Source organism: Argopecten irradians, chromosome 5, assembly GCF_041381155.1.
Source record: "Argopecten irradians isolate NY chromosome 5, Ai_NY, whole genome shotgun sequence".
In the NCBI taxonomy this organism is placed as follows: domain Eukaryota; kingdom Metazoa; phylum Mollusca; class Bivalvia; order Pectinida; family Pectinidae; genus Argopecten; species Argopecten irradians.
The window spans coordinates 18,475,065-18,686,648 of NC_091138.1; the positions used below are offsets into that span (position 1 = coordinate 18,475,065).

Here is a 211,584-nt window from a genome sequence, read left to right on the forward strand (position 1 = left end):
TATATGGATTGTACAGAAGACAAAACAAGTTTAGCAACTTTGAAACAAACGGCTGTAGTATTACATATACAGAGACATTATGCATTATTCTTCGTACTGTGGCCGAATGGTTAAGATGTCTCGAATATTACCACAAGCCCTCTATCTCTTGGTCTTGAGTTGGAATTCCAAGTGGGGCAGTTACCAGGTACTGACCGTTGGTCGGTGGTTTTTCTCCGGGTACTCTGGTTTTCCTCCACCAACAAACCTGGCACGTCCTTACATGACCCTGGCCGTTAATAGGACGTTAAACTAATAATTAATAAACCCAACTTCTTCGTACTAATAAATAAATCCAACATTACCATTAACCATAACAGTGCAGTAATGTGGTAATTCAAGGATATATGTAGGTCGATTAGTTGGGTATAGGATGTAGATAATTATGCAAAATTAGATATCATGATTCCAGAAAAAAAAAGATCCAAATAGAGTAGGATTGAAATGATTGCCATAATACTGGAAGAGCAATGCTGGTGATACCGTTATATATTTACATTTACTCGTCACTTCTACATAAACTAACCAAGGCAAAGTGAAGTATATGACGATATAACTAACACACAAAACGTGACCATTATGACGTCACTAATGTTGACGTGGTGGCGTTAACTAATCACCGTCAAAATGGCTGTTCCGTCTTGTGGATTAAATCGTCGTTGATAAACAGTTTTTCTGGTCTAGCTCAAATAATGTTAATGCAGAAATCCTAAAATGAGTTGATAATGTGAATATAATCATTAAACTATCGCATTATGATATGATTGTCTGCAAAGCTCTGGCATCTATATAGACCATACATGCCATAGGAAGACAGTTTAATGCTTAAATAATTTTTCAGTATCCTAATGTAAACGTGGACATATTCGCGGGTGGTTAACTTCGTGATTTCCTTCAGTAAACTATACGTGGGGTTATTATCTAATGACATTCGCGTTAAGTAGGGTCTTTCGCTATCTAATGACATTCGTGTAAATTATGAAAAAAGTTAGTTTTCTCTTTGATTCCTGTTTGACCTTAGATTTTTATGGACGGTGTATAGTATGAATGTTGTATTAAAATCTGAATACATAACATTCAGGATACTACTTATTAACGTCAACTGTCCCGTAAGTCTGACCAATTTGACCTATGTTTTATACATACCTGCCGAACAGCGACCCGTAAACACCTGGACGCGGTAACAGCTGTCGGTCAGTCTTTTGTTCAAAAAGGTTAAGGTATTGCCTGTATATATACATGTATGTTCTTTATTTGCCAATGCAAGTCATCGTATATCGGCTTATCGGCCGAGATAAAGTCTGGAATACAAAACAATTGTTTTATAAATCACTTGCATGCCAAATGGATAAATAGGATAAATATAAATAGGTAAAATTCGTTCTTATCTGCCATTAATTAAGTGCTTGATTAAAAAACAAAAACAAATCGGAATGTGTTGCTAATTCGCCTTCATAACGTCATTTTATCGTAAAGTTACAAAACTTTACGTGTGTGGAAAATGTTCGCGATCGAGCGAGCTTCACGTAATTAGCATAAATTTCCCTCTTACGTAAATGTCCACATTTACAGTATTCCGTCTTTGCATATTCAAGAGTTATCGGTCGTTGTGGCAAGGAACTTATAGTGATGTCATGTTCAAGAGTTATCAGTCGTTGTGGCAAGGAACTTATAGTGATGTCATGTTCAAGCGTAACGTCATATGTCAGAGAAAATAGCTTGAGTTTAACTTACAAAACATGACGTCAGAATGGATACATTATATTAAGGAAAATAAGTCAGTGATATACAAAAACGGAGTCAAATGTACAAAGATAATTTATTCATGTAGGCACAAATCCTTTATCAAAGGAAGCCCAAGAACCCGTAGTGAGTGAACATCAGATCACTCCAGATATTGAAAAGACCACAAGAAAGGAACCTACGTAAGTTATGAGTAAGACTGGCGTCCATATCAGAACACTAAAAAGAGCGTGAAAGTTTCAGCAAGACATTTTGAGCCTATAGAAACGTAAAAACAACAGATGGAGAAAAAAAAAGGTTTAATACAATGTTTGTACGTCAGACAGTGTCAAGGGAATAGCGGCCAGATTATAGATACATTTTTAATTTGCTGACACCTGGTGTCAGCGAAATAAAATCACAAAATAGGACATTGCAGTATATTAGCTGAGATTGGATACCATCAAGGCAAGAAATGCATATGTTACCAATAGATATGAGATGAAACAGCCAAAGCGCAGATCGATGGATGAGTATACATGTAGTTGGACACTAGAAATAATAGTCTGAGAGAGCAAGGTAAGTCAATCCTGTTTGATATGTACACCGGTCATTCAATAACTATTTTGAGTAATTATATGCTAGGACTTCACACACAACACATCTCATACATGGGAGACCGATTTTAGATGAATATTAATTAGATGTTAATTTAATCAACCAACCAAACAACCATGTGTTTGGGTTGCCATAACTCCTTATTAAGAATGCAATTATCATCCATCCAAATAAGACGGACGGAATTAATGATTTACCAGAAAAATAACATGGACTTATGACTTATGACATCATTAGAGTCGACGTAGTGTATACACAACATACGTTGAAGGTTTACATTTCACAGTAGTAAGTAGAATTTTCATCAGAACATGTAAGTCTTTACAGTTTACTGAAGATTGAAATTATAATTATATTTATGTTCGGATTAGGATAAGGTGTCATTGGTAAGGGTGCAACTTCATTAATTTATTATAAATTTCTATAGTGTACTATACCATAGTATAGTGATAGTATAAATTGATTAGAGATTCCTAAGAATCTTCCATAGTTTGTTTGCAAGTTGCGTTTCTTAAGTGTGGTGGTTGTCGATATCAATATGATATCACACTGCTTCTTACAGGAGGAGAAGAAATGTATAAATCAGTGAGACCGTTCCAATGCGGAAGATTATGGCTGAGTAACCAACAAAAGCTTCTTACTCCACGTCCTTCATTGCAAAGACAGTCAAGATTCCTACTGATTCAGTCAACACTTTATGGAAAATATGCCGACCGACGTAGCAGTCGCTATAAACCATGTGGTACCTGGTCGAGGATGTTGACGACACGGAACACCTTAATTGAGAGGTTTCATGGTGATACAGTCTTCAACAGTCCGTTCCTCGATTTGACTTTTCCCAGGCTGTCATTCGCCGAGTTTATGTTCCAACGCCTTGATCAACACAAAGACAAAGTTTTGATGGTAAATAGATCATAGTGAAACTTTCAATAATTTTCCTTCATATCTCATTGTTAATAGATTAAATTTATATACAGAAAAGTTTAATGTAGGCTAGACATCTACAAGTATATATCTATATAAAGTGCATAGGTCTTGTGACAAAGCCAAAGAAATCTCTGTTATTATTGTGGTATACATTTCAGATTGACAGCACTACAGGTGAAGAGGTTACTTCCACATCGATAAAGGAGTCGTCTGTACGTGTTGCTAGTGGATTAACACGACTTGGCCTCAGAAAGGGAGACACTTGTCTGATACTGTGTAATAACTCGCCATTGTATACGGTTTTCACTTTAGCCTGTGCCGCCCTAGGACTGGTGTTGACCACCGCAAACCCTGCTAGCACTTCAGGTAGAGTAACTCTGGCTCATATTTGCTTTGTTGTATTACTTTACAAAATGTTTTCGTAGAATAAGTACCACTTTGTGTTACATGCAACTGTGACTCGTAAACATATGCAAATGAAAAATTTTGAAATCAATACCAAACCTTTCATCCATTATTAATCTGCAAGCGTTATACAATGTAAACGGAACTATTTTCACGTATGGCTTTTTCGCTTCGTCACCGTTCAAACTGTTCTTCACTTGCCAATAGGTTTGCGCATAGATCAAAATCGAAATAAGAAAAAAACATCAACGTCGTGAATATTTTTGTTTCACATTTGATGCTTTGTAATGTGTAACATACCAGTTTCCCAAAATGTCCTGCATTCACACAGTTTTCTTCGTTGCGTTTTAAAAGTTATTCTTATACAAAATATGGCAGTAATTTAAAGAAATTGTCTTGATATAGTTTGATACTTTTTGAGTTCGTTGTTCTATAGGCGAATTAGCAAGACAATTGCTACACTCAAAAACGTAGGCCATTGCCATGATGCCCGAGTGTTTACCCTCAGTAAGACAAGCTGTCAACTCGACCCAGGACATCAGCAACAACATTAAGGTAAGGTGATATGTTATGAAAGGTATCAAATAGATAATAATAATCCTGTGAGTAATGAAGGCAATACGTGAGAAAGACATGAAGTGATTTAGTTGTAAAAAGATAACCGAATCACTGAAGTAAGAACCGGAAGATTTCATTCTTTTATTCCAAAACATACTAATACATCATTGATGGCACAAACATGGAGCAGCAAATCGGCAGTGTTTTCTTCTACAAAATGTTATATTTATCGTACGCGTTCAACTTCTGATTTTTTTACAGTGGTTTATCAGTATTGGTGGACAATCAGAAGGATGTATACCATTTAGTGTCCTACAAGAGGATGATGGGAAGGCATTCCCAATGAACGTTGATATCTGTCCCGAAACAGACGTCCTTTTCCTGCCCTACTCCAGTGGGACCACGGGACTTCCGAAAGGAGTCATGCTCACTCATCAAACCGTCATAACAAACATGCTGCAGCTGATCAAGTAAACTTCAATCAGTTATATTCGTATCGTTTCCATTTATCAACTTCAGTTATCAATGAAACCTCATGTATAAGAAAACTTGAAAGTGTAACGACTTTTAGGTTATCTGCTAGTAAGTTTTTCACAGTATTAAACTATTTTTAATGACTTTCGAAAATGAGCATGGCCATCACATACGTCTTATACATTAGACCGATTAACCATGAAGCACGGCATTTACATGTGATCATTAATGCGCTCTTACATTCTTCTTTCAGTGGTCCAATGTCCCTAGATTCTGATCGGGAACGCTTACTTGGTCTGATTCCATTCTACCACATATACGGTCTCATGGTTATACAGTTCGGATCTGTCTGTCTCGGCACCAAACTCGTCACCCTCCCCAGATTCGAGCCGAAGACCTTTCTCACAGCTATTAAGAAACACAAGGTAATACCTATATTACGTTAGTTTTATCAGCTTCTAACATAACTATGTTGATAAATAATCTTTGCAAACGTTAACGTACGCTAAGAACTACTGTATAGTCCATATTGTCCATATCATTGTTTATTTCACACATCTGAATCATTTTTCTAAAGCTAGAAATTCATCCAAAATGAGAATCTTTGAACAAATAACTGACAGAAACAAATCATAAGTTTTACATGTGTTGAATAACCTGACATTTTATTCATTCCTGAAAGTTAACTTCATTTCTAGGTGACCTACATTCATTTGATACCTCCCATCGTCCTATTCCTTGCCAAGTCGCCTTTAGTCCGAAATTATGATGTTAGCAGTGTGAATACCATCGCTTGTGGTGCAGCCCCGTTGGGGTCTGGACTTTCAAACGAGGTGTCTTCCCGGCTGGGCTGTCGCTTGTTACAAAGTTTGTGTCATTTTATGATGTGGTAAAACTATTATTTCATGCATACCAGTCAAACTGGTATAATAGACAAGCCAGCTAAAACTTTAAATCTAAAGATTTGTCATTACAGACGTCTCTTACATTCACAACTAAGGGTTGTGATTTTCAGTGATATGTTTTAATCATGTGAATGATAGAGTTTATGAATATCAACCATGCTGTTATTGTCTCAAAACATGTTTAGCATTATTGTATATGAAGTTTTGATAAATGCACCATACTGATTATGTTTAGTTTACGGAATGACCGAAGCCAGTCCCGTTACTCACTACGACTCCACTCCACCGAAGGTCGGAACTGTTGGCCAGCTGTTGCCGAACACACAAAACAAGGTAACTGTTCATGGATGCTCTAGTGACCTACAGTATGGGCCCAGTTTCACGAACATTTCTTAACTTCAGGAATTTCCCTAATAAGGCATTCTCGTGAAACTCGGTCCTGAAGAATTCTAGCATGCTAGCTAATGATAGCAAGGGCACAAACGCACTGATCAGTACAACCTTCGATAGTTCTTGGTTATAGTGTTGCTTAGAAACGGAAATTGTTAACAGGTCAACGAATAATTCCCTTTGTTAGATAATTGGAATGTAAATGATCACTAACGTTTCTTGACTTTCTTACTAAGGTGATATCCGTTGAGGACGGGAAGTGCCTTGGTCCAGGAGAGACAGGTGAAATATTAATCAAAGGTCCACAGCTGATGAAAGGATACTTAGACAACCAGACAGCTACTGACAATACGATGCGTGATGGTTGGTTACATACAGGTCAGCGCACATAATGAGAACAATTTAGAATGACAAATACTAGATCTTCTTTTGATGTCAAAATATTGTTAATCGAGAATGAATACCGCTTCTCTGCCAAAAGTCTAAAGATTTTCGATCTCATTTTTTTTTATGCGGACAATACCACAGATAATTCTGTTATTAGATGTTTCAACATTGAAATAACAAGACCATTGAATTGTTCAATATAGTTAACTTGTATAAAAATATTAAAATAAAAAGAACGATTGCAGTAAATGTACAAAACAAACAAAGAGAAATCGAATGTTAACAATTCGTGGTATTTGTTATAAATGTTTTTGTAACTTGTATGTGTTATGATACGTGTTCGTAGGTGACCTTGGTCATTATGATGAGGATGGGTACTTAACTATATCAGATAGACTCAAAGAGCTCATCAAATACCGCGGATATCAGGTAACGCTCAAACACTTTTTGTTAAACATTTTTATATAAAATTGCAAAAGAAGTTATCTACAAGATTCAAAATTTAAAACTTTTTAAAGATGCTCCACCGCCGACAGAGCATAAATGACACTCCTCATTTGAACAATAATTGGTGTATAATCGTATATATATACATATATATATGTCTAATTAACACAAAAAATAATATAAAATAATTTAATTTGCTTTTGGTTTATGTGCAGTCAGTACTTAATTTAATATAGGACATAGTACCATTGAATTTTTTCGGGATGCAATTAATTATTTTTAATATTTTTATCTTGACGTAAAATTAGAAACTCAAACTTTTAATGGTGAAAATGGTGTTGCTGCTGTTTTTGATAGAGGAAAATACCATTTGTCAGCGGTGGAGCATCTTTAATGTTTTTTATACCTTTAAGAAAATAAACGTGATTAAAGTCATCTTGATTAAAGTTGGTGTTTTTAAAGATAAAATATTCACAAGATTCGGAATTTCTGGTCTTCAAAAATGTTCTTATATAAACTGTATCATCAATAAGGATTCATGTTACATGTTGTCACTTGTGTTTATTTTCGAGTTTTTGTGTACGTAATACTATACTGGCAAGGTAAGTGTACTCATTAACAATGAAACATCGAATGTATACAGTTTTACATAATTATCATATTAATGACAAATATGGCTTCCCCCCCCCAAGCACAGCAAAGATTTGTTTTACCTAAGATCTTATATTAATTAATTTTATTGCATATTTAGTTAAGCATTGATGTAACTATTTTTTAACTTCATAGGGGTATGAAAGAAATTTTGTTTGCAAACTGTGTGAATCCGCATCTCACAAGAGTTTGCAAATAAAATTTATTTCATTCCCCGATGAAGTTAAAAAATAGTTACATCAATGCCTGTAATTAATTTTTCAGACTACTAGACAAGAGGCCCAGAGGGCCTGTATCGCTCACCTGGTTTTTTGTTAGTAATTATCACAAGAATCTGACAATTAGAAAAATAAGCAAAATTGACTCCCAAAGTTTAATTTTGAATCACAACCATACAATGATGCTATTGATACCATACAAATATATTTACACTTGCTAGGCTTGGTCACTATACGCTAATACTAGCCGATTTTGTTTACCATAACTGCATGGTAACATTGAACTTTGAACTTGCGTAAGGAAATGTTCTGTGCAACGTAAAAGGACTACTTTTTTTTTAAAAAGGAACACATGGCTTTGTTTACATTTTGACGCAACATTACGTGTATATTGTTGTTTTTCATAGAATTTTGGAAAAATGTAAACAATATATACATGTTTTATATTTATATATGATTCAAACAATTTTTAAATTAACAATGGTATAAAGAAACGGAAAAATATCCCGACCGGGGCGACGTGCTTTCATTTTTGTTAAAAATGATGGGTGTCAAATGTAAACATTACCTCTGTGCCTATGTTCGTCCTACGATCGAGCCTTTGGGGTGGACGGGTGTGAGACCCTCTGATAGAGGTCAGTTATAAACATATCCTCTTGTCTTTGTTCTTTGAGTATTTAATCATGTGTATTATAAAACATGCACCGCTAATAATCCACGTGTTGACAGTTCCGCGTCACCACAAATACATTGTATCCATCGAACTAGCCCGAGATACTCTGGCCCTGACACCAGACTTAGACATTATGACAGATAGATGTCTGGTTTAGGGCCAGAGCGCAGTAGTAATCGAAAACCTGGAATAAGCCGACACCGTTTGGTATCGGGCCAGGTACTCTCCGATTCAGACTACTTACAAAATATTATCACCGAGAATCGCCACTTACCTTGGTCTTTTCAACAAATGAATAATTTATCTACTCATAGCCATCCAATTTCATCACGCATGCACGTTCTATTGTGTCAACACAGTAGTTTCTTTTCCTCAACTTTAAATTTCCCTCGTCGTCGTCGCCATTTTCTCGTAGTATGCAAATCATCTTTAATATCGACGGATTGCTATATTTGGGTAGATATGATATTCATTTGATAAATAGACTAAGGTTAGTGGTGCTTCTCGGTGGTCAGGCTGAATCGGAGAGTACCTGGTCCGATACCAAACGGTGTCGGCTTATTCCAGGTTTTCGAGTACTACTGCGCTCTGGCCCTAAACCAGACATCTATCTGTCATAATGTCTAAGTCTGGTGTCAGGGCCAGAGTATCTCGGGCTACCATCGAACACAAGTGAATTTGGATCTAAGCGTAGATTATATAATCACATGGCCCCCAAGGATATAATATCGTCAAGTCAGACGACATCTCAAACACATTGAGCTACTTGAAAATCGGTGTTTTGACAACTTCGTGTGTAAAAAGTGTGTAAACGTGCGTCAGCCTCGCCTCGCTGCACAATAACGGTCACACATGTGGCCGTGTACAAATTCTTTATGTTATTACGCTACATATTAACTTTTAGCAAAATTGAATATATATTTAAAGTTCTGATCTGATTAAATAAAATTATCTCTGAAATTTACTTTGTTTGTCATGTTTATTTTACACTAAAATATTGAACTTTTTTATCGTCGCGGATGAATAATTCTACCTTAGGTGAAGCGTCCATCATTCGCTGTTCAATTGAGTAAGCTCCTCCCACTTTTGACCGACTTTTATTGAATAATTACGTCACTTTCAAATGACGATTTTTTTTTTGCATAAAATATAAATAAAAAGTCGTGTGAGTGTAAATAACGCGCCCCATAGAATATATTCTTAGAGGAATTGCTCCATACAAGCATGGTTAACATAAAAACGAAATCCAATCCCTATATGCTATCCAATACATAGGTTCAGAGACAAAGTAATTTATATGAAAATAGTAGCCTAATTGACCTTTTTGACCTCGCATATATTGCTGTTTAAGGCCCCGGGGGTCAGCCCTATCATTTGTACAATTTCAAATCCCAACCCTATAAGGATGCTACCATTGCATTATAAGTGCTCTTCCATTCTTAGTTGCAGAGAAGAAGTCGTTTATATGGAAATAGCTAAATTGACCCCTTTTGACCCCACCCTTCAGGCTCCTGGGGGGTCAGCCCCATCATTTGCAAAATTTTGAATCCAAACCCTTTAAGGATGTAACCATTGCATTATGAGCGCAATCCCATGTTAAGTTGCAGAGAAAAAGTCATTTATATGGAAATTGACCATTTTTGACCCCGCCCTTCAGGCCCCCGGGGGTCAGCCCTATCATTTGCTCAATTTGGAATCCCCAGCCTACAAGGATGCTACCATTGCATTATGGGTGCTATACCATGCTTAGTTGCAGAGAAGAAGTCATTTATATGGAAATAGCCAAATTGACCCCTTTTGATCCCGCCCCTCAGGCCCCCCCCGGGGGTCAGCCCTATCATTTGCACAATTTTGAATCCCCACACTATAAGGATGCTACCATTGCATAATGGGTGCTATACCATGCTTAGTTGCAGAGAAGAAGTCATTTATATGGAAATAGCCAAATTGACCCCTTTTGACCCCGCCCCTCAGGCCCCCGGGGGTCAGCCCTATCATTTGCACAATTTTGAATCCCCACCCTATAAGGATGCTACCATTGCATTATGGGTGCTATACCATACTTAGTTTCAGAGAAGAAGATGTTTATATGGAAATAGCCAAATTGGCACCTTTTGACCCCGCCTCTCAGGCCCCCGGGGGGTCAGCCCCATTATTTGTACAATTTTGAATCCCCACCGTATAAGGATGATATCATTGCATTATGGGTGCTATCCCATGCTTGGTTTCAGAGAAAAAGTCGTTTATATGGAAATAGCCAAATTGAGCCCTTTTGACCCCGCCCCTCAGCCCCCCGGGAGTCAGCCCCATCATTTGTGCAATTTTGAATCCCCACCCTATAACGATACTACAATTGCATTATGAGTACTATCTCATGCTTAGTTTCAGAGAAGAAGTCGTTTATATGGAAATAGCCAAATTGACCCCTTTTGGCCCCGCCCCTCAGGCCCTCGGGGGGTCAGCCCTATCGTTTGTACAATTTTGAATCCCCACCCTATAAGGATGCTACCATTGCATTATGGGTGCTATCCCATGCTTGGTTTCAGAGAAGAAGTCGTTTATATGGAAATATCCAAATTGACCGCTTTTGGCCCCGCCCCTCAGGCCCCCGGGGGGTCAGCCCCATCATTTGTACAATTTTCAGTTAGTAGCCCATAAGGATGCTACCAGTCAAATTTTATTGAAATCCGACCAGCGGTTATGGAGAAGAAGTCGATTGTTGACGGACGCCGGACGACGGACGACGGACGCCGGACGCTGCGGTATCCCATAAGCTCACCTCGGTCCTTTGGACCAGGTGAGCTAATAATATAAAATACGTTTAATGTACGATTCCACTGATTTTCCAATGGATTTTTTTTTTCTAAATCAATACGCATGGTCGACGTCTCTATTGTGCCGTCATGATACCGTCGGTTTTTCGCGTCATTCTCGGATGTTTTCTTCATAGTATATGGAAAAAAGAATCTGCCAATCAGAAAGTTGGATTTAGTATGAAAACAAATAAACATTAATTATTTCAAAGAGAAGGCGTTCTCCATTAGTGACCAGTTCGATGAACAAAATGTATTTGGCATTGTGTTTCAGTGATATAATAACCCTTCAAGATGGACAAGAGTTCGAATTTGACAAGGAAGCACGAAAAAATACCGAAGTCTCCAAATATGCAACACCTGGCATACATGGGATGTGATCCTTAATGATAACACAAGTATCTATTGGTAGCTAGCTATAGGATGGTATTCAATATATAACCCAGTCAAATCAAACATATTTATCAACAAATACACATAGCGCTTGTTATCTCGTTTTCTACACCAGGTAGTCCCTGCAGAACTAGAGGCGTTATTACTGACCCACCCCTGTATACAGGACGTCGCCGTGATCGGTCGGGACAGTGGCGATGTCGCTATCGGGGAAGTCGCCCGGGCTTATGTCGTCACTAAACCTAACACATGCTTAAAGGAGGAGGATGTTCATAAGTTTGTAGACGGTAAGTTTGAAAGAGATGGTAAGGTATATGTATATTATAGTTCATCAAAGGTTTTACACAAACAGATTCATTTCTTTTATTGATAATGACGTTCATGAAAATTTATCATCATGGTACTTTTAATTATCAATCGTTTTCGTATATCCAAGTGCGCCTTATGTGTGCTAAAATGGAAGAAATTGTTCGATTCAAAAGCTTATGTCTCTTGCATAGGAAGAAAAGTGATCCGAAACGACATCGTTTGCTAGCCTCTGATGAATAATCATATTTATGTACCCAGTCTTACCCGATTAGTCCAGAAAGCCAGTAATTTACATGTGCTCTCTATATTTATTTTAAGATTTTGAAAATTACTAAACCTTTGGTTCTTACTCTACAGAAAATGTGATTGATTACAAACGACTGTCGGGAGGAGTGAAGTTTCTAGACGTCATACCAAAATCAGCCAGTGGTAAAATACTCCGGCGTCAACTTAAAGAAATGTTCACCAACGAGTGAAGGCATACTCACCATTATCGATGTATTGCCATATAGATACATTGATGATTCGGTAAATTACAGTTCTGGTGTCAAGTTGTAGTGGAAAAGAAATTGTTTCTTTCCGCCAAAGACTGCGGACAATATAGTAATTGTGGTAAATTAGTTTTGATGTCGAGTTGTCTTGGAAAAGCAATCGTTTTCGCTCATCCTCTTCAGGATTAAATGTGCAGGAACCTTTGTTTCTTATGGGTTCTAGACAAAATTATGCTCAACGATATTTCAGAAATAGCTTTAAGGATTAGGTTATTTCTTTTATGGTTCAATGTGATATTCCCGAACGAATTCTTGAAAAACATGATTTTACCAAGTATGACATCACTATTTCATGATCAGTTGCTTTTGGCAGCTTAGTTTCGTTCGAAGAAAGGAAGAATGGACCTAAAAACAAGTGCAATGCAACTAACCATGGACCTCAAAATTTCAATCTGAATATGGATAGGATAATTTGTCAATATCCCATTGTGTCCACTCAAGTCAGGAATTTGTACTGAATGTTTTAAAATTATTATGTTGGTTGTGACAAAAAAAAAGACATTCTGTTGTTTATTTTACATTATTTATTTAATCTTCCAAAGAAAGGAATCCATGATTTAACTTCAATTATGAAAGCTTGGTGTAGCTGATATATAAAATCTTGTATGTAAAATAAACAGCAACAACAAGTATACAGGCAAACTATTTTCAGTTCAATTGCAGGTCAGATTTTTCAGACAAAATTTACCCAAAAATTCAGTTCGGGTTAAGATCTCGACCTGAAATCTGAGAAGATTCAGTTAAATTTGACCTGAAACTGACGTTAAGTTTTCTTCATAAGAACCTGACCTCAATTTCAAATCATATTTGGCTCAATTTCAGGTCAAGATCAAATTGACCTGAAGATATTTTGCATTACCTCTTTCTTTTTACAATCTTTATAATACTTATTGTCTATAAACAATCTTATATATATCTCTGATGTTAATTTTAAACATATTGTTTTTGTCCAAACAGAATATACATGTATGTAAAAACAAGAGATCCCAGAGGGATCTTGGCGCCCACCAAAGAATGATCTATATCTGACAAAGAATGATCTATATCTGACAAAGGAAAGATGGATCTTTTCTCTACTTTTTAAACTTTTACAAACATACTACATATAAAATTTGAGACAGATCGCTTCAGTACCTTTTGAGAAATAGCGGTAACAAACTTCAACTATCAAAATCCAAGATGACTCCTTGGCGGCCATCTTGTTGATCAATCGGTCCCAAATCACAATATGCACAACTAGGGCCCTAGGGGAACCTACATGTGAAATTTGAGAAAGATCCATTCAATACTTTCTGAGAAAGAGCGATAACAAACTTTGAATATAAAAATCCAAGATGGCTGCCTGGCAGCAATTTTGTTGACCGATCGGTCCCAAATCACAATATGCACAACTAGGGCCCTAGGGGAACCTACATATGAATTTTGAGACAGATCCATTCAGTACTTTCTGAGAAATAGCCATAACAAACTTTAACTATCGAAATCCAAGATGGCTGCCTGGCGGCCATCTTGTTAACCGATCGGTCCCAAAATGCAAAATGCACAACTAGGTACATAGGGGAACTTACATATGAAATTTGAGACAGATCCCTTCAGTACTATTTGAGAAATAGCCAAAACAAACTTTAACTATCGAAATCCAAGATGGCGGCCTGGCGGCCATCTTGTTCACCGAATGGTCCAAAAATGCAATTTGCACATCAAGGGCCCTAGGGGAACCTACATATTAAATTTGAGAAAGATCCCTTCAGCACTTTTTGAGAAATGGGGATATCAAACCTTAACTATCAAAATCCAAGATGGCCGCCTGGCGGCCATCTTGTTTTTCCTATCAGCCTCAAACTCTGTATGGCACCAAGGGTAACCTTCATGTGAAGTTTGAACAAAATTCCTTCAGTAGTTCTCAAGAAATATCGATAACAAACTTCAACTGCCAAAATCAAAGTAACTGCCTGGCGGCCATCTTGTTTTTCCGATCAGCCGCAAAATCTGTATGGCACAACTGGGGACCAGGGGTACCCTCCATGTGAAGTATGAACAAAATCCCATCAGTAGTTCTCTAGAAATATCGATAACAAACTTCAACTGCCAAAATCCAAGATGGCTGCTTGGCGGCCATCTTGTTTTTCTGATCAGCCTAAAAATTTGTATGGCACAACAAGGGAGTAAGGGTAACCTCCATGTGAAGTTTGAACAAAATCCCTTCAGTAGTTCTCAAGAAATATCGATAACAAACTTCAACTGCCAAAATCAAAGATGGCTGCCTGGCGGCCATCTTGTTTTTCCGATCAGCCTCAAAATCTGTATGGCACAACTAGGGACCAAGGGTAACCTCCATGTGAAGTTTGAACAAAATCCCTTCAGTAGTTCTCAAGAAATATCGATAACAATCTTCAACTGCCAAAATCAAAGATGGCTGCCTGGCGGCCATCTTGTTTTTCCGATCAGCCTCAAAATCTGTATGGCACAACTAGGGACCAAGGGTAACCTCCATGTGAAGTTTGAACAAAATCCCTTCAGTAGTTCTCAAGAAATATCGATAACAAACTTCAACTGCCAAAATCAAAGATGGCTGCCTGGCGGCCATCTTGTTTTTCCGATCAGCCTCAAAATTTGTATGGCACAACTAGGGACCAAGGGTAACCTCCATGTGAAGTTTGAACAAAATCCCTTCAGTAGTTCTCAAGAAATATCGATAACAATCTTCAACTGCCAAAATCAAAGATGGCTGCCTGGCGGCCATCTTGTTTTTCCGATCAGCCTCAAAATCTGTATGGCACAACTAGGGACCAAGGGTAACCTCCATGTGAAGTTTGAACAAAATCCCTTCAGTAGTTCTCAAGAAATATCGATAACAATCTTCAACTGCCAAAATCAAAGATGGCTGCCTGGCGGCCATCTTGTTTTTCCGATCAGCCTCAAAATCTGTATGGCACAACTAGGGACCAAGGGTAACCTCCACGTGAAGTTTGAACAGAATCCCTTCAGTAGTTCTCATGATCAAGAAATATCGATAACAAACTTCAACTGCCAAAATCAAAGATGGCTGCCTGGCGGCCCATCTTGTTTTTCCGATCAGACTCAAAATCTGTATGGCACAAATATGGACCAAGGGACCCTCCATGTGAAGTTTGAACAAAATGCCTGCAGCAGTTTTTAAGAAATAGTGATAACAAGCATTGTTTACGGACGGATGCCGGATGACGGACCACGGAGGGCGGATGACGGACCACGGACACAGGGCGATTTGAATAGCCCACCATCTGATGATGGTTGGCTAATAAAATGTACAAAATGGATATGTTTACATGTAAATAATCAGACAGTAATATCATATGACATACTGTCACATCAGCACCACCTGTATTGCATTTCAAATATATTTCACAAACAATTACATAACAGAACAGGTGATCATGGTACGCTGTAAACCAACTTCTATTTGCAGCAATCCAATCTTACATTTCCACAGCCTATGATATTATTACGCCAACATGTAAAATGCTCGATTAAATTTGAATACACTTATGTTAAGTGACTGGTTTGGCTCAGTCGGTTGTCACTGTCAAGCTGCTGTTTACTGGACAATGATTTATTATGTAAAGTGGACCTGACCTGTTTTGCTTTCTTGTGGTAATGAATTGAGTGTATGTTTCCCTTCATATACCCATTGGTAGCTGGTGGCAGTGAAGTAGCAGGTAGCCAAGGGCTGGTAGCTGAAGTTGGTAGCCAATAGCATACAGACGGTGGAGAGCCGGTATGTTGGTTAAGGCTTTCACTTCTGTTGGAACATTGGCAATAATTAATATAGTGTCCAATAGGTGACCTGGGAGGTTGTATCTATATCGGGGAAGGGGTTGGGTTTGTATGACAAACTGTGGAATCTTCGTCTTAAAGAAACACTTCAACAACATTGATGAAGTTGAAGATATTTTTTTAATATTGGGTATTAGCAAACATGAGTCTTTTGATTGTTTATTGTATAAAGAGAAGTTAATGAAAGTCAATACGTTATGGGTGTTAAACTAGTGATGCATAAGCCTCATGTGACTGCTCAGGAAGGGAATGTTGTCCCTCTAGGTCTTTGAGGAATTAGTCTAAAGCGTCCATGGCACTGACAGAGAAACACCATCAAAGGTTGTTTTTATGTAGTTTTGTCTTCACAATAGTGTCTGGAATATGCCATGGGCTAGCCAACAGGTCGGTGGAACTGTTGTAGCTAGTCTCTTGTTGGAGCTCTGCAGTGCAGGTGATATGTTGGCAGTTGTGCTGTGGTTAGGCATTGAATGGGATCTCTGGGCTGGTAAGTACTCCATCCTCCGGTAGGTATTGTCACATCTGGAGCAGGTAACTCGGTGATCATCCTCGATACTCCAGGGGTTCCGATCACTTACGATCTCTACACCCCTGGACTATCTCATAGTGAAATTGAAGGCAGCTCAGCGGAAAACATTTGACCAATCACAGGCTAGCAAATATTTCATTTGAAGACTACAGAGAGAGTGCTCGGTGATCCTTGTGTGAAGTTCTAATGTGGCGGTATAGACTGTTAGCATGTTTGAATGTGCGGACGCGGTGGGCACATATGTTGTCCGCCATGATTGTTGTGAAGGATGGTAGGTGGGGGGAGGGTGATTGTGGTGTAACATCATAAAGTCTATGACGTATGACGTCATAAGGGTTTGGTGATCACTAAATTTCCTTTCCTTTGAAGGGAGTAAACCATGTGGGCCAGTAACCTGATATGTAGCTGTGGCGTTACATATGTTGTCCGCTAACCATTGAATTTGAAGTTGAATATTTTTCATAGCCATTGATTTTTGAAAATTCTGCATTACACGTGAAAATCAATTGCATGCAAAAATAAGTTGGTTTACAGTCAATATTAATGGTACAGTATAACACAACGGTTTATAGCACTTATTACAACAAACTATAGCGAAGAACAGAAACACTAAGTTCATGTCAGTGAAACACAATTTGTATCATGATTGTAGATCCATATCAATGCTCTTTTGTAGAAAACTGACCAAATGAACCTGGTCCAGTCTTGACTTATGCTGTCCTGGTGATCTGTGCCATCTAATCAGGATTTAATATTGAAATGGTAGGATTTACAGTGTTTATTAAAGTGAGTGGATAAGTGATTTTGACATATAATCATAAAATAAGTTATAAACTACACCAATATAAACAACTAAACTAAATACAATGAATATATGTAAATAAAACTACACAAATTTGCATATTTAACATTTACAAAGGGAATGAAAGAAGGAATATTATAAGAGATTCTGGCAGAAATCATTTTGTTTGTGACAGTAAATATATAAATGTATGTCTGCCAGGGACATGAGATTCATGATTCAGTGGATGGTTCAGATCAGCTCTCTGTTACTAGAATATTAATCAGATATTCATTTCTCTAAAACTTAACAGTACTTTGCATGGCAATAGAAAAAGAAGAATTTTGAAAATAAAATGAGATGTATTAAACATATGAGTATCAGTACATGGTCTCTAAAGGATAGTACAAACATTTCAACAAACAAAACCCACCAATCTATTTTAACATATACATGTACAGTGCTTTATTATATGGCACTTCTTGAATATATATAAACACATATGAACACACAGACTGGAAACGTTCATTAATCTCTGAGTTACTCCCCCTTATATAACCCACATCCTTATGTTGCATTACCCTCCTTTTACAAACACACTTACGCTATTGATACTGAGTTATTCCCCTTTTTACATCCACACTCGCTAAATCTACTTGTCCTTTTACACACTAACACTCCACAAGTAGTCCTGGATTATAGTTCAGTATGCCTTTTGTTGATGGCTTTTTCCACAGTGTCCTTCAAATGGGCATGATATTTCCGCACCTACAAAGAGTTAAATTCATTTCTTAAATATGGCAAAACCGCTAGATCATTATAATAATATAGTAAAACTAGCACAGTGACCACCTGCTTGTTAACACATGTTTTTGGTCCTAAAACGGCAAAAATACAATACAATTTAAAGACCACCTATTTATGTACCGCTAGATCATTATAATAATATAGTAAAACTAGCACAGTGACCACCTGCTTGTTAACACATGTTTTTTGGTCCTAAAACGGCAAAAATACAATACAATTTAAAGACCACCTATTTATGTACCGCTAGATCATTATAATAATATAGTAAAACTAGCACAGTGACCACCTGCTTGTTAACACATGTTTTTTGGTCCTAAAACGGCAAAAATACAATACAATTTAAAGACCACCTATTTATGTACCGCTAGATCATTATAATAATATAGTAAAACTAGCACAGTGACCACCTGCTTGTTAACACATGTTTTTTTGGTCCTAAAACGGCAAAAATACAATACAATTTAAAGACCACCTATTTATGTACCGCTAGATCATTATAATAATATAGTAAAACTAGCACAGTGACCACCTGCTTGTTAACACATGTTTTTTGGTCCTAAAACGGCAAAAATACAATACAATTTAAAGACCACCTATTTATGTACCGCTAGATCATTATAATAATATAGTAAAACTAGCACAGTGACCACCTGCTTGTTAACACATGTTTTTTGGTCCTAAAACGGCAAAAATACAATACAATTTAAAGACCACCTATTTATGTACCGCTAGATCATTATAATAATATAGTAAAACTAGCACAGTGACCACCTGCTTGTTAACACATGTTTTTTGGTCCTAAAACGGCAAAAATACAATACAATTTAAAGACCACCTATTTATGTACCGCTAGATCATTATAATAATATAGTAAAACTAGCACAGTGACCACCTGCTTGTTAACACATGTTTTTGGTCCTAAAACGGCAAAAATACAATACAATTTAAAGACCACCTATTTATGTACCGCTAGATCATTATAATAATATAGTAAAACTAGCACAGTGACCACCTGCTTGTTAACACATGTTTTTTGGTCCTAAAACGGCAAAAATACAATACAATTTAAAGACCACCTATTTATGTACCGCTAGATCATTATAATAATATAGTAAAACTAGCACAGTGACCACCTGCTTGTTAACACATGTTTTTTGGTCCTAAAACGGCAAAAATACAATACAATTTAAAGACCACCTATTTATGTACCGCTAGATCATTATAATAATATAGTAAAACTAGCACAGTGACCACCTGCTTGTTAACACATGTTTTTTGGTCCTAAAACGGCAAAAAATACAATACAATTTAAAGACCACCTATTTATGTACCGCTAGATCATTATAATAATATAGTAAAACTAGCACAGTGACCACCTGCTTGTTAACACATGTTTTTTGGTCCTAAAACGGCAAAAATACAATACAATTTAAAGACCACCTATTTATGTACCGCTAGATCATTATAATAATATAGTAAAACTAGCACAGTGACCACCTGCTTGTTAACACATGTTTTTTGGTCCTAAAACGGCAAAAATACAATACAATTTAAAGACCACCTATTTATGTACCGCTAGATCATTATAATAATATAGTAAAACTAGCACAGTGACCACCTGCTTGTTAACACATGTTTTTTGGTCCTAAAACGGCAAAAATACAATACAATTTAAAGACCACCTATTTATGTACCGCTAGATCATTATAATAATATAGTAAAACTAGCACAGTGACCACCTGCTTGTTAACACATGTTTTTTGGTCCTAAAACGGCAAAAATACAATACAATTTAAAGACCACCTATTTATGTACCGCTAGATCATTATAATAATATAGTAAAACTAGCACAGTGACCACCTGCTTGTTAACACATGTTTTTTGGTCCTAAAACGGCAAAAATACAATACAATTTAAAGACCACCTATTTATGTACCGCTAGATCATTATAATAATATAGTAAAACTAGCACAGTGACCACCTGCTTGTTAACACATGTTTTTTGGTCCTAAAACGGCAAAAATACAATACAATTTAAAGACCACCTATTTATGTACCGCTAGATCATTATAATAATATAGTAAAACTAGCACAGTGACCACCTGCTTGTTAACACATGATTTTTGGTCCTAAAACGGCAAAAATACAATACAATTTAAAGACCACCTATTTATGTACCGCTAGATCATTATAATAATATAGTAAAACTAGCACAGTGACCACCTGCTTGTTAACACATGTTTTTTGGTCCTAAAACGGCAAAAATACAATACAATTTAAAGACCACCTATTTATGTACCGCTAGATCATTATAATAATATAGTAAAACTAGCACAGTGACCACCTGCTTGTTAACACATGTTTTTTGGTCCTAAAATACAATACAATTTAAAGACCACCTATTTATGTACCGCTAGATCATTATAATAATATAGTAAAACTAGCACAGTGACCACCTGCTTGTTAACACATGTTTTTTGGTCCTAAAACGGCAAAAATACAATACAATTTAAAGACCACCTATTTATGTACCGCTAGATCATTATAATAATATAGTAAAACTAGCACAGTGACCACCTGCTTGTTAACACATGTTTTTTGGTCCTAAAACGGCAAAAATACAATACAATTTAAAGACCACCTATTTATGTACCGCTAGATCATTATAATAATATAGTAAAACTAGCACAGTGACCACCTGCTTGTTAACACATGTTTTTTGGTCCTAAAACGGCAAAAATACAATACAATTTAAAGACCACCTATTTATGTACCGCTAGATCATTATAATAATATAGTAAAACTAGCACAGTGACCACCTGCTTGTTAACACATGTTTTTTGGTCCTAAAACGGCAAAAATACAATACAATTTAAAGACCACCTATTTATGTACCGCTAGATCATTATAATAATATAGTAAAACTAGCACAGTGACCACCTGCTTGTTAACACATGTTTTTGGTCCTAAAACGGCAAAAATACAATACAATTTAAAGACCACCTATTTATGTACCGCTAGATCATTATAATAATATAGTAAAACTAGCACAGTGACCACCTGCTTGTTAACACATGTTTTTTGGTCCTAAAACGGCAAAAATACAATACAATTTAAAGACCACCTATTTATGTACCGCTAGATCATTATAATAATATAGTAAAACTAGCACAGTGACCACCTGCTTGTTAACACATGTTTTTTGGTCCTAAAACGGCAAAAAATACAATACAATTTAAAGACCACCTATTTATGTACCGCTAGATCATTATAATAATATAGTAAAACTAGCACAGTGACCACCTGCTTGTTAACACATGTTTTTTGGTCCTAAAACGGCAAAAATACAATACAATTTAAAGACCACCTATTTATGTACCGCTAGATCATTATAATAATATAGTAAAACTAGCACAGTGACCACCTGCTTGTTAACACATGTTTTTTGGTCCTAAAACGGCAAAAATACAATACAATTTAAAGACCACCTATTTATGTACCGCTAGATCATTATAATAATATAGTAAAACTAGCACAGTGACCACCTGCTTGTTAACACATGTTTTTGGTCCTAAAACGGCAAAAATACAATACAATTTAAAGACCACCTATTTATGTACCGCTAGATCATTATAATAATATAGTAAAACTAGCACAGTGACCACCTGCTTGTTAACACATGTTTTTTGGTCCTAAAACGGCAAAAATACAATACAATTTAAAGACCACCTATTTATGTACCGCTAGATCATTATAATAATATAGTAAAACTAGCACAGTGACCACCTGCTTGTTAACACATGTTTTTTGGTCCTAAAACGGCAAAAATACAATACAATTTAAAGACCACCTATTTATGTACCGCTAGATCATTATAATAATATAGTAAAACTAGCACAGTGACCACCTGCTTGTTAACACATGTTTTTGGTCTAAAACGGCAAAATCAATACATTAACGGCTTAAAATATAATAAATACAATTTAAAGACCACCTATTTATGTACCGCTAGATCATTATAATAATATAGTAAAACTAGCACAGTGACCACCTGCTTGTTAACACATGTTTTTTGGTCCTAAAACGGCAAAAATACAATACAATTTAAAGACCACCTATTTATGTACCGCTAGATCATTATAATAATATAGTAAAACTAGCACAGTGACCACCTGCTTGTTAACACATGTTTTTTGGTCCTAAAACGGCAAAAATACAATACAATTTAAAGACCACCTATTTATGTACCGCTAGATCATTATAATAATATAGTAAAACTAGCACAGTGACCACCTGCTTGTTAACACATGTTTTTGGTCCTAAAACGGCAAAAATACAATACAATTTAAAGACCACCTATTTATGTACCGCTAGATCATTATAATAATATAGTAAAACTAGCACAGTGACCACCTGCTTGTTAACACATGTTTTTTGGTCCTAAAACGGCAAAAATACAATACAATTTAAAGACCACCTATTTATGTACCGCTAGATCATTATAATAATATAGTAAAACTAGCACAGTGACCACCTGCTTGTTAACACATGTTTTTTGGTCCTAAAACGGCAAAAATACAATACAATTTAAAGACCACCTATTTATGTACCGCTAGATCATTATAATAATATAGTAAAACTAGCACAGTGACCACCTGCTTGTTAACACATGTTTTTGGTCCTAAAACGGCAAAAATACAATACAATTTAAAGACCACCTATTTATGTACCGCTAGATCATTATAATAATATAGTAAAACTAGCACAGTGACCACCTGCTTGTTAACACATGTTTTTTGGTCCTAAAACGGCAAAAATACAATACAATTTAAAGACCACCTATTTATGTACCGCTAGATCATTTATAATAATATAGTAAAACTAGCACAGTGACCACCTGCTTGTTAACACATGTTTTTTGGTCCTAAAACGGCAAAAATACAATACAATTTAAAGACCACCTATTTATGTACCGCTAGATCATTATAATAATATAGTAAAACTAGCACAGTGACCACCTGCTTGTTAACACATGTTTTTGGTCCTAAAACGGCAAAAATACAATACAATTTAAAGACCACCTATTTATGTACCGCTAGATCATTATAATAATATAGTAAAACTAGCACAGTGACCACCTGCTTGTTAACACATGTTTTTTGGTCCTAAAACGGCAAAAAATACAATACAATTTAAAGACCACCTATTTATGTACCGCTAGATCATTATAATAATATAGTAAAACTAGCACAGTGACCACCTGCTTGTTAACACATGTTTTTTGGTCCTAAAACGGCAAAAATACAATACAATTTAAAGACCACCTATTTATGTACCGCTAGATCATTATAATAATATAGTAAAACTAGCACAGTGACCACCTGCTTGTTAACACATGTTTTTGGTCCTAAAACGGCAAAAATACAATACAATTTAAAGACCACCTATTTATGTACCGCTAGATCATTATAATAATATAGTAAAACTAGCACAGTGACCACCTGCTTGTTAACACATGTTTTTTGGTCCTAAAACGGCAAAAATACAATACAATTTAAAGACCACCTATTTATGTACCGCTAGATCATTATAATAATATAGTAAAACTAGCACAGTGACCACCTGCTTGTTAACACATGTTTTTTGGTCCTAAAACGGCAAAAATACAATACAATTTAAAGACCACCTATTTATGTACCGCTAGATCATTATAATAATATAGTAAAACTAGCACAGTGACCACCTGCTTGTTAACACATGTTTTTGGTCCTAAAACGGCAAAAATACAATACAATTTAAAGACCACCTATTTATGTACCGCTAGATCATTATAATAATATAGTAAAACTAGCACAGTGACCACCTACAATTTAAAGACCACCTATTTATGTACCGCTAGATCATTATAATAATATAGTAAAACTAGCACAGTGACCACCTACAATTTAAAGACCACCTATTTATGTACCGCTAGATCATTATAATAATATAGTAAAACTAGCACAGTGACCACCTGCTTGTTAACACATGTTTTTGGTCCTAAAACGGCAAAAATACAATACAATTTAAAGACCACCTATTTATGTACCGCTAGATCATTATAATAATATAGTAAAACTAGCACAGTGACCACCTACAATTTAAAGACCACCTATTTATGTACCGCTAGATCATTATAATAATATAGTAAAACTAGCACAGTGACCACCTACAATTTAAAGACCACCTATTTATGTACCGCTAGATCATTATAATAATATAGTAAAACTAGCACAGTGACCACCTACAATTTAAAGACCACCTATTTATGTACCGCTAGATCATTATAATAATATAGTAAAACTAGCACAGTGACCACCTACAATTTAACACATGTTTTTTGGTCCTAAAACGGAAAAATACATACAATTTAAAGACCACCTATTTATGTACCGCTAGATCATTATAATAATATAGTAAAACTAGCACAGTGACCACCTACAATTTTAAAGACCACCTATTTTTGTACCGCTAGATCATTATAATAATATAGTAAAACTAGCACAGTGACCACCTACAATTTAAAGACCACCTATTTATGTACCGCTAGATCATTATAATAATATAGTAAAACTAGCACAGTGACCACCTGCTTGTTAACACATGTTTTTTGGTCCTAAAACGGCAAAAATACAATACAATTTAAAGACCACCTATTTATGTACCGCTAGATCATTATAATAATATAGTAAAACTAGCACAGTGACCACCTGCTTTAAAACAATTTTTATGTCGCTAATAAATAGTAAAACAGCAAGTGACACCTACAATTTAAAGACCACCTATTTATGTACCGCTAGATCATTATAATAATATAGTAAAACTAGCACAGTGACCACCTACATTTAAAGACCACCTATTTTTTTGGTCATTTAATAATATAGTAAAATAGTGACCAATACAATTTAAAGACCACCTATTTATGTACCGCTAGATCATTATAATAATATAGTAAAACTAGCACAGTGACCACCTGCTTTAAAACACATATTTTTTGGTCATTATAATAATATAGTAAAACTAGCACAGTGACCACAATTTAAAGACCACCTATTTATGTACCGCTAGATCATTATAATAATATAGTAAAACTAGCACAGTGACCACCTACAATTTAAAGACCACCTATTTATGTACCGCTAGATCATTATAATAATATAGTAAAACTAGCACAGTGACCACCTACAATTTAAAGACCACCTATTTATGTACCGCTAGATCATTATAATAATATAGTAAAACTAGCACAGTGACCACCTACAATTTAAAGACCACCTATTTATGTACCGCTAGATCATTATAATAATATAGTAAAACTAGCACAGTGACCACCTACAATTTAAAGACCACCTATTTATGTACCGCTAGATCATTATAATAATATAGTAAAACTAGCACAGTGACCACCTACAATTTAAAGACCACCTATTTATGTACCGCTAGATCATTATAATAATATAGTAAAACTAGCACAGTGACCACCTACAATTTAAAGACCACCTATTTATGTACCGCTAGATCATTATAATAATATAGTAAAACTAGCACAGTGACCACCTACAATTTAAAGACCACCTATTTATGTAAAGACAATTTTTCTTTATCCCTTGGGTGGTTTTTGTAGTTTTTGTGTATGATTATAATCACTTCATTAAGTAGACTGATTGTTTACCAAAAACAGGCAATAAAACTAATTTTACGATATTACACAATAACAAAATCAAATGCATTAAAGAGGGTATATCAAAGTGGAAACCCTTTGCAGTGTATTATGATTGAGAGTATAGAGAATTGATTTGACTAACTGTTTTCTCCATATCATCTGCTCGTTGTTTAAAAACAGCATGTTTTTCTGGGAATTCCCCTTCTTTGTGCTGATCCTTGAGCTGATCCACCGTAATCGACAGCTGGTCCTGGTAATAATCATGTTTGGAGATACGGCGCTGGAAATGTACCAACTCCGTCTGTTGGAGAGACAATAAAAACAATTAATGAAAAAGAAAATAGAAAACAATCAAGCATTTATCCTTGTTATCCTAGATCACAGCATAAGCTTGATATCAGCTATGAAAAGTAAAAGACAACTCCAGAACAACTTCCTATGAAAAATCAAACATTTTACATGCAGTTACTGTAACTTTAATTGTCAAATTAAAAGATGACAGTTTTTTTAGCAATCTAGCTTCCAGATGAGATTTATGAAAACATATACAAATTAATGGATACAATCAGAAAACTTTTACTGGTGCATACCTTAAACTCAGCCAACTCTTCTTCAGACATGTTAGCTTTTTTAGCAAGAGCCCATAACTCGTAAACTCTATGGTCTGTAAAATCTGTTTCTTCCTCACCAGGTGTATCCAGCCTCTGGTGAAGGTGTCGGTATTTCTCATTTAGGTCTTTATTCCTCCTTTTTAATTCCATCTGTCTTTCTATCCTTGACTTCTTTTTTAAATCACCATCATGAAATCGGTCCAGGGTGTTATCTGTTATATCTACAAACAAGAGCTGGAGATGTTATTCTCATCCTCTACATTCATATTACATGTACATACACTCAATTTAAGAATATGGATAATTTTCTGTTGGATGGAATTTTATCACTCACTATATGAAGTTTTATTTGACTATATATATATATATAAATACATCTACATATGTATGTTCTGTGATATGCAAGTTCTCTAAGCTTGATGTATTTTTTTTTAAATCATTGCCTGATTTCTGTTTTTGTTCATGTATAAGCCACACCAGAGTATAAGCCACATGCCAAATTTCCAGGTAATAACAGATGGGAAAATCTGGAAATATGGTATATGCAAATACTGTTCAGGTAACATGTGAATTTTAGAGTTACATCAGCAGTGATCGATCTAACATTCATTTTCTAAGTATTTCTTTGTTGCTGTGCTTTATTTTTGGGTTTTTTTTTTTAAGTAAGACTTATCACTGCTTCAGAACTCTGTGATTGTCATTGATCGTCTTTGCTAATAATCCATGAAAAACGAAAACAGAGTCTGGCCTGTGTGAAACACTGCAAACAATATAATCTACTAAATGAGCTACTTAAGCAGGTTAACGTTGCTAGCAATGATTGCCCAAGTCTAATAGATCCCCTATTGGTATGTAGAATAGATGTTCACGTTTGTTTCTGAGAATTAAACCAGTTTAACTCCAGACATAATTATAACACAATCATACAGAATCATACAGAAACAAATTATTTTAAATCATTTTAAAATATACCTGTATAATTCACCCATATACTAGATAATTGTGATTGCACATTACCTTTTTATATCTTACCATCAAATGTAAGGCCTTCCTCTTTTAAACTGTTAAATTCATCCAGCTTATTTTGTTGGTGCCAAAATTCTTCTTTCAGTTGTTTTAATTCTTCATCTACAAGAAACCATGTGATATCAAAACTTAATAAATTATCTAATTATTTGCAAATCCAGTCAGTATAGACTCCTAAATAACATACCAGTACAATACATTTTAACTACATTTAAAGATATATTACATTTATAAACTTGAATACAATAGATTTATAAGGCAACTCAGTTTTGTATAAATGACATCGATAGTTTCAATGCTCATGAAAAGTTTTTCATAAAATTAAAAACACAATCTGACAGAAATTTTCATGCAATATTAGTTTAGTATGCATACCAGTAAATCCACTTAGCTCAGCTTTCTTCCACATCTTTTGTAGTTTTTTATCGTGGAATTCTTGTGGAATTTCATTGAACTGGACAGGACTGGGAGGAATAGAAATAACTTCTTGAAGTCCATATCTGTGCATGATATCTGAAAAACAATTTTCTCATTGACAAATAACCATGATGAGCAACAAAGTTTTTAAAACATAAAATTGTGGTCATTTCATAAGCAATTTCACATTTTTTTCTCAGAGGTTTTCAGTTTTGTTCTCCAAATCTAGCATATTAAAATTACATTATGGAATAAATCAATGCTTATGTAGAATAAGAAGTTTTTAAAACATAAAATTGTGGTCATTTCATAAGCAATTTCACATTTTTTTCTCAGAGGTTTCAGTCTTGTTCTCCAAATCTAGCATATTAAAATTACATTATGGAATAAATCAATGCTTATGTAGAATAAGAATCCTATATTATAAGAGACCCGATTTATAGGTCAAAAACTAACATCAACAGTATGTATATACCGGTATACATGTTATTACAAATTTATGTGATCTGTTGGATACAAAATACTTCAACTAGAAGATATTGGGCAATGAAGTAATTCCAATAGTGTCCAGGAATATATATATATATATATCATCATTTTATGATAACGTCTGAAGAGAAGCTTTATTTTACTGTAGACAACCTAAGGATAAACTAACATGCTGTAAGTGGAGAAACAGGAGAGAGTAGTATAGGCTGTAGCTAATGCCCGATTCCGCTAATGATAGTCACAGCAAGAGCTATCATGGCTACCAGTGTAGTATGGTACAATGTATTTTGACCCTCATGGTCAAATGACCTTGGGTTAAATTACCGTTATGGTGAAATAAAACAATTTTATGCATTTCTCTGACTTATGTAACATATACTGACAATCTGAAGGACTTACAGAGACTTACCAAGTAGTCTTTGTCTGACCTCTGCTTCCTTCATTCCATCTTTGTCTCTATCTTCAGCTCTCAGTTTCTTAAGTTCTCTCTCCACTTTATCCTGTATGGTGAGGTCAGCATAAAGGTCAGCCAAGCGGGGACCGTTTAGTCGCTGTATGGACAAAATAACAATTAATTGTAGATATAAATTGTATAAGGTAACTTGCATTACAGATTGCTGGACATAACACCAATTTATATAATATACAAAATAACAAATCCCCCACAGATATGTATGATTGATGTGTTCCTCCCAGATCTGCATGTAAGTTGTACTCCCAAAAGATCTATATGATGGTAGTGTTACCCAGAGATATATATGATGGTAGTCTTCTCCAGAGATCTATATGATGGTAGTGTTCTCCAGAGATCTATATGATGGTAGTGAGGGTTCACAAGAGAACTATATATGATGGTAGTGTTCCCCAGAGATCTATATGATGGTAGTGAGGGTTCACAAGAGAACTATATGATGGTAATGTTCCCCAGAGATCTACATGATGGTAGTAAATATTCACCAGAGATCTATATGATGGTACTGTTCTCCAGAAATCTGTGTGATGGTAGTGTTCCCAGAGATCCATATGATGATGTGAGGGTTCCCAAGAGATCTATATGATGGTAGTGTTTCTCAGAGATCTATATGATGGTAGTGAGTGTTCACCAGAGATCTATATGATGATAGTGTTCCCTAGATATCTGTATGATGGTAGTGTTCCCCAGAGATCTATATGATGGTAGAGAGTGTTCCCGAGAGATCTATATATGATGGTAGTGAACCCAAGAGATCTGTATGGTGGTAGTGTTCTCAAGAGATGTGTCTGATGGCAGTGATCAACAGAGATCTATATGATGGTAGCAAGTGTTCTCCAGAGATCTATATGATGGTAGTAAATATTCACCAGAGATCTATATGATGTTACTGTTTTCCAGAAATCTGTGTGATGGTAGTGTTCCCCAGAGATCTATATGATGATATTGAGGGTTCCCAAGAGATTTATATGATGGTAGTGTTCCTCGGAGATCTATATGATGGTAGTGAGTGTTCACCAGAGATCTATATGATGGTAGTGAGTGTTCACCAGAGATCTATATGATGGTAGTGTTCCCCAGAGATCTATATGATGGTAGTGTTCCACAGAGATCTATATGATGGTAGTGAGTGTTCCCCAAAGATCTATATATGATGGTAGTGAACCCCAGAGATCTGTATGGTGGTAGTGTTCTCAAGAGATGTGTATATGATGGCAGTGATCCACAGAGATCTACATGATGGTAGTGAGTGTTCTCCAGAGATCTATATGATGGTAGTTGTTCCCCAGAGATATGTACATACACGATTGTAGTGTTCACAAGAGATGTGTCTAATTGTAGTGTTCTCCAGAGATCTGTATGATGGTAGTGTTCCCCAGAGATCTATATGATGGCAGTGAATGCTCTCCAGAGATCTATATGATGGCAGTGAATGCTCTCCAGAGATCTATATGATGGCAGTGAATGCTCTCCAGAGATCTATATGATGGTAGTGTTCCCCAGAGATCTATATGATGGTAGTGTTCCCCAGAGATCTATATGATGGTAGTGTTCCCCAGAGATCTATATGATGGTAGTGTTTCCCAGAGATCTATATGATGGTAATGAGTGTTCTCCATAGATCTATATGATGGTATTAAGTGTTCTCCAGAGATCTATATAATGGTAGTGTTCTCAGAGATCTATATGATGGTAGTATTCCCCAGAGGTCTATATGATGGGAGTGTTTCCCAGAGATCTATTTGATGATAGTGTTTCCCAGAGATCTATATGATGGTATTGTTCTCAAGAGATCTATATGACGGTAGTGAGTGTTCTCCAGAGATCTATATGATGGTAGTGAATGTTCTCCAGAGATCTATATGATGGTCGTGAGTGTTCTCCAGAGATCTATATGATGGAAGTGTTCTCCAGAGATCTATATGATGGTAATGTTCCCCAGAGATCTATATAATGGTAGTTTTCCCCAAAGGACTATGCACATGTTTGTTGTGTTTCCAAGATATCCGTATGTTGATTATGTTCTTTATATCATATGCTATAATTTGCCGTCGTTCGTCAGGACTTCACCATTCATGTCACGTGTTTATTCTGTGTTGTCTGTATTCATTTATTAAAAAAAAATAAAAATGTAAACATATAATCCTGTATTATGATTTTCATGTAGCTGCACTCTTCCGAGGATTTGACGTATTTTTTTATATTGAGTGTATACGGAATGTCTTCTGTAGCAGATATCTAGGCTATACGATGACAGTACAGTGTCTAAACGTAACTTAACCGTTAGGCCTTACGTGTTAATGTTGTCAATCTGACCGTAACGATTGCGATGAACTTACTTTCTGAGCTTTTTCCCATATCATATTCACTTTGTTCATTCGAAAAGGCTTTTTAGATTCAGTTAAAGGTTTGTTGACATCCTCTGAGTATTTCCCAGCGTCAGATCGGTCGATAAATAGAAACAGAAATATCAAGCACACGCCTCCTACTTTCATCTTGACGAAAGGAGTGTAAAGTCAGGATTACTCAGACGCTTTTAACGTTCGTGATTTCACGTAAGCAAAACAAACACTTGTCGACCAAGATCATTGTAGTTTCCATTTTGACGTTTCCCTGTTGGGGATTTTCCGATGGCGATTCATTCTATATGGCAAGATTCCCTGCTATTTTTAGATCGGTCTGTTGGCAATCAGGCTAAAACTAAGAATTTATCGACTATATTGACCTGACATTATGTTTATCTTAATTTAGGTCATCGCGCTTGCATTTGTAGACGTTTTAATTGCAGTTACATTTTATATCTATTGTAAAAGTACCGTATGTATTGTTACGCTTCATTTATAAATATATGTACATATGCAGTCCTGTCTTTATTAGCCTATATCAGTATATGTTCTTAAGTCATCAGAAGCATAGAATCCACTACAGTATGGACTAACGTAGCTCTATACAGCTGTTCATAAAAAAATGTCAGAAGGATTTAAAACTGGTTTTTTTTTTCGTCTTTTCTTTAAGATGCTCCACCGCAGACTGAGCATAAACGATACTCATCATTTAAACGGTAATTGTTGTTTAATCGTGTATTTATATAGTGTTTAATTAACACAAAAATAATATATGAAATGATTTATTTTGCTTTTGATGCATGCGCAATCAGTACTTCATTCCATATATAGCAAAGTGACCCAGAATTTTTTCGGGATGCAATTAATTACTTTCAATATTTTTGTCTTGAAGTAAAATTAGAAGCTCAAACTTTTTAATGGTGGTAATGGTGTAAAGTAAGTAACTTTTGTAATTGAACCAGAAACTATTATTTGTGTATATGTTCCATATACAAGTACCGTAGGTTTTTTTGTTAATTTTGCAACTAAAGATATTTATATTGACATATACTACGGATAAATATTTGTATACCTGTACTATGGTTCATATGACTACTTTTGAAAAACTATGTATCATTAATTATTCTGAATTTTTTTACTATAGATACAGGTAAACAATATTTGTAATGCACTAGTGACACATTCACCAGTCAGGTATGAACTACATTTACTAATTATATTTGAAATTAAAATTTCCATATTCAACTATAAAAAATTGCTGGTTTTTTTTTTGGGCACCATGCCATTGATACAATGAATACAGAAAGATACACCTGTATACCTGTAATTTCGCATCTATGGACTGAAGAATGTTGATTTACTCTTGAAATCGCCTAATATGGACCTAAAGATTGAACAGAACATTTAAACAGTATTAATTTATTAAATGTTCCTTTTCAACTGAGAGGTACTTTTTCATTGTTTAACTTTGTTATATTTGTATTAGTCCTCTCAGTGATAATTCTTGCAATGCCTGAATTCAGGGCTATGTGTTAATTCTTTTAAAATATAAGGATTTTTTTTTATATATATAGATAAATGATTTTAATGAGAGTATTCAAATATTTATCATCAATATTTGAAATGAACAATCTGAACCAAATTTACATTTAATGTGTAACTTTACATAGAAAATAAACTGTGTCAGTGATTACAAACACATAATAAATGTTTACTGTACTTTTTGTGATTTGTTTTTAAACAAAAAAGAGTTGTACCTATTAGTTGTGACTTGGGCGGAGGGTTTAAAAATACAGAAGAAATATACACATGGTAAAAAAAAGATAGATATACAGTACATATGATTAGACAAAGTTGCTCCAAAATCAATCACCTCTTAATGTTTATGATAAACCACTTCATTCAAAAATGGAATTTACAATTTCATCTTAATTTTGAAATTTTCAATTTAATTATTAATTACTGGACTATTAAAACAGTATAGAATCCCTCGGCTACAGACAAAGTACTGTGGTACACATTTCTCTTAATTAATTACTTTTCTTCAACTCAATCATCTTTTTCTCCAGAGCACAAAAAAGAACAGGAAAAAACAGAAAAGGAAAGTAACATACATGTAGGCCTATATTGTTTTCTGGAAATATATATGATGTGTTAATTCTCACAGCATAGGCCTACATGAATGTGATGAATTAAATATTATCAATGTTTGAGAGAATTTCCTAGTTGTAATTCTATAGCAGCTACATGGAATGTACGTTTACATATATACATTGTACGATACATATATACATCATAAAAGTTTTTTTTCCTTCCAGCATGGGACATTCATGTCATCTCTCTCCAGAATCAAATATTGTTTACAAAAAAACAACAACCAGAGACATAGATAATTTAATTAAATCTCTGCAAAAAACTACACAAATATTGAACACATATATTGTACTTGTAAAATATCTATGAGCTAATTTATTTTCACATCTTTGACAGCTACATGCACGGACGTTCTATGGAACGTTTTCGTGTGGTTTTAAATGGGAAATTATGTTACGATTATTTGTATTTAACCTTCATGATTCGGTTGATGTAAAATACGACGAATGCTATGCTGCAATAATTGCCCCTTGCCGGGGCCCCATCTCTGCATCGGCCGAATATTTGTGTCGATTTCCATGTACAAGATGCTTTTATCGAAAATGATTACAAAGCATTGTCATTAATGTAAGAATACTTCATTTGCATCAAATGTATCATCTCAAAACAACAATTTGCATACCGCATTAGTGGTTTATCACACGAAACGAAACCGACACGACTGAGAAACACATGTCCATGTTGACATTTCCACGCAGCCTCGTTTTCAAAGAGTTTGGAGAATTTATATTTAGAACTGTGCTAAATTTACACGGGGCTTCCCCAAAATTTCAATGGTCAAAACTGGACACCGTCAGCAGAACTTGACCATCATTATGGTATACAATGACTTTTGGAAGGCCAAAGAACGCATTTAGACTGGTTTCCTTTGCCCGACTATTCACTTTAAATAAACATATAAATGGCATAAGGGAAGTAACTCTTGGATGTATAAGTGTTATTCGAGCGCACCTTTGTTTCATTTCGCATGCGCACATTATCGCAGATGAAAAATCTCCATACTAGAAAATCAACATTTACTGAGGATTAAAAAGCTCTGAACTATGAAACTACTTAGTAACTGACAACTAAATTGATTAAATTTGTGTTCTAGACATAGTTTATACTATTTCCACACTTTTTAGAGCAGACTATTGAGCGAAAAGTGGAAAACTAGAGTCATCGCACGGGTAACATGACGTTACAGTATGGACTAACGAGCTCTATACAGCTGTTCATAAAAAAATGTCAGAAGGATTTAAAACTGGTTTTTTTTTTTTCGTCTTTTCTTTAAGATGCTCCACCGCAGACTGAGCATAAACGATACTCATCATTTAAACGGTAATTGTTGTTTAATCGTGTATTTATATAGTGTTTAATTAACACAAAAATAATATGAAATGATTTATTTTGCTTTTGATGCATGCGCAATCAGTACTTCATTCCATATATAGCAAAGTGACCCAGAATTTTTTCGGGATGCAATTAATTACTTTCAATATTTTTGTCTTGAAGTAAAATTAGAAGCTCAAACTTTTTAATGGTGGTAATGGTGTAAAGTAAGTAACTTTTGTAATTGAACCAGAAACTATTATTTGTTTTTTTTTGCAGAGAATGAAACTCTGCGGCGCAAATTTACATACATGTGAATATATGTTTCTTGTATAGCATTGAATGCCACAATGTACCTACATAATCATAAATTGTATGTATTGTGTCGTTGCATATTACATGTACACGAATGTAGGATGAAAAAAAAAACAAACAAACAAACAAAACTTGTATATGCCCAAAGTCCGTTTTTCTAATGCAACTAAAGATATTTATATTGACATATACTACGGATGTATGTAAGCTAACCTTTACACCCTAGTGCACTACATTTAAACTAGGATTTTACAATATTTAAACTACAGGTAAACTTGTAATGCACTACGCCCAGTCAGGTATGACCACTAATTATAAAACCCCTATACAAATAATGGGCAATGCCATTGAACAATGTGTTAGATACATGTACCTGTAATTTCGCCTATGGGTATTGATTTACCTGGTATCGCCTATGGAAACGGTTGCTTTAGTGATATATTTATAACTATCTGAGAGGTAGTTCAGTTATATTTGTATTACTCGATATAGCAATTGAATTCTCTATTGTTAATTCTCTTAGACTTATATAATTAAATGATTTAATGAGATTAATATTTATCATCATAATATGAACAATCTTACATTAAAGCTTTAAAAATAAATGTCGATGGGTCTAATAATTTACTGTCTTTTTAGTGATATGTTTTAAACCAGAGTTTATTTTTTGTTTAAACATATATTTCTAGACATACATGTACAATATCACCTCTTAATGTTTTGGATATATTTTGATAAAGATATATATACTTACATATATTTCATTTTGATTATTCATTGATTTAATAGTCAGTTTGGGTGATGTGTATAATATAGACATTAGATCTACTTGTATATTGAAATCACGCAAACGTTGTGTACATGTATTAAATGATAAATTTACAGCGCTGGAAAGTGATGACTACATTAAAACCACGTGGAGTATCATATACAATTTATGTTGTCAAGAGACATTTTAATCATAGATCTGTTTTAGTGTTTATACAATATGCACATATTAAATAAAACGTTGTATCTTATACAGATCAATTAATTGTTGTTTTTTTTTATTTTCAACAGCAAATTTAGATTACACACTTCATATCATTATGACATGTACATTTTGTGTTCATTTTATGTAGATGTATGTACATGTAGTTGTTGTGTTTGATATGAGCAATGTATATATGTCATGTATACAATGTACATGGGGATACAGGTATACCTGCATAATTGATTTATATATAAAACAAATACTGTGAATTCTAGGCACACGGGTCAGTCGCCACCTGTGTGATGACACCTTACCTAAGATGATGATCAGTCAGTTTAAGGGTTAAACGTACCTCCACGAACAATATAACTGTAAAGTATATTGTAGCATACTCAATAAACGTTTGACGTCATGGTTGGATTGTGAAAACATAATAAAAGGTGAGCAAAATGGATTTCGAAGAAAAAGGAGTTGTCAGTAACATATCTACACTCTGTATAATATCATTACCAATAGAAAAACACCAATCTTTCAACGTTTAAAAACACATTTCTACCAATGATTTTCATAAAAAAGGCTACTGCCGTTGGAAAGAGAGATAATTTTCCTTTCAAAATCATCTTACATTTCTATACAAAGAGCCGGTGTAACGTTGAAAATGGACCCCCGTTGAAAACTAACCTCGAGTCATTTTTCAACGTTGAAAAATGACCCCGAAAACCGTTGAAAACTGAACATTAAGCGCACTTTTTACACGACCCGTTGAAAATAGACCCCGTTGAAAAGTGATCCCATCAGAACTCGTTCTTACACAACAACACAACACGACACCAAAACACCACGAAACCACACAGCATCACACAGCACATCAACACACCAACAACACAACAACACTACACAACAACACATCACACAACACAACAAAATAACACAACATCACACAACATAACATCACACAACACAACAACGCATCACACTAAACACAACATCACACAACACAAGACAACATTACACAACAACACGACACAACATCACAACAAAACATCACACAACACAACACAACACAACCACGCAACAACAACATCCAACAACAATACTACACAACAAAACATCACACAACATATAATTGATAGTATTAGTCATTTACTAGTGAAATAAAAACAAAATTAGGACAATGCGGGTAGGTCACCGTATATAAGACTACTAAAAACGTTCTATACGGCTAGATTCCCTTGCCTAAAATACCCGGGTATCTTACGTGCGTTTGTTAAAAAGTTCACTTAAACTGCACAGTTTGGCTATAATTGATAGTATTAGTCATTTACTAGTGAAATAAAAACAAAATTAGGACAATACGGGTAGGTCACCCTATATAAGACTACTAAAAACGTTCTATACGGCTAGATTCCCTTGCCTAAAATACCCGGGTATCTTACGTACGTTTGTTAAAAAGTTCACTTAAACTGCACTGTTTGACTATAATTGATAGTATTAGTCATTTACTAGTGAAATAAAAACAAAATTAGTACAATACGGGTAGGTCGCCCTATATAAGACTACTAAAAACGTTCTATACGGCTAGATTCCCTTGCCTAAAATACCCGGGTATCTTACGTACGTTTGTTAAAAAGTTCACGGAAAATGCACAGTTTGGCTTCAATGGAGATTATAATTCGTTTAGTATTGAAATCAGAACGAAATTTGGACAATATAGGTAGGTCACCCTATATAAGACTACTAAAAACGTTCTATACGGCTAGATTCCCTTGCCTAAAATACCCGGGTATTTTACGCACGTTTGTTAAAAAGTTCACGGAAACTGCATAGTTTGGCTACAATGAAGAGTATAAGTCGTATAATAGTGAAATAAAAACAAAATTTGGACAATACGGGTAGGTTGCCCTATATGAGACTACTAGGCAACTTTCTATACGGCTAGATTCCCTTGCCTAAAATACCCGGGTATTTTGCGTACTCTTATTAAAAAGTTCACTTAAACTGCACAGTTTGGCTATATTGGATAGTATTAGTCATTTACTAGTGAAATAAAAACAAAATTTGGACAATACGGGTAGGTCGCCCTATATAAGACTACTAAAAACGTTCTATACGGCTAGATTCCCTTGCCTAAAATACCCGGGTATTTTGCGCACTTTGCTAAACAAAGTTCACGGAAACTGCATGGTTTGGCTACAATGAAGAGTATAAGTCGTATAATAGTGAAATAAAACCAAAATTTGGACAATACGGGTAGGTTGCCCTATATGAGACTACTAGGCAACTTTCTATACGGCTAGATTCCCTTGCCTAAAATACCCGGGTATCTTACGTGCGTTTGTTAAAAAGTTCACTTAAACTGCACAGTTTGGCTATAATTGATAGTATTAGTCATTTACTAGTGAAATAAAAACAAAATTAGGACAATACGGGTAGGTCACCCTATATAAGACTACTAAAAACGTTCTATACGGCTAGATTCCCTTGCCTAAAATACCCGGGTATTTTACGCACGTTTGTTTAAAAGTTCACGGAAACTGCATAGTTTGGCTACAATGAAGAGTATAAGTCGTATAATAGTGAAATAAAAACAAAATTTAGACAATACGGGTAGGTTGCCCTATATGAGACTACTAGGCAACTTTCTATACGGCTAGATTCCCTTGCCTAAAATACCCGGGTATCTTACGTAGTTTGTTAAAAAGTTCACTTAAACTGCACAGTTTGGCTATAATTGATAGTATTAGTCATTTACTAGTGAAATAAAAACAAAATTAGGACAATACGAGTAGGTCACCTTATATAAGACTACTAAAAACGTTCTATACGGCTAGATTCCCTTGCCTAAAATACCCGGGTATTTTACGCACGTTTGTTAGAAAGTTCACGGAAACTCCATAGTTTGGCTACAATGAAGAGTATAAGTCGTATAATAGTGAAATAAAAACAAAATTTGGACAATACGGGTAGGTTGCCCTATATGAGACTACTAGGCAACTTTCTATACGGCTAGATTCCCTTGCCTAAAATACCCGGGTATTTTGTGTACTCTTATTAAAAAGTTCACTTAAACTGCACAGTTTGGCTATATTGGATAGTATTAGTCATTTACTAGTGAAATAAAAACAAAATTTGGACAATACGGGTAGGTCACCCTATATAAGACTACTAAAAACGTTCTATACGGCTAGATTCCCTTGCCTAAAGTACCCGGGTATTTTGTGTACTCTTATTAAAAAGTTCACTTAAACTGCACAGTTTGGCTATATTGGATAGTATTAGTCATTTACTAGTGAAATAAAAACAAAATTAGGACAATACGGGTAGGTCACCCTATATAAGACTACTAAAAACGTTCTATACGGCTAGATTCCCTTGCCTAAAATACCCGGGTATTTTACGCACGTTTATTAGAAAGTTCACGGAAACTGCATAGTTTGGCTACAATGAAGAGTATAAGTCGTATAATAGTGAAATAAAAACAAAATTTGGACAATACGGGTAGGTTGCCCTATATGAGACTACTAGGCAACTTTCTATACGGCTAGATTCCCTTGCCTAAAATACTCGGGTATCTTACGTACGTTTGTTAAAAAGTTCACAGCCGCATAATCCGTATCTTTCAGGGTCCGTAAATCAACAAAAGAAAATTATGGTACATATATTATAAAAAGTTATCAACTTTCCCCTAATTACACACCCAAAAAGTCCCGAGCTCAAAAGAAATTAATGATTAAAAATTCGATATCCAGTCTGTTTGAATATGCATTTTCAATCGTAGACGATCACGTGACTTTCCAGACCAAACGAAATGGCGTGCCTAGTCAAAAGTGTGCCGTTCATGTTAGCAGGAACTTCTAGGGAAGAACTTGTTACTTATCATGAACAAGTGAATTTTTTGTTATGTGATGAAGTTTAAGAGTCCCCAAGAACAATATATATACATTATCGTCGTGTAAACAATACTTCCATTCTGTCATTTTGAGTGTTTACAACACGGCGATCGGTTGACTATGCTTTGCCTAATTTCCGGGGGCCACCGGAGGGATTTTTGTGGGAACGGTATTTAAACTTCGTATAAAATACGTGTTGCGATACCATACATCGTACTAGACAAGATAATAAATTGTACAAAAATGTACCAGATATATAAATAATGGTATTGATAAATAATGAAATAGACAAGACACATCGTACTATATAGAGACGAAAATGGTTATCTACTGTACATGTAAATCTCTGGTGATATTTTTTTAAAATGAATATCTCAGACGATATTTGACTTGCCTTGAATAACCATATAACTTGTTTTATAAAGGTCCAAATGAAATATAATAATAAATCAAGTAAAATAAGCACGGAGAGCAAACTTGACATAATATGCATTTTTGTTCAATGTTATATGTATATACATGTATACATACATATCTATTAGTTAGAAAATCACCATGTACCGCCATAAACGAGTATAAAACTTAATACATGTTATTGTATGTATATTTCTGATATTTATGTTGGAAAAGCTCCATGTTCGTTAAAAACATGATGATAAATTTCTGGTGAAACTATAAACATTTGGTTATATGATTTCAAGGATTACAGAAAATTAAAAAAAAAATAAAATAAAGAATTGGGTTGAGGTTGCAATAAGGCGGTTTAGTGCGTGTTAAAAGTTCTGAATGTCTAACATGCAATTATGTATAGATTTTCTGTGTAGATAATGAAGACGGCTCCCTTGGTTAAATTTGTGATGTACAATGTACATGTACATGTACATGATAGCTTGCCAATGAACCATATAACTACCGTATAATATGATGTCCAGCCGTGAATTTGCCTCTGAATCAAATGAATCAGAAACATGTATAATGAAAGACCTAGGTGTTTCTTATACAATCATATTCATGCACAAATAGCACATTCATATACATTGTATAGTGTACATGTACACATATTGTGCATTGAATTTTAGGTCAATAATAAAATGACTGGAGTTTAAAATAGCATCCAGTAGTAAATAAGCTGACCATAGCATGTGATTCTCATGTCATCAGAGTAATTGCAGTAAAATTCATTTTTTAGCATGTAAATAGTCTAACCTGGTGGGAAATCTAACTTTATTAGTTGTATTTTGTTAGTTTATTTTTTTATATTCAAGCAATCCTAATTCCTTTAGTGTGATCTTGCTCCAAACACTAAGTGAATTTGCTAAGAGCTTGTACATGTAGACCTTGATTGACCTGGACTAATTAGAAGTTATTGTCAGTCTATTCCTTTCTTATTCAATCAAAACTTTGCAACTTAAAATAGTCAATAATGAATAATGCAATTTAACAACATGCATCACAGGCTATTGTCTCTAGATATATGGATATTCTTATATATATGTGCAATCTGTGTATTACACAACAACAAGATTTTTTTTATTACACATATGGATATATGTATATCTATGGAGTCAAAATCTTGAGATTTGACAATGACTTTTGACCTAAATAACCTTTGATCTAGCTTCAGTCTTGTTTGCTATTTATTTTCTGTATTTGAACATTTCTAAAATGAACACTACATGTACATAATTAAACAACTCAGACAAATGACATATATTATTTTAATTGGTTTATTGTTCATAAATTGGAATTACATCCTTGTCCCATATAAATTATTCAAAAGTTATACATACTAGGTATGTAAACATGCAATAATCATTATTATTCCTTTTTCCATTTGTATGAAGAAGAAATAAATAATTTGAAAATATCCTGGTGGTAATAGTAAAGAATTATGCTAGGTTTGTTCTGTCCTTCCTTCTTGAAAATGATTTCTTTCTGGTTCATAATGGGTACATTACAAACAGACTTTATTTTTTACTGTCAGTTTTGATATCAGAGATACATGTAGTTGTTTTTCCCTTTTATTTTTGGGCGAGCTGCCATCACATCTTGCACTTCTGTCATCTGGTTGAAGGTCCCATACATTCTATTAAGAAAATATGGAGTAAATGTCAGTTATGTACATAGATAAATACTGTATACATGCATGTACATAATCTTTCAGTGCAAGCCTACATGTAAAACAAACTAGTTCCAATTGTTTCCTGTCAAACATAAATTTATAACAATTACACATTTTTTGAACACGTTTATCAAAATCAAACCTCACTAGATACTAAGATAGTCATTTCTTGAAATACAGGGGTCTAGGCATTTTCATGTGAAGAATAATGGTACTAATTAGTGCCAGAATTTATGTAGCTTAAATGTATTGGACATAATATATAATACATATTTTAAAAAGTCAATTACTATTCTTTACTTACATCACTTGTGATGTATTGGTGTGAATTTTATATAATTAAGACCAGCAGATAGGATAACGAGTACATTGTACATGTACGTGACTAAGTGACTGTAAGTCTAAAAAAAATACAATCCTACACACACGAGCACCGATGAAGTAAGTTTGAAAGTGGCTTCTTTAGTTAAAGGATATATATCACTGATATACATGAATACACAAATAGATATCGGAAAAGATATCACACTCCTGACGCTGTAAGCCTGTAACAGTAGCTACATGTATATCGTACATGTATAACACTGAAGAATGCGATCATCTTTTAAGGAAACGCGTATAATACGACTCTATTAATGCTTCTGTTGTAATCCAAGATGAAATCTGTTATATGTTCCCCAATTAATCAACACTTTTCCTGATTTCTAATCTCTATTTTACTATGGTACCAATTCCAAAAAGCGACCAAACACTTGTAGAATATAACTGTTACAGTACCCCTTCGGGGCCCCACTCACCTTATAGAGACGACGAGAAGTCAGTTTATGTGGTTTTGGTAGATCATTCACAAGTCATAGTTGTTGTCATAGCTCGAATTCGTTTCCATATAATATTCTCAGCAATTCACAACATTTCTTAGTTTAAATAATTTCCTTATTCACTTCGAATCAGCAGTTGATTCTAAGCCGGCGAGCTTTCACTGCAAAGCTCGCTCCATTGCGGTAAACAACTTTTATTTCCGGACATGCGCAAAGTAGCATTTCTAAGCTTTGGAGGCGTTAACTTTTGACTTTTTGTCGGACCGCGCATAAGTCTAAAATAAAAGTTTGTATATTTATATCTTTGGACCTCTTAACTTTCTAGACTTGTAATTTGGGGAAAGTTCATAACTTTTTAGGGCTATTACACCATATCTTGTCATTGTTTGTTTTACGGACCTAGTCCGCTAACTGCCTATATTATTAGGCTTTTTTTTTTTTTTTTTTGCCTAAATATAGTCAGCTCGCGTACCTCTTAAAATGTGAAATCGTAGGCCAGATTTGGCCTACGCTACGTCAGCGGTATATTTCTAATATATCGTCCATGCAATGCCGGAAAACATACACATACCTATATATGGGATTTATTATCCACGCCCCATGTTACATCCCATTTATGAAATTAAACAACTTTGCACAATGAAAAACTTCCGAACCCTTCTATTTCACACATTTGTAATGGCCGCCGTATACACATTTAGTAGAGCAAACGGCAGCAATCAACTTCGCTTCGTTTTATTTTAAAAAACCACGTGTAGTTGAAGATAAACAAAATTCAACTGTGTATATGCTACATGTATATGCAACGTGAATATCTCGAAAGTGATGCGTACAGCAATAGTCGTGTTCAATTTGAATATTTGACAACATGTCGTGTATGTCGACCATAATTTCACTATAAAAACTCTAACTGGCTAGCATTTTGTTTATCTTTCAACTACACGAGGTTTTTAAAATAAAACCGGAAGCGAAGTTGATTGGCTGCAAAGTTGTTTAATTTCATAAATGGGATGTAACATGGGGGCAGTGGAGTACATAAGATCCCAATATATAGGTATGTGTATGTTTTCCCGGCATTGCATGGACGATATATTAGAAATATACCGCTGACGTAGCGTAGGCCAAATCTGGCCTACGATTTCACACTTTTAAGAGGTACCGCGAGCTGACTATATATTAGGCAAAAAAAAAATTAAAAAAGCCTAATAATATAGACAGGTTTAGCGGACTATTACGGACCCTGAAAGATACGGATTATGCGGCTTTAAACTGCACTGTTTGACTATAATTGATAGTATTAGTCATTTACTAGTGAAATAAAAACAAAATTAGTACAATACGGGTAGGTCGCCCTATATAAGACTACTAAAAACGTTCTATACGGCTAGATTCCCTTGCCTAAAATACCCGGGTATTTTGCGTACTCTTATTAAAAAGTTCACTTAAACTGCACAGTTTGGCTATATTGGATAGTATTAGTCATTTACTAGTGAAATAAAAACAAAATTTGGACAATACGGGTAGGTCACCCTATATAAGACTACTAAAAACGTTCTATACGGCTAGATTCCCTTGCCTAAAATACCCGGGTATTTTGCGCACTTTGCTAAAAAAAGTTCACGGAAACTGCATGGTTTGGCTACAATGAAGAGTATAAGTCGTATAATAGTGAAATAAAACCAAAATTTGGATAATACGGTTAGGTTGCCCTATATGTGACTACTAGGCAACTTTCTATACGGCTAGATTCCCTTGCCTAAAATACTAAAACTAGAACACTTGAATTTGGGTTGCCCTATATGAGACTACTTAAAACGTTCTATACGGGTAGATGTCTACTTTCACTGTGAGACTACACAGTGAAAGTCAAGTCAAAAGTACATTTATCCTTATAAAAATGATTCTTTATTTCTTCTAACATGTAAACAAAGCTGGGAGACTTCGATTAATATATACAGAATATATATATATATATTACAAGGTGTTCAATAAATGACAATCTAAATTGATACTGTTGGGCTATTACCAATCTGATTGAAATACAGACCTTAATGCAGTGATAGTAAGGATCTGTATTTTAATCAGATTGGGGCTGTTACTGAACGTTTAATGAAAAGGTGACGACTACCATCTGTAAGTATAAGTACACCAAAAGAGCAATACTTGGAGTGGGCGGGGGGTTGCCCCCTCCTCCTGTTCCCGAGGGAGGGGGGGGGGCTTAACATGTCCCATTTTCGGCGACTGAAATGTTATAATAATGCACATTTGAAAGAAAAGAAAAAAGAGTCCTCCTGCACATTTTCGTACTTCATTTTAGAAAAACTACCGCAGCGCGGCGCTTAAGTCCTAAAACATTCAAGCACGTAATGTTCAAACCTTTAATGATAAAAATTCAATACACATGAACCAGACTAAAATATCCATCAAGTGATTGTACTATTTCAAAAAAAGTATTTAAAAAATTATTTTGTTTATATGTCTTAGCAAGACAATAAATCCGTAATTTTTTGTGTTACACAACAATGTACCGATGGTGTGAATCAGTTTGTTGAGATCGAGCAGGGTTACATAATGATATGACGACATTCACAATGATCATTTCTAAATGCAGGTAACTTAAATCGAAAAAATGCCATCTTAAGAACGCTTTAAAATCATCAAATTGCATCTTAAAACTCATCTCAGCCATTCTAAATCACAAGATTTTTTCTGTATTCTAAATCCATCTAACTCTCTCAAACATTCGTCCATGAACAATGCCAATTAAAATATATGAAAGGTTACATATAACATGTAATTCATATGTTATTTATAGAACACATGGATTTAAAATCTTGGCCACCGTATTTGACAATTTTCATTTTTCATCCATAATATCTAAATTAAAATTGCACAAATAATAAGTAATTTGGTATATTTGCATAGACAGTAAAATAGGCTAATACCAAAATACTGTACATTGTATCCGCTATTTAACTGTTCGTAATACTGTACGTAAATCTAATGTGTATCTATATATGACTTTAATCATATATATATATATACATTATTTACTTAATGATTGTTTTACTTTGATGCTTTGTGTCTAATTTTAGTGTTTGAATACATCACATCACATCATAGTGTCGTGTAATTCGACATCGAATGCAACCAGTATTAATACCAGACTGATGTAGTCGATAAACTATTTGCGGACTTGCCTCAGCCCCCTATTTGCGGACTTGCCTCAGCCTAAAATAAGCGAGTGCCCTAGTACTCGCATACGAGGGAATCTCGCCATATAGAAATTTGACCTATCCGGGATTTTCGGCTGTTGATTGTTTTGTTGGGGGTGATTATATGAGGAACTGAGTGTGTAGATATCTAAAGACTAGAAAACCATAATGGCTGCTGAAAGTAGTGGAGAGAACCCGGACTTCAGAGGAATGTTAGTTCAATTGGCAAATCTGTTGAAAAAGGAGGATCTAGAAGCTATGAAATATATGTGTAAAGATAAAATTGGAAGGAGGGACCTATCACAGATTTCAACCTTTTATGAATTGTGTGACAATCTTGAAAGTCGAGATATGCTTGACAATAACAATGTGGATTTTTTACAGAAACTACTTAATCACTGTTGTTCAGGGAGGAAAGATGTTTTACACATTTTGGAAAATTACACTAATTCCCCAAAAATGATGAGTAATGGATCAGGTAAAATTCTAGACTATACTTTAATCATGGAACACAAATTCTGATTTCTCCCATACTTAACAGGGATATCCCGTGGTTGCTAGTAGGGAAAACATATCTCTATCTAACACAGGGGGGTATAAGACAGCTCACACGCGCTAGATAATAATGTGACGTCATCAATATATGCGACGTAACTGCGCCGCGCATTGTAGATGACGTCATCAATTTTGACGCATAACGACGTTCCTGCGATAATGGCGCAATGAAAAAGCTGGAAACCAAGTGGAATTTCATCATTTTTTCTTCTAAGTATGGGAGAAAAAGAATCAAACATGGGTCTATGAATGACCAAGTTATGACCCGAGTCACCTAATGAATCAGGAATTAAGTAAAATATTGCAGTGCTGGAGGCTGAGCAACGCATAAACCAGAATATGTTAAACCGAAAGATCGAAAAAAGTTTAGCCAGCCATGCATGCATCAATTGCAAACTCAGTACTTGTGCTTTAATTCATACATGTTACCGGAACAGCTAGATCAAGCTTCACTCTTATTACTTCAATGTGTGTTTTAAGGTTATTCAATATTCGTTACATCATGTAAATGTTAGCCTTGTCGACATTTATTGAATATGATGTGCGTCCACAACTCAGTATTCAGTATCGGGTTTTCTATTAATAAAATTATCAAATAAGTTGTAAGATTACCGCCATTTGCATGAGTTGTGTTTCATACATGTGCACGCGTATATTTCTACTGAACCCAAGATATTGCAATCTTCATTAAGGTCAAATGCTGGATCAAATATTCATAGGACTTCTACAGTCTGTAAACAACTACGAGGCCGATTGATAAAACTCTATTCAGTACATTAGTGTAGCATAACCTGGTGAAAATTAATGAACAACCCCAACAACCCCCCCCCCTGTTACAATTATTTGAGCGACCTGGGCGCTCATTACGGCGAACACAGTATCATGCAAGTACTAGTTTGTTCAGTTGCATGAATGCATGACCTTGATTTTCATTCATTGTTATGATCATAGCCTGGTCAAATATGCTTATTTCTCCTTCTCCTCACTATACAGTATATACATAATATGTAAAACTTTAACTTTAAATTAGGCCTATATATTAGGGTTGGGAATTGGTTGCAATTTTATGATGGATCATCAGTTTTGTGTAACCAGTTGATGATCGATTAAAATTGATTATATTCTTCTTTGGTCCCATTAAAGACCGTTTACATTTTCCAGGAAAATCGTACAAACTTTTTTCTGTTAATATATTGCCATGTTCTCAGGTCGCTTATGTTTTTAGAAATAAAATCATACTCCTCTGAATGTTTAAATTATTATGTACATGTATGTACATGTGTTAACACTCTTCAATTTGTTTAATTTAAATTTAGACGCTTGATATTTGAAATGTTGCATGTCATGATTTATGACCATTGATATAATTATTAAATCATTTCATATATTGGCATTAGTATATTTGTTGATGCTGATGAATGACTGACTCCTCATCTATGACAGTCAGTGCCGCGACGGCTGAGTGGTTAAGATGTTGCTAGGTACTTGTCGTTGGCTTGTTGGTTTTTTTTTGCCCTGGGCACTCTGGCTTTCCTCCACAAAATTACACCTGGCACAGTATTGCCAACCTCTGATCAGGTCAAATCGGGTGATCACCCTTTAAAAAACGTGTGAAAGGGTCAAAACAAGGGTCATGTGCGGAACCACATTCTAGTTTTAATTTTTAACACATTTTAAACCCTAAAATATGCATATTTATTAATATCTTCATATTGTTATTCAATAGTATTTAATGATATTTTTTTGTAATGATATAATAAATATCTGAAAATAAATTTTAAAAAAATGTATTTTTTAAAATATTAAATAATAAACAGGCCTAAAATTCTTATTTTTAGGTCACCTGAGACGAAGTCTCAAGTGACCTATTCTAATCGCCTTTTGTCCGCCATCATCCGTCGTGCGTCGTATGTCCGTAAACAATTTACATTTTCGACTTCTTCTCCAAAACTGCTGAAGCAATTTCAATGAAATTTTGCACAAACCTTCTATGGCATAAGGCCAATCAAAATTGTGAATTATATGGTCCCCACCCCTCAGGGGGCTGTGGGAGGGGCCAAAAGGGGTAAAATTGAGTAAAATTTCAAAAATCTTCTTCTCTACTCACAGATGTGGTAGAATCAAATACTCTTCATCGATAGAAAGGTCTCCCCTGGGGGACCGGGGGTAGACCGGTGAGAGAAGACCCCCTGGGGGACCAGAGAGGCAGGACCAAACAGGGTCAAAATGATTAAAATTTCAAAAAATGTCTCTAAGTTCACAGGTTTGATGGAAGCAAATACTCTTCATAGTCTAAAAAGTCAAATTTATAAATCACTGACCAACTTCAAGGCCCAGCATACAGTGTTTATGTCTTTAATTTGTTTCATTATTTGTTTCATTATATATTCTAACTCAGGTGACCGTTAAGGCCCATGGGCCTCTTGTTTTTGTTCTACACATGTCCGGTTTCACTATTATCTTTGACTAAACAAAATTGTTGCCATTATGATTGGCTTGCCTGCCTACTGCAACAGGATACCGTTCACGTTGACTATGTTTTATTCATGTGAGTAAATCTTTGTCTGAAATCATAATTGTTTGTACTTTTGAAGAGATTATTTTTGATTTTGAACAGTATTAATTGGCCATGTCTGATTTTGCTAGCTGGCCCTGGCTAAAAACGATCATGGACATCGTGATGCATGACTGAATAGATTAATTGCTACAATTTCACACCTTTCTGAAAGTTTGTGTAAACACAAACATAGCTACCTGCATTATACAGGGGCCTGATATGAGTCTTAAGCCCTGAGGTGTAATTAAAATTGCACTTATGGCTTTATCTGACGTAATTTTTGTGAGCTTTTTAAAGAGACAATTCACTCAGGATAACTCTTTTACATAACCAAGAAGCAAAATATAGCATTAACGTATTGTTCTACATTTCTTATGAAACATATAACGTAAAACATTGACCAAATCCACGACATTGTTAAGTATTTTAATTAATATCGCTGAAATATCAAATCGTTGATCAATACGATTAAGCAGGTACAATATGGACGCTGTACCTATACCCGAGCCAAAGTCACACACGTTAAACAAATGAACTACATAACCACTGAGAAGGTGATAAAATGATTTATTAGGTAAGACAATTCACCTAATAAGGTAAACACACTACTGTCAGAGCGATTTGAGCAGTTTTAGACAAAAGTTGCATTACTCTACGAGCAAGGGACAGGGTTCGGCATACAAGAAGTTCGACCACAGTGTGTAATGGCGGACAGCGAGCGAGTTTGAACATTTCACACACATGTCACCACCATGGGCTTTTCAGGCATATCACAGTAAAACCGACTGGTCTAATTTCCATTAGAACTGGGTTTGTTCCGATAAATGTACAAATTTTAATGTTCTTTAGACTGAATTGTCCCTTTAACACTTTTTTTTCAAGTGCTGAAAATCGGGTTATTTGATGACCCGACGGGTCAATCGGGTTACGCATTCTAAAATGTCTAAAAAAAATGGGTCAACCCGGGGAAATCGGGTGAGTTGGCAATACTGCTGGCATCTCCTTATAATGACCCTGACTGCTACTATGATGTTAAACTAATCAAACCAAACCTATTACAGATTTTCTATAATTACTTTAACTACCTAAGGAACACGAACAATACAAATCATATCAGGTGGTGTTGATTCTCATGGACTAATCTGTATATAAACTTAAATGAGATATATATTTTTGAGACAAATATGACCTATTGCCTTATGTATATATTTACCCTTCTCATTTCAGGTCCCACCAGAACACCGATTGTCCAGTCAGTACCAGTTAATGGTCAACAACAGATAGTATATGTGGCTGTCCAAGGTTTACCTGGTCATCAGATGTCACCTAGTAGTGCTAGCTATTCTAAACCAACATTTGAATACAAACGTAAGTATATAACTAATAAAATCTAGTTAATTTTACATGTAGAGTTTATGCCATGGTATATATATAATAAACCACCTTTTTTACATTCGCAAATTTCGCAATCTATGAAAATTTGTGAACATCTATCTCCACAAATTATTATCTACATCACTTATGTTGGTTGGAATCCCCATTAAGTTTTAATTATGGGAATTTTAAATCTTACCTAACTTGTTTTGAGATTGAAATCGCGAAATTACATAGCCATGAAAGAAAGTTTGTTTACAGTACTACTGTCAATATTAAGTACTGGTAGGTATATTGGGTATAGATATTTGTATCCAGTTCAGCAATTTATATATCAGATAAGAGATACATCCTGTATGAAGTCTTGTAGATTGTTTATAGTGTTTACTAAAAGATAATCGCAAATCACGCTTTACTTTATAGTAGATTCTACTATAAAAGTGTTTGAATTGGTCACAGAACTGTTTTTTATCTGAATAAGTGAAGTACAGGCATGTATCCTCTAAAGATGTCATATATACACTGCAGTTTTTTATACCAGATTCTCCTTGAACCTAAGAAATAATCCTTCATTGATATTAATGTAGTCTTCTGTTCAATAAATGAGATGGATAAAGGGTTAGGTTTTTATGAAGTAGATAACTGCGCAATATATGATGTTTCCTTCTAAGCCATTTACAAAACCTGTTAGATGCAAAACACATGCAAACATTTTTTGTTTTCAGATATTGAAAGAGAAATAAATTTCCTGACTAGGAAGTTGGGAAGAGAATGGAGGTTCTTCATGCGTACGTTAGGAGTTTCTGACTATGATATGGCTGATATGGAACAGCAGCACCCCCGTAACATGCGGGAACAGATTCATGGCTGTTTTGTTATTTGGGTACAGCAAAATAGAGGTGATGTCAACAAGAAGATGCTGATAAAGGCATTAATGGACATTTCTGTCGAGAGGTTCGATCTGGCTGCTAGCCTGGAGGACAATGACTACTCGTAACTTTTTAAGTTTGACATATACCAAAACACGTACTGAATTAATTTTGAAACAGTTGATCACATAATTTAAAGGACCTGTTTATGTAGGTTTCCAGGATGTTTGACAAATTATATGTGACATGAATGTAACATGGTGGATTTAGGATATATATTTTGGTGACAGTTTAAATATGTCTTTGATTTAAAAGGGAGGAAGCGAAGTTGCTTAAAAATTTAAAAAATGTCTTGAATATAATTATAAAAGAGGAAGAAAGTAAAGCTGCTTATAAGTTTAACTGATTGTGCTAACCTGTTGCATGGTTTTCCGCAACACATGTGACACACCTGTACAAGTTTTTTGTGTCTGAAGCAAAACTTTCCTGAGGATCCTAGAAATAAGATGATAGACGTCCCTGGGACTCAATGTAAAAGATATTTAAAAGGAAAAAATACATACACATTGGATAAACTAAAATAAAACATTTTGAGATGATAAATTTTTCAAATTGAAATGAAATCTTTACAGTATGAGAAATACCTGAGTTTACAATTTGCTCTTTATTTAACTGTGATATTGTTACCTGAAAGGGACTTCCCTACTTTAGTATGGGACTCTCATTTCTGACCCTTGAGTCCCAGGGGCCCTCAAACACCATTTGAAACCCTGCTATTGTTATAAGTTGATGCTTATTTACAGATGTATTCCACTTCCTTTTGTTGAATGTGAACAAGACGGTCGAAATACAGTATCTCCCTACTGTATGGATTCAATCTTTTTTATTTCTTATCTGATATATATTAAATATATTAAATGTTCTTTTGTTTGAACTAATTTGCATCCATTGTATAAGTGTGGCAGGCATCCACAGTTTCTGTAGAAATCCTGTACTGTAATAACATTGTATTAGGTATAGATTTATTGAATGGACAGATGCAAGGAAATTATGTTATATGGAAAAATTTAGATATATCTTCATTTCGTGTTTTTAACATGTCTGTATGTACAAGGCTTTTCCAATAAAAAGACCCCTTCCCTGGCACCATGAATCACTGATTTATCTCGGTACATGAGATGACCATGAATTGGTGGCTGTTAGGCCAGCTGTTTTAATAAGTGAACTTACGGAAAAGAAACCTGTTTTAAAAACTGGACTCTCAGAGTGGGATACATTTACTGGAACAGCCCCATAAAATCTTGCAATGATGACTGCATTTCAACATGTCCTAATTTTTAATTGAACATTTCCTTTGAAATAATAACCAGAATGTCATCTGCATTTCAGTATATTGATATGTATAGTGGAGCCCTTTTAATTTGAAATCAAATTATACTGCTTAATTGGAATGAATAAGAATCATTGTTCACATGTATTCAGTGCATTTAACCGGTACCTTGGTTACATATATTGAAATCTGGATAGAAGAGATATTCTATACCCCATAGACTTCAATATTACTGGGCTCCATGGTATATATACCAGAGTAGGTGTAGGGGTCGATTGTTACATACCACTTTACCCTCAATGGATTAGTTCGTTCTTCACTGTCTTTGTTACATTTTATGGCAGTATGATATCATGATTTCAGATAATTTAAATAAATAAATGACTTCTGCATGTGAATTAATATTTGTACATGTATTTGTTTTTGCTATTAACCCACATTCCTGTATAAAGAAAAAATCATAACAAGTCACTATAGTATCATTATTTTATTATTTGAAGACAAACAAAATATTGTGTAATGTACTGTATACATGTTCATTGTTTTCTTGAAGGCTATATATGAACTACATAGGTAAATCAAATGGAAATCTGTTGTATAATTATCTTCTATAAGCATTTGACCTACAAAAATGTTTTGAACTTAAGTATAATAAATATATCATATCAAACCAAAACACAATGCAAAGAATATTACATGTTACACTGTATAAGAAATGTGGATATCATTGTATGTAGTAATATACAGTGGTATTGTCTCAATACATCATGCTATCACATTTAAGCTTGTCTAATTCTAAGTACTGATAGTTAAAGATCTAGGTTTCAAGAGTCAATGATAGTTATGTGTAAAGTTCACAGTAGGAAAAAAGTCAATAATAAATAAAGTAGTGGTATTTAGCCACTAGTGTATGTTATTCAATTCCAATGCATTTGACAGAACTTTTAAAAACGCAGATAAGATATTTACATAAAAACCACATCTCAGTTTTAAGCCATGAGATAAATCCTGCACCAACACATCTAACACTGAATTCTGTATTTAGTGCTAGCTCAAATATTGTAGCTCAAAAGGTTTCTAGACAGATAATGAGTATCATAGGCCGGGTAAGTATATTCATTCTACATATAGTACAATGTATGTCACAATCCAGTATTCTACATTGCTGTTTAACTCCTCTGTCAAAGTTACTTATTATAATCCCGAAGACGGGTATTGAATACTGTACATGGACAGTCAGTCCTTCGTTTATTTGGTGGATTATCTGGTGATACAATGGGAGGGATGCGCAATTTGGCGAAGATCCGTCTACAGGCCTTACAGTTATTGCAGTCAGAGTGAAGATCAATGGTCTTACTGACCGACAGATTCCACCCTTCATCAGCTCCGTCCATGTGGGTGGTCACCGATGTCATGATCTGTTCACAATGATCAGCTGCTGGTGATCTTAACAACCCCTTTCTCCGTTCTGATATGTCGCTATCATTTGTTGACATATTTTGATTGTTTACTGACAAACTTTGGTGGACAAAAGCTGATTTTTCATGGTCATCTGTCAATGCCTTTGAATTTTTAAAATCAGTAGCCACTGATTTTTCCTGAGCGGTTGTCAATGACGAGTTCTTTTCAGTAGAAGGTAATGTTTCCATGCTTACAGGTGATGGCCATCTTAGATCATTGGCTGTTGATCCTAGCTGTTCTGCAGACAGTGACATTTGCTGGTCAGTAACCATTGAACTTTGCTGGTCATAAGCCGTTGACCTTGGCTGGTCAATAGCCGTTGACCTATGATCGTGGTCAGTAGCTTTTGACCTTTGGTGGTCGCTAGACATTGGCATTTGCTGGTCAGTAGCTATTGCCCTTTGCTGGACAAGAGTTGTGGACCATTGCTGGTCAGTAGTCATTGACCTTTGGTGGTCGGTAGACATGGACCTTTGCTGGTCATGAATCGTTGACCTTTGCTGGTCAGTAGCCGTTGAACTTTGCTGGTCAGTAGACATTGAACTTTGCTGGTCATTAATCATTGACCTTTGCTGGTAAATAGCCATTGACCTTTGCTGGCCGGTAGACATGATCATTTTCTGGTCATTAGCCGTTAACCTTAGCTGGTCAGTAGTCATTGACCTTTGCTGGTAAGTAACCGTTGACCTTTGCTGGTCAATATTCATTGACCTTTGCTGGAAAGTCGCTGTTGACATTTGCTGGTCAACATCCATTGACCTTGGCTGGTCAGTAGTCATTGTTCTTTGCTGGTCAGTAGTCATTGACCTTTGCTGGTCAATAGTCATTGACCTTTGATGGAAAGTAGCGGTTGACATTTGCTGGTCAGTAGTCATTGACCTTTGTTGGCCGGTAGTGATTGATCTCTGCTGGCCAGTAGTCTTTGTCATTTGCTGGTCAGTAACCGTTGACCTTTGATGGAAATTAGTCTGGTCAGTAGTCATTGACCTTTGTTGGTCAATAGTCATTAACATATGCTGGTCAGTAGTCATTGACCTTTTCTGGTCAGTAACAGTTGACCTTTGCTGATCAATAGTCATTGGCCTTTGTTGGTCAGTAACCGTTGACCTATGTTGGTCAATAGTCGTTGACCTTTGTTGGTCAGTAGTCATTGACATTTGCTTGTCAGTAGTCATTGACCTTTGCTGGTCAGTAGTCATTGACCTTTGCTGGTCAATAGCCGTTGACCTTTGTTGGTCAGTAGTCATTGACATTTGCTGGTCAGTAACCATTGACATTTGTTGATCAATAGTCATTGACCTTTGTTGGTCAGTAGTCATTGACATTTGCTGGTCAGTAACCGTTGACATTTGTTGGTCAATAGTCATTGACCATTGCTGGTCAATATTCATTGACCTTTGCTGGTCAGTAGTCGTCGACATTTGCTGGTCAGTAGTCATTGACCTTTGTTGGCCGGTAGTGGTTGACCTCTGCTGGCCAGTAGTCATTGATATTTGCTGGTCAGTAACCGTTGACCTTAGATGGAAATTAGTCTGGTCAGTAGTCATTGACCTTTGTTGGTCAATAGTCATTGACATATGCTGGTCAGTAGTTATTGACCTTTGCTGGTCATTAGTCGTTGACATTTGCTGCTCAGTAGTCATTGACCTTTGCTGGTCAGAAGTTGTTGATCTTTGCTGGTCAATAGTCGTTGACCTTTGTTGGTTAGTAGCCATTGACATTTGCTGGTCAGTAGTCATTGACTTTTGTTGGTCAGTTACCGTTAAAATATGCTGGTTTGTAGGCGTTGGCCTTTGCTGTTCAGTAGGTGTTAACCTGTACGGGTCATTAACTAGCGACATTTGCTGGTCATGATCAGAAGCAGTTGAACTTTGCTGGTCAGTGCCTGTTGAACTTTGCTGGTCAGTACCTTTTGAACTTTGCTGGTCAGTGCCTGTTGAACTTTGCTGGTCAGTTGTTAGCCTACCCTTGTAGTTTCCCATAGTAATTCCTTGGTTATCACACAGTGTTGTCGGGATATTACGCTCAGTTACTGTGCCGTTGTTAGAGCACTCACTCACGGACATCCCCAGCTCTTTCTCTTGGCCAATGTTCAGTAAATACTGATAATCGATGTTCATCAACACCTCACGGTCTATAATTATCGCGGTTCTGTCAATGTTTTGTGATGTTTTGGTGTGTCGAACACATGGATCTGACATTGTCGGCCTCCTGACTTTGGTTGGGGAGACATCGTGACCAAGACACACACCTGAACAAGAATGGGGCACACTGTACGACTGGCGCATTAACTTCATACGTAACTCCTCGCTGATCTCCTTGATACGGGTTTCTTCTGATACAGAAGTAAAATCATGTGGCATACTTTTCTTATTTGTTGAGAGATGTAAGGCTGCTGATTGAGCCATTCTGTGTTGGCCAACATCTGATGGCGAATGCATACTTTCTTTCATCTGGTGCCACCCGAGAGGTAATTTGTTTTCCTGCTGTGGAATTTTGTACCATTTGCACGGACTGGACACGGATGGCTGAGTCAAGGGTCCAGAACCGGTGTCAAAATTTGAATTTGTTCTAGTTCCATGTCCCGGTGCCCTGTTTGTAGAATGTAATGAGAGTGGTGTAGATAGCTTCACCGAAGTGTTCATGTTGACTAGAGACTCCTCAGACATGAGAATATCGCCACTAGAAGGAGGGGACGACTGGTTATTGTAACATTTCATCTGTTTATCGACATGACCTTCAGTGAACACATCCGTGCAATAGTTTGTATTGATCATTTGACCTCTGTAACGAGTTTGAGATAACATTTTACCGCTCTTAGATAATTCCAGCTGATGTTTATGGTCTAGATGTGATATTTGATTCATGTGATGACCTTGAGCGAACGTTTCCTTTCCATAAGGACGTTGAATTGATATTTTATTTATATGTTGACTATCAGACGATGCCTGATTGATGCGAGGCATTGATTGACTTACGAAATCACCAGGAGGCTGATTTCTGTAATGACTCGGAGACACTGTGTGATTGCTATGATGACCTTGAGATGGTATTTGGCTTCCACGTTGACTTTGGGGAGATAACTCTTTGTCATCACCAGTCGCTTTCGACACCTGTAAGTTTATCTGGGGTTGAGAAAACTCTCCGTTGTGCAGTCTAAATGATAGGTTTTGTCCATTCTTTGCACATTGGTCTGTAAAATCCGTCACATTGACATTTGGACAGCTGTTGATCTCATTGAGTGTTTTTCCTTGAGGCAGGAATGCATTTCGTACTCCTAAAATACTCTTCGGTTTTCGTAGAATTGCTCTTCGGTTTCGTTTAATAAAACCATGTATTGACGACTTTGTCTGCCCTGCTGGCTGGCGAGTGACTGCTCGTGAACTACATAGTTTGTTATTTTGCTCGCTACTCACAGTTGTTATCTGTTGGCGATCTCTGTCCGGTTCTGATGTTAGCTGTCTCCTTTTGTTTTCACTATCGATTGTGGCTCGATTGAATTGCACGACGTTTAAATCTGCGGATGGATTCGACTTTTGCGAACGTTCGCCATGTTTTGTGTGAAAACTCGTAGAAACACGCGGTTCGAGTATTTCCTTGAACAATTTGTTACAGTCCTCGATGATATCACATTTTATCAGTTCCTTGTTTGGAATAGAGTCCAGCTCCAGCGTCTGTTCTCCAGAATCTGGAGATTGATCAGGTAAGCATTTTTCACCTTCTTTAACTGTGATTACCTTACCGATACCACCTATCAATGTTGACTGTACATGTAGTACATCTGAACGCTCTGGAATACACGTCCTATCTGTTGGTGACGCCATTTTCTTTGGTGAAGTCTTATCTAGCGATGGTGTCTTCTCTGATGTCTCATCACATAACGAAATCACGTCACACGACGTAGTTTTGTCTGATGAAGAAATTTTATCCGATGATGATGTCTTTTCTGTCGACAACGTCTTGTCACACGAGGAAGTTTTGTCAATTGACGATGGCTGGTCGCGTGATTCGTCATGTGACGAAGATTTGTTTGGTGGTGATATCGAGATTGGTGACAATGTCGTGCCATGTAAACTTATTTTTTGCAAAACTGGGCTATCGCTTTGACGTGACTTGGAATTGCCAGAAGACGAAATCTGGCCTTCTAGATCTAGTCTCTGGATTCCTGATGACAGAAGCGTACCTTTGGATGATGGACATTCTTGTGTTGTTAAGCTGTTTATGCTGAGATCCAAGGGACTGCTCTGGTAGACACCTTTTGGAGAATCGTCCCTCAGTTCCAGACACGACCCAAACAATGGATACAGTTGACACTCATGCTGTTTGAGTCTGTCCTGTAGCGTTATCTTACGCGTGAAATATTCCATACCGAAGACGCAGAGTGACGGTGAATCTTACAATTCTGTCATGGGGCATGTGCAATAGTGAATAATGGAAACACAGAACATTGAACAGTACATTAGCTCATTGATCCAACGTGAGGACTACTCCATAGAGATTACTTAGTTCACTGATCACACCAATTCTGGTGTGGAATGGGTTTACTGATCACAAGTCTTCTGCAATTCACATATTTGAGATTACTTTGTTTCGTTCGTATGTGTGTAATAAGTTAATGTTCACACCAGATCCTTTCTTGCTGTTTTATGAAGTTCTTACGTTCGGAATTATTATCCGTATATATGGAAAAAGTTTATTGACCACAAAACTTCCAACGCGTCGAATAAGGGTACTTGTCACAAACTTTCGTTTTTTATGGAATACGTCCACTGAACTTCCTACGCGTCGAATAGGATTACTTGTCACAACAATTTAAATGTAAAAGATCAGTAACAGGACTTTCAGAATATCAAACAGCAAAGATCACAAAAGTTGTAGATTATTCTGGTTACTTGTCACTTAAGTTCCATCATCGTACGAGTAGAATAACCCATACTATTGGGATTTAAAACCTCTGATCACTTAAATTCCATATTCGAACATGCGAAATATTCCATGTGGTAAGTTTGCCCGAATACGCTAAACAATGAAGTGACGTATTGAAATATATATCAACCATTTCCTGTTCTTTGAGAGTTAATTATAGCACTGGTCGTGAGTCGGATCTGCTGATGATGAAGATATAGTCTATAGTACGTTACAATGACTGGCCGGTCTGCATCATTACACATGTATACCGGTGATTAGCTAACAATGTCTACATCAAGTCTGAACAGGCCTTCTTCTTCAGCTAGCATCATTACCTGAAGAAAAAAAAACATAATAGTAATTGTGACAAATGTTTTATTAAATAGTGTTGATCAATACACTGTGGTGATATCTCCATTAGAATAAATTCTGGTGAATACGAATACAGCCGATGTATACGTTACAGAATTTAATTAATAATAATTTCCATTTAATCGTTATGTAGATAATGTGTCACACTACTCTTTTTCACTTCTGTACAACTGTCGAGTTTTTACGCATATAATATGAATATGGTAATTAAGAACACTTGACAGAATTTCCATCCAATGGAACTTATTTTTTCTCTCATTCGTGAAATATTCATTTTTTGGATCATCATTACATGTATATGTATACATTGAAATGTCTTTTATACATCGATAATATACAATGTAGTATTACAGTTAAATAACACCTATTTCCTGTCATATACCAACATCGGTATCCCAAGTGGCTATCCCTGTCGTAATATCTCTGGAATATGTCATAGCAAATCTCAAGGATTTTTGTGTCATACGAGATGAGGCAGGTAGTTTGCTCCCTTGATGTACACCAGAAGAATCTTAAAACAGTACACTATGCACATGGCTGACTGTACGGCTTTGAGGTTTGGCGTCGCTAGCTATATAATCTTTAAATGAAGACTTTATAGGCCTACATAAATATGTCCTTTACCCTCAATCCAATCCTCGCCAATATCCGGGTATGTTTACGTAATAAATATAAAATATACATACTTACTCCGTGAGAAATTTGTCCAATGGTGAAAGATAGCCGATGAAGCCAATGATATGGTTATCAAAGTATCTCTTGTTGTTATGTGTAACGCATGTATTCTCTCCCTAATGGTGTAATGAACATTGGTGCATCCAGTCGTGTCTGGACGCTATATATATATATAGTCCTCTTCGATACTCACTGAACTTATATTTATTATTCAACAATGTCACGCATGACTTCACCGTACCATCCTTCGTTATGTTTTATTAACGTTATCTAGTTGTTACATGGAACGAAACTGTTCACGTCAGTATTTACATAAACTCTATTAATGCAGTTTTTACTACTTTAACGTGCCTTTTCTGTTATCTAGTTTATTGTTTTAAAAAACGTTCTTGTAGTTCCCCGTACATACCAATATTATTTCGTTTGATTTATTTTCTTAAGTTTTTGTTGCCGCTAACGGTCAATACTTTCTGGGTTGCTTATCAACAGTGCCAAGAAGAGTCATCATGCTAATTGTATCCCCATGAACTACTTTTAACTAATACAGTACTGACGTCAATCTTCATGTTTTAGTGTTTAAGTGTTTTTTTCTGTAAGAATTACTTTTCTGAACGTTTTCCTTGAGTGGAGACCCGAGATAAATGGTTTTAGCAATAAATGACCAAGGATACAAATTTTTATAGCGTGTACCTCGTCGTAAATAAGCTGTCGGCATCCAAACAAATTACTAAGCCGACAGGAATAAAGGCGTCCACAAAATTGGTGAGCGTGGGAAAGTCCTAGATATAACCGATATGAATATTAGCCACTTCCTTTTTTATACATTTAATGCAGGTTTATTTCTACCATATTTAAAAGCCACGTACCCATGACGGTTAATTATGTTTGTATGAAGAATGTATACACATATAGAAGTGTGCATCTAGTAGCATACTGACATGTCCTTACCAGCTGTTAATGGGGGCGCGGTCTGATAAACCGAAACTGTATCTATCTGACCAGGTCGTGCAGTCTGATAAACAAAACAAAAACTGTATTTACCTGACCAGGACGTGCAGTCTGATAAACCAAAACTGTATTTACCTGACCAGGACGTGCAGTCTGATAAACCAAAACTGTATTTACCTGACCAGGACGTGCAGTCTGATAAACCAAAACTGTATTTACCTAACCAGGACGTGCAGTCTGATAAACCAAAACTGTATTTACCTAACCATGACGTGCAGTCTGATAAACTAAACTGTATTTACCTAAACAGGACGTGCAGTCTGATAAACCAAAACTGTATTTACCTAACCAGGGCGTGCAGTCTGATAAACTAAACAAAAATGTATTTACCTGACCAGGGCGTGCAGTCTGATAAACTAAACTAAAAACTTATTTACCTGACCAGGGCGTTCAGTCTGATAAACTAAACCAAAAACTGTATTTACCTGACCAGGGCGTGCAGTCTGATCAACCAAAACTGTATTTATCCAACCAGGGCGTGCAGTCTGATAAACTAAAACTGTATTTACCTGACTAGGACTTGCAGTCTGATAAACTAAACCAAAAACTGTATTTACCTGACCAGGGCGTGCAGTCTGATAAACTAAACCAAAAACTGTATTTACCTGACCAGGACGTGCAGTCTGATAAACAATAAACTAAACCAAAACTGAATTTACCTGACCATGACGTTAAGTCTGATAAACTAAACCAAAAAAACTGTATTTACCTGACCAGGACGTGCGGGTTGATAAACTAAACCAAAACTGTATTTACCTGACTGACCAGGGCGTGAAGTTTGATAAACTAAACCAAATTGATTTACTTGACCAGGGCGTGCAGTCTGATAGAATAAACCAAAACTGTATTTACCTGACCAGGGTGTGCAGTCGGATAAACTAAACCAATTCTGTATTTACCTAACCAGGGCGTGCGGTCTAATAAACTCAATAAAAACCTGTATTTACCTGACCAGGGCGTTCAGTCTGATAACTAAACCAAAAACTGTATTTACCTGACCATGGCGTGTAGTCTGATAAACCGGAACTGTACTTACCTGACCAGGACATGCAGTCTGATAAACCAAAAACTGTATTACCTGACCAGAACGTGCGGTCTGATAAACTAAACTAAAACCTGTATTTACCTGACCAGGGCGTTCAGTCTGATAAACTAAACCAAAAACTGTATTTACCTGACCATGGCGTGCAGTCTGATAAACTAAAACTGTATTTACCTGACCAGGACATGAAGTCTGATAAACCAAAAACTGTATTTACCTGACCAGGACATGCAGTCTGATAAACTAAACCAAAACTGAATTTACCTGACCATGACGTTAAGTCTGATAAACTAAACCAAAAACTGTATTTACCTGACCAGGACGTGCGGGTTGATAAACTAAACCAAAACTGTATTTACCTGACTGACCAGGGCGTGAAGTTTGATAAACTAAACCAAATTGATTTACTTGACCAGGGCGTGCAGTCTGATAGAATAAACCAAAACTGTATTTACCTGACCAGGGCGTGCAGTCGGATAAACTAAACCAATTCTGTATTTACCTAACCAGGGCGTGCGGTCTAATAAACTCAATAAAAACCTGTATTTACCTGACCAGGGCGTTCAGTCTGATAAACTAAACCAAAAACTGTATTTACCTGACCATGGCGTGCAGTCTGATAAACCGGAACTGTACTTACCTGACCAGGACATGCAGTCTGATAAACCAAAAACTGTATTACCTGACCAGAACGTGCGGTCTGATAAACTAAACTAAAACCTGTATTTACCTGACCAGGGCGTTCAGTCTGATAAACTAAACCAAAAACTGTATTTACCTGACCATGGCGTGCAGTCTGATAAACTAAAACTGTATTTACCTGACCAGGACATGAAGTCTGATAAACCAAAAACTGTATTTACCTGACCAGGACGTGCAGTCTGATAAACTAAAAACTGTATTTACCTAACCAGGACATAGTGGTATTACATATAGAACGATTAGCTAGTGGTATTACATATAGAACATGTAGCTAGTGGTATTACATAATGAACATGTAGCTAGTGGTATTACATATAGAACGTGTAGCTAGTGGTATTACATATAGAACATGTAGCTAGTGGTATTACATATAGAACGTGTAGTTAGTGGTATTACATATAGAACGTGTAGCTAGTGGTATTACATATAGAAGAGTAGTAGTGGTATTACATAGAACGGTAGTAGTGGTATTACATATAGAACGTGTAGCTAGTGGTATTACTATAGAAGTATAGAACAAGAAGTGTAGCTAGTGGTATTACATATAGAACGTGTAGCTAGTGGTATTACATATAGAACATGTAGCTAGTGGTATTACATATAGAACATATAGCTAGTGGTATTACATATAGAACATGTAGCTAGTGGTATTACATATAGAACATGTAGCTAGTGGTATTACATATAGAACGAGTAGTTAGTGGTATTACATATAGAACGTGTAGCTAGTGGTATTACATATAGAACGTGTAGCTAGTGGTATTACATATAGAACATGTAGCTAGTGGTATTACATAATGAACATGAAGCTAGTGGTATTACATATTGAACGTGTAGCTAGTGGTATTACATATAGAACATGTAGCTAGTGGTATTACATATAGAACGAGTAGTTAGTGGTATTACATATAGAACGTGTAGCTAGTGGTATTACATATAGAACGTGTAGCTAGTGGTATTACATATAGAACGTGTAGCTAGTGGTATTACATAAAGAATGTGTAGCTAGTGGTATTACATATAGAACGTGTAGTTAGTGGTATTACATATAGAACGTGTAGCTAGTGGTATTACATATAGAACGTGTAGCTAGTGGTATTACATATAGAACGTGTAGCTAGTGGTATTACATATAGAACGTGTAGCTAGTGGTATTACATATAGAACGTGTAGCTAGTGGTATTACATATAGAACGATTAGCTAGTGGTATTACATATAGAACGTGTAGCTAGTGGTATTACATATAGAACGTGTAGCTAGTGGTATTACATATAGAACGTGTAGCTAGTGGTATTACATATAGAACGTGTAGCTAGTGGTATTACATATAGAACGTGTAGCTAGTGGTATTACATATAGAACGTGTAGCTAGTGGTATTACATATAGAACGTGTAGCTAGTGGTATTACATATAGAACGTGTAGCTAGTGGTATTACATATAGAACATGAAGCTAGTGGTATTACATATTGAACGTGTAGCTAGTGGTATTACATATAGAACGTGTAGCTAGTGGTATTACATATAGAACGAGTAGTTAGTGGTATTACATATTGAACGTGTAGCTAGTGGTATTACATATAGAACGTGTAGCTAGTGGTATTACATATAGAACGAGTAGTTAGTGGTATTACATATTGAACGTGTAGCTAGTGGTATTACATATAGAACGTGTAGCTAGTGGTATTACATATAGAACGTGTAGCTAGTGGTATTACATATAGAACATGTAGCTAGTGGTATTACATATAGAACGAGTAGTTAGTGGTATTACATATTGAACGTGTAGCTAGTGGTATTACATATAGAACGTGTAGTTAGTGGTATTACATATAGAACGTGTAGCTAGTGGTATTACATATAGAACGTGTAGCTAGTGGTATTACATATAGAACATGTAGCTAGTGGTATTACATATAGAACGTGTAGCTAGTGGTATTACATATAGAACGTGTAGCTAGTGGTATTACATATAGAACGTGTAGCTAGTGGTATTACATATAGAACGTGTAGTTAGTGGTATTACATATAGAACGTGTAGCTAGTGGTATTACATATAGAACATGTAGCTAGTGGTATTACATATAGAACGTGTAGCTAGTGGTATTACATATAGAACGATTAGCTAGTGGTATTACATATAGAACGTGTAGCTAGTGGTATTACATATAGAACGTGTAGCTAGTGGTATTACATATAGAACGTGTAGCTAGTGGTATTACATATAGAACGTGTAGCTAGTGGTATTACATATGAACATGAGCTAGTGGTATTACATATAGAACGTGTAGCTAGTGGTATTACATATAGAACGAGTAGTTAGTGGTATTACATATGAACGTGTAGCTAGTGGTATTACATATAGAACGATGTAGCTAGTGGTATTACATATAGAACGTGTAGCTAGTGGTATTACATATAGAACATGTAGCTAGTGGTATTACATATAGAACGAGTAGTTAGTGGTATTACATATTGAACGTGTAGCTAGTGGTATTACATATAGAACGATTAGCTAGTGGTATTACATATAGAACGTGTAGTTAGTGGTATTACATATAGAACGTGTAGCTAGTGGTATTACATATAGAACGTGTAGTTAGTGGTATTACATATAGAACGTGTAGTTAGTGGTATTACATATTGAACGTGTAGCTAGTAGTATTACATATCGAACATATAGCTAGTGGTATTACCTAAAGAACGTGTAGCTAGTGGTATTACATATAGAACGTGTAGCTAGTGGTATTACATATAGAACGTGTAGTTAGTGGTATTACATATAGAACGAGTAGTTAGTGGTATTACATATAGAACGAGTAGTTAATTAGTGGTATTACATATAGAACGTGTAGCTAGTGGTATTACATATAGAACGTGTAGCTAGTGGTATTACATATAGAACGTGTAGCTAGTGGTATTACATATAGTGGAACATTAGCTAGTGGTATTACATATAGAACATGTAGCTAGTGGTATTACATATAGAACATGTAGCTAGTGGTATTACATATAGAACATGTAGCTAGTGGTATTACATATAGAACATGTAGCTAGTGGTATTACATATAGAACATGTAGCTAGTGGTATTACATATAGAACATGTAGCTAGTGGTATTACATATAGAACATGTAGCTAGTGGTATTACATATAGCTACGTGGTAGTCATGTAGCTAGTGGTATTACATATAGAACGTGTAGTTAGTGGTATTACATATAGAACATGTAGCTAGTAGTATTACATATTGAACGTGTAGTTAGTCAGTCCCTGCGATATGTTGATGAATAATTCATGAACATTAATGAATAATTCATGAATAATTTACGAATAAAGTTCATGAATATTCTTCAATGATAAATGAACATTTTCATGCAATTCATTTCATCTAACTTAAAACTTCATGAACAATTTTGGGAAAATATTTCATGAATCCTTTCATTCATGAATTCACGAACGTTCATGAATCTCTCTTATTCATGAAATTATGAACATTCATGAACAACCCATTCATGAAAATTCATAAAAAGTTCATGAATATTTAAAGAATATTCATGAACTTAAAACCATCATGAATGATCATGAACGTTTATTCGTGATTATTCATGAACTACCTTACACACACAATTCGTGAATATCCATGAAACTTCGTGAACTGGAACAAGTCATGAATTTTCATGAACTTGAGTCGTTTTCATGAAGTTTAATGAATGCAATTTGGAGTCAGCGGCATCTAAATTTCAGGAACTCTACTGGGGGTCCAGAATTGAAATTTCTATCAAACCAATGACAATTCTATTGGAATCAATTCAATATTTGATGAAACAAATTTTTATGACAATAAGTATAATCCATATATTAATATATAACATCAGAAGATCACCAACAGTTTACTGTGTTCATTACATTTTCATACTGCCACAGTTAAGTGCTTACAAATCTGTTTTAGTAATAAACAGCAATCAATTTCATTTCAAGTTAATTAGTATTTGTCCAAAATAAACCTATAGTTGTAAAGCGTGATAGTTTATATGGACAATTTAATTCAATAACATTTGACAACATTTCACAAACCAATATCTATGCATAATCTCTCTAGCAATATTAGTTTGCAACAATTTCGTGTTGAAAAAGAACTGCAGATAAATCAAAACTTACTGAAAGTGTTCATCTGTGCTTTAATCCAGGAATGGAATAATCCGTTCATTAATTAACTTCCATTTTAAGATGAATAATGTTTCCCCCTTCATATGCCAGCAGATACAGCAGCCATTTTGGATTGTGACTGTATTGGCGGGAAATGTATGTAGAAGTCACGTGACTCGTGTGATCATGTGACAAGTCATGTGACTTCAGTGGATATTCATTAAAATTCATCAAAATGAATGAAACATTTTCATTCATTTTGGAGAATTTTAATGAATATTAGTCATGCATAAAACTTCATGGATAATTCTTGACACGTTGATCATGAACAATCATGAATGTTTCATGGATTCATTAAACTTCATGATTAGTTCATGAGAGTCATTTGATGAATATTCTTGAAAGTTCGTGAATCATTCATGGATATTCATGATGTCATGAATACCATCTTGTGTAGCTAGTGGTATTACCAAAAGAATGTGTAGCTAGTGGTATTACATATAGAACGTGTAGCTAGTGGTATTACATATAGAACGTGTAGCTAGTGGTATTACATATAGAACGTGTAGCTAGTGGTATTACATATAGAACGTGTAGCTAGTGGTATTACATATAGAACGTGTAGCTAGTGGTATTACATAAAGAATGTGTAGCTAGTTGGTATTACATAATGAACATGTAGCTAGTGGTATTAAATATAGAACGTGTAGCTAGTGGTATTACCTAAAGAATGTGTAGCTAGTTGGTATTACATAATGAACATGTAGCTAGTGGTATTACATATAAAATGTGTAGCTAGTGGTATTACATATAGAACGTGTAGCTAGTGGTATTACCTAAAGAATGTGTAGCTAGTTGGTATTACATAATGAACATGTAGCTAGTGGTATTACATATAAAATGTGTAGCTAGTGGTATTACATATAGAACGTGTAGCTAGTGGTATTACCTAAAGAATGTGTAGCTAGTGGTATTACATATAAAATGTGTAGCTAGTGGTATTACATAAAGAATGTGTAGCTAGTTGGTATTACATAATGAACCTATAGCTAGTGGTATTACATATAAAATGTGTAGCTAGTGGTATTACATATAGAACGTGTAGCTAGTGGTATTACATATAAAATGTGTAGCTAGTGGTATTACCTAAAGAATGTGTAGCTAGTGGTATTACCTAAAGAATGTGTAGCTAGTGGTATTACCTAAAGAACGTGTAGCTAGTGTTTTTACATATAAAATGTGTTGCTAGTGGTATTACATATTGAACATATAGCTAGTGGTATTACATATAGAACATGTAGCTAGTGGTATTACATATAAAATGTGTAGCTAGTGGTATTACATATAGAACGTGTAGCTAGTGGTATTACATAATGAACATGTAGCTAGTGTTTTTACATATAGAATGTGTAGCTAGTGGTATTACATATAAAATGTGTTGCTAGTGGTATTACCTAAATCTAGTCAGTAGCAGATATTGCGAAGCCCTCTCTACTATCTTGTCTAATATGGATCATTATCAGGTCAATGATTATAGTGCTATAACACGAAAGAGAAACATGTAGTGACCAGACCAGGGCTCACACCGGAGACCTCAGAAAACTAGCAGGATGATCTACCAATTGAGCTACCTGGTCACGCTTAGTGCAATCCCACTACTGTACTCATTAGACATTAAAAGTCATTTGAAGGTCAATAAAAATCACTTTTGGAACTTTGATTGGTAAGGTATAAAACAAAACAAAACACAAACTGGAAACATTAATACATATTTTATCAAAACAACAAATAAACAGGCCAATCATTTGAGCAACAATAATGAATTATCTTCGAATTGATCAGGACACCGAAAGCAGAATCAATTTGGATTTCCAGACTATAAAGCTTACATACTGAACACAAGTAAACACATGTATGTTAAAGGTAACTTCATTTTAGTGCTCTAAGTCCCTGAAATATTTCAAAATATCCATGTGCCATTGAACATTTTTGTAGGTCATAAATATTCACTATTGTGCTGATTTATTCTTAATCATTTTTCCACTAAGAATCAAATGCATTAAAAATTCTGCTTTTAATACAGAACGTTTTCTACTCATCTGCAAATCAATTTGAACATGGAGAACTTTAACACAGACCTATGGATAGAACAACCGATCCACTTAGTGATCAGATATTCCTCAATCCACATCCACAACAGATAAGTGATCATATGAACTACATAATTTATCAATTATTGTTAATATCATAAGAGATTTTAGATCCTAGCTTTGATTACATCAGTATAAGGAAGTACAGATGGAAGAAGTGGCGGTAGGCTAGTATCTGGGAAACATCTACTTTAGCCAGTACCTTGTGGCTAATCCACATCCCCTCAAACTCGATAAATAACACTAGGACGTTTTTGTTGCAGGTACTTTAAATAACTAGGATGCATTTACGGACAAGCTAGGATTAGAGGACGGAGGTAATTTAAGGGGTACCCAGCGGAAAACCAAAGACCTTCTGTCATGATGATATCATGTTTGAACACCCACCCTAACCAAATCCCCTCTTAAAGGCTAGCTGTAGTACACCTTCCAAACTAGACTTAGTTCTGAACAATTATGGTAGAATGTCTCACAAACTGGACACTTAGATTGGAAAGGCTAGTGGTGGAATGCCAAATACCTTTACCACATTGCCATTACATCCCATGTAGATGGTTTTCTTTTTGTTTATATATTAACAAACATCACGATATTTTATAACTTAATAATTATAAATAACATTATAAGACAGAGTGATATTTAAAACATATCACAAAGCCAATCTAATTACAAGTAAGACTTCAGCTCCACTACGATATGCTCCAATACATTGTAATGGAGCTGGAGTAAAATTACAAGTCTAATTAATGTATCTTAATAAGATTGATCAAAAAGCATACCTAACATAATTGAGTAAGGCAGTTCACACATACATACCATGTTAGATCAGGATCAGAGATATTCTAAATCATTCTACGTTTTGAAACTTAGTCTATCTCAATTCTTTTTTTTATATATTCACTTTGAATTAGAGAGAAAGTAAAAAAAAATATTTTCAACTGATTAATACTAAATTATTTAACTTATTACACTATACAGTATGCTATAACTATACCAGTATTTCTGCACTGTCTCGTATCATTTGGTACATAACCAGGTCTGAACTAGCTAGCACAATTACTAATAGGCACATCTAACAAAACTTATAGCATTTCATTCATATTGGCATCATCAGATTTGGGCATGGTGAAAATAGTGCCGGAATAATTTTACCTTAATTATGACAATATACATTAACATCTGTATGTATCATACAATCACATAGATTTTTATAGTAAACATTTCAGATACACAATTAAAACAATGATAACAATAATACCAATGTTTACAGTATACATGTCACGTAGAAGAACTTAGGCACAGAATTTTAACAGGTAAACATTGTCTTACAACGGCCAACTTTTTTAACCTTTAAAAATATGTCCTCGACCACAATATAATATATTCTGTATTTGATTGCAAGGTACAATATTCAGTACATCAGTTATCATTATTAGTAGCACCTGTCTAGAATAATTGTTTATGCATCTGTCATTTATACAATTGAACATTAATACCATTAAATTATACAATGTAGATAAACAAACAATTGAGGTATCAATATCCTCAATTAGGCCCTATTTATGTTAAGATCAGGTGAATAATATCATCTGTTACCAACATCATGATCAATCTAAGTCAAACAAAAATTACTGGTATGTAACTTTTCATAAAGTAATCTTTAATAAGAGGGATTTGAGATCCCAACATGATATGGGTTAAGTATGAAGTCAAAACTCCCATATTGGCTAAGTCCAAACTATAGACTATTTTAGATCTGAAAACGTTTCATTATCTACAGTATTTTTCTCTCAATCAATGGATCACAAATTTCCTAGAATATATGTTCTGTATCACAACCTATCAAACCTGACTGAGACTTTCAAGTCCTTCATGTCCATGGTAGGCAGACAGATAGACTAATCAAAATTGAAATGTCAATTTGTAATCTTTGTCTAATTTTTTTTTTTTTAAAAAGACCAGCAAAAATACATGGATCTGTCAGTGCATGGAGATATCAAAACCAGAAGACCTTGCAAATCCACACATCAAACTTGCAATAATATCTCTGACAAACTCTTTAGTTTTTTAGAGTATAATATGTACTTCATCTAGTAACATATGTTTTCCAAATAATAAAAAAAAAATTGACTGCAAATATACTTCAGAGAATATTATTGAAAATTGATGACATTTTCATATTCAAAATACCATAGAGACAAATTGTTACATTGGATACACAGTAACCAGGAATGTTGTACAATTTTTTTGGGTATTTACTGTAACAGATATACATTATCAAAAACATAACAATTTTTGTTATGTCCTTACAAAGCTGTATAATTTCATACCATGGTATGATATGCTGTCTATACTGTAAAACCATATCCTTCTGTTTAATATCAGAACTCCCTGAGCCGCCCTATACACACGTCATATAAATATCTGATATTCCACTTGAACCGGTTTCTTAACAACTTCTTTCTTCAGTTTATGATACTATTATGACATCTTTGTTCATTCCTCACATCCCACTTTCACCATGTTTAAGTCTTCCATTCACTCTATTAAACTCCATTGCACAACCTTCCCCTAGTCCATTTCTTCATACCGTGCCTTCTTTGCGTTTGGTCCTTCCCCGTCAGAGTCTGAGTCTAATCCTTCATCTAGATTTGATGATAAGATATCCAGAGGAATGTTTAACATTCTCTGTTCGTCTGGTAAGGATGTTATGCCAGATTCTAATGTACTTTGTTCTATAGCGGCGAGTGCTAAGTCAAATGCCTGGACAACCTGTCGAGCATTGTCACAGGTGAAACACATTGGCGGGGAAATGTACATTACATTTTTGTCTGGTCCGTCGTTAGCAATTAGGACCTTTCCTTCCTTTAATCTGAAATATAGTAAATAAATATGTAATACACTGGGTATTGCTTGAATTATTGTCAAGATCACTTAACTTCAGCAGACAAAGTCCGTCAACCCCAAGGTATGAATAGACATTTTAAATTCATTTTTTAAAACAGTTTAAAGTCATCTTTTAAAACAGAATGGTTATTTCATAAATAATCCAATTTCATATGTTACACTCATTTCTATTGGCTAGATCTTTGAGGTTATTTTTCCAAGACCAAATATATATATATATATTATCACACATCATTAACAATATGACAACTACTTACTTGTAGCTGAGGATTTCTGCGGCCTGTTTAGCAGGTTTCCGACTCTGTTTGTCTATAACAATCTCCACTCCAATAATCATCCCCATACCCCTATAAAGGAAAGCATACAATCAGCAACTTAATATTTCATTTTTGAATGGGACTAATTCACATACCACATGATACCCGATAACATTTGTGCGGGACTATTATCTCCAGTGGTGATGGAAAATATGTCTTTGTAATCTTCCCGCTGAAATGATGTTATCCCGCGATAACGTCATTTGACGTCATTCCATCACCAATAGAAACAATAGTCCCGCACAAACGTTATCAGGTATCACGTGGTACGTGAATGAGTCCATTAAATCTGTCCGTTTCACCAGTGTAACTATTTTGTATCTTTAAAAGAACAAATATACAATATTATTACATAATTTGTTTACACCAATCTGTATATGAAGAAATATAATATTTTCAACTATTACACCGACCATTCAATAAAAACTTGTTATATTGCACGGTTTGAAGTTATATTGCACGCTTCTATGGAAACGTTATATTGCACGGTTCGAGATGTTATCTTGCACGGCTTGAGGAACACCTCGCTGTTGTCGTCTAGTTTTGTAGAAAACTTCCGAGGAATTGCGAGTAACAGTGAGTTACGTTATTATGACGTCACAAAGGTTCACGCTCAATTTCGCGCTGGATTTATAGATCTCGAATCAAGCACGTCATGTAGACGTTTACTGTACCGAGTAAAGGACGGACACGATGAATGTATTAGATCAAAAGGCTGCAAGCAGGTCTAATAATGTGAAAACAGACAATAAGACATCCAAACCGGAGTTACAACGTGACGTACGTGGGCTATACGTCAATCTTCAATAGGATATTAGTTTTTTTTCCGTACGGTACGGTGTTGATGATTTTGTTAAGTGATTGTCGTATTCGTTTTATAAAACTGGTGATTATGTAATAAAACAAATATTCCATGGTTACTGTGCTCTAGTTCATAATATTTACCCCTCGGTGATGGTAATCAACAAATGTTATATTGCACTCGGCCTTTGGCCTCGTGCAATATAACATTTGTTGATTACCATCACCTCGGGTTAAATATTATGAACTAGAGCACAGTAACCCAACAAATATACAATAATATTTAACAGCAAAACTTAAAATCATTACTATATTTAGTCTTTTATCAGCTAAATGGTACAAATTTACATTGTAAGTTATATAATATGTTAGTCCCCTTTATCAGCTAAATGGTACAAATTTACATTATGAATTATATAATTTAGTCCCCTTTATCCGCTAAATGGTACAAATTTACATTGTAAGTTATATAAATTAGTCCCCTTTATCAGCTAAATGGTACAAATTTACATTATGAATTATATAATTAAGTCCCCTTTATCAGCTAAATGGTACAAATTTACATTATGAATTATATCAGTTCGTCCCCTTTATCAGCTACATGGTACAAATTTACATTATAAATTATGTAATTTAGTCCCCTTTATCAGCTACATGGTACAAATTTACATTATAAATTATATAATTTAGTCCCCTTTATCAGCTACATGGTACAAATTTACATTATGAATTATATAATTTAGTCCCCTTTATCAGCTACATGGTACAAATTTACATTATGAATTATATAATTTAGTCCCCTTTATCAGCTACATGGTACAAATTTACATTATAAGTTATATAATTTAGTCCCCTTTATCAGCTACATGGTACAAATTTACATTATAAATTATATCAGTTAGTCCCCTTTATCAGCTACATGGTACAAATTTACATTATGAATTATATCAGTTAGTCCCCTTTATCAGCTACATGGTACAAATTTACATTATGAATTATATCAGTTAGTCCCCTTTATCAGCTACATGGTACAAATTTACATTATAAATTATATAATTTAGTCCCCTTTATCAGCTACATGGTACAAATTTACATTATGAATTATATAATTTAGTCCCCTTTATCAGCTACATGGTACAAATTTACATTATGAATTATATAATTTAGTCCCCTTTATCAGCTACATGGTACAAATTTACATTATAAATTATATAATTTAGTCCCCTTTATCAGCTACATGGTACAAATTTACATTATGAATTATATCAGTTAGTCCCCTTTATCAGCTACATGGTACAAATTTACATTATAAATTATATAATTTAGTCCCCTTTATCAGCTACATGGTACAAATTTACATTGTAAGTTATATAATATGTTAGTCCCTTTTTATCAGCTAAATGGTACAAATTTACATTGTAAGTTATATAATATGTTAGTCCCCTTTATCAGCTACATGGTACAAATTTACATTATGAATTATATCAGTTAGTCCCCTTTATCAGCTACATGGTACAAATTTACATTGTAAGTTATATAATTTAGTCCCCTTTATCAGCTACATGGTACAAATTTACATTATAAATTATATCAGTTAGTCCCCTTTATCAGCTACATGGTACAAATTTACATTATGAATTATGTAATTTAGTCCCCTTTATCAGCTAAATGGTACAAATTTACATTATAAATTATGTAATTTAGTCCCCTTTATCAGCTAAATGGTACAAATTTACATTGTAAGTTTATATAATTTAGTCCCCTTTATCAGCTACATGGTACAAATTTACATTATAAATTATGTAATTTAGTCCCCTTTATCAGCTAAATGGTACAAATTTACATTGTAAGTTATATAATTTAGTCCCCTTTATCAGCTAAATGGTACAAATTTACATTTTTATTTATATCAGTTAGTCCCCTTTATCAGCTACATGGTACAAATTTACATTGTAAGTTATATAATATGTTAGTCCCCTTTATCAGCTAAATGGTACAAATTTACATTATGAATTATATCAGTTAGTCCCCTTTATCAGCTACATGGTACAAATTTACATTGTAAGTTATATAATTTAGTCCCCTTTATCAGCTAAATGGTACAATTTACATTGTAAGTTATATAATTTAGTCCCCTTTATCAGCTACATGGTACAAATTTACATTATAACTGATATCAGTTAGTCCCCTTTATCAGCTACATGGTACAAATTTACATTATGAATTATATCAGTTAGTCCCCTTTATCAGCTAAATGGTACAAATTTACATTGTAAGTTATGTAATTTAGTCCCCTTTATCAGCTAAATGGTACAAATTTACATTATAAATTATGTAATTTAGTCCCCTTTATCAGCTAAATGGTACAAATTTACATTATAACTGATATAAGTTAGTCCCCTTTATCAGCTACATGGTACAAATTTACATTATGAATTATATAATTTAGTCCCCTTTATCAGCTACATGGTACAAATTTACATTATGAATTATATAATTTAGTCCCCTTTATCAGCTACATGGTACAAATTTACATTATAAATTATATAATTTAGTCCCCTTTATCAGCTAAATGGTACAAATTTACATTATAAATTATGTAATTTAGTCCCCTTTATCAGCTACATGGTACAAATTTACATTATAAATTATGTAATTTAGTCCCCTTTATCAGCTAAATGGTACAAATTTACATTATAACTGATATAAGTTAGTCCCCTTTATCAGCTACATGGTACAAATTTACATTGTAAGTTATATAATATGTTAGTCCCTTTTTATCAGCTAAATGGTACAATTTACATTGTAAATTATATATGTTAGTCCCTATCTATCAAGTTTTACCACCACTTTAGTAAATATAACGATATTGTGAAAAATAAAATTGTAAAATCTACACAATGCTTATACAATCCAGCCCACTTATTACAAACTTGAATAGTACAAAATACGGTTTTATACAAAGGTAATTGATAAATATCCTTGTATTTTTAACCATTAAGTATGAATTGTTAATTATATACGAAAATCAGGGTCATACGTAATGATTTCCATGTCCCCTGTGTACTTTTTGTGTCTGTTTGGAACCCACATAATCTACATGCCAAAACCAGAGTTAGCCAATCGTGACCTAAGTAAGTTATGATAAAATTCATCCCTGCCGTGTGTGGACACAGGTACTCCCTGTCCAAAGTCTCAGTTTGTGTCATTTCCGTGATTGATGTAAAAAAATAATAAAATTAAAACATATTTATTACGAAACCCGCAAAACACAAAAGGATTTAAAGGTTCCCCAGGAATTCGTAATAACCGGGTTGGACTGTATATGAAAGAGTCTGGCTGCCTATACCCACCTTATATCTCCCATCATGGGGTGTTTTGGCTGAATGGCTCTGAATCCATCAAGTAAGCACTTTCCAACAGATTTAGCACTGGCCTGCAGTTTCTCATTACGTATCACATCCAACACTGCCATTCCTACAGCACATGCCACAGGGTTGCCACCAAACTGTTAAGATAAAGCAAATACAAAATGTATCAACTTTATAGGAGATACAAAGGCATTCCAAAATGATAAGTAAATCTACAGAATATCATTCAAACTTATTATCAAAATATGTAACTTTATCACAAATAACATTACAATATGTGCGTTTTAGATATAAGATTTGCATGTGTAAACGATATAAAAAGGATAATTACAAATTGCAATTTTAACAAGAGGCCCATTGGGACTGTATCGCGCACGTATTCCAGGCTAAGAGCATGAGCTACAAACTTGAAGGCTTTAGTTTTGAACTTAATCTATTTATTTCTACAGAAGGATTTTTAAAGAATTTTGCTACATTTCTCCTATTGGCCCCCGTCCCTCAGACCCCTAGGGGACCAGGCCCATCATCTATTCAAGATTAGTTCACCCAAGGAAGCTTTTGACCAATTTAGAACCAAATCCCTTCATTCTAATAGTAAAAGAAAGATTTAAAAAAATTATATTTCCCCTATTGGGCATCGCCCCTGAGGCCGCCGAGGAACCAGACCAACTGTTTGTACAAAATTGGTTTCCATTCACCCATGGAAGCTTCAGACCAAATAAGAACAAAATTCCTTCAATTCTAGAGAAGAAGGATTTTAAAATTACTATATTTCCCCTATTGGGCCCCGCCCTTTAGGCTTCTGGTGGACCAGTCCCACCGTTTATGCAACTGGTTCCCCTTCATCCAAGAAAGCTTCAGACCAAATTTGGTCAAAATCCATTCAGCCATTTATGACTAGTAGGGATTTTTGTTGATGGACTCTGGACGCCGCACCACAACATAAGATCACCAGCTAAAAAAAAATCATTATCATCAGTCGTCTAGGGACTTCTGAACTAAACTTGAATTTTAAGCTGTAAATTGATTGTTACAATATTCTCACCGTGCTGCTAAACTCGCCCAGTACGTCAGCTATCTCCTTTGTTGTGACAACCATTGCCATTGGATGACCATTTCCAAGTGGCTTACCAACAGTGACAATATCGGGCACCACATCTGTAACAATAGAGTATCAGAAATTTAATGTTGTTTCTGGAGTATTTACAGGAGTTAACAGGAATTGAGATTCCTGGAACACTTCCATTAGGAATACTATAGGTTATATACTATTAGGTTTTCTATAGGAGACCTTTTCAATGTTACAGTACCTATCCCCATAATTCTTTATCTCTATATGATACTATTGTTCTTACAAAGTATGTTAATGATTTTCTGAATATATCACTAGTGCTAAGAATTTGCGGATTTCTATAAAAATCCTAATGCAGTGAAAATGAACCACCCATTAAATTGAATTTAGTTGTTCTCTACAGTAGTGACCGTGGTGACTTATCCACTGGATGTGTATTTTAACATGAGTGGAACGCCAAACTCACCATGAACTTGGAATGACCAGAAACGCTCTCCAACCCGACCTAGTCCTACTTGTACCTCATCAGCAATACACAAGCCACCAGCCTCACGTACATACCTAGTACACAAACCCGAACATTTAATGTCATGATCAACTGTACATTTCTTATCTCTATACAATAACTTGTATAAAATGTTATGAAATATAATGGACGTATTTCACTTTACGAAAATGACATTATTATAGCATCGGGTATCTAATTGTAGGAGCTTAATTGTGCGGCAAGTCAGCGACTGAACTATTTTGGCATTTATATACTTAAGAAATTTTTCAAAACTGTTTAATTTTGCAAATTACAATTTAAAAGCTATAGTATTCTAGCTTGAAGATTCATATTGCCATCTATTTTCTCACAAAATACACAATATTTAATTGCACACAAATAGAAATTGGTTTACAGTGCCTAAATGCTGATTTTTAATGAAGTACATTGTACATGAACTAGAGGTATGTAGATATTATCTACTTGATCACTCTCAAAGGTTAGGAGAATCCAACTCCAATCACAGGCGTAAAAGGGGGAAGTACGTTTATCACACCTGTGAAGGGAAGCCTCACTCAATAAAATAGTTCCTAGAGGTTATTTGCTTTTTTCTTAAAAAGAAACATCAGTTTGATTTAATGAAACTTGACATAGCTTACAAGATGAAAACTTTTACAAGTATAACTCAACAAATATCATATGAAAGGAACAAATATAAAAACACAATACAAATGTGCTGACATTTCTGCTCAAAACGGCTTTATCAAAGCATTACCGAAAATCTATCAAAGCATTACAGGAAAATTCCACGCAGCATGGCAGTACTTGTCATACATATTTATGCTTAGATTTTCTGTTTAATACAGATACCATGAAATGTAAGTCTACTCAAATCATTTTCTATATCAGAATCAAAGTATATCTTTTAGAAATGAAATTTGGATTGAATAAATATATGCTTACAATGTAAGTTGTCATGTTAACTACGGAAAGCTTAAGGGATGATATCCAATCCGACATCTAAATAACAAAACAGGCCAATTTTTAATGCTATAAATGTTGTTATGGTTTTGTTAAACATTAACCCGTGAGAATTTTATGTGTTTTGATGAATAGAATGATGTATTATGAGCACACTAAAGTGTCAAAGTGTAGGACTTGTCTTTGATGCATTTTTGTTTTATAATATATTGTAAACAGACTTTCCTTCGCAGCTACTAAATTTCGTGATTTCGATTTCAAAGTTCGCGAAGATTTTTTTCCCATAAATTTGAAAATCAAATGCAAATACATATGTGTATACATCAATATAAGCGAGGTTCATATGCATTCGCGTAAATAAACATTCACGAATTTATTGTTATGGTTAAATCAGGGAAAGTAAATCAGTATGGTATCGTTCATTGATGCTGTATGGTATAAAAACATTTAACAACGACTCCTCCCTAATGATATCATTCGGTGATGCTGTATGGTATAAAATATCCATTTTGCAGATAGCCCCTTTTGCATATATATACAGTATATATTTGCAAGCAACAGCTAGGTAGGGTGCGGTAAGAAAATTAACTGTCTGAGTTGGATTGATTTAGGAAAGATATCAACAAAAACTGAAGCACACAGCATACGTGGACAGGCAAGTAAAAAGCAACACCGAAAAAGAATTAAGTGGATAATTGACACTTTCTTTACACAAAATTTGTACTTTATACATGATTATAAGCCAATATGTAATCAAACTTCAAAACAAAATTTCCTTTCATTTCTTGCTTAACTTCTCTACTTTAAAAAAGAAAAAAATCTTGTGTGCAATTTGTTTTTTAGATTTTCTTAAGGATCAATTTCAATGAAAAAATGTAAGCTCCATTTTTAACATACAATACATTGTATTTTTAATTTTTGAAACACGCGTTGTTTTTTTTTTCATCTGAAAATTTAGGTGAAAAAATATGTATTTATAATTTTCAAACATGTGTTGTTTTTTTTCATCCGAAAATGTGGGTGAAAAAACAGAGACAGAGAGAGGCAGGGAAGTTTTAGCATGAACAAGCACTGACAGATAGATACTGTAATGACAGGCCTGACATACGCTGTGTACCTGAAGACACGATCTAGGTAGTAAATAGGGGGATTTATTACACCTGATTGACTCATCAGTGGTTCCACCAGAAACGCAGCAATCTGGAACACATCAATGCATACCTGTACACATATTTAAGGTATTTTTGTGGTGGAACAACTACACCGCAAACAGTCATCAATGGTTCACAAATAAACGCTGAAATCTGCAATATATAAACATAGCTTACATAAATTCAACACCAAAGCGTAAAAAAAGATACTCAGATTTTTAAGGTCAAAAGTTTTGTATAGATGTGATGTCATGATATCAATACTGTACTGTAAACACAGGAATTTACACTTATTATGAGAAGATATTTTAACTGCGGAAAATTTAACCCACATGTAAAATTTTGTGCATATGAAACATTGTTGCTTCAAATTCAAAGGTATGTCTATTGCAAAATTAACAATATCAGACATGTTTACATGTGCTAATTGTGAAATCAAACACTTGCCTATGTATCTATGTTTACAATAACGCATTGAATCAACTATGAATGAACTCACTTAAAAAAGCATGCCCCGATCACTAATATCACATATCCTTTAAAAAATGCTTTAGATTTAAAACCCATGGCCACTTAAGCAGAAAGTCGAAATTTGATTAAGGAAAGTGGCTTTCCTTATCATTTCCAGAAGTTTTACTATTTCCATCAATTAAAGTTTATAGAACTATCATTATAAAACATTTATTGATTTATTTATGATCAGCGTTCGGAATTAACGCCTGTCCGTCTGCCCGTGACCGGCAATTTTATAGTCGGGCAGACAATTTTAACCGTGTAGCTGGTCCTTTGACCGGCAACTTTTGGTCCAGATAGAAGATATATATACAAACAAAAATGACTGTAGAATTGTAGAAAGGTCGAAGATCAAAACTTCATTTTAGAAAATTTTCTGCTGCGCAGTGAGTTTACTAAAACATTCAAGATGTTCTTTAATAATGAAAATTTAATACACACAAACTAGACTAAAAATGTCCATCAAGGGATTAAACTATTTCAAGAAATGCTTCTTAAAAGATTGATTTGTTTATATGTCTAAGCAAGAAAATCAATTCATTATTATTTTGAGTCACACAACAATTAATATGCCGATGGTGTGAATCCAGTATTTAAGATCGAGCTGGGTTGCATAATGGTATGACACCACTCACAATTATCATTTCTAAATGCAGGTAACTTTAAATCGAAAAAATTACCGTATTAAGAACGCTTTAAAATCATTTGAATACATGGTAAAACGCATCTCAGCCATTCCAAATCGTTATATTTGTTCTCAGGGGAGACCCTCGGACCCCCCCAAACAACAAAATCTTGCGACTTCTGCGCGCTCACATTCATCAAAATACATCGTAAAACTCAGCTCAGCCATTCTAAATCGTATTTTTTTTCCAGGGGAGACCCCCAGACTTTCCAATCACCAAAATCTCTTGACTTCGACGCTCGCAAATTTAACAAATTGTAAAACTCATCTCAGCCATACTTTTCCCGGGGAACTTTGCCCCCCCAATTACATTTCTTCTTCCTACGCCACTGACTTTAAATTTGTTGAGAGCCTACGATACTAATCCGGATATGCATATATATTTTGTTAGTAAAACTATTACTTTGCTAGTAATTATATTAACTACAAGGATGAATTGTAACTTTGTAAGGACCAGTAACTTTCAGTCAGGACCGGTAACATTTAGGGTCAGCCGGTCCTTAGGACCAGCAGGAAAAATTCCTTAAGGGAGAACACTGTTTATGATAACATTAAATTCTTTTTCAAAGCAAAATGGTCATGCAAGAATAGATCATCCAGGTAGTCTTCAAACACAGAAAAAAGTTGTAATATACTTTCACAGGAAGTGTATGATGAAGTATTTCCTATAAAATAGTACCGTTCTTTTCTTTTCTTTACATTTGTTGATGACTTTCTTCACTTCATTAGCATAAAGCAATCCAGGGTTTTCAGAATCCTCCTTAAACATCCCTCTATATGTGTCAGGACAGGGCACCTGTACAAATCAAAAGAGAATCTTTAATTGCTATTTGATTGAAATTAAGTGAAGTGTGATTTAGAATCAAAGCTAAAATGCATGAGATTTAAACAATTCAAAACAGTACTGGATGGTAAATGATACAATTACGTCAGTATGAATGGTTAGATAGTTCAGGATAAGTCGGTTAATGCCCAGCCCTATTAAATTTGTATGGTTTCAACTTTTTCTCATTTTGTAATAAAAAAAAACATTTAAAGAGTTCTACACATTTTTCTTTGCCTGTCTTAGTTTCTCTTTACTTCTCATATTTACCGAGTTTTGTAAAGTTTGTATTCGCCAAGTTATTAAATGATCGAATTTAAATATTGATTTTCCACGAGTACATATTGTCTCATGTCTGTTCAGATCTGTTCTGATCTATTCTGATCTGTATGGGTATTACTGATGTTCCTCACATGATACAACTTGGGAGGTTCCCATCTGTATGGTTATTGTCGATGTTGGACACATGATGCAACTCGGTTTTCCTATATTACCCGAAAGTTTGAAACATGCTGTTGAATGTGCACATGGTAGTTCTTTCAATACGTGTCATATTTCATGCGACATTTAACCCCAATGTCAGTAGTATATTAATTGGTGCTTTTATGGATCAGAATCAAAATATAAAAGCAGTCATATTCACGCATTGTATGTTTTATGGCAGTTTGTGATTTGTAAATGAAAATTATAAAAAATACCACTTTAAGAGCTATGGTCAATAAAGGAAGGCCAAACTCTAGATCTGTATGCAATGTCGTGTGTGTGTGGATGTCATTATGTTTTTGGGAGACTGTGGTATATGTGTGTGTCTTTTTGTAATAGTGAAACTCTTGTCCTTTTTATGTTGAAGCCATCTGCCAATGACATAAAATACATGGTAGGAGTATAACTTTCGCCACTTTCTTAATTAAATCACCTGTTCCTGTTTATCAGTCAAAACTAATATATACATACCACATGGACCCATTCCTTCTGTTGAATTCCCATTTTATTCCATCGCCTTGGACTGATTTCCAACAGTGTAGCAATATTTCCATGGTAGGCACTGCATATTTAAAACAATTCTCAAAGTACAGAAAACAATCTTAAACACCTGACATCACAGAGATTATAAATCTTAAACACTTGACATCACAGAGATTAAAAATCTTGAACACCTGATTGATAACATCACAGAGATTATAAATCTTGAACACCTGATTGATAACATCACAGAGATTATAAATCTTAAACACCTGACATCACAGAGATTATAAATCTTAAACACCTGACATCACAGAGATTATAAATCTTAAACACCTGACATCACAGAGATTATAAATCTTAAACACCTGACATCACAGAGATTATAAATCTTAAACACCTGACATCACAGAGATTATAAATCTTAAACACCTGACATCACAGAGATTATAAATCTTAAACACCTGACATCACAGAGATAAAAATCTTAAACACCTGACATCACAGAGATTATAAATCTTAAACACCTGACATCACAGAGATTATAAAAATTAAACACCTGACATCACAGAGATTATAAATCTTAAACACCTGACATCACAGAGATTAAAAATCTTAAACACCTGACATCACAGAGATTATAAATCTTAAACACCTGACATCACAGAGATTATAAATCTTAAACACCTGACATCACAGAGATTATAAATCTTAAACACCTGACATCACAGAGATTAAAAATCTTGAACACCTGATTGATAAAATCACAAAGATTATAAATCTTAAACACTTGACATCACAGAGATTAAAAATCTTGAACACCTGATTGATGACATCACAGAGATTATAAATCTTAAACACCTGACATCACAGAGATTATAAATCTTAAACACTTGACATCACAGAGATTATAAATCTTAAACACCTGACATCACAGAGATTAAAAATGTATGATGCGTCTTCATTTCAACTTAGGGCATTTTTTTCTTTCTGACACTTAATTCATGTGACATGATGTTCAATTTCATTTACTTTATATATTTGCAATTTTACTAAGCAATTTTATATTTGATCAAAGAGAATCTGCTATGAAAGATTAGGCAGCAATTTTCAACATAAATGAGGGACGCATGTTCTGAGTACATGTACTTACTTTTCCACGACCATAACATCAGTATTTTTAGTGTAGCCTCTCGCCAGTCTAAGGGCTAAATCATTTGCCTCTGACCTGGTAAATAAGAAATAATGATAACATTAACACAGTTAAGTAATTTCTTACAACATTGCATATGAAAAACACTATGATGTTGTACAGTTTCAAGAGCTTTTATAGTTAAGGGCTAGAGTAGACATTATAATTAATTGTTCATAACTTTTTAAATATGAAGAGTTTAAATCATTCAGAGAATGTTTGTTATAACATGTTTGCATTTAAGATGAACTGAAGGTACAATATTACATCCATCCATAATAAAAGGGGAAGTAACTCTATTTCATATATAATCCATTATTTCAAAATTTACGAAAATCTTTCAGATATTTCTAGAAGTTTTATTTATACGTATCATTGTGTTTCTAATGTTGGTTTAGTATATTAAATCAGCCAGCTCGCTAATTGACGTTAAATAACTTTTGACATCCTCAAAAATGAAAATAATCCTTTATCTAAATCTATATGTCTATGATAGAATGATTCGAAAGCTCACCAGAGTGTGATCCTTTACAGGATATAATAAGATTATTTATGAAACAAACAATAAGGATGTGTACATATATTACAATCAGATTGCCAGAATTGACCACTTGTCAGTACCACTCACCCCGAGTTGACAAAGAAGCAGACACACAGTTTGTCAGGCAAAGTTTCCACAACCCTCTTGGCGTAGTCTACCATTGTTTCATTGAGGAAACCAGCACTGGTTGTCATCCTGGCCATCTGTTCCTGTCCTGCATGGACCACGTGGGGGTGACAGTGACCCACTGAAAACATGTGTCACCTAGGTCAGCGATTTACATATTGTACATGTACATTATATATGGTATGTTAAGTTTTATGTCCTATTAATAGCAAGGGTCATGCAAGGATGTGCCAGCTGGTATGATGGCGGAAGAAAACAGGAGTATCTGGAGGAAAACCACTGACCACCGATTAGTACCTGTCAAGTTGGCAACTAATCATATACCTGAGTAACATATGGCCTGTAATCAGTGCCTGTATTGTACCACATGAGAATGAAAGTGACCCCCTGAAAATACATGTCAATATGATGCATAATAGCTATGTAAGGTTTGTTAATTTTGAGTAACATCCATTAATAACATCCAGGGCCATTTATGTGAGTGCTAGGCTCAAAAGGTGAAGGAAAACCTGAGGAACAAGAGAAAAACCACTGACCTACAATCTACCTTGCAACTGCCTTACAACATGGATTTGGAAATTACAAATCCAAAGTGGAGAGCTATATATATAGTGTTCAAATATAACCACGTGCACACAGCCAAAATGAACCTTATACCTATTCGACTCAATTATTAGTAAATACTCAGGGTGTAAATAGACAAATTTATTGCAAACCTATACAGTGTTGGTTTTTATTTATGCCCAGGCAAATGAAATTGAAGCCTCAAAAAAAAAAGATGGGGGACTAGGAAACGCTTTTAGGGAAATGAGCACTTAATTAAAATAGGTTGTTTACAGTAAGTGGATATCAAGAATAATCAAGAACCATCCATGGCCATATGTGAAAAACAAAGGATATTGTATATATACTAACCATGTGATACAATGCTGATACAGTCTAGGTACTCTGCCCCGGAATCATCATACATGTACTGACGGGACGCCCTCACCATCTTCAGGGGGGCCGCTTCAAAGTGTAGCTTACATGTCCTCCTGTGACAAGAACAAATCAAATGGCATGATAAGCTTGTTATTCATTTGTGAACATGCATCTTTATTGATAAGCTCTATCAAGGGTCGTGCATGGTGTATGTAAGCCCTGTTTCAATTTATAATAATTGATCAACTTGATTATGGTGACTTATTATGAAACAAGAGGTCCAATGGCTTAAACGGTCATCTGACTATATATATTCACAAATTACAATGCAGTCAATGTATACAATAGTGGAAAAAACAATGCTTTGATCAATAAAATGATCTAATTGGCTGAAAATACTCACTTTTTCTTTGACTAATAACAAACACATTGAACAATATGAAATTTTCAGCAAAAAATATCAGTTTCTGATATATATTTGACAACATGCGACCTTGAAAGTAGGCGAATGTCATTTAAGCACTTGAAACCTTAAAAGTGCTTCATCCGTCATGCTACAATCGGAGTTTGTAGAAGAAATTGTTCAAGAGTGTATATTTGATCTCTCTGTGACCTTGAAAGAAGGGAAGGTCAAGATCATTCCTTTGAACTAATTTGGTAGCCCTTCATCAAAGCATAACACATTGTACATTATATGTTCAAAGTACAGATCCGATATCAAGTCCTTAGGCCTCTTAGATATTGACAAAAAGTTACTGACAAGAAGTTGTTCATATAACCGGCAACTTTATAGTCGGGCTGACAAGTTTTACCATGTAGCTGGTCCTTTGACCAGGAACTTTTGGTCTGGATAGTGGTACAAAACAAATGACAGTAGCATTGTCGAAAGGTTGAAGATCAAAACTGTACAAAACAAATTTTCGTAGTATTCTGGCTTTCTGTCATCTTTGCTGAGAGCCTTACGATACAAATTCGGATATGCAGATATATTTTGTTAGTAAAAGCCATATAATTACCTTGCTAGTAATTATATTAACTACAAGATGAAATGTAACTTAAATTTCATAAGGACCAGTAACTTTCAGTAAGGTCCGGTAACTTTTAGGGTCAGACAGTCCTTAGGACCAGCAGTAAATATCCTTAAGGGAGAACACTGTTTGTATTGGTGTTTCATTTGACTCGATAAGACAAGAATTTATTTATAGAAAAAGTATTTTTTATTCTCTGTTCATAGGCATCGAGTGTGGTATTTGGTGGTGTAAAAAGACAGTGACGATAGTTCCTCTTCATCGGACTCAAAGTATTAGCTATATTAATCATATCATATTAATTCTGGTTATAGAAGCCTTGTAGTTAAATAGGATATCTTGATTTTTCCACTTTTTATCCAGTCTATTTTTAAACATTTTTAGGAACCGATACAGCTTCCTCAGCAAGACTGTTCCATAGCTTTACTGTTCTCATATAGTAAAGTGTTCCTTCGTAGTAGTGTCCTCGATTACTCTGGAAATATAATTCTTGTGTTCCCTCTTCTATTATGTCTTTTTGCAACATTATATTATCCCACAATTTTAAAAATGAGCATGTCTCTTCATCATAGATTCCGTTTGTTATTTTATATAACTCAATCATATCCCCTCTAATCCTTTGGTATGATAGTGTTGGGAGGTTTATAGAATTTTGAGTCTTTCTGTGTATGGTAAATTATGCAATCCTGGAAGGCTTTTAGTTGCTCTCTGCTGTACCGATTTTAGTCTATTTATGTCCTTGATCTTGTATGGAGCCCAAACCGAGCTTGCATAGTCTAATTGTGATCTCACTAGTCTTTAATACAGTGGGATGAATGATTTTGTATTTACCGAAAATCTGATTGGCTTTCTTGATCTTTTTACTTAAATGATACTCAAAAGTTAGAGTGGAGTCAATAGATACCCCGATATCTTTTTCCATGTCCGTACGTGCAAGGTCTTCACCAAGAATTTGATAGGATCTTGATGCTTCGGCTATATATATATGCGACGTTTTTTGCCTATGCATGTGTATGTGCTTACATTTTTCAGGATGCATACGAAGCAGCCATGTATCACTCAAAGTCCCCATTTTGATAAGGTCCTCCTGTAATATATTTTCGTCCTCGCTGTTTTTTTTTTATTATTTTAAATATCTTGGTGTCATCTGCGAACAAATACATATCTGATTTTACTATTTCTGGGAGGTCATTCACGAAAATTACAAAAGTAGTGGACCAAGGACTGAACCTTGTGGAATAACTGATGATACATCTGTCCATTCGGAGTTTGTTTCATTTATAGAAACCTGTTGTTTTCTTCCTTCTAGAAAACTTGTTATCCACAATGTTATTTGGTTAGAGAATTGGTGTGCTCGAAGTTTGTTGATAAGCGCCTGTGTGGTACAGTGTCAAATGCCTTCTGGTAAACGATATGTAAACAATCCACTTGGAAACTTTGCATGGTCTTAAGCCTTCATCCATTTATCCAAAACGTTCAAGAGTTGTAATGAGGTAGATCTTCCCGATATAAAGCCGTATTGTTGTGGTGAGAAAAGATTATTTGAACGCATGTATTTGTTAAAGTGTTCACTTATAATTGTTTCCATTACTTTGCACCTGACTCATGCAAGGCTGACAGGTCGATAGTTCCCCGCCGCGCTTTTATCTCTTTTTTTTTGTAGATAGCACACACCCGAGCCTGTTTCCATTGGGTAGGGATACTGCCATTGTTTAGGTTTGATGGGAAATTATTTCAAGTGGGGTGGCTATAGAGGACGATGTTTTCTTCCAAGAATTCTGGATATATGTTGTCTATGTTGGGACATGTACATGTTGGGATTTATTTGGTTGCTTTCGAAATTGGATGAAGCTTAACGATATAATAGATAATTATCATCGTGCCATACTAGTAATTATATACGTATTTTGTTCTAGGCCTACAAGTCTTTGATAGAATCAGAACAGAACCTGTCTTACCTTTGAATGGATAAGGAGTCCAAATGCACAGATCGATTAGTAGTGATTGTTTTCATATTTCTTGTTATTTGGTCCTGCTCCACATCGGAGTCTTTAGATTTTTACATTTGATAGAGGCACAGCTAATTTACAGGAAGAAAACATTGGTTTCGTAAGTAGTGCTTATGTAAGACGGGAAACGGAAGTGAACGGCCTCTCGCGCTCCGACACACGTTTGTTAGGAGACGTAACTACAACTAACGTTTGACAGGTGCCCGTAGCTTGTGGGCAGTGTCTCATAGTCCCACGACGGCGAAGATATCATAATGACAAAAATAACTATTACTTCAAATTTAGAGCTGTGGTATATATCACTGTATATTCTGCCATGCCTTAAGCTTTCATATGTAGGCCAACGTGATGTGATGTATACATGGCGATCTGTCCTAGAATGAGGCTAAAATTGGCTACTTACCCCACATAACTCCTTTGCATTTCATATGTCTGCTTAAATGTTAGTTCTGGCATCTTGACTAATAACCGAAATTCCGTATCATGTCAACAATGTCGTTCGAATGAAATCATGTTTACAACAATAAGCCTTCACGCTGTTAACGGTGTATTGAGGTCAAGTCTGTGACGTCACTGCACACAGATCGTTGACTGGCTATCGCAGACAACAGGGACTTGATAATTGTAATTAGGGCTGTTAATTATGTCAAGAACGTATAAACGCAACGTTGGTGCGACCTAATGGTATGTTGATTTTGGTCTGCATGTGTTTATTTAACTCATTATCACCTACTTGACATGTACAGTTATATAAAGTTGATTATAATTGTTATACTTTTAATTAGTGAAATTCCTGTCATGCAGAATCTCCCCAGTCCCTATGGTCGAGGGTGAAGAACAGTACAGAGACCTTCAATGCCCTACATAATATGACTTAAGAATTGTTTTAGCTTGTCAAAGATAATATCTAACTTAGGTATCATACTTCAGTAAATAAAACATTAAAACATAACACTCATATACAAATGTACAAGTATCACATATACAATGAACAAATATAAAAACAAATACTGTATTAAAACGTTACTTTATGGAAATCATAATTTATTTTTTATGTTTTATCAAGGATGATTTCATTAAAGGAAAATTGAAGTGCATTGCATGGGTAAAAAATAGAGATTTATATAATTATATATAGGCATTTTGTTATTTATTATAACATGTAAGTTGAAATAGTGTAAGAATATACTCAGTATTATAAAGTAATTTAATTGCTTATAATCTTCGGTACTCCAGGGTTACTATCACTGACGTTATACCCACCCCTGGACCATCTCATAGTGAAACTTAAAGGAGTTCAGAAAAAAAAACTGAGTATCAAGAATAATTGTTAAAGTAGTATTTCTGGTAATTTTCACCATCACAAACTCTCATAAAACATACAATGTATGAAAATGGATGCTTATATATGATGGTTCAGATCCATGAAAGCATCAATATACTACATATTGACATAGCAGTAAATGTTGCATGAAATATCACACGTTTTGAAAGAAATGGCACAGTCAACGCCATGTTTCAAACATTATGGCAATATCGGAAAACCGAATTGCTTCATGTGACCCACATTGGTGATATCTGTATAGATCGGAACCTCCCGAGCCGTATCATGTGGTCAATATCGGCAATATCCGTACAGATCGGAATAGATCGGAACAGTTCGGATGCTTCTGAGCTATTTAAATAAAAATCAATATTTTGATTTAGTAATGGTTTAATAACTTTGCGAATAAGTACTTTAGAAAACTCAGTAAATATTGAAAGTTTAAATGTAAAAGAGACGGAGAAAATTATGTAGAACACTCTAAATACTTTTTATATGTCAAAAATACAACCAGTCACAGACCATACAACTTTAAAGTCTGAGTAATTCAATTTTGAAGTCTTTGAATCTTGTCATGGTGCTATGTAAGATTTAGCAGCTACTGATTGGTTTTGGAAATTTACTACAGGGATGACCCACACACTACTGAAATGTTTTACCATATTCCACCCAAGAAGTGCCCCTCCTCCTTTTGAGGCCATAATTTCACTTACCTCCATTTAAATGGAAACTGAAACTATGACAATGGCAGGTTTCTAGATTTGATTTTTTTTTTTTTGCAAATTGATTAATGGCATAAAGACTAATAATGTTGTGAAATGCAAGTCCTAATTGGTCCTATATAAAGCATCCAGATTTTCCGTTTTTTTTTCTCTATTTTTAAACACTGGGCAATTATTGAGTCAAAGATGATATTCCTCTTTGTACTGAACATTGCTGTAATGTCACTTTGATCTTAATCTCAAGGTCAAAGATCAAACTGTTTTATTTGATTATGTGATAATGCATTAACCAGGTCAGATACTGTAAAACCTGTTTTAGGGACCTCTGTATAAAGGTCACCTGCTAAAGAAGACTACTTCTTGGGGTCCTATGTGATATGGTCAATGTCATTTCATTTTGAGTGACATATACATGAATGTATATACACTGGTCTGCTCATAGTGAACTTTATTCATTGTACCAATTAAGGTGCTCTTTGTAGACAAGTTTGACTGAATTAAAATTTTGTTTTACTTCACTCTTTTTTGGTTTTGGCTCATTTGATGAGCTTATGCCATGGTGTGTCGTCCATCCATCATTTGCCTTTATATCCTACTAACCATATATGACCAGATACCTTTAATAAATCAGATGACTCCAATGCTGGCCGGTCCCCTCATCAGGTGGATCCTCCTTCCTTAGACGTTTCGGCGCTTTCCACGACGTCCTCCAGAGATGCGCCAGCTGGGTTGATTAGGCCCAACCAGGGACCGGTAGGCTATCGCATCCGCTTGATGTTATTGCGGGTAGTTGTTGAAGCCACCTCTGCTGGGAAACCCATCCTCTGCTGGATGTCTGCCCTCATTTCCCAGTCTCTTGCTGTTGCGAATATCCCACCAGCCTCTACGCTTCCTGTAGCCCGGGTTCCAGACTTCACAAATGTGACAAACTTTGGCCCTTTCGATATCGTCTGCTTTTTCCTCCTTGCACGGTATAGACTTGCTGCTACCTCCTTGAGGACCTGGTCGTGGCGCCATGTGTATCTTCCATCTGAAAGTGCCACCTGGCATGATGTGAGGACATGTGCCAGGTTAGCTGGTTTCCTGCAATGTACACACTCAGCGTTGTCCTTGGTTCCCCAGGGGAATAGGTTGGTTGGGCTTGGCAGTAGGTTGACTTCAGCAGGAAGCTAAGTCTGTGACCTTCCATCTTCCAGATATCATTCCAAGATACTTTCCTCTGTCTCACTCCCTCCTGGTGAGTCCAGCTGCCCTGCTGTCTCATGCTCACTGCCTTCACCTGCCTAGCCTCCTCATCCATCGATCTAATCTCTGCCTGGGCCATGTCCCTACATGTCCGTTGGTATGCACTTCCCCACCTTGGCCTTGTGATGGTCCCCAGGCCAAGACGCCCTGATGCCATGGACCCTACGATATCACCATGCCGAAGTCTTGCCTCTGCTTCCTTCAAAGCCTGTTTAGCGTCCCACTTTCTTCCTGTTCGTGTAACGACCCTCGCTTCTCTAACCTTGAACTCCTCCGTTAACGATTTGAGCGGGAGTTGGAGTTTGGTCCCTGAGCTGTACAAGCCTACACTGTTGAAGCTGCGTGGAATGTTCAGCCATCTTCGAAGGTGTCCACTGATCATCCTCTCCATTGCCTCTACAGATGTAAGTGGTACTTCGTAGACAAGCAGAAATATCCATAGGGAAAGGAGAACATAGTTTGCTTAAATCTTGGCTCTGTCTCCTGGGGGCAGTGCCCAATAGGGGAAATAGAGGTAATTATACTTAAAAGTGCTACATGTGATATTCATAAAGTTTTACATGGATCATAACAAATTTGGCAATAAACATCCATGGGATGAGGAGAATTAGAGGTTAATCTTTTAAATCCTTGAGGAAATAAACCCAGAACACTCCTTGGCATATAATAAGCTAAGTGAGTGATACAGGCCCTCCGAGCCTCTTGTTTATCTTCATCTTAATTATTTTCAATCACCTAGTGTTAGCTACATATGTATAGATCTGTAGGTCAAAGGTATAAGAAATATATCCATTTCTCATTTAAAGCAAATTTTTTGAAGCAGGTTTAAAGCATCCAACCTGTACTGTATTTGACCCATTATTTCATTCACCCCTGAAATTTCATTATAGACTGGTTAAGTCTTTGATTTAGAAGAGTCTAAATATGTTTTCAGGGGTGACTAAGCTAAACCCTCTACATACTAGCTAGATATTCTAAATTTTAAGCACTTTGGGTCCTTATTGGGTTTAATTCAGTAAGTTGGCCTGTCCCTGTTGAAGATATATGGCTTGTATATATATTTATATTTAGAGAGAAACCATTCAGTATATAGTTGGCTGTGTACTTGTATTGATTTCAAAGTATGTCGGTAATTATGATGAAGAAATGATACAACACAATTATAAATCACTGCAATGTTTTTATTTTCCTTCTATAAACGAGTTAAATCATCCCTCACATAAGATTATAAATTATCTAACTGTGCCCAGTGCCAAATGTACAATATATAAAAAATGCTTTGCTTGATACCTACAACATCGTGTTGTCTAAACCTCAGTCTTCCAACATCTCGAGGGATTAATCATACTGACCCTAAAGTGTCAGCTCTCTATACATACACATACACCAAGCATTATTATTTATAATGCCAGATCTGAAAGTTAATTTACCGAATATAATAACAAGTTTTATATGGTGCAATTAGCCGCTTAGGACTTATCAAACTTCAATGTAAAATTTAAATCTCATCATAGAATTGCTGTTGCAAAACCTGATAATTATCAAAGTTTGAGTCTTATCAGATTTTGGTCGATAATTCATTGGCGTATAATTATAAGATCTATGTTTTCACAAAATTTTCCTTAGAGAGCGATTTAGAGATCATAACAATGCTACACTATAGAGTAGACCGTTTTCTGCAGGTAACTCTACATTTTAATACCATTCAGGTAAGAACAAAATCTGTATAAAAAATTGTTTACGGGTAGTTCAAAAGATTCATTCAGGTATATTTAAGCATTAATTTCCATCACTTAAGACACAAACTTTCCCATTAGATGGTAACTATACAGTAACTTCACCATACAGATTACAAATAAAACATATACAGAGGCTACTGTTCACCACTTCTAGACCCACATGTGGTAGACACATACCCTCCTAAGAATACTGTTCGGAGGAAATAAATGGAGCAGATTTGTACAAAACAAGAAACATATCAATATGTAACACAAACATGTATAGACCCATTAGTTTCATTATAAAAACAAACAAAAAATATACCATGTACAATTAAGCTGTCGATATATAAATATCTTACAATGCATATGATTCCATTGTCATGAAATGTCCGTACAAGATATATAAATAATGACATAGGATTTTCTGGTTAAAAGCAGCTGGTATTTGAAAAATGATAATTCATTAATAATGATACTTACATATTACAATTATAAATAATTAACTATTTAAAGCTTTGACAAAAGACATAACAACTGAGGAATATTATTTGTAAACATGTTTTCAACAATTAAACAAATACTGAGTTTAGAAGTTTTAGATAACAAATATGTAGTCTTGATTGAATTTCATGTCTTTTCAATAAAGACAATCATTTAGAGATTTGATAGGCTTTAATAAAGGGAAGCTGGAGTTCCCAAAGAAAAATCCAATGACCATTATGTGACAATGCCTAACATTAGCCTTGACCTAGAAACTCTGAGGAAGAGGGAATGAAGTAGAATGTCAGACACCTTAACCACTTTGCCACCATTCTAATCAAACTGATGTTGGCTACACAGATCCACCATCACCATGCTGTAGAGTTCTGGTGTCAGCATTATGGTTACTACACACAATTCAGAAGGACACGCATTTTATATGGAATATCAAAGTTTTTGAAATTCTTCAGATTTAACTTGGTTTCAAAGGAAAGGTCTCCTTCTGGCTACCTGTAGGGAACATCAAACTTGATGTGATTATGGTCAAGAATAAGGTCAATGATATATACAGATCTTAAGAGCGATATGATCAGATGGGGCGGAATAAACTTGAGATTACTTTTAGGATATACCCAGATACATAATAATCATAGACAATGGTTCACATGAACAATATAAGAACAAATTCAGATTCACATATATCCGTTTTGTAAAAGTTAGTTCCAAAAATAAACGACGCAACAGTTTTGCGGTAAAGCAAACATGGCAGATTCTTTGGAATTTTCAACACCAATAATAAACCTCCGACCGTAGACTGTCATAAATAAACAAATTGCACATTTTGATAATAGCCATTTTCAATGTTATTGTGGAATTTATAGAATAAAATCAATGAGCAATACATGTACAATACACAATCACTTAAGGCAAGTTGTTGGGATCACTGTCATTTTATGTCATCTTTGTTTATTTCGCTCTTTTTACGACCTTAATATCATACAATTGATTTTACAAAATGCTTTCTAAAATTATATTGTAATACTAAATTATACACTTTTTACATTAACGAACTAGAATTAGTATCTTTACCAAAGAGAAGAAAGATTATAATAATAGTGTAAAAATAGGAAGTCTCCCAACTGAAACATTACACTGATTGTAAAACATGTCAACAATTGCATCAATGTTAACAGAACGGGGAGTTCTAAACAAATCATAACATATAATACTCTATATTAGTTATAGATACTATATATATACAATAAAAGTACATACTGGGTACAGAGTTATGGAAAAGAAACAACTGGTAATTGACCTATCGTGTGTAATTAGGAAACAATTAAATGTAGAACAATGCTGCATCAGAATTGGTAAAATGTGATATCAAACATGTTCAAGAACATCAGTTTGAATGTCAGCTTACTGTATGGAGAACGAGCTGTGTTACTTTATACATGTATGAACTGGAATGAGAAAAAGAGTGACCAAATCATGTCTGGAGGTGACTAGGCTGGGCCCCCTGAACCTCGGACAGAGATTCTACCTTTCAGTCTAGTCGAATCCTAATACAGAGCTATCATTGTTATGCTTCCATTGAAGATTTTATTTTTTCACTTTCCAGTCTTCAATGGTTTCTGATGCAGACTTGTAACCACTCTTTGTAATAGACTAGATGTAAGGAGGTGAACAATGATTGTTTAGACAGGGTATGCTTTAAAACAGATAAATAACTTTTATATACAAAAACAAATATACTTAATCCAAAAAGTCAAGGTCACTTGTGTTTGTGGACAATCACCTACTATACTAATGTATTAATATCCCACCTGCCTGTTATATCAGGCACAAAAAGAGAGAAACAAGCCAAATTTGATACGAGTTGATGTGAGATCCTAGTTATAATAAAAAGTGAAATGAATAGGAATGAGGTAATCTCTAGTTATACACAAGTGTATATTTCATGACCTTCACACACTCTGTGACCTATTCTCATGACTTTGTCACAACTGGGATCTAAGGTCATAAGACCTTGTCACACTCCTTGCAGCAACCAGACTTAGTCACAACCAAATCTACCATGATATGTAGTCAGGCAGTATCTAAAAACTTTAAAATCACATCATGCTTTAAAATGGCTGTCGGTGTATCACTTATCAATCAACCGAATTAGAAGTCAAACAGGACATTTAAAACCAGGTATAAAACATGTAATGCAACACAGAGTACATATATATACAAATAAGAGAATGTCACTCATACAAGGTCCCACTTAATTACATTTACAGATTAGGTAGCTCCATGTTCTGTCAGTCAGTATATACAAATCACTCAGGGATTGTCTCCTCTATTCTATAATTAGGCTGCATAGTTTAATATATTTAGTAGATGACATGGTGTATTGGTCCTAGGAACTGTGAGATGTGTATGTCTTCAGCAATGCCCGAGGTTGGTCCACCTAAAAAACAAACAGAAAAATAAACTTAGACATATATCTAACATCATCTGCTGGGCACAGCCATTTTCTTCTTCAGGAGAATGTCCCCCAAATACCATCAATCTAATTATGTTTAGATGAAGTAGTAGAGATGTATCAAGATAACTGAATAGGTGATAGTTATCAAATTTAACTGGGTTACTGTTGGTTATCAAGTTTAACTGAGTTAGTGATGGTTTGCAAGTTTAAAAGGGTTAGTGATGGTTTGCAAGTTAAACTGGGTTAGTGATGGTTTGCAAGTTTAAAAGGGTTAGTGATGGTTTGCAAGTTTAAAAGGGTTAGTGATGGTTTGCAAGTTTACATGGGTTTGTGATGGTTTTTAAGTTTAACTGGGTTAGTGATGGTTTGCAAATTTAAATGGGTTAGTGATGGTTTGCAAGTTTAAAAGGGTTAGTGATGGTTTGCAAGTTTACATGGGTTAGTGATAGTTTGCAAATTTAACTGGGTTAGTGATGATTTGCAAATTTAAATGGGTTAGTGATGGTTATCAAGTTTAACAGGGTTGTTAATGTTTAGTAAGTTTAACTGGATAAGTGATGGTTAGCAAGTTTAACTGGATAAGTGATGGTTAGCAAGTTTAACTGGATAAGTGATGGTAATCAAGTTCAACTAGAGGGTTAGAGGGTTTAAATGGTTTAGTGATGGTTAGCAAGTTTAACTGGATAAGTGATGGTTAGCAAGTTTAACTGGATAAGTGATGGTTAGCAAGTTTAACTGGATAAGTGATGGTTAGCAAGTTTAACTGTGTAAGTGATGGTAATCAAGTTCAACTAGAGGGTTAGAGGGTTTAAATGGTTTAGTGATGGTTATCAAGTTTAACTGGGTAAGTGTTGGTTATCAAGTTAAACTGGGTTAGTGATGGTAATCAAGTTTCACAGGGTTATTAATGTTTAACAAGTTTCACTTTGTTAGTGGTGGTTATCAAATTTCACAGGGTTATCAATGTTTAGCAAGCTTAACTGGGTTAGTGATGGTTATCAAGTTTTATGGGGTTATTAATGTTTAGCAAGTTTCACTGGGTAAGTGATGGTTATCAAGTTTAACTGGGTTAGTGATGGATAACAAGCTTAAATGGGTTAGTGATGGTTATCAAGTTTAATTAAGTAAATGATGGTAATCAAGTTTAAATAGGTTAGTGATGGTTATCAAGTTTCACATGGTTATTAATGTTCAGCAAGCTTAACTGGGTTAGTGATGGTTATCAAGTTTAACTGGGTTAGTGATGGTAATAAAGTTTCACAGGGTTATTAATGTTTAGCAAGTTTCGCTGGGTAAGTGGTGGATAACATGTTTAACTGGGGTTAGTGATGGTTATCAAGTTAAACTGTGTTAGTGATGGTTATCAAGTTTAACTGGGGTTAGTGATGATTAGCAAGTTAAAATGGGTGAGTGATGGTTAGCAAGTTAAACTGGGTTAGTGATTGTTATGAAGTTTATCTGGGTTGGTAATGTTTAGCAAGTGTAACTGGGTTAGGAATGTTTAACAAGTTTAACTGGGTTAGTGATGGTTCGCCAGTTTAACTGGGTTAGTAATGTGTAGTAATAGGTAGATTTGATAGTTACATGAACATCGTCTAGATGAACAATTGATATGTTGAAATGGATTAGAGCTGGTTAGAAAATTGAACTGGACTAGAGCTAGTAAGACAAGCAAATTCATGGAATTTCCATCCCCCGCTTTCAGGACATATTGTAGGTAAACATTATTGAGGTGAGGTTTAACCTTGGTTGAAACATGAAAAGAATAAACTGAAGTCTTATTCCGAAGTAAGACGTTTTAGAACTTGGCTAAGCCCTTAAGGCATTTACCTTTGTTACCAAGTTTTAACAATATTAGTTTTAATATTTGTTAGTTATTACTATTACTATTGACATATGTAAATAAAAGGGCCATAACTCTGATATATAACATCCCCTGAAAGAGTTGATCAAACCTGGCCAGGCACTTAAGGCATTCAACATTGTTACCAAGTTTGAAGAAAATCGGTTGATATTTATTATAGTTATTGTACAGAAGTGGCAGAAACTGACTTTTTTTATTTAAGCAAAGGGCCATAACTCCGCTAAATAGGGTGCGTTGAAAGCCGCGATCGAACTTGGACAAGTCCTTAAGGCATTTAACCTTGTTACTAAGTTTAAAAAAATCGGTTTACATTTGTTACATTCATTGCATAGAAATGGCAGAAAATGACATATTTAGTAATTCAAAGGGCCATAACTCCGCTAAATAAGGTCCATCGACAGTGACGATTGAACTTATCCGAGCCCTTAAGGCATTTAATCTTGTCACCAAGTTTGAAGAAAATCAGTTTACATTTGTTACAGTTATTGCACAGAAACAAAGTGTTACAGACAGACAGACAGACAGATGGACAGACAGACGGAAATATATCACAGACCCCAAATCAATATCCCCCTTTTCGGAGAAAGCAGGGGATAAAAATCTAAACTGGATTAGTGGTGACTGAAATAAGTTTTCTACCTGAACCAGTGGGGATGGAAATTACACCTATTTAGTATGTGGTAGTATGACAATATTTTGTTAAGGTTAGATTAATGATGGTAGTGATGGGATACAAGTTGATGGATATTGGTGGAATCCTGGTAATATGACATTTAGTCTGGAATGCATTGACTTACATGTAAATATATTTACATAATTCAAAATATGTAATTATGAAGAAACAAAAAATATAGACAGTATAGCATTATGTATAACAATCCATGATGAGAGATCAAGGGGAGATAATCAAGAACAGAAACAGGACTAATAAGAAGCAAATATCTATGTGCACATATAATAAAGGTAACTATATGTAGTACAACAGGATGTGATAAAGTGTCAGTAAAACGGAAATGAATATCTACCAACATTATGTACATTTCAACTAAAAGAATATGAACAGAAGCAGAACATGAATAGAACAGAAATTCTTAAAGACTGAAAGACATATATGAGACTTGAACAGAGTTGAAAGATGAGGATGAGGCAGTAAATATACTCTATGGAAAAAAATACCCTGCTTATATATGTATCAAATGATTTCATTAAAACTGGAATTCATATTAGCTTTCATGAAACAGTTGCACTTTTTCAGTTGATATCAAGCACAGCTTAGAACTAGAAAATAATATCTAATAGTTTAGAAACCAAATCCTGCAATGACAATGAGTGATAATTGTTGGCTTACACAAAAACTCCTGATTCTCAAAGTGAAGTTGTTAGAAAATCAATGTTGCTATGGAAACACAGCTACCTGGTAATAATGCCTATATTTCATAAAAAGGTGTAAAACAGGATCAAATTACAGCCTGTTGTTTCAAACCAAATGGTATCAGATGTTAACAGTGACAAGTCAGAGACTTCTGGGCCTGTATCATATTTCATAATATTGGCACAGTTCTTTGGTAATCTCCTTTGTAATATTCAGTGATTGTGTTACAAATATCTCCTATACGTTGGCTGTATAGTGCCATCTTCTATGTATAATACATTTTTTTTTTAGTTTGTAAGGTTTGCCTTTCAAAAAATATTTGTAACTGAAATTAAAAATGACCATCAAAACTATGTTTCAGAGAAAAGTTTGATGTATGTATTCATTACATTAAAACTCTCATATTGAGATACTTTAGTCCATTTTATATCCAGTAATATAGCCTATAACAACCTGAGGGTACTACATTGGATACAACAGAACTAAACTTGTTTTACTAATGATCCAAAGTACATGTATTATCAAAGTACTGAGGGTACTGATAGTTTAAGGGGATTGGTTTTCATTGAAGTGTTTGAAGTACATATTGCTTGGTGCACATTAACTTATGGAATACCACAAATGAGGTAAGATTTATAGGTCCCAGTCTAAATAAGGAACTTACACCAAATTTTAAAGCAGAATAGGACAGGAAGGGACAAAAAAAGACATATGGTTATTCCATCTTTGCATATTAAAGAGTTATCTGCCATTGTTTGTCAGGTATTGATTGTGACGTCACATTCTTGCAACTGTAACTTCATATTTTTCAAAGAATATGATGCAAAATGTGTTAAAAATAATGACGTCACAATCGATACCTTTGTGCAAGGGAGATAACTATGTAATATACAAAGTCAGAATAGGACGGACATGATTTCAACACTTCCCAGGAGGGTATTCAGAGCAGGCTTAGAACAGGCTGCAGTTAATACAAGGTGCACTGTATGTGGATAAAAGTGTGTTGCAAAGTTCCCTCGAGTCAGATTAGCCTTTTCATCATCAGGAAAGTATTACGAGACAGAATTATATATCAATCAAAACATCCAAATTTTAGAATAAAACAATCTTCAAACAAGGTTAAAAAATGTTTCAATTGTCACAAAGTGCATGAAAAACCTTACGAAGAGCTGACAGTGTTTTAGTAGTACTTTTAGTTCAAGCTATCTACTGATTGGTATATATTAAAATCATATCTACATGCACAATGGTGGTCACATTCCAGGCATTTCCTGAAGTAGAAGTGTAAAATCCTATCTACATGTAATAGTAACATTTATTCTGTCTGCATATAACAGAGTTACCGATACTTGCAAGGTATTGTTTGTTACATCATCACTTTGAGCAAAGATTATGTCATTTTGTGATGCATTCAGTTTGTGAATTTTTTTTTTTTTTTTTTGAAAATGTGACATCATACTCAGAAACACATGATTTAACAATCAGTACCCATCTGCACGGGCAGATGACTGTAATATACAAATACATAATAGTCAAGTACTATGTCAGCTATAGAAAAACATCTGGTAGAGAATTATCATTTTATCACATATTTATATAGTATGTGTTTCTTTGCTTAAATAATGCAAGTTTTTTGGTATGATATTAAACTAACTAGGTACTAATTCCTTTCTCCTCATAAAAATTATGAATTGATATTTGTATCTATTATAACTTGTTCTTAAATGAATGAAAGAAATATTGTTTAAACCAAGAATTCAATATTACATTCCAAAACATTCATTTATAATCTCTATGACAAGTTGTAGATATAAGATGCAATATGCCTTTTAAAAAGGTTATCTGATTTTAAACAAAGAATTGACCTTGTTAAGTTTTGTAAAACAATGAAGAATCATTGAATCCATTAGGGTGAAAGCACCAATTGTCATTAAGATGACAGTTGCTTATCTAAGGATTAATATATTAACTTGAATTTTGGTTTTTCCTAGAATTATGGGTGACATTGGTACATAGGATCCTTAAGCACTTGTTAGGGTTTATATAAAATCTCCAGAAAAGTCATTAAGAACACTGATTAAAGGTATCACTGGTATATTGCCTAGTTTGTTATAAGCAGTGACACAATTATTTTACTTTGAACCTGAAAGTTGATTCAAATGAAAAGATTTCCCATTAATCATAAAATTTGAGCTCCATAAGTTTAGATAGGGTTTGGATAATAACAAGCAGCAAAGACACTTGTTTTTAAAGAGGAAGTTGAAAGGGATACATGGAAAAAGTCATTTACAGTTATTTAACAAGTGTGCAAGGCAAACGAAAACAACAAAGGACCTGCTTACAATTGAAAATTATTTTAAATGTTTTGAGAATAAGGAAAATCTTTAAAAGCATGCTAAGAAACTGACCACCATTGTACATAACATTAAATCAAACTACGGCAGTAAATCATATAGGTAACGGCCACCCAGGGGTTGAAGAAGTAACATGAATGTCATTTTTTGTGAAACTTTCAGCATGGAGGATTAACATCTAACCAAAAAGTTTATTGAATTATTATGAAGTTTTCTCAACTTTTCAAATAATCAAATTATCACAGGAGAAATCATTATCGTACATGTAGTATAACAACCGAATGTTATTAATAAGCCATGGATACATTGGTTAAAATCAAAAAACAATTCATCCAATCATGTTACTTCTTACAAAGGAAATGGGTTCAGCAGTGTCATCTGCTTCCCGATTGGTATATTTCACAACATTCAATATTACCCATAATGCTTACATTGATGCTGTGTGTGAAGATCATTCCACTGTCACACTCTTAGCAAGGTTACGGGGACAGTCGACCTGTTTTAAATAGGAGCATAACAATAAATGTGGAATAGTCAAAATTAAAAATACATATGAACTTTTTAAAACATTTACAAACTTCAAAGTGAAATTCTTTCAAAATTTTGATAGAAATTTTCTACTTGCCAAAAAAGTAACAGAACATTGAACATATAAGAATCAAATTTTTGATTTTGGTTAAACTATGACCAGTTATAAGTACAGCTTACATAGTATATATATACATGTATTGAATGAATTAGCATGCTTCTGTACAATTTTAATAACAGAAAATATTTTTCAGATGAAAAATCCATAAAAAATCAATGAATATCTAGCAAAAGTAGTGCAGTGTGACAATCATAATGTAAAAATGATGAATTAATGTTGAAAAAACTTAATGACGAAAAATAAGCTAAAACTACAAATGTATTTCTATATATGTAAATAAAAAGAAATTTGGAATAAATTTTTTGAAAAATTTCATTTAAAACTTTTTTCTAGCTGATGACTTTGACCTAGAAAAGATTATTTAAACAAATTATTTGTTTGAAACTAATTGTTGTATACTAGAATCACTAGTTTTCCTTAGAATTAAAAAATATTACAAATTACTTTCAGTAAAAGTTTTTTTCTCAAAATAACCACAAGCATTAGTACTGAATGCGCTCATAGCTTAGCTGATTAATAGAAATGTATTCACATTTTAATCTTAAGAGAAGAAATATTAAATTACACTTTCCTTATTACCCAGAAAGAAGGGATAAATCAGATGTGTAATTTCTAAAAATACCCAATGTTTTTAAATCCTTGAGTACACATGCTATCATGACCAGACCACCACCTTTTCTTCACCAGATATACATGGAATAGGGAGTCAACGATTTTCTAACTCACTCGAGTAAAACAAGGGATACCTAGTCACTGAAGTTATACATAGGGCGTTTAGTCAAACAAGTAATACAAAGGATACGGAGTTTCTGAATGGAGGGTATTTAGTCAGACATGATATGGAAATAAAGCTACACTCATGGGACACTAAGTCATTCAAACAAGGACATAGTCATTCAGATCCCCCGCCAATGGAGATATCAAAGCTGAAGTAAGTTTGATTGTGGAGACTTATGTGTATGAAAAAAAAACATGAAAAAGGAAGTTGAGCTAAAGAAAGGTGGTGTATAATTCAAGTAGAGCGGGGCTGCAACTGTTGAATCAGGTATACAGCCTTGACATTTATATTAGACTATATACACAAAGATGGGTGGAGTTTTGCAAAGTAACATTTACCATGATATTTTCAGCAATGTTTCCATGGTAACGGAAAAAGTGCAAAAAATGAAAACCTAAAAATAGCAAAAGGTACTACTAGACCATAAAAAGAATGTGTCTATGAAGTTTCGTGGAAATATCTCCGCTGGTTTTAGAGTTATGCTCTGGAAATGAACCTGCTACAAAAATATGATACTTTCAGCAATGTTTCTATGGTTACAGAAAAAAGCACAAAAAGTGAAAACCTAAAAATAGCAAAAGGCACTACTAGACCATAAGAACAATGTGTCTATGGAGTTCCGTGCATATATCTCAACCGGTTTTCCAGTTATGCTGCGGAAACGAACCTGTACAAAAATATGATATTTTCAGCAATGTTTCCATGGTTACGGAAAAGTGACCATGGAAATATCTCTGCTGGTTTTAGAGTTGTGCTCCGAAAACGATTCTTACACAAAAGTCTGCCATTTTCAGCAATGTTTCCATGGTTACAGAAAAAAGTACAAAAAGTGAAAACCTTAAAATAGCAAAAGGCACTACTAGACCATAAGACTAATGTGCCTATGGAGTTCCGTGCATATATCTCAACCGGTTTTCCAGTTATGCTGCGGAAACGAACCTGTACAAAAATATGATATTTTCAGCAATGTTTCCATGGTTACGGAAAAGTGCAAAAAATGAAAACCTAAAAATAGCAAAAGGCACTACTAGACCATAAGAACAATGTGTCTATGAAGTTTCATGGAAATATCTCTGCTGGTTTTAGAGTTGTGCTCTGGAAACGATTCTTACACAAAAATCTGCCATTAAAAGTACAAAAAGTGAAAACCTTAAAATAGCAAAAGGCACTACTAGACCATAAGACCAATGTGTCTATGAAGTTTCGTGGAAATATCTCTTCTGGTTTTAGTGTTATGCTCCGGAAACGAACCTGGTACAAATATGATATTTTCAGCGATGTTTCCATGGTTACGGAAAAAATGCAAAAACTGAAAACCTAAAAATAGCAAAAGGCACTACTAGACCATAAGACCAATGTGTGTATGAAGTTTCGTGGAAATATCTCTACTGGTTTTAGAGTTATGCTCCGGAAACCATTTGTACGGACGGACGGACAGATGGACAGACGGATGGACGGAACCCATTTGTATATCCCCCGCCAACTTCGTTGGGCGGGGGATAATAATATAGAAACTGCATACAGTGGGACATTATGTGACTCAATTTGAATTGGAATATTACAGAAGTCACTCAGTATATATATATACAGTAATATTTTTCACTCCAGGTATAAAAGAACTAAAATAAAAATGAGTTATGTTCAGGTATACGGTTGCATAGGGTGTCTCCACAAGGTATAAAGAACTTGGGACTATTAAAATTAAGATATAAACATCACACTGAGATATAAAGGGTCACTGAGTCACTCCAATATAAGGAATAGTTTTTTAAGGAACAGTGAGTGTCATTGAGTCACTCACTCACTTTGGAGCGAGTGTCATTGAGTCACTCACTCACTGAGTCACTTCTGGTATACTAATGGAAATTCAATCTCTGTTTACAGATATTGAGTCACTGACGATATATAGAAATTCAACATTAAGTCACTCCAGATAGAGTTACTATGAAAAACAAAAGAAAAATTACTATGACCACTGAACATGAATAAGGAAACCTCAAGGATTATGTGTACATTATCGTCACCAACTGTCACATGATTTCTGTTTACACTAAAGAGATACCAAAAGTGTTAGCATGACTTCATTATACAGTATAGAGATCAGATTAACCGTACATAGAATGGGATGAAGAATATAATCGTTCCTTTCAATTCTGGATTTCATGGAGGGAAGACAATTAACTACTGAGATGGAGTGATAAAATGATCATGTTGCTTGATGAACTAGAAAATTTATAGTTACAAGAATCTTAATTGGATTTGAAATATTTATGCATGAAAATATCATACAATGAAACTCAAATTATTATAATGTAGTAGTTCTATTTTTTGTCTGAATGAAAAGCAGAGATGGCTAAGATACTGGCAAATATAATGACAACTTAAAAATTGATTGAAATAATGGAAAACTAAAACTTAATCACAGAAGAAATGACTTAAACAATTAACAACTATCTAGTGAATTATAAATATACTGCTTAGTGATGACTAGCAGAGTGTGTTGGGTATAGAAAGGCTTAACGGTGATTCTACCACTCATGGAAAAGATGGTGCAATGAGGTGCTAAAGAGAAAGCTGTCCATATATTAGCAGGAATATATAAGAAAATTTAGCATTGATTATGAACCTGTAAGACTGCTGAAAGTTTTCAGACAAATACATATGAATCATTGGATGAGTCTAACACAATGGACAGTTCAGACAAATGCCATACTCTCAACACATATCCACAAGTCTGTCTCTATGGGTAAGACAGGGCAACTTAGTACACTTTTATTACAATTGGAAACCAACTTCTTCTATATAATATAAAAAATTTCTTGTTTATTGAAAGACCAACACAGCCAGTTGTCTAAGACTGGAAAAGGTGTACAGTCAAACCTGTCTATAGTGACCCTCCAACTATAAATGGTCTGTATAGCTGAGTGATCTTTACATATATGTGTTGAAATTAGTCATTGGAACTATGAGAAAGTGGTCTTAATCATTAAGTAATTGGTCTTTATACAGTATAGTGGTCACTAAGGAAGGTTTGATTGTATAGGAAAAGTTGTAGCTGCCCATAGAAACAGACTTGTAATATTGAGATGTAACCCAAGAACAACAGGTTACAGGGATAAAGGGAGAGAAGAAATTCTGGCTTACATCGTATCCCTTAAGGACAGCTATATGGAAGGACAGTAGCTGCATGGGTATAACTGTGAGAATGCCCTGCAGGCAGTCGACTGTCGGGGGAAGTTCCACATATTTATAGGCAGATTTTTGGGCCTCCAGGTCTCCTCGCGTACAAAGTAAAATTGGGCGACCCTATAAAACAAGCAGGCCACACCTTTTAACTGGAAATCAAAACAGGACTTTATATCCTTAGAACCAATCAGCATTGACAATGGTTCCGAGCATTCAGGTTTGGTGGTTTTCTCATGCATGTGATCTGGAAACAGGGATACATTATGGAGACACATACACCTGCGGCCAAGCATGGTTATATTTGAATGCAACAACTTCTCTCCTGCTAGCAAAGTGCTTATGTAGGGTAATTATACGTAATAAAAGCATTCCAGTCTAACTCTAAATAAAGCATCTATATCATCCAAAGCAAACATGCACATATTTGAATGAATTTCCATCTTTGGTTTGTTTTATATCTATTCATCTCTCATCTTTCCATTTTCTCTCGCTTTTGAACAATAAAGCACCAAGATTTTATTTGCAGTGAAGGTTCTGAATATTTAAGCGAAAACAAATTTGTCGAATGGAGAAGACATTCAAAACAAAACAAAGATGGAGGAAGTTCAGCAAATTAATTATATGTGGTCAAACCTATCTCTCTGATAATAATTGTATTATTTATAACTTTAGTTTTTCTTCTTTTCGATCTTTGCACATTAGAGTAATCTGCTCCCAAGGAAAGACATTAACCTTTTTTATTTCCTGCAAAATTTTAATCTCAATAAAAGATGATCTACCAACCAATTACATATCCCTGTAAGAGCAGATGTTACTGTTATGTGTAAATGAAAAATTTCTACCTCACGGAAAATGAAACATTTCCAGTTTTAAGGAATAGACAGAAGTCAAACAAATAGATAAGAAAGGGATAAGGGATATTGTGGTTCAGGACATATTGCACACAAAGATATATTCATAAAACAATATTGACAAACATATTCCTAAACATAGATAGTATTTGACCAAATATAATTGTTGCAGTAGGCTATAAGCGGAGTAAACCAGCGTGTGCACTAGCGATAGTTGGAGGAGATACAGAAGCATGCGGTCCAGTCACACAGGCGGCTGACTTTCTCTTACATCTAACTTCTTTAGGGTGGCAATATGCATGGATAACAATTGCATTGGTATAATGGTTAGGATGCCTTGGAGGCAGTCGATCGTATTAGGTACACCAATATATTTTGTGGCTTGTGATTGCGTTTCCACATCACCGCTGTTGCAAACAATGATGGGTTCACCCTAAAAAAATAATAATGAAAAGATTATTCTTCAAAAATTAAACTCCTTAATAGAATTAAAGATAAATGTTTTGATGAATAACTTAACAATAATGTGTCATCCCAAAAATACTGTGTACTTACAAGTACAACACAAAGCCACATGATTATAACGTGATTAAAATCATCTGTTCATGAAATGTATGGTGCCTGAACGACAGATGTAATATAGGTCACATTCAGATGATGTTACTGACTGAAGAGGGGCAGGATTTTATATCTTTGATGTGGAATATGAAACAACTTAAACTTGTACTTAAGCAACTTTACCAGTACATGTTGTAAGAAATCTAAAAAGTTCTGTTTAGATTGTCATAAACACTTTAATGGGAAAAAAGAACTGGATGACCTTGAACCCCTCGACCATGCTGTATCAACTTCTTAAGTTGCAACGGTAGATGTCGACTAAAACTTTTAAAGGCAATGATCTAGCAGATTTGATGTGTAAGGTCACTTTAATGTGACCCACACCTTGGTACTATAGATGTGCAGGCTTATATAGCAACAAATAAGGACTCTATGAACAGATGATTTTAAGACTATTGCACCTATATATATGCCATGGACAATGAAATGTTGTCAGGTTTTGAAAAGAGTGGGAAAAAACTAGCTACTTTCAATTAAGAATTTGATTTTTAAATTATTTTTTTCATGTGAAAAAAGATATCATGAATTTGTGTTCATTTCACATGAAATTTTATGGAACCTTGTAATTTGAATTTTTGCTTGTGAAGGTTAATAAGAAAGAAAATTCAAGACTCACATAAAATTCCACAGTAAATGAACACTTACCTTTGACAAGACCATACTCAGTTAATATGATACAACCTAAAGGTTAGAATGCCAAACTTATGTGATGTGTCAGTGTGTAGGATACTGGACATACCTACCTATCACCCGTATTTATTCCAATAAACGTTCCAGGGATGTGAGATTTTTTATGGAGGGGGCATTAATAGAACATACAATACCATCCTCAGATTTTTGTCAGCTAACATACCATACTGACTATACTAGATAAGTACTACCATGTACATTTAAACAAAACAAATGATTACTTGGCTTCGTATCCGGAGCCCTACTACAGCATACCTGTGACAACACAACAACAAAATGGCCATTTGAAGTTTAATTACGATCATAAGCTCATTATTGTTTCAACTGTTTTTCCATTGATTTCAGCATGATTTTTTTACATTTTGATAGAAAGTTTTGTGACTAATTATTTGGAAAATTACTGAGAAATCAGGTGGGAGGGGGTGTTATTAGAGATGGGGTTTTTATTGGAAGAAATACAGTATATCAGTCAGGCCTAAAACATCAAAACTTATTGGCTATATTTTTCAGAAAACTTATAATAGAAAGTCTGTATCCCAGTGTAATAAAATGTTAAAGTCAATAGTGATGGTATATTATAAGACTCTTTCATAAGTGGATATGAAGGATAGGGAAATTCTACCCGAGGGTCACAAAATGTAGTAAAACCCGAGGCTTGCCGAGGGTTTTGCAACATTTTGTGATCCCGAGGGTAGAATATCCCTATCCTTCATATCCACTTATAAAAGAGTATTTTTCTTTCATACCTCGACGTTTTATTGCAATTTTACAACTATAATATCCCGCCATTTTGGAATAAATTTGATGAAATCCACAACTTGAAGTCAATTTTTCATACATGAAAAATAACGTGATATTTTCAGCACAAATTCCGTTATTTGCATCTTTTATAGTAAAACCAGTCATATTTGTGAAAAAAATGTGAAAATTTCACCGAGGAAAAGGAGATTTTGTTAACGCTGTGACGTCACGAGGCTTTATTGCATGGGTAGACATGCAATACAGCCGCAGGCGACATGAGTGTATTGCCCTGGACCAGCCAGTATTACACCCGTAGGTATGAAAGAAATACCTGTACTCAACATTATAAGCATACCATAGTCTTAAATGTGTAAACGTGAAAAAATAGGGTTGGGAAACTTTTCAAATAAAATCTATAATTTTCCTTTTTGTTTGTTTTTGTTTTTCTTATTTTTGTATCCTTTAAATATTTTTCTTATTTTAGTAACTATTTGTTGTGATTGACATCGAGAAATTCTAATTTTGATGTAAAAAGGAGTGAGGAGTTTGGTTAGGTAAGCTTATTAGGTTGAATGCGGTAGTATTAGTATACAAATGTATCTACTGCTGCAGGAAAGGGCTGGATACCACAGGCTGGTATATATAACCATTTAACATAAAACTTTGTTCTTTTACATTGACATAACAAGAGGCCCAAGAGGCCTTGACGGTCACCTGAGTGCTGATACAGAAAGAGCATTGCAAAGTTGGTTTAAATCCGTAAAAAGTATTTATGTATTAGAATAAACTTTAAAGTTGAACCTTCATATCAGAATTTTTATTTTTTGTTTTTCATTTTTATATTTAGTTTATTATGTTACCAAACCTTATGCTTAAAATTCCAATTTGCTTTGCCAACATTAAACAACAAAACCAAACTAGATGTCAGTCAGTGTCAGTGATTTTATAAATTTCACTTTTTAATCTATGAAGATCATTTGGTTCCATCAAACATGTGAATTCAGAAGAAGAGTTTTGAAGTTTTAGCCATTTTGACCAATTTTGGCCCCGCCCCTCTGGTCCCTAGGGGTCAGCTAGGACCAATATGGATATGGTGTTAAAATGCTATTTCATGCTAATAATTCTAACCCAGTTTGACTTGTTTTCTGTTAAAACTAAGAAAACAATATTCATAAATGTGTTTTTCCTATATGAATTATAGTAAATTTGACCCCCTCCCCAGGGGAAAATCTGAGATCCTAGGGCCATGAAATTCACAAATTTTGTAAAGGGCCTTAAGACCTTTCAATCTCTGAAGAGTATTTGGTTCCATCGATCTGTGAATTCAGAAGAAGAGTTTTGAAAAGTTTGTCAATTTGACCCCTTCCTTCCCCCCTCTGGCCCCTGGGGGTCAGCCAGGACCAATATGGATATGATGTTAAAATGCTTTCTCAGGCTAATAATTCTAACCCAGTTTGACTAATTTCCTATGAAAACAAAGCAAATAATGTTCATAATTTTGTTTTTCCTATATAAACTATAGTAAATTTGACCCCCTCCCCAGGGGAAAATCTGAGATCCATGGGCCATGAAATTCACAATTTTTATAAAGGGCCTTAAGACCTTCCAATCTATGAAGAGTATCTGGTTCCATCAAATCTGTGAATTCAGAAGAAGATTTTTGAAGTTTTAGCCTATTTGACCTTCTTGGCCCTGCCCTGGGACCATATAATTCACAATTTTGGTTGACCTTTGGTTATGGAAGGTTTCTGCAAAATTTCAACAAATTTGGTTCAGTAGTTTTGGAGAAGAAGTCGAAAAAGTAAATTGTTTATCGCCATATGACGGACGACGCATGACGGACGACGACGAACAAAAGGCGATTAGAATAAAAAAACAAACTTAATTATTCTTAAAACAAATAACAGTTCAACATGCATTTAAGTTGTAAATTCACAAACTAAAGAAACAATGATCCATATACAGAATAACATCAATATGCATGAATATATTGCAAGATCATTATCAATATTCATTCAAGTGCAGTATTTATACATTATTAAAATTCATTCAAGTGCAGTATTTATACATTATTAAAATTCATTCAAGAGCAGCATCAATATACATGCTGAACTTCATCAAAGCACAACAGCAATATGCAGGAATACTGCAAAAGGAATAAACATGCATACATTCCTCAAGCAAAATCTGTCTTTCTCATTTTCCTCATTATTTTTCTAATAAAGCTGTACACATCATATCCAATTTGGCTTCTTTTGAAGGATATAAAATCCATAATTTAGATCAACTGTTCCCTCAAATATTCATAAGTAATATAAGATTATCTCCCTTAGGTATGAAATTATTTCCTGGAACGCAAAATTATCTACCATTAGGTACTAAACTATTTTCTATAAGGGGAACTCCCCTTCGGTACTAAATTATTTCCTAATACATTAGATTATCTTGCCCTTGAGTTTTCGATCAAAATTTGTCTTGATATACCAATACTAAGACACTAGCAGTCTAACAGCAGGTTTTTACAAGTAAAATAGCCTAAAATTCAATATTAAAGCTATACAAAAGACAATTAGGATATGGTGCCAACAGCTAACATGAAAATGAAAATTATACATTTATTAACATGTATTTGTTAAGTTAGAAAATATACATATTTCAGCAAATCACTTTTTTAATTGAATAATTTATATTTACTAGACAAATGAAAGATTTAAATCAATATATTATTACTATTTACATATTTATAAAGAGATTCTTTATCAAAATTTTATTAACATATTAAAGTCGCTGTTTCATAAATAAGTACTTACATGTCTGGCCTTGACTTGCTGTAGGGCGTTCATACATTTCTGTAGAAGGAAAAATTAACAACAATAATACAAACAAGAATAATTACGGTAAGTGAAGGACAGAGAACACTGCTGAACAAAGATAGTGTTATCTCATTTTGACGTTGGAAATCACAAAATTTAGTAGCTGCAAAAGGCAGTTGGTTTAATGACCATAGGTAAAGCCTAAGGTCATGACTTTGTTCTAGAGGGACATACTTTGTCGTTTCATATTACAGAGTTAGCTCCCTTGCGGGAAGTAAACATTGTGTATTTTGTGATTGAAATTGACATCATTTTCTCTGAAAAGTGTAATGTTATGCTCGCAAGACACATGATGTCATACCTACTCGCAACAGCAGATTAAACTGTAATATTTAAATACAGAATAAGTTTTGATCCTTACTGAGTAAACTTTGTCTCGTGTGATCACCATCATTACTGGCATAGCTTTGTCCACTAAGGCCAGGGGACCATGCTTCAACTCTCCAGCCATGATACCCTCAGAGTGCATGTACGTCAATTCCTTGATTTTCTAATAAACAGAAAAAAAAGACTGATGAAAAATATATTTAGCATGGATAGTGGAATGATGTGATATTGCATCTGAATTCAGTTTACAGGAATAGAAATTGTTTTATGGCGTAACTCACTGTGAAAAGATTGGCAACAGCAAGAAATGTCTTCCAGACAGTGGAATACCATTATTTATTTTACCTACACAGTTATTAGGATTTTCTATCACTAGAAAGGCTATCGTAGATCACTAGAAAGGCTATCGTAGTACGTTGGTCATCTTTTTTTACATTGATATCATAACAAGAAACAGTGATAATACCACAGATGCCCTATCTGTAGAATTATATTATCAGTTTGTGTCTTACCAGGGCACCCTCAAGACAGGTGGCGAAGTTGTAGCCTCGTCCCATGACCAGTAGACTCTTCTGTTGATACAACTCCTGGGACAGTGTGTGGATCTGGTCGTCCATATCCAGTACCTCCTTAATCAGGTCTGTATACAAGGTAGGGTAAATATTTATATCATCAGATCTGTATACAAGGTAGGGTAAATATTTATATCATCAGATCTGTATACAAGGTAGGGTAAATATTTATATCATCAGATCTGTATACAAGGTAGGGTAAATATTTATATCATCAGGTCTGTATACAAGGTAGGGTAAATATTTATATCATCAGGTCTGTATACAAGGTAGGGTAAATATTTATATCATCAGGTCTGTATACAAGGTAGGGTAAATATTTATATCATCAGATCTGTATACAAGGTAGGGTAAATATTTATAAAATATATAATCAGGTCTGTATACAAGGTAGGGTAAATATTTATATCATCAGATCTGTATACAAGGTAGGGTAAATATTTATATCATCAGATCTGTATACAAGGTAGGGTAAATATTTATATCATCAGATCTGTATACAAGGTAGGGTAAATATTTATATCATCAGATCTGTATACAAGGTAGGGTAAATATTTATATCATCAGATCTGTATACAAGGTAGGGTAAATATTTATATCATCAGATCTGTATACAAGGTAGGGTAAATATTTATACCATCAGATCTGTATACAAGGTAGGGTAAATATTTATATCATCAGATCTGTATACAAGGTAGGGTAAATATTTATATCATCAGATCTGTATACAAGGTAGGGTAAATATTTATATCATCAGATCTGTATGTAAGGTAGGGTAAATATTTATACCATCAGATCTGTATACAAGGTAGTATAAATATTTATATAATCAGGTCTGTATACAACATAGGGTAAATATTTATATCATCAGATCTGTATACAAGGTAGTATAAATATTTATATCATCAGGTCTGTATACAAGGTAGGGTAAATATTTATATCATCAGATCTGTATACAAGGTAGGGTAAATATTTATATCATCAGATCTGTATACAACATAGGGTAAATATTTATATCATCAGATCTGTATAAAAGGTAGGGTAAATATTTATATCATCAGATCTGTATACAAGGTAGGGTAAATATTTATACCATCAGATCTGTATACAATGTAGAGTAAATATTTATATCATCAGATCTGTATACAAGGTAGGGTAAATATTGATATCTATATCATCAGATCTCTAATATTCTCAGCAGCCAGCATATATTCACTGTAATTAGCATTTACTGTGATACATTCATACACAAACCTATATACAATCCGATGATGGATTAGGATGAACTGACAACTTACGACACCAAGGAATATAGATAAATGTGCTGTTATCCAAGGAGTAATTCACACATTTTATGATGTAGTCAGTATAATTAATCAAAGTTTTAGTTCAGACATTCTCTAGTGGAAAGATTTGGCTTGCAATCAAGGTATTTTGAGGTGATGGGATGTTAAGATATAATTGGTCAGTATAAGTACTTACCTGGTAGGTCGTGCAGGCCTTTGATGATTTCCCTACGTCGTTCCTGCATTGAGATTCTGTCCTCACACATCACCAAACCAAACATAACCAGGGAAATAAACTGACTGGTGTACGCCTACAGATAAACCAGAGGACGTTGTATATAGTGTACATTTGTATTATAACCAAACAGGGAAATAAACTGACTGGTGTACGCCTACAGATAAACCAGAGGAGTTGTATATAGTGTACAGTACAAGACCAATAACCAACCAGGGAAATAAACTGACTGGTGTACGCCTACAGATAAAGCAGAGGACGTTGTATATAGTGTAGTATAACCAACCAGGGAAATAAACTGACTGGTGTACGCCTACAGATAAAGCAGAGGATGTTGTATATAGTGTAGTATAACCAACCAGGGAAATAAACTGACTGGTGTACGCCTACAGATAAAGCAGAGGATGTTGTATATATAGTGTAGTATAACCAACCAGGGAAATAAACTGACTGGTGTACGCCTACAGATAAAGCAGAGGACGTTGTATATAGTGTAGTATAACCAACCAGGGAAATAAACTGACTGGTGTACGCCTACAGATAAAGCAGAGGATGTTGTATATAGTGTAGTATAACCAACCAGGGAAATAAACTGACTGGTGTACGCCTACAGATAAAGCAGAGGATGTTGTATATAGTGTATGTATACAGTGTATTATAACCAACCAAGGAAATAAACTGAACCAGAGGATATTGCATACAGTGTATGTATACAGTGTATTATAACCAACCAGGGAAATAAACTGAACCAGAGGATATTGTATACAGTGTATTATACAGGCAAAGTATGAAGACTTTGTATCACAAACATATCAAGGGAGATAACCAGACAATTCATCTGTATAGCTTAAATACAAATAGCTAGGCAATGTCTAGCTGCTTCCTACAGGACAAAGATAAGCTACCAGCACACTTGCTCAAAACTGATTTTTGTGTGTATTATGAAATATAGAAGGAAGCCTACCTTTGTACTGGCTACACCGATCTCCGGTCCAGCGTTGATATGGATACCACAGTGAGACTCCCGACAGATACTACTGCCAACGGTGTTGGTGACCCCCACAATCAGGGCACCCCTCTGTTTACAGTACCGTAGCGCCAACAGTGTATCCGCCGTCTCTCCTGTAATACATCAATATTGGCTGTGATTCTCACATAATTCACAGGAGCAACCAGTGATTGGTAGGTAAATATTTCTGTATCCTGATGTTTTGTAACTCAATGCACTTCATAATTTATGACCTTATTAATTTTGAAATAAAATCTCCTTGAGTACTGATGATGACAAATGAAATGTTTGATATTTTACTTTAATTATTACTTCTAAACAGGAAAAAATAATGAAATAAAAGTCTCTTCCATAGAGCGATAATCCACTTTACTTTTGCAGTTAGCAAGATGCTAAATGGACATTCTCTGTAAAAAATAACACATTGTACCACCAAGCCAATAGTTGCTGTCCAATTCTGGATCATATAGTACATTCAGGTCTATTTTGAAGTGTTTACCTGACTGACTGATGAAGCAGCAGACGTCGTCCCTGAACACGGGCGTGTCCCTGTCCAGGAAGTCACTTGCTAACTCCACCATCACTGGCAGTTCTGTCAGCTCCTCCAACAGTTGTCTCGTCTGTTACACGTTAGAATGAATAATGATTTACACAAACTTTTGTCTGTGATGTGTTTTAGAATGGATATTTTGGCCAGTCAAGTTTAGAAAGATATAATTTAGTTGGTATAGACTTTGAAGGTAGAAATCATTGCCAAAATTGAGGAATCTCTAAACTTTTGGAAAAAAATTAAAAAACATTGTTTTTGATAAAGTACAATTTGGCAAACACAATTAATTAATGTACAATTAGTTTGTAAGAATTGAACATGACATGAACATATTAACATATATGGCACTCACAGCTACAGCACTATGATAACTTGTTCCACAGGCGATGAACAACATTCGACGACATCTTCTAATCTCTGGCATAAAGTCCTTGATACCCCCTAGTACAACCTGATTGTTCTCAAAATTGACACGTCCTCTCATCGTATTGATGACCGACTCGGGCTGTTCAAAAATTTCTTTCTGCATGAAGGAGGAGAATTTACCTGTTCGAACATTGAAACATGATTAAAACTGTTCTTGTAAGCATAGTGAAATATTTCAACAACATTACTACCATCACCTCCATATGAAATCAGACAGGGTATCTCTATATCCCACACTCTCCCCCATTTCATTGTATTTATATTTAAATAAACATTAAATTAGGTAATAGATGAGCATGCAGTGGGGAGAGTAAATTCTGATGTTTCTCCTCTGCCTCGTTGTGTACAAGTTATCAAAACTTTTAAAATGGGACAGATAAATAATGTCATTTTTATAAAGAGTTACCTCCCTTCACATGTTCTGCATATCTTTGTACACATTATGCCTATTATCAACATGACAGAACCCAAAAGCTGTAGACTTGAACTTGGATCTGTTTGTGACTTGTCAGCTACTTTATTTCTAATCACCTGACTTTCTATTTTGAGTTGCTATGATAACCATGAAGGGTTCTACGGTTAATATGTAATGTTACCTTTCATGATCTCTTGAATTTCTGTTTTGAGTGTGATCACCTCCCGGACAGTTGACTCGTCGATACTCCGTTTGACTCGGTGTATGGATAGGGAGCCATCTTTTATAGAGGCCACGTCGTCATCCTCAAGGAATATAACCTGGTTAGTGTGTTCAATGATGGCGCTGAAACAAGACCAAAGATAAGGTATCCAAAAACCGTTGACCTTAAACTAATCAATAACTTAATCTTGTCTGAACTGATGCTTAGGTACTATCATCTAAGAAGGAGAATAGGAGATGAAACTGCAGAGCTAACACTTTGAACAGCTAATGAGTCAGTAAGACTGTGTAACTTGTCTTTCCATTTTAGGTAGACAATGTAAATATTACTGCTTTGGAAAGGACACATGATACATTCTTTAATTCTAAAATAAAACTTAAATCTAAAACTATTTACATTTAGTGACAAGGTGTTTGATAACATTTGAAGAAAAGTTCCTCTTTCTTGACTTTATGAAGTAAATGCTAACAATTGATATCTTTAGTTACACCATTGGAGGTCCATGCCAACAAGACTTCCGATATTTAAAACACCATAGCATCACACTTTCAAATTGGGTGTGCTTGCATGATCTTGTCACACATGAAACATTTTCTTTGAGTTGGTAAAAATGGACATACAATAGCTTTATTTGATTTGCTAAATACTGATGAGTACTTAGATTGTCAAAATCTAATTTCAGTGCAGAATCAATTTTGAACAGGTTATAAGACAAATTTGAAATAAAAAAAGTTATTGGTCTATTAACAAGAGGCCCAGAGGGCCTGTATCGCTCACCTGGTTTGTAATGCCAAGTTATGTTCTGAATACAGGTTCATTATTTCTTTCCTAAAGGAATTTTAACATTTACCTCTATTTCCCCTATTGGTCCCCACCCCTCCTTCCCCAGGAGGTCAGAGCCAAAATTTATACAAACTCTGTTCCCCTTCCCCCCAAGGATGTTTCTGGCCAAATTTGCTAAGAATCCATGCTGAACTCTATGACTAGTTGCAATTTAAAGAATTTACCTCTATTTCCCCTATTGGGCCCCGCCCCTCCTTCCCCCGAGGGATCAGAGCCAAAATTTTTACAAACTCTGTTCCCCTTTTCCCAAGGATGTTTCTGGCCAAATTTGCTTAAAATTCATGCAGAACTCTATGACTAGTATCAATTTAAATAATTTACCTCCATTTCCCCTATTGGGCCCCGCCCCTCCTGCTCCTGCGGGGTCAGAGCCAAAATTTATACAAGCTCTGTTCCCCTTCCCCTAAGGATGTATCTGGCCAAATTTGGTTAGAATCTATACAGAACTCTATGACAAGTAGCGATTTAAAGGATTTACCTCTATTTCCCCTATTGGGCCCTGCCCCTCCTGCCCCCGGGGAGTCAGAGCCAAAATTTATACAAGCTCTGTTCCCCTTCCCTTAAGGATACTTCTGGTCAAATTTGGTTACAATCTATGCAGAACTCTAGGACTAGTAGCGTTTTAAAAGAAAAGTTGACGGACGAACAGACAATGGACGGACTACGGACGCCTTGCCATGGCATAAGTTACCCGGCCCTTCGGGCCAGGTGAGCTAAAAACAAACAAAAAATACAATCAGTGTCATTCTATTTAAGATCTTTGGTGTTTAGATATGAAAGAAAAACAAGTACATTAACAGTAACAGTATCTTTGTTGAATGTGTTACCTAGCATCAGAGGCAAAGAAGTATTCCACCTCCCTCTCCGGGCCCATCGGGTGGAACTCTGTCGTACTATCCACTCTCTGGGTAGGGCCAACATATCCACGGTGATCTATCAAAGGTCAAAGATAGTTTCAAATATGTGGTAAAACTTGTAGTGTCTTTTTTCCTGCTCTTATATAATCAATCTTTCTTAAGCATTCAACTTGTAATAGATGTACGTAAACATGTATACCATTAATAAAATAAAACATTTATTTTTGTTGAAACATTATATTTCAGAGTTTACTCAATCTAAACTTGAAATATGTGAAAACGTTTGAGGACAACAGATTCAGTTGCAATTTATTTCTGGATTATTAGAGTTAAGTCCCTTTGAACAAATTGATTAGTATTTTATATTTTTTTCAAATAAAATTAGCAAAACATAAGAATAAAAACAAAGTTGAGGAGTGATATTAACCCTAGCTCACTACTACAGAAGTAAAGATCTCAAAAACATGCAAACCCAAGTCAACAAATCAAGCTCTTCTCATGAACGAAAGCTTCATTTTTTATTTGCATAAAGACATAAGATTGAATCCTATAATTCCTACAGAGTGTGATTTCCTATTTGGCAAGTGAAAGCTTTGGCTTGATAGAAGCTTCCTTGCTGAATATAGTGATAACAAAAAAAAGCTAATCTGGTGAAGCTATGGTATCTTACTTGTGTAAAACCGATAGATTTGTTTTGTTCAGTTCCTCGACAAAACTTGCTTTGCTATATGAGTTATCAAACTATGAATCAGTAGTATTCTTAATACAATGTATATGTCTTTTAACTTCTCTAATACAACAGTTAGATAATTTGTTGCAAAACCGTTAAATATTAAAATCTTAACAAAATAAGAAATCTTAATGCACCCGTCATTTTAACTCCAATAGAAAATTTTGAATAAGACTAATAAATGAAATTGCACCCTTAATTTTAGCTCCATTTTGAAATTTTTAATAAGGCAAATAAATGATCTTGTTATGGAGGCAAACTTTTGCAGGAACATAACCCTTAAATGAAATTAAGTCCTGTAATTGTATTATTTTGTAGCTTATATTTGAATTAGGAGTGACAGAATAGTGATAGACATATGCTCTTCCTATTTCACGGTGGGTGCATAAAAAAAAATTTGATATTCTTAATGATCTTTATGCAAGACTGATCGAAATAGGCATAGGACTCGTACACTGCGATTATTTCTTTGTAGTACTATCTACCGGAGATTTCTTTTTATGGCTATTAAATTACCCAGCTAAGTACATGTGTAATTGAACAGACTTTCCTAGTGACTGTCTCATTGTGACTGTTACGTACATTACAAGCAGAACAGTGCTCGTGTATGCACTCCATTGGTAAGTGTCTACTGTAATACATATGCACCTATGTGTCAATATAAATTAAACTATTGACAAGAATCAGTTGTTTGTTAAGGTATAACTGCCCCAGGTTAGTACACATTCTGAAGTGCCCCTGGTGTGGCTTTGATCTGTACAGATACACATTAATATACAGTCAGTAAATATTAGTCTTTATATTATGTGTCCTGTACTTGACTTTAGTATTTACATTTGAGAAAATACATATTACATAAAGAGGTGAATACAAATGTATATACCGGTAAAGAGACATAAATTATAGCATTAAGCCTGCATAATTACAAAGAGAAATTCCAGGCAGATCAACATGCAATACATGATAAAAAATCTTCCTTATAAGACTAATGTTATAATTGTTGGACAGATCTATAGAGGACTATGATAATTCCTAATTATGTTAATCCTGGCTAGGCTTTCATGATTAAATAGCAATGTTTATTTATTAACATATAAACAAAGGGCCGGATGTGTGATCTGCCACGAGTAGGTGTCGTGATTTACAGAAAGCTTTATGCAAATTACTTCAACAAAGCAGTCTTCTCGCTCGAGATCTTAATGATGGAAAAAAACAAAAGCCAAGATACCTTCTGAAGTGCTACTGTCCTTAAAACCTACATGCACAAGGGAGACAAATAGGATTTAAACGAGGTAAAATACATGCAGAGGCAAATCAAAGAAATTATGCAATAAAATTTATTGCAGAAGCAAGGTGCTTTGTTAATGTAACATTTCAATCAACAAAATACCTAAGTCAACATAAACAATCCTAAAGCTCTACAAGGTCTACAAATATTGGATTTGGATTGCTTCTGTAAATCCTTATCCATAAACGCCATAAAATGTTTCCATGATAAAGCTATGTCTAACAGCATATAACATCTGTAGAAGGTAGAATATTGAGACAGGTATTTGACACTTTAGCATATGACAGCCGAATATTGAGACAGGTATTTGACACTTTAGCATATGACAGCCGAATATTGAGACAGGTATTTAACATTTTAGCATATATGACAGCTGGATGTTTATAAAGTAAAAACATGATATAAAGGAAGTAAAATAGAATCGTTTTTATTGTATGTATAATATATTTTCATAATCAATAAAATGTTAGATTTTAACAAAAAGGTGAGAAAAAAAAACACATGCGATCGGGCTAAACGTTTCATCAGACATGTTATTTGTGTTATGGTACAGCTGTTGTAGCTGGACAGGGATAGTCTGAAACAGGTACAAATTAGGTGGTGGGTATAGTAGACCTGGTCGGTTAATAGTGTTTAACATACAGCGCGACAGATGTGGATCAGCTGTAAACAAAAATCATTACAATGTCATCCTTACAGCAACATCATTGTATTTACAATGTCATCCTTACAGCAACATCATTGTAAAGCTCTTGGTTTGGTATAGCAATATGGTGTTATTTGTATGGTATGACAAAATGGTGTTATTTGTATAGCATGACAATATGGTGTTTCTTGTATGGTGTAACAATATGGTGTTTCTTGTACAGTATAACAATACGGTTCTGTGTTAATATATACTTCCAACCCCCTCTCATTGATTGAATGGAAACATTATCGTTTCCAAGGACTCTCTCTAAAACACAAAATAATCTTGTAATCTGACAATTCCTCAACCAGAATCTCGCCCTCTGACTACTACCATTACACTTTCACAATTTATCATTACACTTTTACATTTTACCATTTCACTTTTACACTTACCATTACATTTTCCCATTACACTTTAACATTACACTTTTACATTTTCCCATTACACTTTGACACCTACAATTACATTTTTATTTTACACTTACCATTACATTTATACACTTACCATTACACTTTTACACTTTACCATTACACGTTAACACTTTACCATTACACTTCAACATGAAATACCTTTACACATTACCACTTTAATCCACTCGTACATTAGTTGCTGTAAAGCTGAATGCTGGGTAACAGGGGACGAGCTGGGAATATTAGTTAGAAAATGGTTAATAGGAAAGGGGGCACTATAGATATATGGAATATTAGAATTTATGGCTCTGCATGCATGTCTACTCCTGGTCCTGAAGTGGGTTTAGGGAACATGTCATCTGTGTTGTTGTGAACCTATGAAGCATGTTTTTATCACCATGGTAACCAGTACATATATCATCTGTTTTGTTTACAACCTGACCTCCACTTTCTTTGATGGAGTAAACAACAGTGACACTAACATTTTTATAGTTCTAATATCCACCATCACTGTCCCACAGATTGTACAAATGTCACTGATCAACAGCCTGGTGCAGGGTTAGTTCCAATATTGACCGAGAGTTGATAAGGAATGGGGGCATAAATCAAAACTCACATATAACATAAAAATAGTGTTATATCAAATTTAAAGTAAAACAAATTATATGGTTTTGAATTCACAAAATTGGAAGAAGGAAAAATTTAATAAAACACTGATAAATTGGAGATTAATTAAAATTCTCCTCCATAGTAAAAACTTACTTAAAGCAGAATAATGAAAAAAAACTTTAATTCTGTCACAGGATTTCCCTAGAGTGTTGGACATCCATGATATTTTTCTTATCCAGGATTTAAAGTAACATACAAGTAAATGACTGAAATTGCTTATTCATGGATTTCATAAAAGGGACACAACTCCTTAGGAAAATTTAAATACACAAGTCCATCACCTTATTAAAGTACATGTAAATGTATGAACATTTTTTGGCGAAAAAAATATCATTTACACAAAGCATACCCTTAAATATTGTTAACTTTTGGTGAAAGCTCAGAAGAGCATGATGGGAAATTTAAGTTAGTCAGCACTTCAATCAACCAATCACAGAATATACACAGACAAACTGACCAATGACAGAACAGCATTACCACCTCATCAATCTTTTACTTCTCACAACAACGTTTCTTACGTCACCAAAAATGACCATCATAGAAACACTACTACTTAATGGTAACCTCACACCAACTTTAATAATCCATCTTTGCACATAATACAGAGTTATCTCCCTTGCTGATAGGTATCTATTTTGACATCATTACTTTATGAGCAAATATTAGGTTTCTTTTCTCTGAAAAAAAACCCATAAATGTTGCACACATAAAAGCATGATATAGCAATCAGTACCAACCCACAAGGGCAGATAACTCTGAAATATTCAAATACAGAAAAACCTTGTGTACATTTGTACACCAAAGATAAAGCCCAAGTATAGATACCCTACAATTATATGTACCCTTTGTCTTGATTATACTCCAGCATGCTGTCACGTATCCACAACTGTACCAGAGCAAATGTTCTCACTATATCTTACTTGTTATTTATTATATACTGCCATATAGAAATGTTCATGAATGATCTTTTATGGATCTTAAAACTAATGTGGTATTTTTTTGTACATTGAGTTATATTTAGTTCCAAGATCACAAACTAGAATTTGATTATTTGGATAGTTAATGGACAGAACTATTGGTACTTCAATGAACATTATCACAAACAAAACATTGCAAGTGCAATTTAAAAGAAATAAAGATAAGCTTACAGTGATAATCACATAAACATCAATAAAAAACATTTTGAAGAAAACATTTAATTCAACCAAAATATTACTAAATCACTGAGGAAGGAAAAGAATTTTTTTCTAAAAAAAATACTGACATTCCAAATGTGTATATAGATATTTAGGCCATTCCTATCTAATACTGATACAGTGTTACTGATTTGCTCAACATACACACCAAACCATATGGCACTGTGTTAGAGTCTCCACAATTAAAACAGTATTTAGTTTAAAAGCAAAAGTCTACAATTTTACAGTTATACTAACCATCGGGTCCGAGTCTGTGTTGGGCTAAAATCCACATCATATATAATTAACAAGTGATCTCACACAAGCTTATCATTAAATAGGGAGTAGGCAGGGGTTAGGGTGACTCCCTCAGGGAGGTGATGAAACTTTATTGTTATCTTGGAAAATGTCACAGGCAGAAATGTTAAATGATAGAAGATGATGTTAACTCTTGGTCAAAATTGATGCAATATTTGCTGTGCTTAGAGTTAAATCTAATGCTTACTGAATTTAATCTTAACAACAAAAACAGGTTGTTATAGTAAACACGGTGCAGTCATGTATCAGTAGTGCTTATAAAGACATTAGAAAACATTCCATTATATTAGCCAAAACTAACAAAAGCAGCAACTTATGCAATGGGTACTATCATGCTCATGAATATCGGTTTGCCATTATATGTTAGGGATGTGGGTCTATATCAAGTTATCACCAGTACAAACAGGTTCATCACTTAAAGGTAAAGAATGACCGATGGTCACTACTTGAATGACCAATGGTCACTTCTTTACTGAGGAATGCACTGGCATGGTCACTACTTTACAGGGGAATTGCCATTGGTCACTACTTTACTAAGGAATGACCATTAATAAGTAAAACAGGCATTTTAAGTAAAGACTGGTTCCTGGTAGAAAGTAGACCAGTATCATCTAAGGAATGATCCCCAATTGAAGTGACCACAGGACAATACCAGTGTCTACTAAGGAATGACAGACTGGTTCCTGGTAGAATGTAGACCAGTTGACCTCGGACAATGACCAGTATCCCTAGTAGCTAGGACAGTATAACTTCATTAAAGATGATCCACCGCTGACAAATGACATTTTTTCACTATCAAATACACGAGCAGATGATTTAGTATTTTTCTTCAGTTACAAAAGTTATTTATTTTACACCATTACCACCATTGAAAAGTTTGAGCTTCTAATTTCCCTCCAAGTTAACGTTATAAAAAATAATTAATTGCATCCCGTAAAAATTCCATGGCAGTATATCCTATATGGAATTAAGTACAGATTGCACATGCACCAAAGGCAAAACAAATTATTTTATATTATTTTTTGTGTTAATTAGACATATATATACACGATTAAACACCAATTATTGTATAAGTGATTAATATCATTTATGCTCTGTCGGCGGTGGAGCATCTTTAAGACTCATGGTCCCAGAACAATGTCTATCTACTATGGACTGGCCCTCAGTAGGACTGACCCTAGAAGGACTATAAATCCAGAACAATGACATGTATCTACTAAGGACCAAGATGAAGTGATAACTTACCTTTGCTATAGAGAATTGGGATGTGGTCAGTTGACAGTTTGGCCTTACTCTTGACCCCAACCAGCAGGGGACTGCCTCGCCTGCAATCACAAAATTCAACATTTAAAATGAGCCTTTCTTAAAATTACAGCACAAAGTAAGCTATAAATCATTTTGCAAAAGAAATTAATAAAGAAACCTACAAAGTTTTCACATTTTCTGTCTGCATTTAGTTCGCCATTAGTGATTGTAGTGATTAAGGCACTTGTTGGGTTGAATACCGTATATTAAATCTTGACCTAGCTATATTGAAGATCACTCTTCAGTATGAGACGTTAATATGTAATTGTAATTTATGCATGACTTACATACATTTGGGTAGAAAACGAAGCAAATATTTGTGCTTAAAAAAACAAATGGAGTGTAATCCAATGTGTTGATGAAATATCAACAGACATCATTAACACCAGAAATAATGAGTATAGTAACAGCGACATTTTATACTCAATTCTTGTTTTAATATCAAGATATTGCTGATCTTGCATGCATGACCACTTTTATTAGAGAATACAATGAACACAACCAGGTATGTTAATTTTATTCATGTGTCAAAAATTTGACCAACCACGTACGGTCAAGGTCACTGTGTCCCTAACATCCTATTTGTCTCTGCTGACCTCTTACCTAATTCAGTCATTTATCATTTTTTTTCTTTATATACAGTAAACATGTACACCATAAGTAATTAATAGGTAAGCGGTCTGTTTGTAGGTCAGTACAGGTAAACTCACATCAAACAAAGGTACGCCAGGTTCTCATACTATAAATGGATTTTTATTGTTCATCAGCAGCACAGGTAGGAAATAAGGGAATGCTATTCCATACCTGTAATTTCTACAGGTATCTACGCAGAAGACGTACGATAGACGTATCAATAGACGTATCGCTCACCATAAAACAAACAGCTCATTCTATGTAAAACTTCCCCCCTGAGAAATAAACACTATAAAAATACAATAACAGCTCCTTACTGACTATCAGGTCAACAGGTAGGATCAACAAGCTAACACGTCTAAATATCAGATATGTCAACAATGGCTAACGTCAGCAGGTAACTGAAGATATCACCGTCAACAATACTGAACATCATTGTCAACAACTGGTAACATCACCGTCAACAACACAAAGCTACTGATGCCACACACATCACCCACACTTTACAAATGATACAAAAATCCACTAGCCCGACGCCCGGGGCTACCAAATTTTCAGCTTGGGCTAGTGGAAATTTTAACCATACTAGCCCGGGGCTAGTGACTTTTTTCAAAGATATTTCAAAACGAAAAATATCAATATTAAGTCATAATAACACTTTAAAACATTGCAATTCTAGGTAATATTCGTATCAAACTTTAAATCTTAATCTGGAATCATGTTATCTAATTTATTTACGACTGTAGACAGGTACAGTAGACCTCCCGATCACCACAGTGAATAGTGATGCATAGCATTTCATGTGAAAGTTACGTAATTTGCAACACAAGTTCTAGAAAAACAATATACAAACCATCAAATAAGTCATCTCAGCTATCAGATCAGTAAATTTTAATAGTTACAAAAACGATGTTAAAGAACTGGAATCTATTCCTCAAAAAGTCGGCAGCAAAGCCATGCCTGCAGCAGGCAGCCATATTTGTTATGGTTATTCTAATATCCGGGTCAAAGGTCGGGAATCCAGAATCCGGTTTCAGGATTAAAAAAAATATCTAAAAATTGTGTTCTAGAAATATCACAGATTAAAGATTTTCTTAATGTTTATTTGAATTTAAATAAAAAAGGTAGATGCAAATAATAAAAAAAACTCACTCAATTAAAAATATTTGAATTTATACAGTATGAAAAATACTGGTATTATAAATTTTCCATTTTTTTTTTTTGGCTGGGCTAGTAGATATTTAGGCCGGGCTAGTGAGATTTTGGTGTCTACTAGCCCTGGGCTAGTGCTTTGAAATAAATTTTTACACCCCTCACCCACACTTTACAAATGATCAAACAGAAGTCAGACTGGAAAAGATTTCAGGTCATTAGCTGGGGAAAGGCGCCTTATTGGGAAAGAAAAGATATCAAGTCTGCATGCAGGTTGCTTCATGCAAGCGAATTTCCATTGTTTGGGTTTTAGTTATATAATCTTTTTGTAAATGTGCTATTTGCAATAAACTATTGCTTCAGTTATGTGGGGGTATTCAATTATTCTGAACCTAGATTTTAAATGAAAGATGAGATGGGAGGATGGGGTTGTTTTCAGTTTAGTACTAGACAATACAAGTGGCTACCTGATTTACTTCTTGGTACTTTTGACATGATCAAACCAAAAGAAACCCCAATTACAAAAACAAAAGAAAAATACAGAATTAATGTACAGCTGACCTTGACCTTTGATCTCAACAAGGCTAGCATGAAATATGTCACAAGAATGACCTTGACCTTGGCTCTCCAAAGTTATGCCAATCTTTTTAATTTATATGTTTTTGTTCTGAGGTATATCTATGAATTTCTTAATTTTCATTGGTGTTAAGAATTTGTGGGCTTCAGTAAAAACAGTTACAGCAAAAAAAAAAAAAAAAAAGCACCCACAAAATTCAACCGTTTCAGATTCAGAGTATGTAATGTCCTCCTGATTGGGGGAACTTGAGGAATTATGAAGACAAACAATATGTTTGTTAAAGCCTATATCCGCAGTCCAGTAATGAGTTCATCGTGTGAGATACTAGCCTAAACATATAAATCTGAGATCAGCACATTTTACTGCCCAAATTTACTCATTAAGTACAGTAAACATGGCAGGTTGACAGGGAGATCATCTGTCTGTGTACATACTTACCATATACAAACAAGTTACACGAAGGAAAGCCTTATAGTCTTAAACGCAAACAACTCTGGCCGATCGTCGATGTAACCTTATTGAAGATCAAAACTCACATCGGACAGAAAAATGCAATGTCCCCAAATAATAAATTAATAATGATTAAAGGTCTGAATTTCTCAAATTATTGGAAAATTAATCTTCGACTTTCGGAGACAGACCACTATTATGTACATTTAATGAGATTTTTCAGTAGCTTTGGCTGAGGATTGAGGTGTATGCGTTACAATTTTGTAATATCATGGTTTTCATTTACTACCAGACAGGTTCACAAACGGAACTGCACACTTATAATACTTTAATATAATTTTTAATGATAAACATGATTTATATATTATAATAACCAGATTCAATATGTCGATATCATCTAGAAACTTACTAAGATAGATAAATACAGGTCTTATATTAGGATATATTACCTAACACCTGCATAGCTATGATGATAAAAGGTGAGGTCTTTTGTTGACGTCACTTATAATTTTAAAGGATCCACAATTAAAATTACATCCTTGTCAAGTTCTAATGATTAGTTCCGGAATGATGGAGGCTGCACCTCTGTGTAAACCACAACACACTTTCTGTCGTGAATGTTAAAATGTAGTTTTTTGCCAGATTTTAACAGATGACACAACTTTATTCAAGGATTATGTAACAAAAAAAACCTGTTAAACAGGAAGTTAGAATAAAATCAAATCCTTGCCTCTTTTCACTTCACTAAAAAACACTATAATCATATTTATTTTCATAATATAAATACCATATGCACTTCTATTGCAAAAAAAAATTTCATCATCTGGTTTTAATATTTACATATCAGGTATGTAATACTAAAAGTCAGCATGATTTATGGTAAGTGTATATCCACATCTGTTGCAGTACATAATGTAGACTAAATAGTCTTGGTTTATCTTTTTAATTTTTTATAGTAGCTTACTGGGTTTGTCAAAATATTAAGTAAACTGTTAGTAGCATTACATATGCACGTCATACATGAAATACATGGTATAAAAAGTTTAATCTAAAGAATTGATATCAAAAGGCCCAGTAACTGGCTACCTGTATCTGAATACAATCTAGGAAGGCTATATGACAATAATTAATCAGTAATTTCTAAAGGCACATGTTTAAAGAAAACATTTATCTGTAATTTTAAGTGCTCAATAAATCATTTTTATATATCACATAATCCACTTAATGGACGATGGCTTTGCATATCTGCATGTTATATTTTTACAAATGTTGTTAATGCAATATGACCTGGAGCAATTTTCATTGGCTGTGTTGAACAAAAAATATTGATGTGACGACAAAAAAACATCATTGACGTAAGATCTGGAAACAGTATATCAGGATTTTTCTGGAAACAGTATATCAGGATTTTATGGTGAAGTGACTAAATAGCTGCATTCGTTTGCTGATATTTCACAATACATATGGACTTTGAAATCCTTCATATTCTTGTAGAGATATGAAAAATTGTTCATTTGGTATGAGATTCAAGAAACTTGAACATATCTTTTTAATTTTTGCCTGAAATATTATTTTCTTAAAACTAATTTCGTGAAATCTCATGTGAAAATCAACACTCATTCAAAATTCTTCACAAATGTACAAGCACGCTGTTTAGTTTGCTTGTATGTTCCATAAATAAGCTGAGAAAATTATACTGAAGTTGACTGGGATGTTGGTGATAGAACAGGCTAAAAATGAATGATGTTAAATGACATCAAATTTCTCTGTTTTAAGGAGGCTGGATAAAGCCTATAGTATAGGCTATAACCTGAAGCTTGCCTTAAAACATATAAACCAGCATCAAATGTTACAGTAGAAAATAACTTAAAGACAGACTCATATCTATGGACCAATGTTTTAAAAGCCTGGAGTTCAGTACACTGTATGTCTCTTGTGATGAATAATAACAGAAAGAAATACTGACATGCTCTTATTTATGGACACAATTATCACTAAAAACCTTGACAGTCATTTCACCCGAAATCTACACTATTATTGACCAAAGTAGAATCAGTCAAGCATCCTAAACCATTGGGGCATGTAATAGATATGTACGATAGGGTGCCCCACACAAACTGTTAAAATGTTACAATGTTTTCAATCAAAACACCATCTTATCTTACTCTGAATACACTCACACACTGCATAGATACATTTAATTATAAATTGAAGAAAAAGAAGGTACACCCAAGTAACCAGTTTTCTGTATCCTACACACACCCCCCACCTATTTTGACACATTTTCAGACTTAGGGGGGATGTCTGCAAATAAGACCCCCCACCTATTTTTCAGGATGATGGATTTGAGCAATGGAGTAATTAAAAATATCACCAAAATGACTTTGTATCGGAACTTTTTGTTTTTGTTTATTTTATCGTCATAGAAAAATCACGTAGTAAAGAACTGTTTGTGTGCTTGTCATTTTTGTCATTTAATTCAAGTTAATTCACGGATGATTTAATTTAATTATCAATAACTACGAAATGTGAACAGTGCTTATATTTAATCGGAGGCTTTCAACAAAATACGCCGATATTTGTTTCCATGAACACTTCAACACGTTTTAGTGTTCGTACGGCTTGTCATTTTTTACATGCATCGGCACAGATATTCGTCATTGATGCAGATCGTTTCTGCACTCGTGGATTCTATCTTAATACAATCATTACCTAAAACATCTTCTTAAGGCATTTACAGTTTCAAATATATTTATTTGTGAACGTAACGTACCTGTAGTTCACGATCAGTTGGAGAAACCATGCTTTACTTTTCGGCCGCCATGTTTTGTTTACGCAGTCAGTATAATATGATTAGCCGCAAAGTTTCGTATTTTACTCTGGATACAAAAATACTTGCTACGATGTTTTAATGCAGTTAACACTTGGATTAATATCTGAAATATTATCAAAAACTATCGTCGTATCAATAGCAATACCGATCAAATTCCCAAACACGACCCGGTCCTTCCGATTCACGGCGATTGATTCACGTGTTTACTAAGACGGTGATGTAGTTGTGATCGTAAACAATAACCTAATTTGAATATTTTAAAATAACAATACGATTATTAAAACTTCTAGATTAAAATGACATTGCTTATGGTGCTGTTTTCTTCGTTTTGATTCATTGGTGAATGTCCGCGTGACTCTTACAAAAATGTGCGTTTCCTTTCAGACTTACGTTACAACTGCCCTAATATTGTTTAACAAATTATATTTTAATTTGTCATAACATTTGATTTAATTTTACTCATGCGTCTTCATTATTATTATAAATACTTGAACATCTGCTATTACCCATCTGGCATACGACTGTTACAACGATAACAGGACATTAAAAAATCCAAGATGGCGATCTCATAGATCGATGTTATCAGGCGGGTTGTCCGCAAATAAGACCCCCCACCACTTTTGACCTTTATTTCTTCTCTGGGAGGGGGGTCTTATTTGCGGTGAAATACGGTAACCAGTTTTCTGTATCCTACACATCTCAAAGGAGTGTTTGTGGTTTTCTATCTTGTCTGGGTAAAATAGGATCAACAATATTCTGAAAGGCTGTTTGAGATTTACAAGTTACCTATAATTCTGAGGACAGTCTCTAATTCACCTTAAAGTTTGTTCTCAAAGATAATTTGCTATTTACCTTATATTATCTGCCAGGGTTGTTTGCGATTACTTTGTGTTCCCCAGGGTAGTCTCTTCTCTAGCTTATTGACCTTTGTTCCCCATGGTAGTTTGTGACTGACCTTTATTCCCCAGAGTAGTTTGTGATTGACCTTTATTCCCCATGGTATTTTGTGATTGACCTTTGTTCCCCAGAGTAGTTTGTGATTGACCTTTGTTCCCCACGGTAGTTTGTGATCGATTTTTATTCCCGAGGGTAGTTTTTGATTGACCTTTATTCCCCAGGGTAGTTTGTGATTGACTTTTGTTCCCCAGGGTAGTTTGTGATTGACCTTTATTCCCTAGGGTAGTTTGTGATTGACCTTTGTTCCCAAGGGTAGCTTGTGATTGACCTTTGTTCCCCAGGGTAGTTTGTGATTGACCTTTATTTACCAGGGTAGTTTGTGATTGACCTTTATTTCCCAGGGTTACTAGTTTGTGATTGACCTTTATTCCCCAGGGTAGTTTGTGATTGACCTTTATTTACCAGGGTAGTTTGTGATTGACCTATGTTCCCCAGGGTTACTAGTTTGTGATTGACCTTTATTCCCTGGGGTCACTAGTTTGTGATTGACCTTTATTCCCTGGGGTCACTAGTTTGTGATTGACCTTTATTCCCCAGGGTAGTTTGTAATTGAGTTTTATCCCCAGGGTTACTAGTTTGTGATTGACCTTTGTTCCCCAGGGTAGTTTGTGATTGACCTTTGTTACCCAGGGTAGTTTGTATTTGACCTTTATTCCCAATAGTAGTTTGTGATTGACCTTTGTTCCCCAGGGTTACTAATTTGTGATTGACCTTTGTTCCCGAGGGTAGTTTGTGATTGACCTTTATTCCCAAGGGTTACTAGTTTGTGATTGACCTTTCTTACCAAGGGTAGTTTGTAATTGACCTTTATTTCCCAGGGTTACTAGTTTGTGATTGACCTTTATTCCCCAGGGTTACTAATTCATGATTCACTTTTAATCCCCAGGGTAGTTCATGAAGGACTTACCTTGTAGCTATACATTCCCCAGGGTAGTTTATGCTCATGAAACACAAGGCAAATGCTCCTTCCTAAACATAAGCAAATCAAAAAGATGTTTTAGGTCAGTTTAATCATGGTTAATGTTCTGTAAAATGACATATTCTATATACTTCCTCTTCATTGCCATTAAAGGAAAATATTACATCAAAGCTTTATATTTAATCATATTAAAACATTTCTTTCATATAGTTTTGGATGGAAAGTAAACTGTCAGCTATACCTCTCAATCAGAGTATTTTTTGGCCATAGAACAGATCTTTAGGACCTTTCAAATTTTACAACATATTTTATGAAATGGTTGTCTCTTGGACTTCAACTAAAAACATGTTTTGGGACATATTGGCCTATGGCTAAGTATACATTGTCCAGAAAAATGTTCTTTTTTGGCCTGTGTAACTGTCCATACTATAGCATTTTTATTTCTTTATAGATTGTACCTACCAGCTGTTGTATAGCCATCTCCACACACTCGCGGAACGACAGATTTTCATTCTTGTGACAGTTGTATACATGCTGTACAAGTTTGGCTATCACCTCTGTATCAGTCTCAGATTCAAACTCAAAACCTTTTGATTGCTGTCAACAAACATGGAGTAATATGAAAGACAAAATAAAAATCACTTCTATTCATTTTTATACATAAAGAGACTTCAAGTATCACATCAGACATCACAGTAGATTTATTCTCAGAGGTAAAGATACCTTAAATCTGACAGCAAAATTACACTTCAATTACTTTTTTGATCCTAGCTAAATAGAAACGTCTGTAAGCTGGGATTCTATATATCAAAGTGGCATGCAATTTGATAGGACACTCGATGGACAGGACAGGATGGGAGGAACATGCATGGTTAACAATATCATTATGCTCCCCTTATTTTTCAGGGAGAGAATATTGTTTCCTCACATTGGACCAGTACCTTTATTAGATGTTTGGTACTACTAGGTTGGATGAGTGTAAAACCTTACCAGGAATGATTTGACGTCTTTATAGTTGGTGATGATACCATTGTGTACAACAACAAATTCTGAAACAAAAGAAAAGAAATAGAACCTTGTCTCTGGATAATCATATCACTACAATGTAGAAAGTTTGAGGTCTGGACACAAGCAAGATTTAATGGTATTTAAAGTCTATTTTAATCTACTTTAACATTTCTACATCAAAAGCTTTGGACCTTTTCAAAGCATATGGGGCATTCTAAGTAATAGTATACAATTACCGGTAATGCTTACAAAAAGTTGTCTGTATCATGTTAACAATAACTCCACAATGAAGCTTTTTGCGGCAAATAAGCTAAATATAGAATCTTTTTCCATCCGGGTAGCTGGCCTTCAATGAAATGTGAAACAGACAATCCTCTAGACGATAACAGATCTGAGATATCCTTCAGGATTTCAGTAAAGAGGATGTCAATTCCTGGAATCTTCCTATGACTTTGTCACCGCTCCTTCTGTATTCCACTCACATCTAACACATATTCCTATTCATGCTCAGAATGTATTTCTATAATCTACTTCCTTTTTCCTAACTCCCATCAGACCCTGTAATCATTAAAATCTAGGCAACTGAAATTTCTGTTGAAATATCTTGAAATTCTAAGAATCTTGAAGAAAAATTTCAAACGAATGTGTTTATTCATGGAAAATGAGACTTTGAACTCAGTGAATCACATATTATGCATGAGTTTTTAATGAGCCTTATAAATCTAAATCAAATCTGATCATTATATAAAATTGTAATTAACAAGTGATGGTTAATAAACATGCACTGTAAATGTATAACAAGCTGCCTGATATTAACTGCCTAACTCACCGTTATCTGAATTTGACCTCTGTGGGTGACTGTTCACTGCGCTTGGCTCTCCATGAGTCGCCCAGCGTGTGTGAGCAATACCAATATGGATATTGTATTTTCTGTCAAATTTAAGGTCGGAACAATCTGCAACATTAATCACATACATATCACATCTACAGTGAAACCTACTAAGCGATAAACTCTGTATAAAGACCACCTGCTTAATACGACCACTTTCTTTGGGCTCAATCGGTCAAATTCAACACCTGCGTATAAAGACCATATGGCTACATGCTCCTTAGGTAGTCTTTATAGATAATAGTGACTTCATATTAAATGCTATTTAAGATGAATCAATTTTTACTGGCACAAAATCAATGAGTAGTTATTGTATAAACCTTTGGTGATCATAAAGTTTCCAGCAGATTTCATAGATGACTTTAAATTATAAACTCACTCTCCACCTCCTCTCGTAGAGCCTGCACCTTGCCTTTCTGTTTTATCATACGAATTGTACATTTTTCGTTTCCACAATCACTTCCTTCAAAAGCAACTCCTGAAAAAACAACATTTTAGTGGTAAAATTTGGGATGATTGCCTGCATGTGCAGGAGGCCACTATAGTAATGGAATGGGTATTTTTCACCTTTAATACATGTTTGATACTGTTGACCAGTCCAAGTGTTTTCTTGGATCGACCTTTAATATAGAGACTGGTAGAAATGATAAGGATATACTTATAACAAGAGGGAGTTCTTCTTTGGGAGCAGGAGGAATTAGGCACCTGAGAGTAACAGGTCGTGAATTCTAAGTCATGTATTAGTAATTTTATCAGTCCTAGTTTTACATATGTAGGTAATAACCTAATTGTCCCAGCACCTAAAGGACAACTCAATGGGGTTTTTTCCCTGATAGCTACAGTTCTGAAGTATAAAATATACAACTAGTGTGCATATGGTAGCTATGACAGAAGTGGCTGGAATCAAGACAAAACAAACAGTTAAAACATGTAATTCTGATTATCATATATAATTGATATGCATGCTGATGAATGAATTCCATATAGTTAACACAATGATTCAGGAAGTAGATCTCTCCTAAGGGAGCATTGCATACTTATATAATAGACTGTTTATATATACAACAGCACATGAGTTTAACATAAGTAATAATGGACGTCTTTAATATCTTTTGTCCTCGTTTGAAATGAATACCGATTTTGACACAGTCACAGTGACAGAGCACCAATACACAGACATACTGTATGATTACAAGGCCCACATTATTTATCTAACAGTTAATAACAGGTTTTTTACATTCATATTTTGGTCAGAACTGTAGAGTAAAAACATGGAATTAGTATGATTTTACCTTTTTTCTCACAAACGTGTTATGCTATAGATTTAGGGACTTATTCTCCTTAACGTCCTATTAACAGCCAGAGTCATTTAAGGGCTGGTTAGTAGTTAAAGGAAACCAAGAGTACCTGGAGAAAAAACACCAACTTACCTTATCCCACATTAGTTTCAAACATACAACATAGAGGTGGGGCTGTGGTGGCCGAGTGGTTAAGAAGTATGTATACAGACATATTATCACAAGCCCTCCACCTCTGGGTTGCAAGTTTGAATACCATGTTGGGCAGTTGCTAGGTACTGACTGTTGGTCATTGGTTTTTCTCCAGGTACTCTGGCTTTCTTCTACCAACAACCTGACATGTTCTTAAATGACCCTGATTATTAATAGGAAGTTCACTAATAAAATCAAACCCAAGGAGGGCTCACATGGTAATATGCTGGCCCCCCCTTAACCGCTCTGTCATTGCAGGCCCTTGCTGTATGTTTTAAAATCACCTGTGATAATTGCTATGATTACAGGCACTATAATTAACATTTACCTACTATACATGAACACAACAAACCTTTCAATGGTGTGTTCTCCATTTGCCCACTTTTTAGAGAACAAAGAAAAGTGTTGGTATAGGAGAACAAAAGAAAACCAATTATAGTCAGTTTCATAATAATTTTTACCTGTGCTTACCTGTATTCATTTACCTGAGCTACCTATAGTTTGTCAAAAGTGGGGAAATAGAGAGATATCGATATATACAGTACAGTACTATATATATATATATTTTTATGCATTTTGACAGAAAATTTTGCATAATATTTTATATGTTACATCTTTGTAAATTTCAACATTGAGATAAGAATAAAGAACAAAATTGCATCCAAGTTTTAGACGAAGTGTCATAGGAAAAGCAAATTGTTTTTTTTTCCAACTGTTTCAATTTCAAGAATTAGTTAAAATCATCAAAACATCTACATCTGTCGTTATTAGGAGAACCCAATCAAGACAATAATGCTTGTAATGTTGGCATGTGTACTTATGTAGCTATATAGAATATATCACAAGAAACTGTTCAATTTTATAGGATGATACATGTAACAATACACATGTAAATATGCATGTATCTAATTAATTATGTCATTTACAGTTGTATTCCATATACATTGTATATGAAACTTTAATGATGTCCCGACATTCCAATTCGACAGTAAGAAGAAAGTCAAACATACATGTAGGCCTACTGTATATATTTGTATGTTAAACATTGAGAAAATCCAGCTATTTTTCATCAAGGATGATATTTTGGCAATTTTTTGTAAACATCCAGATGGTCGCTAAAATATCCCCAATGAAATAATTACTAAGTATGAGATATTAATAAATCAAATATACTTTTTATTCAGAATGTAATATTTGGATTAATTGAGATATCTTTTGTTTACAGTAACCTGCAAAACTTAGTAAATTTGCATAATTTGATAATACATGTATTATATATATCAATGCGCATCACTTTTATCACACTATAAAAAACCTAAGCATTTCTACAGAAGATAGACTTCTGCAGACTGCAAATTGTTTGAGAGAATGCGAATGTTATACTATAACTTTGAACAATTAGAAGTTGTTCAAAGTTTTGCTGATTTTGAAATTTCGTTAACTTTTATACAGTAAACCTCCGGATAGTTTGAACACGCAATTTTCCCAGAAAAGCAGTAATTTTATAGCTAGTGATGACTTTTTATAATATATTCTACTTCGGATAGTTCGCACCTGTCCAATGATGAACGTAAAAGTAAGACTTTTGTCGGCAAATCGGCACAATGGGACCCTAAAAATGACGATATATTGCAGTGTATTTCAGTAAAATTGTCAAAAAGTTGATTTCTAATGAAAAGAGGCTATATATATATATTATAAAATGTATGATAAATATTACCATAAACTATTTTTCTAGGTAGCATTGATGTGTATATGTAGATGAAGTTTAATGTAGTTGTATGTATGTATATATTATATGTTTGTCAAAAAGATAGAAAGAACTTTTGAAGTTAGTACCAAATATTAATTTTATGTTTGCTGTGTTCAATTAACAAAAAAATATCAAGAACATAACTGAGATTACAAAAAGAGTAACATATTAAAGATGCTCCACCGCTGACAAATGATATTTTTTCACTATAAAAAACAGGAGCAGACGATTTAGTCTTTTAGTCTTTTTCTCCAATTACAAAAGTTACTTACTATACACCATTACCACAATTGAAAAGTTTGAGCTTCTAATTTTACTTCAAGTTAAAAATATGAAAAATATTTATTTGCATCCCGAAAAAATTCCGTGACACTATATCCTATATGGAATGAAGTACTGATTGCGCATGCATCAAAGGCGAAATAAATTATTTTATATAATTTTTTGTGTTAATTAGGCATATATATACACGATTAAACACCAATTATTGTTCAAATGATTAACATAATTTATGCTCTGTCGGCGGTGGAGCATCTTTAATAGATGTTTCCATGTAATAAAATTTTCATGCATCTACATGCTATGCATAAATGATACCCTTATGTAATAACTACAGTAGCACAGGTGAAATTCACAGGTAAAACATAGGTAAATCCTGGTTTACTTCTCTGAAATAGACTATAATCCATGTCATAACATTCTGCTAATTATCAGATTATAAAAAGTGGGCAAATGGAGATACAGCCCTTTCAATTGTCATAATAGACATCTATAGTATTGTTACTGTTAACTTCCTCCTTCACTGAAAACCTATACCGGTATTTGTTATGTAAGAGACGTTGTATTTTTACAATCATCATACTTGTAGAGTTTGTTTTTATCATGTAGATAATTAAGACTTCTTACCTGCAGAGTCATATCCTCGGTACTCTAATCGTTTAAGCCCATTGATTAAGATAGCAAGAATTTCTTTTCTAGTGACAGGTACCAGGTAGTTTAGATATGCAAATATTCCTGTGGAAGAAAAACATATCAATTAGTAATACATCATAATTAGTTTTTTAATCAAATCTGGAAAAATATATTTGCAAACCTTCTATTGCACTTTTTTTTTTAAATTGCCCTACTATTTATTTTGGTTTTTACACGTAAAACAATATGCGTTTTATGTAACTATCTTATGTTGTCTACAGATTATGGCTACAGAAAAAACTCTATTTTTGCCATTCATCTTATATTTATAATTAGTCAAGTAATAATTCAAGCTAAGTTCTAAATTGCTAAGTCAATAATTTTGACACAATACAATTACTTAGCAGTCCAATTTATGTTTTAATAACGGAAGAAGGAATTCAAATCTAGAAATTAAAAGTATTTTAAATGTATTAAAAAATGTTGAACTTTTTTCTAAAATTATTTTGTTTGCATATCAGGTTTGATAATTACAGCAACGTCTTGCCAGTGAACCAATATTAATTAGCATTGCAATCAAAGTGTCTTGCATTACAGCTCTAAGTTCAGAAGAACCAAGTGCAGCCCAGAGATAAAATTCTTCAAAAACTTCTTCATCAACTTAGAATTATACACCATGCATGTTAATCAATTTGAAATAGATCACAAACTAATCAATTAGTAATCAACAAGCATTGCATTTCCATGAACAGACTATACCTTGTGTACAGACAACTTACCGACCATATTTGCCGTTAGAGTCTACAGAGAACTCAGCATTCCATATGGACGAAACAGAACACTAATAAGTCAACCCTAGCAATAAACGGTTTGATCTGCACACCCGAGATACAATCGATCTGTCACATGGTGCAGAGAAGCGTGTTCTGATAGATAGATTACAACTAGGAAGTAAATAGTACTATCACGTATTGAATTACTGAATACAACAAGAAAAGCCAACACGGTTTCCTAACCAGCAGTGAACCGGGTGTACCGTATAGATCTACACAGACAAAAATTCCAAGTCATTTCATTTTATGGTTCAAATGGTGTTCTGAAAGCCTGGTAGATTTTCTCTTCAATTATGTATAAAGGTATGCCTATACATCCTGAATTACAAAACGTTGTATTTGCTACACTTTGAATTATTATGAATTCTCTTTAATATATCTGGCAATTTTACAAATTCAGTCAAACCTGCTCTAATGACTGCCTGTATGTTACAAATACCTGTATATAATGACAGCCTGTAGAGGATATTTTGTATAGATACTTGTCTATGCCGTATATTATGGCCTAATGCTCCGAACAGAATCAATCTAATGACAAGATGAACATCAATAATTGATAGAATAGAGGACAGTGACTTTCTCTAGCACATAGAAATACATCGTCAAATACCACAGATAAACACGAAGGATCAAGAATGAAGTACTGTCAAGCCTGTCTATAAAGACTTTCCAAGGGACAAGGTAAAATTAGTCTTTATAGCTAAGTGGTCTTTATGTACAGGTCTTTTGTAGGGTCATTTGGGACCCTCAGAATGTTTTCTTACTAAGCAGGTGGTTGTTAAGGTTTCAGTTTAGTGTAAAGCCTGGCCAATAGAAGGACTGACAGAAATTGGACAGAACACTTCCAGGCGGATTGAAAGATGAAGAGACATACTGCAAAACTAGTATACTGCTTTATGGCTACACTAACTCCCAGTGGTTTGGTCATGGCCTGAGAGAATTCAGTCCAACATGCCAAGCGGCCATCTCTGTATAAACACCGTCTGCTGATTAAGACCACTTTCTTTGGGTTCCATAAATGGTCATTTAAAATACCATTTCATCCGTGTATAAACACCACTTGATTATAGAGACCACTTTTCCATTTTCTCCTGGGTGGTCTTTAAAGACAGGTTGACTGCAGATACTGTGTTGTATACAACCAGTCTATGGATATATAAGTACCACTAAACCTCTGAGTGTAGTATCCATATGTAGACAGTCTAAAGTAAAATGTGTACCGGTAATATTGCTCAGTTATCTCCATCATAATGTCAATCAATGATGCAGGAGTTGTACATCCCCCAATGAACCCATCATGTCAGCTTTTAAAGGGGGTGGTGAAGGGGTTGGGTGGGATGGTGAAGGAGGTGGATGGGGTGGTGAAGGGGTTGAGTGGGGTGGTGAAGGGGTGAAGGGGTTGAGTGGGGTGGTGAAGTGGTTGGGTTGGGTGGTGAAGGAGGTGGATGGGGTGGGGACGGGGGTCGGTGATGTGGTGAAGGAGGTGGATGGGGTGGGAAAGGGGTTGAGTGGGGTGGTGAAGGGGTTGAGTGGGGTGGTGAAGGGGTTGGGTTGGGTGGTGAAAGAGGTGGATGGGGTGGGTAAAGGGTTGGGTGGGGTGGTGAAGGAGGTGGATGGGGTGGTGAAGGGGATGAGTGGGATGGTGAAGCAGGTGGATTGGCCAGGGAAGGGGTTGGGTGGGGTGGGGAACGGGTTGGATGGGGTGGTGAAGGGGTTGGGTGAGGTGGTGAAAGAGGTGGATGGGGTGGTGAAGGGGTTGAGTGGGGTGGTGAAGGAGGTGGATTGGCCAGGGAAGGGGTTGGTGGGTTGGTGGAGGGGTTGGGTGAGGTGGTGAAGGAGGTGGATGGGGTGGGGAAGGGGTTGAGTGGGGTGGTGAAGGGGTTGGATGAGGTGGTGAAGCAGGTGGATGGGGTGGGGAAGGGATTGGTGGGTTGGTGGAGGAGGTGGATGGGGTGGGGTAGGGGTTGAGATATAAATTGTCAGAGAGGGCTACAGCAATATTTCTAATCAGTCAAAAGATCAGTTCCCAGATCAAATACACAGAAGTGAGTTATTTGCCTTTCTATACCATTCATTGATTATCTGACTTATTTTCAGTTCAGTTTTTAAAATTTTAAACTGACAGCTTGGTGTAAAACTTGAAGTGAACAACCAGTAGCAAAATGTCATTAATGTAAAAACCTGTCATCCTTATCAACAGTAGGATCTGTTAAAGGTGCTATCAATTTACTATACAAAAGTCTCAAAATGATGACTGAAGTGAGTCATGGGTGAATGGTTTCTGATGAAAGGTAAAGATGTGTCTGATGCAAAAAGTCTGTCATGCGACAGTGTAAGTAAAGTAAATGGTAATAAAGAAATCTATGAACTTGCAAGATATTACAGTTAGTAAATACTTCAGCTTTCAATGCAAATACAAGTGAAAAACATGATTTAACAAACAAAAACACTCAATTTAATACAAGTTCTGGTATGTGTACAAACAGATAAAAACTATAAATGAGACTATGTACCTTCTCTTGAAAGACACACCCTCACTAACTCCTCCCTATCCCTCTCCTACCCCTTTACCCTCCATGACTTTTCAACCTAATTATATAACACTACCTTAAGGTATAGAGACAGTACTGTGTGTTGTTTAACCTCTTTATAAAGACCATTCAAGGAATAAGGAGAAAGTAGTCTCTATATAGCCAAGTTGTCTTAATGTTCACTTACAACACTAAAAAAGTTGTCTGAACAAGCAAGTGGTCTTTATACAGATCAGAGGTGCTGGCTAAAGCAGATTTGACTGTAGTTTTTTTTTAATACCAAAGGCATAACCTTTCTACAGGTGATAGCTAATATTACAAATAGACTCTGATTAGCTATGACGACCGCAAAGGGTTTTAAATATTCAAAATACATTTGTATTGATATGATGTATTGTATATTGCTTTTCATAAGATAAGAATTCTTAATTAAAAGGAAGCATTGAATGACCGTTGCATGTTGTTATGTCGTCACCAATGAAACATTTTATAAAATCTGATAAACAAACAAAAACTTTTACCACTGAATCAAACAATACATGATAAAAGATGATATAGATTATATTGATGTACTGTCAACAAGGACAGCTGTCACAGAACAACATCTGGTCTACCCGTCCCCAGCGGCCGCATCAACCAGACAGATAACAATGGTTTCTCATCTAAGCTACCAAAGAATTAATTTCCTTTAGACGAGAAATACTCTTCATTCGTCCTGATCGCAGGATGTCAGAATCAATAAAAAACACCCCTAACGATGGCCATCTCAGGTTAATCAAGATATCAGGTCAAACTCAGACTCCAATTCAAACTAGAACTGGCATCCAGGTGGCCAACTTTGAAACCAAGTTTCTCAAATTACCTCCAGTAGTTTAGGAGAAGTAGCTATTTAGTTGTTATGTAACAAAGTCGTGTAACTCTGAAAAAGGTGAAGGTATATGTTCCCACGTACACTGTATAAGAATTATTGCCACCAAGTTTAGTTGAAATTCCTCCAGTAGTTTAAGAGTGGTAGTAGGTCAATCACTGTGACATATGATCAGACGGACAACATGCCATTCCACCAGAATACTACACTGAACAAACAAAAGATAAAATTGCTGCAGCTTCATATGGTACATACGTTATAAATTAGGATAGGTGGACTACAGTGGAGCTAGAAAGGAGGTTATTAGATTCTAACGTTTTTTATTACTTTTAAATTACTTTGAAATTCTTTTTATCAAATGACATTTTAAACATTTAATTGCTTCCACCAATCTATCACGACATCCATCAGGTGCCAAGTTTATCAACACTTCCTTCTTGTAATTAAACGACAGAAAGTGTATGATAACCTTGTAAACTTGGATTAACCTGAACATTTATAGTATATAGATAACGACTGTAACTTTAACAAAGAAAAAAACACAAAACAAACAAAAAGGATTGACAAGGAAGTAGCTCAAGTAGGTGAATAGAGCATAATTGATACGCTTTCTTTCATCAATACCTGCCGATCTCCTGTCGACAACATACATCATAACCATAGAAAACCAGGATTAATGCATTGTTAAAATGAGAAAAAAAATTGCAAAAATTTTATTGTTTATAGCAGTTTTGATATGTTGTTTATATATCCTTTCTGAAGTAATCATTATCCATGTCTTTTGTGTTTTATTTTTTATTTTCAGCAAATAAATTCAAACTCAGAAGACATTTATTTCCATACTGGTACATACTAGACTTCTGCCAACTATACATGATATATGTACACAATTATCTGGGTGTGTAGTCAAGGTTGTATAAACCACCCGTTCATTTGTAGGTTACACGTTCTGAGATCACACAACAAAGCCAAACAAGTAGGTATGCAATCTATTATTCTACGTAACTATATATAAACCAGGAAGTGGATAGCTGCGGGCATGCTCCCAATTTATAAGTCCAATCCACGATCAGCACTCCTGGTTCGTCGGAATTACCATACCCAATACACTTCAAATGAACATTGTTCCTGGTTCTCAAAAAAACCTACTTATTCATATAATCAAAAGTACTAGGTACTAGATTTTTAGAAGCTGTGTTGGTATGGTGTAGTGTTTAGACCATATTGGCATTCTTCTCCATGTCCTTTAGTCGTTTCACCTAGCGATCCTACATCATTGTCCATAGAACGAATATACGTACCCGGCCTACTACCTTTTGGACAGGTATAAAATGATGCCTACGTAGTGGAGCACTGCCTCAGAAAATCACTCGAGCACAATTTTCTATACTTTATTGTAGGTTTCCAATTATTTGAAGTGTATATATGCGCATTTCTATATTATTTTGTCAAAAAGAAACATAGCGACCATCGATCCTTAATATCTACTTTACCACTCATATGTCTTCCAATGCTTTTGAGCTACAATATTGCAGCTTCACTGTCCTGTTTTACTAAATACACTTTACTCTAAAGAAAGTCAAGAAAATCTTATACTTAACAGAGATCAAAAAGTCTATTTAAATAGATTTTTGAAAATGTAGCATGTCATGTAAACATGTACAAAAATGTGCTTGAATGGTTTATTTCTAGAATAAGTTTCAATTTCTATTAATTCCTTCACCCCTGAATACACATTTAGGCTCTTCTGAGACACAGAGTAGACTAGTCCATTATCAAGTTAAGGGTGCTACAAAGCTCTGTAGTGGCCATCAAAGTGTCATAAAATGTTAATGTTACCCAAATCTGCACTTTTACAAGTCTCTCTGTGGGTTATAATTCATCCGATCAAGTGTTAGCTAGGCTAAGGAAAATCCTTATAATCAGAGTTAGCAATCAACAAGTTAGGAAAAAAAGAGAGTGAAAAAAAGAGGTTTAAAGTAGTCAGCTAAACATTTGAATTTTCACCACATGTGTTGTTGAACTTAGAAACCAAACATCAAACACATAATAACACAATATCATGGTACTGTAATTTTTTAAACTGACAGTGATCTTTTTTATGGCTATACTTTTATTATTGTGATTTCTATTTCAAAAACGAATTCACAAAGATTATAATAATATTATTAATATTTTGCAAGGTTTAAATATCTTTTGGAAATTTCTTTCAATGTAAGTGATACTTGGATTGCAAAATTTACGAAAATCACTTTTAAAATAAGTTGGTTTATATGTCAGTCTGCACTATCTCATCAGTTAACAGGTAAATGTGTATTACTAACGACTTTTCTATTACCATATATAAAACTGCATAACCATCAAAATGCTACCCATTAAACAAATAAATGTATGCTGATCGGCCCATTCTACGAAATCCCTTGAAAATAAGCAACTCCATTCTTATTACGATGTCATTTATAAAAGTTTATTTTAAGTAATTTTAGATAGAATTGATTTCTATTTATTTTTGTGCTTTCAAATATCATATTAAATAACATCAATCAGGAAAACTAATCACATCAAACCATGATATAATGTTTAAACTTTGTGTTGATCCAAAAAAATATCATGTTTAAAAGAATACAATTAAAAGTAGTTAGCCAAGGCAAAATGCCTATAAACCGGAGGTCCCTCTGCCTGTCAACAAAGACAAAGAAGGAGTTTCCAATCTCTATGTATATATGTTTCTGGTGTATATTGTCTGATTTGTCTTGATTATTAGCTGCATGTGTTGTGTTATGGAGGGGCAGGAACGCTTCAGTATCCAAGTTAGCATACTTCGTACCTAACAAATGCGTGTGATGTTCAAAAATGATTCCAAACCAAATAACAGCTATCTTACTTACATAAATAATTAATATTATTTTAAAGCCCAATGTTTCAAATAAATATTATTTTGCAATAGAAATTCCTAAAGTTTGCTTCAAACAAAGTTAAAATTTCAACAGGAAAAAATAAGCAGTAAAGCTGACAAATTGATCTTAATTAAGCCTAAAAAGTACACACAAGGATTCACCTTTATCAGTGACGTCACCTGATGTGCATCGGTCCCACTGAACTTGCCCACCAACCCAAGTATGTTATGTAACGAATAGCCATTACAATAGTGTTGTGTCTATTGGGGCGTTATACTGACCGGTGGGGTTATTAATGTTGTAGTGTCTGGCCTATCCTTAGATAACAGTAGATTACAGGAGTGACATCAGGGGCTTACCATCCACAACACTCATCAAACTAGATACTTTTACTTGTAAATAATGGAAATAATTAATGGGTTAAATTGTTTCATATTTCTAAAATATTAAAAAGTACTTTTGACAGATACTGGGATAAAAACATTTATTTTCCCTTTTATAACTATTTTTCATGAATCTGTTTCATGTTTATTATCAAAAACAATGAATCCCTAATTGTTCTTCATTGTTTATATGACCTGTTTACAGAATTCTATAGGTCCTTTTAAATTTCTATGCATATAGGTCTTGGGATGCACACATAAAATTATCACTGAGCTAGGAATCTATTAAGGATTATAAGTCTGTCTAGACTTTAAAGGTTCCTATAGTTAGAATCACACTTTGACTGTTGAATGATTCCTGTTCTTTCACTTACGCAAATCTTGAATGCATGTGTATATGTCAAACATTCTTAAATCTTATTTATGACAGACTTTAAGTTCCTACATGGATCATGAAAGTAACATCCCATCAACATACGGAGGATTTTATATACATGTTTTGAAAATGTGTTTATAAGGTACGTTTAAAAATGTAGAGTATATATTATTTGATACTTACAATGGATAGCTTTATTTTTTGTTCATATCATCCAAATAAATGAATTATTCCAATATTACATACAATCATTTGCTATCGATATCAAAACAATAACTTTATACCTTGAAATTTTGCATAACAAACTTGTCAAAACACTTTATCTTCTCTATAAATTAGCATTATAAATCCAGTGTTGTGGTTAACCTTAAAATACTAAAAGTTGCTTTCTTTATGGTAGGTAGATATATCTATATACTGCGTTCGACCCAATAAGCACCCATGTCCCTATAAGCACCCCTCCCCCTTTTTGAGGCCTCTATTTCAATTGTCCATACACTCATAAATAAAGACCAAAACTACACAAAACTGTCTAGATTTGCAATAATCTCGTCTTAATAGCACTTTTTCATTTTTTCAATTTTTTAAACGCCCTGGGCGCTGATTGGGTTGAATACTGTAATACATCTTTTCATCTGATACAATCAATATAGGACTATAATTCAATTTTGCTTGTTACGAGCATTTTCCTTGGCTTAAAAATTTACTTTATCAGCCCATAAAGGCGGAGTGTACTCTCATCCTAAACCGCTTCGCAGTTTATTTAGAGTACACTCAGATTTTTGTGTTATATCTCCATAACATAAAAAAGGTATTCAAGTTAATCCTTAAATAATGCAAAATCTACACTGAAACAGGTATGAAAGTGTAACAATGATAATGGCTGTAGTAAATATAACAAAAAGTTTTAAACACAACATGCTTGTTTTCTGAATGAAGCTTACACATCACTTTTTTAATAAATGGTATTTTTGACAATTAACTCCAGTACTTGTGTACCAGCCTGGGGTCCCAATCCCGCCCATGTATTATTTCAGTGAGCTTGTTACTAGAACTTTGCACTCTTATTTCATCATCATAAAACATGTTTATATTCAGATCTATAAAATTATTGCCAATTTATTGGACGTGTATTAAACATTTTGGTTTTAATCTTGTAAACAAAACAAAAAAACCAAGGCCAATCCATTATTGAACAAACATTAAAATAGTTTACCATGATGTTTACATATATCGAAACTGAAACTGCGATTGATACACGAACATGTGCATTCTACCAGTCAAACAGAAAGTAGCAGGTATATATTTATAACAACCAGCATCAGTTGCAGTGATGGACATGATGCATCAACAAACAATACATGTCATTGAAACGAAATCGGCAACTTAGAGTGTTACAGGAATGTTGTTTAAGTTAAAAATACATTCTTGAAACTTACCACACATGTTGGATCTGTTTAAATAAGCTGGAAACGTCTGAAACAAGTGTGTACGTCTACTAACTGTCAAGCAATGCCACGTTAAGGCATGTCTGTCGCTTATATACTTGAAAATAATTGAGTACTTAGGCGGCGTCGCGTTTCACTTCCGGGTCACGATCGGAACCGAACGTACGTAACTTTTTTAGTTTATCTATTTATACGTCACAATTTTTGTGTGTGGTTAAAAGAAAAACCCAGACAGATTCTCGATAACTTGTTTTTCATAAACAAAACAAAAAGGGAGTGGCTTAATACTGCATGACGTAGGCCTACCATGCATAACGGCGACCTGCCTATTTTAATGCGGATCGCATCTTTTACTGATCCGTGACAGTAATAGTGCGCGAAATAAAAAAGAGTAAGTTAATTAAAAAAATTGTCGCGGAAATTACACCAGAGACATACATAATATAATCAAATCTCTGATTATACAAGCCTATTAGGTATCGCATAAATGTTTTATAGTTACAAACACGAATAGAAACATAAGCGGTAATTAAATTATGAATGTTGTTATGAATTTGTTTCTTTGAACGTCCATTTTTGAAAGTTGAGGAAAAAACAAAACACAAGGATAAAAGAGTACAGCTTAAATTGCCTCACATCATGGGATATCGAACTTTCGGGACACCGTCAAGCCCTGATAAAACTAATGGAACATTTCAATAGAAGGTTGATATTCATTTCCAGAAGGAGTGTACATGTATGTAATTAATTACTACATGTATCCGATATATCATAGCAGAAAACAGAAACTCTTTTATGTTTCTGATCAAATTAAGGAACGTACATGTGACAAGAGAAAAGAAAAAGCAGGACAGTAAGTGGGTAGATTTGTCTCCTACATACATGTAGGTACTAAGTACCTAGTCATGTTTAGCGGACTACAGTGTACCTGTTGTACTAAACTGATATTGCACCGTCTAAATGGGTCGCGTCTGGGGGCACCCATATGAAAGATACGCTGAATTAAAAACACATTTTTTCTAGTATTACGGAAATGAAAGCAATACCCTTAAAACTTTTCAAAATGCATTCGAGAACATAATAATTAAAAGTTCAATTAAAATATTTATCGTAATTTCGGCTTGTTTTTATCGAAAATAGTTAGTGGAGTATCCCCACTAACAAATAACGGTCTTCTTATGAGGATGATGTATTAAACGATCAGGTGTCCTGACCAATCAACTGCCTCAGAACTCCATCCTATAGTAACATTAGGGACGGTCCAAACCACCAGCCGGCCGGGAGTGACAGAGCTTCTTATGAATCGTATAGGGGCTCAGATGAGGTATCTGCGATGCGGCTCAAGATGTGTGCCCGTTCCATCTCATTCCTGCTCACCAGAATGTTCTAGACTTCTCTAGACGCTGGAACAGCCGCTAGTAATTGTTAATACGGGAGACAAGACAAAGGCCAGTAACTACAGGCCCGTATCACTGACATCCACATACAGTAAGCTGGGGAGCACATCATCCACGGTGGCCTCAAGGACCATCTAGAGAATTGCAATATTCAATCCGACTACCAACACGGATTCAGGAAGAAGGGATCATGTGAGAGCCAGTTGATCCTGACCATAGAGACATTGCTAGGAGTCTCGACAATGGAGAGCAAGTCGATACAATGCTTCTTGACTTCTCGAATGCTTTAGACAAAGTCCCATATCATATTGAAGCTACGTCTATCTGTAAGAAAACCCGTTCCACCAACGCTTTCGTGCAGATGACCCGGATAAAATGTCCAGTAAAAGTAAGGACTGGCTGTTATGCCACTCTAGTGCGCACCACGATTGAGTGTGGATCAATCTGGAACCAACATACTCAATCTAATATTGGTAAATCAGAACAGGTCCAGCGGAAAGCAGCCCGGTGCATCATGGAGGACTTCAGCAAACACAGCAGGGTCACAGCCATGCTCCAGACGCTTGGTTGGCACACTCTGCAAGAGTGATAAATCCAGACCCAACAGGTAATGTTGTATAAGATAATCCATGGTCTTATCGACATCCTACTAACTCTACACCTTTTGTCCGCCACATCATCAACAAGGTCCAGGGGACACGACCGTCGTTTGTCCAACCACCATCAAGAATGCAGACTTGCCAACAGTCGTTCATCAACTTCCAATGTCAGTTGTAACAGCACCATCTGTAAATGCCTTCCACCACAGCATCAGCAAGGTCCAACTGATACCAACACTCACTTAGGCCGAAGAGCCATCGATTTTCACATGTTTTTAATTGTACATTGGCTGTCGTGAAATAATGTTCACTTCCCGCATTGCGCAAATGTGTGACGATATTCTTTGGAATGCTGCACAATATAACAAAGAAGAAGAAGGAAAGGAAATTTCGATGACAAAGGTATCGCCTTGGATCAAAGTAGTACGCTTCAAACGAACCACTTGTACCACATCTTCGCTAAACAAGCTTGTTAGGCTTCTGATCACATTACACTCCAATCTGATTAAAATGCAGATCCTTATTATAACTGCGTTCGATAAGAGGATCCGACAACATGCCATTAGGGGTCATGTCTAGGTGACATGGGCAATGGCAATGGCCAATCAAACTGCTGCTGCCAGAATCCTGAATGTGACTCTAAAGGGACGAAATTGTCTGAAAAAGTTGTCAGAATTATTTTCGTGTATGAGGTCATCTCGCCCAAATGGCGTTGTCAATTGATGAAGCAATGTGTAGAATATGCATTGGACCTGAACTACAGGTGTTATATATGTCATCCAAACATGACCCCTTATGGGATGTTGTCAGATCCTCTATTGAACGGAGTGGCTACCGGATCTGTATTTCAATCAGATTGCGTCACACTCCGTTCGTAGAGTGGAACGTAATCAGAAGCCTTGCGAAGAATCTTGTACCAGTTCTTAAAGTTACAATAAGAACATTCATTGTAATTAACTATCTAAATCTCCGATTTCCTTTTACAATATAGCCTCTAAACAAATATGTTTACTTTTAAAAAGAATAAAAACCTTTAATCATAAATATTACCATTAAATAGCAATTTAATGTTGATCGGGTTATTAGTGATTTTTAAAACTTAATCAAATCATGGTCATTCAAATGATTGCTCAGGGCACTTGGGCCGTTTTCGATTAAATACGGTTTGACTGGTTGGACCTAGTTGTTCGTTTATTAAATAAAGACGGACCTGGTGATTTTATATTGTTTTCAGACGAGCCTTGACAAAGCCCTCGCAGGCCTGTATAAAAAAACTGCAGGTCCGCCAAGATTTATACTTGAAATAATGACTTTAACGAACGGTCGAACCGGTTGTTCCGAATAAACGAAAACGGCTCTAGTTGTTCAAAGACGGACCTGGTCATTATATATTGTTTCCAGACGAGCCTTGACAAAGCTCTCACAGGCCTGTATCAAAAACTACAGGTCCGTCAGGATTTATATTTGAAATAATGACTTTAACCAGCGGGGTTGTTCCGAATAAACCAAAACGGACTGTCATAACTCAAACCTGCATGAAAAAATATAACTTATCATGAGCTGTCTCCTTATACCATGAGACTACATTCATTATATATGATAATTTTGTTTAATTTACGGATAATCTACACCAGTAATGAAAATAAACACTGTTTTCAGAACTACGAAATAGGGTAAACCAGAGTAAATCTCTGGATGAGATTTAATCAAATCTCTGGATGATACTCATGATAATTCAATCCGTGATCCGTTCGTCGACACCCTGAAATTTTGAACCGGAAGTAGTTCATTGATAATGCTGTAAACAAATGCTGGCGTCTGCACATCGTCATTGTTTTCTTGTTTTATACCTACCCACGTCTAGAATACGCACCATGAGCAAGAGAAAGGCTCCAACCTCAGACAATGTTAACTCGGAATTCTGCGACTTTTTGATGGGTGATTGCTTTTTGATAATTTTTTAAGCTTTAAACTGTGATGGTACAGGCATGTCTTGAGCTAGAGTAGATCTATCTGACTCCCATGATTTTACGGCGTCTGAGCAACAATATTGTGTCCAAGAAATGCTTCGTGCAGATCATGTTAACATGCACGATGGCATTGATAGTTTTCGCTGATGACACTTTTAAAACCAAGAGCAACAATTTTTAGTATTTTTAACAGAAATGGACCATTTAAATTATTTGATGAGGAAAATATTGCATAATAAGATCTGAATCATTTGGTAGATCATTTTTTGAAGTCATTTTTATATATTTCAAAGAGCCTTTGACAGGATAATATAGTAGTGTAACTAATATATTATTTTTTGTATTTGACAGAGTTGGCAAACTATGAAAAGAATGTTAATCGTGCCATGCACAAATACAATGCATACAGAAAAGCAGCAGGAGTTCTCGCCAAACATCCAACGCGAATCACCACTGGGGATGAGGCGAAAAAACTTGTAAGTATACTCAGGTATATCATTAAAGATATTAGCTTTTTACATTTAACGAAAACATAGTAATAATTGTAATATATCTAGCATCTATATTGATGAAGTCTAAAAGGATTAATATTTTTAAACTTGTTCCAATTGCAAATCCAATTTGATTTCTTGTATTGACATTTGGCTTACTTTTGTAATCAATGAAATAAAGTTTGCTTTAATGAATATACATATTTTATGTATTTTTTAGCTGAAGATACCTGGTTTATACATAGTTTCTGTTTACAGGATGGCATTGGAGATAAAATTGGGAAAAAGATTGACGAATTTGTCAAAACAGGAAAGCTTGTTAAGTTGGAAAAGGTAATTGTGAAATGGGATAAAATATCAATTAAATAAAAATCATTCATTTTATCACATATGGTAATGACTGGAATATCTAAAGATGAAATATGATATACTACTGGTTTGCTGTTGCAATTAAAATCTGTGCTTATTGTGAAAAAAGGAAAATAACTTATAACATAAGTGATCAGAAAGATATTTGAATATTACATCGATAAATTGGACATTATACTACAATAGAATTGGACTGTTGCCATTCATGACTATGTATGGAATACTTCTGATATTCAAGTTATAAATCATGTATATCATCTATTAACATCTGCCCTAATCATTTGATGTTCCCAACCCGATATTCTTTTCCAGATCCGAGCTGATGATACTAGTGTGGCCATCAACACCCTGACTAAAGTCACTGGTATTGGGTAAATATCTTCAGTCTTTCTTGACAACATTACTGCTGTATCAGGCTTTCATGTTATGTTCATGTTAACTTCATATCATTTTTAAAAACAAAGTATGGAAATGCCTTTTAGAATATGCACAAAAATCAAAGTACTGTAAGTACTGAAGGAGGTGTTATTCGAAATCATGAAAAAGACATGTAATGGTCCCAATTTCAAAACTATATGGTATTTTGTTAAATAACATAAAGCATAGAACAGCTTCCTCTCAAAGTTTATATACATACCGGTATTCTCCAATGATCTTATCCGAAAGGAAGTGTTAACGCAAGCAAATTATGGCAAACAGCACATCAGGTTTCTTAGTTAACGGTCACCAGACATATAGACTGACCTTTTCTGCCATCTGTCCTCTATGAAATAACCTCATAACCATGCCTTTTTAAGTCTTTTGTTAAACTCCTTGGATATTTTATACCTTTGTTATTTTTATATATACATTACAAAGATTCATTGTGATTGAAAGAAAAAACAAGGGTCTAATAGAACGTATTGGTCACTTGCTATCTGGACAAATTTGGATTCACTTAAAATACAAACATAACACTGGTTGAATATCAGTACTCTTAGCTGTAATATTAACAGGAAGTTGTTATAAATAGCTTATTTGAACCCTGTGACTTTGAGTAGAGGTCAATGCAATTGATTAAATTATTTGGACATGCTTTGAAGCCCTATACTTTGTATTAAATTTAATACTACAGTTCTTATAATGTATAAGGTCATCTGAACTAATGACAAGAAGTCAATTAAAAGTACATGTATTTTGCTATTTGATTCCCGTGACTTTTAGTTAAGGTAAAGTTTATTCATTTGAACCTGTTTTGCAGTCCTTCATCCCGGCATGTTATAATAAGCTCACAGACAGGGCTGTAAGCCTCTTATTTATTGATCATATAGAGATATGTGTATATCTGTTTAGACCTCATAGTTATATGGTTTTGAGGAAATTTTGTTTAAAGGAAAATGTAATTCAAATGGCCTTGACTTATGATTTCAATATGTCCTCACAAGCTATTCATCTAAAAAATATTCTAAATTTATATATAGACACTTTATCCAAATAACCATAACAGTTGACCATGAAATCGAACTCACTTACATCACAGAGTTAGACAGGACTGGCGTCTCAATTTGAGTGCAAAAAAAAAATAAAATAGGACTATCTAAATCTGATCTGTTTACATACATGTACATTTTCAGAGAACGTCCATGTGAGCTTCAATAGAATAATCTTATACTATGAAATAATGAAATCAAAATAAATCGAAGTTAGTGGATAAACAGATATATAGATAGATTTTGACAATAGATAAACAAATAGTACCAGGTATGAAGATATCCTTATAACAATTCAGTGGTTTATGAAATATACATACCATACCACAAAAAAAAAAAAACCAAAAAAAACATCAATGTCCACTTGTTTCTAAAAGTTTGTACAGTATACTGTATTTCCTGAATAAATGTATTCATACATGTTCCTCCTAAAATTTAAAAGAAACGTCAAGAGGCATCTGAGTTTACCTGCTGTCAATATATTGATAGAATAAACTAATTTGTGTGTAAATTGGTTTAGTATAATACCTTTCGGTCAATGATTTACCAGATAATTTAAAGCATATCACACAGCTTTAAAACTGTGGCTTACTTGACTGTCATTAATCAAAATCAAACACGTAAGTACATTTTGCACAAGAGAGCTTAAAACAATTTTTAACAGAATGGATATAAATGATTGATTTAGTTGTAGGTATTAATTACTGGGCGACTATGTTGTGTCAGATATTTGTTGTATTCTCATTATTTAATTTGTATTGCATTTGCTTAATACCTTTTAGTGTCTATCGATAATGTTTATTGTTGTGTATACAGTACATTGATTGTACTTTACAGCTATGTATAACCATACTTATCAAGGGCTGAATGCTAGTAAATTAGAAATGAACCATTGGCTTATTTTTTTCCAAACTGGAGATTATAGGCCAATATGAATTGTTAAATATTAAAATCAACACAAAGTTATATAATTTGTAAAAAAATATATATGCAATAATGAAAATGATAATCACTGTATTAGTTATCCATATGAAAGGTATATCTTTCTCTTAATGTAAAATATTTTTTTAAATGCACTTCTCAAGTACTATTTGAAAAAAAAATTAATTAAACAATGACTTGAAATATCAATCTTAATATTGAATCATGATTCCTAAGATGTAAATAGAATAAGTTAATAAGATACACTTCTTGTTTCATTTCATTTTAAGAAACTATTATTTAACTTTTACTGACTAAAAAAATCATAGATATCTTTAATCTATTAAAAGCAATGTCATTAACATTAAACAGAATTGATGGAAAAATATTAAGTCAGTAGGCCTAGATCTAAATGTAATCAAATAATTAATATAATATCATATAACATTGGGGGATAATATAACATGATGACCCTTGCTGTTGATAGGACACAAAAATAAATAAACCAAACCAAATAAAGTATGTGTAGAAAATGTGAAGCATGTGAGAACTGGCAATCACTGACAGTTCCTAACCTCTGTGCAATACACAACGTTACAATACACAGTGTAAAAGTTATCTTCCTTAGTGACGGAAATTGCCGATAGGATTACCAAGGTAAAGTGTTCCGGTTATCATTAGAACCAAAGTGATTTTATAATGGAAGGTGTATACACACCTCCATAAAAAAAAAAAATGGATACCCTTCCAAAATGAAAATAGTGTATTGGTTGCTTCTATAGAATTTTGTGTGCTTGTGTTTTGACCCCCAGGAAATGATAAAAAATGTTGAGATTTTCTACTTAATACAAAACTTACACAATTGATCATTTCCATTTTATTACAGAATGTTCTTGTTTTGAGTTATCTCCCTTTATTTATCCTCGCTATGCTGCTTTGATTTTTCTTTCACAGATTTATTCATTTCTGGAGAGCTATGAGATGTCACAATTAAATAATAAAAAAAAAAAAAATGATATCATCATTTAGGGTAAGTCCTAAATGTATTGATGTTTAGTCATGGTCCATAGTAATTTAGTTTAGTAATAGGAGCAATGTTACGTTCAGTTATACAAAATTTATGTACCTACTGTTATCTTGGTAGACCTGCTGCAGCCCAGAAACTTGTACAGGAGGGCATAATGTCTATTGAAGGTAAGTACAAGGTCATTATTGTTGAGAAAAATACCAGCCAAAAAATATAAAAAAAAAACTGAAAAAAAAATCTAGATGTTGGGCAGTGAGATTGTCCAATATTCTGCTACTTTCATCATTGAATGGTCACAATTTACCAGTGCTAGTATGTGTGCTTTCCAACAGGTATTTTGTTTCGCAGCTTCAAATTTGGCAGATGTTTAACTTGCTCTAGCTGATTATAGCTAATCACCAAAGCAAATGTGTTTCTGGTAGTATAGATTTACTACCAGTAACGAACTACTTAGATATATTACTGTTAGTACCACATACAAAAGTTCTGAATTTCCTGTGTAAAAATGGCTATATTATTTTCAGATTTACGGAAGAATACAGACAAACTTAACCACCACCAGCAGATTGGCCTCAAGTGAGTTTGTTTTCTCATCAGTATCTTTATGAGGATTTATATTACACTAAACTCCAGTCAAACCTATCACACATTGAGGGGGTTATTCATTGGTATTACCAGGGCCTGGCGCCATAAAACTTTCTCAGACAGATGTTTTACTCAAGTATATGATTTTCCATAGGCTTGAGTAAAAATTTTGTCCGAGAAAGTTTTATGGTGCTGGGCCCTGGTATTACATCCTGGATACTTTAGGGTGATACTGTAATGGTGTGTCCTCTGATAATGGCATTTCTATTGACTTCACCATTAGATTCAGGAGGGGGAGACAACTAAGTTTTAACAGTATGTTTGGATAAATAGAAACTGATACAATATGCAAACTCAAAACTATTCTTATTTTTCAGATATTATGAAGACTTTGAAAAAAGAATTCCAAGACATGAAGTTATCCAGTTAAGGGTAAAATATTAACCTTTTAAAATACTACATCAACACAAGTATATTTCTGGTTTGAAAGCTCCATATTTTTTCTATGTATTGATAAACACTGAACCTTTGTTAAGTCAACAATATCATCCCATGTATCAGTATTCTAGAGATGGTAAGAGGTTTCATAATTAACTGATATTGTACTAATGTCATTATGAATGTACATTACAATTGATAGAAGAGTGAGATGGTTTTGATTTTTTTTTTAATATCTAGCATGACAGATATTTCCTTGAAACCAAAACCTACATAAATATGCAATGCAGTTTTTACTGAAATTTGCTATGAAAATAATGTAAATAGATATTTACCATTAAAAAGACGTCTTTCTACTAATTAGAAACAAAGAACTATCACTTATATTTGATAACCTATAGGATGTTGCTGTGAAGGAAATAAAGAAACTGGACAGTGAATACACTTGTGAAGTGTGTGGCAGTTTTCGTCGAGGTATTGGATTATTTTATTTCTAAATAAGGCTGTGAATGCATAGTTTTCTTTTTTTGTTTTGTTTAAAGTCATTGATTCAGTAATAAAGAAAAATTTTAAATGAAAAGAACAGGGATGTCATTTAAAAAGAAATAAGAAAACAATCAGAACTTTAACTTGAAAATGCCTACTATGTGACTGGACTTTTGTTTCTCAAAAATTCAAAATCATTCTCATATCTTAGTTATCAGGTTTTACAAGCTCTTCATGTCAAGAATTTTCTCTCTTCATGTGTAGTTAATCATTGATTTATTTTTTAAAAGCTTGTTAGTAGATTTGCTTTATTAATTAATTCCCTTTATGTCGAGTTTCATACTTTTAATGTTACAAATGTTTGTGTTGTTAAAACTGTGAATTATCTCCCTTTACATACAGGTGCCTCATCCAGTGGTGATATAGATATCTTGATGACTCATCCCAGTTTTACTTCAGAATCAGGAAAAAAGGTAGGTAACTAACAGAATATTTCACTTCAGTAGTATAAACAGTGTATACTAATGAAAGTCACTTTATTTGCTGTATCTACCAGTACTTATTTCAATCTTAATTGTTTTTTATTGCTGTACTACATATTTATGCATTAAAATATCTTTTTATAGAATCTACAGTCTATATTGATGCCATAGTTTTGCAGACAATTCTCAAAATGTAGGCTAGCACAAAATAGTGTAATGCTTAATTTGCTTATATTATAAAACTCATTTTGGGGGTCTCTGCATTAACATTGTTATTAGATAAAACTGTTTGAACAACGATTTTGGGGGATCTCTGGCATGTTTTTGGGTTAACATTGTTGAAGTAATTGGATTGTGCCATCATGGATGCGAATGTAAATATAAGATTACAAAATCGGCCAACAAAGGAGCCTTTACTTAGAAAGTTAATGAAAGGGACTCGTTGCACCAGCCCTAGAGCTGTTCAGTTCAGCATTTATCGGATGATCGGTTTTTTGACATGAAATTTTTGTTGTGACTGAAAGGATCAAAATATTTTGGACCTTTGTGTGTTTAAAACAGCCAAAGCTAAAAAGTCTGCTGTGACCCAGGTGGTGGAGAAGCTGATTATTGAAGGGCGTGGCTGTCTGTGGAATTTCATATTTGGTAAAGTTGGACAGGCTTTCTCTGGGAGATGTTACAAATTTATGGTAGGATATATATAGATTCCATCTCCACAGATGTAGATCATATATTACTACTTTCTCTGACTTCAGGTCTTAATATATATGTTTTTATCAAAAATACATTTGATATCATTAATCTGAAGCATTAATTCCTTAAATTGATCAACTTAATATTATCAATTAGATATTTTTTTTTTTTTTTAATGTCCTGATAAAATGCCAAATTACAAGTGGTGTTTAGCATATCATCATGGTTCATGTATTTCATTTTATATTCTTCGTTCATATCAATTCAAATTTTGTTATTTTTATTTCCTATACATATATTAGATTACATTTATTATGATTCGAATGTTTAAATATTTATCATCTGATGTAATTGATAGTATTTATTATAATGATGTTAAAACATAATTTGCATAGTTTGCTATACAGATACTTTACTACAACATGTCAGAATTAGCTGACATCAGCTAACCATTGATGTCTAAGAAGATGTATTAGGTACCTGGTATATTTAATTAACACAAAGATACAAGTGTTGTGATACCTGCAATTAACAGGGTGTGTGTCAGCTTGGGGATACGGACAGCCAGAAAGATCGGGCTTACCAGCGCATTGATATACGGTCAGTATACTGTAATGTAACAATCTATAACAACAGTTGTTAGAATCCATTCCAATGAGGATTGCAATATGAACAGAACACCTGGTCAACTAACTGTACATAGAAGAGTGGAAAGAAACGTCTGTACCCATAATGTCTCTTAGATCTGGTTCAAGGGAGATGATTCAATGTTGTCATGAAAACATTCTCTGGAATTATTCTTCAAAATATTTTTAATTTCTAATTGTGTTATATATGAAATTAAATACATTCTATAACCTTGTAAACATTTTCCATGCCAGATTGATCCCTAATGACCAGTACTACTGTGCCTTGCTCTACTTCACTGGCAGTGACCAGTTTAACAAGAACATGAGGGCTCATGCTTTGGAGCAGGGCTTCACTCTCAACGAATACTGTATCCGTCCTGTTGGCAGCACAGGTATATTTACATAAAAAGGAAAATATTGCAACAAATAAATTGTATTTCCTTTGTAAAAAAATTGTTAAAATTTAATAATGGTTTTGATTGAGTGGCTGATTATTGAAACTCATATTGAAATTGTTTCATCTGACATTATAATATATCAACACTCTAAGCACTGTAATCTAATCTGATAGGTACCCCCGGAGAACCCCTGCCTGTATCATCTGAAGAGGATATCTTTGATTATCTAGGAATGGAGTTTAAAAAACCAGATGAGAGAAACCTTTAAACTGAGCAAAGTGCTAAGGCCATGTCCTCACATAATGTAAGATACATGTAGTTAAGAAGGTAAAGAACAATCTTTTGGCGTAGTGAACTGAGGATGTGAAAGAAATATTTTGGCGTAGTGAACTGAGGTTGTCAAGGCAATCTTTTGGCGTAGTGAACTGAGGATGTGAAGGCAATCTTTTGGCGTAGTGAACCAAGGATGTGAAAGAAATATTTTGGCGTAGTGAACTGAGGTTGTCAAGGCAATCTTTTGGCGTAGTGAACCAAGGATGTGAAAGAAATATTTTGGCGTAGTGAACCAAGGATGTGAAAGAAATATTTTGGCGTAGTGAACTGAGGTTGTGAAGGCAATCTTTTGGCGTAGTGAACCAAGGATGTGAAAGAAATATTTTGGCGTAGTGAACTGAGGTTGTGAAGGCAATCTTTTGGTGTAGTGAACTGAGGATGTGAAGGCAATCTTTTGGCGTAGTGAACTGAGGTTGTCAAGGCAATCTTTTGGCGTAGTGAACTGAGGTTGTGAAGGCAATCTTTTGGCGTAGTGAACTGAGGTTGTGAAGGCAATCTTTTGGTGTAGTGAACTGAGGATGTGAAGGCAATCTTTTGGCGTAGTGAACTGAGGATGTGAAGGCAATCTTTTGGCGTAGTGAACTGAGGATGTGAAGGCAATCTTTTGGCGTAGTGAACTGAGGATGTGAAGGCAATCTTTTGGCGTAGTGAACTGAGGATGTGAAGGCAATCTTTTGGTGTAGTGAACTGAGGTTGTGAAGGCAATCTTTTGGCGTAGTGAACTGAGGATGTGAAGGCAATCTTTTGGCGTAGTGAACTGAGGATGTGAAGGCAATGTTTTGGCGTAGTGAACTGAGGATGTGAGGGATTATATTCTTTTCTTGTGAACTAAAACGTGTTCTACTACAGCAGAAAAATGTCCAAAGTTTGTTGTACATATGCTTTATTGATAGTAAGATATAATCTTATTTTAATTCATGGTCTTTATACTAGTGTATCACGCATTACCTCAATAATGTAATTATCACATTATGTATCGGACCTTTATCTATTACACAAAGTTTAAAACCATTTATAAGGATTGCTATCATAACCATTACAAAGTACCTTTTCATAGACACCCAGGTATCTCATAACAGTTAAAATCAATCTGTTAATTTTAATAACAATATGGGCATATTTTACACAACATAGCCAAACATTAATTTATGTTTTGATTTAAATACTATACAATTCATATTCCAAGTAATTGACGTATATGTTTACTGGTAAATTTTTACTTTGTTGTGGAATATTTACAAATGTTACTGATGGCTATACACATGTTAGGTGTCGATGTATAACAGAAATAAGGCAGCAATATGAATCTACTACCTGTTACCTCTTCTGTGACACCATTAGTTGATTACCACTATGAAATTTAAATAAAAATAAATTGTCTCTCAAATATTTGGTTTTGTTCATATTTCTTCTGCCAGATTAAATATTTCCACGAAACATTGCTGAAAATATCATGGTAAATGGTAAATGTTACTTTGCAAAACTCCACCCATCTTTGTGTGTATAGTCTAATATAAATGTCAAGGCTGTATACCTGATTCAACAATTGCAGCCCCGCTCTACTTGAATTATACTTCATCTTTCTTTAGCTCAACTTCCTTTTTCCTGTTTTTTTTCCCATACACATAAGTCTCCACTATCAAACTTACTTCAGCTTTGATATCTCCATTGGCGGGGGATCTGAATGACTATGTCCTTGTTTGTATCATTTTTTTTTTTTTTTTTTTTTTGTATTGAAGAATTATCTTCTCTTTGAACATGTAACGGATGTGCCATCTTGGGATTGTGAAAGCAATGCAAGTTTTAAATGGAAAAACAATGTAGCATAACCTACTCCCAGGAGTTGATAAGTCTGGATTATGATAAGAGCCATTAGATATATATATCTTCTAACTATTGAGTACTAAACCAACTTTAGTCAAGTTCAAGGGCTATTTTAATGTACTGCTTATCATTCCAAGTGCTCTCATGATATGACGAGGTATGTCAGGACAAATGCAACAAAGGACAAAATTTATAAGAGTGTTTTAATTTATTGATAGAAAAATTAGTAATATCATTCATTATTTCAAATGGAAATACCACACATAATGAAAATAATTTCACTATATCACTATTATCATAGAGAAAACAATGTGCAGACACTAAACCTATTTTTGACAAAAACAGAGCAACACATACAAAGCTGATCAACAATCGTAAATAGTAATATCTACTGCAAAACAACTTCATTTTGTGGCATTTTAATTTTGTGTTTTTGTGCATTATGACTTGTTTTCAATACCAATTGAAATTCACAAAATAAAATTGCATGGAGAAAACAGTTGACATGAATATACAGAACATCAAGATGTAAAGTTTTGAGTATTAATTGAACTGTGAAAAATAAAACATTATCATAATGTATAATCCAGACACCAACTAACTATGAAATATTTCATGTATAATGATTAACAGTAAACTGTGAATATGAATATGACATATATAAATTCATTCCTTATATTCTTTTCATTCCTATATTGTACCTGTATGGGTACGTGTAACCATAAAAACTCTGACTTACAAGAGATCCCAGAGGGATCTTGGCGCCAACCTAAGAACGATCTTTGTCTGACAAAGGAAAGAGGGATCTTTTCTCTGCTTTTCAAGCTTTTACTACATATTACTACACATGAAATGGAGAAATAGCGGTAACAAACTTTAATTATCAAAATCCTTGATGGCTACCTGTTGGCCATCTTGTTCACCAATCGGTCCTAAAATGCAATATGCACAACTACACCCCTAGAAGAACCTGCACATACAATTTGAGACAGATCCCTTCAGTACATTCTTAGACATAGCGGAAAAAAACTTCAATTGTCAAAATCCAAGATGGCGTTCTGTCGGCCATCTTGTGCACTGATCGGTACCAAAATGCAATTTGCATAACCAGGGACCTAGGGGAACCTGCACATGAAATTTGAGACAGATCCCTTCAGTACTTTCTGAGAAATAGTGGTAACAAGCTTTAACTATCAAAATCCAAGATGGCGGCCTGTCGGCCATCTTGTTAATCAATCGGTCCCAAAATGCAATATGCACAACTAGACCCCTAGGGATATCTGCACATGCAATTTGAGACAGATCCCTTCAGTACTTTCTGAGAAATAGCTGTAACAAAGTTCAATTGTCAAAATCCAAGATGGCGGCCTGTCGGCCATCTTGTTCATCGATCGGTCTGAAAATGCAATATGCACAACTAGGCCCCTAGGGGAACCTGCACATGCAATTTGAGACAGATCCCTTCAGTACTTTCTGAGAAATAGCGGTAACAAACTTCAATTGTCAAAATCCAAGATGGCGGCCTGTCGGCCATCTTGTTAACCGATTGGTCCCAAAATGCAATATGCACAACTAGGCCCCTAGGGGAACTTACATGTAAAATTTGAGAAAGATCCCTTCAGTACATTCTGAGAAATAGCGGTAACAAACTTTAACTATCAAAATCCAAGATGGCTGCCTGGCGGCCATTTTGTTGACCGATTGGTCCCAAAATACAATATGCACAACTAGGGCCCTAGGGGAACCTACATATGAAATTTGAGAAACATCCCTTCAGTACTTTCTGAGAAATAGCGGTAACAAACTTCAATTGTCAAAATCCAAGATGGCGGCCTGTCGGCCATCTTGTTAACCGATTGGTCCCAAAATGCAATATGCACAACTAGGCCCCTAGGGGAACTTACATGTGAAATTTGAGAAAGATCCCTTCAGTACATTCTGAGAAATAGCGGTAACAAACTTTAACTATCAAAATCCAAGATGGCTGCCTGGCGGCCATTTTGTTGACCGATTGGTCCCAAAATACAATATGCACAACTAGGGCCCTAGGGGAACCTGCATATGAAATTTGAGAAACATCCCTTCAGTACTTTCTGAGAAATAGCGGTAACAAACTTCAGTTGTCAAAATCCAAGATGGCTGCCTGTCGGCCATCTTGTTAACCGATTGGTCCCAAAATGCAATATGCACAACTAGGCCCCTAGGGGAACTTACATGTGAAATTTGAGAAAGATCCCTTTTGTACATTCTGAGAAATAGCGGTAACAAACTTTAACTATCAAAATCCAAGATGGCTGCCTGGCGGCCATTTTGTTGACCGATTGGTCCCAAAATACAATATGCACAACTAGGGCCCTAGGGGAACCTGCATATGAAATTTGAGAAACATCCCTTCAGTACTTTCTGAAAAATAGCAGTAACAAGAATTGTTAACGGACGGAAGGACGGACCACGGACAAAAAGCGATTTGAATAGCCCACCATCTGTTGATGGTGGGCTAATAAATCTACAAACACTATAAGGATTTTCAAATATGTACAAACTTTGAAAGTATGGATTTATTATATTAAAAAAACATCAACAACCAGGCTTCATTGAAAATAATCTTTATGTAAATGCATATCATTCTATTACCAGTATTTTCTGGCTATTTCATTTTGACCTTAAATTTCTAAGACCTTATATTGCGAACTTGTCAGCATTTGATTTGCATCTGTATTTGAATTTGCACTCTGATATCATAAAATAGCAGATTATTTTGTAAAAATGTACGTGACAAAAATGGAAAACCATTATTCTAATTAAGAAAATTCAATACACTGTACATGTAATATTTTCCCCTTTACAAATGTATAATGATATAAAATACCCTGTTGACTACAACTAGCACTTATTATTTATTCCCAGTCTTTCTCCTCAACATTTAGTGTTGTCCTTGTTTTGAAGCCCATATCGGCAAGAGTTACTTCCCTTTGGTCGGAAAAGCACTGCCGTGGGTAACTTGTAACAAGCGTGTATTTCTTTTGATGAAATCCAATGTAGGTCATGTAATCCAATATATGCTGTTGATAAACAAAAACAGGATCTGTAGACAAAGTACACTTAAATGCATTCACAAGAATGTTAGCTAATACAAGAAAAATTGGAAGTAGCCTTAAAATCAACATCTTAACGTCAGATTATTTTTTTCTGGTTTAGAGTAATTCATTGATATTGTTGGTGATACAAAAAGTAGAACCCAGTCTTATTGTAGTTCTACGCTTTGAATACATCATTCAGAAGGAATTCATACCGTGCTTTAAAAAACTTTTGATTTATTTTTTTACCTCCAGGACCTTGAATAAGGTCCTTCATTTGTCCAAACCTATTATCACTTTACCCTAGCATGCATACAAACCCCTACAGATCTTCTGACATTTTGGTTATTGAGAGGAAGTGGTTTTAAAAGTTAAGCATATAAGATCTGTGGGACCATTGTTCCTGGTGAAAGAGTTGCACATATATGAATTTATGTACATTTGACCCATGTGAGCTTGAATGCAACTTGTATATATGAACAACTTTTAATGTCCTAGCTCTATATCCTAGCAAGCACCAAACCCAATCATGTCAGTCCTGACCACTTACATGTACATATGCAAAGCTTTAAAGCATTGATTCTGAATGAATGTCAAGCTCTCAATTTTTTTTAATTTTCAATTTGATATTGAGAAGTGACTTTAATTAAAGATGCTCCACTGCTGTTAAACGGTATTTTTTCACTATCAAAAACACGAGCAGACGATTTAGTTTTTTTCTTCAGTTATAAAAGTTACTTGCTTTACACAATTACCACCATTGAAAAGTTTGAGCTTCTAATTTTACTTCAAGTTAAAAATATGAAAAATAATTAATTGCATCCTGAAAAAATTCCTGTGCACTATGTGGAATGAAGTACTGATTGCACATGCACCAAAGGCAAAATTATTTTACATTATTTTTTTGTGTAAATCTGACATATATACGCACGATAAAACACCAATTACTGTTCAAATGATGATCATCATTTATGCTCTTTCGGCGGTGGAGCATCTGTAAGACTTTGGTATATATTGGCATCTATATACATATGTATTTATTTTTTAGAAATATTTTCATCCACTTTGAGCTTCTTCTTCCAACAATTATGCCTACCATTTCTTAAGTCATTTTTGATAAAGTGAATTTCAAAGAATTCTGACCATTCTACCAGATATGGTAGCTTGATTTCACGAGTTCATGTGCATGTTTAAGTTCATTTCAATCACAAATTATACATGTATTTCACTCATTAGGCCGAGATACTCTGGCCCTGACACCAGACTTAAGACATTATAAAAGACAGATTACACACAGACATGTATCAGTCATTATGTCTAAGTCTGGTGTGAGGGCCAGTCTCCGGCTATATTCACTCATGTGACCCTGAATGAGTCAAGGTCAATTCCAAGCGTTACCTATGAAAGCTTGTGAGCCAATACATTCTGAGTTTCTACTTTGTGTAATAATGAAACTAGGTGGTTAATTACTCAAGGATGTATTCATTGCAAAAATATCACTGGGAAAAAAACCCAAACAACAACAACAACAAAACATATTGTTGTAGCCTTCAATAATAGCCTTTCCCAAACCAATTTATGGATTAAGTAAAAAAAAAAACAAAAAAACAAAAACCTCCAGGATAGACATCAAAATTGAATGCAATTTAAATTTTGTTATTTGAAGGAAAATGATTATTGAGATTACAGAAAATGTACCAGAAATGAAATGAGTGACATATAACTATGCTCAAAAGTTATAAAAAAAATATTTTCGAAACTGCATAATTTTTCACCCACGTGGATTTACAGCACACTTTCAAATGGTTATAGAACCTTTTTGTATCAATGGCTTTATCTTAATATTTCCATTTTTATCAGAATAGATATTAATTTCATTGATTAAGACATTTTTATTTTCTCAGGCTAGAATAATTTACCAGGGGCATCCAGAAACATGCTATCAAGACATCTGTAGAATCAATACCACATTTTGAACCTGTTTTATTAATATGGGAGTGTCCACAAGGCAATGAAACTTAGTCTTAATGAATTACTTACATGAAGTTATGAAGTATTGAATCATGAAAATTGAATTTAAATTAAAAATAATAATAATAATTAAAAATAAAATAAAATCATGGACTCTCTTTCTTTGGCAAAAATAAATATTTCCAGTACTTCAAATTATCAGGCACAGTTCAGTAATGATTTCAGTGCAAATGGTCAATAATTGGGATATGACACAATGTCTGTGATCCGTTTGACGTCGGACTTTACTATACAATGTATGTTTACAATATCATGTGGCACCGGAGTGTACACTACAGTCCAGCTAATGTTTGTAGATCAATACTGGTCTTGGTCATTACACAGGGGTTATTATATATGTGGCCAGTATTAAGTAATCTTGGTGTACACATCAGATACTAAAATAACCAGCCATTATCTCAGGTGCGGTCACATACTAGGAGTAGTGAATGGTTCTAGTTATTCACCTAAACTACACAACAATAGCACACAAGTCTTAATGCTTTAATACCAAGAAATACACTTTCCCTTATGCACTGCTAACCATGCCATTTCCATTTCAATTAAATGTTATCTGTTATATATTTAAGTATTTCTCCTATTTGTTTGTATAAACGTATGAATGCCAGCTGTTAGATCTATTACATTTCTCCTAGACATCATAAATATCTATATAGATTTAAATAGTCAAGAAGCTTTTAATAACAACTTGCTATTGATTTTCAGTTCCTTTGTTAAATTCACCAACAGTAATTCACATATCACAGTTTTAAAATAAATTGTTCTCTACGTGTACTGTACATGTATTTGTGTATTAATTAAGTTATATGCATTGTATTTTCATTTAGAAATATTTCTAGATTGTTCTGTTGAAATATAAACATTAAATGGATATACAATTTATAGAGCTGTACTATAGAAGAACTTTCAGTTAACTTTGAACATTGATACATGTGGAGTAACTGTAACATATAATACTATAATATTATTATGATGAGGTCATAAACTTTTAGTTTTAACAAAAAAGTCAACAGTGATGATGTGATGTTACAAGATAAATATTTCTACTCATATTGATATAAGAAATGTCTTTGACCAGTACTGCATTCATATTATTTAATCAAGAAAAAAAAAAAACCATATTGAATAATTAAAGTCACAAAGGTCCTTAGTTTTATTACAATATCAACTCATCAGAAGAAAAGGGAGATTATATATAGGGAAAGCGACTATGATGAGTATAGTATTAGCGGGTGGAAAATTAAAACAAAACTATAATAAATAAATTAATTTAAAAAAATATTTCAAATAAGAGGAATTTTTTCCTATTTACCAAAGTTTTACAGTTTTGGTCTATAACTCTGTGGTCTTGCTATGAGTCCAATACAATCAAAGCCAAACTTCACAGATTTGCTGAATGTCAGAAAGGGGGGAAAACCCAAGATTACAGTTAAAGGACATCAGCCGCATGGTGTAATCAAAACCAGGTGACGTTTCATTGTAAAGGTTTAACGTATTGTATATGCTACCTCTATGTTCAAATAAAGAATCTGGAAATCATCTGAGTTAGTCTGTTCAAATCTTATCAAGTCAACTGTAAAATTTTCTTAACCAAATGAAATATACCTGTATGGTATCTGTAGATTTAAATCTCCTTTGTTTTAGATCTCTCAGTGGAGTGCGTAATGTCACCAGCACACAATCTAGGGCTCCTTCTGGTGGCTCCTCAGGGAGTTCTATCTTCTACAGATAAAATAACATGTACTTCAATAAGGACACAAACTTTTCTCTTCGAAATGGTATCATATCAGACAAATATCATAGGTCCTTTTTCATATGATTAAATTCCAAAAAAAGATTGATTTATTTACACATGTATTGTGATGCTTACTATTAAAATATTAATTGTTTTTCAAGTGAAGATAAGTTTTATTAATATGTATATGATACACGATACCTATGGTATGTTGATACAGTCTTGTTGGTAGAGGAAAGCCGGAGTACCTGGAGAAAAACCATCGAACATGACGAACAGTGGTCAGTACCTGACAATTGTCCCACATGCGATTCAAACTAATAACCCAGAGGTGACGGGTTTGAGGCAATATGTCGGGATAACTTAAGCACTCCTCCAATGCGGTGCCTAATTTTACAAAAGGGAGTGTCATCATCAAAAACCAGTAATCACCATCCCCCCCCTACCTGTTTACAACCCCCAAGGAAGTTTGGTGATGGCACCTCCGTGTTATGTTGATGCCATTCTAGATACCACATACACTGACATCAGCACTATCATTTTTTTACCTTTTTCTTTCGTTTCTGTAACTCCTGTCTGGCGGTCAGTAACACCTCTTTATTAATACTCTCTGGTAACCGACGGTGACGGGCAGCACTCTCCCTAGGAAGTTCATCTCCATCATTATCAACTATTATTTCTCCCTGTAAGAGAAAAAGAAACAAGTTCTAACAGTTTATTCCCTAAACAGGTGCTTTGATATTCTATTGGAGATTTATGTGAAGCAATATGGTTCAATAGTTTCACTACATTCCAACTGTAAAATTTAATTTGTAAGCAATCCCATGCAGATATTGTATTTGCCAACCAATTCAACTTGAAAAAGAAGGAAGAATACATATGTTCAAGCTCAGTATAAATACAGGGTATCGCAAATGTAATGTTATATATAGTAAAAAGCTATCATTTAGGTAAAGCGTGCTATCATGTAAGACTTTGATATAGATGCATACCGGTAATATATCACCTATAGTTAGGTCAAATCTTTATACGTCACTGGTGAGGATTAAGATAAAAATGATACCCCATTTTAGAGAGTAATTAGGACTTGTGTACCTATAAGGACAAATCATTCACTTAAATTTACACAGGGGAGACGCAGATTAATGAATAACATGATTTATAATATAGCAGATTAACTTTTAAAGAAAATGAAGCTGTTCCTAATCTTGAATGATGTCACTATCTATACAAACCTCAGGTACCAAGGGACTGATTATAAATATAAAATAAAATATAATCAAGCAATATAAAAACACAAACGCTCTAAAAAAAACAACTCTGCTTTTATCAATAATGTTTATGTATTTTATCATTATATGTGAAAATATATAGCTTCGGTTTGTATATATTTGCATGATCACACTCTCCTTATACAATATGAATGACTGCAGTATGTCATACAGGTACATGTATATGGTATATAAAATGTTTTTTTTTAGCAGAACAAACTTAAATGGACTCTTTTCAGTTGACCATAAAAGAAAACATAGTTCAGTCTACTGACTAAGTACCAATGTCCAATTCTTAATGATGAACAATAAAATCAATGTTGTGATAAAATTATTTTTATCAGTGATATTATTAGCTAAAATCAGGTGGAATATGATTCTTTATCACAAAACACATCAAAATATCAACATGTTTATCACCTTTGTATATCAAGATGACGAAACAGCTACAGATGATAACCAGCTTTAACTTGCATTTGAAATGTCAGACGGCAAATAAATCATCTGCTACAGATGACGAAATCAAACGACTGGATCAAAGTTAGGTCCATATGTCACATATGATGCAAGTCAGCAGACACAAATATGTTTCTATGTTAAAAATTATATACTACTCTAAACAATTCCTTATAAAGAAATCTTTATTTCTTTTAATGACCATGTTGTCTAACTCACCAATATTATTCTTTTGAAGTTTACAAGCAATAAATACCCAAGTTTGCTTTATGACACTTTCAGTATAAATCATGAAGGGTAAAAACTTTTATACATTTGCTCTGTCAATGCTGAATATTTGATAATAGGGCAATATTTTATTTTATCTATCAAAATTTATTTAATGTAGGGCATCCCTATGTTGATTGAATATCTGATAATTGTAAGTACATGTACTTTCAGTATTTCATTTTATCTAACAAAGTACAGGTTCTAAGGTATGTAGGACTCGGCTGCCCAGAAACGTGATCTGCTGATCAGACACGTTACGTCACACAAGTATAAAAGTGTGTCACTAGCAGGGATTCTGATTGGTGGAAAGTATTTCAGCAGAATGAAATTTACATGCGTTGGTGAAGGCCGTTCACCTAAATGTACAGGGATGGGTGTGTCAAAATCCAGCTTGATCATTGGTTAACGGCAAGTCACTTCAGGTCATACACTTTTTTTTTGCACAAATCTTTTCATTGCATGTTACCCGCCTAGGAATGCTTACAAATATTTCATACACAAGTATGTGTCATGTTACCAACTTAAAAACCATTACCAACATGACAAAAAATCAATGAGATATCAAGAAGTAACATACTTAGGTAGGTGTGTCAAAATCAAGCATTGTGATTGGTTATAGCGTCATATGTACACAGTATCTACCAACATTACTTCAAATTTAATGTGTCCCAAAGGGTAATGTTTTTTTTTGCACAAATTCTGTTTAAACCTCTGTATAAATGTCTACAGGATCTGATTAGATTTGTAAACGATCCACACACATACTGAACACAGGTAAACAATTTCCTATTGACTGTGTTCTTTAACATGTTGACTAGCTGTTGTGCCATGTATCTTTCAAAATAAATGAACCATGAAATATTCCGTTAAATCCAACTGATGAACTGTAAACTTCTCCATCGTGAATTAACTGGTGCTTGATCTATAAGCTTCTTGCTCATTTATTAATATTCAAACACTGGGACATTGAATGTAGCCTACGTGCCAACATCTCTGATTTCAATACGGTCTCCTAGCTTCTCACCATATGATCTTTTACCATCACTCAATCAGTCTGTATTAGAAAATCATACTTAATATTAGTTGCCACAGTGACCATGCACTTCATATCAGAGGCAGTAAACAAGGGGCATTGAATTCAAGAAAAAGCAACATCTTGTTATTTCAATAGATTATATATCTGTATTTCAATGACTTTATTTAATTTATTGAGCCTTAAAAGATTTCGGGTAAAATTGAATTGACAACATCATTTCTTTAACTGATAAATTTTATTTTGCTCCTACTTTGGGATCTACCTATTTTAAGGAAAACATGCAGACTTTTGCAGTAATGGATATTTAAATATAAGCCGCATGAACCAAGCAGATTAAAATCATAAATATCACAAGTGGATGTTTTTATCTTTGCTATTCACCTGACAAATGCATACTGTTTGGTTGCTATATATATACATTTACAGCACAAATAGATAGATACACATGACTGCACATTTATACTAGCTGTTTGTAAGTATTTATTGAAATTGATAATAATTCTAGTACAGTCCTACATTTTAAAAGCACAGCGTTCATGAACACAACAACTTCTCGTGACTTTACTGTAATGTAAAGGACAAGAGGATCAGAGAGCACCTGATTAATTCAGTCCATATTTCATATAACCAACATATGGCCCAGATATTGGTACCATCTTAATCTCAATCTCCAATGGATGCAACATTTGAAATATATCAGGGATAATTCAATAATTGCAGAGAAGCAGTCATTTATAGCAATACCATTTTGGTCAATCAGCCCAAACATCTCTACAACTCTGATGTATAATCTCCACCCAAGAAGGATGCTTTTTGACATAGAAAATATAAGCGATATCTATAAATAGCTTTCAAACAAGAAGTTCCTGTTCCTCAGATCCCTGGGGTGGGGGTAGGGAGGCAGTTCATGTTTTAAATGGGTTAAAAAACAATCTCAAAAGAATAATGAAACTATCAGATGTAAATAAGATTGGATGGCAATATGAAATATACATGTTTATAAATAACTTTCTTCTGGAAGATATCTCTTGACCGAGTTTTGTCCACCATTGGTATATAGACTTTAAATATAGGTCAGTAATACTTGGTTATTTATAGGTCAGTAACACTAGGTTTTGTATACAAACAGAGCAGATTACAGCACGTTTCACCTCAACTCATATAAAATATATAGGGTCACAGAATGTTTCCCCTCAACTCATATAAAATGTATAGGGTCACAGAACGTTTCCCCTCAACTCATATAAAATGTATAGGGTCACAGAATGTTTCCCCTCAACTCATATAAAATGTATAGGGTCACAGAACGTTTCCCCTCAACTCATATAAAATGTATAGGGTCACAGAACGTTTCCCCTCAACTCATATAAAATGTATAGGGTCACAGAACGTTTCACCTCAACTCATATAAAATATATAGGGTCACAGAACGTTTCCCCTCAACTCCTATAAAATATATAGGGTCACAGAACGTTCCTCTCAACTCATATAAAATATATAGGGTCACAGAACGTTTCCCCTCAACTCATATAAAATGTATAGGGTCACAGCACGTTTCCCCTCAACTCATATAAAATGTATAGGGTCACAGAACGTTTCACCTCAACTCATATAAAATCTATAGGGTCACAGAATGTTTCCCCTCATTCCATATAAAATATATAGGGTCACAGAACGTTCCCCTCAACTCATATAAAATATATAGGGTCACAGAACGTTTCCCCTCAACTCATATAAAATATATAGGGTCACAGAACGTTTCACCTCAACTCATATAAAATGTATAGGGTCACAGAACGTTTCACCTCAACTCATATAAAATATATAGGGTCACAGAACATTTCACCTCAACTCTTATAAAATACATAGGGTCACAGAACGTTTCACCTCAAATCATATAAAATATATAGGGTCACAGAACATTTCACCTCAACTCATATAAAATGTATAGGGTCACAGCACGTTTCCCCTCAACTCATATAAAACATATAGGGTCACAGAACGTTTCCCCTCAACTCATATAAAACGTATAGGGTCACAGAACGTTTCCCCTCAACTCATATGAAACGTATAGGGTCACAGAACGTTTCCCATCAACTCATATAAAATGTATAGGGTCACAGAACGTTTCCCCTCAACTCATATAAAATGTATAGGGTCACAGAACGTTTCCCCTCAACTCATATAAAATGTATAGGGTCACAGAACGTTTCCCCTCAACTCATATAAAATGTATAGGGTCACAGAACGTTTCCCCTCAACTGATATAAAATATATAGGGTCACAGAACGTTTCACCTCAACTCATATAAAATGTATAGGGTCACAGAACGTTTCCCCTCAACTCATATAAAATGTATAAGGTCACAGAACGTTTCCCCTCAACTCATATCAAATATACAGGGTCACAGAACGTTTCCCCTCATCTCATATAAAATGTATAGGGTCACAGAACGTTTCCCCTCAACTCATATAAAATGTATAGGGTCACAGAACGTTTCCCCACAACTCATATAAAATGTATAGGGTCACAGCACGTTTCCCCTCAACTCTTATAAAATATACAGGGTCACAAACCACAAATTCCTTCACATCTCACTGACTCTCACTTCTGCATGGATCATGGATCACTTGTCATATGAACCACTTACATCAAAACTTGTAAATAAACTACTACATACCAAGTCTAGACAAGTCTGATTACTACTTTTAAAATTCCTTGATTTCACCAATATAATTATGGACCATTCAATACAAATCCCCATCTCATCATTAAAAAATAATATAAAATGATTAAATTTCTTGTCTAAGATAAGTTGTTGTGCTTTATTATGATATTTAAAGCAGAAAGATGAATACAATTTACTCCTCAAATGGTCTTAAAATCATAATTGTTTAAAAACAGTTTATTGTCTTGTCAAGTTTCATGCTTTAATTAGCATTAAATTTTTCATACACCTATTGTATTGTTGGGGCCCAATTTCATAAACATTTCTAAAATTATAAATATCCAAGGGGCTTTTGTCCGGGGAGGGCTTTTGCCTTAAAATCAAAAGCATTACAGAAGTCACGGAAAAAATCTTAAATTAAGGAGCCATCCATAAAATCTGGAAAGCCGAAGTACCAAAATAAAACCCATCAAGCAGCAGTCAGTACCAGTACCTGGCAACTGGCCAACAAGGGATTTGAACTCATAATCTGGAGGTGGAAGGCCTGTGGTGATATACAGGACATACTAACCATTAGTCACACACCTCTCCTTTGGGTGGTCACATCGTAACCAGAATGGCACAAAAATATAGGTACATTTTTTAAAGCTTGAATTAAGTAAATAAGACTGATATTAACATTGACATTCAAATGTCACAGTATAGACTCTTTAAAAGGGTCAACTGCAGATGTGACAAAATGGGAAATGGAATGTGGGGGGAGTATTCTATCATATGGCTCTGTTGTGTATTTCATATATAAATATTTTTGTTTTATTTCATATGTATATATGGATATGATAATGTTCCCACTGGAAATAATTCTAAACAACAGGAACAAAAACAATTAAACCTTTCTGTATTTAAACTGATTTATATAATGGTGGTATCTACTGCTTTAGTATCAGTTCTATTATTGTTGTATACAATAATAAGTTATTTGAATGCTGATTGTTCTTGGCTATCATCCTTGATTTGATATTTAAAAGCAGCAGAATTTGGTCAAAATCAAGATGGAACTGCCAGCCTGAACATTAATGTTGTATTAGATACAATATAAAATTGCTTGAATACTGATTGTTCTTGGCTATCATATATCCTTTATTTGATATTTAATTAAAAGCATCAGAATTCAAGAAATCAAGATGGAACTGCCAACCGGAATTCATTAAAAGGACTGAAACATACAAGTTACATAGCTCTATCAATATGACTATCTTTTAGGAAGAGTGGATCATAATCATCATCATAATCATCATCATTATAATCATCATTATCACTGCTGCCGTCATCCTCCTCCTCCTCCTCATCATTATAATGCCCATCACAACATCAAAGTCTAGCCAGACATCACCAACTGTCTCCATATCTCTATAGCTGGGTGGGGAGGCTATAGCACATTACGCACCATTCTGTTGGACATTTTTTGTGAACCCGGATAAACACTTAAGATTAAGTTTTATAGTTTAACCACTTCATCAGATAAACCTTGTATCAGGAGAAGTCAACAATGACATGTATTTTACTGTTAAGTCATTGTATGTCCTTTCACTTACCTGTTCTACTCATGATATGACAAGGATGTACAATTGGAATGTCAACTGTGAAAAATATTTTGTCTTGTCTTGTTTTTGGACATATTAAAAGATATTATTTATAAAACAGATTTAATGCCATTGGTACATCAAAAGTTAGTTAGAATGACAGTTAAGAAAAGTCACAAACAGGGTCACATGAGAACAGGTGTCAAGGACACTTATTGTTCCTCTACTTAGCAGGACTACAGTTGCTAGGGGAAAGACTAATAGAATCTTACATGGGAATGTTAAGTGGACAGGGATATCTCAATTCAAGTGAAGGATTTTATCTTGTCAACCCTCGACTTGCCAAAAACTTTCACTCCTGTTGAGATATCCCTGTCCAATTGACAGATCCATGTGAGATTCTATTTCTCCCATACTCAATAGAAAAAAAATATCATTGCAAGTTTCCAGCTTTTTCATCACATCATTATCACAGGATGTATTAAAATTCATGACATCATCGACAATGCACGTCACGTTTACGTCACATGTATTGATGATGTCATGTAATTGTCTAGCACCTGTGACCTGTCTTACAACCCCTGTACAAGACAGCTCACACATGCTAGACAATTACGCAAGATAGGGCAAATATGTCTTACATATGCTAAAAAATAATATGTGATGTCATCAATTTGTGCTATGCCCATTGTTGATGACATTAATATCAATTTTAAAGCATTACAACATTTCTGTGGTAACTGTGATGAAAATTTTTCTATAATTTTTTCAGGTGACAATGTAAGACAAGCTTGGTGTTGACCAACCAAAACTTCCAATCAGGGTAGGGATAACCCTGTCCACTTGTCAGACCCATGTTAGATTTTGATCTGAGGACAAGGAGGACACACACAAGTGAGGCTCAAATGATGAGGACAGGAGTCAATCAGACATTGATAAATATAACAAAGAGGAATGCCTAGTGGAAATCTGGTGGCCAAGAATCCCCAATGACAACGCTTGTATTTTAGGTGAAATCTTATCAAAATGAAGCAATATGTGAGAAAAAAAAATCTTTATATTCCCATTATATTAACAAAGAGACAAGAGGCCCCAGGGCCTTAATGGTCATTTGACAATCATGGTATAAGAATTGCATTAGAATCGATATGATTCATGCTGGCGACATTTGATTTGGTAACAACCCAAAAATAAAAACATTTGGTCAGGACCATGTCAGGATCATTTCTGACTTGTCAAAATGTGTTTCAAGATGGCATCTGTGGCGGCAATCTTGGATTTTGAATTGACACGAAAAAAACCCAACACTTAATCAGGATCATTTCAGGCAAGTTTCATCTAAATTGCACTGATAGAAATTGAAGAGAAGTCCAAAATAAGAATCTAAGATGGCGGATCGAGTGAAAAATAACAACACTTGGTTGGGACCATGTTAGGATCATTTCGGGCAAGTTTCAGCCAAATAGCATATGTTGAACTTGAAAAGAATTTCACAAATGTGTCTTCTAGAAAGCGCCTGTAACAGCCATCCTGGATATCAGATTGACCAAAAAAATAATAACACCTTCCCCTAATGATGACTCACATTAAATATGGTCGTAAGCCACTCAAAGTTTAAGGAGGAGTAGGATTTTAAAGCCTAATTTCATTAATGTTCCCCCTTCTGATGGTCAGGATACCAGAAACCAACACTGGGTTCTCACAGAAACAGAGGGGCAATCACAAAGTTGTGGGCCATTGGACCAAGTCCTTACATTAGTTTGGAAGTGACTTATTAAAATAGATCAATATGAACAGGTAATGGTACCAGTAATATAAGTATACATTGTAGGTGGTATACCATAATCAATATATCAGAGTCTATAGAATTCTTCCTATAGAGATAGTTACTTGATTAGGTTAGGGATGGTAAAGTAAACCAAGATGGCCTCTGAATTAGTCTTTGCAACTAATTATTAAGTACAATGTAGCATTTCAAGCACAAAAACAAATGCTTCAAAGTCATAATTTACCATCCAGAAAAGAACATGTACCCAGTAAGTGACATTGACTGAAAGTGGACGTCCAGAACCGTCAGTGTTTAAGTTGGATTATATTTTTTTGGGGTTTACATTAATTCATTTATGATCAGTTGCCTCTATAACCCACATTTATACATTTTCTCATAAGTTATTAAAATAACTAGAACTACAGTCGCCAGAATACATTATGTACAAACTTTTTTTTTTTACATGTAACTATAGTGAAATATATGGCTGCTGAAGTTTTTAAGATTTTAAATGGTATTTCTCCATCTATTTTAAATAATTTAATTGATAAGAAAGAAGTATTTTACAACCTCAGGAAAGACAATACTGTGAAGATTCCAAAGGTGAACACCTCAACATACGGGAAAAGATCTTTTAGGTTTGTGGCATCTCAGATGTGGAACAGTCTGCCGAATGACCTTAGACTAGTTGATAACTATGGGTCGTTCCATAGATTGCTTAGCACCTGGGATGGCCAAATCTGTTCATGTACCATTTGTTCTAACCCCATCGGTTGAGTTGTCCCCCTTTGAAATCTTTCCTTCCAGTCTTAGTCATTATCCATTGTAATGATTGAAACATTAATTTATGTTATCTTTAGCTTAACTTTTTACATATCTCTTTGATTGATATTACCTTAAATATACACTATGTTAGTGTTTATTCTGTCAATTATTACTTTTTGCCATATTGGCATACATGTATATTACACTCTTGCAGTGTTTTAATACTCTATAGTAACTGAATTGTCTCATATTGGGATAGTACTGAGTGCTGAATTGTTTGAAAAAAAATAAAAATAAAACCTTTTTTTTTTCTTCATTCTAAAATACCAAGAAGCATCCAAATAATATGTTGGATACATTCAATGGTCATTTAAAGGTCGATTTTATGTAAAATGTAGCTCTTTTTATTCCTGTCTGAAAAATGTGGCAAAATTCAGGTAAGAAAACAACAAAGCTTTAGAAAAAAAAAATTTAATTGTTCTTTGCTTTTAAATATTATTTGTACACATCAGTACATGACCTTCTTCTTTTATTTTGTCAATAAAATCAATCACAACTGATTATTGAAAAAGAAATAATGAAAAAAATTAAAATTTTGTTATTCAAGGGAGACAATCTGTGGACAGCTTTGTCTCGTATCAAATTTACATTAGACTGGTGATTATTCTTTTTGAAAACAAATATTTGACAAAATATGAAAATGGGTGATTTAGGAAACAAATAGTAATTATATATTTTAAATATATAAGGTGAAACAATTATTAGTTATGATTTAACTTGTTCAGTGAAACCAGAGGGGAAGTGTGTGTGTGTGTGGGGAGGAGGAGGGGGGAGGGGGGGCGGTTGCAATATGTTGTTGGTGGTTTTATTGTACATAGAGATTAGAGTTTTCCTGTCTCCAGTTTAAAGTCTTTGGCTCCAGATGAGAAATAAAACTGGAGCATACACATGAGTTATATTACTGGTTATTTCTCTTCCAGAATAAATGAAAAATAAATAGGAGTCCTATGTAATGATCGACCTCTGACAGCCTTATAGCAATGATACAAATACAGCAGCCTGGAATAGAAAAACAACCTGGTGTAGTACACAGGCAATTTCTGTACCATAGTGATATATAGTGTTGTAATTGGTTACAGGTAGCCTAGAATAGACTAATTAACCACCTTGTAAATTACACAGGTAATTCCTGAATATAAGTTCCTTTCGGTGATATTAGTTGTATATCCTTAAATGGAATTCTCAATCGGGTAAAATACTCTGATGATTCCACAATGTTGTGTGTCCTCGTTGAAGATAAAAGTACAACATGGTAAAACAGTAAAAACACAACGGAGTATGACCATATATGACACACGTTATGGCCTTACTGTTGATATGGGTACAGGTAGCCTAAACTAGAATTGCAAAATAGCAAAATACAAACGTAAATCCCAACCTTGGTGTCCTTCTTGACAATTCAGTTACATGCATGGAGCCTATGAAATAGACTGAACTGAATAGCATCTGGTAAAATACACAGATAAATCTCTAATTTATTTTCTTACAATGATATGGATACAGGAAGCATATAAAACAGACTTACAATCTGTTAAAATACACAGCTGATTCCCTGATACTCCTTTTATATATATAGATGTGGAAATGGTTTCTCGAACATTGTTTATTGTGACGAAGATTTTTTCTTCCTGCTGTCACCTCTGATGCTCACAAGTATGCATGCACTTATTCTGCAATTGTATGGTACAACTCAAAGCAAGTTTAAAAACATAATGCAACCTAGCTAATACTAATGATTGGAAAATTGAAACATATCATTCTTCCGCAGGATTTTTGTAAGCCTAAAAGGATGTTGTAACTTGAAAAAATCACACTCTACTGGACAAAAGACTTCACACTACCTGCACTAGCTTTAACTTTCTCTCCCGTTAATGGCAGGTAGTCACCAAAATGCCTTGCTGTGAGCCTTCAGGAGATTGTGCTTTCTCACCTTTTATTATGCATATAAAAAAAAACCCAGTTCTGCCATACTTAAATTTCGAAATTACATGTAAATATTATAATAATATAGATCACTTTTGTGTCTTCAAACAATATTACAATATATGTGACTGCCGGTGTAAATGCTACATAGTTCAATGTGTAAAGATACAGAATAATATTTAGTAATTATTTACCATATATAAAATAGATCTGGACTGCTGAAGTCCACGTAGATGTTGTACCGTTTCAGAAGATAGGGTTCGGTGATGCAGATTACAAGGTCATACACGTCACTCTATAATGACCACTGATAGCTCTCCAGTTTACAACTTTATTTGTGTTCACAAAGTAAAATTTATGTACAATTCAATTCTGTACTTGATGGGTGTGTCTGGATTGTATACTGAAAATTTCAGTTTTACTCTCCGAGCAATCATCCCCTTTTTAAATGCTACATACTGACTAAAGATTGTAAACATCTTGAAATCTAAAGTTTTTGAAGAGATGTGTAAACAACTTAACTGTCCTCACCATGGAGACCATGACTAACAGCTGTTACAATGACATATGTAAAATAAAACTCAAAATATACAAAAATTTATCACAGGTCATTACAGATGTAAAAAAAAAACATAAAGTGCTCAAAACACTGTCTGTAGACCTGCAGTCTTGCATGTTGATCTGATTTACAAAGCCCATTTTGAATTCACCCATTTTGATAGTCACTGCTATGAAAGACTGAAGTCCATGTCGCGAATATTGTATAAGTTCTAGATGTTCCTTGATGTATTAGTCAGCATACCTATTTGTTTTCGAAACAATTGTGTTCACAATTCCTTCTGTGAAAGTAAATAATTTCAAAGAAATCGAGTATTGATAGCGATCCATTCACTAGATATATAAGGCAAGTGTAAACACAGCCGGTGATTTCCCATTTTCTACCGAAGTTTCTTAAGCAAACGGCTCTAAAACACCCGTTCAGCACTACTGTGATATGACTAGTGTTCAATATTAACTTACTGTTTTACTCCATGTGACTATGCTTACTTCAAATGATATAATATATCTATGCCATTGTCACTGTAAAGTCTATCAGTGTATTTATATACTTATGTCTGTGATATTTTGTAAGCCATAGAATTGTTAAATTATTATATACTTCTGTTTGTCGCGAGAATAGCACTACAGTGCTAATGTTGTATTTGTTTCTGATATGCGACGTAAAATAAAATTTCTTGAATTTTGAAAAAATCTTGAATCTTGATTATTAAAATAACTAGAACTACAGTCCCCAGAGTGGACGACTAATACCCTCCCCCTCCATTAAAAGGGGACATTGCAGAACCCTATATAATTTACTCAACTCCCCTTTGCGTCAGGGTTCTTTGTCCCAAATTTTATCAAAATCTGTTAGGTAGCTAAGGAGGAGTTCACAGGACAAGGGTGTGTCTACAGACAGACGGACAACCTGATTACAGTATAACCCCCTTAACTTTGTTGCAGCGGGTAGAATAAATAAAAGAAATGACCATGCACTCTTATTCTCCTGAAGGCTGCCTACTAAACATGTTATGACCAGTAACATAACTACATTTGTATAGGGACCACTTTACTACAATGTACATAACACCTTAAGTTTAGAAAATCACTGCAGCATGTTAGTACCTATGATTTAGTACTAACCTGTTAGCTCTACATCTTATCCAATAGGTTCTTAAAGTTAAAAGTTTTAACTTGGTAATGTATTCATTTTCTGATGCAATCTCTCTGTACTAATAACAGCTGTACATGTATGTGGAGATGATAAGCTAAAAGTCATTTCACTAGCTCTAAATATATGTATATTCAAAACGTATATATAGTCTGTTTACTTATTTAAACATGACAGGTTCAAATGTAATTTTTGACTCACTGGTCCAAAAGAATAGCCTGTTGTATCTGTGTGGTTGATAATTTCACAGTTTATCAGGAAAACCCATTAATCGTGAAAATTTGTTCAGAGAAAAATTGAGAAATTAATGATTTACTGAGTATATATGTGGATACCCTTACAGCCAAATTGCAAAATCTTAAAACCACTTCAATTTAATTTTGTCGTTTCTAGTACAAATTGAAAAAAAAAAGACTCACAAAAATAACTGGTTATGAGGTATCTCTCTATTACATACTGTTTTTGCTGCAAGTTTTCAAACAATACAGTATGATTTGATACAGCTCTTTTTTGGAAAAAATAAGCCTTTGTTGACTTCATAAATATCAACACTTAAACTGAAAATATGCAGGATTAGCTTTCACAATAGAACTAGGCCTAATGAAAAATTCAAATGTTCATATAGATACACAGATGTTCAGTATATGAATTACACATACTTTTGAGATCTGAGGAGTGCGGCAGTTGTACCTATACTAGTTATGTATATTCAATGTATTATGGATCCAATAACGAAGTAGGAAATTATTCATAACATATTAACTACCATGGAAACTACCTGGTATGTACTTTTAATTGGAGTTTCTCTGACAGAACAGGACCCAGTTACTTTAAAGAATTCCTTAACTTAAATTTCCCCATAGAAAAGCATTACAAAAGGAAAAATCTGAAGTTAAGGAACCCTCCTAAAATCTTTAATGCTTTCCTATGGAGGATTTTCAGTTAAGGTAAAGTGTACCACCAAGAAAAATGTAAATAAAAAAATAAAAGGTATAAATATTTGACTAAGGGTACCCTCTGAACATACAAGTGATAAAAAACATATCTCACCATGCTATTGTGAAAGTTATGATTTTTTTTCAAAAATTAGAAAACTGAAATTTGAAGAAAAAAAATCTGTAAAAAAGGTAGGATTTCTAAAATATCTATGCAATCAAATCATTATTGCTGACCAAAGAGCATTTTACAACCATTAGCAAACATTTTTTTGCAAGAACAAATTAATTTCAAAACAAGAGGCCCATGGGTCTTAAGGTCACCTGAGTTCAGATACAGAATGAAACAAAGACATATAAACACTATATATTTGCCCATAAGGCCCTTGAAGTCAGACAGTGATTTTATAAATTTGACTTTTTAATCTATGAAGATAATTTTGTTTCATCAAATCTGTGAATTCAGAATAAAGATTTTTGAAATTTTAGCCATTTTGACCCCTTTTGGCCCCACCACTCTGGCCCCAAGGGGTCAGCTAGGGTCAATATTGACAAGATAAGATTGTATAGATAAATGCTATCTTAGGCTAATAATTCTAACCAAGATGGACTCATTTCCTATGAAAACTAAGCAAATAATGTTCATAAATGTGTTTTTCCTATATATAAACTTAAGTAAATTTGACCCCCTGCCCAGGGGAAAATCCGAAATCCCAGGGCCATGAAGTTCACAATTCTTGTAAAGAGCCTTAAAACCTTTCAATCAATGAAGAGTAATTGGTTCCATCCAATAAACTATAGTAAACTTGACCCCCTCCCCAGGGAGAAACTTGAGACCCCAGGGTCATTAAATTCACAATTTTTGTAAAGGACCTTATGAACTTTTCATCTATGGAAAGTATTTGATTCTACCAGTTCCAGAATTTCAGAAGAAGTTTTAGCCTATTTGACCCCTTTTGGCCCATAATTAGGTCCCTGGGGTCAGTCAAGGAAAATTTGTTAATAGAATTCAATGACCTTTTCATAGGGATAATTCTGACAACATTTTACTAATTTCCTGTTACAAATGACCAAATAATACTTAAAAATGTGTTTTCCCTATATATACTATAGTAAACTTCCCAGGGGAAAAGCTGAGAGCCCAGGGTCATATAGTTTACAATTTTTGTAGAGGACCTTGAGACTTTTCTATCCATGAAGAGTATTCAATTCTACCACATCTGTGACTGGAGAAGAAGATTATTGCAATTTTGGCAATTTTACCCCTTTGGGCCCCTCCCACAGCCCCCTGGGGAGTGGGGCTCATATAATTCACAATTTTTATTGGACTTATGCCTTTGAAGGTTTGTGCAAAATTTCATTGAAATTGCTTCACCAATTTTGGAGAAGAAGTTGAAAAAATAAATTGTTTATCGTCGCACGATGGACGACGACCGACAAAAGTCAATTAGAATAGGTCACCAAGAGACTTTGTCTCAGGTGACCAAACAAAAAGGGTGGTAACTAAACATTTTTAAGTTAGTATTGTAACGGAGCGAGAGCATTGTACCACCAGCTGGGCTCGAACCTGCAACCCCAGACTTACTTGACTGCCACTCTGCCAACTGAGCTAAAGGGAAATTTTCCCTAACGGAAAGCTAGAAGGCAATCACATCACTATTTACAATTAAAACCTGCTACAATATATATAAATATTTTGATTTCAAGGGAGGTCACTCTAAACAATAAAAGTAACCGAGAAATTGGAACTTTCGTTGCCCTGAAATGAAACACTTAACTTAGGAGTTCCTTAAATTAAGGAATGTTCATGAAACTGGATCCGAATATTCAAATAATTCGGAAATGAATCAAAGGATTCTTTGGTCAATATAAGGAGAATCATTGACATTAGGAAATTTCAATAATAGGTCAATAATAAAAAAAAATCCTCATATTATTACAAACCCCTAGACTTTGTCCCTTGCCTTTCCAAGCTGGACCCATAAACTTGTAATATTCCTCTTCTTTTTGTCGCTTCTTGGCTTGTAATATTCCTCTTCTTTTTGTCGCTTCTTGGCCTCTTCTCTGGGTCTTAAGATACGGTCTTTGTAACTTTCGGCCTGAAGTACATAATGAAATTATTACTTTATATAGTAATACATACAATAATAGCTATATTATCACACATTCAAAATAAAAGAAAATTTATAGTTTGAGTGCTTATCGGTTGCAGTATTTTATTCTGCAATAAGTAACTGATAACATGAATATTATACTATATGTGATGGACAAGAGGTTTTTTATGAAGAAAGCTGCAGTAATGAGCAAGTAGTCAATGAAAATATTGATATCATGGTACCATATTTCCTGGTGTATATGCTTCTTTATTTTATGGAAAACAGGTGTGCTGCATATTCTCCATTAAGGCTTAATACAGTACAGTACACATATATGTGAACAAAATTCATGCAATACCGGTAGTTTGAAAAAAAAAGTTTTTTCAAATTGTATCATGCTTATAAAACTGTCAAGGAAAACAGCATGATGGTGGAATGAAAAACTCAATTATGATCTAAAAAAATATGTACTATGTTAAATTTGTTTAAATTTTGATATGCTGTACAACTGTGTGATGCTTATAACATAAGAATTGTATCCCATATTACTCGAACATGAACGAGTCTTTCTCTACGTAATAATGCGACTCAAAGGAAAGAATGCATATGCATATTTAATTTGACAAAGTAATGTGTCATGAATAGAGAAAACGTTAAAATATGTCTGACAATATTTTCAGAGTTGTTTCATCTACCATTCACACTTTGATTCCCTTATAAGCACCCCTTTGTTACATTTTTCAAACGCCATTGGCATTAATTACAACAAATATTGTATAGTTATGAACTAAGTGTATAATTCTAGAGTTAAAAATAGAATAGCAACTTATGTAATGCTTGATAACATCAATAGTTTGTTTCCCTTTAGAAAAAATAAAATATCAATTTACATGAACCATTCCAAATGAAACATACTGCTGATGTGTGTAAAATCCTATGTGATTCGGAAAACATCACTTTCACGTTTTCACAACAAATCTGAAACATGCTATTTTAACAATCATAGCCCTATAAGTAAATGGACATTTGACTCAAAAAGTCCCTTGAACATCATATGCAAAAAACAAGAGGCCCATGGGCCTTAGCGGTCACCTGAGTTCAGATACAGAATGAAACAAAGACACAAAAAAACTATATATTGGCTCATCAGGCCCTTGAAACCAGTGAGTGATTTTATAACTGACTTTTCAATCTATGAAGAGTATCTGGTTCCATCAAATCTGTGAATTCAGAAGATTTCTTTTTCTTATTTTAGTCATTTTGACCCCTTTTGGCCCTGCCCATCTACCCCTGGAGGTTGGCCAGGACCAATATGGATATGATGCTAAAATGCTATCACAGGGTAATAATTATAACCAAGTTTGACCTATTGAAAATTAAGCAAATAATGCTCATAAAAGTGTTTTTCCAATATCAATTAAAATAGATTTGATCCCTAATCAGGGGAAAGTCTGAGATGCCAGGGCCATGAAATTCACAATTTTTGTAAAGGGCCTTGAAAAGTCCTTCCAATCAATGAAAAGTATTTGGTTCCAACAAATTTGTAAATTCAGAAGGAGACTTTTGAAATTTTAGCCATTTTGACCAATTTTTGCCCACCCTCTGGCCCCTGGGGGTCGGCCAGGACCAATATGGATATTATGTTAAAATGCTATCTCAGGCTAATAATTCTTACAAAGTTTGACTCATTTCCTATTACAAATGACCAAATAATGCTCAAAAATGTGTTTTCCCTATATAAACTATAGTAAAATTGACCCCCCTCCCCAGGTGGGAAAGCGAGACCCCAGGGTCATATAATTCACAATTTTTGTGTAAAGGACCTCAAGACCTTTCAACCTATGAAGAGTATTTGATTCTGCCATTTCTGGAATTTCAGAAGAAAATTTTTTGAAGTTTTAGCCTATTTGGCCCCTTTTGGCCCCACCCCTCAGGCTCCTTGGGGGTCAGTCGTGGAAAAATTGTTGATAGGATTCAATGGCCTTCTCATACTGATAATTCTGACAACATTAGACTTATTTCCTATTACAAATGACCAAATAATGCTCAAAAATGTCTTTTCCCTATATAAACTATAGTAAACTTGACCACCTCCCTGGGGGGGAATGTGAGACCCCAGGGTCATATAATTCACAATTTTTGTAAAGGACCTGCTATCTCAGGCTAATAATTCTTACAAAGTTTGACTCATTTCCTATTACAAATGACCAAATAATGCTCAAAAATGTGTTTTCCCTATATAAACTATAGTAAAATTGACCCCCCTCCCCAGGTGGGAAAGCGAGACCCCAGGGTCATATAATTCACAATTTTTGTAAAGGACCTCAAGACCTTTCAACCTATGAAGAGTATTTGATTCTGCCATTTCTGGAATTTCAGAAGAAATTTTTTGAAGTTTTAGCCTATTTGGCCCCTTTTGGCCCCACCCCTCAGGCTCCTTGGGGGTCAGTCGTGGAAAAATTGTTGATAGGATTCAATGGCCTTCTCATACTGATAATTCTGACAACATTAGACTTATTTCCTATTACAAATGACCAAATAATGCTCAAAAATGTCTTTTCCCTATATAAACTATAGTAAACTTGACCCCCTCCCTGGGGGGGAACGTGAGACCCCAGGGTCATATAATTCACAATTTTTGTGAAGGACCTCAAGACCTTTCAATCTATGAAGAGTATTTGATTCTACCATTTCTGCAATTTCAGAAAAGATTTTTGAAGTTTTAAGCCTATTTGACCCCTTTTGGCCCCACCCCTCAGGCCCCTGGGGGGCTGGGACCATATAATTCACAATTTTGGTTGACCTTTGGCTATGAAAGGTTTCTGCAAAATTTCAACAAATTTGGTTCAGGAGTTTTGGAGAAGAAGTCGAAAAAGTAAATTGTTTATCGCCATACGACGGGACGACGCACGACGACGGACAAAAGGCGATTAGAATAGGTCACTTGAGACTTCGTCTCAGGTGACCTAAAAAAAGAAACAGAACGGGGCTAAAATTAACCTTTTAGTAATAATCCAGTTAAATTTAATTCTTTTCCAAGACACAAAGATTGGTAATCTTAGATTTAAGACTGACTCAATAGAATAATACAAACAATTTAACAATAAGGGATCCCAGAAGGATCTTGACACCCACCATCGGTAGATCTTTATCAGTCAAATGAAAATGGACTTTTTCTCTGCTTATCTTTGATAACACGGTGACTTTATACATATATTAACTACATTTAACAATTTTATGAAAATTCCTAGATAAATAGATCCCTAAAGTATATGAGAAACAAACTGAAATTGTTGAAATTCAAGATGGCTGCCTATCCGTCATGTTTTCACCATCCCCCAAAAAATGCAATATGTAAAACAATGGACCTGAGGAAAGCTATATACCCGGTTTGAGATACCAGTAGATCATTTCTTCATACCCTAGATATTGTAGAGGGGTCAATCCCAAAATGCAATATGTATAATTAGGACCCAAGGGTGTAGTTTGAGACAGATCCATTCAATTCAGTACTTTATGGGAAATCGAGGTAACTTACTTGAACTATCAAATTCTCAAGATGACTGTCTGTCAGCCATCTTGTTAAATGATCAGTTCAAAAATCAGTCTGCGTAACTAAGTCACAAAGTCTTTACATATAAAATTTATGGCAGATCCTTTCAATACGTTCTGAGAAATAGTGGAAACAAAAATTGTTTACGTACAGGAGGATGGACCATCTAATGATGGTGGGCTGAGAATTCTACTGGTGATGATAAAAATCATCATGCTAGATTTCATAACCTTAACAATCCAAAGATATTGTAACAATCAATTCCTACTTTATTAAAACTACCATTCCAGTCATGACACAAGTATGTCTCCCTTATACCTACTTACTTTATGAAATGGCCTATGTGTATTTGTAAATTTACTTCAACCTGTTACTTCAAAATCCTCAAGTCTGCAAATATTAATAAGAGTTTATTTGTTGCTATGCAGGGGCTTATTTGCAAGTTGAACTATAATGATATAAATTACTGTTACCTTTATTGGTCAAATACTGAAATATTTTACTAGGATAACTGGATAAGCATTCTTATTCAACATAAACAGTACATTTTTAAGGAAAATAGAAAGATCATTCTTAATACAACTGCAACAATCTTGCTAGAGTTTACATCATTACATCTATCAATCTACCAGTATATCTCTATAAATTTACTGTAGGTAGTTAATATACATGAATAAAGATGCATAATTATCTACATATATACTTATTGTCGGGATGTCGTAGTCATGGTAATATTGATGTTACATGATATGTATTCATGTATATTGATAAGGTTGTGTCTTTCTTGCATATTTAATGCCACCAAATTACAAAATAATATACATTACTTGTACATTGTATATCATTAAGAAGCAATTCATCTTAATTGTCATACAGAGAACACAAAACACATGTACTTGTTTAGTTATTTCCATTGCAGATAATACTCCAGAAGGCTCTTTTGAGTCACTTTTAGCTCTGATGTGATCAAAAGGCCTAATGTTGTCGTTAAATAAACTAGAGGTGCAGAAAACAGGGCTACTGAGGTACATATATATGTTGAATTCTTATTTAATCAATAATCTATTCTAGATTTTTGTTTTACCATATCAAATTACACCTTTTACCCAACTTCATTTCAATTTCTTAATTAAAATCTTACTTAAAAATGTGTTGAACTGTAATTTAAAAATAGATATGTAAAATACACATTTCATATAAATTATACACACCATTACATAAGATTTGTTCTTCAACACATTTTATCAATCACACTGGTACACTAGCTGTTTACTGTGTTTCCAGTACTTAGCATCCTGTTATGAAAATTTACTGTATCAATGGCTATTCTGTAGGATCTCGCCACTTAATTGGGAAGAGCAGGGGATGAGAGGAACAGTGATAGTTAATCAGTTGTTTCCTTATGTAAATTCATGTATGTTTATATGAGGAAAGTACATAAACTTACCAGTTTATATTCACACCCCCATGTGTTTTACAACACTTGATTATGGTGGAGTAAAAATCCAGTAGTCTAATCAATCTATTTACTATTTACCTTAGGCATGATGTTTGCTCCTTTTTGTTTTACATCCTATAAACTGTAAGCCAGCACCACCTAAAGACATGTCAGGTTCAGAATTTGGAGTACGGTATAGCTGGAGTCCCCGATGAAAAATCAATGACTCATAAAAAGTAAGGATAGACAAACTTTATTAGCCAGTAATTTGAAGTTAGTAAGACCATATTTGTTAAACTTTAAATAGAAAAAGACATATTATTTCAACTGTAAACTATCTTAACATTTTAACTAGATACGTTTTGTGAGCATTTCAATCAAACAAACTTGAATACATTGTTAACATTGTTTTTAGACCAACCTGATACCTCAAATTTAGTGGGTTATTTTTTAATTATCCAAGTTCAAATTAACACTATAGTGAATTGTAATAACATACCTGTAATAGATATAAAGGCCAGATCAAATATCATGATAATTTTATGTTAGGAATCCAAATGCATATCAACCTTTGTCAATTTTTCAGCATTTTCAAATCATGTTTTAATACTCCAGTTGAATGTATGATTTTTAAATCACTGCCTCCATCAGGTATCAAACAAGGACTAGTATCTGTGACTGATAAATTTTTAAATGAACGCTCTCTCTGATCCAAAATTATTTCTCAATTAAGCATATACCGGTAGGTAATGGCTCTCTATAAAGACACTTTAGGTCATTCTTAACATGTCAATTAATACGATAACAACAAACATTTAAGATAAATCAAAACTGCACAAATATCTCACGAGACACTGGAACTAATTATTTATCATCAAGTGTCATGTGCCTATTCTGTAATGCCAAAATATTTTCATTCAAACTTCTCAAGCAGTAGAAGTTTATTATTTACACAGAATTATCAAACAGTTATCTTCGAAATGGTCTATCCAGAAAGAAATGTGAAGGATCGACACATACTCTTAAAACAACATGCTAAGATAAGAAAAGTGTGTCATCTGATTTGGTCTTGTGTCAATTTGATAAGGAATATACCTTATTCGACCCAATAAGCCCAGGGCGTTCAAACATTTGAAAAAATGAAAAGGTGCTAATAAGACAAAATTATTGCAAATCTAGACAGTTTTGTGTAGTTTGGGACTTTGTTTATGCATGGACAATTGAAATCAAGGCCTCAAAAAGGGGAAGGGCGCTTATAGGGACATGGGCGCTTATTGGGTCGAATACAGTAATAAGATCTATGGTTAAAAGTTTTCTTGAACATCCTAGTTAAAGTTGTGACTCTTGACATTACTTTTTACTAAAACGGGTACTTAGGAAAAGTAACTCATTTTTTACTGGATGCTTAAATTTGTAATGTCATTGAAATTACCTGACCCCTTGTGGCTTTTTTTACAATACTACAATAGGGCTGTAGTGGTCATGTATCCCAACAATGTTACATTATATTTACCGTCCAGTTTTGAGTTCTAAATACACTTGTTTATTCCTGAAAGAATGTTAACTGAAAGAAAATGCAGTGCTAGCCCTGGTCTCCATGCATCATTTAAAGCAAATGGATTCTGCTGCTATAGGGATCACAATATCAAATTTTACAACTGAATGGAATTTAAATTCAACTATGTACAATACACAAAAGAAACTCTAGCTATGGAGTCAGTATGGTCCCTCGTATTACTTTAACACAAACACATACCTTCTGTGAATGTTCCTTTTGTAATTGGGATCTAGCTTCATCTTTAATAACTTTCAACTTCGACTGCTTTTCTTCTTCATATTCATCTGAATCAAATATTACACAGATACATGAACGTATATATAAATACAATGTCATTATGTTTAACAGTTCAGTTAACACATACATTGCTTTATATGTAAGTGTGAATATGATACAAACTATCACTACACATACTTATTAAACAGATGTAACTTGACATGTTTACCTTATATAGATATAAAACAAATCCTAATATGTGGGTTCAAAATTTGTTAGAAAGTTTGTCTTTTGAATTCTGATCTCATATGCAATTCTTAAGCAAATGGTTTCAGTAAAACATGAAGCTACTGCATGAAGTAAAACTGTTTTAGGGATATATGCCCAAAAGCTTGAGTTATTGCAATTAAGTATTAAACAAATTTTCTGGCATATTTAGAAATAGTGACTGACCTTTGACCTTCAGATATGAAAAGCAATCCAAAGCTAGTACTTCCTTTAAGGAAGAATTTACCATATTTGGACTTGATTTTCTGGAGTTAATATTGCTCAGAAATCTCTGTGAGGATGTTAGCACGATTAATATAGCTACATAATTAATATAATTGCCTGTTTGTTGCAAGCACAAACACATTTTGGGCATAATTCTGTACTTTAATTGTGTTTTTAAGCAAACAAGAATTAAGCATAAGAGCTGTACTATATCATATCAAGAAAATAATTTTAGTTTGGGAAACAAAATTACAAAAGAAAATACAAATTAATGAATTATGTTTATCAGTCTGATAGTCAAAAAAACAATTTGAATGCTCTGTGTTCCAACCTGTGTCTGGCTGTTACATTAAATTACCAGTCTATATAAAGTGTTTATGGTGGTAGTATATAATCTTTCTATAGGGACCATCTATGGTGGTCTAGTATATGACCTGTCTATAGAGGTCATCTATGGTGATAATAACCTGTCTAAAAAGGTCACCCATGATACTTACACAATGAAGGCCTGTTTTGACTTAGGATACATTAGTACAGAAAACTCACCAGAGGTTTTTACTGCTGAAGATGACATCCATCTCTTGAAGAACACCGATATTCTTGACCAAAGGCATTGGATTAAAAATGTCACAAATCCGAATGCAATAAGACTTTTGATTACAGTCTTAACAAATGTGGCAGGATCTAAAAAGGAAAAAAAATCCAAATAAACAAATATCAAATTATAAATAATCAATCCTGAAGATTGAATTAACATTGTTATCGTTACCAACAAAATTACTCTTTTAATCGTCAGATGGAAAATATTTACAATTTTAAATTGAAACAGCCACAGTACTATATCCACTTTCCTTGTCCAAGTTGCCTGAGCATGTCATACACATCATACTTATGTCAACGGTATATATATATAATTCTTACAATAATGACCTTTTTAATACTAAAAAAATATTCTATTCCCTCAATGTTGGATGTTTGACAATGAGAAGCACCTGACATGCATACTTATAGTCTGAACATATACTTTTTTTTATTGGGAATTCAAATCAAGGACGACAACAAAGCAGAAGTGTTGGTTATTGGATTAGGTCGATCATCAGTGATCATGCAGGTAGCTCAGCGGTAGAGCACTTAGCTAGTGTTAGGAGGTCCTGGGTTTGAATCCTGGTCTGGTCGCTTACATATTCTCCTCTCTTGATACAAAATTGGTGCCTCTCATAAAATTGGTGCCCAACTAAATTACCCTCAGTGGTGGTAAAAGGGTCTCATATGTATTGGAAGGTGAAGACTTTGAAAAGGGAGGGAGGAGTGTAGCGGGATAGGACTGGGATGATTATCATTGACTAGGTAGCTCAGCAGTAGAGCATTTTGCTAATGTTCGGAGATCCTGGATTGAAATGCTGGTCTGGCCGATTCATTTTCTCCTCTCCTGTTACAGAAGTGAAAATACACTCTATCAATATCTAGTGTTAATTCTACAGGGCTTATTACTTTCCATTTTCTGGTATCTGTTGTGAATCATCTGTAGATGCATGTACAATGGTCACCCAGACTCTTCATCCAACTAATGATTGTCATGAGATTTTCATTTAAATCTAAAAAAATCCACACTATGAAAATCACAACAATCAGCTTTGTACGAAAAACACAAGGAAATTCCTCTTTTACAGTAGGGAATGAGGAAATACGAATATGTACTGGAAACTTCCATTCATCATTCCATGTAAGAAAGATAACTCATTTTGTATAACTCATTAAACATAAACAGATAACTTTGTCTCTATTAGTATTACAGATATTTGTAATAAACAGTACTGAGTATAGTATTTGTCTGTTTTCTAACCTGTTCGGAAATATATTAAACATCCAAATGCTGTCATGGCAATAAGAATCTTTCCATAACTCATGTTGAATAAGTTCTTGGTTCCAGTTTAGGCTTTGCAAACTAGTTGTTAGTGACAAGTGACGTGTTGTAAACTCTAATGAAAATCGTCTGCTAGACCCTTCCTGCACGAATAACCATCGGTGTAATTAAACTTGACGTCATATTGGATCTTATTTAAATAAATTTGACATTCTTAGACAAAATATTGTTTATTAGTCTAGATGACTTAACATGAATTCTTCGTTTTCACATTTTTTATAACAAGTATTTTTCAGGTTGTTTGTTTTGGTTGTTTTCTTTTACCGGAAGTCGAAGGAATATACGGAACTCTCTAGAAGAGAAGGTCGATAAATTGAAATCCAATGAAAATCCGAGTTCGGTGTCATGTGCTCTGAAAAAGCACATATAAGCCGACAAACCTATGAATAACTCCTCTTTTCCACTAGATAGCAAGCGGAGTAGTGAAACATCATGTCAACTACAACAACGAACGGCCTTAACGGCGGCCATTACCAAGAATACAACCATCATTATGCTGAAGAATGCAGCCAAGATGATATTGGCACCTTCCTTTTCACGTCCGAATCGGTGGGAGAGGGACATCCAGGTATAACATGATTTTTATCTGTTGTGGTCAGTATCTATACAACAATAACCTAAATACCAACAAGCACGTGTTATGATATGTTTACATGTTTTATATAGAATCGATTGCGTCACTGTATTGTCCACGCATGTTCCGTTTTAGTTTAGTGTAATGTTTGAATGGATTATTTGTTTGCACGTCGATTCTGTGAGCCTAATACACGAGACCAGTAGATTCATCTGAATTATTTATAATTTTGTTAGTTTTTCCTCGAAAATCCAAGCAGTATTTGACAGATTTCGTTGAAATTTTGTATCGTATCATTTTCATTTGCAATGCTTATGTGTTTTTCCCCAAATTCAATCATTCCATTAGACCATTCAGTTTGAAAGATCTTGCTGTTCTATATGTGTGGCATATTAAATGACATAAACCGTTTCCATGGTTTCTGGTATGGGCTTTATCTGAAACATTGTCATAGATTCATAAAATTCTTAAGCATTTGAAAACATGCCGAGATATGTGTTTTTCATTATAATTTCAATAAATTGGATAGGCTTTTATGAGGCATATTGACTTCTAAAGGAATAAATATTTTAATTTTTGTCAGACCAGTGCACTAATGTTACATTAAGCCCCACTATGCTTCTAAAACAAAAATTAAAGGTAGTCAATAATGATTACAAAGCATATCTATTCATGATCTAATTTAAAGTATGATAAAATAAATTATTATAAACAACTATTGAGCTTTAATTAGCAGGATTCCAGGAAGGAAAAGACCATAATTATCCATTTGTAAAAGAAATGTCGATAATGAATTCCATCATCATTGATGATTTCTTCTTGGAATCTATAAAAAAAGTACATGTTTAGCATAGTCTGGTCAGGTCTATCACAAACAAAATGATATGTTTAGATGCGTGATTTAGGAAATCGTTTGATACGATTATGAAAAAAATCTTTAAAACAAAATTATAGAAACATTCTTTTTTGACTAAACTAGTGTAGTGGTTGTGTATGTATTGGGTGTATAAAGTATGTGTGTCTTTGTGCACATATTATTTGCTGCTCTGAGCACTATATATAATCCTGCATCTTATCTGATGAACTGTACTGTCTGTAGTTTTAAAGAAATAGAGAATTGGATTAATCACACTAATGATTCCTATCTGTTAATTAATTGCAATAATTGTATACTGCCATAAAGTCTGTCATGTCATGTATTCTTGGTAACTCAAGAAGTGGTTCATAAAAAGTTTTTGTCTTTTGGTAACTGACAAAGCTTCATACTTGCATCAAATTTTATTCAGGAGAGCTTGCGTGGGTTAGAAGTACATTTTGTTTGGTAAAGTTGGCTATAGTAAATCACGAGTTTGCACGATATCATTCTAAGCATATTGATTGTATTGGGGGAAAAACATCTAAAATTACCGGCTTAAAAAAAATATATAATGGAAACCTTGAGGCGTGATGTGTTACATTTATAGAAGTATGTATACATTACCATACTTTCACTTTGATAGACATTGCATTGAAATTGTATACTCACAACTGCACCAGAGGTAGGTGCATTTTGTCACTGAAATTCAATACATTGGCTAATCTTGATGAGGCATTTTTTCAAGTACTACAGGTAGATCCTTATGATTAATATTTTGACGTTTTGTAATAGGTTACAGTTTTTGACAGTAATAAAGTTCTTTTGGGTATAATCAAACTTAAATTTCATATGAAACCTTAGCTTGTTGAGTTTGGTTTTAGTAAAAAGGTCAAGATCATCATATATAGTTACTACAAATAGAAATAGTTTTTGACAATCTGTTTGATGAATTAAAGTTCTCCTTGTGCTGATCATATTCAAACTTCATTGACACCTTCGTTATGGACAGTTCTGGAGGTTGTTAAGGAACCTTTCTCAGAAATGTCCTGTCAAAACAAAACGGCAGGGTTAAATATTCTTATGATAAAAATGAACCATTATTCTCTGACATATACAATTATTTGACTAGAAAAAAATGTGGCAATTAATGTTATGATCCTCTCCTAATATTGATATACTCAGATGACAATTTTATTCTGGTACATGTTATGTACACTTACTTTCAGTTAAATTCTTATTACAAATACAACAGATGCAGTTTCTTAAATTTTGAAAATGAACTCTTGTTTTGCCAATTAAGAAAACTCCACCAAATTTTGTTTGTTTCAATAGTATATTAGGTTAGACTTGTCCAAATGTTTTCTAGTAGTTTGGTCACAAGTTCACCCAACTGACAATTGTTCTATCAAAATAAGTCATTATGACCTGCACCAAAGAAAATGTCTTGTCTGTAGTAATTAAATCTGTATTATAATGGTTATCAGGATTTGTGTTTTAGCCATCTCGATATCATTTTATCCTCTCTGAGCTACATTTGGTTCTATGTCAACAAGACTTTTCAGCATAGTCATGAAAACATCCAGTGTTCTTCCCAGATTTTTGTGTGTGTAATGGTGAGGAATTTCATGGGTCACACACTGTGACCTCCTGTTGCTCATCAATAAATCATACCACCATTTTCTCTAAGTACTGAATGCCACCTGGCAAGAAGTGACAAGGTCTCTTATAATTTACAATGTCCGCCTTACAATCAATTGTGCCTTTCGAGTATACATGACCTATGTTTTACCACCAAAACCGCAAGATATAACTACCTACTCTTCCTCTGAGTTATAATTAATAACTTATTCAAAAAATTGTCAGTGCTCAATATGGCATTGTTTTTTGAATTCAGCTAGTTTCTTTACTTTACTGTCTTTAGGTAGTACTTTAGATTGCTATCATTTAGGAAAAAGAAAGAAACACAAAAAATGCTTAAGATAGAGGACAATATGATTATATTTTGAATTAAGCCATGTTGTATTATGTATCAACTCTTCTCAAAGTTGTGTGAACAAATGTATAACTGTGAAAGTTTCTATCTCTTTTCAGATAAGATATGTGACCAAGTAAGTGATGCTGTATTGGATGCTCACCTGAAACAAGATCCAAATGCAAAAGTAGCCTGTGAATCGGTGGCCAAGACTGGCATGATCTTGTTGGCTGGAGAGATCACATCCAATGCCAACGTTGACTATCAGAAGGTCGTCCGAGATACAATCAAACAAATAGGATATGACGATTCATCAAAAGGTACTTACATGCAATTTTATAGTTCTTGTGGGATGGTTATGAAAAGGGAATAGAGACTAAATAATAGTAATACAGTAAAAACCTCTCTATTAAGACCACTGATATGTTTCATGATCATTTATCACAACACGTATACAGATGATGGCTATTGACACTCGCCTTGTCTTGGTAGATAATCTGATATATATATATATATATATATATATATATATATATAATTAGGTTGACAGAAACAAAAGACTGACTTATATTTCTGCAGGCAGTTGTTTAGGGGTTGCTGTGTGCGGGAATGTGAGGCACAGCTAGGTTTGAAGTCATAGATATGTCCATGGTCGTAACCAAGGGGTCAGTTAGTTGATTAGTGGTCGTTGGGACTATGAAAAGTGGTTGTAATACGGAATAGCGGGGTGGTCATTATACTGAAACCATCAATACAAAGACATGATGAGAAAAATAGAGAAAAATCGAGACTGAAAACAAGTACCCGTAATAGCAAGGTGGTCGTAAGTTGAGGTTTTACTGTACAAAATAATCTACATGGTTTAGAATTAATGTATGGTCAACAGAAAATTATAGAGTTTTAAGGCTTTTAACAAATCTGCTGAAACTTAAAAATCACAATAAGATATTGGAGCATTTGTAATTTAATGAAACTATTTGTTAAATATGCATGTACTAAAACAGCCTTAAGCAATCCACTCTGCATAACCACAAGATTAATTCTTTTCTTGGATTTTTTCTTTGCACTTTGTGTGGTGTCTAAAATAACTTTCGATTCACTATTCTGTGTGTATTAATAATATGTGTTACATGGTGATTTTTTGAACTTCCAGGTTTTGACTTCAAAACCTGTAATGTTCTGGTAGCCCTGGAACAACAGAGCCCTGACATTGCCCAGGGTGTCCATGAAAACAGAGATGATGATGATATTGGTGCTGGTGACCAGGTAAGGCAAAAATCTCAATGGTAACTAATTCCGTCTTTTGCATATTGCAGAGTTTCCCCCCTTGCCTGAAGGTATCCATTGTGATTTCATTATCTTGTGAGTAAAATTCACATCGTTTTCTATGAAAAGTATGACATTATGCTTACAAACACATGACGTCACAATCAATACCTACCCACAAGGGCAGATGACTCTGTAATATGCAAATACAGAATACTTCAGCTAGGCGAATAGAGGAAATAGATAACACTGAAAGAATCTACCTTCATTCTTACTGTCATGTCATGAAACAGATTTTGTTTGATATCTTCCTTGGCATCACCAATTTTGTCCACAAAAATTGATAATTTAGTATCTACCTCTGAGATGATGGTTCTGGCTTTTGTCAAGGTTTTACAATGGTAGTGTCCACTTGTGCTTTATAGCACTTGACTTATTATTCAAAAATTTTGAATTCTCGAAATGATTCTAGAATTATCAGGGCTTGCGCTGTCAGTCGCCATAGACGCCAATGGCGAATTTGAAATGCATTTGGCAATTTGAAAACAGCATTGGCAAAAGAAGAATTTTTCATGAACCCAAAATTTCCCTCCCAGTACAGACGTTTCCATACGGTGAAATTCGCCAATTCTAGTCATACACCAGATAATGGGGCACTGGCTTGATAATTAAGTAAACAAAAGAGGTGTGAGCACTCCCTGATCTCCACCCAGGTCCTGTTTAGTAACCTGGGGCTGTTTCCACCTGGGCTTGTTATACCTAGTGTCACACGTGTGTATTACAGCTGATGTTGATCGGCGATTGGCCACCATTTGGAAACAATTACCTGGCCTTTCAATACATTTTGTGATAACAGCTAGTGTGCATTACATCAAAAACAAACACAGCTTACAACTGTAAATGATTTACTCACGTTTTTAATGTGAAATAGGCCTAACTGTCCCCCAAGTCACAAAGTTTGCAATCGTAATGGCCACCATTTTGAATAATTGTAATAGTCGGCATGGATTGGTACATCTTCAGGATTTCATTAAAAATCATGTTTAAAAAATAGGAAGGGAATTTTTTTCTTAGAATTTTTGTGTACATTTTTGAAAAATTGTTTGCATTGTATAAAATAAATAAAATAAAATATTATAGTAAATAGAAATATTTTAATTTATTTCAAAGAAATTTTCAGTTTTCTCTCTCTCAAATTAAATTTTGACAGAAACAAAAGAGACTGACTTATATTTCTGCAGGCAGTTGTTTAGGGGTTGCTGTGTGCGGGAATGTGAGGCACAGCTAGGTTTGAAGTCATAGATATGTCCATGGTCGTAACCAAGGGGTCAGTTAGTTGATTAGTGGTCGTTGGGACTATGAAAAGTGGTTGTAATACGGAATAGCGGGGTGGTCATTATACTGAAACCATCAATACAAAGACATGATGAGAAAAATAGAGAAAAATCGAGACTGAAAACAAGTACCCGTAATAGCAAGGTGGTCGTAAGTTGAGGTTTTACTGTACAAAATAATCTACATGGTTTAGAATTAATGTATGGTCAACAGAAAATTATAGAGTTTTAAGGCTTTTAACAAATCTGCTGAAACTTAAAAATCACAATAAGATATTGGAGCATTTGTAATTTAATGAAACTATTTGTTAAATATGCATGTACTAAAACAGCCTTAAGCAATCCACTCTGCATAACCACAAGATTAATTCTTTTCTTGGATTTTTTCTTTGCACTTTGTGTGGTGTCTAAAATCTGTTTAGACTAGATACAAATAATTTTGGACCATGAATTGTTCACATTGTTTCAATAAAAATAACTTTTGATTCACTATTCTGTGTGTATTAATAATATGTGTTACATGGTGATTTTTGGAACTTCCAGGTTTTGACTTCAAAACCTGTAATGTTCTGGTAGCCCTGGAACAACAGAGCCCTGACATTGCCCAGGGTGTCCATGAAAACAGAGATGATGATGATATTGGTGCTGGTGACCAGGTAAGGCAAAAATCTCAATGGTAACTAATTCCGTCTTTTGCATATTGCAGAGTTTCCCCCCTTGCCTGAAGGTATCCATTGTGATTTCATTATCTTGTGAGTAAAATTCACATCGTTTTCTATGAAAAGTATGACATTATGCTTACAAACACATGACGTCACAATCAATACCTACCCACAAGGGCAGATGACTCTGTAATATGCAAATACAGAATACTTCAGCTAGGCGAATAGAGGAAATAGATAACACTGAAAGAATCTACCTTCATTCTTACTGTCATGTCATGAAACAGATTTTGTTTGATATCTTCCTTGGCATCACAAATTTTGTCCACAAAAATTGATAATTTAGTATCTACCTCTGAGATGATGGTTCTGGCTTTTGTCAAGGTTTTACAATGGTAGTGTCCACTTGTGCTTTATAGCACTTGACTTATTATTCAAAAATTTTGAATTCTCGAAATGATTCTAGAATTATCAGGGCTTGCGCTGTCAGTCGCCATAGGCGCCAATGGCGAATTTGAAATGCATTTGGCAATTTGAAAACAGCATTGGCAAAAGAAGAATTTTTCATGAACCCAAAATTTCCCTCCCAGTACAGACGTTTCCATACGGTGAAATTCGCCAATTCTAGTCATACACCAGATAATGGGGCACTGGCTTGATAATTAAGTAAACAAAAGAGGTGTGAGCACTCCCTGATCTCCACCCAGGTCCTGTTTAGTAACCTGGGGCTGTTTCCACCTGGGCTTGTTATACCTAGTGTCACACGTGTGTATTACAGCTGATGTTGATCGGCGATTGGCCACCATTTGGAAACAATTACCTGGCCTTTCAATACATTTTGTGATAACAGCTAGTGTGCATTACATCAAAAACAAACACAGCTTACAACTGTAAATGATTTACTCACGTTTTTAATGTGAAATAGGCCTAACTGTCCCCCAAGTCACAAAGTTTGCAATCGTAATGGCCACCATTTTGAATAATTGTAATAGTCGGCATGGATTGGTACATCTTCAGGATTTCATTAAAAATCATGTTTAAAAAATAGGAAGGGAATTTTTTTCTTAGAATTTTTGTGTACATTTTTGAAAAATGTTTGCATTGTATAAAATAAATAAAATTAAAATATTAATAGTAAATAGAAATACATTTTAATCAATTAAATTTCAAAGAAATTTTCAGTTTTCTCTCTCTCAAATTAGATCTATATTTTATTATTTCGACTGATACTGTAACAGGTTTGACAGGTTTTTTTTAAGATTTAGTACTTCTGTTGTGATGAAAATTAAGTAAATATTTCCATTCAATTAAGCCCAGTATTTTTATATGAATATTTTAAAAGATATATAAAATATAAAGGTATTAGCATTGAAATACATGTTTAATTGGCATTGTTTCCCCTTCTTCTAATCGATATAAAAGATATCAAAAATCGTTCTCGTGAAGAATACCCAGGTAGATCGACACACGATCTGCAAATTTCAATTGGCGAATCCAATTTTTGACCCAGAGCTAGCCCTGAATTATCTTATTAGGCCAGGATGAACTGCCTTGTATAAAAGTTTATAATCTGTTTTCTGTTTTGTAGGGACTTATGTTTGGATATGCTACAGATGAGACTGATGAATGCATGCCACTGACTGTTGTCTTATCACATCAACTTAATGCTAAAATTGCCCAGCTTAGAAGGGATGGAACATTTCCATGGGCAAGACCCGACTCAAAAACACAAGTATGCTTCAACAATTATCTTTACATACAGCCAAATGTTCATGTTTAGCTAAAGTACAAAATAACTTCAAGACGTCAAGATTTAATGTTAACTCAATTAAACTACATATTACAAAGCATGTGAACTTTCCAAGAAGGGAAGGCGGGCAGAGTCATTATTTACCAATTATTTGCGTGATTGAAATGTTATTTTAAAGCTTGTCTACATCTTTTGTAAATTTGCCTTTGTTTAGGTGACAGTGGAGTACAAATATGTTAAAGGAGCCTGCGTACCCCTTCGAGTACACACTGTGGTTATCTCCCTTCAACACGACGAGTTCATCACAACTGAAGAGTTAAGGAAACAGCTTATGGATAAGGTTGTAAATGTTGTCATTCCTGATAAATACAGAGACGGCAAAACTGTGTTTCACATTCAGCCTTCTGGCAAGTTCATCATTGGAGGACCACAGGTAATTCATATTTCTAAGACTGATTGCTTTGTATGTAAGATAAAGATCATGAATGGTTGATTTGTATTTAACATTAAGGTCATATAAAATGTTTTCAGTAAGATCACTCGTTCACTTTAATTAGGTCACCTGAGACGAAGTCTCAAGTGACCTATTCTTTGCATGCGTTGTATGTCCGTAAACAATTTACATTTTCGACTTCTTCTCCAAAACTGCTGAAGCAATTTCAGTGAAATTTTGCACAAACCTTCTAAGGCATAAGGCCAATCAAAATTGTGAATTATATGGTCCCCACCCCCCAGAGGGCTGTTGGAGGGGCTAAAAGGGGTAAAATTGAGTAAAATTTCAAAAATCTTCTTCTCTACTCACAGATGTGGTAGAATCAAATACTCTTCATAGATAGAAAGGTCTTAAGGTCCTTTACAAAAATTGTGAATTATATGACCCTGGGGTCTCTAGTTTCCCCCTTGGGAGGGGGTTAAGTTTACTATAGTTTATATTGGGAAAACACATTTTTGCGCATTATTTGGTCATTTGTAATAGGAAATGAGTCAAATGTTGCCAGAATTATCAGTATGAGATGGCCATTTAATCCTATTAACAAATTTTCTATGACTGACCCCCAGGGGCCTTAGGGGCGGGGTCAAATAGGCTAAAACTTCAAAAATCTTCTTCTGAAATTCTGGAAATGGTAGAATCAAATACTTTTCATAAATAGAAAGGTCTTAAGGTCCTTTACAAAAATTGTGAATTATATGACCCTGGGGTCTCACGTTTCCCCCTGGGGAGGGGGTCAAGTTTACTATAGTTTATATAGGGAAAACACATTTATGAGCATTTTTTGCTCAATTTTCATTGGAAATGAGTCAAACTTGGTTAGAATTATTAGCCTGAGATAGCATTTTAATATCATATCCATATTGGTCCAGACTGACCCCCTGGGGGCAGAGGGGCGGGGCCAAAAAAGGTCAAATAGGCTAAAACTTCAAAAATATTCTTTTAAAATTCTGGAAATGGTATAATCAAATACACTTTATAGATGAAAAGGTCTTGAAGTTTGTTTATAAAAATTGTAAATTATATGACCCTGGGGTCTCCTGTTTCCCCTTGGGGAGGGGGTTAAGTTTACTATAGTTTATATAGGAAAAACATATTAATTAGCATTTTTTGCTCAATTTTCATAGGAAATGAGTCAAACTTGGTTAGAATTATTAGCCTGAGATAGCATTTTAATATCATATCCACATTGGTCCTGACCGACCCCCTGGGGGCAGAGGGGCGGGGCTAAAAAAGGGTCAAATAGGCTAAAACTTCAAAAATCTTCTAAAATTCTGGATATAGTAGAATCAAATAATTATAGATGGAAAGGTCTTACAGGTGTTTTATGAAAATTGTGAATTATATGACCTTGGTGTCTCACGTTACCCCTTGGGGAGGGGGTCAAGTTTACTTTAGTTTATATAGGAAAAACATATTTGTGAACATTATTTGCCCAATTTTCGTAGGAAATTAGTCAAACTTGATTAGAATTATTAGCCTAAGATATACCATTTTAACATCCATATCCGTCCTCGATGACCCCCTGGGGGACCAGAGGGGCAGGACCAAACAGGGTCAAAATGATTAAAATTTCAGAAATACCTCTAAGTTCACAGGTTTAATGGAAGCAAATACTCTTCATAGTCTAAAATGTCAAATTTATAAATCACTTACCAACTTCAAGGCCCAGCATATAGTGTTTATATGTCTTTAATTTGTTTCATTATTTGATCAATTATTTGCTAATTTTTTCCTCTGATACATGATAACTACACTAGTTTAATGGATTATTCCACACAAGTCCATGGTGAAGCTGGACAAGTGAAAGATTTTGGTCCTTGTTCCCATACTGGAATTTTAGGTCAATAATAAGCAGTAATTAAACGTTATTATTTTATATCTACAGGGAGATGCCGGTCTGACAGGTAGAAAAATCATTGTCGATACCTACGGTGGCTGGGGAGCTCATGGAGGTGGTGCCTTTTCTGGAAAAGATTTCTCTAAGGTTGACCGGTCAGCTGCCTATGCTAGCCGCTGGGTAGCCAAGTCCCTGGTCAAGGCTGGGCTCTGTAAGAGAGTCCTAGTTCAAGTAAGTTTCTATGAAGGGGAGATAACTCTTACTATTAAATCACAGTATTAATCGAGTCAACTAGTTGAACAGTCACAGTTACATTGCAAATACATACAACTTTCCAAAATAGTATAATATCCTTGTGATGATGCTTTCTCTTATTTTCATCAGGACAAACATTGATCTGATTGTATTCTGGTTTTTTGTACATTGACTAACATTGAAAATCCTTTTTTTTTTGTAGGTGTCCTATGCCATCGGAATTGCAAAACCATTATCCATCACTGTGTTCAGTTACGGAACATCTTCATTATCTGAAGCCCAGCTACTCCAAGTCGTACATGACAACTTTGACTTGCGTCCAGGACATATTGTAAAGGAACTGAACCTAAAAGCACCAATTTACCAGAAAACAGCTTGCTACGGACATTTTGGTCGTCCTGAATTTAGCTGGGAAGTGCCGAAAAAATTGAAAGTTCAGAAGTAATTACTTCTAGAAGCTTTGTGTGAATGAAAGACAAAAATTAACCAGGGAAAGAGACAGAAAGCAACTATTATAATAGGAGGTTGCTCCAATCCATTTATGCTCTGTGTATGCGTGTATGAATGTGAGGTTGTATGTGTTTGTGTTTTTTATGTAAGAACAATAATGGGGAAGCCACAGTAGTTAAAAGGCTAGTCTGACCCAGTTTGATTCCGAAGTTTATGTCCATATATGGAACATGCCTGGCCCTCTTGACTCAGATCTTCTTGATCCTGAAATTCTAAGGTAGATTTGTGGTCGATTGTAGAGGTTGTTGTGACCTGAAATCATTCATCCTTCAAAATTATGGACTTTGTATGAAGTCAAATGAACCACCGGAACTGAAGGATGAATTATTTTTTTTGTAGATATCTGAGCTTATTTGTTTCAAACTCGGCTCAGATTTCGCCCTTTAATTATTGCAAATGTGTTTTTTCTTCTCGATTTTTATATACACATTTGTCTCGTGTTTATAAAAATTTTAACGGAAAAGAGCACTATTTATAAACACTCGGGCAAAAAACCCCAATAGTAGATATCCATAATATGTAATTATTTATATTTGAATACATGCTATATATTGATGATTTGACATGAATGAGATCACTTTTTATCTTTGATTAAATGGTGTACGCTTGTAATTTCTTTTAAATGTAACTTTTTATTGTTGTTATTTGTTTGATTTCATTTTTATCCATATCCATGACTTGTATGATATTTTAATGGATATCCGCCATTTTCTTCTGCAAGTAAAAGTTTAATCAGTCCATTTGAATGTGATCACGCCTTTGTGTTGTATAGTTTTAAATAGAGACTTGTACATTGTAGCGGTCCTGTGCTCTACTGTGCAATTTAAGGGGAATTTTTCCTTTACGGCATTACTCTTGCCACACAGGGTAGGAATATTGTAACTATGACTTGGTCAATTGGTAGTAAGATCATCTTATTGTCATGACATCTTCATCTTCACATCTGCAAAATTTTAAATGATGACATGATTTATTGTTATATGATTCTATATACAGAGATTTAAATAAATTAGAACACCAATTTACACTGTAGATTTTCTAGGTGTATAAGGGAACAACTAAATAAATTGTTGAAATAAACCTTACTGATTGTATTTGTTTTTACTTTTACTGTGCCAGTCAACAGAAAGGAGGGCATATGGAATATTAACAAACGTAAAGGTTATTTGCCATGAAAAAAACCAGAACTGTACATCATTACTCATCCAGGATACCCCATGGGTTACTATTACCGCCGTTATATCCACCCCTGCACTATCTCGTAGTAAAACTGAAGGTAGTTCAAGAGAAAAAACTGAACAAACACAGGCCTGCAGAGACTTACTGTGAAGATTACAGAGAGCAACCCCCATCTTCAAAGTCACAGTGTAATGTTATTCAATTATTTTGATGTACATCAAAAGGATCAAATGAACTGCTCATCCGTTGTCTCAGACCGAGCCTTCTATGATATAGTTGACTGGTGGGTATTACAACTGTAATAGTAACCCCAGGATGATCATAACTTGGATATCTTATAACTCTGTCACACCTTGCTTCTGTACAATAGCTGCAAGGAATTTTTACAATTTATGGTTTACCAAGTTGATTTGTCACTTTTACAATACTATTTCAATCTAATTTCTGTATTATGAAAACAAAAATTATGAAATCTATTTTGACTTCCACCATGAATGAATGCCATGTTTAATTATTACTATTCGAAGACTTAGTTGAAAGAGTTATGTCCCTTTAGTGTACAAGATAAAGAGGTATTTACCTTTTCAATTCAAAACTGGGAAATTTAAACAAGTCCTTACAAGAAATGTATGAACTCAAATCATGCCATTGTTATGTGTCAAGGTTATTAACTGTTGTTCAAGGGCCAAGGTCATATTTGTATCATTTGAGTAAACATTTGAGTAGACCAAGAGTGTCAAGGTCTAGGTCGCTAAAGACAAAAGGTCACTGAGCAAACAATTATCAGGTAATATACCCAAGGTCAAGGTTATCTTGTGATACACTTTATGCAAAGTGATCATAATTTCAACAAGTGGCCAAAGGTCAAGGATATTTGTCTCATTCGGTCATTTCTGGTTGAAGGGATAGAAATAAGATCAGAATTTTTACTAAGTAAAGATGCTCTATCGCCGATAGAGTATAAACGATACTCATCATTTGAACAATTATTGGTGTTTAATCGTGTTATAATATATATATAATGTCTAATTAACACAAAAAATAATATGAAATAAATTGCTTTTGGTGTGTATGCGATATAAGTTAACTTCATTCCATATAGTGCAATGGATATTTTTCAGAACACAATTAATTATTTTCAATATTTTTATCTTGAAGCAAACTTTGAACTTCAAACTTTTCAATTGGTAATGGTGTGAAGTAAGTAACTTTTGTAACTGAAGAAAAGTTCGAACTCGTCTGCTTTTGTTTTTGATAGAGAAAAAATACCATTTGTCAACGTTGTAGGATGATTAAAAGTAAGGCCCATCTTACTGATTTTGGTATCCTATCTGTGAATAATTAGTGTTTAGAAAGTCTAATTGAAATTAAACCGAAAGTTTACAAAAGTACACAAATTTTAATATGATAAACCCACAAAAAAGACAACAAAACTTGTCAAAAAGAGTCATTTCCAGGAAAGAATAAGATTGGGTTCTGTTCTTATTATCAAATATATATTCACAATGAATAACTGGTATGTTCTTTGTCAATTTGAATTAAGACAATAATAAAGAAAGTCAAGTGATTCGCTGACCATTTGGAATTTTGCCACCCTTATAGTAAGGTGTTGTGTAGGAGTTGCCTCCCTTGTGACACTATACTACAGAATGATAAAAGTTTTTGAAATATTTCATATATACATTTTTTTTTAGAAATATCTATGAATTAATTGGAGTATATAATGAACTGGCACTGTAGCATTCAGGAATACAAAAATTAATAACAAAAATAATAGGGGTAACATTAAAATATATTTTACAAAATCAAACTAGCAGGATTTCTATATGTAATAGGAGAAAACATTTTTTGGGCCTTTATTTACATTTACAAAAAATAATATAAAATAAATTGCTTTTGGTGTGTATGCGATGTAAGTTAACTTCATTCCATATAGAGCAATGGATATTTTTTAGAACACAATTAATTATTTTCAATATTTTTATCTTGAAGTAAACTTAGAACTTCAAACTTTTCAATTGGTAATGGTGTGAAGTAAGTAACTTTTGTAACTGAAGAAAAATTCGAACTCGTCTGCTTTTGTTTTTGATAGAGAAATATACCATTTGTCAGCGTTGTAGCATGATTAAAAGTAAAGCCCACCTTACTGATTTTGGTATCCTATCTGTGAATAATTAGTGTTTAGAAAGTCTAATTGAAATTAAACCAAAGTTTACTAAAGTAGACAAATTTTAATATGATAAACCTACAAAAACGACAACAAAACTTGTCAAAAAATGTCATTTCCAGGAAAGATAAAGATAAGGTTCTGTTCTTATTATCAAATATATATTCATGATGGAATAACTGGTATGTTCTTCGTCAATTTGAACTAAGACAGTAATTAAGAAAGTCAAGTGATTTGCTGACCATTTGGAATTTTGCCACCCTTAAGTAAGGTGTTGTGTAGGAGTTGCCTCCCTTGTCACACGACCACAGAATGATAAAAGTTTTTGAAATATTTCATATATACAATTTGTTTTAGAAATTTCTATGAATTAATTGGAGTATATAATGAACTGGCACCGTAGCAAGAATAATTGGGGTAACATTAAAATATATTTAACAAAATCCAACTAGCAGGAATTTCTATTATATACAATGTAATATGAGAAAACATTATTGGGCCTTTATTTACATGTGCATATGGTAAAGTAAAAAAAGCATTATACACAATAAACTTACATAATA

The 211,584-nt window shown here is 34.5% G+C and overlaps 9 protein-coding genes and 1 long non-coding RNA gene across 21 annotated transcripts; 4 read left to right on the forward strand and 6 right to left on the reverse strand.

The window, feature by feature from the left end:
* The first annotated feature begins 3,868 nt into the window (after positions 1 to 3,868).
* Positions 3,869 to 13,104, forward strand: LOC138324301 (probable 4-coumarate--CoA ligase 1). Its single transcript, XM_069269379.1, is given in 10 exon segments — positions 3,869 to 3,890; positions 4,148 to 4,266; positions 4,531 to 4,739; positions 4,997 to 5,168; positions 5,442 to 5,610; positions 5,884 to 5,981; positions 6,275 to 6,416; positions 6,772 to 6,854; positions 11,736 to 11,907; positions 12,287 to 13,104. Coding segments are annotated over 10 exon segments (1,305 nt in total). The 3' UTR covers positions 12,406 to 13,104.
* Positions 13,105 to 18,046: 4,942 nt separating this feature from the next.
* On the reverse strand, positions 18,047 to 31,657 carry LOC138323106 (alpha-2-macroglobulin receptor-associated protein-like). The gene is made up of 7 exons (XM_069267460.1): positions 31,470 to 31,657; positions 29,068 to 29,209; positions 28,128 to 28,265; positions 27,759 to 27,854; positions 26,706 to 26,947; positions 26,258 to 26,416; positions 18,047 to 18,374 (listed from the first exon to the last, which is right to left on the reverse strand). The coding sequence occupies exons 1-7, from the start codon at positions 31,623 to 31,625 to the stop codon at positions 18,303 to 18,305; spliced, it is 1,005 nt and encodes a 334-aa protein (XP_069123561.1). The 5' UTR covers positions 31,626 to 31,657; the 3' UTR covers positions 18,047 to 18,302.
* Positions 31,658 to 41,827: 10,170 nt separating this feature from the next.
* Positions 41,828 to 43,445, reverse strand: LOC138323099 (uncharacterized). Its single transcript, XR_011208525.1, has 2 exons — positions 43,038 to 43,445; positions 41,828 to 42,204 (listed from the first exon to the last, which is right to left on the reverse strand). It is a non-coding gene; the product is annotated as an uncharacterized lncRNA (long non-coding RNA).
* Positions 43,446 to 46,319: 2,874 nt separating this feature from the next.
* Positions 46,320 to 53,360, forward strand: LOC138323101 (FAS-associated death domain protein-like). The gene is made up of 3 exons (XM_069267448.1): positions 46,320 to 46,751; positions 50,613 to 50,753; positions 51,485 to 53,360. Exons 1-3 carry the CDS (start codon positions 46,442 to 46,444, stop codon positions 51,754 to 51,756), a joined length of 723 nt encoding a protein of 240 aa, XP_069123549.1. The 5' UTR covers positions 46,320 to 46,441; the 3' UTR covers positions 51,757 to 53,360.
* Positions 53,361 to 53,488: 128 nt separating this feature from the next.
* Positions 53,489 to 60,557, reverse strand: LOC138323100 (serine-rich adhesin for platelets-like). Its single transcript, XM_069267446.1, has 2 exons — positions 60,390 to 60,557; positions 53,489 to 59,662 (listed from the first exon to the last, which is right to left on the reverse strand). The coding sequence occupies exon 2, from the start codon at positions 58,784 to 58,786 to the stop codon at positions 54,146 to 54,148; it is 4,641 nt and encodes a 1,546-aa protein (XP_069123547.1). The 5' UTR covers positions 58,787 to 59,662; positions 60,390 to 60,557; the 3' UTR covers positions 53,489 to 54,145.
* An 8,472-nt stretch (positions 60,558 to 69,029) lies between these two features.
* On the reverse strand, positions 69,030 to 89,901 carry LOC138323102 (5-phosphohydroxy-L-lysine phospho-lyase-like). 3 transcript variants are annotated; one of them, XM_069267451.1, is made up of 12 exons: positions 89,714 to 89,901; positions 86,268 to 86,386; positions 85,314 to 85,473; positions 84,647 to 84,721; positions 83,485 to 83,575; positions 82,387 to 82,503; positions 80,580 to 80,662; positions 78,357 to 78,451; positions 77,864 to 77,976; positions 76,801 to 76,955; positions 72,587 to 72,676; positions 69,030 to 72,294 (listed from the first exon to the last, which is right to left on the reverse strand). In XM_069267451.1, the coding sequence occupies exons 1-12, from the start codon at positions 89,764 to 89,766 to the stop codon at positions 71,994 to 71,996; spliced, it is 1,452 nt and encodes a 483-aa protein (XP_069123552.1). In that variant the 5' UTR covers positions 89,767 to 89,901; the 3' UTR covers positions 69,030 to 71,993. The 3 variants fall into 3 exon arrangements, with proteins under 3 accessions (XP_069123552.1, XP_069123551.1, XP_069123550.1); XM_069267450.1 differs by lacking the exons at positions 80,580 to 80,662; positions 89,714 to 89,901 and adding exons at positions 80,476 to 80,558; positions 89,260 to 89,614; XM_069267449.1 differs by lacking the exon at positions 89,714 to 89,901 and adding an exon at positions 89,260 to 89,613.
* A 3,860-nt stretch (positions 89,902 to 93,761) lies between these two features.
* Positions 93,762 to 149,633, reverse strand: LOC138323104 (glutamine--fructose-6-phosphate aminotransferase [isomerizing] 2-like). 8 transcript variants are annotated; one of them, XM_069267455.1, is made up of 22 exons: positions 149,481 to 149,633; positions 140,148 to 140,255; positions 136,378 to 136,476; positions 135,939 to 136,064; positions 135,092 to 135,150; positions 134,564 to 134,698; positions 134,090 to 134,151; positions 126,521 to 126,600; positions 125,216 to 125,239; positions 121,953 to 121,979; positions 119,965 to 120,070; positions 118,253 to 118,416; positions 117,583 to 117,776; positions 117,180 to 117,300; positions 116,636 to 116,793; positions 115,633 to 115,747; positions 114,091 to 114,218; positions 113,613 to 113,741; positions 113,189 to 113,227; positions 107,437 to 107,598; positions 103,297 to 103,361; positions 93,762 to 97,257 (listed from the first exon to the last, which is right to left on the reverse strand). In XM_069267455.1, exons 1-21 carry the CDS (start codon positions 149,485 to 149,487, stop codon positions 103,317 to 103,319), a joined length of 2,088 nt encoding a protein of 695 aa, XP_069123556.1. In that variant the 5' UTR covers positions 149,488 to 149,633; the 3' UTR covers positions 93,762 to 97,257; positions 103,297 to 103,316. The 8 variants fall into 8 exon arrangements, with proteins under 8 accessions (XP_069123556.1, XP_069123555.1, XP_069123553.1 ...); XM_069267454.1 differs by lacking the exon at positions 107,437 to 107,598 and adding an exon at positions 108,601 to 108,762; XM_069267452.1 differs by lacking the exon at positions 103,297 to 103,361.
* Positions 149,634 to 153,249: 3,616 nt separating this feature from the next.
* On the forward strand, positions 153,250 to 163,942 carry LOC138324302 (DNA polymerase beta-like). The gene is made up of 13 exons (XM_069269380.1): positions 153,250 to 153,423; positions 153,807 to 153,931; positions 154,205 to 154,279; positions 154,628 to 154,686; positions 157,850 to 157,899; positions 158,257 to 158,308; positions 158,695 to 158,749; positions 159,157 to 159,229; positions 159,644 to 159,714; positions 160,248 to 160,412; positions 160,952 to 161,016; positions 161,298 to 161,437; positions 161,617 to 163,942. Exons 1-13 carry the CDS (start codon positions 153,294 to 153,296, stop codon positions 161,709 to 161,711), a joined length of 1,155 nt encoding a protein of 384 aa, XP_069125481.1. The 5' UTR covers positions 153,250 to 153,293; the 3' UTR covers positions 161,712 to 163,942.
* A 2,252-nt stretch (positions 163,943 to 166,194) lies between these two features.
* LOC138323107 (UBX domain-containing protein 8-like) lies at positions 166,195 to 196,429 on the reverse strand. 3 transcript variants are annotated; one of them, XM_069267461.1, is made up of 8 exons: positions 196,086 to 196,429; positions 194,789 to 194,926; positions 193,733 to 193,818; positions 186,911 to 186,988; positions 186,834 to 186,875; positions 170,992 to 171,126; positions 170,314 to 170,430; positions 166,195 to 166,662 (listed from the first exon to the last, which is right to left on the reverse strand). In XM_069267461.1, exons 1-8 carry the CDS (start codon positions 196,147 to 196,149, stop codon positions 166,498 to 166,500), a joined length of 825 nt encoding a protein of 274 aa, XP_069123562.1. In that variant the 5' UTR covers positions 196,150 to 196,429; the 3' UTR covers positions 166,195 to 166,497. The 3 variants fall into 3 exon arrangements, with proteins under 3 accessions (XP_069123562.1, XP_069123563.1, XP_069123564.1); XM_069267462.1 differs by lacking the exon at positions 196,086 to 196,429 and adding an exon at positions 195,734 to 195,975; XM_069267463.1 differs by lacking the exons at positions 186,834 to 186,875; positions 186,911 to 186,988.
* Positions 196,430 to 196,549: 120 nt separating this feature from the next.
* On the forward strand, positions 196,550 to 208,760 carry LOC138323108 (S-adenosylmethionine synthase-like). The gene is made up of 7 exons (XM_069267464.1): positions 196,550 to 196,734; positions 199,688 to 199,888; positions 200,722 to 200,834; positions 204,419 to 204,562; positions 204,795 to 205,013; positions 206,959 to 207,141; positions 207,368 to 208,760. Exons 1-7 carry the CDS (start codon positions 196,599 to 196,601, stop codon positions 207,608 to 207,610), a joined length of 1,239 nt encoding a protein of 412 aa, XP_069123565.1. The 5' UTR covers positions 196,550 to 196,598; the 3' UTR covers positions 207,611 to 208,760.
* Positions 208,761 to 211,584: the final 2,824 nt, after the last annotated feature.

Excerpts from the sequence above, each read along its gene's own strand:
- LOC138323106 (XM_069267460.1), bottom strand. The coding sequence starts at position 31,625 with ATGAAAGTAGGAGGCGTGTGCTTGATATTTCTGTTTCTATTTATCGAC. Across the intron at positions 29,210-31,469 it reads TATGGGAAAAAGCTCAGAAA|CGACTAAACGGTCCCCGCTT; the intron begins GTAAGTTCATCG and ends TTGTCCATACAG. Across the intron at positions 26,948-27,758 it reads GGAAGGCCTTACATTTGATG|ATATAACAGATAACACCCTG; the intron begins GTAAGATATAAA and ends TCTTGTTTGTAG.
- LOC138323101 (XM_069267448.1), top strand. The coding sequence starts at position 46,442 with ATGGCTGCTGAAAGTAGTGGAGAGAACCCGGACTTCAGAGGAATGTTA. Across the intron at positions 46,752-50,612 it reads AATGATGAGTAATGGATCAG|GTCCCACCAGAACACCGATT; the intron begins GTAAAATTCTAG and ends TTCTCATTTCAG. Across the intron at positions 50,754-51,484 it reads ACCAACATTTGAATACAAAC|ATATTGAAAGAGAAATAAAT; the intron begins GTAAGTATATAA and ends TTTTGTTTTCAG.
- LOC138323100 (XM_069267446.1), bottom strand. The coding sequence starts at position 58,786 with ATGGAATATTTCACGCGTAAGATAACGCTACAGGACAGACTCAAACAG.
- LOC138323102 (XM_069267450.1), bottom strand. The coding sequence starts at position 89,315 with ATGAAAACAATCACTACTAATCGATCTGTGCATTTGGACTCCTTATCC. Across the intron at positions 86,387-89,259 it reads GACTCCTTATCCATTCAAAG|GAGGACATGTAAGCTACACT; the intron begins GTAAGACAGGTT and ends TTCTTGTCACAG. Across the intron at positions 77,977-78,356 it reads CTGGTCATTCCAAGTTCATG|ATGTGGTGCCCGATATTGTC; the intron begins GTGAGTTTGGCG and ends CTATTGTTACAG.
- LOC138323104 (XM_069267452.1), bottom strand. Across the intron at positions 121,980-125,215 it reads ACACAGACTCGGACCCGATG|GTTTTAAGGACAGTAGCACT; the intron begins GTTAGTATAACT and ends TTGTGCATGTAG. Across the intron at positions 117,777-118,252 it reads AATTCAAGAGATCATGAAAG|GTAAATTCTCCTCCTTCATG; the intron begins GTAACATTACAT and ends ATGTTCGAACAG.
- LOC138324302 (XM_069269380.1), top strand. The coding sequence starts at position 153,294 with ATGCTGGCGTCTGCACATCGTCATTGTTTTCTTGTTTTATACCTACCC. Across the intron at positions 153,424-153,806 it reads ATTCTGCGACTTTTTGATGG|AGTTGGCAAACTATGAAAAG; the intron begins GTGATTGCTTTT and ends TGTATTTGACAG. Across the intron at positions 160,413-160,951 it reads GGAGATGTTACAAATTTATG|GGTGTGTGTCAGCTTGGGGA; the intron begins GTAGGATATATA and ends TGCAATTAACAG.
- LOC138323107 (XM_069267461.1), bottom strand. The coding sequence starts at position 196,149 with ATGAGTTATGGAAAGATTCTTATTGCCATGACAGCATTTGGATGTTTA. Across the intron at positions 194,927-196,085 it reads TTTAATATATTTCCGAACAG|ATCCTGCCACATTTGTTAAG; the intron begins GTTAGAAAACAG and ends TTTCCTTTTTAG. Across the intron at positions 186,989-193,732 it reads AAAAGGAACATTCACAGAAG|GCCGAAAGTTACAAAGACCG; the intron begins GTATGTGTTTGT and ends TATGTACTTCAG.
- LOC138323108 (XM_069267464.1), top strand. The coding sequence starts at position 196,599 with ATGTCAACTACAACAACGAACGGCCTTAACGGCGGCCATTACCAAGAA. Across the intron at positions 204,563-204,794 it reads GACCCGACTCAAAAACACAA|GTGACAGTGGAGTACAAATA; the intron begins GTATGCTTCAAC and ends GCCTTTGTTTAG. Across the intron at positions 207,142-207,367 it reads GTAAGAGAGTCCTAGTTCAA|GTGTCCTATGCCATCGGAAT; the intron begins GTAAGTTTCTAT and ends TTTTTTTTGTAG.